This window comes from Coregonus clupeaformis, chromosome 15, assembly GCF_020615455.1.
Source record: "Coregonus clupeaformis isolate EN_2021a chromosome 15, ASM2061545v1, whole genome shotgun sequence".
Lineage (NCBI taxonomy): Eukaryota > Metazoa > Chordata > Actinopteri > Salmoniformes > Salmonidae > Coregonus > Coregonus clupeaformis.
Window position 1 is genome coordinate 50,777,707 of NC_059206.1, and position 251,263 is coordinate 51,028,969.

Sequence of the window (251,263 nt, forward strand, 5' to 3'; positions counted from 1 at the left end):
CACACACACACAAGACTTCCGTAAACAGAATGGTTAACTTGGAGCACTGACTCACTGAACTTTATCATCTCAAGTGTTTGGAAGAGATTATACTGAGAAATCAACATAACACTGGTGTGTTCTGAGACTGAGGATTAACTATAGTGAAGGCAATGGGTTTATCCAAAATGGTAAGTCAGAGTCCAGGGTGTCCCACAACAGGCCTGCAGAGAACACACCGTTTCCTGTTTGTGTCACATTCATATGCCTCCCCCTCCTCTGGGTCTAACCATGCACCTGTAGCAAGGCCCTGGCCCTGCCTGAAAAACACTTTTAGCCCAATTACTTTCTACCCGGCACACAGAGAAAAGAAAACAGCACATGTTGTGAAACAATAGCTTGGTGTAAAAACACGCCTTGCCACTGGAGTAAACATACTTCAACGAAACCCCATTGTACAACGCCTACAGACTGGCCCTGGTTTAATAAAAGAACACAATGATAGTTTGTTGGGGATGGATATAAAATACAAGGTATTTTCCACTTAAACTATGGTCTCTTAAGGAGCCGCACAACATGAACGCAAGCTTTTGTTCTGGGTGCCAAGATCACTAAACCTAGTAGAACCACATCTGCAACATATACATCGTTTTCAGTAAATTGTAGTAAATCACGGTACAGTAAATCACCTTCAAATGGCCTTTGAATTGCGTTGCTCACCATGCACAGATGTTCCTATTGGGCCATCTCCAAATAGAGACATGGTTTACGAGTTAGGCTCACACACATTTCCAATGAAACACAGCTATCTTCTTGTTTATCTATCACAATATTCTCCAACGGACATGGAACATGGAAGTGGGGGTTCATGATTTCCCCATTTCCTGAACAGAGGCCTCCACTGGCACTTTCCATTTACCAGAAGTCCTCATTGAAAACAGACAGAGGAGGAAAACAGAGGGTGGAGGAGGGGGCATAGTGTGGGGGCATATAAACAACTCCAGACCCCACCAAAAGATGGTCTAACTCCTGGCTACGATCCAGCTAGTAACTGTCCGTCATCACTCTGACACACAAAGAGCTCTGTGACTATGATCATCCATAGTGCTGTGTGTGTGCGTGAGTGCGTGTGTGTGTGTGTATAGGACTGTAATCCATAGTGTTGCGGGCAGAGTGAAAGTGTCAACTGACACCCATTAGGCCTACCCTCCGACAGTGGCTGCAGACAGAATACTTTGCAGGGTAATTAAGTCTAAGTTGTCTAACAGAGAAAGTCCCGATGTTGGACCCAGCCGGGTCAAAGGGGAGCCATCATGGCAGCTGCTGACTCATAATGGGGGACTATAGGACTTACTGGAAGGTCTGTGAGTCAGATAGTCACCCCTCCCCCATATCGCCCTGTCTCCCCCCTCTCTCCCCTCGTACCCTCCTCTCCCTCAGCCAGTCTCTCCTCTGATCTCACACAGCGGTCCGTCTGTAATCTCACTTAGACAATAACACACAAATGCCACACTACCCAGATATTTGGTGAGCTCATAATTTTTTCCTTACAATTCCCCCCAAAATAATTTTGTAAACATGTTATTAGGCCATAAGGTTAATAACACAATATCGTAAAAAATGAGCGTTATAGTTGGCGTTATATTGGCACCACGTAAAACGCGTTATATTGGCACCACGGTACCATGACGTTAGGTTTACAGAGGTAAATAGTAACACATTAGATGGTACTACTGATATGAGTGTAAAATCTAAGTCTTGTGTACTAAACAAAGTAAACAACCACTCTGGTTTATTTTAAACTCACTCAACACAGTAAACAACATCTCCCTCTCTCACCCTCTTCATTATCCCATAGCTCAACATCAAGCGTCATCAGGAATAGAATGGAGGTCCATTCTGGAGCGCTATGAGTCCTGCCTGGGTTTCAGCTGAGTGGTTAGAGAGGGGTGTGTGGGTGGAAGTTCAAGCTGAGTGTTTATGGCAGGCAGGAGTCAGTCCGCTAGCTTATGCTGTCAGTGTGTATGTGTGTGTGTGTGTGTGTGTGTGTGTGTGTGTGTGTGTGTGTGTGTGTGTGTGTGTGTGTGTGTGTGTGTGTGTGTGTGTGTGTGTGTGTGTGTGTGTGTGTGTGTGTGTGTGTGTGTGTGTGTGTGTGTATGTCGGGCATGTGTATGCCTGCATGCATGTGTGTGTGTGTGTGTGTCAGTCTGCTTACGCTGCCACTCTGTGAGGGAAGCAGTGGGCCCCCGTGCCCTAGCACCGTGGGTGGAATCCAATCGAAAAGGCTCCACCAGGGCCCTCGCCAAGCTCAAGCCTAGCTGGAAGCCATCCCCAGCGAGCAGCGCTGTCAGGTGGCTGGTGTGGGTGTAGGTGCAGTATAATGAGAGAATGTAGCCTATAGGCGTCACAGGCGTCACAGGCGTTGGATATTCCTGCATGAACAATGATGTGAGTAAGACTGTGATTGAGAGGCGTATGTACTGCTGTAAATGAATACCACCCACAACCTGGGGGCCCACTCTCTATTCTCTGTATATCATCAAATACTGTTTATGTAATATGACTGTTACATAAGAGAACACCCACTGTTCACCGAAGTGCATCACTGGTACTAAAACACCTGTAGCTATCAGGAAACATGAATGCCTGTTTGTTTCTGAAGTTCCATTCATGAACTTTCACTGGTCATGGTATATATGGTGCATTTGGCATTTTAATTGATTAATGTCCAATTACTCCACCTTTTTTTAATTACTGATACTTTGGTAACATTAATAAAGGGTCTATAAGTAGTTTATAAATGGTTAATTAATAATTTATGTATAGTTTATACATCTATTAGAAATTATTACTAATAATCAGTTACACTGGTTGAAATTGTGAGATTTTTGCTTGGTCCCAAAATGTGTATTAATTGCTTATGACTGTACTGTTTAAAAAAAAAAAATATTACTGTAAAGTATTCTGAAATGTAAAACTGCAAAGTTTGCAATGTTTTCTGCTAATTTAGACATGTTTCACACGGTATGGTGTACCACAGCCGTTGGAGAGCAAACATCCTGGCCATATGCCTTTCCACACTCCCTCTAGCTAATTAGATGTTCCTTTTTCCTTCTCACAAAATATCTTCATGGAACAGTATGATACAATGTCGTTGAAAGAGAATCGATGGATGGCAAACCGACCAATGAGATTGCTCGAACGTTTCGATTTTTCAGGTCCTTCCCTGTGATTGGCTTACTTCCAAGAAGAAGTATCCGCCTCCAAGCCTATTATAGGCTGTGTTTCGCGGCTTTCTGCAAGTCATTTGAATACGGCTGGTCGTGGTCGCAGTTTCAAATGACTTCTCATTCAAAGGATCGTGCAGACACAATGGATGGACTTTACGAATAGGAATTTCATGCTCTGAAAACACTGATCGTTATTATTTGTGTGCATTTTGCACTTATTTCCAAGGAATATCTTTGAAGGATTATTTTCTTTCATCTGCTTATTTTTCTCCAAAGACTTGGAATCGTTTTATTTGTTACAAATAGTGTACATAATTTTTATACCGTTACAATTCGGATGTGTTTCTAGTTGGGGTAAGTTGATCACAATACAGATGTAGGATCTTAATTTGATCACTATTTTGCTGCTGAGAATTCGTACTGTATTTAAGGTTTAAAAAGGCTTCTAAAGTTTGTAATTTCCACTAAAATGCCCTAACGAAAATTGTATGAATTGTAAAATGTCCATTAATTATAATCCACAAAATAATTAACATTTCCTGTTGCTGCAAGATTATTTTCATACTGTAGCAAACTGGCTCAAATTAAGATCCTACATCTATCTGTGTGTTCACTGTGAGCATGATTATTTGTAACAAGGAAACTTTCAAAACAAAAGTGTTAAGTAATGCATTTGACCTATAAATGACAGTGCTTTGAGGGTTGCACTTTGAGTGAAGGCAAAAACAACTTAATGATAGCAGATCTTGACTTTTACTTAATGATGACAGATCTTGACTTTTACAAACAAAAAATATTTCCATAAGCACCTTTATAAATCCCAGACACTCATATCTGATATAATTTCATGTGATGTGAAGCTTTAAATAGACTTTAACTGTGTTATTGTTTTGCTCAAGTCTGCAGCATGGCCTGTATAATTACTTGTCTGGCATGCATTAACCTTCATTACTCACTAGTGTTATGACTGAGTGTGGTTCAGCCCAACAGAGTTCTATGGAAGGCAAGGCGCTTCCCACATAATAAGAGCGCATGAGTCAAGAGTAATAAACAGTGCCAGTGGTGTGGGTTGGGTTGTGTTTATCCTGTCTGGGCTACAGTACAGTACAGTAGTTACATGGTTAGATTGTTACAGTAGACTGGGGAACAGACAAACAGGGTGGGATATGTGTGGGAATGAGATTTCTTAGAAACAATATCCATCTTATTTTATGACATTTACTTCTCTATCAGATGTTCAGTTCTTATTTTTCTAGGCTATGGAACAGACAAAACAGGGTGGGACATGAGGTTTCTTATTCCTTCCGTCTTATTAACAGTATCCACCCTTATTGGACATTATATCCAAGATCGATACAGTATAATGTAGCTGTTTTATTTTATAACTCTTGTATATTTGCTTCTCTATCAGACAGAAGAGGTTCTTATCTGTTTCCACGTAACCCGTATGAACCTATTCATCCCCAGCCAGGCTGTAGTGTAATGTCAGCCTGTTGGTCAGTCAGAGAATGTCACTTTCATTCAAATGTAGTAGGCTCTAGTAGGCCTTATCCTTACTTGGTGGGGGGGTACATGTTGTAGTAATGCTAGTTGGTGATTGGTTGAAAACATCTATTGTGTGGTAGATCATCAGCTCCTGTTGTAGCAGGTCGCCGTCATTAACGCTGTCTGTCTGTCTGTCTGTCCAGACTAAAGAATAAAGTACCTTTAATCTCTTAACGGTGTTAAGGAAGCCAGCAGGGAGAGAAAAGGGATGTGCCAGGATGGCAGGTGAATGAGACAGTGGCATAAACAGGCTTACCAGAATGTAGAAGACTCAGCAGGAGTAAGGACATGAGACAGTGGCATAGTCAGGCTTACAACCAGCATGGTGTAGACTTAAAATCAGGAGTAGTGGGTAAATAACATTAGGGTAACTTATCACACACTGACGGTAGTTATTACATCAATTATTACTGTTTTTTACAGCTTTTCTCCCTGTCACACACACATAAACACAAGCGCATGCACACGCACACACACACGCACACACACGTTTCTTGGGGAAATAAAATTCAGTTGAAACCAGAAAAAAATAATGTGTTTAGTTATGAGTTTAAGAGAAGAACAAAGATTTTACATTGTTTTTATATTTTCAATCTCTTCAACAGGTCATTATGCCTCCCACGACACCATACACTGGCAAGTTCAGTCCCAGCCCTTACAACAACAACAACAATCTGCACAAATACCACCAGCCCATGGAAGCGAGCTACGGGGACATGTGCTACCATGACAACAGTCTTGTTTCGGGCTCCCTGGAGGCCCTAATACAACACTTAGTTCCCACAGTAGACTACTACCCTGACGTGAGTCTTATCTCTGGTCCAACAAACAACAAAAACATAAAATATAAAAAATGTAATCATACAAACATATTTGGGGTTATGAAAGGGGAAGACTGTTAAGCTCATAAGGCTTAACTTGTATATTCTTCAAGAGCAAATGTTTGTACTGTACAGTGGACTACTACTCTGATGTGTGTTGTTATCTCTGGTCCAAAATGCTCTATCAAGGGGACTCTAATGACAACAACAAAAACATAAACAAGGGAATAATACATTTACATTACATTTTAGTCATTTAGCAGACGCTCTTAACCAGAGCGACTTACAGGAGCAATTAGGGTTGTGTACTAAGTCCTATTTGGCATACAACCTGTTGTTATGCCAAATAGGCTACAGTTATATTTTGGGTTGTGTACTAAGTCCATACGTTATATTCCTAAAGAACAAATGGATAGACTCACTCAGAATGTATATATCATTAACTGAAATGACCATTGAACAGCAGGAAATGTGCCATATTGTGCTGGGTTGGTGTTGGGTTGACGACAACGTGAGTTGATGTTAATGATATTTTTTCTTGTTCTCCATCAGAGGTCGTACGTCTTCACCTTCCTGCTGAGTTCCCGTCTCTTCCTCCACCCGTATGAGCTCATGTCTCGGGTGTGTCACCTGTGTGTGGAGCAGCATAGATCTGGAGACCTGCTGCTTGATAAGGTGTCTAACACACACACAAACAGAGATACAGTAGTTTTAAACAACCAAGAGTGGACACCACCTCTTTACAGTCTGTCTAACACTGGCATATCTTTCTCCTTGCTGTCCTCAGATCAGAATACGAGACGTCGCTCCAAAGATCGTGCAGCTGCTGACAGAGTGGACGGAGACATTTCCCTATGACTTCAGAGATGAGAGGATGATGCGCTGCCTGAAAGAGATGAGTCATCATCTGACCAGAGGAGATGAGGTCAGTACCCTGATATAACCTCTGACTAACTGACTCATTAGAGATGACAATAGACATGACATCAGACATTTGATTTGACCAGTTATGGTTGAGTTTGACATCAGACACCTTATTTAGCGCAAATTGAGCTTGATCAAGGATGAACTGAACTGCTGCCTTGTGCTGATAGTCCTATATCATTAGGTGTGTTATATGTTCACTTGTGGTACGTCATGGTGTGTGTTGTGTGTTCCATGGGTCATATGTTTTATATCAGCATAGATAGCGTAGGAGGTGAGAATACACACCCACAAGTTCACAAGTTTCAGACTTCGATAATGAACTCAGCACCCTCGTCATTATATCAGCACAGATAAAAAATATACCTTGATATGGATTTCTCTCTCTCTTGATGTTGTCTTATATCAGTACTTGAAGAGATTGTTTCCAAAACGCTATATATCCATTTTCAGAAATGTTGGTAAATTAGCTTTCATTGTTTCAAGAAATTATGAAAGAGATTGGTGTGTTTTTTCACTATCTAATCATGGCATGGGTTCAATTACAGACATGTATTAAAATCTATCTCTTGATGGTTTCATTTCAGATAGACAAATAACTGTTTTTTGCTAAATGCTATATATCCCCCTCACTCGCAGAGAAATAAATAACAAGTAACACATAACTACATAAAATGTAACAAATAACTACATTTTTTATAAAGAAATGTACAAATTATACATTTGTGACATCAATATATACAACAAAAAAATGTATAAACTAAATCAATACAGTAGTATGAGATTTATATGTAAAACATTTACAATTGCCATTTTAGTCATTTAGCAGATGCTTTTATCCAGAGCAACTTACAGTAAAAGCATTCATCTTAAGATAGCTAGGTGAGACAACCACATATCAAAGTCAAATATGTAGGACATGAACGTCCCATTCGAGCTAAACAATGGATATATAGCGTTTTGCAAAAAGAAAATATATATTCATACACATCTAAAATCCATGAATAAAAAATCTGAGAACAGTAATATTTTACACACACATGAAGGTACTCATAAGCAATTATTTCTGATGAAAAAAAAACACAAATGTGAAAAATTTGTGGATATAGCATTTTGGAAATAAACTATTCACTTGTATACAATACATACAGTATATTGATCTCTCTTTATGTTGTTTTATATCAGTACTCGTGGAGGGCCATGCAGCAGATGACTCAGCGGTTAATCCGAAGGTTGGCAGCCCTGGGTCAGTATGAGGAGGCTATCGCCACACTCAATGCCTCCGCAGCCGAGAGACCCAGTGCTCTGAAGACCAAACAGCAGAACGGACAAAGGAGTGACGTACTGAGCATCAGTGATGATGCTTTTATTCTAGCCCAGCAGCTCACACACATTGAACTGGTGAGGAGAGAACATACTGTAGATCATACTGTGTACTGTATTCATGATATGTGGTGTTCAGAGAAGTTCAAACTCAATGGCCGTTTTGATCATTAGAATTGAGTGTTGATTAGAAGAAGTCACTACAGAGTACCCATGATCTATCAATTAATGTACTGTACGGTTAGAAATACAGTATTGCTTTAGAAATATTTGCTTATTATACTTTTTTAAATTCCACTTCTAGGACAGACTGAGTTTTATCGGACCAGAAGAGTTCATTCAAGCCTTTGGTGTGAAAGATCCCCTGGACAACCATAAGGTAGGCCTTGTCCACTACCTTGTACATAACATTGTCCAATACCTTCCACATAACATTGTCCACTACCTTCCACATAACATTGTCCACTACCTTCCACATAATATTGTCCAATACCTTCCACATTGTCCAATACCTTCCACATAATGTTTTCCAGTACCTTCAAACATAACATTGTCCAATACCTTCCATATAACATTGTCCAATTTCTTCCACATAACATTGTCAACGACCTTCCACATAACATTGTCCACTACCTTCCACATAACATTGTCCACTACATGCCATATAACATTATCCACTACCTTCCACATAACATTGTCCACTACCTTCCACTGGTTACCTTCTGTCAGTCATTATGGTGAGGCTACTGAATGGGTTGTGGCTGACTTCATTGTGTAAGTCCGTTAAGAGTTATCAACAGAGTACATCACAACAAGTAGTCCTGAACAGACTGGGAGAAACAACTCTAGCCCAGATACATTTTACAAGAAAAGAAACAGAATGTATTGAAATGCTCCAACAACAACAGATCCATCATGGACGTCATACTAGTAAAAAAGTAACCTTGACCTGTCTTTCCCCTCAGAGTTTCTTTCGAAAACGCAAGACCACTAACCTGGAGGCTTATGTAGCTTGGTTCAACAGACTCAGCTACCTGGTGGCAACTGAAATCTGTATGGTGGGTGCTCTCTTTCTTTCTCACGTTCTGTCTCCCTCTCTCTGTCTCTATCTCTCTCCCTCGTCTACTATCATGCTCTCTCCGTCTACCTTATTTCCCTATCTCCCTTGTGTCTGTTATCCTTTCTTTCTCACACTGTTCCAATGGCTTCCTGTTTTTCTTCCTTCCAGCCAGTGAAGAAAAAGCACAGAGCTCGGGCCTTGGAGTTCTTCATAGACGTGGCCAGAGAATGCTTCAACATCGGCAACTTCAACTCACTTATGGCTATCATCAGTAAGTAACAATACAGGGCTCTATAATGTATTTTTTTAAATTCTACAATAGAAATTGGAATTTCAGTTTACTTCCTGAATTCACTGAATTGAAATGAAATTGATCCCTAAACCTGCTCTCCTCTCCCCACAGCTGGAATGAACATGAGTCCTGTGTCTCGACTGAAGAAGACCTGGAGCAAAGTCAACACAGACAAGTTTGACATACTGGAGCACCAAATGGACCCCTCCAGTAACTTCAGTAACTACCGTACTGCCCTGCGAGGAGCCACCCAGAGATCTATCACAGCACACAGCAACCAGGAGAAGATAGTCATTCCATTCTTCAGCCTTCTAATCAAGGATATCTACTTCCTCAATGAAGGATGTGCCAGCCGGCTACCCAACGGTCATGTCAACTTTGAAGTGAGTCTGAGTAATGTACAGTAAATGCATTATTGCTCTGTATTACTAATAATGACAAGACTATTACTGTACTGGTTTCCCTCGACTAAGGCGCATGTTCAGTGGTGAATCTCCATTGAAATAGATTTTTAGTCTAGGACTAGGCTCCATCTGGGTCCAGGAAATTGGCTTTTTGTGTTTAAGTAGCAGGTGAAAAACACATTGTTGTCAATATTTTTCATTTCAATTAATGTTAATTTCCTGTTTCTCTATAGAAACTGTGGGACTTGGCGAAGCAGGTCAGTGAGTTCCTGGTGTGGCGTCAGGTGACGTGTCCCTTCGAGAGAGACAGGAAGATTCTCCAGTACCTCGTCACAACGCCCGTCTTCACCGAGGATGGTGAGTGGTGTCCACAGATACATTACATTAAGATGTTAATTATTTAGAACAGTACAAAATGTGCAGCGCTTGTGGTCTAGTGGTACCCACACCTGACCTGGCTGTTTGCACATGTGTACTCCCCACATAGACCACAGTTCGATCCCCACGTCGTCCACAATTTCTACTGTATCTCCTCCCTTTCTAATTCTGTACTGTCTAAATAAAGGATACAACATATAAATGGAGGATGAAAGTCCACTCTCCTGTAAAAAGTACAAAACCTACTATAATCAGTACTGTATCTTATAACATTGGCTTCAGTGTTAGTAATGTATTTTCTCTTTGTCGCTTCTCCAGAGCTGCATTTGGCCTCCTACGAGAGCGAAGGTCCTGAGAACCACATGGAGAAGGACAGTCGCAGGTCTCTCAGGTGTGTAACTTGACTTGATTTTTTACTTGACTTTACACATGGATTTGTACTCATACATGGTGCACTGTTTTTATTTCAAACCATTGTATTATGTGTCCTATATTGCAGGTCATCCCTATTTCACAGAGAGCATCGGTGAGTGGTGGTCTGGGTGATATTCCATCCCAGCTAAAGAGGCTGAAGTTCGACAGGTTCTCGAAAGAATGGAGAAAGATGGGAGAAAGAAGTGTTCAAAGCACTCAGACAAAGGATGCCTCCCTCCATGGCTGAAGAACTGAAGATCTTGCCTCGCACTGTACATTGACAGATGACTCATTTGTAACGTGTCTACCCACACAGTATTACTGTTCTTTTTTTATACCAATGGGTCGAAATGGTTACTGATCATTTTCTATGCTTTTCTGAAGTAGTCATTCTGAAGTGTAATGAGCTTGTTGCTGGTTGGCTTGCTCAGTCTTCTTTTAATGTAAGCTATTTCTTTTATGTTTTTGTTCTTACTAAATAGTGTGTTTTGCATATGTTAGGAATGAATTACTTACATATTTGTGATGAATCTTAAAAGATACAAAAAACAAACCTCGAAACTCATCTCATCTTTGGTGAAAGGAATATGAATATGACTGAATAGCCAGCGGTGAATAGTTAACTCTGTTTTTTAAATTGTATTATGTGTTTGTTTACCTTACAGCTATTACTTTTTATGAATGTTTTATGTATTCTCTTCTTTTTTTACTATGTGGTTTTGTATCATGTATGTGTTTATTGTTTGGCCACCCCAATGTGTTACTTATCAGGGTACTCTACATTAAGTTCTTATGCGAAATAAGAGGTATATTTTTATTTTGAAAAACAATTAAAGAACATTTAAAGGTGAGTTTTTTCTGTCTCTGTAAATATCACTCTAGCGCCATCTAGTGTTCACAACTAAGCTTACAGTCAAGTCACATCCACACCGAAACTATTGTAATTCATGTGAAAAACAAGAATTTATTGTAAAAGAATGGGAAAATAAATGGCATACAAAAAATGTCACATTTTACAGAATTGAGAGAAAAATCTAAACTACTTCTAAGGGAAGAAATGATGCTTTATACATAAGCAGACTCATATATTTTTTATATGTTTCAAATAAAATGTCATTGCATTGTTAATGTACATTATAAAATTAACATAATAGTTAGTTAATGTGTTTAATTAGTTCCCCATTAGTATCTTCATCAATATGAATATTATATATTCTAATGATAAGAACTCACTGAACTCATGTATGAGAGGTCAAGTGTCGTGCGAGGTGATGACGTTGTCTGAAGACCTCGCTGCAGATTGAACACTTGAGCGTCTCTTCCCTCTCCCTGTGATGCTGTTGTTTCACCCCACACACAGATCCTGTGGCATCCAGCGCCCTCTTGTGGTGAGACCTCATATGCTGCACCAGGTCTGAAGTCAGTCGGAAGGAGATGTTGCATTTGGCACACCAGTTCTGAGCCGGCTGGCAGAGGGGCGAGAGCCGTGAGACGGAAGGGGACAGGAGCACCGGGGAGGGGGGGATCGGGACCTGCAGGGGTCTCCCTGGGGTCCTGGGCCAGAGAGCTGCTGGGCTATAGAGAGGGTGCCTCTGTTTCAAAACACCCTGGACCAGCACAGGTCTGTGGAGATCAGTAGTGGGAGTAGTGATGGAGGTTTTAGCCCTCTCAAGCAGGGGGGTAGTCTGGGGAAGTGGAACAGAGCGTGGGGGCTGGGAGAAGGCACTTCTACTGTTCTCTGAGACAGAGACTTGATTGAAGGCAGAGGTGACAGGAGGAGAGTCAGTGGATGTTTCCTCAGAGCGGGATGAAGATGGAGACATAGCTTCTGTGTCTTTCAGAGCATTCTTCTTTGAGTCTCTCTGCTCCACTGCTGGGCCACTACCTGGCTGAATGCTCTGGTTCTGTGGATTGGATCTGATGTCTTCAGGCCCTGAGGTCTTCAGTTGTGGTTTTAGTTGAGTGGTTCTGTCTTCAGTGAAGGTGTTCCTTATTATATTGGTGGGCAGGTGACAGGAGACGGGGATAGGTTGTTGGTTCATGTTCAAAGTACAGTAACCTCTCTCCAGTGGTTCCTGCTTTATGACTAGAGGCTGGGGGCTATTCCTATCCTCCTCCGTGTGTTTCCTTTTGAAGGTACTCCCTGCTGGCCTGGTACCAGACAAGCTTGTCTTATTACTGGTATTCTCCATATCCCTGGCTAGATTGTGGAAGTCTGTTGCAGGTTTTCCATCCTGTGGACTTGTCTCTGGATTACTCAGTTTGAAGGCATGAATAGGAAGGGAGTCAGGTTTCAAGTGGTTGGTGTTGTCTTGACCAGATTTGGTGGTGTGGCTGTTTGGTTGTCTCTGTGTGCAAAGGAATCTCCAATGTGCCAGGAGGGGGAACTCAGACTCAAAGCCCTGGATGCAGTTTGTACATGTGTACGGACCAGCACCTGGTTATAAAGATGGATATGGATTAATATCACTTTATTCTGCCAATATTGCATGACATAAAACTTTGCCAATAGTCTTTGAATTGTACAAATGTATTGACGAAATCTAGTTTTGCTGTTTAATATTTAATTGCAGTCAGTATTTAAATCATGAAAATTGCTATGAATAATATCTATCTATATATTGTAAGACATCATATTTTATTACCATGTAATAACACATTCATAGAGTATGTATACCTTTGCTTCGCATCTGCAATGGGTTCAGTAGAAGAAGCTTGGCAAGGTCTTTCCCATACCACACCAAAAGCTCCTCTTCCTTCTGGATCGTCCTGAGGGCTCTAAAGAACAGTTGTCCGTTCTTCACATAGGCCTCCAGGTTCTGTTCCTCACTGCTCCGGGCTGACTGGACGAGCCGCAGCCACATCGGACCGTCAGTGGCCATTTTGTGCGCTGAGGTGTTCACCTGTGTAGCCAAATAGAAACAGGTCTTACAAAAACAAGTAAAATACAGCATTTTGCTAGCTGAAAGGTTCGATGAATTTTAGACAAATATGCGGGCATGAGAAACTGGCCAGCCATTCGTTTGGAACACATTAAGTCCATGTTCTCACCCTTAAAATGTATGGTGTCGTTCTTCTGTCCATAGACTTGAGAGCGATGAAGGCGATGCTGTCATAAACCGAGGTGTGTTTCAGCTCACATGGTCCAAAAACGGCGTGCTCAGGAACTTCGCAGGTGGTGTGGACACGCGTAAAAATTTCCGTTATCCATCGTTGCGCAACTTGCGCAGCTCTCGCCTCTGTGTTCCAAACGAGTTTGGAACGAATATCTGCCTCCAGGGTCTCCTGAGAACCAGATAACATCAGAATTCATATCATTAGGCTGCCAATGAAGAATAAATAATTCGAAAATTAGTTTTGAATAATGCCCGCCAAAAAACGTGTGTAAAACAGCTTTAAATCCAAAACAATACTTACCATTGCATACAGCTGAGCGGTGGACAACATTTCGGCGATAAGATCTGCGCTTCTATTATTTGCACTGTCCCTGCTTGTATTATACAGTGTATCGTGTCTTGTAGATGCCCACCAATACCTGCCATGGGACTGGTCGACTGGAGGAGCTGGTTTTATAGTCTAGTCTAATCTGCACAATGAGATTTGACAATTCGCAGCCCCTCCTTTATCCTCTTGTTAGATGGGTGATATTAATGATCTCTGACAATCAGAAAGTGTCGGTGCGTGGATGGACAGTCTAAAGAGGTCATGGGTATCAGTGGACAGCCAGTGCAAGGAGAAACCCATTTCCAACAGGGACAAAATATAGTGTATTTAGGTGACGGCGGGTCATGTTCTGGTGTGCAAGCATGCCCCGGGGCCACGACGATAAACGCGAGTGTATGTACGGTAAATGGAGTGATGCACTTTTCTGTATCCTCCTCGGGCGATAGATAAACCTTGGCTCATTGATGGGTTACAATGCTGGAATTCACTCCACACAGTAGCCTAATAAGCGAATTCCACATTGTTTGTCACGTGCACAATGACAAGGACATCAGAATCTGTTGAATTTAAGTTTTCAAACAAACAATATTTGTATTTCAGTATGTGAAATTAAAAGTCAAATCCACGTTTTTCAATGGTTTTGGCTATAACTAATATGTCAAGCTCCAATAAAGTTTGGTTGTTGAACTGAAATAGGTCCATATATTTTTCATATTGAACAAAATATTGTGTCACCTGCTGTCTCCCCCTCCCCGCCCACTGTGTTGGTGGTGTGGTCTAAGGCACTGCATCGCAGTGCTATGCAGTGCTAGCTGTGCCACTAGAGATCCTGGTTCGAATCCAGGCTCTGTCGTAGCCGGCCGCGACCGGGAGACCCATGGGGCGGTGCACAATTGGTCCAGGGTAGGGGAGGGAATGGCCGGCAGGGATGTAGCTCAGTTGGTAGAGCATGGCGTTTGCAACGCCAGGGTTGTGGGTTCGATTCCCACGGGGGGCCAGTATGAAAAATAAATACAAATAATGTATGCACTCACTAACTGTAAGTCGCTCTTGATAAGAGCTTCTGCTAAATGACTAAAATGTATTTTAAAAATGTGTAGTACAGGGTTTCCCAAACTCGGTCCTCAGGCACATTTTGGGTTTTGCCCTAGCACTACACAGCTGATTCAATAATCAAAGCTTGATGAGTTGGTTATTTGAATCAGCTGTGTAGTACTAGGGCAAAAACCAAAATGTGCACGCAGGGGGTGCCGAGGACCGAGTTTGGGAAACCCTGTTAGGGTGCAATAGGGTTCAAAGGCGCTCGACTGCATCTGTTCTGCTCTCTTGCGCATGCTCGCTTCAGATGGGACAGTACTGTAACAGCGGTAAACCTCTAAGCGATACGCCACAACTCATTTTATTCTCTCAATTCAGAAAATTAAATAGTTACCAACAAGTGGCAAGGACGATAAATAGTATTTACAAAGACATACATTAACATGTCGCGTAAATGTCATGTTCGTTTCTTTTCAATTTTGTCGTTGGAAAATCAGGAATCAGTTTTGAGTGTTGTTTTATCGAGACGAAGAAAGCGCATGTGAGGTAGTCTACTCTAGTCAGTGGTACAGTACAATGTGCAAACCCATTGAGGACATATTTTATCAAGGCAATGATCATCAACGGACAATGGATTGCACTCCTGTTTACCTTTCTTATAGGCCTAAACACATTATTTTGTAATAGCGAAGAGGCATCTTGCCATGGAGCTTTTGATATTTATTTCGTTTTAGATAGGTAAGTATAGCCTACAGACTAAATGCAAGATGTAGTTGATATAGAAGTTACTTGTGTTTTTTATGGTAAAGTATCTTGAATGAACACGATTCTATAGAATATATCAGGTGTCAGATTGCACCATTTTCTTATCAAGTTTTGTGTGGAAAAACTCAGATATGTAACAAGTAGAAAAATACTCCTGTAAGTAGTATTAAAATGACTCAAGATCTATTTCAGTCTGTCTAGTCCTTGTATGGGTTTGTTTGGTTCTGGTTAAGGGAGTGTCTGACTGTGCTCTACAGGTCTGGGAGTGTGCATGATAACTGGGGAGAGATCTACGAGTTTGTGGAGCAGCTCACCAACCGCTTTGTGAGGTAAGTGAATAAAGTCATACTCTCTGGTCCAAGCTCTGTGTATGAGGTGAAATGAGCAACTTGCCTTGAACACTATACATCACTTTCTATCAGTACTATGGTTAACTTTACAATCTGAATCATGAAACAGAAGACTGGGACAGAAGAATGGGCCCATTTTAGTCAAATAATGATTTACCAAGGACATACGATATTTACACAGTGAGGAATCAATAAAGATAAACTGTAGTTAACACACTCATGTGAAAGTGGGGCATATCCTTTTCAAGCAGTAGGCAATAGGCATTTGATCAAATGTAAGTCCACCGAACACTTGGATACAGTATGTGGGATTCTTTTTAAACATAATAGTGGGGTACTAAATTTAAGTCCAGAACATTTGGCTGAAACAGCTGGCTGTGGTAACAACTGTGTATAATTGTAATTTAGGAGGAAAGGGTTAGCCCCAAAGGGTGTAGTCTTTTAAATACAAAATGACCAGTAACTTCTTGGTGTTTGATCCAATTCATCCCTTGGTTTTCCCCTGTTTGTTTTAGTCCGAGGATGAGAGTTTCCTATATAGTTTTCTCATCTAGAGCGGAGGTGATTCTACCACTAACTGGAGACAGGTACAGACACCCACACTCTCTCACTTATTACAGTACAAAGCATGTCTTGCTCTCTCCCCCTCTCTCTCTCTCTCTCTCTCCCCCGCTCTCTCTCTCTTTTTCTCTCTTTCTCTCTCTCATTCTCTCTCTCGCTCTCTTTCACACACACACACACACACACAGGCAATCATAATTTCTCAGATAGCAAATTCATATTTCCTATTTCTTTGTAGATATGAAATAGAGGAAGGCTTGAAAAAGTTAAGCGAAATCAGACCGGCTGGTGAAACATACATGCACGAAGGCATGAAGTCGGTAAGCATATTCTATTTTCTTTTCTATTCTACTTTATATTTTTTGTTGTTGGACTCTTTTGTTGTACATTAAAACATGGCTTCCCCCATGTAGGCTTCAGAGCAGATGAAGGCCCAGGTCACACGGTCATCCAGCATTATCATAGCTCTGACTGATGGGAAACTGGAAGTCTATCCTTATGATCTGACCGTAAAGGAGGTAATACCATTATACTAAACCGTGATGAGTAATAAAATAGTACTTACTGTAAGTGCTTTGAACTCTTGACTAGTACGCAGCTATTTTCCATGAATTAATCTAGCTGTCCTCTCTTTTTGTTGTAGGCAAACACTGCCAGGGAGTTTGGTGCGAGAGTGTACTGTGTTGGTGTGAAAGACTTTGATGAGAGCCAGGTGAGTGTTTTTAAGGATCTGTTTTTGCAGTGCTCTCACCTTTCTATCAATTGAAGGCTGCAGAAGCACACACAAAATGCACACATTGCAATACACTATTTTGTTTACATTGAAATCTCTGAACACTGCCAAAGTCCATGTTGAATCCATACTGGAACTACTAATGGGTACCATAATATTGGAAGAAAAATGAGCATACCAGTTTTATGATTTGATCGTCTGTCCGTCTCAAAGTGCGTTAGCGGTCTGGATAGGAAGTCAGTTGTACTGTAATCATCTAATTGGATCATGCTAGCCTGCTTCCTGTTATGGTTTCATTACATTAGATCAGCCTTTGAAACCAGACCGGAAAACATCAAGGGAGGGAGGGCTGTGTTGTAGATGTACAGAAAACAGTGGGAGGGAGGGCTGTGTTGTAGATGTACAGAAAACAGAGAGAGGGAGTAATGTACAGACAATGAGGGCAAGAGCGCTATGTTGTACGTAGATGTGGAAAGACAATCTTTCAGATGTTGTGTAATTTCATATGCTTTTTTATACTGTACCTACAGCTTGTTGGCATTGCAGACAGCAAAGACCAAGTATTCCCAGTGCTGGCTGGATTTCATGCACTCAAAACCATTGTGAATTTGGTGAGGACAGAATAATTAAATACAACAATATGTCAAAATAAATGTTAAGACACCATGTCATTTACCTTATCATTATTTATATTTTTCACAGATTTTGAAGCAATCCTGCACAGAAATATTCAGGATAGAGCCCACTAGTGTTTGTGTGAATGGTACGTTGCAAACAAATAACATTGTTATTTGTTTGTGCCCGAAAATCCTAACATTGTGCCCCTCTATAACATTCTAGAATCTTTCAACATCGTCCTGAGAGGATATGACTTCACCCGTGGGAGGAGCCAGGATGGAGTGATCTGCGTTCTCACTGTCAACCAGGAGACATACAGTTAGTATACCCCAAGCTCCATAATGCATCATATTCTGCATTCCAATATTGACACACCTACCTACTGTAAGACTGCAGATTGACAATAACCCCCCTAATAGCGTTATACTACATTCATTCCTGTTTACCAGATGCCACAGTCGTTTGTAGCTGTACACCAAACAATCCTGTTCCTCAGGATGCAATCTACTAAATGTCCCCATGGAAAGATTTTCAACACTCTGTTCATTATGTAGCCACACTAATGAGGTACTGAGGGCATGGACTGAATGTTGGGTTTCACTATTTAGCCAAACCAGAGAGAACAGAACAGTGTCTTATTTAGTAAGGTCAGGGAACATTATGCAGCTAGCTGAGTACATGGAGCTTGTATCTGTCTTATTGCTTAATGTAGAACACAACACACAAGGTCTCTTCACTGAGAGGGCATTGAGCTCACACAGCTCTTTGTCTCTCTCTCTCTCTCTCTCTCTCTCTCTCTCTCTCTCTCTCTCTCTCTCTCTCTCTCTCTCTCTCTCTCTCTCTCTCTCTCTCTCTCTCTCTCTCTCTCTCTCTCTCTCTCTCTCTCTCTCTCTCTCTCTCTCTCTCTCCCTCCCCTCTCCCCCCGCCCTCCCCCTGCCCCAAGATGAGAGACCCAGTGTGGTGCAGGATGGCTATCTGTTGTGTCCAGCACCACTGCTGCATGAAGTCGGGCAGTAAGTGCTGCACTCAATTCTCTCCTCTTAGAACTTCCTGTATCCATAAATGGCCTGTGAGCTACTGAGCGCGCTCAGTTGGCCAGATCAAAGGAATGTAATGTTGTCTGTTGGTTGCTGTGAGAGCTGAACCACACAGCAACCCAGACGCTCCACTGTCAGAGACTACACACACTTCCATTCAGGGTGGGTAGTGGGTTCGACGGGTAACAGTTGTTCATCACTTTATAAAAGCAAAAGAAAGAACTTAAAATAATTAAAGTATAAAAATAGAATAAAGGTCTGGTGGTGACTGGAGAATGGCTGCTGTTCAGCCCTGTTCCATTACGGTACCCTGCCTGGTTTCTTTAGAAAATGTGACCGAATAGGCTGAACCGATGTGTAGTGATGAGACACACCAAAATGGTTTGGCACACTATCATTAAAACAGCTTTGAGGAAGATGTTATATGTGAGACTTTGTGACCCTGTGTTAGTGTTTACCCTGCCCATCAGCATGCCTATTGGCACAGTGCCTTGGCATTTCAACGGTTGGTCTGCCAGACCGATACTTTAATTAAGTTTGACCTACTTTGTTAGTATCTCTCTCTCGCTCTCTCTCTTTCTGTCTCTCACACACACACACACAAAGCAATAATATAGAATTGTGCTGGACTTTCTTTCCCTCACAATAGATCGATAGATGTGCTGATCAGCTTGAACAACGGTCAGTCCTACATCTCAAGCCCATTCACCATCTACGCTACAACTTGTGTGAGTATCAGTATCACAGACAACACCAACACTCAAAACAAACGGCCTCACTCCACTTCCATTTAGTTCGGTCCGTCCTAGTTCACCAAAGTCTAGTCTGATGGTCCATGAAATAACATTTGATAGAAAGTCACACATCATCTGATAAAGTCTGTTTTGTGGGCTGCTTTGTTTACCATGTCTCCCGATGCAGTCTGATGGGACAGTGGTGCTGGTGGTGATCTTAGTTCTACTCCTGCTGCTGGGTCTGGCTCTGCTGTGGTGGTTCTGGCCGCTCTGCTGCACTATTGTGAGTGGTTCAACCTCCTCCAGGACCGACTGTATGATTTAATCCGTTTTCAGTTAATACAGTTGTTGGTTGAGGTGTCAGTACATAGTAATTCATTGTTGTATAACTGCTGACTGTTTTATACTGTATATGCTACAGGTGATCAAGGACCCCCCTCCTCATCGCCCCCCTCCTCCTCTCCCTCCTCCTCCAGTACCTGTGAGTGCTTAGTTTCTTTGGAAGTGTTCTTAGAAGTGCCAAGTGTTTTATATCTTTCTCGTCGCACCATTATTGAGTAACTTCAACCCCCCAAAATTCCCTCCTCATAACAGGAGCCAGAGGAGGACCCTCTGCCCAAGAGGAAGTGGCCCATGGTGGATGCATCATACTATGGGGGAAGAGGTGTCGGAGGAATGAAACGCATGGAGGTATGTCTGAATGAGTATTACCCCATTAAACCATTACTTCCTTTCTATTTGGGCTGTACTATATCTTGACAGTGAGTTGTGTCACTTTATTTTGAGTGATGTTAGTTACTCTAAAGTTTTGAATGGTTATTTTGTGCTAAACGAATATAAACGGTACAAAATGTTAAATAACCTACTGTAAACTGTGTTTTAGGTTCGTTGGGGGGAGAAAGGTTCCACAGAGGAAGGTGCACGGCTAGAGAAAGCCAAGAATGCGGTGGTCACAATGGTGGAAGAGGAGGTGGAAGAACCTATCATTAGGAAACCAATGCCTCAGAGACCACCCCCTACCTATCACATCCCAGAACAGTCCAAATGGTACACACCCATCAAGGTTAGTCACCATGCTTTCAGATCCACATTTAAAATGGCTGTCAGTAACTGATTTTGTATATTAAACCAACAAGTTGAGTCTTATTTTATCATCCTCTTAGGGGCGTTTTGATGCGCTGGTGGCGTTACTCAGGCGACAGTATGATCGAGTTGCTGTCATGAGACCAACAGCACAGGACAGGGTAAGGCACCACCTTGTATAATGTATTCAGTCAGTTTACTTCCTGAATTGTTTTCCTAAATTGACTGAATTTAAATGGAATTGACCCTAACCCTGATCGCAACAAACTCATGAAGAAAGAAAGAAAGAAAGAAAGAAAGAAAGAAAGAAAGAAAGAAAGAAAGAAAGAAAGAAATACAGTGCATTCAGAAAGTATTCAGACCCCTTCCCTTTTTCCACATTTTGTTACGTTAGACTTATTCTAAAATTGATTAAATACATTTTCCCCTCATGAATCTACACACAACACCCCATAATGACAAAGTGAAAACAGGTTTTTTTAAATGTTTGCAAATGTATTACAAATAAAAAACAGAAATACCGTATTTACATAAGTATTCAGACCCTTTGCTATGAGACTCGAAATTGAGCTCAGGTGCATCCTGTTTCCATTGATCACCCTTGAGATGTTTCTACAACTTGATTGGAGTCCACCTGTGGTAAATTATATTGATTGAACATGATTTGGAAAGGCACACACCTGTCTATAAGGTCCCACGTTTGACAGTGCATGTCAGAGCAAAAACCAAGCCTCGAGGTTGAAGGAATTGTCCGTAGAGCTCCGAGACAGGATTGTGTCAAGGCACAGATCTGGGGAAGGACACCAAAACATTTCTGCAGCATTGAAGGTCCCCAAGAACACAGTGGCCTCCATCATTCTTAAATGGAAGAAGTTTGGAACCACCAAGACTTTTCCTAGAGCTGGCCACCCAGCCAAACTGAGCAATCGGTTTGGTCAGGGAGGTGATCAAGAACCCGATGGTCACTCTGACAGAGCTCCATAGTTCATCTGTGGAGATGGGAGAACCTTCCAAAAGGACAACCATCTCTACAGCACTCCACCAATCAGGCCTTTATGGTAGAGTGGCCAGACAAAAGCCACTCCTTAGTAAAAGGCACATGACAGCCCGCTTGGAGTTTCCCAAAAGGCACCTAAAGGACTCTCAGACCATTACATTTTAGTCATTTAGCAGACGCTCTTATCCAGAGCGACTTACAGTTTAGTGAGTACATACATTTTTCATACTGGCCCCCTGTGGGAATTGAACCCACAACCCTGGTGTTGCAAGCGCCATGCTCTACCAACTGAGCTACAGGAGGCCTACTGAGAAACAAGATTATCTGGTCTAATGAAACCAAGATTGAACTCTTTGGCCTGAATGCCAAGCGTCACGTCTGGATGAAACCTGGCACCATCCCAACGATGAAGCATGGTGTTGGCAGCTTCATGCTGTGGGAATGTTTTTCAGCGGCAGGGACTGGGAGACTAGTCAGGATCGAGGGAAAGATTAACAAAGCAAGGTACAGAGAGATCCTTGATGAAAATCTGCTCCAGAGCGCTCAGGACCTCAGACTGGGGCAAAGGTTCAACTTCCAACAGGACGACGACCCTAAGCACACAGCCAAGACAACGCAGGAGTGGCTTCGGGACAATTCTCTGAATGTCCTTGAGTGGACCAGCTAGAGCCCGGACTTCAACCCGATCGAACATCTCTGGAGAGACCTGAAAATAGCTGTGCAGCGACGCTCCCCATCCAACCTGACAGAGCTTGAGAGCATCTGCAGAGAGGAATGGGAGAAACTCCCCAAATGCAGGTGTACCAAGCTTGTAGCGTCATACCCAAGAAGACTGGAGGTTGTAATCGCTGCCAAAGGTGCTTCAACAAAGAACTGAGTGAAGGGTCTGAATACCTATGTAAATGTGATATTTCAGTATTTGTTTTATTATACATTTGTAAAAATTCCTAAAACTTGTTTTTGCTTTGTCATTATGGGGTATTGTGTGTAGATTGATGAGGAGAAAACACAATTTAATCCATTTTAGAATAAGGCTGTAACGTAACGAAATGTGGAAAAAGTCAAGGGATCTGAATACTTTCCGAATGCACTGTACTTAACTATCCCTCTACTGCTTGGTCAGTGTCGCACAGTTCACACGTTAGGAACCTTGTCTAGCTCATTAGTGGTCCGAGCAGACAGGCTTGTCAGTGGAGAGGGGATGGGGGCAGTAAGGGAGAGACAAGACATGACAGGTCACCACTCTGTCCACTGAGAGGAGGTGACAGCTTTAGCCATTAACTGTTCCCCCATACCCATATGGGATGGCGTGATGGGAGATGGAGGGATCCTATAGATGAGTGATGGAGCTTTAGCCATTAACTGTCCCCCACCCCAGCCTATACCCATATGAGATGAGGGGATGGAGGGATGGAGAGGTGGAGGGAACTATAGATTAGTATCTCTTCACTGAGAGAGGAGGTGACCGGTTTACCCAATAACCCCCCCCCCCCATCCCGGTCTATACCCATATGGGATGGAGGGATGGAGAGATGGAGGAGGAATGGGGTGGGGGATGGAGGGATCCTATAGATGAGTGATGGGGAGAGGAGGAGAGTAGGGATGGATGTCTATGTTTGTGAGACTGGCCCCTCTGACCCCCTAATGCCTATTAGCACCATTATTCTCTGTGAGGCCTCTGGCCTGTCAAGATAACAAGCAGAGCAGGGCTGGATGTAAAGGAGGATGGGGGGGGTGGAGGGGGACAAACGAGGGGCAGCGTGTGACCTCTGTCCTCTTAACCTCCCTGTCTGTCACGCTGTGTTCGTGTACTTACTCTGTCACACTGTGCTGGTGTACTGTAGGACACGTTAATTAAGACGCTGGACTGGGCATACATTGTCCTGTCATTAACGGAGGTTGGGGACACTGGCCATTTATCTTTTTATTGAGAAAGGTAGGGGTGTGTACCCTCTGTAATTGATGTTAATGTGATTATACTGTACTAAATCTGTTGTAAATTGCTGTACTGAATTTGTTAAAAATATATACATATATTGGATACTCCCTAAAACGTATTTGATGATATATTAGCTGTGATCATGCAGTGATTCCTGGTGGACGGTTTTAGCGGGGCTGGTACCTGCTCTAATCTGACTAGGCTCATGATGGGGGCACCCTTCTTGACAGAATGGGAGTGGCTGTCTGGTCAGCCAGTTATGCTCTTGCACTTGATTAGGTTGATTGGCTAATAGTGATGTCGAGACAACTCGCCGGCCCATTCGCCATCTCCTCCTTACCCATTACAGTCAAAGCCGGCTGCCTCAATTGAGTTCAATTATGATCAATTATTGTAAATGTCAACTCTACGCAGTGTTGTCAAAACAATTTCCATGATATGTCACGTATGCAGTGACTCCATTAGGAGCTCATTTTATCTGAGATACATAAATCCATATATGTTGGAGGCTAATAGGTACATACAGGACCAGTATAATATTGAGGAGAGCTGGTTTGACTTGTTCTAATCTTTAGACCAGTGGAGAGCAGGTCTGAGCACTCTGCACTGTCTATGGAAGAGGCAAGCGGTGAGGCATGAACAATATAATGCCATGTACCATTCTTCATGAGAATTAGGCTGATATGGAGGTGCGGGGGAGGTGTTACTACTGTAATGAAATATAGGATATGTTAGGGAAGGTCTATACTGTATATTTTCTGATAAGTCTAGAATACAGTAGAGACATTTACAGTAGAGACATTTAAACCTAACTGGTCGATATTGTAAAAGAGTGTGTCTTCTCAGTAACTTACCTCGTAAAGTAAAAGGTTTAAATGGAATAAATAAATAATACAGAAACTGCATTTTGTTTTGTTCAGGGGCGCTGTATGAATTTCACCCGAGTTCCCAATCATTAGGTCAAACAAACCATAATCTTTGGACTATGAGGCTATGGAGAGAACAGGGCTATGGACCACGTGCCTAAACATCATCAATGTGCCTCTCTTTGGACATATTGTTTGTTTTTATTTCAGCTTTATTTATCCAGGTTTGTCTTTGGATAAAACAAACCTGTTCGGGAGCGTTCAATAATTTTAGCTTGCTTACTTGCTATACAATCCTCATGTCACGGTTTCATTTATTGTCAGAGTCATATTGTAATTTATGTGTAACCATAGATCAAAGAACATGTGGTAAGAGGATAACTATGTTATTGAGTGCCTTCTTGTTTCTTTTCTTATCAAGAATGAAGTGTCTTTTGCTTGTCTTTTTTATTCAAGCTCTGTTGTTTCAAATGTGATGTTGTAAATAAAAATAAATTTAAAAAAATCATGTGGAAAGTTTGTGAGGGTTTCACTTCCAACTAAAACTACAATGGGTTAATATTATTCCCAAACTGCAGGCTAATCTCGTTCATGTTGCTAAATACTGTAATATAATCACATTGTTAATCTAATCCCTTGACCGAATGCGTATTGTACATAAAAAACTTGTTCTGGCCCCGTGTAGCTCTGTTGGTAGAGCATGGCGCTTGCAACACCAGGGTTGTGGGTTTGATTCCCACGGGGGGGCAGTATGAAAAATGTATGCACTCACTTAACTGTAAGTCGCTCTGGATAAGAGCGTCTGCTAAATGACTAAAATGTAAAATGTTCTGTCTCAGGGGACCAACAGAACAAGAGAGAATAATGTCAGATCAGACTTTTCATTTTTAGGGGGAAACACTAAATAAGACAATTATAATTTTCCGAATGCAATGGGCTTGATACATTTTTTATTTGCATGTCATAAAATGATCCCAAGACAACTATGGACAAAATCCAATGCCAAAACCAAAATAATTGATTTAACATGATGTAGCGATTATGATAGATGCAAAAATCTCTGAAGCTGGAGACTCTTATCTCCCTCTCTAACTTTAAGCATCAGTTGTCAGAGCAGCTTACCGATCACTGCACCTGTACACAGCCCATCTGTAATTAGCCCACCCAACTACCTCATCCCCATATTGTTATTTATTTTGCTCATTTGCACCCCAGTATCTCTATTTGCACATCTTCTTCTGCACATCTATCACTCCAGTGTTAATAGCAAATTGTAATTATTTTGCACTATGGCCTATTAATTGCCTTATCTCCATAACGTACTACATTTGCACACACTGTATATAGATGTTCTATTGTGTTATTGACTGTATGTTTTGTTTTATCCCATGTGTAACTCTGTGTTGTTGTTGTTTTTAATCGCACTGCTTTGCTTTATCTTGGCCAGGTCGCAGTTGTAAATGAGAACTTGTTCTCAACTGGCTTACCTGGTTAAATAAAGGTGAAATAAAAAATAAAACATTTGCACATTTAATATTAAACAATTTAACAGTACTCCTACATTTTCTTATAGGCTAAATTGATATATTTTCATCAGCTACTTTGTATCTATATTTTCCCCATCATTACAGTCTATGCTATGATGTGATCATAAAATCTAATTAATTTGCCTATCTGGGTCATTTCCATCATTTTCATCATATGCATATGGGCCACAAAAAAAGGCTTTCATCAGATCTATGGACCCAGACTTCTTTAACTGCTGTTCATAATCTCCTATTTTATTCAGGCAATTTCTAAAGTGCAGAGAGGGGGTCCTTGGGCTAATTGTAATTTCATTTCTGTGTAATTTACTATAGCTCGGTGGTTATTTCAGAACGGTGTTTTTGATAGCGCACAGAAATCCGCCAGGGAGGTGGGAGAGCAATGGCGGAAGGAGAAGTAATGCTTGATTCTGTTGGCGCTAGTGAAGATAGAGGAAATTAGTGGAATACTGAAACATAAGATTGGAGCTATTGTAAAAGGGCTACAGTTGTAAATCAAGATCAGCCTTGGTATGATAATGCCCCATTCCTTGTTGGAGTGCGATTCATGAGCAAGGATGTTGTTTTGGGAAACCCGTTTACGGTCACAAAGATGGAGAAGTGGAGTCAGTCAGAGTGACCAGGAGTGGTATGATGTTGATTTCATGTGGCAAAAGAACAAAAGGAGAAAGCACATATTATCGAAGCATGAAGTGGAACGCTAGCGGATTATCAGAGTAGGGCACCGGTATCATATCTGGCGTCTCGATGGATATGGAGGCTTCATAGTTTAAGATGAACGTGCCAAGAAAAGTTGATTCACGTCGCTTAACCCGCACTGTGAATGGAAAGTACCTTGTTGACCTAGAAAAAAAAACGATCTACCAACATTAAATTCAGTGTTGGGGAGTAGTGAACTACATGTAGTTCAACTAGTAATTAAATTACATTTTGCAGTAGCTTGGTAGTAGTTTAACTAAATTTAAACTAAATTTGAAACACTTTTTTGGAATTTGTAGTCTTACATTTCACATTTAGATATGATAATTCTTCACTAAGTAGTGTGAATGTAGTGAACTACTTTTCAAAGTAACTTTAGTTAAGTAAACTATATTTTTATTAAGGGTAGCTTTAGTGTAGCTTACAGTGCCTTCAGAAAGTATTTATACCACTTGACGTATTCCACATTTTGTGTGTTACAGCCTGAATTCTAAATGGATTAAATACATTTTTTCTCTCTCACCCATCTACACACAATACCCCATAATGACAAAGTGAAAACATGTTGAACAGCAGCAGCTAGTGGTCAGAACCTGGTACTTTCACACTACTTTATGGAAGATAATGCAAGCAACTTCAATGACTAATTTCTCTGAACAGGGGGGAAAAAACCACCAGATTCACAGGGAATACATTACATCGTATGGAGAAGCAATACTCCAAGCCACAGCTTCAAACTACTTGTCAAACATACAGAAATTATACTGGTTGTTGGGGTGGGATTGGCATGGGGTGTGGTGGGTCCATGGGTGGCTTTTGACAATGTTTTTGAGATTCCTCTAGCCCAAGATGTACTCTTAAGTAGCCTACCTTACTCCTTAAGGTCCAAGAACCTTATATGTTATTTTCAGAAGTAGACTGGCAGCCAAAACAGCCAAATACTCCATCTACCTAAACGTGAATCGATTCTCCATTGTGATACTGTTCTAGAAACATAAAGCCCTTTACTTTCATATCACATATAAATAATTACACAAATGCAAAATGTACACTTACTGTACACTGTTTTAACCGGCTGTATCACAGTTGCAGCCGACAATATTTTTCAGTGACAACATATTTCTGCCGATCTTCTTCCGCTACACACGTGTTCGGAGCATGCTATATAGCTATCTAGCACAGGTGGTCCCTCTGTTTTCCGTAAACACGTGCTGTAACGTGGAGATATGGCAGTGTGGGAACCCTAACCCTATAAAGGTGTGTATCAATTTAACCTTTTGTTTCATGAAAATTATTTATTGCTGATATGAAAGATAAGGTCCTTATGCTTCCAAAACCATAACGCAAGTGATGCGTGTTAATGTTCAGACCGAGCATCGGGGCTCTTAACAAAACTCCCCTGTACAGAAGACACCTTTGACCAATGACTGTTATGTGTAATGGAATGGAACTGAAAGTCCTGATCAAGGGCTAGGATTCCTCATGTCGTACTCATTGGTAGGAAGAAGTTTAGTCCAAATCGGATGTTGGGTACTATATTAATTGAATGTTATCGAAATCCTATAGATTAAAATGGCCAATTTGTGTACAATCAATTACCTTAATTTCTCAGTGATCAGATTATATTTCAACAAAATAATGTTTTAGGAATGCTAATTGTATCTGTTACCAACTACAGAAACGATTTCCGAACAATCGGAGATAGTGGGTGTCAATTTTCTTTCTTGTGCTTTTTGAGGTGGAATGACCCAGTGTGAAGTTATTGGTAGCTTGGTAAACTATATTTTCAGAGTAGCTTCCCCAACACTGGTTAGATAACAGTGAAACCTTAGTGCCATGCAATAACTTTACCCTGTTGGGTGCCCCTTTCATTTTTACAGCCTTAAAACTGTGCCAGAACTGTGAAGTCTGATGTTCCGAAATGCCTCATAAACTCCTAAAGTTACACAAGAGTACCCATTACATTGAACTGGGGAGTTACCAGTACTGGCCAGTTCTGGTGCCAAGGGGAATCCGCCTGTACACATTTGAACAGATTACGTTATTCTTGAAAGAAAACCCCTACATTACAGATGGATACAGAGCACAAATCAATTTATTAAAAAAATTACATGCGTTTTTCTGGATTTTTTTGTTGTTATTCTGTCTCTCACTGTTCAAATAAACCTACCATTAAACTTATAGACTGATCATTTCTTTGTCAGTGGGCAAACGTACAAAATCAGCAGGGGATCAAATACTTTTTTCCCTCACTGTATATGTAATATGACATGACTTGTCTCTCTGTTTGATTACTATCAATGAATGAAGAATGCCTAAAGGAATATCGTTGTTGGATTTATGTCAAGAGAATATGATATAATTTGCCTTGACATGATAATTTACTTTTACTTGTAGCTACAGTTTTTAGAAAGTGCCCTCATCCTCAAAGTTGACTATAACCTATTGTCTTCTCCATCCCATTAAATGCCTTCCAGAATATAGCCTCATTTTGGCATATGAGGATGATATTTTCTCTAATCCCATTCTATAATCTGACCTGCCAGCGCAAACCGAGGGACTATAATCTACAACCATTGTTATTTTTCTACAGCCACTAATTACAAGTTTGTAAGAAGGGGTTTGAGCTGTCAGATACTCCCAACTCAGACAACAAATCTCCAGATTAGACAGTTTTGCCTGTGATAATGACAAAAAACATCTCTTTCCACGACAGTCTGTTGGCAAAACATTGCAGAACCGCATTAGGCTTTACCATATGCGAGTCTTGGACCTAACCTGAATCTGTTCTTTTAGAGAAAACCCTATGGGACAATATCACACCTAAAACAAAGGGCCAAATTAAATCCGATCGCGTTTTGACCGCTATCACGTTGTAAAGGCAATGTTCCCATATTCGCGGAGACCACATTCACAGTAAACACTGCATATGTCTGCTCAATCGGAAATTACATTTAAATGTCAATTGTGCTATAACGCGGATCATCCTCAGTCCGGATTGAATCTAGGCCAATGTAGAACAGTAGCCACCTGTGGGAGAATATCATACCTACAAGAAAGTAAATAAAAATAGTGATACATCACAATACCTCAGATCTCTTACCTCCTTTATGAAAGTTACATATGCATACTGTACAAAGTCATATTGTGATTCATGTTTAAGATCAAAATGGCATAACTGTTTTCTTGAGTGGCTTTTTGTGTATTTTCTTATCAAAGATGAAGTGTCATGTCTTTTTGAGTCAAGCTCTTCTTTTTCAAATTTGGTGTTGCAAATATATATTTTTAAAATCTGTCTGTGGAAAGCTTGTACTAATGAAGGGTTTCACGTTTATCTAAAACTACAATGGGTTATTATTCCCAAAACTGTAGACCTATAATCTCATTCAAATTGCTAAATGCTAAATGCCATAATATAATCACAAGAAAATGCTAATCCAGAAGCGGCAGTCCTAGTGGCCGGGGACTTTAATGCAGGCAAACTTTAATCCGTTTTACCTCATTTCTACCAGCATGTCATATGTGCAACCAGAGGGAGAAAAAAAAACTCTAGACCACCTTTACTCCACACACAGAGACGCATACAAAGCTCTCCCTCGCCCTCCATTTGGCAAATCTGACCATAATTATATCCTCCTGATTCCTGCTTACAAGCAAAAACTAAAGCAGGATGTACAGTGACTCGCTCAATACGGAAGTGGTCAGATGATGTGGATGCTAAGCTACAGGACTGTTTTGCTAGCACAGACTGGAATATGTTCTGGGATTCATCCAATGGCATTGAGGAGTATACCACCTCAGTCATCGGCTTCATCAATAAGTGCATCGACGACCTTGTCCCCACAGTGACCGTACATACCTTTCCCAACCAGAAGCCATGGATTACAGGCAACATCCGCATTGAGCTAAAGGCTAGAGCTGCCGCTTTCAAGGAGCGGGACACTAATCCGGACGCTTATAAGAAATCCCGCTATGCCCTCAGACGAACCATCAAACAGGTAAAGCGTCAAAACAGGATTAAGATTTAATCCTACTACACCGTCTCTGACGCTCGTCGGATGTGGCAGGGCTTGAAAACTATTATGGACTACAAAGGGAAACCCAGCCGCGAGCTGCCTAGTGATGCGAGCCTACCAGACCAGCTAAATGCCTTTTATGCTCGCTTCGAGGCAAGCAACACTGAAGCATGCATGAGAGCACCGGCTGTTACTGATGACTGTGATAACGCTCTTGGTAGCCAATGTGAGCAGGACCTTTAAACAGGTCAACATTCACAAAGCCGCGGGGCCAGATGGATTACCAGGATGTGTACTCAAAGCATGCGCAGACCAACTGGCAAGTGTCTTCACTGACATTTTCAACCTCTCCCTGACCGAGTCTGTAATACCTACATGTTTCAAGCAGACCACCATAGTCCCTGTGCCCAAGGAAGCGAAGGTAACCTGCCTAAATGATTACCGCCCGTAGCACTCACGTCGGTAGCCATGGAGTGCTTTGAAAGGCTGGTCATGGCTCACATCAACAGCATCATCCTGGATACCCTAGACCCACTCCAATTCGCATACCGCCCCAACAGATCCACAGATGACGCAATCTCAATTGCACTCCACACTGCCCTTTCCCACCTGGACAAAAGGAACACCTATGTGAGAATGCTGTTCATTGACTACAGCTCAGCTTTCAACACCATAGTGCCCACAAAGCTCATCACTAAGCTAAGGACCCTGGGACTAAACACCTCCCTCTGCAACTGGATCCTGGACTTCCTGGCGGGCCGTCCCCAGGTGGTAAGGGTCATTCATACAGTGTAGACAGAGTGTAAACCACAATGTTGTCAACAAAGTGAAGCACACCAGCACCACATTTGATGTTTATTCCATGGCCAACCATCCCTCTATCTACCGCTTAATCCACACTATGCCTTCCATGGAGTTGCATTATTTTCCAGAGTACAGTTAGAGAACGAGGTAAAGTAGGTTTTACAGTGCATTCGGAAAGTATTCAGACCCCTTGACTTTTTCCACATTTTGTTACGTTACAGCCTTATTCTAAAATGTTTTTAATAGTTTTTTCCCCCTCATCAATCTACACACAATACCCCATAATGACAAAGCAAAAACAGGTTTCTATTTTTTGGTGTGCAAATTTATAAAATAAAAAAGAACGGGAATATCACATTTACGTAAGTATTCAGACCCTTTACTCAGTACTTTGTTGAATCACCTTTGGCAGCGATTACAGCCTCAAATCTTCTTGGGTATGACGCTACAAGCTTGGCACACCTGTATTTGGGAAGTTTCTCCCGTTCTTCACTGCAGATTTTCTCAAGCTCTGTCATGTTTCACCGTAGGGATGGTGGCAGGTTTCCTCCAGACGTGACTCTTGGCATTCAGGCCAAAGAGTTCAATCTTGGTTTCATCAGACCAGAGAATCTTGTTTCTCATGGTCTGAGAGTCTTTAGGTGCCTTTTGGCAAACTCCAAGTGGCCTGTCATGTGCCTTTTACTGAGGAGTGGCTTCCGTCTGGCCACTCTACCGTAAAGGCCTGATTGGTGGAGTGCTGCAGAGATGGTTGTCCTTCTGGAAGGTTCTCCCATCTCCACAGAGGAACTCTGGAGCTCTGTCAGTGACCATTGGGTTCTTGGTCAAGGCCCTTCTCCCCTGACCAAGGCCCTTCTCCCCTGATTGCTCAGTTTGGCCGGGCGGCCAGCTCTAGGAAGGGTCTTGATGGTTCCAAACTTCTTCCATTTAAGAATGTTCTTGGGGACCGTCAATGCTGCAGACATTTTTTGGTACCCTTCCCCAGATCTGTGCCTCGACACAATCCTGTCTCGGAGCTCTACGGACAATTCCTTCAACCTCATGGCTTGGTTTTTGCTTTGACATGCACTGTCAACGGTGGGACCGTATATAGGCAGGTGTTTGTGTTGATTTGATAGAAATAATCAAATCATTTAAAAATGCCTTTAAATCTTTTGTTTGCAATAACTTTTGCTTTGATTGTCATAGAAACATAAAAACAAGTGCAAAATATTCTAAAAACATCTGGGAAAGACACTCAAAGAAGAAACGGATACTTTAATTGGAGAAACAGGAAGGATTGCTACTCTGTTAATTATTTATGCATAGTCACTTTAACTCTGCCCACATGTACATATTACTTCAACTACCTCAACTTGCCGGTGCCCCCGCACATTGACTCTGCACCGGTACCCCCCTGTATATATAGCCTCCCTACTGTTATTTTATTTTACTTCTGCTCTTTTTTTCTCAACACTTTTTTTGTTGTTGTTTTATTTTTACTTTTTTGTTTAAAATAAATGCACTGTTGGTTAAGGGCTGTAAGTAAGCATTTCACTGTAATGTCTGCACCTGTTGTATTTGGCGCATGTGGCCAATAAAATTTGATTTGATTTGATTTGACTAAATACTTTTTCCCCCCACTGTATCTATCTAAACAAAGTGTGATTTTATAGCTAGTAGTTGTGTTTTGTCACTCAACGCAGCGTCAGCAAACCTCTCCTTTTCTCTTTTAATTCATTTAGCTAATTGGACTAGACATAGCTATAGGGAAAACACTGTCTTAATATCAAATAGGCTAGGGTCATCATGTTAATTATGAATTAAAAGGCACGAGCGATATCCTATGCACTTGCTTATGCTGGTCATTGCTGGTTGGAAAAGCACGCCCCTCCCAGAATCTCGACAGGACAATAAGGAAGCTCATGTCTCCTCGGAAGGTTCAGCCTAGTAAGTTCTATATTGTGTTAATATAAATTATATCATAATTATGTTTTAGTTTAGTTTATGGAGATAATAGATAAGTAAAACAAAGGAACTGTCACGGTTTCGGCCGAGGCTGCTCCTCCTCCTTGTTCGGGCAGGCTTCGGCGGTCGTCGTCTCCGGAGTACTAGCTGCCACCGTTCTATGTTTCTATGTTTGATTGGTTTTGTCTGTTTTGTTACACCTGTTCCTTGTTAGTGTTCATTATGCGTCCTATTTAGTTCTCTTGAGTTTGGTCAGGTGTTGTGTGTAATTGTTCGATGTCACGTGTTGTGTTAGTTCGTTGTTCTGTTCTCTCTGTATCGTTTTGTTAGAGAGAGTCCCGCACTTTGTGCACATTTATTTTGTACTTACCATTGTGCGTAAAGTTCGCCTGTGGCCTGTTGCCGTGGTTGGCTTGTTTCTTGGACTTCACTAAAGACATCTGTTCGAACCTCTGTGTGTCCTGCGTGTGATTCTACGTTACCTCTACACTCAACCCTGACATAATTACACACCATTACAATGGAATCAGCAGGAGCAACCGCACCCACGGAGATCATCAAGGAGCGCCTTCGTGGACAGGAGGACAGGATTAACCAAATCGGGCACGCTCTGGACAGAGTGATGAACACCCTCCATCGATGGGAGACCAGCGGGGTACCCACACCCCCACCTACCACACCATCACCATCGGTCAGCCCGCCTGTCCAACTTCCGGAACCCAGTGGGATTCGGCTCTCGCTCCCGAGGGCGTACGACGGCACCGCTGCCGGGTGTCAGGGGTTCCTGTTGCAAGTTGAACTCTACCTCGCCACCGTACACCCGGCGCCCTTGGGACACGAGAGCGTTTCCGTCCTCATCTCCTGTCTCACCGGCAAGGCGTTGGAGTGGGCCAACGCCGAATGGAGGAGAATAGACGCCGCAACTATCACCTATGCGGAGTTCTCCCGCCGCTTCCGTGCAGTGTTTGACCATCCACCGGAGGGGAAGGCGGCGGGGGAGCGTCTATTCTACCTCCGGCAGGGGATGAGGAGCGCTCAGGAGTTTGCACTGGAGTTCCGGACTCTAGCGGCAGATGCAGGGTGGAATGAGCGGGCTCTCATAGATCACTTCCGCTGCAGCCTCCGGGAGGACGTCCGCAGAGAGTTGGCGTGCAGGGATACCACGCTTTCATTTGACCAATTGGTTGACATGGCCATTCGGCTGGACACCCTGCTCGCCACCCGCGGGCGTCCCGGGTGGGGGTCGCCCATTCCACCCTCCAGCACCTCCGAGCCGAGCCCTATGGAGCTCGGAGGTGCTGGCGCTAGAGAACGGAGGAGAAGGAGCCCGAGGGGGGCCGTCCCCTGCACCAACTGTGGCCGTGGAGGGCACACCGCGGCTAGGTGCTGGGGAGGGTCTCCTGGTGGAAGAGAAGGCAGGCCACACATTGGGGAGTCCTCCCAGGTGAGTAGGCGCCCCACTTACCCAGAGCTTTCTGTCGTACACATAACCATACCTGTTTGTTTTCCACAGGTTGCAGCTCGTTCCCAGCATAAGGCGCTAGTAAATTCAGGCGCAGCTGGGAATTTTGTAGATCGCAAATTCTGTGTAGAGTTAGGGATCCAGAGGGTGGCCAGTTATATAACCAGACTGGCATCAGCATTAAGGGAGGACTTCCCCTGCCCACATACAGATCTGCCAGAGGTTCCACGTCACTAGAATGCTTCCATCTTCACCTGAACCGATTCATCCCAGGTAAAAACACAATCAAAACAATTAACTTTTAATGTACAATTACTGTTGTCTCTGTTTTAACTGGTGGTTGTATTCGAATGTACCAACCCTGTGAATTGATATTTTAAGTACCCTAGCCAGTGATACCTTCTATCAGACGTACCTGGTTGATGGATTGGCGCGGTGGAATCAGGACATTGCTGTTGCAGCTACAAGTGACAGGAAGGAGCCACACTCCTACAGTGGCATCCTTTGCCACACTGCCAACACTCTCGGGGAGAAGGTGCTTGGAAAGAATATGGTTGCTTACACGCAAATACACTGGTAATAGCAATATGATTTTTATGTCATTAATATAATGCAGCTTTTATATTTAATACAAACAGCAACACATTTATCTTTGTGAAATGTTATTATAGAATTATTCCATACTCAGTCCGGTGTATTCTCATATATTTATGTTGTGGGTTTTTTCTTTAGGGGTGCTGATAGGTTTGGAGTACCTCTTCGATCAGACAGGTTTGGGATGATGAGGGCTTTGTGGAGCTTGTGGAATTTCAGGACCTGACACTTCCAGTGCTGGAGACAGCCCTGCCTCTTGTTGGCACCTTTCGTCCTACTCCCACCCCCTCTATCAGCATCCAGTCCACAGCTGCATCAGTCAGTCCCCTGTCCTCCACTCCTAATTAATTTGAGACATCACTCCAGTACAGTGGCCTGACTGTAACAGGTATGTTGAGGCAGTCGTCACTAAATTGTGCACGATGAATCCCCATCCCAAGTGAGTTGATGGAGTCAGGCTGAACCGGTGGACTCTCATAGGACATGGCTATAATAACATCAGAGGGTGTATCGTCAACAACGCCAGGGTGATGCAGGAGACTGACCTAATGCTGCCAGTCCTCAGCCATGCCACGTTAACACAATGGTATGCTTGAGTTGTGTTGATTTGATATATAAATGTCACTTTTGTATAGAATGGATGCCAAATATTGCACACACTGGAGTTCTTTCCAGAGCACTAATATTGTCTTTTTCTATTGAAGGTACAGCAAGCATCTTAAAGCACAGGAGAAGAGTGGGATGGAACAGGGCATCTCTGCACCAGATCCACCAATGGCAGAACCAGAAAGGCTCCCTTCGGCCAATCAAAAACGGCCTTTGGAAACTGGCTATCCCTATTATTTTACTATGCCTCCAATAACTGTTGGAGCAGCCCAGATCAAAAGGAGAAGAACAGCCCCGAGCGATGGCCTACCTGCCACAGTACCAGCAGCAGATGAGGGACGAGTCCCTGAAACACAGATGGTACTGCTCCACCACAGGCAGCAGTACCATCTGTGCCTGGAACATCAGTGCTACCTCTCCTTGCCATACGGCCAATCCGCCCAGCTCTCCCCTAAGCGCAGCCTACGTTTTCCACCGATAGTACCGCTCCCCCACTCATCCCTCTATTCCTGCTGCTCAAGTCACCTTTGTTTTAGGTCCCTTATCCACTCAGAGCATGACAACAGCTCATCCAACCACAACCTGTGCTTTACAGGAAGAGGAAGCTAAAAAGGAAGCAGGCAGGTACTTTCTGCAGGAATTACAACAAGAAGGCAGATGTGGTCTTGTGCAGCAAATGTCACAACCACTGAAAACTCCCCACCCATCAACAGTACTTTGGGAACTGGTATTGTGAGGAAAGTGCCACAACAGTCAGGCCAAAAAGCAAGCTCCAGACACTGGCCCTTTAATTCCCTTCTCCCCTCCCTTCCCTTCTCCCTTCCCTTTTTATTTATGTTATTTTGATTTAATGCACTTTGATTTTGTATTTACATTTGTTTCATTTATTTTAGTTATAGGTTTTCCCACTTTGTATAAACATTATACAAATAGTTTGAAGCACTTAAAGACATTGCCATTACATACAGCACACAGTTTTCCCCAAAGCAGCACCATCTGTATTCTCCCCCTTAATTCATTCTGAGCACAAAATGCCCTTAGCTGAATGCTTTAATTACATTTTGACCAATTAATGTCAGTCTTTAAATGCTACATTGTATAAACAATTGTATTTCACTGTGTGCATATTTTAAATTCTTATTAGGTCCACTGATTTCAAACAATTGGCGAGTATGCTCACGTTTGTCCAATTCTGTATCTTCAATTAGGCTATTTGGGGGGAGGGTTAACTTCCATCAATGTAATAATAACCTCCCCTGTTATTACCAATAACAGGGGAGGTTAACTTCCATCAATGTAATTGTCTGCATCACTTCCAATCCCCCATATGTTTTTTTCTCGCAAATATATGTACATATACATACATACATATACATACATATACATATACATATACAGTGAGGGAAAAAAGTATTTGATCCCCTGCTGATTTTGTACGTTTGCCCACTGACAAAGAAATTATCAGTCTATAATTTTAATGGTAGGTTTATTTGAACAGTGAGAGACAGAATAACAACAAAAAAACCAGAAAAACGCATGTAAAAATGTTTATACATTTATTTGCATTTTAATGAGGGAAATAAGTATTTGACCCCCTCTCAATCAGAAAGATTTCTGGCTCCCAGGTGTCTTTTATACAGGTAACGAGCTGAGATTAGGAGCACACTCTTAAAGGGAGTGCTCCTAATCTCAGCTTGTTACCTGTATAAAAGACACCTGTCCACAGAAGCAATCAATCAATCAGATTCCAAACTCTCCACCATGGCCAAGACCAAAGAGCTCTCCAAGGATGTCAGGGACAAGATTGTAGACCTACACAAGGCTGGAATGGGCTACAAGACCATCGCCAAGCAGCTTGGTGAGAAGGTGACAACAGTTGATGCGATTATTCGCAAATGGAAGAAACACAAAATAACTGTCAATCTCCCTCGGCCTGGGGCTCCATGCAAGATCTCACCTCGTGGAGTTGCAATGATCATGAGAACGGTGAGGAATCCGCCCAGAACGGGAGGATCTTGTCAATGATCTCACGGCAGCTGGGACCATAGTCACCAAGAAAACAATTGGTAACACACTACGCCGTGAAGGACTACGCCGTGAAGGACGCCCGCAAGGTCCCCCTGCTGAAGAAAGCACATATACAGGGCCGTCTGAAGTTTGCCAATGAACATCTGAATGATACAGAGGAGAAATGGGTGAAAGTGTTGTGGTCAGATGAGACCAAAATCGAGCTCTTTGGCATCAACTCAACTCGCTGTGTTTGGAGGAGGAGGAGTGCTGCCTATGACCCCAAGAACACCATCCCCACCGTCAAACATGGAGGTGGAAACATTATGCTTTGGGGGTGTTTTTCTACTAAGGGGACAGGACAACTTCACCGCATCAAAGGGACGATGGACGGGGCCATGTACCGTCAAATCTTGGGTGAGAACCTCCTTCCCTCAGCCAGGGCATTGAAAATGGGTCGTGGATGGGTATTCCAGCATGACAATAACCCAAAACACACGGCCAAGGCAACAAAGGAGTGGCTCAAGAAGAAGCATATTAAGGTCCTGGAGTGGCCTAGCCAGTCTCCAGACCTTAATCCCATAGAAAATCTGTGGAGGGAGCTGAAGGTTCGAGTTGCTAAACGTCAGCCTCGAAACCTTAATGACTTGGAGAAGATCTGCAAAGAGGAGTGGAACAAAATTCCTCCTGAGATGTGTGCAAACCTGGTGGCCAACTACAAGAAACGTCTGACCTCTGTGATTGCCAACAAGGGTTTTGCCACCAAGTACTAAGTCATGTTTTGCAGAGGGGTCAAATAATTATTTCCCTCATTAAAATGCAAATCAATTTATAACATTTTTGACATGCGTTTTTCTGGATTTTTTTGTTGTTATTCTGTCTCTCACTGTTCAAATAAACCTACCATTAAAATTATAGACTGATCATGTCTTTGTCAGTGTGCAAACGTACAAAATCAGCAGGGGATCAAATAATTTTTTCCCTCACTGTACATATATATACATATCCTTTAAAAATATATATATTTCCCTTTATTACTTTCCAACCCCACCACCCCTTCCCTAATTGGAGTAAACTAGTCAACAACAATGCTTAGGCCTCTACTTCCAGCTTATACATACTATACATATTAAATTAGGCTATTTTATTGATTTACTATCCAAACAAAAGTGAAAATGAAGGTTTTGATGTTTACAGATTATAATAGATTGGGACAAACCAAAATTGACTCCTATTGGTTAACACATGTACCCTTCTGGGTATAAGAATCAGGGTCGAATGCTGACAGGGGTGAGTGGTTTGACAAAAGAATACGATTTTTTTTGCATTTAAGCCACTGTTTGAATGTTACAATGTCATGCTGTGAAATATACTGAAGAAAAATATAAACACAACATGCAACAATTTCAACGATTTTACTGACTTACAGTTCATATAAGGAAATCTGTCAATTGAAATAAATAAATTAGGCTCTAATCTATTGATTTTACATGACTGGGCAGGGGCGCAACCATGGGTGGGCCTGGGAGGGCATAGGCCCACCCACTGGGCAGCCAGGCCCAGCCAATCAGAATGAGTTTTTCCCCACAAAATGGCTTTATTACAGACAGAAATACTCCTCAGTTACATCAGCTGTCAGGGTGGCTGGTCTCAGATGAACCCACAGGTGAAGAAGCCGGATGGGGTCCTGGGCTGGCGTGGTTACACGTGGTCTGAGGTTGTGAGGCAGGTTGGATGTACTGCCAAATTATTTAAAATGATGTTGGAGGCGGCTTATGGTAGAGACATGAACATTCAATTCTCTGGCAACAGCTCTGATGGACATTCCTGCCGTCAGCATGCCAATTGCACGCTCCCTCAAAACTTGAGACATCTGTGGCATTGTGTTGTGTGACAAAACTGCACATTTTAGAGTGGCATTTTATTGTCCCCAGCACAAGGTACACCTATGTGATGATCATGCTGTTTAATCAGCTTCTTGATATGCCACACCTGTCAGGTGGATGGATTATCTTGGCAAAGTAGAAATGCTCATTAACAGGGATTTAAACAAATTTGTGCACAAGATTTGTGAGAAATAAGCTTTTTGTGCGTATGGAACATTTCTGGGATGTTTTATTTTAGCTCATGAAACATGTTGCGTTCATATTATTGTTCAGTACTTCTCGAAAATGCTGCCTTGAGCACATGGGACCTTACAAGGTTTATGTGCAATCTATCTATCTAGAATATCCTATGGAAACTGGACAAAAAAGAAGCCTCTGTGATCAATTATTTTTGACTGAGTAGATTTATCTCACTGTATTCTACAATACTTGAACTGTGTGTGTTATTTAGGATTTTTGTTTTATGTGTTATTGCCTCTGGAACAAACTTAATGGGGTAGTAGGGTGGGGTTACTTGTAGTATTAGTGGTCAACTGACCTCCCTTTCATAATGATTAATGAACAGTTTAGAGAAATTGAACTAACTATACATACACCAAATGAAATACTGTGAGGTCCAAAAGTATTTGAACAGTGACACATGTTTTGTTGTTTTGGCTCTGTATTCCAGCACTTTGGATTTGAAATGATACAATGACTATGAGGTTAAAGTGCAGCCTGTCAGTTTTAATTTGAGGGTATATTCATCCATATCGGGTGAAATTGCAGCACCTTTTGTACGTAGTCCCCCCATTTTAGGGAACCAAAAGTATTTGGACAAATTCACTTATGTGTATTAAAGTAGTCAACAGTTTAGTATTTGGTCCCATCTTCCTAGCACACAATGACTGCATCAAGCTTGTGACTCTTCAAATTTGTTGGATGCATTTGCAGTTTGTTTTAGTTGTGTTTCAGATTATTTTGTGTCCAATAGAAATGAATGGTAAATAGCGTATTGTGTCATTTTGGAGTTACTTTTATTGTAAATAAAATTTAATATGTTTCTAAACACTTCTACATTAATGTGGAAGCTACCATGATTACAGATAATCTTGAGTGAATCATGAAAAATTATGAGTGAAAAAGTTAGAGGCACAAATATCATACCCCCAAGACATGCTAACCCAGGGGTTAGATGTAATCAACGGCCAATGTTTACTTTTTGAAGGAAGTATGGTTTGAAGTGACTAAAATGCATCACAAACATTTTTACATTTTAGTAATTTAGCAGACGCTCTTATCCAGAGCAACTTACAGTTAGGTGAGTGCATACATTTTCATACTGGCCCCCCGTGGGAAACGAACCCACAACCCTGGTGTTGCAAGCTACCAACTGAGCTACAGGGGACTAACTTATTGGGAAGTTCAGAAGATCATCAGGTGATAATTTTGTATGATCTGTCTCATCATTGATGATGTTCTTTTCCCCCCAGTCTGATTTAGTGCCTGGTCTTGCCCACTCTGTTCTAATGAGTCCTGCTCGGCTTGTGGGCATTATAGAGGGAAACTTAACTTAAACCATTCAAAAGATATAGCAACATTTGTAGAAAGAAAACAGAAACCGCTCTGTTTATTACAACCGCATCTAGCAGCTAGCGGAGGTTACTGACGTAACCCCCGGTTCTATGAAACAAGCACGATTGTTTTATTTCATTGTTTCACTCGCGACCCCATTTTCAATGATGTGCTAACCTCTCACCATTACCAATAACAGGGGAGGTTAGCATTTTTGGGGGGTGTATGATATTTAAGCAAATACTCCTAGTCCTCTGAGTGTTTGTTTGCCTTATTTTTTATTAACTTTTGTTTTAAGTATGCCTTTTATTTCAAGTATGCCTTTAATTTCATTATTTCAATGTGTTATTTTATCTGGTTGCTATAATGTATGTCTTTGGTTTGTTGTTCAACATTTGTTTATTAATTTTTTGCCTGATTGATGGACCTTTACTTTTGAATGCTGGTGTTTTTATACTAAAGGGGCATCATTTTAATGTATATGTAATATGGCATGTCTTTCTTTTGATTATTCTAAATGAATAAAGAATGCATAAAGGAATATCGTTGTTGAATTCATGTCAAGAGAAAAAATTTGACATTTGCCTCAGATTAATCACGCGTAATTTGGTCAGATGCTCAAAGTCTGTCCACAAGAGATTACTCTCAGATAATTTACTTTCACTTGAAAATGCCTTCCTCCTCACAGTTAACAAGAGACCATCTTGTCTTCTCCATGCCATCAAATGTCTTATACGAAGGTATAGTTTTGGCATATGAGGATGATATTTTCTCTAATCCGATTCTACAATCTGTTGTAATCTCTGACCTGCCAGTGCAAATTGAAGGATTATAATCTACAGCCATTGTTCATTTCTTAGAGACACTCATTAGAATTTTGAAAGAAATGGTTAGAGTTAGATAGTCCCAGCACAGACAACAAATCTCAAGATTACACAGTTTTGCCTGAGATAATGACAGAGATCATCTCTCTTCACAACAGTCTTTTGGCAAGACATTGTAGAACCGCATTAGGAGGATTTATCAGAGGATCTTTTTGAGACCTCAAGCTTAGTCTTACTTGACACATTGTCTTTATTTTCAGGTGCAGACAGAGATTAAAAATTCCAGCCATGTAAAACACCAATCACAAATTATATCAGAGAATTGGGCTAAACAGCTTTCACTGGTTAATCACCCCATTACATGTCAACTAAATTGGAGCCTGCATTGTTTTGGAGATTATAGGGCTTTGTATTACAAGAGAGAGATTCAATGATAACTTTCACATCTGATTCAGAACTGTGGGTTTTTGCTTGCAAATCCAATGCAAGTCTTTTTTGTAAAACCTCTTTACAAGAACACTGGACATAAAATTGGTTAAAGGCCCAGTGCAATCAAAAATGTGATTTTCCTGTGTTTTATATACTGCGTGTACAAAACATCTCTTTCCATGACATAGACTGACTAGGTGAAAGCTATAATCCCTTATTGATGTCACCTGTTAAACACACTTCAATCATTGTAGTGGGTAGGAGACAGGTTTAAAAATTGATTTTTAAGCCTTGAGACATGGATTGTGTATGTGTGCCATTCAGAGGGTGAATGATCAAGACAAAATATTTAAGTGCCTTTGAACGGGGTACGGTAGTAGGTGCCAGGCGCACCAGTTTGAGTGTGTCAAGAACTGCAAGGCTGCTGTGTTTTTCACCCTTAACGGTTTCCTGTATGTATCAAGAATGGTCCACCACCCAAAGGACATCCAGCCAACTTGACACAACTGTGGGAAGCATTGGAGTTAACATGGGCCAGCATCACTGTGGAACACTTTCGACACCTTGTAGAGTCCATGCCCCGACAAATTGAGGCTGTTCTGAGGGCAAAAGGGGGTGCAATTCAATATTAGGAAGGTGTTTGAAATTTTGAAAATTATGAAAATGTTCTTTTAGTGTAAAAGCTGTTTAAAAAGACTGCCTGAAATTTCAGCCTGTTTTGATGGGATGGCGTTTGGCCTGCCTGGTGACATCAACAGGTGGTAAATTAGTTAATAGACCAATAAGGAAGAGAGTTCCAAACCTCTCTGCCAATAACAGCTAGTTTACAGTTTTCCCCTCCCCACTCAGACCACTCCCAGACAGTCCTAGTAAAATTCTTGCTTGAGAAATTGCTCATTGCTAATAAGCCGTTTTTATTTCTTTTTGGCCATTTTAATTTAAAACAATCACAGTAAGGTACTTCATTGTTACCCAGAAATTATTTGATATTGAGATAAAAACGGCTGCATTGGACCTTTAACTGAATCCCCGATACTTGAACAGCCTATGCTAGTATTCTACAGATTATATGATGCTTCGTTGCCACCTACTGGATAAAAGACCACATTACAATCAACTGTTAGTCGAACGTTTTAATACTACTCTTCATTCTAAAACAGATAAAATACCTTCCGTCTTTTTTTCTTTCTTCTTTTTTTTTAGGGGGTAGATCAGCTTTAATATTGCAGATAGATTGCAACTTCCATCAATGTAATTGTCTGCATCACTTCCAATCCCCCATATGTTGTTTTTTACTCGCTAATATATATATATATATATATATATTTATTTATTTATTTATATACATATACATACATACGCATACATATACACATACATACATATAAATACATATACATACATATCCTTTAAAAATATATATATTTCCCTTTATTACTTTCCAACCACACCATCCCTTCCCTAATTGGAGTAAACTAGTGAACAACAATGCTTAGGCCTCTACTTCCAGCTTATACATACTATATACATTTTATGGAAACAGTCAATTTTACAATAGTTCTATTTTGTTTGTTTTTACTCCTGAACTTCCTCTACCCTCAACCTCTCTGATCATTTTCATGATGTCCATCCGGTTTGCTTCTATATGCCATATATTTCTAACTGTGCTCTTTCACAAAAGCTCTCAACCTATAACCTATATACTTATCATGGACACAGTATGCTTTACATTAGTTATCTTGTTGTTGTTAGTTGTAATTAGTCCCATCCTTCAACTCCATTCAACACCACCCATCTATCGCTTAACACCATCCATATTGGATTTCTATTTGCCATATATTTTTCAACTGTACTGTGATGTTTTACAGAAGTTCTGAACCCTTCTATTCTCATTGTTTCTACAGATTGTAAATTGAAAATAAACAGTTTTGCTAAAAGTATTATTTTATTATTGATCGATTGACTATGACTTTTCAGATCACCCAGTAGTGCTATCTGCAGGGTTAGCTGCAGGTAAATTTTGCAATCCTTTAGCCATTCCTGGACCTGTGTCCAAAAACAAGCTACAAATGGGCAGCAAAATCTGCAGCGCTGGGAAGATTGTATCCCCCATATAAATAACATTCTATTGGTAGCAAGAATTTCATATAATAATTTAAAGTTTTGAATCCGGCGTCGTTTTGCGTATCATAAACACTATGCCATGGAATCGGTACGTCAAAAATCTCTTCCCAACTATTTTGCAATCTATATGGGACGGCTGTCAATCCTTTGGTCCTTAAATTAATCTGGTATACTTTTTTATTTATCACAATTATCTTTAACCAGTTATGTTCTTTAATGCAGGGCCGACAGTCAAGTTCCTTACTTTTTCCCCCTTCCACTTTCCTCTTCCATTTTTGCGGTAATGCTGGAATTATTTGGTTGTAATTTTGGGTAGAGCAGACATTTCCATATGTTTTTGTTAGCTGCGTGTGCGACATAACTCCACCAGTCCTACCTATGATATCCTTTACGAAGATTATACCTTCCGTCTTTGGACCTTTAATAATTTGGGGAATACTACCAATGCAGGTTTGTCCTAATGAAATTCATTCAGGACTCTGTAATGTTGGCATTCAATGTATCAGAAAAATCTCAATAAATGATTCTGGCTAAAGAATCCTGGAGTGTCTAGGCTGGCTGAACAAACACATTACATGATCCAAATGCATCCCAATGTAACACTTTGTGAACATTGAAACAACAAACATATCCATGATTCTCAGGGTAACACGGTGAGTTATTATAGACACAATCTAACATGTGCAGTAAACTGCAGCCTTCACATTGTTATGATCCTTCGGTGAAAGGGTCTTCTCTGCTGCGTAGACAAGAGTGGACTCGTGTCAGTCGTAATTCACCACAGAGCTTCTCCATGGCTTCCCACCATATCCGACTGCAACTGAACACAGAGCGATCAAGAGGACTTTTACATGGGCAGGTTATATGATGACTGACTGAGTATATTGTATCTTCACAGATCTTATTTAAAGGACTTATTGATCCAGACCCGAGTTCCGTGCCTGGGAAATGGTCCATTAATGCAGCAAGAGAAATAGAGTCATTCTGATGGCATGGGAGTGAAGCAGCACTTCATATACTGTAACAGCATGTCTCATATTGCAGAGAGAGAGAGAGCTAGTACTTCTTAGGCACTAGCATGCATTGGCTTGTACATATGTAGCATGGGTAAGCAGCTATTTGGAGGCATAAGCAGGCTTGGGGCTTCAGCAGGTGAAGCAGGTCGGACTGGGAGGTGATGTGAGCAGCATTGCTTAGCAGAGATGTTCCTGTAGGTAGCTCCTCCCACTGGAGCTGGGGTTAGCAATTTCCTCAGGCAGGGGGTGGAGTTAATCGGCATCTCCTCCACAGATGATCTCCAGAGTGTTAACATAGTTACTGGACACTTCAGACTGACCAGGCAAGGAAGAAATAGAAATGCCAAAAAATGCCACACAAAAAGGCCCAAAATCGCAATCGCATGTAAATCAGATTGGCTGACCAAATGATAAATCACAGGATAGAAAGGTTGGGTTGGATACAAATTCATTCTAATTCATGCCAAATTTAAAGGTCAATAATATAAATCAACATAGTTATTTCATTGGTCAAAACGATGAAGATGTACAAACTAAGGTAAACATTTTCATGGGTTCAATTTCTATGCACCTATGTCACAAGAAGCCGGCTACACTTACCTCGATAGGGGAGTAGAGAGAACAACCAAACATATTTTTGAACTCTGCCCTGATGTCCAGCATGTCCATCTCTGAGCGACTGACCATTATCCTGGTCATCGACTGACCATTACCCTCAAAGTCCCCATGGGTGTCCCCCTACAGGTCATCAACTAACATCTGGAAGGTCAAAGGCCGTGAGTTATCAACAAGGCCACAGGGTTTCATAATACTAGACTATATTATATCAGATGTTATATACATGTTCATTTCCTTAGTTCAGATATGGACAAATCCAATATCTGGGGAAGCTATTTTGTTTTTCTTTATGCTGGAAAATCTATTAAGTTAGTATTTAGGGAGGTAGAGCACTACCCTGCTGGTAGTTTTCTGGTAGGCTTTACAGATGAACTGACGCTGGGCATTGCTCACAGTTAGAACTTCAACCAGGGTTTACACGCACACACTTGCATGCACACACACACACACACGCACGCACGCACACACACACACTCACACACAAACACACACACACACATACACAAACACACACAGAATGTTTACAAAAACTGAAAGGGAGTGAACATTCCAATCAAAGTGAAAATTCCTATCATGTGGCAATAAAGTAGTCCTTTCTTGGTTAGTATGTGGGAGAGTACAGTGGAGAGCTTCAAGAGAGTGTGGTGGATTGATTGACATTCCTACCGATTCCCTCAATGGCCTTAGAGCAACCACATGTTCTGCTGCTTTGAATCCTGCTTTCTCTTTAATGGTTCCTCAGTCGGTAGATTGAGAAACAGAAAAACATTTCAAGAAACTAGTTTAAAGCAAACTAGTTTATAATTACATTAAGGTAGTTAGCCCGTGGTTGAATTAAAAGTATAACTTAGTAGGCCTACCATTACTGTCAAAGAGGAAGGTGAATCCAAAAGGAGATCCAAGTTATCCTGAAAAGGAAATGTACAATCCTACCATCAGAGGATCATTATTGACAAAACAGAGCAGCAGTCAGCCAATGCATGCCAGGTCAGGTAGAGAAGTGACAGATGTGAATACAGAACTTGCAACATTTACCATCTAAAACATTTTGTAAGATTGTTATTTCCATCACAGAACATGGTGACATACGGTATCTAGTTACTTACCCAAACAGAGGCCATTGCAGCAGTTTATATTCTATAACTGGGGAGGAGCAGGGTAACAATTCATAAATTGTTATTTCTTTGTGATTATGCTTGGCATCATTTGTACAGGAATTTCAAATCCATCTTTATTGACAGTACAACGTCAGGCTACATATTCCACGTACCGGTAGGTGTGTTACTTTAGGCATTTAAACAGAATTTAATCTAAATCAATCTGAAATGACGATCTGAAATACAACCAATCTTTTTGAGATTATAATAACATTCTGTATCATATCTGGCAAGAGCTGATGTGAAACGGACTTGATAATGTCGAGAAAAGAGTCAAAGAATGCTAAATGACGTATTTCATTAAAGGAAACTTGTACAATAGCGTGTCATACACTCAATAGTCATACGTTTTCCGTTTTATAATCAGAAAAGTATATTTTTCGCCTTACCTAAACAAGAGTTGTCAATAGTTTTCATCTGTATTTACACTTTGAGGGAACAGTAGCTGGTGTGCCCAAGACTTAACTGAATATTATTCATTTTCAGAGTCTACTGTAAACAGAGCTCCATATAGCTTCATCACTGTGTGAGATCATAGTTATTAAGAAGAATGGGATGATGTGGTGATTGCGGTCTCTAACTGAGGTGCTAAGTTACAGATACATGTAAGAAAAATAATTGCTTAATCAGTGAAAAATAAATAAATGCAATGGCCACAAGACAAGGGTGTGTAAAACCATTTAAAGACCAACAAAAAACGGAGAAAGCACGATCATCATTTCAAACTACAACAACTAGAAACTGTTATGTTTTAATTTGGACAACATTGTCAATGCCCAGCTTTGTTAAAGTAAATCCACTTTCAATCAAATCTCATTTTAGCCTTTGCAGTGTCACGGATTCTGCCGAGACTGCTCCTCCTCCTTGCTCGGGCAGGCTTCGGCGTTCGTCGTCCCCGGAGTACTAGCTACTACCGCTGGATGTTCTCGATATTTGTTTGGTCTGGTCTTGTGTGTGCACCTGTTTCGTATTGAGTATTGATTATGTCACCTATAAGTTTCCCTGTTGGTTTGTTTGCAGTTGTGTGTAATTGTCCGCCTGTCCGATTGGTGTCTCGTTTGATGTTTAGTGTTTTACGCGTGTGTGCGTAATCGTTCGCCTCCCTTGTTTTGAGGCCTTTTGTTTTGTCTTTGTGCTTTCTAGTAAAGTCATTTTGGACTTAGCCTCCTTGTCCTGCGTTTGACTCCACCACTGCATCCACATCAGTTACGTGACAGAATTACACACCTTTCTATGGAGTCAGCAGGAGCAGCGGCGGCACCCGAGTCGCTGGAGGATCGGGTCAGCTGCCAGGACGCCAGGATCCAGCAACTCGGGTCCGCCATGCAAGAGGTGATGAACACCCTGCGCCGATGGGAGAGAGGAGGCGTGCCCACACCTCCTCCTACCTTACCACCACCATCGGCCAGTCCTCTTATACCAGCACCGGAGTCCAGTGGGATTCGGCTCTCGCTCCCGAGGGCGTATGATGGCACCGCAGCCGGGTGTCAGGGGTTCCTCCTGCAGGTGGAACTCTACCTGGCTACCATACACCCGGCGCCCTCGGGATACGAGAGCGTTTCTGCCCTCATCTCCTGTCTCTCCGGCAAGGCGTTGGAGTGGGCCAACGCCGAATGGAGGGGAATAGACGCCGCCACCATCACCTACGCGGAGTTCTCCCGCCGCTTCAGGGCGGTTTTCGATCATCCACCTGAGGGTAAAGCGGCGGGGGAGCGTCTGTTCCACCTCCGACAGGGGAAGAGGAGCGCACAGGAGTTCGCCCTGGATTTCCGGACTCTAGCGGCGGATGCGGGGTGGAATGAGAGGGCCCTCATCGACCACTATCGGTGTAGCCTGCATGAGGACGTTCGTCGAGAGCTGGCCTGCAGGGACACCAATCTATCCTTCAACCAGTTGGTGGACATGTCCATCTGTCTAGATACCCTGCTGGCCACCCGCGGACGTCCCGAGTTGGGGCCGTCCATTCCATCCTCCAGCACCTCCGAGCCGAGCCCTATGGAGCTCGGGGGTGCTGGCGCTAGAGAGAGGAGGAGAGAGAGCCCGAGGGAGGCCGTCCCCTGCACCAACTGTGGTCGTAGAGGACACACTGCGGCTAGGTGCTGGGGAGAGTCTCCAGGGAGTCGGGGCAACAGGTCACGCACTGGGGAGTCATTCCAGGTGAGTAGGCGCCCCACTTACCCAGAGCTCTCTGTTGTTCACTTGTGTATACCTGTAATATTTCCCCAGGTTGCATCTCATTCCCAGCATAAGGCGCTAGTCGATTCAGGCGCAGCTGGGAATTGTATTGATCGGAAATTTTGTGTTAAGTTAGGGATGCTCCCTTCCCTGTCCATGCCCTAGATAGCCGTCCGTTGGGATCTGGGTTGATTAGAGAGGTCACAGCACCACTAAAGATGAATACGCAGGGGGGTCATGAGGAGATCATTCAGTTATATCTGATCGACTCTCCTGCGTATCCCGTGGTGCTGGGGCTTCCTTGGTTAATCGCCCATGATCCCACCATTTCGTGGCAACAGCGGGCTCTCAAGGAGTGGTCTGCCCAGTGTGTTGGGCGATGTCTAGGTGTTTCCGTAGGGGCGACCACGGTGGAGAGTCCGAACCAAGTGCCCGCAATGCACATTCCCCCTGAGTATGAGGATTTGGCACTCGTGTTCAGCAAGACTAGGGTCGACGCGGTTGCCACCTCATAGACAGGGAGATCCAGACAGGGGCAGCACTCCCGCGGAGCCATGTGTATCCTCTGTCTCAAGAGGAGACGGCGTGTCACGCCCTGGCTCTAGGGACTCTATATGTTGAGCCAGGGTGTGTATATTCTATGTTTTGTATTTCTGTGTTGACCAGAGTGGTTCCCAATCAGAGGCAACGAGTGTCAGCTGTTGCTGGTTGTCTCTGATTGGGAGCCATATTTATAGAGGCTGTTTTCCCACAATAGTTGTGGGATCTTGTTTCCAGTTGGTTTGTTCCGAGTTAGGTTTGTCCTTTGGATGTCACGTATCGTTTGTTGTTTTGTTTCGCTGTTCGTGTTATCATCCGATTAATAAAGTATGTTTGCTTTCAACGCTGCGCCTTGGTCCGCTCACTCTAGCGATCGTGACAGAAGATCCCACCATACCAGGACCAAGCAGCGTGTCCAGGAGCAGGCGGCCTGGACATGGGAGGAAGCGCCGGGAAAGGAGCTGGAAAGGTTGGCGATGGCCCAGGTGGGCAAATCGTGGTCCTGGGAGGACATGCTCGGGGGCAAGGGGCCATGGGCTAAGATTAAGGCCCTGGCGAGAGAGGAGCAACGGCGTCAACAGTATCGTCGTCGGACGGACGAGAGGCAACCCCAGAAAATGTTTAGGGGGGGGCACACGGCATGGGCGACTGGGCAGCAGGAGGCTGCCACAGGGCGAAATGGGAGACGAGGAGAGAAGGCCACCGGGTTACGGGAGCCATAGGTGAGAGGAGGGAAGGAAGTTGTAGAGGCACGGCGAGAGGTACTGAGGTGTATTGCCAGTCCGGTCCGGCCTGTTCCTTATGCTGACAAGCCTACGTGGGGGTCTGCCCCTGCACAAGCCTCGGTGCGAGTCGTCAGCCCGGCCCGGCCGGTTCCTGCTCCTCGCACCAAGCCTACGGTGTGCGTCGCCAGCCCGGCCCGGCCTGTTCCTGCCCTTCGCACCAAGCCTCACGGTGTGCGTCGCCAGCCCGGCCCGGCCTGTTCCTGCTCCTCGCACCAAGCCTACGGTGCGCGTCACCAGCCCGGCCCGGCCTGTTCCTGCCACTCGCACCAAGCCTACGGTGCGCGTCGCCAGCCCGGCCCGGCCTGTTCCTGCCCCTCGCACCAAGCCTACGGTGCGGCGTCGCCAGCCCGGCCCGGCCTGTTCCTGCTCCACGCACCAAGCCTACGGTGCGTGTCGCCAGCCCGGCCCGGCCTGTTCCTGCTCCTCGCACCAAGCCTACGGTGCGCGTCGCCAGCCCGGCCCGGCCTGTTCCTGCTCCTCGCACCAAGCCTACGGTGCGCGTCGCCAGCCCAGCCCGGCCTGTTCCTGCTCCTCGCACCAAGCCTACGGTGCGCGTCGCCAGCCCGGCCCGGCCTGTTCCTGCTCCTCGCACCAAGCCTACGGTGCGCGTCGCCAGCCCGGCCCGGCCTGTTCCTGCTCCACGCACCAAGCCTACGGTGCGCGTCGCCAGCCCGGTCCGGCCTGTTCCTGCTCCTCGCACCAAGCCTACGGTGCGCGTCGCCAGCCCGGTCCGGCCTGTTCCTGCTCCACGCACCAAGCCAGGGGTGCGAGTCGTCAGCCCGGTCCGGCCCGTGCCTGCTCCACGCACCAAGCCAGGGGTGCGAGTCGTCAGCCCGGTCCGGCCCGTTCCTGCTCCACGCACCAAGCCAGGGGGTGCGATCGCCAGTCCGGTACGGCCCGTTGCTGCTCCACGCACCAAGCCAGGGGTGCGCATCGTCAGCCCGGTCCGGCCCGTTCCTGTTCCACGCACCAAGCCAGGGGGTGCGCATCGTCAGCCCGGTCCGGCCCGTTCCTGCTCCACGCACCAAGCCAGGGGTGCGCATCGTCAGCCCGGTATGGCCCGTTCCGGCTCCACGCACCAAGCCAGGGGTGCGCATCGTCAGCCCGGTCCGGCCCGTAGCTGCTCCACGCACCAAGCCAGGGGTGCGCATCGTCAGCCCGGTCCGGCCCGTCCCTGCTCCACGCACCAGGCCAGGGGTGTGCGTCGTCAGTTCGGCACAACCCGTGCCTGGGTCACCGGTGCCTGGTCAGGTACCGGTCAGCTGCTCCACACCGGAGCTGAGGCAATCCGCTTCTACGATGTCCAGTCCAGCTCCGGTCAGCGGGGCCAAACCGGACCAGGGGCGCCACGGGGGGATGGTTGAAGGGTGGTGGTCTAGCCCGGAGCCGGAACCGCCTCCGAGGAGGAATGCCCACCCAGCCCTCCCCTGGGTTGTTGATGTTTAGGCGCGGTCGCAGTCCGCGCCTTTAGGGGGGGGTACTGTCACGCCCTGGCTCTAGGGACTCTATATGTTGAGCCAGGGTGTGTATATTCTATGTTTTGTATTTCTGTGTTGGCCAGAGTGGTTCCCAATCAGAGGCAACGAGTGTCAGCTGTTGCTGGTTGTCTCTGATTGGGAGCCATATTTATAGAGGCTGTTTTCCCACAATAGTTGTGGGATCTTGTTTCCAGTTGGTTTGTTCCGAGTTAGGGTTGTCCTTTGGATGTCACGTATCGTTTGTTGTTTTGTTTCGCTGTTCGTGTTATCATCCGATTAATAAAGTATGTTTGCTTTCAACGCTGCGCCTTGGTCCGCTCACTCTAGCGATCGTGACACGGCGGCTATGGAGACATACATAGCCGAGTCCCTGAGACAAGGATACATACGGACCTCCACTTCCCCTGCGTCCTCGAGTTTCTTTTTTGTGAAGAAGAAAGATGGAGGGTTGCGCCCGTGTATTGATTACCGTAGTCTCAATCAGATTACTGTTAAATACAGTTATCCTCTTCCTCTGATTGCGAGTATGACTGAATCATTACGCGGAGCGCGTTTCTTCACAAAACTGGATCTCAGGAGCGCCTACAACTTGGTGCGCATTAGGGAGGGAGATGAATGGAAGACAGCATTTAGTACCACCTCGGGTCATTATGAGTATCTCGTCATGCCATACGGGTTAATGAATGCTCCTTCGGTCTTCCAATCCTTTGTGGATGAGATCTTCCGGGACATGCATGGGCAGGGTGTAGTAGTATACATTGACGACATCCTAGTGTACTCTGCTACACGGGCCGAGCATGTAGCACTGGTGCGCCGAGTGTTGGGTAGGCTGTTGGAGCATGACTTGTATGTCAAGGCAGAGAAATGTCTGTTTTTTCAGGAGTCCATCTCCTTCTTGGGTCATCGGTTGTCCGCGTCAGGGGTGAAGATGGAGGTTGACCGTGTGTCAGCCGTGCGTAATTGGCAAACCCCAACCACTGTTAAAGAGGTGCAGCAGTTTTTGGGTTTTGCCAATTACTACCGGAGGTTTATCCGGGGTTTTGGACAGGTGGCAGCTCCCATTACTTCCCTGCTGAAGGGGGGCCCGGTGCGTCTGCAGTGGTCAGCTGAAGCGGACAGGGCGTTTGGTAAACTGAAGGACCTGTTCACTTCGGCTCCGGTGCTGGCGCACCCGGACCCCGCTTTACTGTTTCAGGTAGAGGTGGACGCGTCAGAGGCCGGTATTGGGGCAGTGTTGTCGCAAAGGTCAGGCACGCCACCTAAACTCCGCCCCTGTGCTTTCTATTCTAAGAAGCTCAGCCCGGCGGAGCGAAATTATGACGTAGGGGACAGGGAGCTGTTAGCCGTAGTTCAAGCCCTAAAGGTGTGGAGGCATTGGCTTGAGGGGGCTCAACACCCTTTTCTCATTCTGACTGACCACCGTAACCTGGAGTACATCCGGGCAGCTAGGAGATTGAACCCTCGTCAGGCTAGGTGGAACATGTTTCTGACCCGGTTCGTGTTTAAGATAACGTGCATCCCAGGGTCCCAGAACGGTAAGGCAGACGCCCTGTCCCGGCGGTATGACACAGAGGAGAGGTCCATTGAGCCCACTCCCATACTGCCGGAGTCTTGTCTGGTGGCACCGGTGGTGTGGGAGGTCGATACGGAAATCGAGCGGGCGTGCATGTACCGACCCTACTCCCCCAGAGTGTCCAGTGGGTCGGACGTACGTGCCGCTCGAGGTCCGTGATCGTCTCATTTATTGGGCTCATACGTCACCCTCCTCTGGACATCCAGGTATTGGCCGGACAGTGCACTGCCTTAGCGCTAAGTACTGGTGGCCAACTTTAGCTAAGGATGTGAGGGTTTATGTCTCCTCCTGCTCGGTGTGCGCTCAGTGTAAGGCGCCTAGACACCTGCCCAGGGGGAAGTTACAACCCCTGCCCGTTCCACAACGGCCGTGGTCTCACCTCTCGGTGGACTTTGTCACGGACCTTCCCCCCTCTCAGGGGAATACCACCATTCTGGTCATTGTGGATCGGTTCTCTAAGGCCTGTCGTCTCATCCCAATGCCGGGTCTCCCTACTGCCCTACAGACCGCTGAGGCTTTGTTTACCCACGTCTTCCAGCACTACGGGGTGCCCGAGGATATAGTGTCTGATCGGGGTCCCCAGTTCACCTCTAGAGTCTGGAGGGCGTTCATGGAACGCTTGGGGGTCTCGGTGAGCCTTACCTCGGGTTACCACCCAGAGAGTAATGGGCAGGTGGAAAGAGTGAACCAGGATGTGGGTAGGTTTCTGAGATCCTATTGCCAGGGCCGGCAGGAGGGGTGGTCGGGGTATATCCCCTGGGCAGAGATGGCCCAGAACTCTCTTCGCCACTCCTCTACTAACCTAACCCCTTTCCAGTGTGTGTTAGGGTATCAGCCGGTTCTGGCACCATGGCATCAGAGCCAGATCGAGGCTCCTGCGGTGGATGAGTGGTTTCGGCGTTCGGAGGAGACGTGGAACGCTGCACACGTCCATCTGCAGCGGGCCATCCGTAGACAGAATGCGAGCGCCGATCTCCACCGCAGTGAGGGTCCGGTGTACGCACCTGGAGATCGAGTCTGGCTCTCGACTCGAAACCTGCCCCTTCGCCTGCCCTGCCGGAAGCTGGGTCGGCGGTTTGTGGGGCCATTTAAAGTCCTGAGGAGATTGAACGAGGTTTGTTACAAGTTACAACTGCCTCTTGATTACCACATTAACCCCTCGTTCCATTTGTCTCTCCTCAGGCCGGTGGTAGCTGGTCCACTCCAGGACAGTGAGATAAGAGAGACTCCTCCGCCCCACTGGACATCGAGGGGGCTCCGGCGTACTCAGTCCGGTCCATCGTGGATTCGATACGTCGGATGGGGGGTCTACAATATCTCGTGGAGTGGGAGGGGTACGGCCCGGAGGAACGGTGCTGGGTGCCTAGGAGGGACATTTTAGATCCATCCCTCCTGACTGAGTTCCACCGTAGTCATCCCACGCGCCCTGCTCCGCGTCCTCCTGGTCGTCCCCGAGGCCGGGGTCGGCGCACGGCTGGAGCCGCGCGTCAAGGGGTGGGTACTGTCACGGATTCTGCCGAGGCTGCTCCTCCTCCTTGCTCGGGCAGGCTTCGGCGTTCGTCGTCCCCGGAGTACTAGCTACTACCGCTGGATGTTCTCGATATTTGTTTGGTCTGGTCTTGTGTGTGCACCTGTTTCGTATTGAGTATTGATTATGTCACCTATACGTTTCCCTGTTGGTTTGTTTGCAGTTGTGTGTAATTGTCCGCCTGTCCGATTGGTGTCTCGTTTGATGTTTAGTGTTTTACGCATGTGTGCGTAATCGTTCGCCTCCCTTGTTTTGAGGCCTTTTGTTTTGTCTTTGTGCTTTCTAGTAAAGTCATTTTGGACTTAGCCTCCTTGTCCTGCGTTTGACTCCACCACTGCATCCACATCAGTTACGTGACATGCAGATTTAAAAGTTGGGAGGATTATGCAAAAGAAACCACCACAACACACATACAGTGGGGAGAACAAGTATTTGATACACTGCCGATTTTGCAGGTTTTCCTACTTACAAAGCATGTAGAGGTCTGTAATTTGTATCATAGGTACACTTCAACTGTGAGAGACGGAATCTAAAACAAAAATCACATTGTATGATTTTTAAGTAATTAATTTGCATTTTATTGCATGACATAAGTATTTGATCACCTACCAACCAGTAAGAATTCCGGCTCTCACAGACCTGTACGTTTTTCTTTAAGAAGCCCTCCTGTTCTCCACTCATTACCTGTATTAACTGCACCTGTTTGAACTCGTTACCTGTATAAAAGACACCTGTCCACACACTCAATCAAACAGACTCCAACCTCTCCACAATGGCCAAGACCAGAGAGCCGTGTAAGGACATCAGGGATACAATTGTAGACCTGCACAAGGCTGGGATGGGCTACAGGACAATAGGCAAGCAGCTTGGTGAGAAGGCAACAACTGTTGGCGCAATTATTAGAAAATGGAAGAAGTTCAGGATGACGGTCAATCACCCTCGGTCTGGGGCTCCATGCAAGATCTCACCTCGTGGGGCATCAATGATCATGAGGAAGGTGTGGGATCAGCCCAGAACTACACGGCAGGACCTGGTCAATGACCTGAAGAGAGCTGGGACCACAGTCTCAAAGAAAACCATTAGTAACACACTACGCCGTCATGGATTAGTATCCTGCAGCGCACGCAAGGTCCCCCTGCTCAAGCCAGCGCATGTCCAGGCCCGTCTGAAGTTTGCCAATGACCATCTGGATGATCCAGAAGAGGAATGGGAGAAGGTCATGTGGTCTGATGAGACAAAAATAGAGCTTTTTGGTCTAAACTCCACTCGCCGTGTTTGGAGGAAGAAGAAGGATGAGTACAACCCCAAGAACACCATCCCAACCGTGAAGCATGGAGGTGGAAACATCATTCTTTGGGGATGCTTTTCTGCAAAGGGGACAGGACGACTGCACCGTATTGAGGGGAGAATGGATGGGGCCATGTATCGCGAGATCTTGGCCAACAACCTCCTTCCCTCAGTAAGAGCATTGAAGATGGGTCGTGGCTGGGTCTTCCAGCATGACAACGACCCGAAACACACAGCCAGGGCAACTGGCCTAGCCAGTCTCCAGACCTGAACCCAATAGAAAATTTTTGGAGGGAGCTGAAGGTCCGTATTGCCCAGTGACAGCCCCGAAACCTGAAGGATCTGGAGAAGGTCTGTATGGAGGAGTGGGCCAAAATCCCTGCTGCAGTGTGTGCAAACCTGGTCAAGACCTACAGGAAACTTATGATCTCTGTAATTGCAAACAAAGGTTTCTGTACCAAATATTAAGTTCTGCTTTTCTGATGTATCAAATACTTATGTCATGCAATAAAATGCAAATTAATTACTTAAAAATCATACAATGTGATTTTCTGGATTTTTGTTTTAGATTCCGTCTCTCACAGTTGAAGTGTACCTATGATAAAAAAGTACAGACCTCTACATGCTTTGTAAGTAGGAAAACCTGCAAAATCGGCAGTGTATCAAATACTTGTTCTCCCCACACATAACAGTTGAGTTGAGCCATAAAACAGTTATATTTATGGTGTGAGGAGGACAGCGGGAAATTAATCAATCTCATCCACAGCTTCTATTACTAAATACGTTTCAGTATGAAATATTGTGGTTTGTGAAAGTCTTCTCACTGAACGCTCTGTAGTTCTCACAACAATAATAAAGGCCCTGTGGGAAAAAGGATGTACTACAAGGGGTGCTGGACAATGGAGAGCCTGGCCGTGACATCAATCCCTGCGGGTGTCTCAGGGGGAGTTGGGATATGTAAGAAAAACATTTGTATTACACATTTGCAAGTGTGTAACAGGACAAATATTTATTATCATGTATTATTATTATTATTATTATTATTATAAGTTGAACTCTCACTGTAAGTATACATGATCAGGCCCCAGAGTCTGTCTGCACTTTGGCATCTCTAGCTGCAATAAATTATAATAAGAGGTACTAACTAAGGTATTCACTTGTTATTGTAAGAAATGTAAGAAAACAAATCCACTAAGTTTTTTACTTACCAGTGATAAGGTTGCTTGAGGCAAAAGCAAACACAGCCAGAAAACTGGAGGTTCGCTGGTTCAAATCCCAGGTCTGACAGGCAAATCTGATGGGAAGTGAGTATCCTAAATGCCATCTCCTGCCATTGTGCCCTTGGGCAAGGCACTTAACCTCTGGAAAATGGCTCAATAAAGGACTATTTTTATCCATCATATTCTCACAGGATGTCCACAATCTCTTTTGGCGTGACCTCTGAACTCTCCATGTCAGTTTTCTCCTCCTGGTTCTTACAGCACAGGGAGTGCAGCAGCACCACACAGACACACAGGTAGACAGCCACCACCATCTGCACCACCACCCCAAACAGCACGAAGGACAACAGGTTACCGTCCATGGTCCATCACACTCACCAACCCACAGGTGTGGAGAGGAAGGGAGAGCGATAAAGGGAGGGAGAGAGGAAGAAAGAGGGAGATGGTGAGATAGAGGCCCTATTGACCTAACAAATGGGCAGACAGTGTGCAGGCCCTAGTGACCAAAAGGAGGATGATAGAATAAGTACTGCAATAGTACTGACTAGTACTGCATCACACCAATTGGTTCATATTCATGTGTACATAATGATCCCCTGCTTATCTGTTCAACCCAGACTAAATAAAGAAACACACTATGTACAACCTGTCACCCACGTCATTATTATGGAAAAATAAAGTGCAGCAAAGGTAGGTTACAGATGCGTATTCACTTTATGTGAGACTGTCAGTCTCTGTCTCCCTCTGTTGGCTTAATAAAGAATAACAATTGTTTCTAGTTCTCCCCATCCGTGTTGAGGCTGAAGATTGTGTGTGTGATCTTATCACAGACTCAATATCTTAACTTCCGATTGTTCATTTGCGAACCCAGCGGATGATAATACAATATGGAGGGCAAGAAAGCCTATTATATTATAATCTCTGGGGTAAGGAGGACTGTTGGTACAACCATAGAAAATTATACAGAGTTGTCCTCTCAAAACCCAGTCCAGTTTTCACCACTTCTACACTCAAAATGCTATTTTCCTCTCAGGAATAGCTTTTATCACCCTCTTTTTTAAAGTCACCATTTGTCTATATTCTAATCCTGACTGCAGCGAGAACACTTGTAGAGAGAGATTGGATCTTGGCTCTTGAGAGTGTGAGGTTGAAGGAGGGGTTTTCTGTGACTAAGAGTCAGAAGAGAACAGAACAAAGCGTTTCATCACTGATTATTCCAGAACACTGTGGTTTAATGTTCCATTAAAGAGAGAGAGAGAGAGAGAGAGACCTCTCAACACAGCTGAAGGAGCACTGAGCTGAGCTCCCCAAGTCTATTTATTCTATCCCATTCTATATATCCTATTATTTGAGCCTATTTTATTTATTGCTGCATTAGTATCTCATGTCCACTGTTATTTTACTATTTTAATTTCTCTATTTTTTTTCCCCTTGTCTATATTAAGTGTACATTTGTGTAGAAAACACATTGCATTTTTATCCCCTTCCCTTTTCATTATTTTATTTGTTAAGCACTTTGAAATGCACTCTCTGTAAGAAATGTACTATATAAATAAAGTTTGATTGATTGATTGTGAGAAGTTCATGTAGGATAAAGACTTCACAGTCCATTACAGGCCTACAGTCCATCCATACAGGCCTAATCAGTCACAGACAAGCAGATACGACTAATTCCTTAACTTAAATAGCAATAGCATAACCACAGCATGAGTTACATCTCTCTTCCTGGACAGCAATAAAAATAAAAATAAATGGTTTTTGTAACAAGAGACATGGGAAAAATGTATTCTATCCCCCCTCTCTGTGTGGAAATCAGATTGTTAGTTCATGTTCTGCCACAAGGTGGTGCCCATCCTTTCCGCATAAACACATTCACATGGATGTTGTGAGGATGTGGACTCAGAGTTACTATGGAAACCAACCATGCCTTAATAAACTAAGTGGGTGAATGAAAAAGAAAAAGAAAGAGAGTGATAGAAAAAAAGGTGTTCACTATGGGCATCAAATCAATTCATGCTCTGATTCAAGGATTTAGTTTGAAGCCTATATCCAGCTTGCATATTTCATGGCAAGCAGGCAAGCTTCTCCTTCTAATAACTGTGCAAATTCTACCTGTACAGGTGAGAGGGAGAGAGAGAGAGAGAGAGAGAGAGAGAGAGAGAGAGAGAGAGAGAGAGAGAGAGAGAGAGAGGGAGAGAGGGAGAGAGAGAGAGGGAGAGGGAGAGAGAGACAATGAGAAACAGTAACATAGAGGAACCCCTGTCTCAGACTCTTCATCTGCAAAGAAAACATTTTCTCTGTTAGACATCAATAGTAACAGAACATATGTTCTGCAGCTTTCAGCTTTCTGCTGTTTCCTGTTTGCGTTTGACTTTTCGCATGTGAACTGAGGAAAAATTACATGCTCCAAACCATTAATTCACAAACCTGTGCCACAAATACTTTTAGAGCAGCCTGAGCCAAGATCTTCCGATGGTCTGCGTCCCAAATTCCCTTTAGAGTGCACTACTTTTGACCAGGGCACATATCAAAAGTAGTGCACTATATATAGGGTGCCATTTGGGACCGGCCCCAAGGCTTCCAAGATCCTCCTGTCCTAAGAAGAAAAATGCTACTTCCTCGGGAACTGGAACTCCACACCAAATGTCTAAATGACAGTTAAACCCATCAAATAGGACTTGCTCCTATACGTTAGGCCCCACTTCCTCCTGCAATATCAACCCAGAGACCAAAAAGACTATGGCTATGTCCCAAATGGTACCTTTTTCCCTATATATGGGGAATATATGGGCCTTGGTCAAAAGTAGTGCACTATAAAGGGAATTGGGTGTCATTTGGGACGCAAACTGTCTGGTCATTAATATTCCAAAGGAAAGGGGGAAAGCATCAGGAACCAATTATTCAATAACACTTTCCCCTCCTCTTGCCTCCTTGGATGAGTCCCAAATGGTACCCTATTCCCTACATAGTGCACTACTTTTGACCAGAGCCCACATTTGCACCTTATTGGGAATAGGGTGCCATTTGGGATACATGGGTTGTATTCTAAATGAGAGGGACAGCGCGTAGGCAGACCTGTGTCGGTCGAGGTACGCCTCGGTTTGGGCTCTTACCCGTTGCCATGGCGCTGTGTTGTGGGCTTGCAGGTTCAGAGTCAGATTAGGGGTCCGGTATCACTACACCACCAGTCAAACCTGGGTTCAAATACTAATCTAAATCATTTCAAATACTTTATGTGTGCTTGGTTGAGCTTGTCTGTTGCAATAGAACCAAAAGAAAAGTCCCAACAGTTCCCAAACCCTGTCCACCTGATTGTCACTCCAGGCAGGTTAAAGCAAACAGACAATGTTTTTTGAACGATTTCAAACACAATTTGAACCCAGGTCTGATCACTACACCACCACTATAGCACCAGCACCACCAACCGACTGAGGTAATTGAGATCAGATGGGCCATTGAGGCGAGGCGGCCGGGTGATGAGGCGACCTGGGCTAGGCAGAGTAACCTGGAAGCATTTATTTATGGAAAAGATGTTTAGTTAAGTGCAGTGCTGAGGCTAATGAGTCTGGGCCTGGTCGGGCCTGGCGGCTGTGATGAATATGATCGGTGAAAGCTCTGAACGCTGGTTCTTGAGTCCTTCCTTCCTCCCGGATCGAGTTTCAGATTAACAGACTTCCTGTCCAATCCATGGCATTTGGAAAGCAAATGATCACCTCGTTTTTATGAGGGGAATTATCATGTATTAGTCTAGTTCAGGATATCTCAGAGGATATCTCAGGACCGGTTAGAGTTTAAGGGGCCTAAGGATTGGAGTCACGTTTCGGACTGTGTGTGTGTGTGTGTGTGTGTGTGTCAAGGCATTTTTCAAAGGGCTTTTGGGATGGTTTAGGAGCTAGAATTGTGTCACTTTGTCTTTAATGGAGAAAACTGTCTTGTAGTCAAGATGCTTGGGTGTCTGTTCAAGCTTGTGACCTCCAGAGTCACATACATAAATAAGAAACAAAGACACTGACATGAGCATCGTTCCCAGTAAACTGTTCTAGTTTAAAAGTACCTATCAGTACAAGTTACTGTTGCAATTAACAGGTATCACCTGTTTGCAAGTTGGTGTTGAAAATATCAACACAGTCCGGAAAAACGGCAAGTACAATCTCAATCACAACATAGGCTCTTGCATCATCCATCATGTTGACACGTTGAGAGCACCAACAGCCATGACAGGCCTTGCAAGTCTGATAAGTTCATACAGTAAGGGACACAAGTCTTTCTCAAAATCATTTACAAGGTCGAAGAAGATGAGGATTATAGAGATGCTCAATGCAACAATAGGTCTTGCAGCAGTCCAACTTCATTATGCTTGGGCCCTGTGAACAGTGAGGATGCAGGCAATCACTTTGTTTTGCTTTCTCAAACTGGTGAAGCCTTCATATGTAGGCTATATTCCATGCGTTTCTGAGAGTGGGGGACTTACATGAGCACCTCCATATACTTTTAAATATAGGCATAGCCATCTACTTATGAATGTATTACAGTCTATACTGTAGCAGGGGGTTATGAGTCATATGCAGATTAGAATAGGAACACAGAACACTGTGTCATTTCTGATACCCCGGCCTCATCACACCCTCCCTCCCACCCTCCTCCCCCACCACCATCTCATTTCCTCTCTCTCCTCTCTGCCGCTCTGCTCCGCTTCGAGCCCCTTGATTACAGTGTTCCCAGGGGACTAGTTCAACTCCTCAGAGATAGGAACCGTCGAGGGTACCAGTCACTTAAGATCAAGACAGGGGGAGGAAATCGTGGCGAACACAAAGCTAAATATATAATTCCTCCCGTGCCGGTAATCACGACGTCCAGGCGATTTGGAATGACATTTTAACCACTTCAGACTAAAGCAACGCTCTACTCGAGAGACAGGCACACGGGCAGCCGGGCCCGTGGCGAGGCATGCACTGACCCACCCAGGGGTATGGCACCCCAAACGAGCACACGTTCTGCCCGTGACGCTGAAATGGCTCACAGGCCAGGTCAATTCAGTCAGATGTTAGACAAGAGGAAAGGAAGGAAGTAATTTCTCTCCCCAGTATTAGTTACCTGATGATTAAGATCCCCCACCTCCACCTCCTGCTAATGGTGTTTCAAATATGCAACCAAAATGTCCACACTATAATAGAAGAATTCTTGAGTTGGTAGAATGGCTTATAGGTCCTACATTAGACCCATGCTTACAGTGCAGCATCCTATAGCCTCTGCATTCATGTATATCATTCATCCTACATACTATTTGACCATATGATCCCAAAGTCACACATTCCTCACATTATATTCCATTAGTCCTGAACCATATGCATAGCAGGCCATCAAGATTGTAGCCTACCAAAGTAGGTCCACAAGGCCAATCGTTCTTATCTGAGAACTGACTTAATTGTATTTCGAACAATGCCACCAAATATGAATAATGGATCAGCAACTGTGCTGAGCCTATTCTTTCCATCTCTGCCTAGCTCATGAGACAAGGGTCTCTCTCTGCCCACCCTCCAATTTTGCCCGCTCCCTCCTAACAGCTTTCTGAACATCAAGTCTGAGTTAATTTCCAGTCTGATTTACATATGCAGTGAATATGCCCCTATGGCACAAATTACCTGGCTGAAAGTCTTTCCCATCACACCAGAAGTGCGTTTTCTACATCCTCGCTGATTGGATTCTTGATGAGATCGTCAGGTGGCTCGCACACTTCACATGGCGAAGACGCGATGGGCGTATGTGTTGCCAATTCTGAGGCCACTGAAGTGCTTCACGGCTCTCTACATCTCTCTCGTGCTCTCTCTCTCTCGAACACTCATAACCACCGTTCTGAACATGGGCTGGATGTTGGGTGTGTAATCAGTGCAGTACTGGCAGGGAGGTATGATAGCCTGCTTCATGCCTGCACAACCCCTCAGCCAGGCTCCAGTGAAGTACGCTCTTACTCTCACCAAACCTAACCGGCATATCAATGTTACCCCATAGTCACAAGCCTCTCACAAGACTCCAGAAATGGATAATTCAATCATGCATAATCTGCATGTAAAGTAAAGTAGGAAGACGAAATAAAAAAATAAAGACTTCCATACTCTTGCTCAGATAACCAAGGAGCAACTGTAACATAGAGTATCTCTGTCTACAAGGACTGACTGCTGTTCTGTCTGCTCTTCTTACTTTACCCTCTCAACCAGCCGCTGGTTTGTCCAAGGGAGTACACTAGTCTAACACTATCAATTCTAATAGTGAGAGTTAATTTAGACATATATTTTTTACAAGAGGCACAAGAAAAAACATTTCCTCTCTCCTCACCGTTCCCCGCCACCCCTCTCCATTCCATGGCAGCAGCAGTGCTGCGAGCAGAGGACCAGTAATTCAGTCGATAAATTTCAAATGAAATGAAGCTATCAGCTGAAAGCAATTTCAAGGGCTGCGTTCGGTGCCAGGGATTTGAGATTTTCACTCCTCCATCGATCATGAGCCTCTGTTTTGGGCCAAGGTACACAATGCCCCCAAATTGCTGACATGTGGACCCAGAATCAATGCCATTTCCCTCCTGGCTGGGCTCTCCTCCTCTAAACCGTTGTTTATCCAATGACCCTCGTCTGTTTTGCCCATTAAAGAGCAAACTAATGTCTCAGGGTGTGTGTGTGTGTGTGTGTGTGTGTGTGTGTGCAGCGTCTCATAGTGTGTTTTTGTGTGTGTGTGTGTGTGTGTGTGTGTGTGTGTGTGTGTGTGTGCAGCGTCTCATGGTGTGTTTTTGTGTGTGTGTGTGTGTGTGTGTGTGTGTGTGTGTGTGTGTGTGTGTGTGTGTGTGTGTGTGTGTGTGTGGCGCCTCAGGGTAGGGCCAAGCAAACCACCGTATTATAGACAACACCTAATGGATGAAAGACCATAGTGGTGTGATACATTAAGGTTTAGTACACAGGAAGAAAGTAGAAGATTATCACTCTTACTAACGAAGGAGATCTAACTTCTAACTCACATGAAAGGCAAGAGAAGAAGAATAACACATAACAGAGTTTATGTACAAAGCAGTGTTTTGGTTAAAAGGGCGTCCATAAATAGTTGGGTGCCCACTTAATTGTGTTTATATTGGTAGCTGTAGGATTAATCCTCGACAAACTGACAGAACGAATCAGTGAGTTTGCCGTTAAAGGGATAGTTCAGCGATTTGACATATTTCGATATGTTTCCTTACCTTGATATTTGTTTCCTTACCTTGAAATATCAGCAATCGTTTGCAGCGGCTAGTTTAACAAAACCAAACTGTGGATTTCCTTGTCCATAGCCTGCTTTTCAAGGTAAAGAAAGAAATATCTAAATATGTAAAATCACTGAACTATCCCATTAAAGCTGAATCTGAAACAAATGTTGGCTGTTGGCACAACGTTAATATCTCTATTCTTCCTGTCCTCTGGGAGACTGTCTCAGTGTCTCAGGCCAGGAAAGCCACACAGTTTACAGTGAGTGTGGTGCTTTCTACATAAACACAGCTCTCTGTGGCCTCAGTTTGATTAGGAGGCTCCCAGATGCCATTAAAAGTCAATTTCTCCCCTCTGTGTTTGTTTTAAGACGAGAGCGACGGAGGAACCCAGCAGCCACTGTCGTGCAATGCCAACTTCTGTTTACGCATGAGTGGAACACACAAACAACCGCCGAGCTAGCGCCAACCGAACCTACAGTAGAGTACATTATTTGCTCTCCCTCAATTCTCCATCATCAACATAATGGTTTGACTTTTGTTGATGATCCGGTATCGTGTTCAGTATTGTGTTCAGTATCGTGTTCAGTCATATTTGCAGGAGGAACCGTTGCAAACATGATTGTCTCAAAAATAGAGGAGTGGTAATTTTTGTAACGCCACCACAACAGCTCCTTGGTTTTGGTGGCCAGCTGCTTGTCTATATCTGCTGCAAAAGCCATCCGCCATTTGCCCGACCTGAGAGAGTGGAGAAGAGGAGAGAGAACACTTATTAGACAACTATTACTATTGGTATTATAATACAAATGTGTATACAAATACTGTGAAATTATGGAAAGGATTAATCTGAACATTTGTAGCCACTGATTGTATTTCTGTCCTCTGACAGGACATGTATCCCTGTCTCAGTACTTGTTTCTCCACCAATCGGATGGTGTCCTCTGACACGGTCTCCTTGACCTTCTTCACCTGGGTGACAGCATTAGACCTCACCCTCCTCAGAGACTCCTTGGCCTTGTTACTGAACTGTTTAACCAGGTTTCTCCCTGTGCTCACCCTGCAGGGACAGATGGACAAACCTATGTATGTACACACATACACACACAAGGGTGCTCAAGCACGCACGCAGGGGCAACACACACACACACTCCATTAATGCCCAAATAATTTCATTCAAAAAAACAAATACCTGGCTTTCTGCGCCACTTGAAAAATACTTTTCAAGGTCACGGTGCAGTCAACAACTTTGTTTTTGGTTTGCTTTGCTGCTGTTGATAACAGTTTATTTTCCTTAATTGGCATTTTTGCCTGGGAGTATTTGCAAACAATCCAAAAAGTGGTGTCTATTTACTGCAAACAATAATGCGTAATTACTGAGTCTGGGCCAATCAAGCCGCTTGCTCTCTTTGGAAATGCAAATGTGGTTGCGTGCCAAGACTGATTGAAGAGGAAAAAGGCGTCCGTCCGTCCCCCTATCCAGTGCTGCCAGACAAGCACCTGCTGCTGCCGGGGCTCGGCGTACTTCATAATCACACATATTTTGTGGTTTAGCGAGTGACGGCAGCACGTCAAGGGCTGTGTCCCAAAGGGCACCCTATTCGCTATATAGTGCACTATATAGTGCACTATGTAGGAAATAGGGTGCCATTTGCGACGCAGTAAAGTTATTTGATTTGGCAGGGAGCTGAGTTGGACAGGGGACTTTTGACCAAGGTTGGTGTTTTCTAACTGCTACAGTTGGGTGAATTAGTTAAATGAATATGTCAGAAACACCTAGAAACACACAGACATGTTCATGCATTTCTTTAACGTGGCATTTTAAAAGGAGACGGTAGGTCAGGAAAGGGACTGACGGGAGAATGAATAAAATGAAATAAAAGTGTGAGAGGAGGAAATGCAGATGGGGAGAAATGGTAGAATGAGGAAAGTGAGGAAAGAGAGTGAATATTGAGAGTGAGACAGAAGGGAGAGAGTTAAAGAGAGAGTGGGAGAGAGAGAGAGAGAGAGAGAGAGAGAGAGAGAGAGAGAGAGAGAGAGAGAGAGAGCAGAGAGAGAGAGAGAGAGAGTTAGAGAGAGAGAGTTTGTGTTCACAAACACAAACAGACCCCACACAGCCCCAGGACAACAACAACAACAACAACAACAACAACAACACAATTAGACCCAACCAAATCATGAGAAAACAAAAAGAGAATTACTTGACACATTGGAAAGAACAAACAAAAAAACTGAGCAAACTAGAATGCTATTTGGCCCTAAACAGAGAGTACACAGTGGCAGAATACCTGACCACTGTGACTGACCCAAACTTAAGGAAAGCTTTGACTATATACAGACTCAGTGAGCATAGCCTTGCTATTGAGAAAGGCCGCCGTAGGCAGACCTGGCTCTCAAGAGAAGACAGACTATGTGCACACTGCCCACAAAATGAGGTGGAAAATGAGCTGCACTTCCTAACCTCCTGCCAAATGTATGACCATATTAGAGACACATATTTCCCTCAGATTACAGCGATCCACAAAGAATTCTAAAACAAACCCAATTTTGATAAACTCCCTTATCTACTGGGTGAAAAACCACAGTGTGCCATCACAGCTGCAATATTTGTGACCTGTTGCCACAAGAAAAGGGCAACCAGTGAAGAACAAACACCATTGTAAATACAACCCATATTTATGTTTATTTATTTTCCCATTTGTACTTTAACTATTTGCACATTGTTACAACACTGTATATATACATAATATGACATTTGAAATGTCTTTATTCTTTTGGAACTTCTGAGTGTAATGTTTACTGTTAATATTTATTGTTTATTTCACTTTTGTTTACTATCTACTTCACTTGCTTTGGCAATGTTAACACATGTTTCCCATGCCAATAAAGCCCTTAAATTGAAATTGAATTGAGAGAGAGGAGAAAGAAAGAGAGTGAGAGGAGAAAGTGACAGAGCAAGAGAGCGAACGAGAGAGCGAGAGAGAGAGAGAGAGAGAGAGAGAGAGAGAGAGATAGAGAGAGAGAGAGAGAGAGAGAGAGAGAGAGAGAGAGAGGGAGCTCTCAGGACTGACTGACTTACTTGGGAATAGGCACCCTGTTGATGGTTCCGTCCACCTCAGGGTTGAGTTTCATGCTGCTCTCACACAGGACGCGGGTGGCAGCAGCCATGGCCTGAGGACACATCAAACAAACATTAGACCTAGACCTAATGACTGCCAGCTGGGGCTTGGACTGGGGCTGGAGCTGCACTACCTGCAGACAGACACCCAACCACCCAGCCAGGTCCCAGCCCCTATCCATTCACCGTCTGGGTGATGGGTTGTTGGTTTGGTTTTTGTGTAAATGTACGAGTCAATGAAAAAGTATTTATTTCTCGGGGGACAATAAATCTAATCTAATTCAATTTAATGCACCCACCCTCAAGACACCCACCCTGCCCCTATCAATCCACCCCAGGCCCCCACCCCCAGACTGCCCTGGCCTTTCTCCTGGCCATAGGAGCACCAGGAAGCAGACCCTGGCTGTCCCTGGTCAGGTTGACTTTGATACATGGCGAGCTGGGTGAACTGTGCAGCATCTCCCCACAGAGCAGGTTCTGGTAGAGGGGGGTTAGGGGTTATGGTTTGTGTGTGTGTGTGTGTGGGGGGGTGGGGGGGGTTCAGCCCTGGCCGTGGCGGGAGAAGCACATGCGGTGTGGAAGTGCCGCGGGGCGCTGTCAGGCAACAGTCCTCTGGGAACGGGTTGAGGGGTTGCAGTGCAGGGCGATGACCTCTGGTGACCTCTACGGGATGGGAGGAGTGGGACGGGGCGGGGCGGAGGTGTGTGTATGTATATATGTGTGTGTGTGTGTGTGTGTGTAACTGGGGGAGTCCTGGCCTGGCTGTGTACCCACAATGCATTAGACTAGAGGAGATGTCTGTGTAACATATTAGAACTCTAATGGTGGTTGGACTCGGCAATTAAAGAATAGGCTGTAATCTGGATATGTGATTTGTCTGTGTCTGGTAGTTGTGGGAGGGGTGCCTGAGAGAGAGAGAGAGGCAGAGACGGGACAGACTGAGGCCTGTGGAAACTCCAGTATGTGTTCTATTTAATTCTATGATATGGAGCCTGTTCAGACACACATACAATACAGGCCGTGTGGGGAGAACATGCCAAGACTGAGCACACTATTGTTCAACCCTCAGGTACCCATCACAACATTACCAGATAGATCCCAGCACCAGATAGAAACCCCCTTCCACCCCCTCGCCCCCGCCCGCCGGCAGCTTCCTAACCTCCCATTACCTAACAGTCTAACAGCCCTGCTAAGCCAACACAGAGGTGACTGCACAGCACCCAGAGCAAATAGGATTCTAATTATTCACATCCATTACCCACGTTCCTAACGAGAGGCCATTGTTTTCTAGTCATTCATTAAAAGGTCCAGTACTGCAGTACAGTGTTACTGCAAACCCCCAGTGGCTGTTGTGCAGTGGCAATGGCAGCATGAATTAAATCGCTTGGATGTTTAGAGAAGAAGGGAAGTGGAGGTAAAACGCTGTGTGTGTATGTCTTAGTGTGTGTGTATGTCTTAGTGTGTGTGTATGTCTAAGTGTGTGTGTATGTCTTAGTGTGTGTGTATGTCTTAGTGTGTGTGTATGTCTTAGTGTGTGTGTATGTCTTAGTGTGTGTGTATGTCTTAGTGTGTGTGTATGTCTTAGTGTGTGTGTATGTCTTAGTGTGTGTGTTTGTCTTAGTGTGTGTGTTTGTCTTAGTGTGTGTGTATGTCTTAGTGTGTGTGTGTATGTCGTAGTGTGTGTGTGTATGTCTTAGTGTGTGTGTGTATATGTCTTAGTGTGTGTGTATGTCTTAGTGTGTGTGTATGTCTTAGTGTGTGTGTATGTCTTAGTGTGTGTGTATGTCTTAGTGTGTGTGTGTATGTCTTAGTGTGTGTGTGTATGTCTTAGTGTGTGTGTGTGTATGTCTTAGTGTGTGTGTGTATGTCTTAGTGTATGTGTGTATGTCTTAGTGTGTGTGTGTATGTCTTAGTGTGTGTGTGTATGTCTTAGTGTGTGTGTATGTCTTAGTGTGTGTGTATGTCTTAGTGTGTGTGTATGTCTTAGTGTGTGTGTTTGTCTTAGTGTGTGTGTATGTCTTAGTGTGTGTGTATGTCTAAGTGTGTGTGTTTGTCTAAGTGTGTGTGTTTGTCTTAGTGTGTGTGTGTGTATGTCTTAGTGTGTGTGTTTGTCTTAGTGTGTGTGTATGTCTTAGTGTGTGTGTATGTCTTAGTGTGTGTGTTTGTCTTAGTGTGTGTGTATGTCTTAGTGTGTGTGTATGTCTTAGTGTGTGTGTATGTCTTAGTGTGTTTGTTTGTCTTAGTGTGTGTGTGTGTCTTAGTGTGTGTGTGTGTCTTAGTGTGTGTGTGGTATCCTCCACATCATTAACAAGGTGTTTTCTTTAGCTCTGTTCGTTCCTTTCGGCTGGGCTGTGGCTTTGAACTGGCTGTGTTTAATCAGAAACCTCAGTGTAATCCCACTATTTTTAACATATTAACCAGAACATGCCTGGTGTTTACGGAGCTACCCAGAACAGAGCACAGCATTCCACCAGATTTCCGTAACTGCTGGAGCTGTGGGGAAATAATGATGAATTCAATGCTGAGAACAATCAAACATAGGTATGGGTTGGATCTATCATTCTGGAGTTAAAGACAGGAACCAGAGATTAGGAGAGGCTGTTTTTTAAAATTAATTTAACATGCAAGGCAATAGGCCTTGCGAAATAATACACACAAATAAATCCTTTAATCTTGTTGCCAATTCTTTTCCCAGTGGTTTACACCAGAAACTGGAGAAAAAATTAAATAAGAAATTGATACCCCTGCTCTCACATCACACATTTACACCCTTTAAACATTTGGTCTGAAGGAATTGTCATGTTGCAGCGGTAAAGACCAGTGGGATTTGGTCCATTTGAATATATATCGTTTGGAGTTTCTGTCGCTCAGTGTTCAACATAATGTCTCTGAGCCTCTCCTCTCACAGGTGAATTACCTCTATTGAACTGATTCAATGATAATGGTAAGTTACACACACACACTTAGTGTGTGTGTGTTAGTGTGTGTGTGTGTGTGTGTGTGTGTTAGTGTGTGTGTGTATGTGTGTGTGTGTGTATGTGTGTTAGTGTGTGTGTGTGTGTGTGTGTGTGTGTGTGTGTGTGTGTGTGTGTGTGTGTTTGTTAGTGTGTGTGTATGTGTGTATGTTAGTGTGTGTGTGTGTGTGTGTGTTAGTGTGTGTGTGTGTGTGTGTTAGTGTGTGTGTGTGTGTGTGTGTGTGTGTGTGTGTGTGTGTGTGTGTGAGTGTGTGTGTGTCCGTGCCCGCATAGGTTGTGTGTGTGTTTGTTAGTGTGTGTGTGTGTATGCCTTGTATGCATATATGTTAGGTGTGTGTGTGTGTTTGTGTGTGTGTGTGTCCGTGCCCGCATGCGTTGTATGTGTATATGAAATGTGTGTGTGTACGTGAGAGAGCATCTCTTGGAGCAGTTAGTCCTCCTCCTTCCCAGAGGGCACAGCACGGTCACTTCCTGCTGATGACAGCTGACCACAAAGTCTTGGCCTTTGTTTCAATCGCTCCAGAACAAAGGGCTTCCCTGAACCATCGATCACTACGGCTGAACACAAGGCTGAAGAGAGAGCACGACTCAGGTTTCAGATGGAGAAGGAGCGAGAGAGAGACGGAGAGAGAGAGAGAGAGAGAGAGAGAGCGAGAGAAGAGCGAGAGAGAGAGAGAGAGAGAGCGAGAGAGAGAGCGAGAGAGAGAGGGAGAGAGAGAGCGAGAGAGAGAGAGAGACGGAAAGAGAGAGAGAGAGAGAGAGAGAGAGAGAGAGAGAGAGAGAGAGAGAGAGAGAGAGAGAGAGAGAGAGAGAGAGAACGAGAGAGAGAGAGAGAGAGAGAGAGAGAGAGAGAGAGAGAGAGAGAGCGAGAGAGAGATAGAGATAGAGAGAGAGACGTGCTAATTTCACAGTGTGTTGCCGTCAGCCCAGAGAGTGGTTCATACAGAGCAGAACCCTAACCCAGCCAGCAGTGTGTGTGTGTGTGTGTGTGTGTGTGTGTGTGTGTGTGTGTGTGTGTGTATGTGAGCTCACCTCTCGGTCATGTTGACCACGATGAGCTGAGGGGATTTCATGGAGATCTGACCCAACTGGTTCAGGGGGAATTTGCCATCTGTCGTGAACACCACGATATGATCCAGAGCTCCTGAAAAGGACCAGAATAAAACATGAATTGAATAAACTTCAATGATAAACTTAATTGATTTCCCAGAGGGGAAATTGGATGTCACCAGCATATAACACAAGACATGTCCAAGCATATGACCAAAACAACTTAACTATTATCTAGACCCGCCTAAACCCTCATCACCTAAAATGGCATTGAGTACTCGATCCAAACCAACCTCCCCACAATTCAATTGGCAGAGTGTAAGCTGAGGCTTATGGTTGGGGTGCAGAACTGAGAAATAGCTTCTATCTCCAGGCCATCAGACTGTTAAACAGTCACCACTAGCCGGTCTCCGCCCAATACCCGGCCCTGAACCTTAGTCACTGTTACTAGCCGGCTACCAGCCGGTACTCTACCCTGCACCCTAGAGACTGCTGCCCTATGTACAGAGAGTCATTGAACACTGGTCACTTTAATACTTTTTACATACTGTTTCACCCACTTTATATGTACACTGAGTGTACAAAACATTAGGAAGACCTGCTCTTCCATGACATGGACTGACCAGGTGAAAGCTATGATCTCTTATTGATGTCACTTGTTAAATCCACTTCAATCATTGTAAATGATGGGGAGGAGACAGGTTAAAGAAGGATTTTTAAGCCTTGAGACAATTGAGACATGGATTGTGTTTGTGTGCCATTTAGAGGGTGAATGGGCAAGACAAAATATTTAAGTGCCTTTGAACAGGGTATGGTAATAGGTGCCAGGCGCACCGGTTTGAGTGTGTCAAGAACTGCAACGCTCCTGGGTTCTTCACGCTCAACAGTTTCCCGTGTCTATCAAGAATGGTCCACCACCCAAAGTACATTCAGCCAACTTGACACAACTGTGGGAAGCATTGGAGTCAACATGGACCAGCATCCCTGTGAAACGCTTTCGACACCTTGAAGAGTCCATGCTCCGACAAATTGAGGCTGTTCTGAGGGCAAAAGGGGGTGACAACTCAATATAAGGAAACTGTTCCTAATGTTTTGTACACTCAGTGTAGATACTCTATTCTAGATATATGGCTCATCCTATATAACTACTGCAGTACAGATATTTTCTATTCATATACTGTCCATACTGTCTATACACACCATTATATGTACAGTGAGGGAAAAAAGTATTTGATCCCCTGCTGATTTTGTATGTTTGCCCACTGACAAAGACATGATCAGTCTATAATTTTTATGGTAGGTTTATTTGAACAGTTAGAGACAGAATAACAACAACAAAAATCCAGAAAAACGCATGTCAAAAATGTTATAAATTGATTTGCATTTTAATGAGGGAAATAAGTATTTGACCCCTCTGCAAAACATGACTTAGTACTTGGTGGGAAATCCCTTGTTGGCAATCACAGAGGTTAGATGTTTCTTGTAGTTGGCCACCAGGTTTGCACACATCTCAGGAGGGATTTTGTCCCACTCCTCTTTGCAGATCTTCTCCAAATCATTAAGATTTCGAGGCTGAAGTTTGGCAACTCGAACCTTCAGCTCCCTCCACAGATTTTCTATGGGATTAAGGTCTGGAGACTGGCTAGGCCACTCCAGGACCTTAATGTGCTTCTTCTTGAGCCACTCCTTTGTTGCCTTGGCCGTGTGTTTTGGGTCATTGTCATGCTGGAATACCCATCCACAACCCGTTTTCAATGCCCTGGCTGAGGGAAGGAGGTTCTCACCCAAGATTTGACGGTACATGGCCCCGTCCATCGTCCCTTTGATGCGGTGCAGTTGTCCTGTCCCCTTAGCAGAAAAACACCCCCAAAGCATAATGTTTCCACCTCCATGTTTAACGCTGGGGATGGTGTTCTTGGGGTCATAGGCAGCATTCCTCCTCCTCCAAACACGGAGAGTTGAGTTGATGTCAAAGAGCTCAATTTTGGTCTCATCTGACCACAACACTTTCACCCAGTTCTCCTCTGAATCATTCAGATGTTCATTGGCAAACTTCAGATGGGCCTGTATATGTGCTTTCTTGAGCAGGGGGACCTTGCGGGCGCTGCAGGATTTCAGTCCTTTACGGCGTAGTGTGTTACCAATTGTTTTCTTGGTGACTATGGTCCCAGCTGCCTTGAGATCATTGACAAGATCCTCCCGTGTAGTTCTGGGCTGATTCCTCACCGTTCTCATGATCATTGCAACTCCACGAGGTGAGATCTTGCATGGAGCCCCAGGCCGAGGGAGATTGACAGGTCTTTTGTGTTTCTTCCATTTGCGAATAATCGCACCAACTGTTGTCACCTTCTCACCAAGCTGCTTGGCGATGGTCTTGTAGCCCATTCCAGCCTTGTGTAGGTCTATAATCTTGTCCCTGACATCCTTGGAGAGCTCTTTGGTGTTGGCCATGGTGGAGAGTTTGGAATCTGATTGATTGCTTCTCTGGACAGGTGTCTTTTATACAGGTAACAAACTGAGATTAGGAGCACTCCCTTTAAGAGTGTGCTCCTAATCTCAGCTCGTTACCTGTATAAAAGACACCTGGGAGCCAGAAATCTTTCTGATTGAGAGCGGGTCAAATACTTATTTCCCTCATTAAAATGCAAATCAATTTATACAATTTTTGACATGCGTTTTTCTGGATTTTTTTGTTGTTATTCTATCTCTCACTGTTCAAATAAACCTACCATTAAAATTATAGACTGATCATTTCTTTGTCAGTGGGCAAACGTACAAAATCAGCAGGGGATCAAATACTTTTTTCCCTCACTGTCTATATATTTATATACATTATATGTATATATATTTATATTCCAGTCTCTGACATTGCTTGTTCTGATATTTCTTAATTTTGTATATATTTATTTTTCTGGATTATGTGTGTATTCTTTTTACTAGGTATAACTGTACTGTTGGAGCTAGAAACTCAAGCATTTCGCTGCACCTGCAATAACATCGGCAAAACTGTGTATGTGACCAATATACGTTGATTTGGTTTGGTTTTGATGGGGTGCAGGTTTCTGAGTCCTGCTCTGTGAGGCCCCTGCCCACTATCCTAACCCTCATCTCCTCTCTCTCACCCCCTAACAGTGCAGACTGCAGAACCAGAGCTACTCTACAACATGAGTCTCCTTTCCTCATCTGGCTTACCTCAGAAGCCACCGTTTCCTCCCTCTCTGTCCTCTGCCTTACATCACCAACTCTATGGTGAGGAGGTGGAGTGGGCTCTAGATTATTCTACCACTTGTTTTGTATAGGAGTGGGACAACCACCATTCTGGGTACTTATACTTGTGCTTTAGAAAGGCTAAATGTATTGCTTGCTTCATTCTAATTTCCAGCTGTAAAGACTCACAGGTCCTTAACAGATTTGGACGCCTCATTTAGACACATTCAACACCAACGACCAAACCTTAATTGTAACTGAGTGCAACCGGTGTGAAGCTAGTTAGCTAGTTAGAGGTGCGTACTAGTTGCGGTTCAATCAGTGACGTCACTCGCTCTGAGACGTTGCACTAGTTGTTTCCCTTGCTCTGCAAGGGCTGTGGCTTTTGTGGAGCGATAGGTAAAGATGCTTCGCGGGAGGCAGTTGTTGATGTGTTCAGAGGGTCCCTGGTTTGAACCCAGGTTGGGGAAAGGAGAGGGACAGAAGAAATACTGTTAAATGAGTGTAAAAAGAACAGAGGCACTGAGTTAACCCAGCTATTGGGAACAGTGAGTGCATGCCACGACAGTTAGAGCTAGTCTGGTCTGAGATGTTGGCTGGTAAGAAAGACTTCCTGTCAACCATGTCTGTGACTCTGGGCCCTTACTTCAACCCAAGGCAGGCCCTCAGTGCCTCTCTGTATTACCTGAAAGTGGTAGGAATGTGTGATAATATGCAGTACTTTTAATAAACTTGATTTGATTCTCAGTGTCAGCCCAACTGTCTGTGCTACCTGGGCCCTTGCCTCGTTCCCAGGCTAATTACTAGAGCCGGCTGGTGGACGAGAGAGACTACCTGGGCCTCTATGCCTGGCTGCCTGCTCTGAACATCTGCTTACACTTCCAGAGGGCACACATGCATTTCCTAAACGGCACGAGGAGGGATGTGGATCGACTGGGAAGCCATTAGCCAAATGGGCTCTTCCTGGTCAGGGCACAGGCAGCTGACCCACAATGGTGAAAGGTAGACTAGTAGTCAACAATATAGGCTTTCTCAAAAAATTAAACATACATATCCTGGGTTGTGTTCAGTAGGGCACACCGTAGAAAACCATTTTGCAACAGAATACAAAAATGTATTCTATAGGACACATTCAGGTAATAGCTAACCCCCAGTTTGAACTATGGAAGCCTATGCTAACCAATCTCTGGGTGACTGGGGTCCTGATCTGTTATATAAATGGCTTTCCTTTCACAGTGTTTTAATCTGAGCTGTCCAGGGAGGACTGGATAGCCTGACATTAGCCCAGCGTTCCCATGGAAAAGAGAGATTAGTCTTCTTCTAGCAGAGGAACTGACAGAGTGACAGGCTGTAATATCTCCTGTGTGTGTGTGTGTGTGTGTGTGTGTGTGTGTGTGTGTGTGTGTGGTAAATTTTTTTGGGAATGATCAGCTGACTGAAGACAGGACGGCCGGGCATTCGTGCGGTTGAATCCATTTCTGCGATAACATTGCTATTAACAACGTGATTAAACTTTGTTGCCCCTTGCTGAAACAAGCAAGGTGTTATAGCAAACGACGGATAGAATGGGCTTGGAACTTGTCTGAGTACCAGTCTCTTTAGCTAACATTCCACTCCTTGTCATTGTCAAAGAGACTAGCCTTTCGTAAAATCTCAACGTTCAATATGCAGCTGGATTTATGGCGGATTTGCTCATTGGTTGTTGGAAATAACATTCCTATTTTCCATGACAATATGTGGAGCCTCGAAAATAGAATTACAATTTAAGTCAAAAACAAACATTTAGCTGTTAGCTAGGCAAAATTACCATAAAACTTAAATTAATAGCCCGGGCGTTTATTTTGCTTCAATCAAATCTAATTTTATTGGTCACATACACGTGTTTAGCAGATGTTATTGCGGGCGTAGCGAAATGCTTGTGTTTCTAGCTCCAACAGTGCAGTAATATCTAACAAGTAATATTTAACAAATTCACAACAATACACACAATACAAACAAATCTAAAGTACAGTGCCTTGCAAAAGTATTCATCCCCCTTGGCGTGTTCCTATTTTGTTGCATTACAACTTGTAATTTAAATGGATTTTTATTTGAATTTCATGTAATGGACATACACAATTTAGTCCAAATTGGTGAAGTGAAATGAAAAAAAAAATTGTTTCAAAAAATTCAAACAAATAAATAACGGAAAAGTGGTGCGTGCATATGTATTCACCCCCTTTGCTATGAAGCCCTTAAATAAGATCTGGTGCAACCAATTACCTTCAGAAGTCACATAATTAGTTAAATAAAGTCCACCTGTGTCCAATCTAAGTGTCACATGATCTGTCACATGATCTCAGTATATATACACCTGTTCTGAAAGGCCCCAGAGTCTGCAACACCACTAAGCAAGGGGTAGCACCAAGCAAGCGGCACCATGAAGACCAAGGAGCTCTCCAAACAGGTCAGGGACAAAGTTGTGGAGAAGCCACTGCTCCAAAACCGCCATAAAAAAGCCAGACTACGGTTTGCAACTGCACATGGGGACAAAGATCGTACTTTTTGGAGAAATGTCTTCTGGTCTGATGAAACAAAAATAGAACTGTTTGGCCATAATGACCATCGTTATGTTTGGAGGAAAAAGGGGAATGCTTGCAAGCCGAAGAACACCATCCCAACTGTGAAGCACGGGGGTGGCAGCATCATGCTGTGGGGGTGCTTTGCTGCAGGATGGACTGGTGCACTTCACAAAATAGATGGTATCAGGAGGAAGAAAAATTATGTGGATATATTGAAGCAACATCTCAAGACATCAGTCAGGAAGTTAAAGCTTGGTCGCAAATGGGTCTTCCAAATGGACAATGACCCCAAGCATACTTCCAAAGTTTTGGCAAAATGGCTTAAGGACAACAAAGTCAAGGTATTGGAGTGGCCATCACAAAGCCCTGACCTCAATCCTATAGAAAGTTTGTGGGCAGAACTGAAAAAGCGTGTGCGAGCAAGAGGCCTACAAACCTGACTCAGTTACACCAGCTCTGTCAGGAGGAATGGGCCAAAATCCCCCCAACTTATTGTGGGAAGCTTGTGGAAGGCTACCCGAAACGTTTGACCCAAGTTAAACAATTTAAAGGCAATGCTACCAAATACTAATTGAGTGTATGTAAACTTCTGACCCACTGGGAATGTGATGAAAGAAAAGCTGAAATAAATCATTCTCTCTACTATTATTCTGATATTTCACATTCTTAAAATAAAGTGGATTTTTACTAGGATGTCAGGAATTGTGAAAAACTGAGTTTAAATGTATTTGGCTAAGGTGTTTGTAAACTTCCGACTTCAACTGTATGAGATGAGTAATGCAAAATATGTAAACATTATTGAAGTGACTAGTGTTCCATTATTAAAGTGGCCAGTGATTTCAGTCTATGTATATAGGGCAGCAGCCTCTAATGTGCTAGTGATGGCTATTTAACAGTCTGAGGGCCTTAAGATAGAAGCTGTTTTTCATTCTCTCGGTCCCAGCTTTGATACACCTGTACTGACCTCGCCTTCTGGATGATAGAGGGGTGAACAGGCAGTGCCTCGGGTGGTTGTTGTCCTTGATTATCTTTTTGGCCTTCCTGTGACATCGGGTGCTCTAGGTGTCCTGGAGGGCAGGTAGTTTGCCCCCGGTCACTGAACACAACCGCCGTTTTTTAGAGACAGGCTTCTATTTGAGCCAGGCGTCTATTTCCTTAATGTACACAGCTTTTGGTCAATAAAATGTTGTAAAGACTACCACACTGTTTATTGTGTCCAGTATAAAAATAATAATAACAAATCCATCTTCTTTTGCGCAATCTCGATGGTACTCAATGAAGTTAATAATAATAATAATAATATGCCATTTAGCAGACGCTTTTATCCAAAGCTACTTACAGTCATGCGTGCATAAAAAAAATTTGTGTACTGGTGGTCCCGGGGATCGAACCCACTACCTTGACGTTACAAGCGCCGTGCTCTACCAGCTGAGCTACAGAGGACCACAAGTTCTCTCATAAACAATTAATTTAGATCCGTTGTTTATTTGAAATAGCCGTTTATTTGCTGAAAATGTGTGCCGATGCCTGGCTATTAAAAGAGATAGGCGGCTATTTGAGAATGCGTTTAATTTAAGTTTACGGTAGTTTGAGAATTTAGAAGTGAGCTAGCAACTTTTCACAGACTGTTTCACCTGGACAAATAAAAAGAAAAGTAGAAAAGTAATCTTTACACATTTTGTACTTTTCTTAAATGTAGTTTTGTAATTGCACACAACAAGAAAATTGACTTTGAAAATTGTCAAGTTTTTGCTGTGAGCTAATGGGGTAGCCAAGGTAACCATGGGTTGTTTTCCCCACAGGCGCAAAGTTATATTTAATACCGACTGGGCCTATGGGTACACTCGTAATGGCCGCCAGTCCACCCATTATACCATCATTGACTTGAATGGGGACACCCATTCTATTCATTATATTTCTATCACAGCACATGCTGTCAGGACCGGATGAAAGGAGAAAATGTGCATAAAAAAAATATATATATTCACTACCAGTCAAAAGTTTGGACACACCTACTCATTCAAGTGTTTTTCTATATCAATTAACAGGTGTGCCTTCTTAAAAGTTAATTTGTGGAATTTCATTCCTTCTTAATGCGTTTGAGCCAATCAGTTGTGTTGGGACAATGTAGGGGGGGTATACAGAAGATAGCCCTATTTGGTAAAAGACCAAGTCCATATTATGGCAAGAAAAGCTCAAATAAGCAAAGAGAAACGACAGTCCGTCATTACTTTAAGACATGAAGGTCAATCAATCCGGAAAATGTCAAGAACTTTTAACGTTTCTTCAAGTGCAGTTGCAAAAACCATCAAGCGCTATGATGAAACTGGCTCTCATGAGGACCGCCACAGGAATGGAAGACCCATTCTGCTGCAGAGGATAAATTCATTAGAGTTACCAGCCTCAGAAATTGCTGCCCAAATAAATGCTTCACAGAGTTCAAGAAACAGACACATCTCAACACCAACTGTTCAGAGGAGACTGTGTGAATCAGGCCTTCATGGTCGAATTGCTGCAAAGAAACCACTACTAAAGGACACCAATAAGAAGAAGAGACTTGCTTGGGCCAAGAAATACAAGCAATGGACATTAGACCGGTGTAAGTTTGAGTCCAAATTTGAGATTTTTGGTTCCAACCGCCGTGTCTTTGTGAGACGCGGTGTGGGTGAACGGATGATATCCTCATGTGTAGTTCCCACTGTAAAGCATGGAGGAGTAGGTGTTATGGTGTGGGGGTGCTTTGCTGGTGAAGCTGTCTGTGATTTATTTAGAATTCAAGGCACACTTAACCAGCATGGCCACAGCATTCTGCAGCGATACGCCATCCCATCTGGTTTGTGCTTAGTGGGACTATCATTTGTTTTTCAACAGGACAATGACCCAACACACCTCCAGGCTGTGTAAGGGCTATTTGACCAAGAAGGAGAGTGATGGAGTGCTGCATCAGATAACCTGGCCTCCACAATCCCCCGACGTCAACCCAATTGAGATGGTTTGGGATGGCAGAGTGAAGGAAAAGCAGCCAACAAGTGCTCAGCATATGTGGGAACTCCTTCAAGACTGTTGGAAAAGCATTCCAGGTGAAGCTGGTTGAGAGAATGCCAAGATTGTGCAAAGCTGTCATCAAGGCAAAGGGTGGCTATTTAAAGAATCTCAAATATAAAATAGATTTTGATTTGTTTAACACTTTTTTTGGTTACTACAGGATTCCGTATGTGTTATTTCATAGTTTTGATGTCTTCACTATTATTCTACAATGTAGAAAATAGTAAAAAATAAAGAAAAACCCTTGAATGAGTAGGTATGTCCAAACTTTTGACTGGTACTGTAGGTTTATATATTTTTTTTAATGCTATGGCTAGCCAATTACGGTCATCCAAAATTCCATGAACGTTACAGTCCTACCCAGACAACGGTTCACCAAATTAATCCGCCCTCTACAACAGCCCTTCCTTCAGCTAAGGTGACTTTCCACTCCCCTTTACAACAAAAACATCACATAATGAGACACAGATGAGACTATTATCAAACACACACAAGAACAAAATGATGTCATGATTCCCCCATTCCAGCATCTCTCCAGTCAAGAATTCCCTGTCAGTTTTAAGCCCTGCTACTTCCACGGATTACTGTGCATCTGGACAGAGGGGCACAGGGTGAGGGAGGGAGAGGGTGAGAGGAGGGGGAGAGGGTATGGAGGAGGAATGGAGGGGTAAGGATGATAGGGAGGGATGGAGGGGTAAGGATGATAGGGAGGGATGGGGGTAAGGATGATAGGGAGGGATGGGGGTAAGGATGATAGGGAGGGATGGGGGGGTAAGGATGATAGGGAGGGATGGGAGGGTAAGGATGATAGGGAGGGATGGGGGGGTAAGGATGATAGGGAGGGATGGGGGGGTAAGGATGATAGGGAGGGATGGGGGGGTAAGGATGATAGGGAGGGATGGGGGGGTGGGGGTGAGGGAGGGGTATTTCATCTGAGTATAGATCCTGGTGTTGCAGCTTCCGCTTAGGGCCCTCCCATTTAGCCCCCAAAGGGGAGAGGGGGGACAGGGGAGGAGAAAGGCTGTGACCTGGATGTCAAGGTCAACAGGGGTCAAGGTAAAAGGGCAGGGTTCACTCTGACCCCTCAGGGAGAAAGTAAACACATGGAGATGCACTTTTCCTCATCTTTTGACCAATAATTAAATGAAAACCAACAGTGGACTTTAGTCTTTTTATGCTTACAAAGATGGACACAGCTCAAACTTCAGGGCTGCAGTGCTATGCATCCCTTGTTGAACAATCGGTGGCTGATATATACATAAATTAAAATATAACTTAAAAGTATCCTCTCCGTAATCTCAGCTCCCAGAACTGAGTGCACTGGTCAGCTACTCAACAGTCGTCATCAGAGACGAAACAAGATTCAGAGAGTGAGTGCCCCTACCTTAGTCTATGGCCCCTATGTACCTGGAGAGGTTTTGATGCTCAGGTTCCGGCTGAATTCCTCCTTCAGGGCGGTGAGGATGGCGGCCATCTCCTCATTCACTTCCTCCAGACTGATGATATCCTCCACCAGCGAGGAGTTGATGTTCACTTCGGCCGCCTGGCCCTTCGCTGCCTTCGCTGAGGGGAAAAAGAAAACCAGCAGCCTTCACTACAAGAGAGACTTCAAAGGGGAAGAACAGAAGGAGGATGGAGGAGAGGAAGGAGACCTGCATGCTGGTAGTCTAGTCTAGTCAATCACAGTTATTACAAATAATAGTAAGATGAGAATACACAGTGAAGTGGGGTTTTCTTCAACCTCCTCAAAAAGACTAAAAAAACTATTGAATGTTCCCGACCACCACTTCAGTACACAAGCAGAATAGAGAGACATAAAACCCTTTCAACGACACGACACATGGATTGGTGGATGAAGTCTTGATTCCTACCCCTATATTTCCTCAGCCTTTGAGGGGTTTTTGATGGCAACACTAGACAAAATCAGATAGGTACAAAGCCGTTGAGTGGCAACCAGCCCTCCACTCACCTTTACTCTTCTTGGCGTCATGCAGGCAAACGCAGGCGGCGGCGGTGGGGCGATGTTTTGATGACATGTATTTGGGAGCAGCAGTGGGACTCTGGAGCTGACCGCCAGCTGAGAGGGAGACCTCACCAAAGGGACCAGGCATCGGCACAATGCCGGCTACAGTAGGCCCAGCTGACTCAATGCCATCGCTGTCACACACAGATACACAAATGACAGACATACAGAGAAGCATAACAAAAACATTCTTGAGAATTATGCAGATATTATTACAGTCTGATGTTATGACAAAACACAAGCATAGTCACGTAAATAAAAATACTAAAGCACGGAAATAAAATACCAACATATCTATCTATCTATCTATCTATCTATCTATCTATCTATCTATCTATCTATCTATCTATCTATCTATCTATCTATCTATCTATCTATCTATCTATCTATCTATCTATCTATCTCCTTTCATATTAGTGCAATGATATAACAGGACCATGGATGGCAACCTGTAATAATAGCCAGCAGGGGGCGATACTTATGTCTATCTACATACTGTATGTTGCTGCTTCAAGTGTTTAGCACACAGCTGCTGCTAAACCGTGGACACCACTGCAAAAATTATATATCTTTTTTTTTTTTTATAAAATGTGGGTGATAAAAGTTTTCAGTGTAAACTTAAACAACTAAACCCAGATATAAAGTATGTAGAAAAGATAATGGAGCAATATATTTTCTAATAAGATAATCTTTGAGAACTAACAATAATCAACGGGTGAACAACCAGCCATGTATCATACCCAGGATTACATAATCTATTGTGTGTGATGAATTCACACTCCCTACAAACCATTAAGAGAAATGGGGCACTACGCTATACTATCACACCAGGCGAATAGACACTGTCAACGTCACCCTCGTAAATCGCCTCAACAGTATGTTTGTGTCCCAATTAAATGGTGCCCAAGCTCTATGAGCCCTGGTGAAAAGTAGTGCACTATATAGGGAATAAGGTGCCATTTGGGAAGCACCCTACATCTAAGTGTGAAGCTTCAGGCTTGGCTCCAAGTCATAATACCATCTTGCTTTGTGTGTATAGAGAGATGGGATACTGATATACACTCAGTGGCCAGTTTATTAGGTACACAAAAATGGTTCGCTCGTGGCTTGTTATATAAAGCAGGCAGACAGGCATCGAAGCATTCAATTACTGTTCAATTGAACGTTAGAATGGGCAAAACCAGTGACCTAAGCGACTTTGAGCGTGGTATGATCGTTGGTGCCAGGTGTGGTATGATCGTTGGTGCCAGGCGAGCCGGTTCCAGAACCTCAGAAACGGTTGGCCTCCTGGGCTTTTTACGCATGAGTGTCTAGGGTTTACCGAGAATGGTGCGACAAACAAAAAACATCCAGTCAGCGGCAGTCCTGTGGGCGAAAACTGCTAGTTGATGAGAGAGGTCGCAGAACGGCATCTTGGAATGCACAACTCGTCGGTCCTTGTCAAGGATGGGCTATTGCAGCAGACAACCACACCGCGGGTTCAACTCCTATCAGCTAAAAAACAACAAATTGGCTATTGTAGCAGACGACCACACCGGGTTCAACTCCTATCAGCTAAAAACAAGAAGAAGTGGTTCCAGTGGGCACGAGATCACCAACACTGAACAATTGAGGAGTGGAAAAACATTGCCTGGTCTGACGAATGCTGGTTCCTGTTGCGTCATGCTGGTGGCAGAGTCAGGATTTGGCATAAGCAGCATGAGTCCATGGCCCCATCCTGCCTGGTGTCAACGGTACAGGCTGGTGGCTGTGGTGTAATGGTGTGGATAATGTTTTCCTGGCACACGTTAGGTCCCTTGATAGAACGTTTGAATGCCACATCATATCTGAACATTGTTGCTGACCAGGTGCATCCTTTCATGGCTACAGGGGGCCTGACCCGGTACTAGATGGGTGTACCTAATAGACTGGCCACTGAGTGTACATCACGAGCAGGCAGGGGGATCCAGCACAGCCTACAGCCTCCCCTGAAACATCAGTGTTGTTACAGTCAGCAGCTCTCTACTGTATCAATAATATCTGGGACAGAAGGCAGAGACCATACAAGTGCTTTATTCTCTAAACAAACCCAGGTTGGCTGATTTTATCACTCCCTTGTAAAGCCAGCAGCAGGCAGGCTCACTAAAAGACACGACTGGTGCCTGGTGGTAAGGCTATAGGAAGATCAAAAATAAAAAGCATGACTCTTTTGTGTTACCTCTAGGGTAGCTGTAACAATTGGTAGTGTGTCTGAGTCCACTGGAAGGGATAGAGGGGGGATGATGGCTGTCTTTTCAAGTGAAGTGAAGCAGAAAAACTGTAGCACAGGTGTTCAGTGGGATACTGTATCTCTGTTTGATATTTCTTCATAAACCGCGAGAGGCCAGCTGGCATGCCCACAGTGTACGACATCACTGAATATTGCTGGCCTATGTTTTTTTAAAAGCTAAAATTCTTAATTGAAACAATAACAAAGCGTATTCCCCGCCCCCGTTTTGCTAAAAATGGGACTGGAGAATTGTGACCACTCTCAAATGTATAGACAGAGCTATGGATGGACCGCCCATGATATCAAATATATAGTTTTAAGCATGTTCAGAGGCTATACAGTGTTTGTTTAGTTACCTTGTTTACAAACATTGGAGTAAAACGTAGGCCTATATTTTGGGTTCTGATGGGGTACGACAGTTGAATGAGGCATTTATAAGTTGTATTCTTCAAGAATCAATGGGTATGTTACAGTATATCATGCATTTATTAGTCCAAAAATTGATGTAGCAACTAAGGATTCTAGCTTTAACAGTAGCTATGTTACACTGGGCAATATTTAAACACTTCTACAGCCGTTATAAGCATTCATACGTCCAGGGTTATTAGATTGTTTACTGCATATCGATCATATCAATATCAATCATGCATGTAACACACTGTAACATGAAAGCTAGCTAGCTTAGCATGATAGCTATTACTAGCTAGCTACACAGTTTGTGGAATTTATCTGTCATGTATGGAAGGAAGGTCGTTGGACATGCATTCGAGTAAGCTTAAAGACATATTGGATCGATACAAGAGTATATTTGGAATTGGATCTTTACATTGTAACTACTGTATTCATGCACAACTTCGTTACATTTTAATGTTACTACTAGCTATATCTTGGAAAATGTGTCTATTTGCGCAAGGCTGTGAGTGATGAGCGTTGGAATAAATGCCGCGTTCTCAACAACTGGGAACTCGGAAATCCCCGACTTTGGTTCGTGACAACTGGGAGCTCGGGGTAAAAAAACAAGCTCCGACTGCGAAAAATCGTTTTGAACCGTCATCCGACTCGGAATTCCAGGTCGGAAACTGGTGCATCTTTTTCCGCGTTCAGATGCTAGTCGGAAATAGGAAACTCAGAAATGTCCGACTTGCTGATTCGTTGAATGCGGCACGTGTATAACTACAACAAGTTAGCAAGTCGGACATTTCAGAGTTTCCTAGTTCCGACTAGCACGAGAACGCGGCATTTCTAGAGCTCCGACTTTCCGACCTGAAGATCATTGACGTCATGATTTGACCTCCTTTTTTTTAGCGAGTTCTCGTTTTGTCTTAAAGCACCAATAGTTGGAGCCAAAGCTTGCGTTATTCCTCATAGTAATTAAAATAATGTGTGTGGACTGTCTTCAATGTGTGTGCTCTTTTTGGGAGAGATTGTGTAAGACGTCATTAAACGGCGCCTTTGTTTTTGCTAATTATCTCGCGGCTAGCAGCTAGCTCACCGGAGCTTTGTGTACCAAGGTACTTTAACGAAATTATAGATTTCTGTTGACGTTTTGTTAATATAGTAATCTCCAGACGTTGAGTAGTTGAACCGTTCACCGTCAGACAAAGTTTCTACCGAACAAGGTAAATTAAAGGTTTGATACAGACACTTAGATCTAGCATAATAGCTAGCTTAGTTAGTTAGCAAAGCTTGACACTCGTCCTTGTCGAGGGCTCGAGGGTCTTGGCATTGACAAATCCATGTTGCAAAGTGAGAAACAGAAACATAATACAAACAATTCATATATATATATATATTATTTCATCATGGTTTATCTTTAGTAATCTAGCTAGATCCCTTGCCAATGATAGTTAACTAGATTGCTGCTAACGTAAACTAGCTAGCTAAACCAAATTGTATTGGTCGCGTACACATATTTTGCAGATGTTATCGCGGGTGTAGCGAAATGCTGATGTTCCTAGCTCCAACAGTGCAGTAATACCTAACAATCCAATACACGCATTTCCCCAAAAAGGAAGGTATTCAGAAATATTAGCACGAGCAATGAATGTCAGTCTGGGATATAGATATATATGCATATGATGGTGTGTATAGATATTATGGACAGTATATACATTTTACATTTTAGTCATTTAGCAGACGCTCTTATCCAGAGCGACTTATATGAATGGAAAAGGTGTACAACAGTAGTTATATAGGATGAGCCATTACTAGCATACAGTATATACATATGAAGTGGGTAAAACAGTATGTAAACATTATTCAAGTGACCAGTGTTCAATGACTATGTACATAGGGCAGCAGTCTCTAAGGTGCAGGGTTGACTACCAGGTGGTAGCAGGCTAGTAACAGTGACTAAAGTTCAGGGCAGGGTACTGGGCCGAGGCTGGCTAGTGGTGACTATTTAACAGTCTGATGGCTAGTTAATGTTTCTGTCTGAACAGTGAATGCAGTGAAAAGTATGATCACAAAGAATGAGGACTTGTTGTGATTAGCTAGCTAGGCTACTTGATAGATGTTTTAATTTTCATACGGGTTTATCAGTATTTAATCAAGTTGTGGGACACATTATTTTGCCAAAGTCTTTGGGAGTGTGCCCCATCTCTCTCTTTCTCTCTCAGGAGACCCATGGAGTCGGCAGTGGCGACAGCGGAGAGTTCCCCCATTGTTACAGAACACAAGAAACCTATTCAGTCTGCAGTAGAGACAGTGGCGCGACCTTCTACCGTTTCAGAAAGCAAGGAACCCACACCATCAGACGTGGAGGACAATGATGTCACCATAGTTTCAAAAAGCAAGAAAACTACACCTTTTGCAGTGGAGACGGCAGACAATGATGATGTCACTATCATTTCAGAAAGCAAGAAAACTACACCTGCAGTGGAGACGGCAGACAATGATGTCACTATCATTTCAGAAAGCAAGAAAACTACACCTTCTGCAGTGGAGACGGCAGACAATGATGATGTCACTATCATTTCAGAAAGCAAGAAACCCACGACAGCACAGCTGGCAGTGGAGACCGTGGAGAATGCTTCTATCATTTCAGAAAGCTCGTCACACGAAGGCCATCGCCTGTGGATCGGGAACATCGATCCTAAAATCACAGAGTGAGTGAATCCCCTTGGTCCATGAAGCTCGAGGTAGAATTTGCCCCTAACCACAGATCTAGGATCAGATCACCCTACTCTCAAATCCTTTCCTTAACCATCAGGTAGATTAACATGTATTTAACCCTGAACCAGTGGTAAGGTAGCCTCGTACAACCAGCCTGATCTCGCCAGCTTGCTACACAGATACGAATCATTGATGTAAGCTTGCAAGATCATGCTGGTTGTACGAGGCTAGTTGTCAGGGGCAACTTTTACCCTCTCTGACTCTGGGAGGTGGGGCGCTCGCTCCTCCCTGCCTGGGAGGCAATGCAGCAGCAGCCCAGTGGAGCGACCGCCGTGACTGGCCTGTATGATTGATTAGCCGTGTGTCTGTGAGGGCTAGAGAATGAGCAGACGACGTTGGGCGTGTGAAAGAGAGGCACTCGGGCATGGCGACCTGTTCTACTGAAGGGCTGCCATCATTTCTCACTCACCTGGTGTGTTTACTCTGTCAACCTGTAGCTTGCTGGCTGCTCTTTTTGCTTCAGAAGAAGGAGTGGGGTGGGGGGCAGCACAGGTTGGGATTGGCTGGTGGGCTCCTGGAAAATGTACAGCTTGCTGGGGCTGGTGTCTAGACAGCCGTTTCCTTCTCCTCTACCCTCTGTTTTCCTTTAAATAACCTGGAGTGCATCCCAAATTGCACCCTATTCCCATAGGGCTCTGGTCAAAAGTAGTGCACTATATAGGGTATAAGGAAAACAACAAAATATGCCCACAGGCTGGTGATTGGTAAGATTAATTAGTTCACATGCTCCAAGTGTTTGTTGTAGCAAGACCTACTTCAGGGCCCTCCTCTCGGTAAAGTGACAGGCAGGCAGGCAGCACTGTAGAGTTCTGTTTTTGTTTTCTGAGTGAGGGTCAGTATTCAGCTACAGGCACTTTGTTCTTTTTTTACAGCGAGCCAGGAGACCAAATAAGTGGGTAATTGAGTGCAGTAATGGAGATATGAGGTAAAAAGCTGTGCTGTAATTTCGTAGTTTTTCCGCTAATGTGTATTCTCTGTCAGAGAGATTGATTGTGGTGGTGAAGAGGAGATGGGTCCTGATTTAAAAAAAAAAAAAAAAAAAAAAGAAAAAAAAAGTATTGCACTATATAGGGAATAGGGGGCCATTTGGGACAAAGTCTTAGACTCACTGCTTGCTCCAGCATCAGGAGCCATTGATCACTAATTTCTCTAAGGAGAAGTCCAAACTGGAAGATTCCCCCAGGGCATCTGGCACTACAGTTGCACTCAGAAACCTGGCGCGAAACGTTGTACACTCTTAACACCACCACTTGGTTTCTGCAACTGCTACTTTCTCTCCTCTCTTTCCCTCTCTCTAACTCTCTCTCTCTGTGTTTTCTCTCTCTCTCTCAGCCAAGAATCCTTTATTTTCTCTTGTTATTTTCTATGCTAATTAATCCACAGGTCTTCAATGATGTCAGACCCTCAGCACTGTCATCAGTCATGCGCTCAAGCCCTCCAGATCTCTGAAAGGATCCAGTCTCGGGACAATGCTGAGCGATTGCTCAATTTCCCCTTTTTTCCTTCTCTTGGAGAAGCTAAGAGTGGTGGAGAACGTAATCTGAAGTCTAACTTCACTGCTTTGCTTTATCTTGGCCAGGTCGCAGTTGTAAATGAGAACTTGTTCTCAACTGGCTTACCTGGTTTAAATAAAGGTGAAATAAAATAAAATAAACTTGTTGGAAAATTCATCATTCCGAGGTCACAGTCTGTATTTTGTCTGACCTTTGAATGAGAGAGGCTGCATTTCATCTGGGTGTGCTTTTGCTACCTTCCCCCTGTCTCAGGAAGCTGCATCACGATAGCGTATTTGTTTTTGGAGAGGCATCTGAGCTCTTATAGCAGCAGATCTGATATCTTACGAAACATGTTGTGCACCAGTCTCAGTCCCAGGCACAGGCTGTTTTAGACAAACACCAGCCTGACTGTGTTTCAGGTGTGTCTTTAGCGAAGGTGTCAGTCAGCAGGTGAGAGTGACAACACCCCAACCCGCCTGCTCGACCCGCATGCCCAGGCATGTCTCCCACAGACACACACCACACACGGCTAGGTCTGGCACAATTACCGTATAACTTTGTACCCGACATAACCATGGAAAAAATAAAAAGTGGAAAAAAACAGCTGACTGAATTGGCCGGGCATTTGTGTGATTGAGTCAGTTTCTGCTGCAACATGGACTCTACAGTAACATGGACTGAACAATGTGGTAAAACTTTGTTGCTCCTTGCTGAAACAAGCAAGGTGTTGTAGCAAACACGTTTTTGGTTGCCTAGGCAACGCCCCCCCTCCCTGCAGCAGCACATGCAGTCAGGAGCGGAGTAGAGGAGAAAATGTGCATCTTAAAAAGATATGTATTATTCTTTTTGTTGCAATTCTAACGGTTATTACGTCATCCAAAATTCCATCACAGCCCTATAACACGGCTCCACCCACCCCATTCACACACACATAGAGAGGGGCTGCTGCTCCACTCCTGATAAGGCGCTGACATGTTGACCTGTCTGTCCCTGCTCCACAGGGGCCCATTCTAGGCCAGTGATGGATCCAGCATGTGCAATCTGAGCTGCAGGTTGTTTCTGTGCTGCGCCCTGGGATGGTGGTACAGACGGGACATGGGGCCATGCCCACTTGGTGGAGGGAGAAGAGGAAAGATGGAACAGGATAGAAGAAAATAACTCACTGCCCTCTAGGAGAACTCACTGCCCTCTTTAGAAGAACTCACTGCCCTCTTTAACTTACCCTTTCCCAGGAAAGACCTGCTTGGGAAGACTGCCTCCTTTACCTCATGTTCATGTGAGATCATAGACCATAAAACCTCTGGGTCATGTCAGATGTTGGACCAGTCAAACGGTTGTCTCTTTCTCTTGGTCTCTTTCTTTCTCTGGTGCCCAATTTGAGAGTGGTCGCCATATTCAGGGCACATTCAGTTCCTCCCTGACTCAGTCCTCAAATAGATGATCTTAGATCGGAGGAACTGTAGGTGCTGGGCCACTTCACTGCATGGTTATTTAACAGATGTCCAGCTTGGCTCGGGTTCATGCTTTCACAGAATAACCCCCTCAAGCAAGGAGATCACTCCTCCCCTCACCAGACCTTAGCTCCCCTCCACCCCTCCTCCACCTCCCGCTGGCCGGCACGTTTTACAGCCCCCAGGAGAAGTTCATTGTGGTCTGTTAAAGGCCAGAAGTGGTCCCGTCCCCTCCTGTGGTCCTTCCTGGTGTATCAGCCCACTATCAATTCCTCAATCTGTACCAGCAGCAGGTCGCAGGAAGACATTCCATTCCAGCCTGCAGAGGGTGGAGTCTGGGAAAGTGAGAAATTCTGCTTGTAGAGAAATCTCCTGGGAGGCCAAGGAAAGACATTAATACATCCAGTCCATGAATGTATCCCAAATGGCACCCTATTCCCTATGTAGTCCACTTATTTTGACAAGGCCCCATAGGGCTATGGTCAAAAGTAGTGCATTATATAGGGAATAGGGTGACATTTGAAAGTAGTGCACTATATAGGGAATAGGGTGACATTTGGGATGCAACCCTGGATCCCTAGTACTCCCCAAGCTCCTGCTCCTAGGCTACATACCTTTCCACGATTTAAAAATAACTTTGCTGGACAAAAGTATAAAAGCAACAAGCATCTCTGTTAGGCTACTTGTACACAACACAATTCCCAGGCAGTCACTCCGGGGGGGAAAAAATAAAGGCTTACCTATGTTTTTTTAAATTACGTAACATAGGCTATCAAGGGACATTCACATTGTAATTGTTGTACATTATGAAATAATGTAGATATTTCTTTAAACTAAGTGATTAGTCTTCAATAGGAAACATGTGTTGTATCCGACCTAAGCTTGAGATCAATAAAAACAGTTTAGACTTGGACCTAGGCTATTGCCAGAATTGAGGCTCTATTGCATTGTGTGGAATTCAACATCAGCCAATGTAGCTGTATGTCATGCTTTCAACATACCTGTGATGACTATGACACAACCACTACCCGTTTTATAATTCCATAAGAGATGATGAATATAGCCAAAAATTATGACTAGGTAGCCTTTCTATTCATCTGGTCATGCCCAGTCTACGCTGTTGATGTTTTTCTGATGACGCCCTGAATTGGTAGCGTGCAGCATAGACTTATGGCGTGCATGGACAGTCACATTTGGCTCGGACAACCGAGAGAATGCACTCTACTACGCACAGACTGCATGCTAGGCTGCCCATCAATACAGACCGTCGACATTGACATATGAAATTGGCTGCTTCTTGTTCAGACAGCTCCCCCCATTACAGCTTGGACTAAATATATCTCCTTGACGGTTTTCCCAACTTCTGTCTCTGTTATACGTGTGCGAGAACTCTCGTAATCACTTCTACTTGAACTTCACAGTGTGTAGACTGGGTGTAGGCCTAAATCATCCCAAAATGTTGAGTCTCTTGTGTCTGGAGGTATAACCTCTGAAGTTCCCTCTGAATCACTGGTACAGCTGTTAGCCATGTTTATGACTAATTCATCTATTGAGTCGTACAAGGCCGGGCCAGTACAGTATTTACTGCTGTAGGGGACTCTTCATAGTTGAACACTTGTTTACAGGGCAATGAGGCTATAGCCGAGACCACCTCAGAGTCAGACGGTCAAGCAATGAATATTATTTATGGATCCTGGATGTTAGTGACAACGAATCCCACTGCTAAGAACCTCTGAATGGAAGGTGGCCATGTTGAATTTGGCACGCCTGTTATAGGCTAACAGGCCAAGGCAGTTAGAGCTTCACGGCAGCTAGCCGCACGCAGCCCTGTACAGTAGTGAATGTTTTTCTTGAATTCAGGCTTCCTCTTTTTTATTCTCTCATTGTCCTGCCGCTGTATCCTCTCTATTGTGTGGATAAAAGATTTACTGTGGCTAAAAAGGTGTAAGTGACCGGTCATTCTAATCAGGGGCAGGTGACAGGGAAGGCAAATATAGTCATGATGTTTTATGAATATGTTGCACTGTCTGTGACAATGGAATGTTAGCCAATTATGTTATGAATAATGTTCTTAGTTGATAGTAGAAGTCTGATGTTGAAAGGCCTGCCTGTATTGAGAAAGACATTTAGTAATTATTTGTTTCAACCTATTCTACTGGAATTCTATCTTTATATTAGTCAAATGTGTTTGGAGATTACTCATGACCACAATGTTATTTTAAAGTAATATGTTACTTACTTTATCCAAGCACATCAAATACATTGATTTACTTTGTCACAGCAAATCAAAAGCGCTAGAGTGAATCTCAGTATAATGTCTGTGTGTGTATTTCCTCTGCAGGTATCACCTGGTAAAGCTTCTGGAGAAGTTTGGGAAGGTGAAACAGTTTGATTTCCTGTTTCACAAGTCTGGACCATTGGAGGGCCAGCCCCGAGGATACTGCTTTATTAACTTCCACACCAAAGAGGTACAACACCACACCAACCATTTCACACCTTTCAATTCCAAGAAAAGATAGTCTCTACTTCATATAAATGTACATTGCATTTTAGTCATTTAGCAGACTTATTCAGAGCGACTTAATAGTGTGTTCATCTGAAGACAGCTAGGTGAGACAACCACATATCACAGTCATAGTAAGTACATTTTTCCTAAATTAAGTAGTTATCAGCAAAGTCAGTGCTAGTAGAAAAAGGTAAGTGCATTATATAAATGAAAAGTGAAAAGTTAGGGCTAGTCAAAAGCTATACACAGCATAGACAAAAGGTATAGTATAGCCAACTGTTTCCCATCTCTCCCCATGAAGATATTGTCTCAAACTTCATAGGGCTCTTCAGGGCTCCACCAAAGCTAAGATAAAGATCTCTTATTCACTGTGAGTGTCTCAAGTGTGATGGGAGGCAGTCCCCTGGGTGTTATTCACAGGAAGTGTGTGTTTATTAGCCTCATACACACACGAACACACACACACACACGCACCACTAGAGCCCCATGGACTGGGTGAGCCATCCATCATCAGTCATAACTGTCTCTGTTATCACTTTATGATAAAGAATAATGATATAATGATTTGTATAAGAGGTCTTGGATAAGTGTCTGCTAAATGACTACAATGTAATGATACTGGCCTAGTTTTTGTTGGTGAAATTATGTTTTTTATGAGGATCAAACCCATTTCTCCAATCTCCAGGAGGCTGAGAGGGCGATCCATTGTCTGAATGGGAAGCTGGCCCTGTCCAAGAAGCTGGTGGTGCGCTGGGCACACGCACAGGTAAAGGTAAATGTCACCCGGTTCAACCTCTCGCCTTTACTTTACACAGACACACACACAGCATGGCCTGTGATTCATTGTGTGTCCCTCTCTTAGGGCAAAAAGTCTAGCCTAATACATGTTATGAAGTTAACCTAACTGTCATGCATGCAGCAGTGTGTTTGCCTGTGGTGTGTGAGTGTTATTGGGTACAACATAATGGCAGCATGGTGTACAGACCACAAATGGTAATGGTACGAGTGTAGAACAGTAGCAGAAGTGTAGGACCGGAGAGGGCCGTGCTCCAGTCACTCCCTCTAGGCAGGGGGAGATCTCTTGGACTCCAGCAACCCTGGTCTGTCCCTAACAATAGGTAGCTGCTGTATGGACTAAGGAAATCCTGTATGGGGCCGAATCACGCCCCTCCTGTGCACCCCCTGTCCCCCACTCTCCCCTGAGGGGAAAGAGACACCAGGATCAGGTCAAGGTTAACAGTGTAGCCCTCCTTTGACAACAACAAGCAGCGGACAACTGGTTATGCAGTCTTATGGCTTGGGGGTTGAAGCTGTTTAGGGTCCTGTTTGTTCCAGACTTGGTGCATCAGTACAGCTTGCCGTGCGGTAGCAGAGAGAACAGTTTATGTTTTGGGTGGCTGGAGTCTTTGATGATTTTTAGGGTCTTCCACCGCCTGGTATAGAGGTCCTGGATGGCAGGGAGCTCGGCCCCAGTGACGTACTGGGCCATACACACGTGTGTGCATCTAGTCTATTTCCACATCCCATGTCTGTCTCACTGAGCCATTCTGTATCGAGTGACATTAATGCCAATAGAATTCAATCATTTTGATTACATTTTTAATGATGCTCAAGTAATGGTCAAGTCATTCAAGGATTCGTGCTATTGCTTTGCATGCAATTGCTTTTTCCTTGTAAATGCCATGTTGTTCTATATAATGTAAAGTCCCCTTGGCTTGACCAAGGGGATGGACGGGCCAACTCTGGAGATCTTCAGCTTTGTTTTCGGACATGCATCAACCACTGGATGGATGTTTTTTTCCAGAAGAGTTGGTCGCTTCTGAGCCTGACCTTTGAACCTGTGTACTTAAAGATAATGGAGGGAAGAGGCACTGATCTAAGAAGAGAAATATGATACAGATCATGCATGCAGAAAATAGACCCGTGGTGCTTGCCTATCCGGAACGTATAGGATACATTCTTATAGAAAGCCTTGCAAAATGGAGGGAAGGGAGTATTTGAGGGTCATTGTTTGACGCCTAATCTTGGCCATAAATGTATGACCTCAGCATCTATTATGACTAGTGGGTTAAGTACTCTGGCGTGAGAAACAAGGGCCTGTTTGTTTACTTTCAATGTAATACTTATTTCCATGTTATGTTGAGGAATAGTCATTTTCATGACTGATGTGTGGTTGTCTCACCTAGCTATCTTAAAGGGATACTTTGGGATTTTGGCAATGAAGCCCTTTATCTACTTCCAGTCAGATGAACTCATGGATACCGTTTTTATCTCTGCATCCAGTATAAAGGAAGTTGGAGTTGGGAGTTTTGTGAGCCAATGCTAACCAGCGTTAGCACAATGACTGGCAGTCTATGGTATCTACTAGCATGCTGGCAGTTACCATAGACTTCCAGTCATTGCTCTAACGCTAATTAGCAATAGCGCTAACGCTAGTTAGCAACTTCCTTCAAACTGCACGCAGAGACATAAAAATGCCACGTGTTCATCTGACTCTGGGGAAGTAGATAAAGGGCTTAATTGCCAAAATCCTGAAGTATCCCTTTAAGATGGATGCACCAACTGTAAGTCGCTCAGGATAAGAGTGTCTGCTAAATGACTAATGTAAAAAATGTCATTCATCCATTCATTCATATTGGTTCAGAAAGCAACTCTATGCTTTTTGAAACCATGGTGATCATGACAGTTATTTAAAATGCATCCTATTGATCCTAACTGATTACTAGACCTGGTAAGTCTGATATGAGTCATTTCTGTTATATTAATGTTTTTTCGTTCTTCTTCTCTCTACAGGTTCACATTGCATCACTCACGTTGGGGAAGTTGTGAGGGGCGGTTTTGAGAGGAATGAATGCACAGTAATATTGCTGTGCCGTTCACCTTCCCCACAATGCCTCAGAAAAGGGCATCACAATGCCAGTGAGGGGATTTGACCAAAAGCAGCAGCAGCAGACAAACGGAGTGACATGGTCCCTCCTTGGTTCATGGTGCAACCGTAAGCTAAACGGGCTCCGCTCTGGTTACCTGGTCCAACCATGGTGCGACCGTAGGCAACCAACCGTAAGCTAAACGGGCTCCGCTCTGGTTACCTGGTCCAACCATGGTGCGACCGTAGGCAACCAACCGTAAGCTAAACGGGCTCCGCTCTGGTTACCTGGTCCAACCATGGTGCGACCGTAGGCAACCAACCGTAAGCTAAACGGGCTCCACTCTGGTTACCTGGTCCAACCATGGTGCGACCGTAGGCAACCAACCGTAAGCTAGCTGGCCCCAAAGCTCTGCTCCGTCTGTGGTTACCAGCTCTGCTCAGCAGCCAGCCATGTGGGAGGAAGTTGCAGTTCATTCTCTAGAAACTCTCCTCATACCTCATGTCCTATGGTACTTTACTTACATGTCTCACAGATGTTCTTCTCCTTGCTTTTGTTTTTGTATCTGTTTGTCTCTCTCTCTCTCTCTCTCTCTCTCTCTCTCTGTCTCTATTTGTCTCTCTCTGTCTCTATTTGTCTCTCTCTCTCTCTCTCTCCCCGTCTCTATTTCTCTCTCTCTCTCTCTCTCTCTGTCTCTCTCTCTCTGTCTCTCTCTCTCTCTCTCTGTCTCTCTCTCTCTCTCTCTGTCTCTCTCTCTCTCTATTTGTGTCTCTCTCTCTGTCTCTCTCTCTCTGTCTCTATTTGTCTCTCTCTCTCTCTATCTCTTTCAGAGGTTTGAGGGTTTCCGAGGGGATAAGAATGGTCCTGCCAGCCTGGAGCCGTCCTGCAGCGCAGAACTAGACTTACCAACCAATCTCAGGTCGGTCCAATCTGTCTCTCTGACTCCCCCTTCATACATCACTCTCCCTCCCTCCTTACCTACACTATACATGTTTTAGAAGCCTATGAATTACAGTATGACATACCAGATTAGGGTGCATATTAGACTCATGAACTCATGATCAACATCTAAAAGTCTAATTTAAATGTACTTAAAGCTGGAATCCTTAATGGTGAAACTGCCACGTCCATTTGCGATATTACAACAACAAAGAAGTTACTGCAAACTACGGACACTGTTTTTTCCATCGGACATCATTGCACGGGCGATAGAACAGCAGAATATTTACTGCGATGTATTTTACAATGTTACGCAACGCTCCTCGTCGAACAAAACAAAAACCCCTACTGCGGATTCCATCTTTGTCAAATTTTGTATAAGTATTATTTTCATTTCTTGTACCTTTGAAAGTTTCAGAGTTTATTCACCAAGTGCTCAGGGTGTAAAACAGTACAGTGAAATTCTTACCGAGAGCTCTTTCCCAAGAATGCAGTGATAGTAATCATAATATACTCTTTCTTATCTTTACTTATCTAATTGTTGGGCCTTTCAATGGAAAACGTATTCCTTTATCATAATGTTCCCGGCAAATATTTTACCCATGAGTAAGCTCTGGCCACCTTGGAAAGATTTGATAGTAAAAACTGATAAAATACTATAATGGTGGATTACTCAGATTCTCTAGTATAGTAGATTTATTTTATTCAGATACTTTGCTGAGGCAGCCTTATTACCCTATAACTGATCATCTGCCGGTCCTCTCAGCCAAGCTGCAGTCATTTTAGTTTTGTTTTCAGCAGGTGTGGCTGAAATAGCCAAATTCACTAATTTGAAGTGGTGTCCACATACTTTTGTATATATAGTGTAGATAATAATAGAAAATAGAATACAAAAAATCAAAGTAAGAATAAAAACCACACAAACTACGATGAGCGTTAAAGAAACACGAGAATGCAAGTATATTCAGGTCAGTGTCAGTACCGTATTCAATGTGCAGGGGTACTGGAGTGTTTATAAATAAGTGGAAAGGAGAAGTTATAAAAACAAATGGCCTCTTGAGCTCAAATTCAACACTTTTAGTTTTATTGCTGAAACAACCATGTCTAAGATGGACTTTAAAAGAGAAGTTTTCTATTGAACAACAAAATCTCAATTGTTGATGTAAATGGCACGTTATAGAAGGTTCCAGACACTTGTTTTTTGTGATTTCACTTATTTTTTAGAAATGTACCCCAACCAGCGATTCTCTTCCTCATCCTTGTTGTGCAGTACGGGGGCTCTGAAAAACATGAACAAATGCTCCAAAAACACCCAAATACATCATTTTAGAAACGCTCTCAGTATAGTGATGCAGGTCTTTAGATGTTGTACACATGAAATTGTAATTCCAAACTTTATCCGCAACATTAAATTCCATTTTGTGCGACTCCAGCCGTTTCCCCTATCCACCTGTTCAATTCTCCGTGTAGCCTGCTGCTAGAATGGACGGAGCGGTATCTCTCGAGTCTCAACAAAATGGAATATAACTTTGCGGATAAAGTTCGGAATGACACAATTTCATGTGTTCTACATCTAAAGACCATCACTATACTGAGACAGGGTTCGCACAAGGTGCTTGAGGTGCTTAAAGTACTTGAATTTGGCACTCTGAAATTCAAGTACTAGAATACCATAAATCAGAATTTTCTCAAGTTGGTACTTGAAAAGTACTTGAAGTAAAATGAGAGGAGAACTGAAAATGATCAAATATGTTAATATGAAAAATGTATTGGTCTTGCAAATTAATTTCCAGGCAGACTACCGAGTTTTATTTCCTCACTTGTTTCGCGCTCCCGTTGACAGGCAAGCTCGCTCATTCCACACACACTGCCACTCAGCCAGGCAGGTACAGAACTGACTGATTAGGCGCCGCCAAATGTCACATAGATAGCTAAAATGCCAGTCAAGTGTAGATTAAATCCTGCCTGGCAGGTTATTGATGTTTATGAATGGGTTTTGCCAGAGCCAACCAGGGATGTAGTGGAGGGTAAACGCCATTTACGCACGTTTTTATTTTGTTAATTATTGTTTACGCACTTGTTATTGCGTTCCCGGCATTGATCAACGCTCAGAAGGCTTCTTGATCTGAGTTCTAATCACAAATTATTCATGTAGGCTCGTTATGTTTGCCTACTCCCCCAGATTTGCCTTGTTAGCAGCATATTCATTCACCACTCTGTCCGATGGGAAACTCGTCCGTGTCAACAGACATCCCCCAAACAAAAACTCCCTGACTCTTGGAGAACGAGTGTACAACTGGTAAATAGTCGCTGATATTTCAGTCAGATGTCTAGCTAGCTATGTAGCTCAAGGGCTCTGGCTGTTAATCTGGTCGCTAGCAATGGCTAGAAGGATGAAGTTAGAAGCTAACGTTGGATGGAGGCTGCAATGAAGGACGCAAAGGAGATACACAGAGAGAGGAAGCATTGAAGCAAGCAGGGAGAGAGTTTAGTATTACAGTGGTCGGGGACCCATGTGGTGTTCCCTAAAATGTAAATAGGGTCCCCTGAGAGAATATTTAATCTTATCAAACACATTAATAACTTGTTTCTCTTCAAATGGGTATAGCATACAACGTTTTAGAGTAAACTAGGGGCCTTTTACACTGTCAGAATTCACTTTTATATCAATGTGTTTTGGACAGCCTGTGGGACCTAACATTTTGTGAAATATAAAGACAATTTTAAATAGAAAGACAATTTATATTAACGCAACAGTTTCAAAGAGTTTACTGAGTTACAGTTCATATAAGGAAATCAGTCAACATCATCAGTACTGACTTACCACTCATGTATGTAATGAGTAAGTAGTGAAACATGTAATATTGAGTAGAACTTGTAAGGAAGGTAGTGATGAATAGTAAGTTGTTTTTTCTTCATCAGGTTGTGGTGATATACTTCCATCTGGTGGCGACTAGAAACAATTGCATAATAGGAACTATTACAAATTGATGGTCCTTGAAAGTAAATATTAGTGCTTCAAAAAGTACTTGAAAGTCCTTGAGTTTAACTTGCCACTGTCTGTACGAACCCTGCTGAGAGCATTTCAGTTTCTAAAAGGATGTATTTGGTAGGGGTAAGTTTCTCAAAAACAAGTGAAATGTGCAAGAAAAAAGTGTCTGGACCCTTCTATAACATGCAATTTACATAAAAAATGTAGATTTGTTTGTAAAAAAAAAAGCACAATTCTCCTTTAAAGGAGAGTCCTTAGGAAAGTGCATTAATTTAATTTACCATAAACTTCAATAACACCATCCATAGACCAGTCAGTGTGGAGGAAGAGATGAAAGATGAATACAGTTTCCTTTTTTCCTGCTGCACCCCCACCCCCATTCTCTCTCTAGCTCTCTCTGCCACTCTCTCGCTCTCCCTCGTTTGCTTCCCCACTCACTCTCTCTAGCTCTCTTACAGTCACTCTCTTTCTCTCTCCTACCCACTCACTCTCTCTTCCTCTCCCTTACCATACAAAGTACGAGTGCGAAGATTCGTGCGATCGAGGCCAAGCTTCAGATGATGGAGGAGAACCCAGATGAGGAGTACCAGGGCCCCTCAGCCTACATGTATAACAAGCCTCCAGAGAAGAAACGCCCACAGCCTTACAGCAGACCCTTCCGCAGGTTCAGGAGATGACACACAGGGAACAGAACATCCAACACCTAGGCTTGCAAAATTTCCCCGGTAACTTTCCCAAAATTCCCAGGTTTTCCATAATTCCTCGTTCGAAGATTCCCCGTAGCGGAAAGGGATAAGCAGGAAATCTGGAATCCTCCAACCAGGATTTCTGGAAAACTTGGGTATTTTGGTGAAGTTACTGGAATTTTGCAACTCTACCAATACCTGACTGGCTCAGTGACTTCCTCTACAGCGGTCTCCTGTAATAAATGAATAGATTCCAAGACAATTGAAGTGCTAATTAACATTACCATGATACAAACGTATATGTGGAATATGCTCAGATTGTTAAGTTATTATTACACTGTAGTGTTGTGGGAGTTGCCTGACGCCAATCTGTTTGTGCTATTATGCCAACTCCTTGTCACTCATTGACAATGACTGCAATGGAGTTGGCAAGAGCACAACAAGATCTGGGACCAGGCTGTAGTGGGAGTCAGGCCACCAAACTGTATGGCTTCAGGTTTGGACAGACGGCGCAACAAGCCATTATTTTTTTTTTTACCTAGTGTGTGTATTCTTACTTGGAAGAGGATTTTTTTGGGGGTTTTTTCAAGGAGGGTTTTGTTTTTTTGTAATCTACTTTTCTACAACTCCAGCCAAAACTATTTTCAATGGCTATATATATTGTATGATGTGTAGAATATCACACCTTCCATTGCTCTTACTATTGTTTTCTGTCAGGATTTTTTCAAATACATTGTTATTGTAATGTTTCATTTCTGTCTTTGCCATTCAGTGTTGGTAGTTGGACATTATTACCCTTCATAATTCCAATTTGACCTGATGTAGTGGACTAATACAGTATAATATGTTTCCCACATGCTCGTGAGTCACTTATTTAGCATTAGCATATTGTTGTTGGTCTGTAGTCACAAAAAAGAAGGCAAGGCATAAAATCATGTCTTTAAAACTGAGTGGTTGTCACCATTGTGTTTCTTGTGATCAAAGAAGGTTATGCTAAATGTATTTTATTCATAACACATATTTGGCTATGTTTGACTGTGATTTGAGGGTCATTATAAGTGGAGAATGTTGAGCAACTTTGGACAATATAACTATTTGTATTTATGCTATGACACAAAGTAAACCCAGAAAGCTACATTGCAACTCAACTCATAGATTACATTGTTCAATCATAAAATGGTATTTGAAAAACAACAACAAATAGTATTTGTTCTCTTTTTTATTTTAATATAATGCCCATACTGTCCTGTATTGTAGTCTACATGTTTTTGAAGGTTTTACATGGCTATTTTATGTATCCCATAATTTGTAGATCTGCCAAATATTTAGAAGAATCTGGTTCAACTAGAGCAGGAGATTCCTATATCTATTTACCACTCCTCATCGAAATTGTGCACAGTATATCTATCTTCAATGAGGTTTATATAATACAAGTCCTCATAGTCTGACTAATAAAAAAGGCTAATAGAATTTTCTTCAATCAAGAAATGAACTTGATATCACATTGTTGAGCTTCTTCACCCCGCTCCCATTAAATGTGTTGCAAGCAGCTGAAATGTGGGTGTCAGATTGATGCCCACATGAATGGTGCATAGATACTCTGCCTGCAACCTGAAGGGTAAGAAAAAGACAGTAGGCCTACCACAGAATATTTTACCTTAACAGTATTTTTTTAATGATTTATTTAGCAATCATGTTGCATGTTTACAATTTCACGAGCTGTGAGATCCATTAATTAAATAAGATACATGTAGCGCGTAATTGCGCGTTAATGAATCAGCAGAATGGTTCAGTTATGTTATTAATTAATCTTCCTGTGAATTGAAAATGTTTTTACAGTGACATAGCTAAAGCCTGATATGATCGAAACAGCTTCGGGGAAGTCGCAAACTCTTTGGCACTCAACATGGTTCTCATGTTGAAGGGGAGATGCGCGCGGCTTCAGTGATGTCTGCGACTGTGACTGATTTACTGCCAAAGTTCCAGTTACTTGCGCGGGTCTCAATATGGTCTGTAAATTGGAAATCAAATGAAGACCTGATTATCCATCATTTCAATCATTAATAAATTAACTACCGCTAGTTGGTATTTTTGATGCTGTGATAGAAAGGCCTATGTGTTTCTAGGATTATCACGAGTCAATGAGACAAGCATATTGTCTTCAAGGTCCTTTTTCACAGCTAAACAAAGTAGCTACATACGCCCTCATTCCAATAGACTATTGGATGTTTAGAAAGCCCATATTTGGGGTGAGAATGAGATGTCGTATTTATATTGTGTCAAATTTTCAATAGATCCTCTTGCAGAATCAAATTTTTTCGTTAAGTTGAATCCTTCAGTAATCAGATATAAGAAACAATCCCTAATATTAATATTTATTATAATAATCAACCGATCAAATAATAATAATACATTGACAGAGGCCAAACAATACATTTCACTGTAAATAAACTACCTTTATTTTGTTTGTCTCGTTTAAAATCGTATAGCCTATAATATCATAAAGTGAAAGAACCCAAAAGAATACATTATAACATGAATAATTCAACCTTAATAAACCTTTATGGTGCATAATTATGTTGTAATTATGCAAATTGAAAAAACATGATTCGATTAAGTGCTATGTTTCTAATGACTGTCTCATTTAGAATGGCTTTACAAGAAAGATAGACTGTTTTTTATGATGGTTTGTTTGTGGAACGCAAAAATAATAGGCTAATGTGTGTTTATGTAATAATAAACACACATAAAAATGAACTATTCAACACCTAAATAGTTGTTTTCAATTAAACCTAAATCATAAAGCAATGACTTGAACCAACATTATCCAACATCAGACTTACTTTAATTTTGAAATAGGTTATTTATTATGACCCCTTAACAGAAATTGCCAAGTGAGGGAAAAAACTCCATTATAGCGGTGTTCTGTCAGAAGAGTGGTGTCCATGAACCGTACCCTACATTCGCACCCATAATACAACAAGTTTACCCTCCCCCTCCAAACCAGGGGCGCAACTAAACTTTCACTTCAGACGAGTTGCACTTGGAGAGACGGTACCCGACCCTGCGCTCACTAGTTGTGTCTCGCGTTCTTGCAGATCTGGAGCAAACCTGCCAACCCACCTACTTCCTGTAGTCAGCAATTCCATCCCTAACTGAGGGAAAAAAAGGGAAGGAAGAATTTTCTAAGTGTTCTAAATAAGGCTTTCTGAAAAGCAAAACTCCACTCGCATGTGTGCTGGGAGGCCGTTGCGTCGATCGTGGGTAGAAGTAAAACACGCTGTGGGTTCAAAACAAGAAGTGTATTAACCCTGCAAATCCATGGCACGGAGAATACAATTGATGCGCATATTTTTTGCATGAAAGTGAAATCAGTTCAAACTCCGAGCTTGGGAAGGGAACTCATCCTACGTTCTATCAGAATCCCAAGTGCGTTCATGTATTGGAAAAATGAGGTTTTGGCCCCTCTACCAGAGGGAAATAAGTTTTTATCCGAAGGAATTCCCTCAAAACAGGTAATGTGAAGAAAACAATAGCCTACAAAGATAACCTATGCGTAAAATACAAGCGTAAAAAGCATTTGGATATGCAAGCTTGCTTTCTGGTTTAGCATGCATGTCTAAGATACCCACATATTGTTGGTTGATACCATTGTATAGACTACACTAGGATCTTACTGGTAATCTATCTGCTGTCATCATGTTGCTTTCTTAACTGCAACTGTTTTTATGTGTGTCTTAAATTGATATCATAAGAATCACTGGTTGTGTACAAAGATCAGCTGCGCCTCGCGCCACGAAGAGACAAGCGCGTCTATTGTGAATAGTGTGATTTGCAGTCCACCCTCTTCAACATGCCAATTCGCCAGAGAAGAATTAGATTTTAATTACTGCCATTAAAAATCAAATTTGCAATTCTTTGGGTGGCCCGTTGCCTTTTCTGATTGACAGTTGAAATTGACACTCCGGGTCTCCTCTTATCGTGAGCATTTCAAGCTATTTGTAATTGCAGGTAGTTTTTTTCGGTTCCCTGGATTGCGAGGAAAACACGATGACTTTAAGAGGCATGGGTTAAGTGCAGAGAAAAATCAATCCAAATTGAAATAGCTTCATGAAAACGGCGTCTTTGTTGCAGTGCCCTAAATAGCCCACAACAGTTAAAATCGGGAGTTATTGTTTGGATGCTTTATATAGCTGCAGGGCTGCAATGTCTCTCAAGGATTTCATGGCTGGAGATGGATAGTACTTTAGCCGCGAGTTGACTTCGACTTGCTGTTGAATCTTGTCTTGTAGGTGATTTCTCCAGAAACGCCGCAGAGTACACCGGGTGCCTCGCGCTGTGTGGAAGCCAAATACACACACGTCATGGTGAGAAGTTATGTAAACGTTATAATGCATTATTTGCAATGTGTGCATTGTATTATTATAGCATCTGAAGCTTAAATTATTGCCATGCGTAAAATGTAATGTTATTGCTATTAGTTGTCTATTGCCTGTCAAGTATTTATGCAACATATAAACCATACATGTGGCATATGTCAGTGCTTTTGGTGACCCTGATAGCGAGCCTCAAGATGCTTTTCTATGCTAAACATGACTTGGGTCATGAAGTAGCCTGTTGGCTGTAATATTTCAAATATTGTGGTCCAGATGTATCCATATCCTTCTTCTTGTCTTGTTTCTCGTGCAGTCTCACTCAGACGGAGAATCCCACCGATCGAACATGGAGAGGGAGGACACGCGCTCCTCCCCAAGTCCCCCCTCTACCCCGTATATCTGCTCACCTATCTCCACCGCCTCCTCCGTTCCGTCCACGGGGAAGAACGTGTGTGCGAGCTGTGGTTTGGAGATCCTGGACAGATACCTTCTCAAGGTGCGAGTGCGCGCGTTATCGGTCATGAAAAGGCTAAACCGCATATGATTTCTTTTTTTGCGAACGTAAAAATGGAAAATCCTTTTTAACTTACAACTTTCCTAACATGTTTGATGTATTTAGCCCAAGCTACATCCACGTTGACTTTATTTTCTTCCTTATGTTTAAATATGAATATGAATATAAATCAAATCAAACTCCGAATTATGGAGTTTTAGTAGGCTAAAGTGTTTATCTTCTGAAGCTCCACTGTTTTGAACATAATAATATATTCTAAACAAAGGAAATGACAGTAGCATAGATGGGCCAGGGTCATACATCATGTTATGGTTTTTCTGTCTTTGAACTTCACATCAAGAACAACGCCCAGCCTCGCCTCGCGTGCTCCCAAGTAAAAACAACTGGCTGGGTGTGCTTTGCAGAGTTGCAGGAAGTGTGTGTTACTAAACTACGGTGATCATTATTCCGCTATCTGCCTCCATTTGTTTTAAGTCTTTATATGAAAACGAGGCTTGTGGAAACAATTTTATCAGGAAACGATGCATGTTAATTAAAATCATAACTATATTCATCTTTAAATTGATTATTTATAGGCTATTTATTATTAAATGATATGAACATTTTGCTTCTATAAAACATTTATTCAGAAAACCTATAGCATTATGATATTTGATGTATGGGATTTCTGCCGTAATATTAGCTGATCATAAAGATGAAATTTGAAATTCACTCATAAAACAGACCCAATGGTCCACTTCACCAATTCCCGCTGTAATATTATTTTCTGTTTAATAACCTAAACGCCTAAACGGACATACCTCTTTATTTTGCACATGATCCATTTTCTTATAAGGATAACGAAGTAATTATAGAATAATTGTTGTATATCTTAATGCGGATATTTCATTAGCCTCCTAATGTAGGCTACACTACACGGACAAACATCGAAAAGAACAAAACAATTATAAGATATCATATTATTTATTTACATCTGAATTATCCTTCAACGAAATGTAAGGTTTAGGAATATTTTTAACTTTAAAGGCAATAATAAAATAAACAATATTAAAACCTTTTGCATGGTCTGCATATGTACGCACAATTTATCAATGAGTACACAATCTAGCTGAATTCAAATTGCCCAATGGCCATTACATGCGTAATCAAATTGAAAGTTACCGGACAGAGGGAAACATATTTATCATAAAAGTCATACTATCTTTGTAGCTCCACCAAAATACCAACTAAGTCATGGATGTTTTTTTGTATGGGAACAAAATCAATTGCAAAGTGCATAATAGCCTACATGAATTATGCTCTTTTTACAGTTGATTATTTTTGTTATTATTGGCTACAATTGGACGTTTCATTTATTTAAATAGTTTAGCCTAGGCTACTAGTTGAGAAATCATGTAATTTACCCGATTCAGTTTGATTTCACATAGGCTATGTACAGACATATTGTTATAATTATTATTACTATGATGATTATAATTATTATCATAATAATAATAATAATTATTATTATTGAAGTAGTTTTTTTTTTACCACTGTTTTGTTTTGCAGGTGAATAACTTGATCTGGCACGTGAGGTGTCTAGAGTGTTCTGTCTGCCGGACGTCGTTGCGTCAACACAACAGCTGTTACATCAAAAACAAAGAGGTCTTCTGTAAAATGGATTATTTCAGGTAGGGTAAGTTTTTGACTTTGTTTTCAAAATATGATTAATGTTTGCTGCCGCCTGTGAGATGCAGGTTGTCTCATTTTATATGTCGGTGTTTAAAATGGTATTTAAAAGCTTATAAGCAAAATAGGGGTAGGAGTTAACTATAGCCACTTTTTATGAATCCCATTGTTGAGGCTACACCGTCGGGCTAAATATTGAGGTGTTGTAAAATAAATGTAATTCTGCTAGTATAGACTTTTGTTGTGGGGCGTGCAGTGAGACGTGTTTTGCAGGAATTATAAATTGCTGGGATATTATACGCGCATTTAAAGATGAAGATGACGATCAATGCGCATAACACTGGGCAATGCCCATGCTTCTTTGCCTTACAGTTTTGAATAATAAATGTATTAAATCATATAAAAAAACAACAACAACAATAAGCGATTGCATAGGGCCTAGGCCACTAGGTCTTATAACAACAACACCAATACCACATCAATAATAATGATGTTACGACATATACCACGATTTAATTTGTACAGGATTACACTTTTTAAATCATAGTCCACAGATCGTCAGCTCAGCCAGTCTCTTGATTTAAAAAGCAAAGTGAGATCAACGAATTATAATCTGATTATATAATCAAATCACATTTTATTGGTCGCATACACATTTAGCAGATGTTATTGGGGGTGTAGCGAAATGCTTGAATGATACTGTAGGATACTATCTGTTATTCTATTGTTATCTAATCTGTTGTTATATTGTTATATAATCTCATACATACCAAAACATGTATGAGTTATTACCAAATAAAATCAAGACTAATCTCTGGAATGATTTCCTGTGATTGTCTAACAGAAGACATGAGAAGGTATTCACAGTTACATTTACTGATAACGATTCTAATCAGCGCTACCCCAAGACTACAATTTGTTGGGCTATTATCATAGCATGTTGTTACACACCATTTCTACAGTTCCTATACACAATAACACCATTCATCATTGCTTTCAATGCTATTATATTTGTTTATAGTTTCATATTTTTCCACATGATTTAACACACAAAATATACATACAACATAATTGCTTTCAATGCTGTCAATGCTGTTATATTTTCTATAATATTGTATATTTATATATATTTATATTTTACCAGCTTCATTCATATAACACATTTGACACAATATTTACAAATACCTGTAGTTACATACACACGCACACGCACACGCACACACACACACACACACACACACACACACACACACACACACACACACACACACACACACACACACACACACACACACACACACACACACACACACACACACACACACACAGTACATACACTGCAGAGTAAGAATAACACACCTCGGCTAAAGCTAAACTGTGAAGTCTCATGCAGCATGTGTGTCTCCAGTGTACCATGATTGCAGAGCACTCAACACAGTGCCTGAAAGCAAGCTCTCAATTGGCCAGGCCTCTTCTCCTCTGCATCAATTTTCAGTCAATGTGAAGTGACTGGCCCTTTAAAGTCGATACTGTGTTTTAGGAGCTGCTGCCTCAGAAGGTTTAGTTTCTGTGTTAGGCTAATAATCTGAAGTGATGCTTCACAAGATGTTTCATCTAAAGCCCTTCACAGAGAGACCCGGTCCCTGTGTAGCACAGTGGAACTATTGAGATAGGAACATCAACACTTGTGTTGTGCTACGGCATGCAGGCGTCGAGTGTAGTTATCAGATCAACATCAAGGCTTAGACCACAGAACTAAAAGGAGTCAATGTCAACCAATAATGTATTACTGGACTTTAGTAATAGATTAACATCATCAGAGATACATGCAGGGAGTGTAAACATGATATATTTTTTTATGTGATGCATGTGTAATATGTTTACATTTACATTTTTAGTCATTTAGCAGACGCTCTTATCCAGAGCGACTTACAGTTAGTGAATACATATTTTTTTTTTATACTGGCCCCCCGTGGGAATTGAACCCACAACCCTGGCATTGCAAACGCCATGCTCTATCAACTGAGCTACATCCCTGCCGGCCATTCCCTCCCCTACCCTGGACGACGCTGGGCCAATTGTGCGCCGCCCATGAGTCTCCCAGTCGCGGCCGGCTGCGACAGAGCCTGGATTCGAACCAGGATCTCTAGTGGCACAGTTAGCACTGCGATGCAGTGCCTTAGACCACTGTGCCACTCAGGAGACACAGGAGACATAACTCCACTCAGGAGTTTACAAGAGAAAATGATCAATATTGAGCTACTATGATTGCAAAGCTCAAATGAGCCATGAAATGTTCTCTCATAATGCAGGATAAATGTGAAACACTATCTGACTATAGATTCTTATTTAATAGATAGAGATAATGTTAATTGGAGTTAATATACTAAAAGCTCTATGCATCCTGAGAGTATCACATGGAGTTTGTCATTAATAACTAATTATATTGATCTCTTCTGGCTCAGAATTGCTACATACTATATTGTTCCATTCATAATAAACTGCAGAGGGAATTGCTTTACAGCTGAGCAAGGCCATATATTTTAAACTGAGATAATTGCAGAATAATATTGCCTGTAATTTAATTATTACTGACCGATATGTTGAAATATTTACAATTACATATTGGTTTATATTTATGGAAAGTTTTCCAGATTATTGAAAAAATGTGTACATTAAGCTGGTAAAGTTGAATATTGTAAGAAATACAGTACGACCATCTGTTGTAGGAAAAAGGAGTCCACCATACACCACACAATACAACCCACAGAACCTCCAGTATTTCTCCTTCATTATTAGTGTCCACTCACGTGAGATGCGGGTTGTGTAGTTTTATGGTGTTCAAAAATATATTCAAAAACGTTAACAAAAAAGCGTTTGAACTTAACTGTTGGCAAGTTTTTTAAATCCCATTATTGTAAGAAATACGACCATCTGCTGTTGGAAAGAGGAGTCACCCAAACATTCTAAACGGGTAGTTTCTTGTTTTATTTATTTTACTCTGGAATAATTCCACATCATAGAGATTCATTTTTCCTGGAGACGGACACAAAATTGTGTGCCAAATGGCACCCTATTCCCTATATAGTGCAAATATAGTGCACTATATAGTACAAAAGTAGTGCACTATAGAGAATAGGGTGCCATTTGAGACACAGCCACAGAGTATGGTGGCATGTTGGGAACATAACTAGAGGCAGAATGTGATTGACTGTCTAATGTATTATTGTGGACATAGTGAAAGGGCTTTAATGGTTCCAAGCTTGAGAGGGAGCCTGGGAATGGTTTATCCCGACAGTCAGTTTAGCCACAGTCAGTGGGCACGGTGGCATCTCTTTGTGTGTGTGTGCGTGCACGTGTGTGTGCATCGGTGTGTGTGCGCGCGCGTGTGAACAGTTTAGTCATAGCAAAGTCATAGTCAGTGGGCACAGTAGCATCTCCCTGCACTGACTCCAATCCCTCAGAGGATGGCAACAGGTCCTGCAGAAAGAGAGGTGTGTGTGAATGTGCATGTGCTTGCGTCAGAGAGGTGAAGGGAGTGACCCTGCTTGGGGGTGTGGGATGTGTGGGGGGTGAGATGGGGTTCATACTGGCACTGTTGCTGTGAGAATTCAGCAACACCAGCACAGCACAGAGCTGTGAGGAGGAGTGAGCAGTGAGTTGGGTCTGCCTGCCTGGTGTTTTTCTGATGGTAACCTGATACAGAGCCACTGGTCTGAGGTTTATAATCACCAGCAATTAAAGCCCCCAGCCCAGCACCCATCGCCCAGCGTTGTCCGTGTTAACGTGTTTCTGAACGTGATTCCTGTCACACTCCACACACATAGACGCACACAGGAAAACACACTCATGCACGCACGCATTCACGTGCACACACACGCACCCATGCACACACACACACACACACACATACACATGCACAGACTCCACACACACCGACACAGACCTATACATCACACACACATGCGCGTGCGCACGCACACACACACAGGGATCACTATATGTCTCTGGCCCTCCCGTTCCAACAGGCGCTTAGGGAAAATGCCTGATCTTTCTGTCCACATCAGGTGCGTTGTGTGTGTGTGTGTGCGCCTGCCATTGGAACCTGCTTATGTAAAAGTGACCGTGCCTACTTCCACACAAAGGCCTTTGTGTGTTTACTCTTGTCCAGCTGTCAATTATTAAGGTGAAGTTTGTTACAACATGGAAATTGTGTGTGCATTCTGGTATACAATAATAATGTGATATGTGACCCATATCAGCATAAAGCTCCCTTGGCCCCGTCCCCATTTACCCTGAAACCCCAAATACTTCTATTCCCTCCAGTGGGGCCAGCAATTAAAATCAAAGATGGGGGATTTTGTATTGTGAAATGGACATGGTTGAAAGCCATAGTGATGAAGGATATTAGTGAGGTATGATGTGGTATTGTTGTGGTTGGGACCAGAAGCATCCCCATATGCGGAGTTCGTTTGTTTACAACAATCTTAACCAGTGACTGGTCAGGTGTGTATAAAACTGTCAAACTGAATTTATTGCTCTTCTGCAGAGAGGGTTAGATTGAATTATCTCTCCCTTTTCCACTGTGCAGCTTGACATTCAACCTCACCGGTGTTAACCAGGTTACCTGCTAGGCCTGTATAAAGGGTTAGACTGTAGTGAGTTCTGAGGACCAGACAGGGCTGGGCGTCACTCATTCCTCATTCTGGCTCTGGAGAGAAAAACAAGGAGATATTTATCATTTGTGTCAGTCTCTCATCTGGCTCTGGACTGACAGCTGCTGTAATCGGGCGTAATAGCAGGAAATCAGAGTGGGTTTACTCTGCCTGAGGGGGGTTGTGGAGGAGCAGGGGCAGAGGGGTATGGGACAGAGCAGACGCTGTAGTACCTGGCCCCAAAACAGAAAAACAGCCAGCCTGCGAGCCGTGTGCTGCCGTGAGCCGCAGGCCACACAGGAAGTTGCAATGCACCGCCAATCAGGGGCACCCTGGGATGCTGACACGGTAACCTGAGTGGCCGTCCGCACCGCTGCGTTGGGGTTGGGGCGGTCAGCGGTGCTAGGTGGCGGGAGGTGTGTGCGTGTGTGTGTATGAGGTTGGGGGGGGGGTGAGGAGCTGCCGTATGTAGCCTATCCAGTCATCCTCTTCAACCCACACCGCTGCCAGCCTGCTTCCTGCCAGGCACTGATGAGGTCTCCGTAGCAACCGAGAGGAGCATGCCGTGAGTGAAACCAGACCTGGTAGAGGAAAAAGAGATTAGAGATGTCAGATTGTCTGACAGGAGAAGTCAGGAAGGTAAACAAACACACCGAGGCTCAGGATATCAGGATGTGTCTGTCCTTTACTGATTTAGGATGAAATTAGGTGTTTTTACCTGGTAGGAAATAGGGCAACTATCCTGTTTGGATAAGGAAATATGCCTATATCACATACAATGGTAATTTTGGTCTTAATCTCAGACTGGTGACAAAAAAAACAGTGCATGTTGAAATGCTTTCATAATAGTATCTGCAGAAAAATGTACATGGAAATGTCAATAAGAAATGTGTCCATGTTCAGTAATATGTTCAAGCTCAAACATCTTAGGGATGAATATACTCTCTAACCCTGCTCAACAGTATAGGCCTCTTAACTACCAAGCTACCTCTCTCCATGAAAACCACAATCAAAGAGAGCTCTCTCAGGGCCGATCTACCCCAGATTACAGAAATCCCAGAGCATACAAAACGAATCCCCAAAACGTGTACCTCTTCAAGTGCTTCTCTTCAGCTGTAGGTAGATGAGTGTGGAGCTGAGCGGAGCAGAGAGGAGGGCGTGAACGCCGGGAAAAAGAACACAGACATAGACACACACACACACTTCGGTGTTGTGTCCTAGAGTCTGAGGCAGACAAGCTGTCATGGTAGATTACAGTTCTGTTCCACAACATTTATTTCTTAACTGTCCTCCACAATGCATCATCAATCAACACACTGTATTCTCAGTAAAGATAGATAGTCAGTTTAAAGTACACAATAAACCCTGGAATGGTTTCACAAAGGCTTTTGTATGTGTTGTGAGCAGTGTGTATTCTTGCATAATACCATTATTATATTGTACCTCCAGTCCTTATGTCTGTCCCTCATCATTCAGTAGTCCTATCTATGAATTGAAGATGCATGTAGCTGGAACTGAGAATTTTAGGTGATCGGGCCAGGGAAGGGGAGGTGTGTGTGTGTGTGACTGTGCGTGTACCATAGTACCCTTTCCCAGGGAAGAGGCTGAGACATCCAGCCAGCCAGCCAGGCAGATCTGTACAGTCAGTCTCAGACCTGTCTTAGTACCTTGTCATGTCATTTTGTTGTGCACGTATCCCAGAGTGCTTCTCTCTCAGCACTGGAGTCAGTGGAGCATGGAAGCCAAGCACATAATAACTCTAACTGAACCCCATAGCGTTATCCTGGAACTGGGATAGGCTGCATACCAAATGGCAACCTATTCCCTATATAGTGCACTACTTTTGACCAGGGCCCATAGGGCCACTATGTAGGGAATAGGGTGCAATTTGGGACGCAGGCATTGAGCCGGGGAGATGCTGCCTGCTTCCAAATCAGTCTGCTGCTCCATGCCTGGTCTGCTATGATTGGTGATTGGTTTCCCCCAGCCCCTTATACTTGGCCCTTCACCCCTCATCTCTAGCCCTTTGGGATTGTTACCATGCTTATGACACTGTGTTTATATGAGAGATCTCTGAGCTCTGGAGACAGGGTCATTTCCTCTTAGTAGACTGACTTGACTCTCCTTGTCATACACGCAAACACGGACACACACACACACACACACACATACACACACACACACACACCCCGATGTGGACGGACAGAGAAAGGCTGTACTAATGGTCAGGCCAGGGGCCATCTGCAGACCATTAGTACAGCCTTTCTCTGTCCGTCCACATCGGCCCCACCATGCCCCTGAAACACTGACTGGGTCAACCCAAATGTCTGGGTCTAAACAGGCTGGACAAGTCCAGTTCAAACAAACTAACACCTGATCTCTCAATAGCCTCTTTTATGGTGGATATGACACATCTCGACCAGGCCAGTCAGGCAGTCAAAAACGATCAACTAAATGTAGTACTTAATTGATAGTACTTTAGTTTGTCATATGTGCCCCTCGTTGCATAGACTTAAGTGGCTAACAGCTGTGATATTGGTGTAAAACATAATATTGGCAAAATATTCTTCATGTCAAAATCATGATGGTAGGAACATTTACTTTGGCAAAATGGAGCCTGGATAGCCAGGCCAAGAAATTCAGTTAACCTATTAGTTTGAAATTAAATAATTCACCTCCATTCAACTCATAATGTAAACTGATGATCTGAACAAGCAAAAACCAAATTCTGCAATATTGACAGACTGATTTTTTATTTTAAGGATACTACAGTAGGCTATCTATATATAAAAAAAAATGCATGATTCTCTCTGTCTTTCTCTCTCTTCTCCCTCTCTTAAAATCAGACCAGAACATGTCATCAGCCAAGCTCTGCTTCATCTCTGTAATGTTAGTGCCCTCAGGAGAGCTGATTGGTTCAGTGTGGAACAAGTGTAGAAAGTATTTTTTTTAAAGGGGTGATATATGGAAGACTTCATTTATTTATTTGCAAGTCATTGGAAGGTGGGGATACCTGATTTACTAAAGGTCCAGTCCGAATGTCAGAATGTTGCTTTTCACATTGTGCATCCATTTAAATTCATGGATTTGACTAGTTCAGTTCAGCTATAAACACGGTCATATTTTATAAATAAAGTTGACATAATAACAAGTCTGCACATAGATTGTTTTTTTTATTCCGTTTTTTTGTCCTCCTCTATAGCAGAGTATTGATGCCACAGCTCTCTTTTTCTCTTTCTCTTTCTCTTTCTCTTTCTCTTTCTCTTTCTCTCTCTTTCTCTTTCTCTCTCTCTCTCTCTCTCTCTCTCTCTCTCTCTCTCTCTTTCTCTTTCTCGTTCTCTCTCTCTCTCTCTCTCTCTCTCTCTCTCTCTCTCTCTCTCTCTCTCTCTCTCTCTCACTTTCTCACTCTCTCTCTCTCTCTCTCTCTCTCTCTCTCTCTCTCTCTCTCTCTCTCTCTCTCTCTCTCTCTCTCTCTCTCTCTCTCTCTCTCTCTCTCTCTCTCTCTCTCTCTCTCTCTCTCTCTCTCTCTCTCTCACAGTAAGTTCGGTACAAAGTGTGCCCGGTGCGGCCGCCAGATCTACTCCAGCGACTGGGTGCGTCGAGCCAGGGGCAACGCCTATCACCTGGCGTGCTTCGCCTGCTTCTCCTGCAAGAGGCAGCTGTCCACGGGAGAGGAGTTTGGCCTGGTAGAGGAGAAGGTGCTCTGCAGGATCCACTACGACACCATGGTGGAAAACCTCGAACGAGCTGCCGAGAGCGGTGAGTCACTGGGCTCTCTAGAACCTGCTCTCAGTGGGTTCACTAGTCTAAAACGTTCTATCTCAGTGTCTAAAGTTACTGTCAAAACGATAAACCTACTGTATGCATACACTTTTATTTAGTATACAGTTACACAACACTGTAGGCTTCTATACACTACACTCTTAGAAAAAAAGGTGTTATCTAGAACCTAAAAGGGTTCTTCAGCTGTCCCTATAGGATAACCCTTTGAAGAACACTTTTTGGTTTCAGGTAGAACCCTTTTGGTTCCAGGTAGAACCCTTTTGAGTTCCATGTAGAACCCTTTACACAGAGGGTTCTACATGGAACCCAAAATAATAATAATAATATGCCATTTAGCAGATGCTTTTATCCAAAGCGACTTACAGTCATGCGTGCATACATTTAAAAAAATGTTTGTGTATGGGTGGTCCCGGGGATCGAACCCATTACCTTTGCGTGCTCTGTGCTCTACCAGCTGAGCTACAGAGGACTACAGCTAAAGAGTTCTACCTGGAAACAAAAAGGGTTCTACATGGAACAAAAAGCGTTCTCCAATGGGGACAGCCCGTAAAACCCTTTCTAAGAGCGTATAACATTGTGATGTATCTTTGATAACACTGCTCACTGGGAAAACTCTAAACCAATGTCGTCATCTCATGCCATTTTTTCCCCTCTCTTTCTTTTTGTCTTTCTCTCCTCTTCCCTATCCTCCTTTTCTTTCTCCCTGTCTCTGTACCCTGGTGTCTCAGGAAGTGGCATCACTCTGGAGGGGGCAGTGCCATCAGAGCAGGACAGCCAACCCAAGCCTGCCAAGAGAGCACGCACCTCCTTCACTGCTGAGCAGCTGCAGGTAAGTCACAGAGAGGTGAACCACATGTCCCTGTCTCCTCATTTCTCTTTCTAATAATAAGTCAATACATCATCATTATTTTACAGATAGGCTGGGGAAGTGATTACTCTATCTTAGCAACTTTCTAATGGTCATTGTTGGCAACATTGTCAGATGTGGTTTGATGTCTCATTCATTTCAATGGGCTCGTTGTAGTTTATCTCTGCAGTAATATGACGTTTTAATTTCTGGAGCTGATACTATACAATTTGGTAATATTGACAGTGAGGTCATATATTTCTAATAACTTATGTAATATTTCCCAGGTGATGCAGGCTCAGTTTGCACAGGACAACAACCCTGATGCACAGACCCTGCAGAAACTGGCGGACATGACGGGTCTAAGCAGGAGAGTCATACAGGTGAGTGTCTGTTCACGCAGTCTCAAAGTATTAATGTAAAGAAATTGTAAGTTGCTTTGGATAAACGTGGATAATGCATGACTAATTGTCCTAAAACAACGAGAATATAGCTACCTATATATGACGGTTGGTAACATTGCATTTTCATAGGTTTGGTTTCAAAACTGCAGAGCAAGACACAAAAAGCATACCCCCCAGCACAGCGGACCCCCGCAAGGCCACCCCCAGTCCCGGATGCCCCCTTCACTGCCCGACGACCTGCATTACTCCCCCTTTGGCAGTCCTGAGAGGGCACGCATGGTGGCCCTGCACGGATACATCGATAGTGAGTGTTACATTGGTTAGTCTCTTCACTACATCCTCACAAAGCCCTCTACTCTGCTTCACCGACTCTCTTTTCAGCGCTTTCATCCTCGTTCCCTCTCCTAGAAAGGAAGGACAAAGGCATAAAGAGAGATACAGTGATTTGTCCTTGTCTACTCTGTAGTGACTGTGTTTTGCTGTGTCAATAGTTCAAGTTTTCTAACAATAAAACAAATTATACTGTGCTTAAGTATGTTCCTTTACTGCTCCTCCATCTTGATACTGTGCTTAACTGTGTTATAATATTTGAAGTGTGTCCCTCTGTTCCAGGCCACCCGTTCTCCGTTCTAACGCCACAGAGCCTGAACCCCCATCAAGCCATGTCGCTACCCCAGCTACCCCTCAGCCGCTAACTAACGGACGCTGCCGCCGCTGCCACCACCCCGACCTCTGACCCTTGTACCCTGACCTCCCATCAGCAATCTCCGTCCACCGACTCGAACCCAGAGGTCAAACATGATGAATCGAGAAGCTCTCTACTCTTGAGCTCTCACCCTTAACCACTCTGGACGGAGAGAGAGACTTCCTCATCGACTCTTTTCCTATGAACAGGATTATGATTATACAGCCAGTCTGACTGTTGTCATGGAGGATGTGAGCCCTTCCTTTTGCTCACTGGGACTTATTCACAGTCAAGACACATCCAACTAGACTATGAGCTCCTTGTGCAGAGCAGGACTGAAAGGACTCCTCTCTCCATCCTCTGATGTGGGTGACAGGACCAGGCTAACAGGAGTACAGCCTCATGTGCGCTGTCAGATTTCTGAAGATTTACTTATGAGGGAAAAAAACGACAAGGGATTGGACTTGTGGGCTTGACAGAGGACACTGAGGTAAGAAACCTCCCTCCTTTCTCTCTTTGATGATACCATAAAGGAATGTGAAATAACTGACAGTTTTGGTGTGCAATCTACTTCGAACTCAAAACGAGTATTTTTTTTATTTTTATTGGTATTGTTTGAAATCATGTGGTAATCAGCTCTCCGTTAATACACTGTCACCCGCAGCCTTCTGTATAGGATATAAGCCTCAGATGAGGATAGATTGTGTGCCTTATCTTATCAATGATAAGCAAACAGAACGACCATAATATGGTTGTTTTGAATTATGAATAATTTCTAGGCAGCTGAAGTAAAACACAAAAATTCACAGAAAAACTAAAAACTCTAATTTATTAGGATGATTTTTTAAATAGTGGCAAGGTGTAACTTTACATTTTTACTGGTGAAAATATTGAAAGATTTTTTTGGGGCGATTTGAATTTTCACCATATCCTCTTGTGCAAAAATGATGATACATATCAATGTATTGTTATAATATGGATATTTCAATCATTTGAAGCTCCAAATTGTAAAATTATGATTTACTGTAACACCCTTGTAAGGCTTTTGACATTGACATACCTCTGTTAAATGTTTAACAATCGCATTGAGTATGAGAGAAAGAGAGGGAGGTCTGAAATGTGTCTTCCTCCAGTTGTAAAAAAGGACTAAAATATAATACATGTCACATTGCATGTAATAGCTACCTTTTTTAACCAGATGTATTGTCACTAATTTATAATTTATGTCTGTGCAGGATCCATGTCAGGTCAGTGTTTTGTTTTTGTCTTCTACAATTGTCCAGCATGTGTGCTTCACTTCTATGCGGTGAAATGGAGATGTGGTACAATGACAGTTAGCGGACTAGGGATATGATGTGTATATAGACGTCTGTGGCTGGTCAGCCTGACTGGCAGACAGACAGGGGAGATGGAGGTTGTGTGAAACTGTAACTTTGTGTCTTGGCTGTGGAGTGGAGTCAGTGAGGAATAGGACCATGTGTTTACGAAGGGACTAAGGGAGACAAGACCTCGATGTTCTCGTATTTATTGAGACAATAGCCTGTAAGCACTTTTTTTCCCGAAAATTGTCAAAATGGTCGTTTTATTAAAAAATTTAATGAAACAGAAGTTTATTTGATTGACTGTGCATTACATAAATGTTTTGTGTACTAAATGCAATAAAACGGACTTAAAAATGTGACATTTGTATTTAATTTTATTTCAGCTAGACCACAACAATTTCATGCAAGAAGCACTATTAAGCCCCTAATCCCAAACAACCCACAGGCAAGGATGCTCAATACACACACACACACACTGGAGCCAATTTAAAAACAGATCTGGGAAAATCAGTGGTTGGTATCAAGTGTTCCTGAGGGGCTGGATAACTGATCTCTGTATGGTCGCTATGTATTATGCTACTCATTATAAATGTGGATATAGAACTCTTGTGAGTGATTCTGGTGTGTGTGCACTTTCCAGTCTCAAATAGCTGCCGGTCTCATTTAATAGCCAAGCATCGGCACACATTTTCAGCAAATAAATGCTGGGTCTAAAGTAATTGTTTACGAGTGAACTTCATTGAGTACCATTGAGATTGCTCAAAAGTAGATCAAGAAGAGCAATGGATTTGTTATTATAATGTTTATGCTGGTCATACTGGTCACAATAAACAGTGTGGTAGTCTTTACAACATTTTATTGAACAAAAGCTGTGTGCATTAAAGACATAGACGCCTGGTGGTTGTGTTCAATGATTGAAGCAAATAAACGCCCGGGCTATTAATTGAAGTTTTATGGTATGTGCGGTACGTACCTGGTTGTGTGTGTGTGCACGTGTGTATACTTGCATGTCTCTGTGTGTCAGTTTGTGTGTCTGTGTGTAAGAGTGTGTGTGTGTGCCCGGTACGGGGCAGGAAGCAATCACAGGCCGATGGCTGAGCTGGCGGGTGCTTCATGGGTCAGTGTGTGCAGTAATGACTCATCTCCTCCTCTCTTCTACTCTTCTTCTCCACCACTCTGCAGCTGATTCGTTCAGCAAGCCCAGCTGAGCGCCATCACAGACAGGAAGTCACTGTCAGGCTGCATCATGAGATTGATCCTCTACCCTGGGTCCTGTTTCAAAGGGCAGCATTAGCCAAGACAGACTGAATGTCTCACTCACAAATATACGCTTGTCTGTCTGTGCAAAAACACACCCAAATTCAAAAACCACAAAATGTAACATGCATAAAAATATAAAAATATGCAAAAACACACTACAGCACAACATTATAGTAGAAAATAAAATTAATGGATCCAAAGCCTTATATTGAGAAATATAGCATCTAAATAAAAGACTAACTGGAACAAAGCCTCTAGGCAATGGTATATTATGCTGGTGGATATCTTGCATAGCCTATATAACAGGAAGTAACCTTTCATGTTGATTTGCATCCATTAAGCTGCTGAGTCTTTGAGGACACTTGAGAGAACAATCTGACACTGATTACATTGGCCTGCACTGGTAGCACAGCCATTTCAGCACCACACAACGTGAGCAGAGCAGGGACATTTAAGGACAAACCTTACAAGTAAACAAATGGCTTTACAAGTTACACATCAAGGATTGGTGTTTTTTTTCTCATTCTGCATGAAAATGTTTGACTGAATTAGTATATTCTTCTATCTTGACTTCCTCCACATATTTCATTTCAGTACCTTACATGTGCGTCACTATGTTTTTGTGCATCTGAAATAGGCTTAGCTATTTTGTTTTTATGCATCTGGTCAAATGAAACCTATTTCAAATAAAAACGAACATGTGGGATATTTCATATTTCACAAAATATTATTCACAGGCAGGCGTATATGCACCACAGTTGAACATGCCATAAATTGAACATTCCATAAATGAGCCTTTTATTTTTTTGCGCTCAGGCCCGCAACTCAATGTCCAGTTCTGAAATGTGGCCTAGTTTTCCGGTGACTGTCCAACGATCTCGTCCCAGCTCTTCCGACAAATGCACACAATCCACTGATGTTCATAGTCATCTGCAGGAAAAAAATATATATTTTCAGAATAATCAAATAAGACCATAAATGTCAGAATAAAGCAATAACCTTTTAAAACTATTTTTAAACAATCAATTCGTCTAACAACTAAAAGGGTAGTATAAACACATAACCTATTCTAATAGCCTAGTTCATAAAATAACATTTAAACATTTAATCAAGGGAAACGGAAAAAAAGCCTCTGGACTAGAAGCAGCATATCATTCTCATTCTATCCAAGCTTTTGAAATGGACACAATCAACTTAAGTGCCAGTTACATCAGTCAAATCAAGGTAACAATTAGGAGAAAATAACTTCTTAAATCACATACCAAAAAATTGACGATCATTTTAACAAGGATGACTCGACTACCAAAACAACGGATACTATATTGTTTTCATATAGTTAAAGCTGAAATGAGTTGATCATTGCAGATCAAGAGGTAGCCTAAGAGGCTATAGCTTCTCTGTTGGGACTGAATCCGCGTGTCGCAGCTGCACACACTTGAGCGCTCACCCCGGGGAATAGTGTGCGCTGGGCCCATTGTTGGGAACAGGTCTGAAGCTCTCGCCTGATTGTGTGTAATTGCCTGCGATAGTCCTAACAGCCACTCCAAGTCGCCTCTCTCGCCACTCTACCTGGCTCACGCGTTCGGCAATTGAAATCACAGTTGCACCAGGCACCACAGCAGCTGCATACGAAACCTTGGCTATCCATCATTTTTGTCGCGTTTTGTTGCCTCCCCCTTCGCAACAAATGGAGGTCACCGTCAAGAAGGACATTTCATCACTATTTTAAACCAATTAATACCTCTGCACCGGTTTCTGCTGGTGGTGAGGTCTTAGCACTGCAATTACCGTTTTCCTGAGCGCTTATGGTAATGAGATAGAATTTACACATTTTCATTTTTGCTGTAATTTCCCCTCTTAGGATTGTGATCGCTTCACAGAGCGTTTAAGTCAATGCTAAATTGATACACTAGTACAATTCTATTTGAGGGCACAGGTGGCCACCATAGTTCGATGCAATCTGAAATAAATGGAAATTCAGAATCCAAACACTTAACATAGGCTACACTTCATGTGTTTTTAAATTCTTTGCCTACTGTGGATTTCTTATTTCAACCTGCAATAAAGCCTTCTATAATAATACTCTACATAGTTTAGGGACTTTAATTTGGATATATTATTTATTGGGAAAATTAATAATAAAAAATATTATCCACCAGGTCCAAAATAATTTTTGCCTGCATGGTTGTATTGTTTGGTTAATTTGTCAAATGTGTAACATTTTACACTAGGGTGATGTCAGCATTAGTGGTACATTTGTGTTTTAGGGTACTGTACTATGGTAATTTTGCAAACCACAAAAAATGATATTGGGTTGTTGATACTGAATGTGTTCTGTGCATGAAAAAATGGTTTTGGTTAGTGTGACATCATTGTAGTGTGTGTGGTCAGGTTTCCTAGATGGGGTGACCAGTTGAAACTCATGGACAACCGCCATACATATGAAACCTATGAATGATAATGCTGTCATTCTGTCAATTATAATTCAACAATCTAACTGTGTGTGTTAAAATGAATAGTTAGTGCTTTAAAATATAATATCCATTCATGTAAACAGTTATTACATTTTATAAAAATCTGATTTATAGTACTTTTCAGCTATAAAAAATTCACAAAATGAACCTTTAATCAATTTAAATACATTTCCTGCATAGATATTCTAAAATACATTGAAATATGTTGTTTTAGTTGTTCATAACAGGTCTGAATCAAATTTAGATGCTATATAGCAAATACACAGCATAGGATGAAGGTGGAAGGAATTAGTGGGAAAAAACAAGGCTAGGAAAGGAACATCTATTTTCCAAGGATGGAGAGGGTTTAGTAAAAGTTTATTGTCATCAAATTGTAAAAACAGAGAGTGTGTTATCTACAAGCTTCTACAAAGGCTTATTGATGAGTTCATAACAAGTGTGAGGTGAAATGGGACACAAATGTATGTCTAATGAAAAAATAGTGTCCCAGTTAATTTACTAAAGTGTCCCACTAACACTGAAAGCCACGCTTTAGCAAAAGTATGGGTCTGATGTTGTTTTAGGGGTTGTAGCATCCACTGAATAATAAATGATCAAGTTGTTTCATCCTAAAAATTGAGATAAGACCTTAATTGAAATAAACATCACTTGAGTAGGGGTAAACATAAAAACACCAAAAAGTGTCCCACCCATACACACTTCACCCTTCCTGTAGGCTATATTGCATATTATAAACTGGGTGGTTTGAGCCCTGAATGCTGATTGGTTGAAAACCGTGGTATATCAGACCATATACCACAGGTATGAAAAAATACATTTTACTGTTGTAATTACATTGGTAAGCAGTTTATAATAGCAATAAGGCACATCAGGGGTTTGTGGTATATGGCCAATATACCATGGCTAATTGCTGTATGCAGGCACTCTGCGTTGCTTTGTGCATAAGAACAGCCCTTAGCCATGGTATATTGACAATATACCACACTTCCTCTGGCCTTATTGCTTAATTAAACGTCAGTTAGCACATCATAAACATGATATTATTGCTACAAATATTTTCTTGTTGGTTGGTAAACCACTCTTCCCATACTAATTCTGCCTTTCCCTCTTGGCCCTTATTGGGACTGTTTGCTGGTGCCTATTAACTGGATATTTAACTCGTTACCCAAACTCTCTCACAGAAAGGCTCACCTACGAGCAGCAATGTAAAAGAGTGTGGGGGAAACGATAATGGCTCCTTGTTAATTCATAAGTCGAAATTCTTAACATACCAACTGCCTCTGTAGCCAAAATGTCTACATTTATAGGCCTATTTATTTTCTGCAACAACAACACACTCACTAAGCCTAGAGACAATGGGAGATTATTGGCATCAGGAAAAGAGTGGCTATCAGCTGATCATAGTGAATGATGTACACTACCGGTCAAAAGTTTTAGAACACCTACTCATTCAAGGGTTTTTCTTTATTTTTACTACTGTCTACATTGTAGAATAATGGTGAAGATATCACAACTATGAAATAACACATATGGAATCATGTAGTAACCAAAAAAGTGTTAAACAAATCAAAATATATTTGAGATTTTTCAAATAGGCACCCTTTGCCTTGATGACAGCTTTGCACACTCTTGGCATTCTCTCAACCAGCTTCATGAGGTAGTCACCTGGAATGCATTTCAATTAACAGGTGTGTATTCTTAAAAGTTAATTTGTGGAATTTCTTTCCTTCTTAATGCGTTTGAGCCAATCAGTTGTGTTGTGACTAGGTGGGGGGGGGGGGTATACAGAAGATACCCCTTTTTGGTAAAAGACCAAGTCCATATTATGGCAAGAACAGCTCAAATAAGCAAAGATAAACGACAGTCCATCATTACTTTAAGACATGAAGGTCCCTCAATACAACTGAATGCATTCAACTGAAATGTGTCTTCCGGATTTAACCCAACCCCTCTGAATCAGAGAGATGCGGGGGGCTGCCTTAATCGACATCATCGGTGCCCGGAGAACAGTGGGTTAACTGCCTTGCTCAGGGGCAGAACGACAGATTTGTACCTTGTCAGCTCAGGGATTCGATCCAGCAACCTTTCAGTTACTGGCCCAACGCTCCTACCACCAGGCTAATGTGAACATTTACGATTTTCAAAGGAACAGTTATTCCAGAAACAGGAAACTGCAACAAACAATATGGCAATAGGGCTTCTGGCCACCTGTAGGTCTGCTGCTCATTGCCAGGGTGAAAAATATCAACAATGAAAACCCAACAGAAAAAAAAGATAGATAGGGGTTTGGTGCTGATAGGACTGCGCAGAGATGTAGTGTGTATCAGCTCAATCTGCTCCTGTTTTCCACTATCGACTATGTTCAGTTTGTAGCGTATATTGTGTTATACTATGGATTATGTACTTAATGTACAGTGGGGAGAACAAGTATTTGATACACTGCAGATTTTGCAGGTTTTCCTACTTACAAAGCATGTAGAGGTGTCACGAGTTGCTAAGCCAGAACCCAGAAGCAGACCAGGACAAGGTAAGTTGAAACGAAGGTGAGTGTTTATTACAAATTCAAGAGTGATGCTGAATAATCCAGGGAACAGAGCGGGCGGCGTTGATTAGTTGTTGGGGGTGCAGTGGTTGATCCCATCCTGGGTGGCAGCCGCCCGACCACCAGGCAGAGGTTGGATGAAGGTTCCGGACGGGTGACTGCAGATGGAACAAAACGGGGGTAAGTAAGCAACAAACCAACAAGGTGCAAAAACAACAAAACTAACGCTAGGCTCTAAGACCGATACTCTGGTAAACCTACTGTTCATGGCTAACGATCCGGCAGGGAATGGATGTTAGGCCAGAGCCTAAGAAGGGTGATGATCAGGACCAGGTGTGCAGATTGCTGATGGGATGCAGGTGCGGAAATCAAGAGAGCTCCCCGGAGCGTTCCCGAACCCTCGGGAAACTGGAGATCACGAACAGAAAAACTAGTCACCAGACAGGACCCGACTCAGACTGCCGGGATCGTTACAGTACCCCCCTCCGGCCGAACGCCACCGGGCGGACTCCCGGAGCGCCAGGATGGAGGCGGTAGAAGTCACTGATGAGGTCAGCATCTAGGACCTGTCGCCGCGGAATCCAACTCCTCTCTTCAGGACCATACCCCTCCCAGTCCACGAGATACTGGAAACCCCGGCCCCGCCGTCTGGAATCCATGATGCGACGCACCGTGTAGGCAGGACCACCTCCGATCATCCGAGGAGGAGGAGGAGGAGGCGGAGGAGGCAACAGAGGACTGAGGAAAACAGGCTTGAGGCAGGAGACATGAAAGGTGGGATGGACTCTGAGCGTCCTCGGGAGTTTGAGTCGAACTGCCACCGGATTGATCACCTTCTCCACCACAAACGGACCAATGAACTTCGGTAACAACTTCCTAGACTCAGTCCGTAACGGAAGATCCCGTGTGGCCAACCAGACCCTATCTCCGATGGAATAGGTGGGAGCGGGGATCCGGCGACGATTCGCCTGGAGCTGATACGGTCCGAAACTCTAAGGAGTGCCTTTCTGGCCCGATGCCAGGTCCGGTGGCAACGTCGAATATGGGCCTGAACAGAAGGCACTGAGAGCTCCTTCTCCTGAGAAGGGAACAGGGGAGGTTGGTAGCCATACAGGCACTGGAAGGGGAGACATCCCAGTGGCAGATGTAGGGGAGAGTATTGTGGGCATACTCAACCCAAGGCAACTGAGAGACCCAGGAGGTGGGGTTGGAAGAGACCAGGCAGCGTAGCGTGGATTCCATCTTCTGGTTGGCTCTCTCCGCCTGACCATTGGATTGGGGGTGAAAACCAGATGTGAGACTGACTGTAGCTCCAATGGCCAAACAGAAGGACTTCCAGACAGCAGAGGTAAACTGAGGGCCACGGTCGGAAACGATATCACTGGGCAAACCGTGGACCCTGAAAACCTCCCTAACCAGGATCTCGGACGTCTCGAGGCAGAGGGAAGCTTGGCAATTGGCACAAAGTGGGCGAACTTGCTGAATCTGTCCACGATAGTCAGAACGACCGTGTTCCCCTCAGAAGCGGGCAACCCAGTGACGAAGTCCAGGGCCAGATGCGACCATGGTCGCCGGGGAATAGGAAGGGGGTGAAGTAGTCCAGAGCTGGGCCGATTGGTACTCTTATTCTGCGCACACACTGGACAGGCAGCAACAAAACCCCGAGTATCCTCGGCCATGGCAGGCCACCAAAAACGTCTGCGAAGAAACGCCATTGTCCGAGCCACGCCAGGGTGACAAGCCATCTTGCTGGCGTGGGACCATTTGAGGACAGCAGGACGAACCGACTCAGGCACAAACAACCGAGCCGGGTGGACCGTTACCGGGACCGGGCTGAGTCCGAAGGGCCGCCAGCACCTCCTCCTCAATCTTCCACATAACTGCTCCCACGACGCAGTTCCGGGGGAGAATTGTCTCGGTCTTGGACCCACTCTCCTCCGTCTTGGAGAACATCCGGGACAAGGCGTCCGCCTTGCCGTTCTTAGATCCAGGTCGGAACGTCAGGGAAAACTTGAATCGTCCGAAAAACAACGCCCACCTGGCCTGGACGGGAGTTGAGACGTTTAGCCGATTGCACGTAAGCAAGATTCTTGTGGTCAGTCCAGACAATAAACGGTTGCTCCGCCCCCTCCAACCAGTGGCGCCACTCCTCCAAGGCAAGTTTCACCGCGAGAAGCTCCCGGTTACCCACATCGTAATTCCTCTCCGCAGGCGAAAGGCGACGAGAGTAGTAGGCGCAGGGATGGAGTTTACTGTCCGTGGAGCATCGCTGCGACAGGATGGCGCCAACTCCCACATCAGACGCGTCCACTTCAACGACGAACTGACGGGCCGTGTCCGGTTGAGAGAGAATCGGTGCGTTGGTGAATCGCCTCTTCAAATCCAGAAACGCTCGATCCGCCTCCGGATTCCACTTGAAGGTCCTGATACTGGAAGTCAAGGCAGTTAACGGAGCGGCCACACGGCTGTAATCCCGGATGAATCTGCGGTAGAAATTCGCAAACCCCAAAAATCTCTGGAGCTGCAATCTCGTACCGGGCTGGGCCCATTCCAGAACCGCTCTAACCTTCTCCTGGTCCATCCTAATCTCTCCCCTGGAGATGATGTACCCGAGAAAGGATGTCGTGTGGGCGTGAAACTCGCACTTCTCGGCCTTCACGAACAGGCGATTCTCCAACAATCGCTGCAGAACCTGCCGGACATGCTGGACGTGGTCGGAAGGTTCCTTCGAGAAGATCAGAATGTCATCCAGGTAAACAAACACAAAGAGACCGATCATATCTCTCAGGACGTCGTTCACCATACTCTGGAATACCGCTGGAGCATTGGTCAGTCCAAACGGCATCACCTGATACTCGAAGTGACCCATCGGTGTATTGAAACCCGTCAACCACTCGTCCCCCTCTCTGATCCGGACCATGTGATACGCATTGCGTAGGTCTAGCTTGGTGAACACCGTAGCACCCTGTAAGGAGTCGAAGGCAGAACTCATCAAGGGCAGGGGATACTTGTTCTTGACCGTGATGTCATTCAACCCCCGATAATCAATACACGGTCGAAGAGAGCCATCCTTCTTACCCACAAAGAAGAATCCTGCCCCCAGGGGTGATGACGAGGGACGAACGAGACCAGCAGCTAGGGACTCCTTGATGTAGGTCTCCAAAGCCTCACGTTCAGGTCGGGAGATACTGTATAACCTTCCCTTGGGGTAGACAGCTCCAGGGAACAGGTTGATGGCACAATCATATGGTCGGTGGGGAGGGAGTGACAGAGCCTTCTGCTTACTGAACACTTCCCCCAAATCGTGATATGTCTCGGGAACCAGGGACAAATCTGGGGGTTTAGCCTCAATCACCTGACTGGGAACCGAATGGGGGCAGGCAGTCTTGAGACAGTTAGCATGACAATCAAGGCTCCAACTCGTTACCTTGCCCGTCACCCAATCGAACGTGGGATTGTGTTCCTTCAGCCAGGGGTATCCAAGGACCAGAGGAACATGGGAAGACGGCAGAATGAAGAATGAAATCATCTCAGAATGATTCCCCGACAACCGCATCTTAACCGGTTCAGTCCTCATCGTGATACGTGCCAGACTACTGCCGTTCAGAGTGGTAGCTTCAATGGCTTCCGGCAATTGCTCCTTGGAAAGCCCCAGCTGTTCCACCAACTCGGCATCTAGAAAGCTTCCATCGGCACCTGAATCGATAAAAGCGTTAATCGCTAAGCTCTGATTCCTGTTCATAAGGGTAGCCGGGAAACGGGGTCTGACAGAGGTATTGAGAGAGTCGAAACTGGCTCGCTAAAAGTCCTCCCAACTTTAGCGAGCCGCGCAGTTTGACGACCCGACTGGAACCTGAGAAGCTGATCGGTTGGACGGAACCCATTGCTTCTCCCTCCTTCGCTCTCGGACTCGATTATCCACCCGAATAGACAAGGCTACCAAGCTGTCCAGGTCACTAGGCTCCGGATAGGAGATCAACTCATCCTTGAGCTGCTCCGACAGACCCTGGTAAAAGGCCGCTTGCAGAGCCTCCTCATTCCACCCACTCTCCACAGCCAACGTCTTGAACTCGATCACGAAGTCGGCCACGCTGCGAGTTCCTTGGCGAAGCGAAAACAGGCGCCTAGCTGCGTCCCTCCCTCGGACGGAATGGTCGAAGAGCTTCCTCATCTCGGCCGTGAACCCCTGGTATGAAGCCATGCAGGGATCCTGTCGTTCCCAAACGGCTGAAGCCCACTCCAGCGCTCGACCACGCAGCAACTCAATCACAAAGGCTATCCTAGCCTTGTCTGTGGCATAAGAGTAGGGCTGTAGATCGAACACTAATCCACACTGCATAAGGAAGGAACGGCATCTTCCCAGCTCCCCCTCATATTTATCCGGCGTCGGAACCTTGGGCTCACGGAAGGACACAGCTTCAGAAGCGGCAGGCGAGATGGGTGAAACCGGTAGTGGATCCTCCACCGGACACTTGCGTTGGTTCTGGACCTCCGTCAGACCGGTAGAAAGGTTCCGAACTGACAACGCGATCTCCTGTAGTACCGTGCTATGATGGCCCAACATCTTCTCCTGCTGGGTAATGGCATGGCGAACAGAGTCCAGGTCCGCTGGGTTCATTACTGGCCGGATCGTTCTGTCACGAGTTGCTAAGCCAGAACCCAGAAGCAGACCAGGACAAGGTAAGTTGAAACGAAGGTGAGTGTTTATTACAAATTCAAGAGTGATGCTGAATAATCCAGGGAACAGAGCGGGCGGCGTTGATTAGTTGTTGGGGGTGCAGTGGTTGATCCCATCCTGGGTCGGCAGCCGCGACCACCAGGCAGAGGTTGGATGAAGGTTCCGGACGGGTGACTGCAGATGGAACAAAACGGGGTAAGTAAGCAACAAACCAACAAGGTGCAAAAACAACAAAACTAACGCTAGGCTCTAAGACTGATACTCTAGTAAACCTACTGTTCATGGCTAACGATCCGGCAGGGAATGGATGTTAGGCCAGAGCCTAAGAAGGGTGATGATCAGGACCAGGTGTGCAGATTGCTGATGGGATGCAGGTGCGGAAATCAAGAGAGCTCCCCGGAGCGTTCCCGAACCCTCGGGAAACTGGAGATCACGAACAGAAAAACTAGTCACCAGACAGGACCCGACTCAGACTGCCGGGATCGTTACAAGAGGTCTGTAATTTTTATCATAGGTACACTTCAACTGTGAGAGACAGAATCTAAAACAAAAATCCAGAAAATCACATTGTATGATTTTTAAGTAATTAATTTGCATTTTATTGCATGACATAAGTATTTGATCACCTACCAACCAGTAAGAATTCCGGCTCTCACAGACCTGTTTCTTCTTCTTTAAGAAGCCCTCCTGTTCTCCACTCATTACCTGTATTAACTGCACCTGTTTGAACTCGTTATCTGTATAAAAGACACCTGTCCACACACTCAATTAAACAGACTCCAACCTCTCCACAATGGCCAAGACCAGAGAGCTGTACATAAGGGATAAAATTGTAGACCTGCACAAGGCTGGGATGGGCTACAGGACCATAGGCAAGCAGCTTGGTGAGAAGGCAATAACTGTTGGCGCAATTATTAGAAAATGGAAGAAGTTCAAGATGACGGTCAATCACCCTTGGTCTGGGGCTCCATGCAAGATCTCACCTCGTGGGGCATCAATGATCATGAGGAAGGTGAGGGATCAGCCCAGAACTACACGGCAGGACCTGGTCAATGACCTGAAGAGAGCTGGGACCATAGTCTCAAAGAAAACCATTAGTAACACACTACGCTGTCATGGATTAAAATCCTGCAGCGCACGCAAGGTCCCCCTGCTCAAGCCAGCGCATGTCCAGGCCCGTCTGAAGTTTGCCAATGGCCATCTGGATGATCCAGAGGAGGAATGGGAGAAGGTCATGTGGTCTGATGAGACAAAAATAGAGCTTTTTGGTCTAAACTCCACTCGCCGTGTTTGGAGGAAGAAGAAGGATTAAACATCATTCTTTGGGGGTGCTTTTCTGCAAAGGGGACAGGACGACTGCACCGTATTGAGGGGAGGATGGATGGGGCCATGTATTGCGAGATCTTGGCCAACAACCTCCTTCCCTCAGTAAGAGCATTGAAGATGGGTCGTGGCTGGGTCTTCCAGCATGGCAACGACCCGAAACACACAGCCAGGGCAACTAAGGAGTGGCTCCGTAAGAAGCATCTCAAGGTCCTGGAGTGGCCTAGCCAGTCTCCAGACCTGAACCCAATAGAAAATCTTTGGAGGGAGCTGAAAGTCCGTATTGCCCAGTGACAGCCCCGAAACCTGAAGGATCTGGAGAAGGTCTGTATGGAGGAGTGGGCCAAAATCCCTGCTTCAGTGTGTGCAAACCTGGTCAAGACCTATAGGAAACGTATGATCTCTGTAATTGCAAACAAAGGTTTCTGTACCAAATATTAAGTTCTATTTTTCTGATGTATCAAATACTTATGTCATGCAATAAAATGCAAATTAATTACTTAAAAATCATACAATGTGATTTTCTGGATTTTTGTTTTAGATTCTGTCTCTCACAGTTTAAGTGTCCCTATGATAAAAATTACAGACCTCTACATGCTTTGTAAGTAGGAAAACCTGCAAAATCGGCAGTGTATCAAATACTTGTTCTCCCCACTGTATCTCTGGCATCAAAAAGCTGTTTTAATAGGTTATTCATAGGAGGTCTGGTAGAGCTGGAGAAATGAGAGCAACCCAGCTCACAATTCTAGGGAATGAGAAAGGGAGGAGGGTTTCTTCTGGCCAGGGCCTAACTATACTGACCCAATAAGCACTTGTCCTAGAGATATCCCTTATTGGGACAGTGGTTAGGGCATTCGTCATTGGTAATGGTGGCCTGGGTTCAAGACCCGCTAGGGTATTCACCCTACTCTCATATTCTTAGCAAAATATTCTTAGACAACTATACATTAGATAACGATACAGAAAGCTCTTATATTGATGAAATAAGTAAATCAAATCAATGATGAGAATAGTCAGATAACCAATAACTGACATGGAGGTGTAGAGGGAAGATCGGAATACTGTAGGTGAGTTCAAATCCCAGGTGAGGACATAATAACAGTATAAATGAACATGCACAATGTAATCATCTATGTCAAAGTGTGTCAAATATGTAAGTTGAAAACACTATGTTAAAAACACTATGTGTGTGTGAGTATCCCTAACCTTGCCAACAGACAAAGAGCTATGAATGGATGTGGTTCACCAATTAGGGCCTTCATTGGCTCTGCAAAAGTAAAAAGGTGTGATGTGTAATTAAACTTTTCTTTTGGGAGAACATTTCCCATGAAACATGTCTAGAACATTGATATCTTATATTCTGAGAACATGGCAGCCATGTTCTGTGTATGTTTGGTGGGATGTTGATGGCATATTCTCCTAACCCTCCGAAAACTAAATACATGAATTTTCTTGCAACGTTCCCATTTCTTATGTTCTGAGAACATGGTAACCACATTCTGGGTAAGTTCTATTTGACAGCACATTGCATCCCTATGGGCTAAACTGTTTAGGATAGATGGCCAGTCCCATATGGTCTTCCACACAATTCCCTTTTGCTTGTTTTTCTCTTCTTCCTATGTTTAAGGTCATTTAGAGTATATTGCTAATAATAATGAGGATATTTCACTGTTTACACTTGCATGTAGCCTACCTTTTTTCATCATTACCGACCCTAATTTATGATGTCTGCAAACGTACATTTAAAGGTCTGAAGGGGTAAATGGTTACTTATTTTATGTTTTACTTTATTTCTTTTTTCTCAATACCTTAAGACCATAAACAAATATGCTGCTTAAGAAATGTCATAGATACGGCTCCCATTCACCATTATGCTTCAACCCTGTTATGATAGTGCAGGGCGGGGGGAACCGGGGTGGGAGGGGGGTTCTGGGTGGGGAACGACCAATGGGTGGGTTTCTCTGTGGGTCCTGCTTTTTGTTTCACATCCATGGGCTTAACATTAAAGATAATAATTGCATAATTAAAGTGGAATTGACAGCATTTTAGCAACATGAAATCTTATTAAAATCTGTTCACATACATCCCCAGGAAGAATATGACAAATATGGTCATTTTCACGTTTTCATAAATTCTTAGAATGTTTGGGAATTACGTATACTAAGGCATTTGTGAAAATTCTATAGCAATATAGAGTGGGAAAGCGGCCTTGCATCTGGACAATTAATAGACACTGCAGTAAATAAAACATCTGTCTCGTCCAGGACCGGAGTCTACACAGATCGGTGTACCATAGCCAATCAGAGCTACAGTAGGCCTTTATGCAAATAAGCCATTTGCCACAAGGGCCTGCCATCATTCACTTTGAACTGGACTGTGTGTTTACAGGCAGTTACAACAGCGTGACTTAGATGATTAGAATGCATTCGCCAAAAGCCACATAAAACACCTGAATGGATTTCTGCAAATATGTCAGTACCACTTACATTTGGGAACTTTACAGTCCTATTGCTCAAAAAACCATGAAAAGGTAGGCTCTCGCTCCCTCAGTTATGGACATCAACAACAAGATCACAACTAATGCTAGCCAGAGCAAGATGAGCTAAAATATAACGAAGGAACATTAGATAAACCCTCTCAAACTTTTTCAGCTAGTTGGCCGTCAAAATTGCACTGATAAACGATGGGGAATTCTAGCCTACACGTCCTTCTGCAGCTTACCTGCCTGGCTAAAGTTGGCTAGCTTGCTAGCTAGCTACTTCCAGAAAAAAATTAGAGAACACCTCACTCTGACCATTTTACTCGCCCTAGCAGAGCTGGTTAGCTAGGCTATTATTTTGCCTACATTTACTGACACCGGCCAAATTCAGCGGGTGTTGCGTAAATTAATCAGTTATTCTGCTCTCTGGCACACTCACACAAGAGTGCTCTGAAATTGGAGTAGATAGCCAGAGTGAATTTGCAAACGCAAGAGATATGCTAACTGGATAACAGTCATTCAAGTTCTCGTTCAAGCTAACCAAATGACACCTGCATCTCTAGCTGTGTATAGCCACCGAAAAACGATATGAGGGGAAAAGGTCAGTCACTCACCAACTCCTCCAATGACATGACATGACATCCTCCTAGCAGCTAGTTAGCTATCTAGCTAACGTTAGGCTCCATGTTTTTAGCTTGCTACATAAATAGATACGCTAGCCTATTAGCCACGTTATGACTGACTTGTGATAATTGCCCTTGCTAGTTTGACTGTATTGACATTCCCAGCCTTAGACATTCATCCGTTTTTGTCCAAAATATTGAGTAATTGAAACTGAAACAGTGCATGCCGCATTGAGGCAGCAAACAATGTCTCAGGCCAGCTGTGATTTACAACCTGATAGCAATATTTTTTGGACTACCAAGAAATGTATTGGTGAATTATATTAATCATGCATTGAACTGCATCCATCTAGTCTGTCAACAATGCCTTAGTGTACGTCATGGAATGTTGAGTCAAATAGAACCTATTTTAAAACCTCTTATAAAGTTAGTTTTGTAGCATAAACTGGGAATTTGAATTTTTGACTGATTTTATGATTGTCTGTTTGTTTCATATCTACAAAGTAGTTAAAACGCTGTCAGTTCTACTTTAACACTACATATATTTGTTTAAAGGCCTAAGCTCACCTATTAAACGTTCCAGCTGTCTTGATATCCTGGCAATAAACTATATTGATATAGCAATGTTCCAAGAAACACACCTGTTCCAAAAGGAAGCACATAGAATAGAGAATCATTTGTACAAACTGGCTGCTTTTTCATCAGCCACATTCCAAAGTCAAGACATAACTTAGTAATGAGCAATTATCTGATATAGCAACTATTGACTCTGAAACCCAAATTAATCAATCAATCAAAAATCCTCCCACTTCTATAAAGAACTGTACATTTCTGATTGTAAATCTACACAATGCCAGACTAAGTTATTTCTAAAATTAAAGAAGTCCTCTTCTCTCAACAGAGGAAGCCACCTCGCTTGAGCCCAAATCTCTCTCAATGAACTCAAAAGGGCATTGGATAGCATGAATAAAGGCAAATCACCTGGATGGGATGATATTCCTCCTGAGGTCTATTTAAAATGTTGGAATCAGATAGGTCCACTATTGCTCGAAATTATTAATACAGCATTTCACAAATGTTCATTTGGGAGAGATGTGAACACAGCATGTCACGATCGTCTAACATAGAGGACCAATGCGCAGCGTTGAAGGTGAACATATTTTATTACTATAAATGATCACACGATCAAAAACACAAACGAAAACGTGACGTCTACGGTTTCACACAAACCGAAATGAACAAGAAACCACAAACACAACGTGAAAGACAGATAGTTAAATATGGCTCCCAATCAGAGACAACGAGCCAACAGCTGACACTCGTTACCTCTGATTGGGAGTCACTCAAACAAAGAAATACAATAACCTAGAACCCACAACAAAACATAGAAACTAACACCCTGGCTCAACATACGAGAGTCCCCCGAGCCAGGGCGTGACAGTACCCCCCCCTAAAGGCGCGGACTCCGACCGCGCCAACGAAACACAACAGGGGAGGGACCGGGTGGGCACTCCGCCTAGGCGGCGGATCCGGCTCCAGTGGAACAGGCACGTGCCGTGCCGAACCGACGACGCACACCACTGGCTTGGTGTGGGGAACAGGCACGGGCCGGACAGGGCTGACGAAACGCCCCACAGACTTGGTGCTGGGAGCAGGAGTGGGCCGGGCTGGCGACGCGCACCACAGACCTGGTGCGGAGAGCAGGAACGGGCAGAGCCGGGCTGACGAGACGCACCACAGACTTGATGCGGGGAGCAGGAATGGACCGGACTGGGCTGGCGACGCGCACCACAGACCTGGTGCGGAGAGCAGGAACGGGCAGAGCCGGGCTGAACGAGACGCACCACAGACTTGATGCGGGGAGCAGGAATGGGCCGGACTGGGCTGGCGACGCGCACCACAGACCTGGTGCGGAGAGCAGGAACGGGCAGAGCCGGGCTGACGAGACGCACCACAGGCTTGATGCGGGGAGCAGGAATGGGCCGGACCGGGCTGGCGACGCGCACCACAGACCTGGTGCGGGGAGCAGGAACGGGCAGAGCCGGGCTGACGAGACGCACCACAGACTTGATGCGGGGAGCAGGAATGGGCCGGACTGGGCTGGCGACGCGCACCGCAGGTTCGGTGCGGGGAGCAGGAATAGACCGGACCGTACTGGGGGACACACACCACTGGCTCCACACCGGGATCTGGAACGGGCCGGACCGGGACTGGCAACACACGCCAGTACCTCTCGCCGTGCCTCCACACCTTCCATCCCCTCTTCTACCAGTGGCCCCCGTAACCCGGCGGCCTTCTCCGGCAACCCACTGGACCGCTCTATCGCGGCCTCCTGCTGGTCCGCCGTCGTGAGCCCCCCTAAAAAATTTTCGGGGCGTCTCTCCTACCCGTGGACCACGTCTCCATATCCCTCGCCAGCTTTCGCCCTTCTGCCATAATGTCAAGCCCTTGTCTTCCTCCCTCGGCTTGACCCAGTCCAGGAGGCGAAGGAGATCTGTGAGGGATCTCCCTGGCGACGGCTCCTGGACACGCTGCTTGGTCCCATCTTGGTGGTTTCTTCTGTCACGATCGTCTAACATAGAGGACCAATGCGCAGCGTTGAAGGTGAACATATTTTATTACTATAAATGATCACACGATCAAAAACACAAACGAAAACGTGACGTCTACGGTTTCACACAAACCGAAATGAACAAGAAACCACAAACACAACGTGAAAGACAGATAGTTAAATATGGCTCCCAATCAGAGACAACGAGCCAACAGCTGACACTCGTTACCTCTGATTGGGAGTCACTCAAACAAAGAAATACAATAACCTAGAACCCACAACAAAACATAGAAACTAACACCCTGGCTCAACATACGAGAGTCCCCCGAGCCAGGGCGTGACACAGCACTAATTTCGCTAAAATTTAAAAAAAGGTAAGGATGCCACCCAGTGCGCTCACTATCGTCCCCTCTCTTTGATAAACACAGATATTAAACTGTTTTCCAAAATGTTGTCCTCCCGTCTTGAGACTTACTTATCTACACGGACAAAAGCGGGTTTGTTAAAAAGGCAATTCGTCAATGGAGGGAAATAACAAAAATGTCTCTAAAATCTACTGATCCTTTCATCTCATTATACACTGACAATATTTTATTATATTTGTATTTGTATTTATTATGGATCCCAATTAGCTGCTGCCAAGATATGACAAATAGGAGTGGGAATATCGTCCGCTATTATCCTCAGTAATTTTCCATCCAAGTTGTCAGACCCCGGTGGCTTGTCATTGTTGATAAACAACAATAGTTTTTTCACCTCTTCCACACTCACTTTACGGATTTCTGTCACACCCGTGAGAGGCCTGTTGTCTTTAGTTGGTTTGGTCAGGGCGTGAGTTTCTATGTTATATATTCTATGTTTACGTTCTAGTTAGTCTATTTCTATGTTGCAGTTCTAGGTTGTGTGTCTATGTTTGGCCGGGTGTGATTCCCAATCAGAGACAGCTGTCGCTCGTTGTCTCTGATTGGGGATCATACTTTAGTAGCCTGTTTGCCTACCTTAGTTGTGGGATCTTGTTCCTGTATAGGCTTGTATGTGTATAGCCGGAGGACTTCACGTTACGTTGTTTCTTGTTTTGTTTGTATGTTTATTTGGGTGAATAAACATGTCCGCATACCACGCTGCACCTTGGTCTGACCCGTCTCTCAACGATCGTGACAGAAGATCCCACCACAAAAGGACCAAGCAGCGTGCCCAGATGGAGCAAACGCCTGGTACTCAACAGGAGGCTACGTTGGTAGATGTCCTCCTCGGTTGGGGGGAAATCACAGAGGAGGAGGCCGTCCGTTACGGTAAGGCAATGAAGGAGGAAGCCCGGGTAGGAGAGGATCCACAAAGCCGGCCGAAGAGAAAGCCCAAGAAGCAGCCCCAAGAAAATGTTGAGAGGGGGCTCACGGGGTGGATGACGAGGCAGCAGGAGGCCGGGAAAGGGCTGACTAGTGAGGAGGAGGCCGCTATTTTAGAGGTCCTCCAAGACCTGCGGATCGAGAGAGAGGAGCCCCGACCACTGCACCCGGTGGGGTTCCAGTTGGAGTCCCTACGACATGGGAACAGGAATGGGAACAGTTTTACACTGAGGAGTCGGAAGATGAGGACGACGATGAGTTTCTGTTCCCTAACTCGTGGGGGCCTCCGGCGGAGTCCTCACTGGAGGAGGATTGGGCGCGAAGAGAGAGGGACTGGAACAGTCGTACATATCCAATGCCAGTTCCCAGCCCGGTATGTCCTGTGCCTGCTTCTCGCACCAAACCAGTAGTGCGTGTTCCCAGTCCGGCACGTTCCGTTCCAGGACAGGAACACGCACCTAAAATGGAGTCAGCAGGTACAGCCGGTCCGTCCGGATCTTGGGAGGAACGTATCCAACGGCAGGCGAGCAGGATCCAGGCGCTCAGCAGCGCAATGGTGCGCGTGGTGAGTACATTGGAGCGATGGGAGAGAGGTGGCATTTCTACACCTCCTCCAACCACACAACTCACCCGACCTCCAGCGACGGTCCCCTGCAGGGAGCACTTTAGCGTGTCGGTGCCCAGTCTGGGGCCGGCAACCATCCCAACGACCGGGTTGGAAACCACCTCTGTGTCGGTGCCCAGGGCGGGCACGACGTACAGCCCCGTTTTGGAGCAGGAGCCCAGTCTGGGGCCGGCAACCAGTCCTATTACAGTGCTGGAATTTTCCTCTGCGTCGGTGCCCAGGCTGGGCACGGTGTACAGTCCTGCTCCAGAAATGGGGATGGAGACGGGTCCGGAAGTTTGCTCCACTCCAGAGCCAGAGCAGTCCGCTCCACCGGTGCCCATTCCAGCTCCGGTCAGCGGATCCATTCCGGAGTCAGAGCAGTCCGCTCCACCGGGGTCCAGCTCCGGTCAGCGGCTCCAATCCGGAGACAGAGCAGTCCGCTTCACCGGAGCCTAGTCCAGCTCCGGTCAGCGGCTCCACTCCGGAGCCAGAGCAGTCCGCTCCACCGGTGCCTAGTCCAGCTCCGGTCAGCGGTTCCACTCCGGAGCCAGAGCAATCCGCTCCATCGGCGCCTGATCCAACTCCGGTCAGCGGCTCCATTCCGGAGACAGATCAGTCCGCTCCACTGGTGCGTGTATCCAGTCCAGTACGGTCCGTACCTGCTCCCCGCACCAAACCAGTGGTGCGTGTCGCCAGCCCGGTACGCCCCGTACCTACTCCCCGCACCAAACCAGTGGTGCGTGTATCCAGTCCGGTACACCCCGTACCTGCACCACGCCCTGTCTGGACCCTGGTGTGGGGGGATTGCCGATCCAGGCCCAGACGTCAGCCCCTCTCCAGGTTCGGGGTCTCCCACACCAGGGTCCAGACAGGGCTTGGTGCATCGTGGGGGGATTGCTGATCCAGGCCCAGACGTCAGCTCCTCTCCAGGTTCGGGGTCTCCCACACCAGGGTCCAGACAGGGCTTGGTGCATCGTGGGAGGAAGGAGAGGGGAAGCATCGCGCCGAGGTCCAGACCAGACCAGGGGCGCAACGGGGAGGCAGAGAGGAAGAGGTCATCACGCCACCCGGACCCTCTCCTAATGAATCAGGTTGGTGCGGCCGGAGTACGCACCTTTGGGGGGGGGGGGGTACTGTCACGGCCTGTTGTCTTTAGTTGGTTTGGTCAGGGCGTGAGTTTCTATGTTATATATTCTATGTTTACGTTCTAGTTAGTCTATTTCTATGTTGCAGTTCTAGGTTGTGTGTCTATGTTTGGCCGGGTGTGATTCCCAATCAGAGACAGCTGTCGCTCGTTGTCTCTGATTGGGGATCAAACTTTAGTAGCCTGTTTGCCTACCTTAGTTGTGGGATCTTGTTCCTGTATAGGCTTGTATGTGTATAGCCGGAGGACTTCACGTTACGTTGTTTCTTGTTTTGTTTGTATGTTTATTTGGGTGAATAAACATGTACGCATACCACGCTGCACCTTGGTCTGACCCGTCTCTCAACGATCGTGACAATTTCAAAATTACAATTCTTGTCTTTCATAATTTGGTCAGATATACTTGGATGTGTAGAGTCAGCGTTTGTTGCTGGCATGTCATGCCTAAATTCGCTAATCTTGCCAATGAAAAAATCATTAAAGTAGTTGGCAATATCAGTTGGTTTTGTGATGAATGAGCCATCTGATTCAATGAATGATGGAGCTGAGTTTGCCTTTTTTCCCAAAATGTAATTGAAAGTGCTCCAAAGCTTTTTACTATCATTCTTTATGTCATTTAACTTTGTTTCATAGTGTAGTTTCTTCTTCTTTTTATTCAGTTTAGTCACATGATTTCTCAATTTGCAGTACGTTTGCCAATCGGTTGTGCAGCCAGACTTATTTGCCATTCCTTTTGCCTCATCCCTCTCAACCATACAATTTTTCAATTCCTCATTAATCCACAGGGATTTAACTGTTTTTACAGTCATTTTCTTAATGGGTGCATGCTTATTAGTTAAGGCTCCCGAGTGGCACAGCGGTCTAAGGCACTGCATCTCAGTGCTAGATGCATCACTACAGACCCTGATTCGATTACAGGCTGTTTCACAATCCGGCCGTGATTGTGAGTCCCATAGGGCGGCGCACAATTGGCCCAGGGTTTTTCGGGTTTGGCCGGGGTAGGCCGTCATTGTAAATAAGAATTTGTTCTTAACTGACTTGCCTAGTTAAATAAAGTTTTTAAAAAATATATATAGTAACTGGGATAAGCAATTCCATAAATGTGTCAAGTGCAATGTCTGTTTGCTCTTCATTACACACCACGGACCAACAAATATTCTTTATATGAATCACTACAAAACGTATTGTATGACCTCTTATACACTATATTAGGCCCAGCCTTTGGAACGTAGGTTTTTCTAGATATGGCTACTATATTGTGATAACTACATCCAATGGATCTGGATACTGCTTTCAAGCACATTTCTGCAGCATTAGTAAAGATGTGATCAATACATGTTGATTATTTCATTCCTATGCTGTTTGTATCTACCCTGGTAGGTTGACTGATAACCTGAACCAGGTTGCTGGCACTGGTTACAGTTTGAAGCTTTTTCTTGAGTGGGCAGCTTGATGAAAGCCAGTCAATATTTAAATCACCCAGAAAATATGCCTCTCTGTTGATATCACATACATTATCAAGCATTTCACACATTATCCAGATACTGACTGTTAGCACTTGGTGGTCTATAGCAGCTTCCCACAAGAATGGGCTTTAGGTGAGGCAGATTAACCTGTAGCCATATTACTTCAACAGTATTTATGAGATCCTCTCTAATCTTTACAGGAATATGGTTCTGAATATAAACAGCAACACCTCCACCACTGGCATTTCTGTCTTTTCTGTAAATGTTATAACCTTGTATTGCTACCACTGTATTATCAAATGTATTGTCTAAGTGAGTTTCAGAGATAGTCTGAATATGAATGTAATCTGTTACTAGCAAGTTATTAATTTAATGAACCTTGTTTCTTAAGCTACATATGTTAACGTGGGCTATTTTGAGCACTTTTCTGGGATGCTTGCTTGTTTTCATTGCTTTACTGGGAAGCTTAGCAGAAGTAGATATTATCATGGTATTTATGTTAGTGCAGGGTGACCTGCACACAGTGGACTTCCTCCTAGTGCACACCGCCTCCGTGCTAACAGCATAAATCTGGTTCATAGGCACATGATTGCTGCATACAATAGCTGTAGGATCAGCAGAGGCATTTAGGGCAGATAGAGGGACATAAATTAGGTTACTTACATTGTGTCTACCAATGCAACCTTGTATAATGTACATTTGCTGAAGCATTATGATGACTCTGCGAACCAATGGTAGGGATTAACTGAGCTGGGCTTGGGTCATTGATAAGTACAGTTGAAGTCAGAAGTTTACATACACTTAGGTTGGAGTCATTAAAACTCGTTTTTCAACCACTGCACAAATTTCTTGTTAACAAACTATAGTTTTGGCAAGTCGGTTAGGACATCTACTTTGTGCATGACACAAGTCATTTTTCCAACATTGTTTACAGACAGATTATTTCACTTATAATTCACTGTATCACAATTCCTGTGGGTCAGACGTTTACATACAAATTCCAGAAAATGATGTCATGGCTTTAGAAGCTTCTGATAGGCTAATTGACATCATTTGAGTCAATTGGAGGTGTACCTGTGGATGTATTTCAAGGCCTACCTTCAAACTCAGTGCCTCTTTGCTTGACATCATGGGAAAATCTAAAGAAATCTGCCAAGACCTCAGAAAAGAATGTGTAGACCTCCACAAGTCTGATTCATCCTTGGGAGCAATTTCCAAACGCCTGAAGGTACCACGTTCATCTGTACAAACAATAGTACACAAGTATAAACACCATGGGACCATGCAGCTGTCATACCGCTCAGGAAGGAGACGCGTTCTGTCTCCTAGAGATGAACGTAATTTGGTGAGAAAAGTTCAAATCAATCCCAGAACAACAGCAAAGGACCTTGTGAAGATGCTGGAGGAAACAGGTACAAAAGTATCTATATCCACAGTAAAACGAGTCCTATATCAACATAATCTGAAAGGCCGCTCAGCAAGGAAGAAGCCACTGCTCCAAAACTGCCATAAAAAAAGCCAGACTACGGTTTGCAACTGCACATGGAGACAAAGATCGTACTTTTTGGAGAAATGTCCTCTGGTCTGATAAAACAAAAATAGAACAGTTTGGCCATAATGACCATCGTTATGTTTGGAGGAAAAAGGGGGGTCTTGCAAGCCGAAGAACACCATCCCAACCGTGAAGCACGCGGGTGGCAGCATCATGCTGTGGGGGTGCTTTGCTGCAGGAGGGACTGGTGCACTTCACAAAATAGATGGCATCATGAGGAAGGAAAATGATGTGGATATATTGAAGCAACATCTCAAGACATCAGTCAGGAAGTTAAAGCTTGGTCGCAAATGGGTCTTCCAAATGGACAATGACCCCAAGCATACTTCCAAAGTTGTGGCAAAATGGCTTAAGGACAACAAAGTCAAGGTATTGGAGTGGCCATCACAAAGCCCTGACCTCAATCCTATAGAACATTTGTGGGCAGAACTTAAAAAGCGTGTGCGAGCAAGGAGGCCTACAAACCTGACTCAGTTACACCAGCTCCATCAAGAAAAATGGGCCAAAATTCACCCAACTTATTGTAGGAAGCTTGTGGAAGGCTACCCGAAACATTTGACCCAAGTTAAACAATTTAAAGGCAATGCTGCCAAATACTAATTGAGTGTATGTAAACTTCTGACCCACTGGGAATGTGATGAAATAAATAAAAGCTGAAATAAATCACTCTCTACTATTAGTCTGACATTTCACATTCTTAAAATAAAGTGGTGATCCTAACTGACCTAAAACAGGGAATTTTTACTAGGATTAAATGTCAGGAATTGTGAAAAACTGAGTTAAATTTATTTGGTTAAGGTGTATGTAAACTTCCGACTTCAACTGTAATTGTCTCAACGCAGCCTTATAATGCTGTGAAAGGATCCAGGAACCCAAATGATAAAATTAATTGTGCGGTTTAAAAATGTTTATGGCAAGGTAAACGATCCCGGATAAAATTATTACATTTACAAAATTGGGAAAGACATAGGAGGCCTATCCGTACCAAACTTTAAAGCTGCACTATGCAGAAATCGCTCCGCCATTTCCTGGTTGCAAAAGTTCTAATAGTTTCGCCTAATTTCAGTTTATGTGACAAAACAAGCAAGTATAGTGTAGAGAATCATTGCACCATCTAAACCACTGTGAAATATATTTTCAATAACCACAAATATTGTATTTTCAGCTGATTGAAGCTGGTGTACAAAACAGAAAGTAGAAGAAGCAAAAACTTAACTTAAGAACGGGAAGCATAAAAATAGAACAGATCTACCGCTTCTTAGACTTGCTTTCAATGAGAATGACAGATCTATAACTGTCACGACTTCCTCCGAAGCTGCCTCCTCTCCTTGTTCGGGCAGGCTTCGGCGTTCGTCGTCACCGGCCTTCTAGCCACTGCCGCTCCACCAATCTCATCATTCCATTTGTTTTGTCTTGTCTATTACCCACACCTGGTTCATATCCCCTCATTAGTACATTTATAAGTGTTCCCTCTGCCCCCCTTGTCCTTGTGGGTGAATGTTGAATGTGAGGAGAGAGTAGCTCGGTTGAGCTACATGTACTTTGTATTGCCGGGGTATATTTTCCCTGTGTGCCTGTTTTGTTCCAGTGCGCTATCCAGCGTAACGTTATACTACAGAATAAACTCTGGAACGTAGGTGTATTCTGTGATTTACCCTCCTGGGCCTGACTCCTTCAAATCACCTCTCACAGAATCACCCACCCGCTATTGAGTCAGCGGGAGAGGAGCGCATGCCTGGAGTCGTGGCACGGGTCCAGGAGCATTCGACGATGCTAGCCAGCTTGGGAGAAGTGATGAATCGGGTTCTCCAGGTCGTCCAATGCCTGGAGAGGAGAGAACCCGATCTGTTGAGACCAGCTGGGCGACCGGATCCAGCCACCCACACCCCAGCACCCAAAGGGATCCATATATCCCGACCACGGGAGTTCGACGGGACAGCTGCTCTCTGCCAGGGATTCCTCCTCCAACTAGAGCTCCATTATTCCAGCATCAGCCCGGCCCCATCGGAGCGGGAGAAGGTGTCCGCCCTCGTCTCCTGCCTCTCGGGGAAAGCCCTGGAGTGGGCCAACGCGGTCTGGAACGAAAGAGGAGCTGCGTTGGACAACTACGGGGAGTTCGCTCGCTTCTTTCGGGCTGTCTTCGATCACCCGCCCGAGGGTCGAGAGGTGGGTGAGCGGCTGGTCCAACTGAAGCAGGGGACGAGGACTGCGCAGGACTTCGCCTTGGAGTTCCAGACTCTAGCAGCTGGGTCCGGGTGGAATGAGTGGGCCCTCATCGACCACTTCTGGTGCCATCTGCGGGAGGACGTCCGAAGGGAGCTAGGCTGCCGGGACACCATGTTGTCCTTCACGCAACCAGAGGACATGGCCATCCGCTTGGATAACCTGCTGTCGGCCAGAGGACGTCCTGGAGGGGGTCTGCCCGTTCCAACCCCGCCCAACTCGTATCACGAGCTGATGGAGCTGGGTGGAGCGGCGATCCGAGAGAGCGGAGGACGACAGCGCCAGTGTCACTCTGGTGGCACGAAGGGACATTACACAGCACGATGTCGCAAGTGTTATTTTGGGTCTGGAGGCGGCAGGCAGGGCACCCACACTCGTTCAGAGACCTCTGCTGTGCACTGTACCCTACCCATCCACTTTCCTGATCAAATTGTAGTTCCCCAGTGTAAGGCACTAGTCGATTCAGGCGCAGCTGGGAACTTTATGGACAGGGAATTCTCACACAGTCTAGGCATTTCATTGGTTCCCCTATCCATTCCACTCCCCATCAGAGCACTTGACAGTCGATCATTAGGGTCCAGGTTTGTTAGGGAAGTTACAGCACCAGTCACCATGGTTACCCACGAGACTCACTGCGAGCAAGTCACCTTTTTTTATTATTGAGTCTCCTGCTTTCCCTGTGGTATTAGGTATTCCTTGGTTAGCGCACTCATTTTCCAAAACGCAGGCGACCAAGTTACCACCTCATCGAGCGGGGGATTGCGCGATAAACCTCCGGGTAGACGCTGTGCCTCCCAGGAGTCATGTGTATCCCCTGTCACAGGCTGAAACGGAGGCTATGGAAACATACGTCACCGAGTCCCTGCGCCAGGGGTTTATACGTCCCTCCACTTCGCCCACCTCCTCGAGTTTCTTTTTTGTGAAGAAGAAAGACGGCGGTCTGCTCCCTTGCATTGATTATCGATCACTGAACAAGGAGACAATACGATTTAGTTATCCTCTCCCCCTCATTCCTTCAGTGATCGAGTCAATGCATGGGGCACACTTCTTCACCAAATTAGATCTCCGGAGTACGTACAACCTGGTGCGTGTCCGAGAGGGGGATGAGTGGAAGACAGCATTCAGCACAACCACGGGGCATTACGAATACCTAGTGATGCCCTACGGTTTGATGAATGCTCCATCCATCTTCCAGTCCTTTGTAAACGAGGTGTTTTGGGACATGCTTGGTCGCGGTGTAGTGGTCTACATCGATGACATTCTGCTGTATTCCACTACGCGCGCCGAGCATGTGTCCCAGGTTTGCAAAGTGCTGGCCCGACTGTTGGAAAATGACATTTATGCCAAGACAGAAAAGTGTCTGTTTTTCCAGCAGTCCGTTTCCTTCCTCGGATACCGCATTACCACCTCAGGCGTGGAGATGGAGGGAGATCGTATTTCAGCCGTGCGTAATTGGCCGACTCCAACCACGGTTAAGGAGGTGCATCGCTTTATTGGCTTTGCCAACTACTATCGGAGGTTTATCCGGGGCTTTGGCAAGGTCGCAGCTCCCATTACATCTCTGTTGAAGGGTGGGCCGTCCCGGCTCCGCTGGTCTGCTGAGGCTGACAGGGCCTTCAGTAACCTGAGGGGTCTGTTCACCTCAGGTCGGTACTGGCCCAACCCGATCCATCACAGGTGGATGCGTCCGAGGTAGGCACACCACCCAAGCTCGATGACATTCTGGTGTATTCCACTACGCGCGCCGAGCATGTGTCCCTGGTTCGCCAAGTGCTGGCCCGACTGTTGGAAAATGACCTTTGTGCCAAGGCAGAAAAGTGTCTTCTCCAAGAAGCTCAGCCCGGCGGAGCAGAACTACGACGTTGGTGATCGGGAGCTGTTGGCTATTGTCCGAGCCCTGACCGTGTGGAGGCACTGGCTCGAAGGTGCGAAACACCCTTTCCTTGTATGGACTGACCCCCGTAACATGGAGTACACCCGGGCAGCGAGGAGGCTGAATCCTCGCCAGGCCAGGTGGGCCCTATTCTTCACCCGGTTTGATTTTACTCTATTATACATCCCGGGTACGAAGAACGTGAAGGCAGACGCATTGTCACGGCTGTATGACACGGAGGAGAGGCCCAGAGACACCCCCATACTCCCGACCTCCTGCATTGTGGCGCCAGTAGTATTGGCGATGGACGCGGATATAGAGCAGGCGTTACGCACAGAGCCATCTCCACCTCAGTGTCCAGCTGGACTGCAGTACGTGCCTGCTCTTATATGTGACCGTCTGATCTACTGGGCACACACGTCACCCTCCTCTGGTCACCCAGGTATCGGTCATACAGTGCACTGCCTGACCGGAAAGTACTGGTGGCCTACCTTGGCTAAGGACGTGAGGGTGACGTGTATGTATGTATCCTCCTGCTCGGTGTGCGCCCAGAGTAAGGCACCTAGGCACCTCCCAGCGGGTACGTTACAGCCTTTACCAGTTCCACAACGACCATGGTCTCACCTGAGTATTGATTTCCTTACCGATCTTCCCCTCTCTCAAGGTAACATCACCATCCTGGTCGTTGTGGACCGCTTTTCCAAGGGCTGCCGCCTCCTTCCTCTGCCCGGTCTCCCCACGGCCCTGCAGACTGCGGAGGCCCTGTTTACACACGTCTTCCGGCACTACGGGGTACCAGAGGATATAGTGTCTGACCGGGGTCCCCAGTACACATCCAAGGTCTAGAAGGCATTCATGGAACGTCTGGGGGTCTCGGTCAGCCTGATCTCTGGTTTCCACCCCAAGTCTAATGGGCAGGTGGAACAGGTAAATCAGGATGTGGGTAGGTTCCTGCGGTCCTACTGCCAGGACCGGCCGGGGGAGTGGTCGGTGTTCTTGCCATGGGCCGAATATGCCCAGAACTCTCTCCGTCACTCCTCCACTAACCTAATGCCATTCCAATGTGTTTTAGGTTACCAACCGGTTCTGGCACCGTGGCACCAGAGCCAGACCGAGGCTCCTGCGGTGGATGACTGGTTTCGGAACGCGGAGGAGACGTGGGACGCTGCTCACGTCCACCTCCAATGCGCCGTGCGTCGTCAGAAGGCCAACGCTGACCGCCACCGCAGTGAGGCCCTGGTCTTCGTATCGGGTGATCGGGTCTGGCTCTCGACCCAGAATCTGCCCCTCCGCCTGCCCTGCCGGAAGCTGAGCCCGCGGTTTGTGGGGCCGTTCAAAGTCCTGAGGAGGATCAACGAGGTTACCTATAGGTTATTACTCCCCCATGATTATCGTATTAATCCCTCGTTTCATGTGTCTCTCCTCAGGCCGGTGCTGGCTGGTCCGCTCCAGGAGTCTGAGGTGCGGGAGGTCCCTCCGCCTCCTCTGGACATTGAGGGGGTCCTGGCGTACTCCGTCCGTTCCATCCTGGATTCGAGGCGTCGGGTGGGCGGCCTTCAGTACCACGTGTGGGAGGGGTATGGTCCGGAGGAACGGTGCTGGGTCCCGGTGAGGGATATCCTCGATCCCTCCCTGTTGCGGGTTTTCCACTGTCGCCATCCGGCTCGCCCTGCTCCGCGTCCTCTTGGCCGTCCCCGAGGCCGGTGTCGACGCACTGCTGGAGCTGCGCGTCAAGGGGGGGTACTGTCACGACTTCCTCCGAAGCTGCCTCCTCTCCTTGTTCGGGCAGGTTTCAGCGTTTGTCGTCACTGGCCTTCTAGCCATTGCCGCTCCATATTTGTTTTGTCTTGTCTATTACACACACCTGGTTCATATCCCCTCATTAGTACATGTATAAGTGTTCCCTCTGCCCCCCTTGTCCTTGTGGGTGAATGTTGAATGTGAGAAGAGAGTAGCTCGGTTGAGCTACGTGTACTTTGTATTGCCGGGGTATATTTTCCCTGTGTGCCTGTTTTGTTCCAGTGCGCCTGTTTTGCGCACTGGACTTTTTGACGCTAACTTTGTACTACGGAATAAACTTTGCATTCTGTGATTTACCCTCCTGCGCCTGACTCCTTCAAATGCTTCTGGGGGCAAAGTTACAAAATTAATTTTGAAGTGCATGGCGGGGTGGGAAGCATGGTTTCTGGATGGGGAGGGATGGGGGAGGGATGATGCGGGCGGGTGGATGGGGACTGAGAGGGTGAATTGGTCAGGGTTATCTTTATATGCATTTATTAGATTTTCTTTGTCACTGTAACCCCCCTCTGAAAAATTAAAATGACAAAACTAAATAAAAAGCTGGTCACCATTTACAGTTGAAGTCGGAAGTTTACATGCACCTTAACCAAATACATTTAAACTCAGTTTTTCACAAATCCTGACATTTAATCCTAGTAAAAATTCCCTGTTTTAGGTCAGTTAGGATCACGACTTTATTTTAAGAATGTGAAATGTCAGAATAATAGTAGAGAGAATTATTTATTTCAGCTTTTATTTATTTCATCACATTCCCAGTGGGTCAGAAGTTTACATACACTCAATTAGTATTTGGCAGCATTGCCTTTAAATTGTTTAACTTGGGTCAAAAGTTTTGGGTAGCCTTCCACAAGCTTCCCACAATAAGTTGGGTGAATTTTGGCCAATTCTGGTGTAACTGAGTCAGGTTTGTAGGCCTCCTTGCTCGCACATTATCCATAGGATTGAGGTCAGGGCTTTGTGATGGCCACTCCAATACCTTGACTTTGTTGTCCTTAAGCCATTTTGCCACAACTTTGGAAGTATGCTTGGGGTCATTGTCCATTTGGAAGACCCATTTGCGACCAAGCTTTAACTTCCTGACTGATGTCTTGAGATGTTGCTTCAATATATCCACATCATTTTCCTTCCTCATGATGCCATCTATTTTGTGAAGTGCACCAGTCCCTCCTGCAGCAAAGCACCCCCACAGCATGATGCTACCACCCCTGTGCTTCACGGTTGGGATGGTGTTCTTTGGCCTGCAAGTATTCCCCTTTTTCCTCCAAACATAACGATGGTCATTATGGCCAAACTGTTCTATTTTTGTTTAATCAGACCAGAGGACATTTCTCCAAAAAGTACGATCTTTGTCCCCATGTGCAGTTACAAACCGTAGTCTGGATTTTTTATGGCGGTTTTGGAGCAGTGATTCTTCCTTGCTGAGCGGCATTTCAGGTTATGTCGATATACAGTGGGGAGAACAAGTATTTGATATACTGCCAATTTTGCAGGTTTTCCTACTTACAAAGCATGTAGAGGTCTGTAATTTTTATCATAGGTACCACTTCAACTGTGAGAGACGGAATCTAAAACAAAAATCCAGAAAATCACTGTCTGATTTTTAAGTAATTAATTTGCATTTTATTGCATGACATAAGTATTTGATCACCTACCAACCAGTAAGAATTCCGGCTCTCACAGACCTGTTACTTTTTCTTTAAGAAGCCCTCCTGTTCTCCACTCATTACCTGTATTAACTGCACCTGTTTGAACTCGTTACCTGTATAAAAGATACCTGTCCACACACTCAATCAAACAGACTCCAACCTCTCCACAATGGCCAAGACCAGAGAGCTGTGTAAGGACATCAGGGATCAAATTGTAGACCTGCACAAGGCTGGGATGGGCTACAGGACAATAGGCAAGCAGCTTGGTGAGAAGGCAACAACTGTTGGCGCAATTATTAGAAAATGGAAGAAGTTCAAGATGACGTTCAATCACCCTCGGTCTGGGGCTCCATGCAAGATCTCACCTCGTGGGGCATCAATGATCATGAGGAAGGTGAGGGATCAGCCCAGAACTACACGGCAGGACCTGGTCAATGACCTGAAGAGAGCTGGGACCACAGTCTCAAAGAAAATATTAGTAACACACTACGCCGTCATGGATTAAAATCCTGCAGCGCACGCAAGGTCCCCCTGCTCAAGCCAGCGCATGTCCAGGCCCGTCTGAAGTTTGCCAATGACCATCTGGATGATCCAGAGGAGGAATGGGAGAAGGTAATGTGGTCTGATGAGACAAAAATAGAGCTTTTTGGTCTAAACTCCACTCGCCGTGTTTGGAGGAAGAAGGATGAGTACAACCCCAAGAACACCATCCCAACCGTGAAGCATGGAGGTGGAAACATCATTCTTTGGGGATGCTTTTCTGCAAAGGGGACAGGACGACTGCACCGTATTGAGGGGAGGATGGATGGGGCCATGTATCGCGAGATCTTGGCCAACAACCTCCTTCCCTCAGTAAGAGCATTGAAGATGGGTCGTGGCTGGGTCCTCCAGCATGACAACGACCCGAAACACACATCCAGGGCAACTAAGGAGTGGCTCCGTAAGAAGCATCTCAAGGTCCTGGAGTGGCCTAGCCAGTCTCCAGACCTGAACCCAATAGAAAATCTTTGGAGGGAGCTGGAAGTCCGTATTGCCCAGCGACAGCCCCGAAACCTGAAGGATCTGGAGAAGGTCTGTATGGAGGAGTGGGCCAAAATCCCTGCTGCAGTGTGTGCAAACCTGGTCAAGACCTACAGGAAACGTATGATCTCTGTAATTGCAAACAAAGGTTTCTGTAACAAATATTAAGTTCTGCTTTTCTGATGTATCAAATACTTATATCATGCAATAATGCAATCATACAATGTGATTTTTTGGATTTTTGTTTTAGATTTCGTCTCTCACAGTGCTTTGTATGTAGGAAAACCTGCAAAATCGGCAGTGTATCAAATACTTGTTCTCCCCACTATAGGACTTGTTTTACTGTGGATATAGATACTTTTGTACCCGTTTCCTCCAGCATCTTCACAAGGTCCTTTGCTGTTGTTCTGGGATTTATTTGCACTTTTCGCACCAAAGTACGTTCATCTCTAGGAGACAGAACGTGTCTCCTTCCTGAGCGGTATGACGGCTGCGTGGTCCCATTGGGTTTATACTTGCGTACTATTGTTTGTACAGATGAACGTGGTACCTTCAGGCGTTTGGAAATTGCTCCCAAGGATGAACCAGACTTGTGGAGGTCTACAATTATTTTTCTGAGGTCTTAGCTGATTTCTTTTGATTTTCAAATGATGTCAAGCAAAGAGGAACTTAATTTTTCAAGCTGTTTAAAGGCACAGTCAACTTAGTGTATATACATTTCTGACCCACTGGAATTGTGATACAGTGAATTATAAGTGAAATAATCTGTCTGTAAACAATTGTTGGAAAGATTACTTGTGTCATGCACAAAGTAGATGTCCTAACCAACTTGCCAAAACTATAGTTTGTTAACAAGAAATGTGTGGAGTGGCTGAAAAACAAGTTTTAATGACTCCAACCTAAGTGTATGTAAACTTCCGACTTCAACTGTATATAGCGCTTTTCTACCAAACTGAGGTCCTTAAAGCACGTTACATAGTAAGGGGGAAACTCACCTCATCCACCATCATTGAATGGCACCCACCTGGGTGATTCACAACAACCATGTTTGTGCCAGAACACTCACCACACATCAGCTGGAGAGGTGCATATGCCAATTCAAATCAAATTGTATTGGCCACATGCGCCGAATACAACAGGTGCAGACATTACAGTGAAATGCTTACTTACAGCCCTTAACCAACAGTGCATTTAAAAATAAAAGTAAAAGTAAAATAAAACAACAACAAAAAAGTGTTGAGACAAAAAGAGCAGAAGTAAAATAAAATAACAGTAGGGAGGCTATATATACAGGGGGGTACCGGTGCAGAGTCAATGTGCGGGGGCACCGGCTAGTTGAAGTAATATGTACAATTAGGAGGATGATTAGGTGGCCATGATGGAATGGGGCCAGGTTGGGAATTTAGGCACTACTCTTATGATAAGTGCCATGGGATTTCTAATGACCACAGAGAGTCAGGAAACCCATTTAACTTCCCATCTGAAAGACAGCACCCTACGCAGGGCAATGTCCCACTCACTGCCCTGGATAATTGGGATCTCCTTAGACCAGAGGGAAGAGTGTCCCCTACTCGCCTTCCAACACCACTTCCATCAGCATCTTGTCTCCCATCTAGGGACTGACCAGGACCAACCCTGCTTAGCTTCAGAGGTAAGCCAGCAGTGCTATGCAGGGTGGTATGCTGCTGGCATTAAGGGAATGGTCTCTTGGAAACATTCCTTACATCAGAGGAAATTTTTTATTAAACAAGGTTAGTTAATGACCTAATGTAGGGTTCCCCAACTGGCGGCCCGCGGGCCAAATCTGGCCTGCCAGCAATATTATCTGTACCCCCAAATGAATTATGAATATTTGTTTCATAAAAATACAAAATCAAAATTTTTAAGATATCGGACCCGAGATGCAAAACTCCCAAATGCAATGTCCCAAGAAGGAAGTTACCCTACCTAAGTAATGCAAAAGTTACATTTTTACCTTCATTCATAAGGAGAAAGAATGCAGGAAGACAGTCAACTAATAAAGCAGACAGCGGACCATTTTGTGGTGCTGAAACGTAAAGCTGCAACAATCAATCAATAGGAGGTGAACAGCGCCTGGAGCTGAAAATATAGCTAACTTGTTAGACAAGTGTTGCACAGCAACAGCTGGAGAAAACCTACACCAGTCGTGTAATTCATTTCAACAATAATCTTCATTTTAATTTGACTTTACAAACAACAAGAGGGAGTGGGCGTAGACAAGATGGCGTATTGAATAGAAATCGGTACGAAACACCTCAAGATAAAAACATAATATTCAAAATCAATAAGTTAGACTAAATATTAGCATTTCATATATTCGCAGTTAATATAATTCAATCTGGATAATAACATAAAACAGATCATAAGGCTAGAGAAATATATCGACAAATATTACATCAACACGCAACACCCAAACATGGCGGAAGATAAGCGAGAGAGCCGATCCCCAAAAGAAAACGCGACTCTTCAACTGATACGGATGACATATGCTTTTCACCACTAGGTATGGTAAGTGTGGAAAGCGACCTGTTGAAGTCGATAAATGACAAATTGGGCATACTAGAACTGGTCAGTAAAGACGTAAAAGAGTTGAAAGCGAGTCTTCAAATGAGTGACGAAAAAGCTTTGGTAATGGAGAAAGAAACCAAAGAATTAAAAGTGACAGTCTCTAAAATAGAAACGAACGTTAGGGAACTAAAAAAGGAGAACAATCTTCTGAAAGCAGCCTTACTAGACATCCAAACTAGATCGATGAGGGAAAATCTAGTACTTACCGGTATTCAGGAAAAGGAGGGAGAAATAACAGAGAATGTTATGAAGGACTTCCTGCATACAGCGCTACAAATCCCACTCGAGGCTGTCGATAAAATCCAACTCGAACGTGTACATCGTTTAGGAAAAAGAGGACAGAAATATGAGCGCCCAATCGTTGCCAAATTTGCGTTTTTTAAGGAGAAAGCTATGGTGAAGAGCCTGGGAAAAAGACTTGCTGGCACAAAAATAGGCATGAATGATCAGTTCCCGAGGGAGATTGTAGAAAGGCGCAAAGTTCTGTATCCAATCTTCAAGGAAAACAGATTAAAAGGGAAACGTGTTGCATTAGTGGTGGATAAATTATATATTGACAACCAAATGTTCAGAGACACAAAGACTACTCCATGGCTATTCTAAGTGGTAATAGAGGAGTCAAATATTGGAGCACCTGATAGGGATTGTAATATTAAATGACATTTATAGTAAGTATAGTATTGTATAAAACGATATAACAAGCAGAATAATACATATTTAAATACAAATAATTAGAACATGGCTTTTTTTGGCGGGAGGTTGTTGTTTTGGCGGATGGTTGTTGTGGTTGGTCCTGTGTTCTCTCTGGCGTCCTTTCCCCCTTGCGGCAGATGTGGATGCGGGTGCGTTTGCACGCTCGGCCCATTTCTTCCCCAGTCAACCATGTGGTATGCATTTTTGTGTTTGAAAAGGTGCGGCGTTAAATGAGTGAGAGGGGAAATGGTTGCATATCCCGGAGCCGACCGGGGTCTGGGAGCAGGGGTACAGAGAGAGAGCTGTCAATTTTGTGTGGATGAGGGATATACATTTTTAAATATAGTATACATCTAATCTAATTTTCCATTGTCCTATCATGATGGAAAGATCCCTAACCCTATAACCTTGACACCCACCTGAGCGACCTATACACCAAAGAGAAGTTCCCATCTCTTTTTGGACCTGCTGTGAATATGCAGCCTAAACAGAGAAATAAATACGGTCAGAGACCTACTTGAGCAGCACCGCCCCCTCAAGATTCTGAGCCTGCCTGGCAGGGTTGGTCATACAAAGCCAGAGCCCCCTGATGGGAGAGCATAATAAACAAGGAAATTCTCAAAGCTGCTAATGAGAACCTTGACGACCTTTTACCTAGCCGGTGGGGATTCCGGTGGGGTACGCCCACCCAGGTAGTGGCAGTGCTGGCAACACTGGCTGCAGTAACCCATGGGGAGGGGGTCACACTCGGACAATCAGAGAGGGGGTTTATCATTGTAGCCCAGGTGGCACAAAATAATCAAAGGTCTGATCGCATGGAGATGCTTGGGGAAATGGTTAAAACAGGGGATCAGAGTGTTTGTGTCTCAGGTGAAGAGGGTGATCTGATCTCCATCACCTAGGACTGGACATAGATTAAGTAGATTAATCAAATCTCACATTGTTATCAATTTCTACTCAATCTGCATGCTTTCTCAGTCAGCTTTAACTGTATCTGCACTCGTAGATCAAGTTATTTCTCGAGTTGGGCTCTGGGATATAACAGCTGTTGAGTATCTGTTTTTATGGTGGACTGTGGAGGGAGGGGTTGAGTGTGTTGGAGTATGTGAGTATGTGCGTGTGTGCTTGTCTGACGTCTGTTGTGGGGGTGGGGATGTTGGGGGGAGGGTATGGGATGGACCGCGGGAATTATTTGCTGGGATAATAATTACTTGTCAATGAATTAAATGTAATACAATGGCAATCCGGGTTATATGTTAGAATCCTACGCGTGAACTGCCGACATTATTACGCATATTAATTGATAATGATGAAAAATAGGATATGCATAATTAAAAAATAAATAAATAGATATATATATATATAGAGGTGAAAGCATTGGAAATGCTTTTGGCGGTTGACCTGCTTTTGTTTTGTGGGTGGCACTATGTGCTGTTTTCGATGGATGGGTCCTGGCCTCTCGGGGCCTTAGGGATACGGAGGGACGTGGGTGGGATGCTGATCACGGCGATGACGGCTCAACTTGGGATGGGAAGGGGCTTTAGCGGGGAATTAGTGGAGAACAATTGAAGGGCTACTCCGTAGCAATGCAAATATCACGGTACAGCTATATGGACACTCAATCATTACGCTATTTTTTATTGGTAAATTTACAAACATATATAATGATAAATAGACTTGAAACTTGTATCTCATTATGGTGTATGGTGAAATAAGTATAGCCAGTTATAATTGTAATGGCTTAGCTGATAATAACAAAAGAAGAACAATATTTACATGGCTCAAAGAGAAGGAATATAATATCTATTGTATACAGGAAACTCATTCAACAATTCGAGATGAAGTAGCGTGGAAAAAAGAATGGGGGGGGGGAATATACTTCTCCCATGGGCAAAGAAATTCAAAAGGGGTGATGATATTAATTAATAGTAATTTCGATCCAAATGTGCAAATTGTACAAATAGATACACAAGGTAGATGGATTATTTTAAATATGTTATTGGACCATAAACAGATATGGCTCATTAACCTTTACGGACCAAATAATGATGATCCACAATTCTTTGACAATATATATAATAAATTATCAAGCCTGCAAGCAACTCAAGACAATATTATTATGGTGGGGGATTATAATACTGTTTTAAATAGCTCAATGGACCGTAAAGGAAATCACACCACAAACAATCACCCACATGCTCTTAAGGAAATTGTGAATGTCATGGATACATTAGAACTAGTAGATATATGGAGGCTTAAATATACTGATCTAGTGAGATATACATGGCGGAGACTGAATCAAGCTAGTCGTCTTGACTTCTTTCTTATCTCATTCTCGTTGGCACCAAAAGTAAAAAAAAAGTGTTGATAGGGGACAGAATGCGGTCAGACCATCATGTAATAGGCATATATATTACTCTTACTGAATTTCCACGTGGGCGAGGATATTGGAAATTTAATCAAAGCCTATTGGATGATAATTTATTTATAATTAGAACAAAGGAATTTATAACTGATTTTTTCCAACATAACATAGGTACAGCGAATCCCCTTATTGTATGGGACACCTTTAAATGTGCCTTTAGAGGCCATGCAATTCAGTACTCATCTCGAAAACAAAAGCAATTTAGGTCAAAAGAGTTTATACTAAGAAAGGAAATAGAAAGTCTAACAGAACAGATAGATGGCAATAAAAACTGTAACATAGAGGCTCAGAATAAATTAGAGGAAAAACAAAAAGAAATGGAGAAACTTATTCAAGAAAGATCAAGTGTAACATATTATAAAAATAAAGCAAACTGGATGGAATATGGGGAAAAATGCACAAAATTCTTTTTTAATCTTCAACATAGGAATGCTACCAAAAGAACTTAATGAAACTGGTTACAATTGACGGAGTCACCCATGATTCACCAAATGACATTTTGAAGGAAGAAACAAAGTACTTTAAGCATATGTTTTCTTTTCAGTCGCCTCCATCTCCTCTAACTGAAGCTAATTGTAGAGATGTTTTTTCTATTGATAATGTCAAATTAACAGCCACACAGAAAGACTCATGTGAAGGTGAAATTACAGAGGAGGAACTTCTGGATGCAATTAAAGACTTTAAGTCTGGGAAAACTCCAGGGTTGGATGGCATACCAGTCGAGGTATACCAAACCTTTTTTGATATACTAAGAGGACCGTTATTAGCATGTTTTAACCACTCCTATGTAAATGGTAGATTATCTGACACTCAAGAAGAAGGACTGATCTCATTATTACTGAAACAGGATACAAGTGGAAAATATAAAGATCCAGTCCATTTACAAAATTGGAGGCCCCTTACACTTCAGTGTTGTGATGCAAAAATCCTAGCAAAATGTATAGCGCATAGAATTAAAAAGGTATTGCCGGATATTATTCATTCTAATCAGACAGGTTTTTTACATGGAAGATACATTGGAGATAATATAAGGCAAGTATTGGAAACATTAGAACACTATGGAAAATATGGGAAACCAGGCCTGCTATTCATAGCAGACTTTGAAAAGGCATTTGATAAAGTTCGACTGGGGTTTATATATAAATGCCTGGAGCATTTCAATTTTGGAGAATCTCTTATAAAATGGGTCAAAATCATGTATAGTAACCCTAGGTGTAAAATAGTAAATAATGGCTATTTCTCTGAAAGTTTTAAACTGTCAAGAGGAGTGAAACAAGGTTGTCCACTATCGGCATATCTATTTATTGTGGCCATCGAGATGTTAGCGATTAAAATCAGATCTAATAATAATATCAGAGGATTAGAAATAAAGACCTTAAAAACAAAAGGTGTCATTGTACGCTGATGATTCATGTTTTTTTTTAAATCCACAACTAGAATCCCTCCACAGCCTCATAGAGGATCTAGATACATTTTCTAACCTCTCTGGATTACAACCAAATTATGACAAATGTACTATATTACGTATTGGATCACTAAAAAATACAATTTTTACATTACCATGTAGTTTACCAATAAAATGGTCTGATGGTGATGTGGATATACTCGGAATACATATCCCAAAGGAAATAAATGATCTCACTTCAATACATTTTAATAGAAAATTAGCAAAAATAGATAAGATCTTACTACCATGGAAAGGAAAATACCTGTCAATTTGTGGAAAAATCACCCTGATTAACTCATTAGTATTATCACAGTTTACCTATTTGCTTATGGTCTTGCCTACGCCTAGCGAACAGTTTTTTAAATTATATGAGAAAAAAATATTCAATTTTATTTGGAACGGCAAGCCAGACAAAATTAAAAGAGCATATTTATATAATGAATATGAATTCGGAGGACAGAAATTATTAAATATTAAAGCATTAGACCTATCACTAAAAGCTTCAGTCTTACAAAAGTTATACTTAAATCCGAACTGGTTCTCAAGCAAATTAGTAAGATTGTCTCACCCAATGTTCAAGAAAGGCCTTTTTCCCTTTATTCAGATTACAACCTCACACTTTCAGTTATTTGAAAAGGAAATAATCTCCCAAATGTCACTATTTCTAAAACAAGCCATAGAAAGTTGGTTGCAATTTCAATTTAATCCTCCAGAAACGACAGAACAAATAATGCAACAAATATTGTGGTTAAATTCAAATATACTAATTGACAAAAAACCTTTATTTTTTGACAGAATGTTTAAAAAGGTATAATCTTTGTAAATGATATCATCGGTAGGACTGGTGGAGTTATGACGCACATGCAGCTAACAAAAACATATGGAAATGTCTGCTCTACCCAAAATTACAACCAAATAATGGCAGCTTTACCGCAAAAATGGAAGAGGAAAGTGGAAGGGGGAGAAAGTAAGGAACTTGTCTGTCGGCCTTGCATTAAAGAACATAATTGGTTAAGGAAAACTGTGATAAATAAAAAAATATATCAGTTTCACTTAAGGACCAAAGGATTGACAGCCGTCCCATATAGATTGCAAAATAGTTGGGAAGAGATCTTTGATGTACCGATCCCATGGCATAGTGTTTATGAACTGACACGCAAAACGACACCGGATTAAAAAATTAGAATCTTTCAATTTAAATTATTATATAAAATCCTTGCTACCAATAGAATGTTATTTATATGGGGGATACAATCTTCCCAGCTCTGCAGATTTTGCTGTGAAGAGACGGAATCATTGGACCATTTGTTTTGGTTCTGTCCATTTGTAGCTTGTTTTTGGACACTGGTCCAGGAATGACTAAAGGATTGCAATATTTACCTGGAACTAACCTTGCAGATAGCATTACTGGGTGATCTGAAAAGCCATAGTCAATCAATCAATAATATAATAATACTTTTAGCAAAGCTGTTTATTTTTAACTCTCAATCTGTAGAAGCAATGAGAATAGAAAGGTTCAGAACTTTTGTAAAACATCACAGTACGGTTGAAATATATATGGCAAATAGAAATCCGATATGGATGGTGTTAAGAGATAGATGGGAGGTATTGAATAGAGTTGAAGGATGGGACTAATAACAAATAACAACAAATAATAACAAAGATAGCTAATAATGTAAAGCATACTGTGTCCATAATAAGTATATAGGCTGTATGTTGGGAGCTTTTGGGAAAGAGCACAGTTAGAAAGATATGGCATATAGAAGCAAACCGGATGGACATCATGAAAACGATCGGAGAGGTTGAGAGTAGAAGTAGTTCAGGAGCAAAAAATAAATAAATAAATAATAATAATAATAATGATATGTATGTATGTATGTATGTATGTATATGTATATATATATGTATATATATAATAGAATTATTGTAAAATTAACTGTGTCCATAAGGTGTAGATAGTAAGTATAGACCGGAAGTAGAGGCCTGGGAATTGTTGTTCACTAATTTACTCCAAGTAGGGAAAGGATGGTGGGGTTGAAAAGTAATAAAGGGGGAGTATATATATAAAAATATATATATATATAAAAAAATAAAAAAAAAAAAAACATGGGGGATTGGAAGTGATGCAGACAATTACATTGATAGAAGATACAATCTATCTGCAATATTAAGCTGATCCATTCCCCAAAAAAAAAACAAAAACAACAAGAGGGCTTAACTGGAGTCTTTCTTCCGAGCTTATATAAAATAATTTAACTGGCTAAGGTAGGCTATGAGGCTTAACAGCATCTTTAACAGCATCTTTCACAATAAAAAAAATATACGGCCTAATAGAAGTGGGATATTTTTTTATTAGGCCTTACTATTGCAACTGGCTAAAAATGTATCATCTTACATAAAACTATAATTTAAAGACAAAAAGGCGATGTCTGTATCGGGATAGCCTGCTTATTTAACGACAGAACAAACAGAAAATACAGTCAGCTTGAGACCTAAATATCCCTGGATAAGCACTCACAATAATGTTAGTATTTACTAAATACACTAAGTAACTAACTCAATGGGAAAAGTTGCATTTCCCCTCGGACACGATCTTGTGGATGTCGCGTGAGATGGGTGTGATTTTGATGCGCAGGAGTCCTTGATTGACTTATGTGAAAGCCAGTTCCTGTCGTGAGTCTGTATTGCGTTCATAGATGAAAATTAGGACTTGCAGGTGTAAGTCGATCCAAACATTGTTAGCACATAAAATGCAAGTTTCTTTATTGTGCTGTATTCCTCTGAGCATGCACCCAAAAACGCACACAAGGATTCGGCACTTCTGAGCGCATCCCTGATTTGGCTAGATGTCTGGAATTCAATCAGCTCAGTTTGAATTGCGGCCTCATCCAGCGAGGGTATTGTTTTCTTAGCAAGGGAAAATAATTATCCACCTGGGCGGACTGCGAGAGGTTCACGTACAAACGCAATAATATTCTTGGGCATGCTGTTGTCTTCAAATCTGGTGGAGAAGTTGTCCCTCAGCTGCTTGATGAAATCTTCCATCACCTCTGTGACAATGCTGCGGCCTGGTCCCTCTGCCTGTCGTTTCTTCAGTGTGCTGAAGTGCAGTAGCCTTCCAGATGACAAGTCCAAATCGAACAACTCAAGCTTCCTAGTAAAGGCCTCAGGTTTTTCCACCATGTCCACAACTGTTTTCCCTCTTCCTTGTAACTGGATATTTAACCAGTTTAAGTGACAGAATATGTCTGCAAAAAAAGCTGTGTGTGTAACTTGCAGTTAACTCTTCAATGTTTCTGCGTCGGGCCTCTGTCTGGGGCGGGAAGGCCACTGAAAGTTCCATGCTTAGATTCATAATGACGTCTGAGATTGAATTATTTGTAAACAGCTACATTTTCATTGCAAATAAGACACACTGGCTTGTCATTGGGAAAAGATGGTAAGATGAACACATATCTATCCGTACATTCTTCCCTGAAACTTCGATTTTCATTATCCACCTTTCTTTTGATACTTTTTGAGAGCAACATTTTCTCTTGCTATCAAGCTAATTGTTCTGAACGAATGTTGACGTAAAAACAAGTACAGTAGGCTACGTAGACCTGTTTTTCCCACCAATCAACAGAGAAATTGACAAAAGAATATTTGAATAGAGACATGGTGATTTTATGAGCGTAATCAGATCAAAATGATTATGTCATTGTCACTGAATTTATTATGTACCAATCGGATGTGTTAAACATATTGTTCAATTTGTAGTGTAGGCCAATTAATTGTGATAATATTATATACTAATTACGTTCTGGCCCGCCGACTATTAGCTCAGGAAAAATGTGGCCCGAGGCCAAACCTAGTTGACGAACCCTGACCAAATGAGACTTGTTTTCTAAAGTTGCGGGAACGTTTGTTGTTAGCTGGGATGTCAGTCGATCACTCACTGCCTGCCTGCCTGCTTGCTTGCTTGCCTGCCACCTCTGCTCTGTACGGTTTGCTCCATGCAAGACGCTCTGTGAAGTTCCTAAACCACTTCATACACAAGGTTCTCCTAGCCAGTGTTATTACACATGATCAGGATAATGATGGGGGCTTGGCTTTGGCAACAGCAGTCTTCAGATTACAAAGCCTCCAGTGTCCTACACTTCCCCTTGAAATACCCCTATGGCCTCATAGAATTAGAAGCACTCATTCTAATTCTAACTATGAATGGTGTTCCGATGGTTTCAGGATAAGGGGATTAAAAAGTACCTTTCATTTACAAAAGTTTCAAGCTTTCTTTTGATTTCTATATATCTGTGATTCCTAGGTTGTGTTTATTTTTGGAGACAGAGCAGTGCTGGGGTGTGTTTGTGTGTGTTGCCAGGACAGGGGAGAGTAGGGAAGGGTAAACAGGAGGAGACAAGACACAGTCGTTCGTCCCTGAGAGGCAGGCAGCAGTGGGCTCCATGTGGTGTGGTTGACAGTCAGGCGGATGGGGGACACTCCTTTCTTCCACCCTCGCCACAACGCCACCACTCCACTCCCCCGACTGGACCGACCTGAGAGTGGCTGGGTCACATCCAGATGATCTGTCTCGCTCCGCCTCTCCTCCGCTGCTGCTGTGAAGACTCAGAGATTCCTCCTCAGGGCTTCCTCCCATCTGCTTTTGTGTTTCTTCTCAGGTCTTGGCCCAAAGCCTGGGCATTTCCCTAACCCTTCCTGCCTGGCCCAGCAGCAGCTCTCTGGGCTGAGGGCCCTGCTCCGCTCCCCTGTCCCCCTGCCCTTTCACCCCTGCCTCTTATCTTCCCCTTCTGTTCTTGACTGCGTCCCAAATGTCACCCAATTCCCTATATAGTGCACAAAGTAGTGCACTATATAGGGAATAGGGTGCCATTTGGCACACAACCCTTCTTCTGTCCTGTCCCACAGCTGTGACTGCACTCTTTCCTCTCCTCCTCAAAACACGTCGTCCCCGCAGGGAGAGCAGTTCCTCTGGACGTCCAGTAAGTGCCGGGACCCTCTGCTTTCCTCCTTCCTGGACGGAAGCCATTGGCAATAAATTCTGTCTTCACACCCATTTTGACAAATGCACCTTCAACTTCTCAGAGATGAAAATAAATCCAGGGGACACAGAGTGTTCCTCGTCATGTCATATGGGCCCGAAGCCCATATGATCCCACTCGTACACAGTTCCTCTTACACAAACACTGGCAAACACTGGATGTGTCCATTAAAAAACCCATATGCAGATACCATTTTTTATTCTGCACTATAGTGTCTGGATAAGGGGCCATCAATATGAGAGATTTATACTGGTGAGTTTGAAATCACAAATCAGTGCAAAATGAATTAAATATTGCCTGTGTAAAATCGCAGACAGACCAAATTAATCTGATTCAGATTATTAGAACAACTGTATTGTTTTTAAAGCTCGTCCTATTGTTCTCCTCAACACTACCTTCCTTTCCCTCCGTTTCATTGATCAATACCAGAACTGTTATGAAGGACCCAAAGCGAGGAAAATCAGAACATAATTCTTATTACATACAGTATGTTCAAGACATCTGTTCAGGATGTGCATCTCTTCGTCTGTTTTTGTCTGTCTGTTGTCTATACACATAAATGAGATTTCCATGCTGCGGATCACGCATTGATTAATATGTGGATACTAATATGTATTATGTTTGACTGGGACCACTAGTAAATCATAGGCCGCTGCCTGCCTGTCAGTGATCATCCAAATATACACACTCCTTTGTTTGTGGTGTGCTAATCAATGACAATCATAAATATAAATGTTCATATCATAATTTGTTTTTCAGTTCTTGTATGTATGCTAAGCTATACTCACCCAAAGAATGCTGCCTTGGTTGCAACCTATGCCAAAAGATAGCATACAGTATGTCTATTATTTCACAGGACATGACATCACAGCTGGGCCGTCTCCCAAAAAGCACCATCCATCCCATTCACAGAGATACAATTAGACCCATTACCATTCCTAAACCATGACATTGTCTGGTGATGCAAAACTATGAAAAACTGGCACGGGTATTGGAATTGCTATCGGAAAACCTGACATACCTCATTGCCTTCAAATCAAAGATCCCACATCGGGCACTCAATGGGTGGAGAGGCAACCTTGGCTGAGAGGACCGGCAGATGATGAGTTATGGAGTAATAAGGCTGCCTAAGCAAAGAATCTGAGTAAAATAATCTACTATATTCGAGAATCTGAGTAATCCACCATTATAGTATTTTTTCAGTTTTTAGCATCAAATGTTTCCCCGGTGGCCAGAGCTTACTCATGGGTTAATATTTGCCCTGAACATTATGATAAAGGAAGACGTTTTCCATTGAAAGGCCCAACAATTAGATAAGTAAAGACAAGAAAGACATATGTCAAAGTCAAATTGTAATGGAGAAATGGTGGTTACTGCACACTCTTTGAGCTCTAATGAGCTGGAGGTCAGAAACATATGTGATACAAGATGCCAGGATCTGTTCTCACAAAAACCTTGAAGTGAGCTCCAACAGTCTCCACTCACCTGCATTTCTAAGAAAGTGATGCTCATAGTTAGTGATGACCCTGGTGTTGGGGTCGTAGAATCCATCCCCACAGTCATAGCAGCCATCTGGGATGACACGCAATGAGCCTAGGTCGGTCAGCTGAGACTCCCCTGCCAGGACAGATATACAGAGAGTCAGTGACTGGTCAAGTATTGAGACAAACAACAAAAAGCAGAAGTGACTGAATTTGAGAAAAAAAATAGAGATTGTGGTAAAAACCATTGAGATAATATATTATATTCCATTGCTATGGTATAGAGACTGAATAGATGATTACCCTAATTATTTTCTTAAGTTGCACTATGCAGAAATCGCTCTGCCATTTCCTGATTGCTAAAACACCAATAGCTCGCCTAATTTCAGTTTATGTGACAAAATAAGCAAGCATAGTGTAGAGAATCATTGTACCATCTAAACCGCTCTGAAATATATTTTCAATAACCAAAAATATTGTTGTTTCAGCTGTTTCAAGCTGGTGTACAAAACCGAAAGTAAAAGACGCAAAAACAAATCTAAGAAACAGGACGTATAGACTTGCTTTCAAGTAGAATGATATATTTATAACTCATATTTCTATGAGAATTTGGTCAGGTCGCCCAAAAAGTTACATATTGCCACTTTAAGGATTTGAGGATTTAGTCTGCTTGTATTAAAGAGGAACTGACACTGTTTTAGCACCATTAAATCTTATTAAAATATGTTCATATACACCCTCTGGAAGATTTTCACAGAAAAATAAGCTATAGTTTACCTGCAGGTTTGAGTCCATTGCACCTCTCAGTGTAGAACTGTCTGTCATAACCATCACAGAACCATCACCATGTCATAACCATCACAAAAAAACAAAAAAAACAAAAACAAAAAAAAAACTCCCAGTCCTTCTCTTGGTACTCCAGTCCATCAGAGAAGGTATACTTTCCCTGTGGATGAAACACTTTGTAGTTTCAGTGATTAAAACACTGTAGTACCCTGCATCAAACTGTTTTAGTTTTTCATCAACTTGAAACTTGCATCTAATGGCAAAATAGGGCTATTAGGCAAAAAAGAGACAAACTTGTGTTTGGATTGGGGAATTACATTTTACCACAACATAGGCCTATGTAAATATAGTGAATTGTCTTTTAATCGTGCATCATTTGTTAAGAGGTCTAGGCTATGTTCCATATCCTGTGGAGTTTTTACCACGAACAAAGGTTCTGAGCTGGCTGGGAGTCAGGTGTGTTTGGTCATGAGCTTGCTTGCAAGATCATGTCTAATGGACCGTAGTAATCATGATAATAATCGAACTGGCTACTATTATGGCTGAGATACGCATGAATGAACGGTTGACCAAAAAGGAATGCATTTCCTGTGTGGAGCATGCAGAGAGCACATGTAGGAGTAGAGGTATAGCAACGTAATAATTGCGACAATGAATGTATATCATTGCTAAAGGGGACCAGATGTAATGTCCACTATAACCAATGTGAAACACACACATAGACCTACACATGTATGAAGGTCCACACACACACACACACACACACACACACACACACACACACACACACACACACACACACACACACACACACACACACACACACACACACACACACTCACACAGAAAGTATGCTACACACATGTTTGGATATCCCTTTCTCCCAAGTTCCTTCATATTGGCTTCCATTTGTAAAATGGAGTACACCTTTTCCATGGATCATGCCATTCTTCATCTCCCCAACATATCTTGTCTCTGTGGGGAACTTATACTCTCCTTCTCCCTCCATCCTGAGGAACAGAGCAAATTACATAGCTAATTCACCAGTGGTGAGATGAGAACAACAATGAACTTTGAACTTCAACTTGTGCAAGAACTGGTGCAAGCTAGCTAGCTACCCAACATTTCAATTTTGACACAGACCATTTTGCTAAATTGCTATGATAAAAATAGTGATTCATTTACCTGACATTCTTGAAGGCTCCAGTGTAACTGCTACCTGTGAACTCCATATTTGTTATTTTATTAAAAGTTACATAGAGAAACTGGTTTTTTTTGCGGTCGTCACTTGTTACCACAGCCACAAATTCATAAACCCCGCATATTTCTACAATTTCTCTTCTTAGTGTGATTTTAAACCTAACGCAAACCTTAAATTTAGACCAAAAAGCACATTTTGGTTTTCATGGACTTTTAAGATTTGGCAAATTTTGACTTTGTGGCTGTGCTGTCTGGTGGAAACCGGTTTCTGCAACTAGGGCTGCAGTGCAGTGCAGGGTGTTTGTTAGACAACATCGCCATGGAAACGGTGAAGATAGGGTTGTGTGTCTTTTTGCTTATTTCACCCTTTGCATTGAGTGTATTATGCTAAAATAAGCCGAGCATGTTATCTCGTCTGAGAAAAAAAACAAAGCTTGTTAACACAATAATTGAGACAATGCAAATTGCTCTAAAAATCGAGTAAAGAGACGAAATGGCTCACCTTTCCTCAGTTTCGTGTCGCATAGAAATTGCGTCACTGAAATGCGTTTGAAACCTGCGGACATGCGCAATGCACTGACCTTCCTTGTGCGGTCTCGTCCTGTAGCTAGACGAGGACCTTGAGTGTGTTGAGGAGTTTATCACTTTATTCTCTCATTTTGATTAATCTAACAGAAACCGAACCATGCCGGGTTCGGTGGAGGTTCCCACTTTGAACGACTTGAATGTTGAGGAGGTAAGAACGAATCATAGTATTGAGGAACAATCTGGTTAGCAATGCTAGCTTGCTAGTTAGCTAAATCAGCTGCAATTGCAGCTAGCATAGCAAGCTAGCATAGCAGGCTAGATAACGCTAGTTAGAACGTTTTCTAAATAGGCTACTACTGTACTGGCTTTCCAACAAGTTTGCTAGCTAGGTTTCGTTTGCTAGCTTTTGTGGTGATTGGAAAGTCTTGTATATGCATAGCTAGATTGCGACAAGATCTCTGGGTAGAAAGTTGGCTAGCGTTTGGGACATACAAACACAGCTGTCTCGAATATACACAGTGTTGTTAGCTATACCCTACAGTGCAAGATAAGCGCTAGCTAGCGTGTTATTGTGGAATTATTTTGCAATAGCTAACTAGATTAGGCTGTTAATGTTTGATATTGAAGTAGGCTAGACATGTCTAAATACGGTAAGTGTATCTGTGTTCGTGTTAAATAGGGTCTCATTCTTCCTTTGCGCCTGTGTAGATCAGTGTGTCGTCTGCGGTGCTGAAGGGTGCTGCCCACCACTATGGCTCTCAGTGTGACAAGGCCAACAAGGAGTTCATGCTTTGTCGCTGGGAGGAGAAGGACCCAAGGAAGTGTCTGAATGAAGGGAGGAAAGTCAACGAGTGTGCTCTTAACTTCTTCAGGTAGGTAATCATAGTGTTGAGCTACTAGACACCCACATGATAAAGGTAGGTCTGTTTAACTTGAGCAACTTCAAGGCTGTTTTAGTGTCAGGATCAGTGATAGTTGTGACGCGATTTTAAGCCTTTATGTGTTTACATTTTTGTTGTTGTTGAAAATATGTGAACCCCTGTGTCAGGCTGTATGTTTATGAATGGAACTGCTGATCCACATTCAGCTCTTATCTCTACAATAACTTGCTAATCTTTGCGGTCTGCCGTTTTGATTGATTGTTTTTTCAACAGCTTTGTTTTCATCCAATGAAACTCAACCAGGGTGTTTTGACATTGCCTTTACAACAGTGAATGTTATGTTTAGGTTAAACTTAGCACATGTTTACCTTTCCGCTTCTGTTCTGCAACTGACCAACAAGAGTCAAGAGTGTGAGGCTATAGGATAACTATAGCCTGCTGTTTCTCTGTCAGACATGGGATATAGGTGGAAGTGGTCTGCCTGTGTTGTCTCTCTGTGGGGCATGGCATCTGTGTTTACAGAAGGCTGCTGTGCACTAATAACACGATACCGGATGAGTGCACACAGGCACACACCTCTGCAGTGACTGGTAGCTGTCACTGAATGGGGCAGTGCTTGACATGCAGGCTCTCTCTGTGTAAGGTCCACAAATAACACAACCACTTCCAAAGCAGGAACCAATAAACAGTTCTGGTCCCAGATGTAAACATAGGGTTACTGAGAATGGTAATGCATGTCATTATTGTAATGGTGCAAGATTTGGCAACTTATAATTACACCTGGTTGTTTAGGCTTTGGAGGTCCTACACCCACATCAAAGTTGTAGCTTACTCGCATTACAAATGTAAATACACCTAGGGGTAGCTAGATAGTAGTACATGCATCTGTAAAGTTTTTTTTTTTTTTTAAGTCTGGTTCCAGGATTGTAATATTATGAACCCATGTATTAATTTCTCAATAAGAAAGTAAACGCATGTGCAGCGTGTTTGGAAAGGAATACATTTAGAACTGACTTTAGTTGCCTGGGAAAGATGGAGTTGCCGGAGTGTGATGGAGGATATTCTTCAATGGCCTATTCTCCTGATAGGAGCCAACGGCTTAAAGAGCAAATGAATGTGCCGATTGGCACGTGTTTTCTGTTGCTCTTTAGAAAAACGAGATTTCAGTCTTGGAGCAGGGTTTCCGTTAGCCGGTTATAGCCCGCTTTTGGCCGCATTTTTTATTTATTTAGAAAAGCCGGTAAATAAAATTAGCGCTGGCCAATTGTCTGGGAGAAGAAGAAAAATCTAATTGTGAAGTAATGCTTTTTAGGCTGTTCATTGATGGAAATACCAGTCAATGGAAATACACTGGACTGGTCATGCTTATCAGTCTATAGGTTAATTTGCATAATTTTGTGGAATTAAATTGGCATGTGTGTACAGTATATTCGTTATGTATCTTATTTATCACACGCGTACAGCAAACAGATACAGAGCCTAGTTTCAGCAGGAAATCTGTCAAGACAGCACAAGAGCTGCTGCTACAGCATCTAAAACAGCAAATACATAGGCAACGGAAGGCAGGTTTCACCAGCGCGTCACACACCACTTTGCAATGAGCTGGAGGCAGTATGCATTTAGAAAATATATACTTAATTGTTTGAAACCTGAACGTTTTACTACATATTATGAGGCATGTCTTGCCTTGCTTCATAGTAGCTTAACCAAAATCAGACCATATACGTGGAGGCAATTATTTTATATAAACTTTCTTTCATTGTCCAGTAGCCAAAGGCACAATCCAAGTCATATTATCAACCTATGCTAGTTGTTGCACATAAGATCTCCCCTCTTTAAAAAAAAGTGATATTTTCATTCTGTCACATTAAACCTATTGAATGTGCAGTGTGCTTTTGACAACTTTCTCGCTAATTGCATTATGGAACGAACATTCGCACATAGCCTACTTCCTTGTGCGCATTGCTGCGCTTATAATGTGAAGAAATTGTTTATCAACATTTTAAGCTAAATGTTCTGATCTGTTGCGTCAGACTCTTTAAAAATATATATATGTGTAGCCTACTGGTTGTATGAATTTGGGATCTATCGTTCCACAATTGTCCAATAGTCAGTTTGGAATAGGCTATTTCTTTCTCGACAAGCTGACCAATAGAATAGGTAAACTTTTCTACTATGGGGGATAGTAGATTGACATAGGCTAGTGATTTTGCTGTTCGTTACTCGTCGTCTTAGCTGAGGAAAGGTAAATGTGGGCAGATTCAGAATTCGGTAAGAAGGATCGCACATCGTTTGCATCCTCGACATGCATGTTCTGTTAAAATTAATTACCATATTCTAAATGTGATTTGTCATTCTGAGCCCCGTGGGTGGACGCCATAATCAGGTTACGCACCCAATGCATATGGGTCCGGTACATTTCTCAAATGTCCGGTAAATTAAAATCCTGCCGGTCAAATGTCTGGCGCCACATTTTCCTAACGAAAACCCTGTCTAACCCTGCAGCGTGTTGTCTTAAACAAAGTCGGAGCTGATGGGCAGGTCTGTCTCACTGTCTATGCTATTGGATAAAGAGCAGTCACCGCAGCTGTTCGCCACATGTTAGTGGGCAAATGGAATCCTCAAATCAAAACCTAACCTTAATTTACTTGTTGTGATACACTGGGGTTCCAAACTCCGTTTTAGAAGAGACTGACTTTATGACCAAAAATTATCCTATTTACACTGTAGCCAAATGACACTAGAACAACTGTTTCTGACTCATATTGATGCGCCACAGGCCATTTACAAAGGGATCCTTTGTCCTTTAAAGGCAGTCGCTCTTTAAGTAATTAAGTAAACAGCTGCATGGGGATGTGATTGTCTGAATTGTCACCAAAAAAACAAACACCTGGTGCTTAAAAAATGCTTACTGAATTTTTCCTCCAGGCAGATAAAGGGAAGCTGTGCTGAGTCCTTCACAGAGTATTGGACCTGCCTGGACTACTCCAACCTGGCAGAGCTCCGTCAGTGCCGCAAGCAGCAGCTGGCCTTTGACAGCTGTGTGCTGGACAAGCTTGGCTGGGAGAGACCCAACCTGGGAGAACTGTCCAAGGTGAGGCCCCCGGAGCTATACTGCCTGGAGATTTACTGCCTTGCAGTATAGTTCTGGGCATTTAAAAGTTACTTGACAGTAACATCAGGTACATCGTTAACGTGACAAACTGTCATAGGGTGATGTCAAGCTCCAAGTTCATTAGCAATTATTTAACAATAACCCGACAAGATCTGGGAGTAAAAAGTTGGCTAGTGTTTGCTAGCTAGTTAGCAAACGTTAGCTTTTTATTTCTGTGCAACAGTCTCTGTTTGGGACATACAAACAGCTGTCTCTAACACCCATGGTTGTTAGCTATACTCTACAGTGCAAGATAAGCTAGCTAGCGTGTTGTTGTGGAATGTGAAAAACTCATAGGGTGACGCCAAGCTCCAAGTTCATTAGCGATCATTTAACAATAACCCTTGTAGTGAAATACATTTCTGAAATATGCCCCGGACGTGCAACAGTTACATCCACTTTGAAGTATTTTTTGCTTTTGAATGCCCCCAACTGTATACTGCCTGCTTGTCTGCGGTTTGTCTTTCTGTCCTCCAGCAGAAGTGTTAAAGGGATACTACGAGAGTTTGACATTTAGATTGTTTTTCTACTTACCCAGAGTCAGCCAGATTTAAAAAGCTACACATAGTAATCCATATTTTATAAATTCGTTAATTTTACTGATAGTCATAAGAAACGAGATTATGTCCACTTCCTCATTCTGTCCCGTTGTCGCATAGAGATGTATAGAGATCGAGATCGCAATGTTGTATCTGTCTCAATTGCGCTTCCCGTGCGCTCACAGATGCCATAATGGGAAAGATACAATGTTGCGATCTCTATACATCTCTATGAGACAACGAGACAGAATGAGGAAGTGGGTAGAATGTAGTTTCTGATGATTATCAGTCAAATTTACAAATTTATAAAATATTGATTACTATGTATGGCTTTGTAAGACTATAAATGACCAACCACCCAGCTTTGGAGAATATTTTATTTTATTGAGAACTCCATTAGCCAATGGCAACAGCTAGGCTTGAGCGGTATACCGTATATACCTTATACCAGGGTATTTGGAAATAGCCACGGGAAGTTCTTTCAATACTGTCAACGTTTTTTTTATTTCAATATTTTTAGCTACTTACATTTACATTTTAATCATTTAGCAGATGCACTTATCCAGAGCAACTTACAATGTAGAAAATAGTAAAAAATAAAGAAACTTTTGACTGGTACTGTGTGTGTGTGTGTGTGTGTGTGTGTATATATATATATATATATATAGCTGTGGAAATAATTAAGAGACCACTGCAAATTGTTCTTAAATCAGCATCTCTACATGTATGACTTCCATGCCAGTGTCTGTTGAATTCCAACACAGGCACAACTCATTCTACTGAATTAGGTACTGATTAGGTGATCATCTGAACCAAATCTTATTTAACGAGAAAAAGTATAAAAACCACTGCTGTGGTCATCACTATCTTCTTGCAATAGGACAAGCTGGATGGCAAAAACAGTGCTAATAGTACCTCAAAAGTCATATTAATCAAAAAATAACTATTTACCATGCCAAAAGAGTTGAAAAGGAAAGTTTTGAGTGAGGAAAATAAGTGTTCAATTCTGGCTTTACTGGCAGAGGGATACAGTGAGCGTCAGGTTGCTTCCATCCTTAAAATGTCAAAGACGGCGTTTCATAAGAACAAGGTCAAGCAGCAGACATTGGGGACAACAAAGCTACAGACCGGCAGAGGGCGAAAACGACTCTCTACTGACCGGGATGACCGCCAACTCATTCGAATGTCACTCAACAACCGTAGGATGACATCAAGTGACCTACAAAAAGAATGGCAAACGGCAGCTGGGGTGAAGTGCACGGCGAGGACGGTTCGAAACAGGCTCCTAGGGGCAGGGCTGAAGTCGTGCAAAGCTAGAAAAAAGCAGGCTGAGGTTTTCAAAAGACCATAAGGATTGGACTGTAGAGGACTGGAGTAAGGTCATCTTCTCTGATGAGTCCAATTTTCAGCTTTGCCCAAACCTGGTCGTCTAATGGTTAGACGGAGACCTAGAGAGGCCTACAAGCCACAGTGTCTCGCACCAACTGTGAAATTTGGTGGAGGATCGGTGATGATCTGGGGGTGCTTCAGCAAGGCTGGAATCGGGCAGATGTCTTTGTGAAGGACGCATGAATCAAGCCACGTACAAGGTTGTCCTGGAAGAAAACTTGCTTCCTTTTGCGCTGACATTGTTCCCCAACTCTGAGGATTGGTTTTTCCAGCAGGACAATGCGCCATGCCACACAGCCAGGCCAATCAAGGTGTGGATGGAGGACCACCAGATCAAGACCCTGTCATGGCCAGCCCAATCTCCAGACATGAACCCCATTGAAAACTTCTGGAATGTTATTTATGAGTGTGCTCCTAATCTCAGCTCGTTACCTGTATAAAAGACACCTGGGAGCCAGAAATCTTTCTGATTGAGAGGGGGTCAAATACATTATTTCCCTCATTAAAATGCAAATCAATTTATAACATTTCTGACATGCGTTTTTCTGGATTTTGTTGTTGTTATTCTGTCTCTCACTGTTCAAATAAACCTACCATTAAAATTATAGACTGATAATTTCTTTGTCAGTGGGCAAACATACAAAATCAGCAGGGGATCAAATACTTTTTCCCTCACTGTAGGTGTATGTAAACTTCTGACTTCAACTGTATATATCAGCAACACCTCCCCCATAGGCATTCCTGTCTCTTCTAGATGGTAACTTATCAGAAATAGACCTAATATGGAAAATAACTAAAGCAAGAGGGGAAAAAAGTAGTTATGTTTATTTCCCTGCTTTTGAAAGGAGCTGGCTACTGTACCTGGAGACTTCCAACAATTGCGCTAAGCTAACGATATGCAAACTTCAATCATCTCAAAACAGCAAGTAGAAAAACGACCTAAATCTCAAACCCTTCTGTGTTTCTTCTCAGGTGACAAAGGTGGACACCTCTCGGCCCCTTCCTGAGAATGCTTACCACTCGAGACCCCGGCCGGAGCCCAACCCTGTCATCGAGGGCCAACTGCAGCCAGCCAAGCACGGCAGTCGACTCTTCTTCTGGAGCTGGTAAAGGAGGTAGTCAGTACTCCCGGGTGGAGTTCCCCTAGGTTCAGATCTAGGATCAGCTTCCCCTCCCCTAATCCTAACCTTAACCATTAGTGGGGAGAATGCTAAACTGACCCAAGATCAGCGTCTAGGAGCAACTTCACCCCACACCAGGAGACACCCACTATCATCAGACTTCTTTGGACAGGAAGGGACTCCTATGTTGTATAAATGTTAATGATTGAACACAAAGCAACCAATGTGTTTATTGTTGTGAAATAAAAAAAAATATTTAATTTAAACTTGTTTAGAAATCTCCTGTCTTGTCTAGTAGTTAGTACATCATATCACACATTAGAGCTGGTCCATTGTGCAACTAGGCCAGGATCTAATCACACATCAGTTCATGGAAATGTTGTGCTGAAATGTTTAGTCTTATTTGAGTTTGTTAGAAATAACACAATTAAATTGGTGCGAACTGTAGGTAGGAGACACTTTAATAAGTTGATTATGCAGACAGGAACAGTGTCTGTCTCCCACTTCAAATATTGGAGTGTAGTCATCTTCAATTTTATTGCGTAAGTGTCTTGTTGGGCTCAGGATGGTCCTGGGAAGACGGCCAGTTCAAATGGCACTGGTCAAAAGTAGTGCACTATATAGGGAATATGGTGCCATTTGGGACGAAGCCCCAGAGTCATTTGGAGAGAACACCGCTTTGCCAATATCCACACTAACACTGACAAAGGAAAACTGTTTAACTAGTATTGGAACGAAACTGTCTGAAGGGGTCTTTCACTGGCCAAAAGAGTACCCAACTTTGTCCCCACAGGGAATTTACCATATTACTCTGACCTGTTTTGTACTTTTCACTAAAATATTAACAATCATAAGGCCTGTATTTTAGATATAAAAAAAGGTGATGGTATAAATACGTAAAGCTAAAACCATTCCAAACAATATCAAACATGGGAAAAACCCAAGACACCATACTGTATTTTTTTGTCAATGTGCAAGACATAACACCTGATAAGGGCACTACATAGTAATACTAGTCAATAGTGGTTTCATGTCATTCCCATTCCCTAGCTTGCTTTCTAAAGCTGTATGGGCTGATGTCAGAGCAGTGTGGAGTCTGAGAGGTCTTTGGTGGATTTAGCCTGACGTTTCCTTGGCAGGGGGAGAGGCAGGGCTGCCTTGGCCGACCAGGGAGGTCTTTGCCAGGAATACAGAGGGTGCGTCCCAAATAGCACCCTATTCCCTTTATAGTGTACTACTTTGACCAGAGCTCCTGTAGGGCTCTGGTCAAAAGTAGTGCACTACATAGGGGATAGGGTGCCATTTGGGACGCAGTCAGCATCACAGCACCAGCCGGGCCCCAGAGCCCCAGGGCTGCTCAGGGTATCACATCAAGGGAAACATTACACTACTCCTTGAGTCTGAGGTTCAGTCCCAAATGGCACCCTATTCCCTGTATGGTTTGGTACTTTTGACCAGGGTCATATAGGTATCTGGTCAAAAGTAGTGCACTACTGGGGCGCAGACAGTCGGTGCGTAGCCTCCGACTCAGTCCTGTCAGACCACCATTGTAAATTTGATTTTTTTCCCTACCTATTAGCATGTAGGAGGTGGGGAACAAGGGGGAAAGGGTTAAGGGTGGGCCTTGTGGTTTGACTTCTTGTTCCCTTAAAGCTTCAGGCACAACTCTGAGAATTAACCTATGCCATGTGGTTAATTTCTATAGGGACCAATAGGCCTGTACATTTGACAGTTCTCTGACTTAAACGCAACTATGTGGCCCTGGGGTGTTTTTAAATTATGTAAAGTGGCCTCTCCAATAACCCACTGACCAAGTGAACCTACTGATACAGGGTCAATGCAAAATGTTAAAATCTACAGATTCGAATGTCACTGCTTATGTGAAAATATTCATCAATCTTGAGCGTAGCGAGGATATAGTCTGTATATTCTGGAAATGTTTCTCACAGGTTTCCACTCCATCCTCTAAAAAACAGATTCACAGATGAGACCTATAACCTACTTCTTCTTCAGACAGAGCAGCCTAGTATCGAGATGATACCCTCCAAATACAGGCCGACAACCACAGGTTTATTGAATTCAGAAGACTTCTTTAACAAGGAAGACATGACTGCGATAGCTACAGTCTTATCCTCTACTGCCCTGTTTGGAACTGCCACTCTCCCTCCCCCCCGAAATAGGGAAACTCAATTGTTGTCAGAGCCAATTCTGTCTTCTGTAGAAATCCCCTGATGATCCCCTGAGGTGTGGTCTCTGGTCTGTAACGGTGGCTCGTGCAGGAAGCCTCCGACATCGGTGGTTCTGACCTGGGAGATGTTTAGCAGGATGGAGGGGAAGGGACTAAGCAGGGGTGGAGGATGGGATGGAGGGGGAGAGGTCGAGAGGGAATGGAGTGGCACAAGGCAGGGCCTGTCTGCAGGTGGGGGGGGGAGTTGAAGGGGAGTTCAGTGGCTCGAGTGGGGGGGTGGAAGGGGTGCTGAATGGGGTGGGGGCTCAAGGCAGCATGGCCACGGGGCTTGTGGCAGGCCGGGCTCAAAGCCCCATACAGGAAAAGGGAGGGGGGGTCACCATCAGTTGACAGGAAGCCCACTCTGGTAGAGGAAAGAAATACAATACAGGACTTTCTCAAAGCAACAGCCTGCTCGGGACAGTAGACTGCGGTGCTAAAACACTTAAATAAACCAGCTAATTCACGTTCTCAACTGTCAATATTCCCATTGTTCAGCCCACCACTTTGACAGAATCAAATAAATATTTGAAGTGGTGCCCGACTCTTTCTTTCACAGTCATCAGGTCATCTGTGTTGGAGCCCTGGGATGGAATTCTATGAGGTGTGAAGGGAAGTCTTTACATAGGCACTGTTTCTTTGGTCTTTTTAGTGTTTGGTATATTAACTGAATATCATTCATTGTTAGTTGTAGTAATGCGCCCCCAAAATCACTTTTTGGTGACGATAATCATCTAGATTTTAGGCATTTCTTGATTGCTTTTAGCTATTAGGGTATTGAATCAATCAAAAATGCAGATTAGTTTGTTTTAGAAATCTGTCTTGTCTTGCAAAAATGTAAAGTATCAATACCATTATGAACCTTGTCAAGCTGACATGTTTGATTTGTTTATCCTCTTGTCTTCTCTTGAGCTCTCTGATCTGTACATGCTGTTGAGCGGAGTATGGCTTTCATGTTTCTTAACATGTAGCCTACATGGCCGCTTTGAACTCCCATGCAGGTTGTACTTAATACACAGTCTGACTCTGCCACTCATGGGAATTGTCATTCTGGAAGACTGGATCCCCACCAGTCTAGTCTGAATAAGCCGTGGTCCTATCTCTTGTTAAGCCACAACCTGGGTTCAAACACCATTTGAAATCATTTCAAATACTTTAGATGTGCTTGATTGAGCTTGTCTATTGCAATGGAATCAATAGAAAAGTCCCGAAAAGGCTAATCCTGCCCATCTGGTACTCCAGGAGGGCTAAAGCAAATGTACATTGAATTTGAAAGATTTAAAATAGTATTTAAACCGAGGTCTGGTTTTTAAGCCCACAGTTGCCCTAGCTCCCAATGTATTTCAGATGAAGTTGGAAAAATCCTGGCATATTTCTTGAGAAATGCAAAACATGAACCATAACATGAACATGATTAGCAGAGGGAGAATTCTTGCATTTTAATGGGATTACTGTCATGTGTTTGACAGGAGGGACCTATTTTACAAACCCCACACAACCACCCAAACCACTGATCCCCTGGCCAATTATAGAAATCAGTGCACCAAGCCAGTTGAAGCCAACACAGAAAGAACCTTACTGGGTCTTGAAGCTGTTTCTTCAAGACCCTAGTCTCCCCGGAGGCCTGTTGTTCTAATGAATGAATAAGTCAAATTAACACTTTTCAGCCAGAGCTTACCCTTTCAACGTTTTGTTGTTTCAGGGTCCTTTTAAAGGTGGCTGGGTATACAGATTCATTTTAGAAATGTGTACAACTACCATATAAAAGAAACAATTACTCAGAAAATAATCTGTGTTATATGATCACACACCTCATGTGCCCTGTAAAGATGGAATCACAGCTGGTGACAGAGCTATTTTAAAGTGACAGAATCTTTGTTTGCATTCTAGTGGCTTTCCGCTTTACATACGGCCTTTTACCTCCAGTGTTTTTATAAAACTCCCATGAATGTTTTGGTTCAGCTAACATTTAGCAACTGCTGTGTGTGTTTCAGCGAGCTAGGTGTTAGCATGGCAATGACAAGACAGCACAGGTGAGCTCTCATGCCACAGCACTCTGACTCATGTGCCTCTATAGATCTAGTGTATCTTATGTACAGTATGTGCAAAGGGGAATCCTAAAAAAATATGTAACTTTCAACTATAACAAAAAGAAAACGTTATGTATTCCCCGGTCTGATATCTTTCGTGGAACATTTGTTCATGATCGGAACAAACATGCATTTTATAAACTGTTTCTATTTACTGTAAACACATGTAGCTTAGTTTGTATTATTTCAGTTTGTATCCTTGAATAGCACTGCGCTGGTAAATATATTTTTAAAAGTTTAACACCTTTCTTCTTCAGGATCAGTAGAATGTGTTTTTAAATCTGTGCAACTGACTAATGTGAAGTGTGTGATGACATGATCTGTCTAAAGATCTCCTATTTCTCCCCAGGGTGTTGTCTCACTGCTTAGCACTCCATGAGTTGTGCTGCTGCATCCCAAATCAAATCAAGCTTTATTTATATAGCACATTTCAGACATGAATGTAATGAGCTTCACAATGAAAAAACTATGAAAATTTAAAACAGAAATATTTACATGAGGATAAAAACAAAAAGAAAAAACAATTAAAGCTGAAAGACTAAAAAAGCACACTATGGAAAAACAAAGCTAAATATGTGTGTTTTTAAGATCTTTTAAATATGTCCACAGTTTTGGCCACCCTCAGGTTATCTGGCAGGCTATTCCAGAGGCTGGGGGCATAGCAAATAAAGGCTGCCTCTCCATACCCCTTGGTCCTAGGCTTTGTGATAGTTAAAAGGCAAGTGCCAGAGGACCTGAGGGACCCTTTTCCCTATGTAGTGCAATACTTTCGACCAGGGCCCGTAGGGCTCTGGTCAAAAGTAGTGCACTGTATAGGGTGCCATTTGGGATGATATTCTTTTGTCACACTCCAGATGGGTGTAGTGAAATGTGTTGTTTTACAGGGTCAGCCATAGCCCTTGTTCATGACTCTCAGTTCCATTACATTACACATAAGAGGCATTAGACAAAGGCGTCTTCTGTACGGGGGAGTTTTGTTAAGAGCCCCGACTCTCGGTCTGAACATTAACACGCATCGCTTGTGGTACGGTTTTGGAAGCATAAGGACCTTCATATCAGCGAGAAATACTTTAATTGTCAAAAAACAAAACATTCAATTGATACACACCTTTATAGGGTTAGGGTTAGTGTTCCCACACGGCCATATCTCCATGGTTACAGCGCTTGTTTACAGAAGACAGATGGACCACCTGTGCTAATTTGCTCCGAACACCTGTGTGTAACGGAAGAAGGCCGCCAGAAACGTGTTACTTTGAAATACTGTTGTCTACAACTGTGATAAAAGCTGGTTAAAACAGTGTACAGTAAGTGTGTATTTTGCATCTGAAATTAATTTCATGTGAAAGTAGAGGGCTTTATGTTTCAAGAACCGTATCGCTTAGATGGAGTATTTGGTTGTTTTGGCTGCCAGAGCCAGTCTACCTCTGAAAATAACATAAGGTTCTTGGACCTTGAGGAGTAACGGTAATGTTAGGCTCCTTAAGAGTACATCTTGGGCTAGGTCAGCCATAGTACGGCGCCCCTGGAGCAAATTAGGGTTAAGTGCCTTGCTCAAGGGCACAGACAGATTTTTCACCTTGTCGGCTCGGGTATTCGAACCAGCAACCTTTTGGTTACTGGCCCAACACTCTACAGTGGCAATTTTAACATTAACATATTGGTGGGGCAAACTCAAACAAAGCTCATATGCATCGAAACCAGTACACTACACTGGCTATACATTGTATGCACTAATAACCAATCGAGTTTTGAGCCACACACACATACGTTATAATGTTTGGGTTATATGGTTAATTCCCATATCTTTAGCTCTTATTGCACAGGAGACAACAGTAGTCGAGCATACTTTTATAGAGTAAACTAGCTAGTAATCGGTCTGCAATATTGCGACACTGCGTGCGTCGGCCTGCGTCTGCCTCCCTTTTACACAAAGGGGCCCGGTTAACAATATGCAACGTTTATAACTCTATTCCCTCGCTTCATCTATTGCACAGTTACAGTTCCATCAAATATATTTATAACTAACCCTTCTACATGTGGCTCCATGGGTATTACAGTCTGCCATCAAACATCAACAATAAGACATGTAGCCTATAGGATATTACAGCTAGCCTACCTCAAAACAGATGTTAGCCACTGCTCCATGATCCACCACCAACCACTCAACTTGAATCTTCTTTTCCAGCTTACTTTATTTCAATGGATGGCCATATTTTCAAGTTAAGGTGGCTTATGAGCTAAGTTTGAAAATGATTTGCTAGGAGATATCTGAGCTAGTCGACATGTTTCCGCTAGCTAAGCTACCTAGCTTGAAGACGTGGTAGCAGTGCGTGGTAAATAACAAGCTAGCTATGAAGTTGACACATCAGTCCAATCAAAGTTACCGGGCATAAGATGTTGAATTATCTGTGGCCAATGACAATGAGCCTTCTAGGGTGGGCAGTGTGCTTCTACTGTAAAACAATGGAGCTCCAAAGATGGGCTTTTGCTGGCTAGGTCTCCCAGCAGGTGCTGTGGTGACCTGAACCCTGAGCCAATCACGCGCAACCAGAGAAGATCAACGATGCCTATGCTCTGTCATTTCTCTGTCTGCCCCTCCACCACCGAAAGCACAGAGTGAGGCTATAACAGCTGCATTTTGGAGCTTCCTTACTCAACTAAATTTACCAAAACAACAATACAGTGGGAAAGCGACCACGTATGCTTTATTAGATCAAGCAATTTTTTTATTATTAAATAAAGTTGTTAGCTTACTGATATGATATTGTTGGGACATGAAATAACAGAATTGCTTGCAAATCTCCTAGATATTGGTGGGAACCCACCTGCCCCACAAGACGCATCGCCACTGACACTCGAACCACTAGGCTACCTGCTGCCCCATGCATGCGTGGTCCTGGTAACCTCTTTCTAAACCCCAGGGTATTGTTCATAAAGTTCCAGGAGGATTTGTATTTGTCCATGTGAGAAATTGAGTAATATTAGGTCATTCATATTTTAATGGGGTGGGCTGGTCGAATAAAAAAAAATATATATATATTATATATCAACAAATTACTGGACATGGCCAGTGGCTCACGGTCCTGCTTTTTTAATGACTTTTGCCCCTTACCAAGATGGGCCGGGGGGGCCAGGACCGAGTTTTGGAAACCCTGTACTATATAATAATATAATATGCCATTTAGCAGACGCTTTTATCCAAAGCGACTTACAGTCATGCGTGCATACATTTTTGTGTATGGGTGGTCCCGGGGATCGAACCCACTACCTTGGCGTTACAAGCGCCATGCTCTACCAGCTGAGCTACAGAGGACCACATTTACTAGACATTTATACAGTGCTTTTTACTTAACACAAGTCATCATATATTAGAATAAAGGTCAATTCGGGGACTGTATGTATTTTAATTGTTTTATCAATGTTTATTTTCTTCTGAATCTGTCACTTCAGCCCAGCGAGTGGGTTTATGAGCTGTAGTAACAAGTGACTCTTGTGTCGGATTACATTACATAGCCACCGCCACTGAAGGCTGGAAAGTCCCGCCTATCTCCCGCTGAATTCATTCGCTGAAAGGCCCGTCACTTCTTGGCAGAAAGATACAGATACTGTCAAACTAAGCACAACACTGGAAATATATCTGCATCCACATAAACTAGTCCCGGTTTCGTTCTTTGACAAACACAGAAGGTTGTGTATTGAATTCAATAGAAGAAAACAGAGAGAGAGAGAGAGAGAGAGAGAGAGACTGCCAGTTCCTTAATGTAGCCAAAACATTAAGGAACTGGCAGTCTCTCTCTCTTTTTTCTTTTATTGAATTACACTGAACACAACTACCTCCATACATCAATTCATTTGTATGGGTTACCTTTAGACAAGTCCCGCAAAACGGAGAACACTATCGTGTTCGTGAGAGTCTCCACTTTCTACAGTGGGGTCATATTATACTGAACAAAAATCTAAATGCAACATGCAACAATTTCAAAGATTTTACTGAGTTACAGTTCATATAAGGAAATCAGTCAATTGAAATAAATAAATTAGGCCCTATGGATTTCACATGACTGGGAATACAGATATGCATCTATTGGTCACAGATACCTTAAAAAAAGGTAGGGGCATGGATCAGAAAACCAATCAGTATCTGGTGTGACCACCATTTGCCTCATGCAGCGCGACACATCTCCTTCGGAAATAGTTGTTCTGGCTGTTGATTGTTGCCTGTGGAATTTTGTCCCACTCTTCAATGGCTGTGTGAAGTTGCAGGATATTGGTGGGAGCTGGAACACGCTGTCGTACACGTTGATCCAGAGCATCCCAAACATGCTCAATGGGTGACATGTCTGGTGAGTATGCAGTCCATGGAAGAGCTGGGACATTTTCAGCTTCCAGGAATTGTGTACAGATCCTTGTGACTTGGGGCTGTGCATTATCATGCTGAAACATGAGGCTGCGGAAGAATGGCACGACAATGGGCCTCAGGATCTCGTCATGGTATCTCTGTGCATTCAAATTGCTATCGATAAAATGCAACTGTGTTCGTTGTCCATAGCTTATGCCTGCCCATACCATAAACCCCACTGCCACCATGGGGCACTCTGTTCACAACGTTGGCATCAGCAAACCGCTCACCCAGACGATGCAATACACGCGGTCTGCCATCTGTCAAGTACAGTTGAAACCGGGATTCATCTGTGAAGAGCAGACTTCTCCAGCATGCCAGTGGCCATCGAAGGTGAGCATTTGCCCACTGAAGTTGGTTACGACGCCAAACTGCAGTCAGGTCAAGACCCTGGTGAAGACGACAAGCACGCAGATGAGCTTCCCTGAGACGGTTTCTGACAGTTTGTGCAGAAATATTTACTATATACTCCGCATTGTCTCCGTGCTGCTGTGCTGTTTGTTGCTACTTGGCTACCTGCCAAACTATTCACGTTTTACTTTTAATAAACGTTTAATCAATCTCTGTGTTCAACAAATTTACCAACTTTTTAGTTTTGTCCTCACTCATCTTTTTTCGTTAAACTTTTTCACCCCGGACGTTTTATCCCGAGACAGAAGAGTCATTTTCCTGTGCGTTTTAGCTGCCAATTTTACTTTATTTTCCTTTTTTCCATCGCAACTTTTTTCCCTTATTCAACTTTTTCACTCCGGACGCTTTATCTGGACATGGTTCGTCAACATCTTCAACAGCCGAAGCTAAGTAGTAACATTAACATGATGTCTTCTAATTGCAGTCGCTGTACTCATAATATACAGGGAGAACGATCGCCTTTACGGCGAGAATAGCTGTGCTACAAGCCCAGCTTCAGACGCAATCGTTAGGCAAGGGTAATTTCAGTGTAGGAAAGGAAGAAACAGCGTCTGTGCCACCAGTAAGTACAGACAGTAACGTTAGTATAAATCCCCCGCACAGTCCCCCGCAGCCGGACAACTTTCTCATGGCTTCTGGAGGGAAATACTGTTGGAATGCTCAACCGGTGTCGCTCATTCAGCCGACAGAAACCTTCAACCGGTTTTCCCCATTATGTAGCGAGTCGGAGTCTGAGTCTGAGTCTTCTCTTGTCTCTACTCCTCCCGTTACGGGGTCTGAGACGCCGAAGGCTCCCACCATTAGCTCTGACAAATTGAAAACCCTAGTCATTGGCGACTCCATTACCCGCAGTATTAGACTTAAAACGAATCACCCAGCGATCATACACTGTTTACCAGGGGGCAGGGCTACCGACGTTAAGGCTAATCTAAAGATGGTGCTGGCTAAAGCTAAAACTGGCGAGTGTAGAGAGTATAGAGATATTGTTATCCACGTCGGCTCCAACGATGTTAGGATGAAACAGTCAGAGGTCACCAAGTGCAACATAGCTTCAGCTTGTAAATCAGCTAGAAAGATGTGTCGGCATCGAGTAATTGTCTCTGGCCCCCTCCCAGTTAGGGGAAGTGACGAGCTCTACAGCAGAGTCTCAGCACTCAATCGCTGGTTGAAAACTGTTTTCTGCCCCTCCCAAAAAATAACATTTGTGGATAATTGGCCCTCTTTCTGGGACTCACCCACAAACAGGACCAAGCCTGACCTGCTGAGGAGTGACGGACTCCATCCTAGCTGGAGGGGTGCTCTCCTCTTATCTACCAACATAGATAGGGCTCTAACTCCTCTAGCCCCACAGTGAAATAGGGTGCAGGCCAGGCAGCAGGCTGTTAGCCAACCTGCCAGCTTAGTGGAGTCTGCCAATAGCATAGTCAGTGTAGTCAGCTCAGCCATACCCATTGAGACTGTGTCTGTGCCTCGACCTAGGTTGGGCAAAACTAAACATGGCGGTGTTCACCCCTAGCAATCTTATTAGGATAAAGACCTCCTCCATTCCTGCCATTATTGAAAGAGATCGTGATACCTCACATCTCAAAATAGGGTTACTTAATGTTAGATCCCTCACTTCAAAGGCAGTCATAGTCAATGAACTAATCACTGATCATAATCTTGATGTGATTGGCCTGACTGAAACATGGCTTAAGCCTGATGAATTTGCTGTGTTAAATGAGGCCTCACCTCCTGGTTACACTAGTGACCATATTCCCCGTGCATCCCGCAAAGGCGGAGGTGTTGCTAACATTTACGATAGCAAATTTCAATTTACAAAAAAAAAAATGGCGTTTTCATCTTTTGAGCTTCTAGTCATGAAATCTATGCAGCCTACTCAATCACTTTTTATAGCTACTGTTTACAGGCCTCCTGGGCCATATACAGCGTTCCTCTCTGAGTTTCCTGAATTCCTATCAGACCTTGTAGTCATAGCAGATCATATTCTAATTTTTGGTGATTTTAATATTCACATGGAGAAGTCCACAGACCCACTCCAAAAGTCTTTGGAGCCATCATCGACTCAGTGGGTTTTGTCCAACATGTCTCTGGACCTACTCACTGCCACAGTCATACTCTGGACCTAGTTTTGTCCCATGGAATAAATGTTGTAGATCTTAATGTTTTTCCACAAAATCCTGGACTATCGGACCACCATTTTATTACGTTTGCAATCGCAACAAATAATCTGCTCAGACCCCCAACCAAGGAGCATCAAAAGTCGTGCTATAAATTCTCAGACAACACAAAAATTCCTTGATGCCCTTCCAGACTCCTTCTGCCTACCCAAGGACGTCAGAGGACAAAAATCAGTTAACCACTTAACTGAGGAACTCAATTTAACCTTGCGCAATACCCTAGATGCAGTTGCACCCCTAAAAACGAAAAACATTTGTCATAAGAAACTAGCTCCCTGGTATACAGAAAATACCCGAGCTTTGAAGCAAGCTTCCAGGAAATTGGAACGGAAATGGCGCCACACCAAACTGGAAGTCTTCCGACTAGCTTGGAAAGACAGTACCGTGCAGTACCGAAGAGCCCTCACTGCTGCTCGATCATCCTACTTTTCCAACTTAATCGAGGAAAATAAGAATAATCCAAAATTTCTTTTTGATACTGTTGCAAAGCTAACTAAAAAAGCAGCATTCCCCAAGAGAGGATGGCTTTCACTTCAGCAGTAATAAATTCATGAACTTCTTTGAGGAAAAGATCATGACCATTAGAAAGCAAATTACGGACTCCTCTTTGAATCTGCGTATTCCTCCAGGGCTTAGCTGTCCTGGATCTGCACAGACTCTGCGAGGGCCTGGGATCGGGAGAGACACTTAAGTGTTTTAGTACTATATCTCTTGACACAATGATGAAAATAATCATGGCCTCTAAACCTTCAAGCTGCATACTGGATCCTATTCCTACTAAACTGCTGAAGGAGCTGCTTCCTGTGCTTGGCCCTCCTATGTTGAACATAATAAACAGCTCTCTATCCACCGGATGTGTACCAAACTCACTAAAAGTGGCAGTGATAAAGCCTCTCTTGAAAAAGCCAAACCTTGACCCGGAAAATATAAAAAACTATCGGCCTATATCGAATCTTCCATTCCTCTCAAAAATTTTAGAAAAAGCTGTTGCGCAGCAACTCACTGCCTTTCTGAAGACAAACAATGTGTACGAAATGCTTCAGTCTGGTTTTAGACCCCATCATAGCACTGAGACTGCACTTGTGAAGGTGGTAAATGACCTTTTAATGGCGTCAGACCGAGGCTCTGCATCTGTCCTCGTGCTACTAGACCTTAGTGCTGCCTTTGACACCATCGATCACCACATTCTTTTGGAGAGACTGGAAACCCAAATTGGTCTACACGGACAAGTTCTGGCCTGGTTTAGATCTTACCTGTCGGAAAGATATCAGTTTGTCTCTGTGAATGGTCTGTCCTCCGACAAATCAACTGTACATTTCGGTGTTCCTCAAGGTTCCGTTTTAGGACCACTATTGTTTTCACTATATATTTTACCTCTTGGGGATGTTATTCGAAAACATAATGTTAACTTTCACTGCTATGCGGATGACACACAGCTGTACATTTCAATGAAACATGGTGAAGCCCCAAAATTGCCCTCGCTAGAAGCCTGTGTTTCAGACATAAGGAAGTGGATGGCTGAAAACTTTTTACTTTTAAACTCGGACAAAACAGAGATGCTTGTTCTAGGTCCCAAGAAACAAAGAGATCTTCTGTTAAATCTGACAATTCATCTTGATGGTTGTAAAGTCGTCTCAAATAAAAATGTGAAGGACCTCAAGCGTTACTCTTGACCCTGATCTCTCTTTTGACGAACATATCAAGACTGTTTCAAGGACAGCTTTTTTCCATCTACGTAACATTGCAAAAATCAGAAATTTTCTGTCCAAAAATGATGCAGAAAAATTAATCCATGCATTTGTTACTTCTAGGTTAGACTACTGCAATGCTCTATTTTCCGGCTACCGGATAAAGCACTAAATAAACTTCAGTTAGTGCTAAATACGGCTGCTAGAATCCTGACTAGAACCAAGAAATTTGATCATATTACTCCAGTGCTAGCTTCCCTACACTGGCTTCCTGTTAAGGCAAGGGCTGATTTCAAGGTTTTACTGTTAACCTATAAAGCGTTACATGGGCTTGCTCCTACCTATCTTTCCGAGTTGGTCCTGCCGTACATACCAATACGTACGCTACGGTCACAAGACGCAGGCCTCCTAATTGTCCCTAGAATTTCTAAGCAAACAGCGGGAGGCAGGGCTTTCTCCTATAGATCTCCATTTTTATGGAACAGTCTGCCTACCCATGTGAGAGACGCAGACTCGGTCTCAACCTTTAAGTCTTTACTGAAGACTTATCTCTTCAGTAGGTCATATGATTGAGTGTAGTCTGGCCCAGGAGTGTGAAGGTGAACGGAAAGGCTCTGGAGCAACGAACAGCCCTTGCTGTCTCTGCCGGGCCGGTTCCCCTCTCCACTGGGGTTCTCTGCCTCTAACCCTGTTGCAGGGGCTGAGTCACTGGCTTGCTGGTGCTCTTTCATGCCGTCCCTGGGAGGGGTGCGTCACTTGAGTGGGTTGAGTTACTGACGTGATCTTCCTGTCTGGGTTGGCGCCCCCCTTGGTTTGTGCTGTGGTGGAGACCTCTGTGGGCTATACTCGGCCTTGTCTCAGGATTGTAAGTTGGTGGTTGAGGATATCCCTCTAGTGGTGCGGGGGCTGTGCTTTGGCGGAGTGGGTGGGGTTATATCCTTCCTGTTTGGCCCTGTCCGGGGTTTCTTCGGATGGGGCCACAGTGTCTCCGGACCGCTCCTGTCTCAGCCTCCAGTATTTATGCTGCAGTAGTTTATGTGTCGGGGGGCTGGGGTTAGTTGGTTATACCTGGAGTACTTCTCCTGTCTTATCCAGTGTCCTGTGTGAATTTAAGTATGCTCTCTCTAATTCTCTCGTTCTCTCTTTCTCTCTGAGAACCTGAGCCCTAGGACCATACGTCAGGACTACCGGGCATGATGACACCTTGCTGTCCCCAGTCCGCCTGGCCTTGCTGCTATTCCAGTTTCAACTGTTCTGCCTGCGGTTACGAAACCCCTACCTGTCCCAGACCTGCTGTTTTCAACTCTTAATGATCGGCTATGAAAAGCCAACTGAGAGACCTGAGCACCTAGGACCATACGTCGGGACTACCGGCCGTTTCTTCCTAGGTTTCCTAGGTTTCTTCCTAGGTTTTCGCCTTTCTAGGGAGTTTTTCCTAGCCACCGTGCTTCTACACCTGCATTACTAGCTGTTTGGGGTTTTAGGCTGGGTTTCTGTACAGCACTTCGAGATATTAGCTGATGTAAGAAGGGCTATATAAAATAAAATTGATTTAGGTTGTGCAAAGCTGTCCTGGTGGCTGGTCTCAGACGATCCTGCAGGTGAAGAAACCGGATGTGGAGGTCCTGGGCTGGCGTTGTATACGTGGTCTGGGGTTGTGAGGCCGGTTGGACGTACTGCCAAATTCTCTAAAATGACATTGGAGGCGGCTTATGGTAGAGAAATGAACATTCAATACTCTGGCATCTCTGAAACAGCTCTGGTGAACATTCCTGCAGTCAGCATGCCAATTGCTTGCTCCCTCAAAACTTGAGACATCTATGGAATTGTGTTGTGTGACAAAAGTGCAGATTTTAGAGTAGCCTTTTGTCCCCAGCACAAGGTGCACCTGTGTAATATTCATGCTGTTTAATCAGCTTCTTGATATTCCACACCTGTCAGGTGGTTGGATTATCTTGGCAAAGGAGGAATGCTCACTAACAGGGAATGTAAACACATCAGATTTTTGTGCATACAGAACATTTCTGATATATTTTATTTCAGCTCATGAAACATGGGACCAACACTTTTCATGTTGAATTTATATTTTTGTTCAGTGTATTTGTAGCCTAATATTTAAACACTTACATGTAGCTAAGTGGGTAGGGAGAAGGGAACACTTGACATGCACTAATTCGAAATAATTAGTTAGGCTGTTATAAGGTTATATATAGTGCATTCGGAAAGTATTCAGACCCCTTGACCTTTTCCACATTTTGTTAAGTTACAGCCTTATTCTAAAATTAATTAAATTGTTTAGTTTTTTCCTCATCAATCTACACACAATACCCCATAATGACAAAGCAAAAACAGGTTATCACATTTCCAAGTATTCAGACCCTTTACTCAGTACTTTGTTGAAGCACCTTTGGCATCGATTACAGCCTCGCGTCTTCTTGGGTATGACGCTACAAGCTTGGCACACCTGTATTTGGGGTGTTTCTACCATTCTTCTCTGCAGATCCCATCAGGCTCTGTCAGGTTGGATGGGGAGCGTTGCTGCACAGCTATTTTCAGGTCTCTCCAGAGATGTTAGATCGGGTTCAAGTCCGGACTCTGGCTGGGCCACTCAAGGACATTCAGAGACTTGTCCCGAAACCACTCCTGCATTTTCTTGGCTGTGTGCTTAGGGTTGTAGTCTTGTTGGAAGGTGAACCTTCGCCCCAGTCTGAGGTCCTGAGCACTCTGTAGCAGGTTTTCATCAAGGACCTCTCTGCACTTTGCTCCGTTCATCTTTCCCTCGATCCTGACTAGTCTCCCAGTCCCTGCCGCTAAAAAACATCCCCACAGCATGATGCTGCCACCACCATGCATCACCGTAGGTATGTTGTCAGGTTTCCTCCAGACGTGAAGCTTGGCATTCAGGCCAAAGAGTTCAATCTTGGTTTCATCAGACCAGAGAATCTTGTTTCTCATGGTCTGAGAGTCCTTTAGGTGCCTTTTGGCAAACTCCAAGCGGGCTGTCATGTGCCTTTTACTAACGAGTGGGTTCCGTCTCGCCACTCTGCCATAAAGGCCTGATTGGTGGAGTGCTGCAGAGGTGGTTGTCCTTCTGGAAGGTTCTCCCATCTCCACAGAGGAACTCTGGAGCTCTGTCAGAGTGTGACTATCGGGTTCTTGGTCACCTCCCTGACCACAAGGCCCTTCTCCCCCGATTGCTCAGTTTGGCCGGGCGGCCAGATCTAGGAATACTCTTGGTGGTTCCAAACTTCTCCCATTTAAGAATGATGGGGGCCACTCTGTTGCTGGGGACCTTCAATGCTGCAGACATTTTTTAGAACCCTTCCCCAGATCTGTGCCTCCACACAATCCTGTCTCTTAGCTCTATGGACAATTCCTTCGACCTCATGGCTTGTTTTTTGCTCTGACATGCACTGTCAACTGTGAGACCTTATATAGACAGGTGTGTGCCTTTCCAAATCATGTCCAATCATTAGAATTTACCACAGGTGGAATCTCAAGGATGATCAATGAAAAAAGGATGCACCTGAGCTCAATTTCGAGTCTCATAGCAAAGGGTCTGAACACTTACGTAAATAAGGTATCTGTTTTTTTATTTGTAATACATTTGCAAAAATGTCTAAAAAACAGTTTTTGCTTTGTCATTATGGGGTATCGTGTGTAGATTGATGATCATTTGTATTTATTTTATCCATTTTAGAATAAGGCTGTAACATAACAAAATGTGGAAAAAGTCAAGGGGTCTGAATACTTTCCGAATGCACTGTATCAGCCAATGGTCATCTATAAGGCATGTATTCAGTGATTTTCTTCTTTGTCTAATAATAAACCATTTAGAAGGCATTTATAAATGGTGTTTCCATTTATTAATCATTACTTCCACATTATTAAACCATTTACTTATTATTAGTAACGTTTTTTTTTTGCAGTCCCTAATCTAAATTGAGTGCTATTTCTACTTTATAATGACTTTAGAAATGTTTTGAGTGACCAATTTAATTTCTCACAAAAAGATGGGCATGCCATTGGTAGACATTCCTGCAGTACCTAGTAAAAGAACAAGCATACTACACAGGATGTTTAAGGAAATATATATATATACATGTGTGAATAACTAGCTTACTAACATTTACAAATGTGGGAGTAATGATTAATAAATGTTGAGTAATCTGTAAATGCCATATAAATGGTTTATTATGGACCCTTAACATAAAGTGTTACCCTAGGATGTTGCTGGGCCCAGCACAGGCAGTGTGAAATGCCAGGGCCAAATTTTTATCCCAGTCTGCCCCTGTATTAGGTCTAGAATTACAGTACTGACAGAGTAATTGTATGTTGGGTCCAAAACACAGAGGATACAAAATGGTTGTCTGTTGTTTGACACCTATTTTATTCAGTGTCAGTGAGGGTAAACCCAGCTGTTGAAAGATGAATCGTGGATGGATGGATACAGTGTATGTGCGTGCATGCGTTACTCACATGACCACATGCATGTATGTGTGTGCACGGTGTGTGTGTTTGAAGCGGGGGTTGGTTTGTGAGCCCAGCGAAGAGGTGCTGCAGATCCTCCAGGGCTGGCCCTGGCCTGTGTTTGTGTTGGCCCCATCCCAGGCCTTAATTACTCCTCCTGAGATACCGCCCATACAGCCCTGGGTTTTGCGTCCCAAATGGCATCCTTTTCCCTACCTGGTCAAAAGTAGTGCACTATGTAGGGAATAGGGTGCCATTGGGGATGCAGCGCTTGGCCTCAGGCCTATTTATAGCTTCACCGCACTGTTCCACCGTGGCGTGCGAGCTCCAAATCCTTTTCTTTCTCTCCTCTCCACGCTGGAGAGATGGAGAGATGGAAAGAGCTCCACTGTCATATACGGCATTGTTTGTTGAAACTCCAGCCCATGATTCATCGAGAGCTACAATCCAAAAAAGTTGTTTCTCTCCCCACTATTCTCAGCCAAGTCCAGGGCCAAGAGAGTGCCTCTACATATCCATATTCCACTTACCCTCTCCCTCCTCCTTCCCTCTCCACGACTTCTATCTATTCTTTTACCTCATCGATATTGATGTAAGCAACAATTTCCGAAATCTTTGACAGACCTTTTGATCCTCTACTTTATTTTCATATCTACTAGTAAAAGCAAACCCTCTTAAGTAGTTTTTAAAGCCACTTTTGCTGTAATCGATCCTTATTAAAGGTCCAATGCAGCCATTTTTATCTCAATATCAAATCATTTCTGGGTAACAATGAAGTACCTTACTGTGATTGTTTTCAATTAAAATGGTCAAAATGAAACAAAAATAGCTTCTTAGCAAAGAGCCATTTCTCAAGCAAGAATTTAGCTAGAACTTTCTGGGAGTGGTCTGAGAGGGGATGGGAAAACTGAACATTAGCTGTTATTGGCAGAGAGGTTTGGAACTCTGTTTCATATTGATCTAATAACTAATTTCACCAGTCAGGCCAAAACTACATACCACCAAAACAGGCTGAAATTTCAGGCATTCTTTTCAAACAGCTCTTATACTAAAAGGGCAGTATCATTTGAACAATTTCACAGTATTACGCCAAACTCATAGTTTGGAAATATATATAAAACACAGGAAAATCACGTTTTTGACTGCATTGGGCCTTTAACGTGTTCCCACACACACATTTAGAATCAAAGCTCAGTAACACAACTTTAGTTGGCAGTGCTAAATGTTTGCTATGCTCCTGGTTGCCTCATTCCCAATTTCCATTAATTTTTGGCCGATGTCATTTTAATGCAGTTCTGTGTGCGGTTTCCAAGAGGTATATGGAGGCATTCCTCTGCAGTGCGCTCATCTAAACAGATTTACTTAAAAGGGACGCATTACAACGCAGCACAGCTTCGCTCCTCCGGTGGTTCCTATCTGACTGCTTGCTCAGCCTGCTAGGGTTTCCTACGCATGTCAAGGTGGGTTAGTCTTTCCCCGCGTCTCTGCTCGCTGGGGCCTTGGTGGGCTATCAGTCACACTGTCGGACCCAGGTCACCTCCCTCCCAGCCTCCCTAACCCTGGCCGCCCTCTCTGGGTGTCCACATCACTTTTCCCCCTTTTCTTCCATCTCCTCTCTCTCTTTTTATCCTTCCCTCCCATCTTTGGTGACTCTCTGGAGGGTCTTTCTCTCAACTGCCACCTTTCATTCTCTTCCCTTTGACCTGCAGCTAAACAAATAGACCATGGATTTCCTCTTAACACTGTTCATTTTGCCCCCCCTTGCCAGAGCAGACCTGATGTGTCCGATACATGTATCCAGAATCTGTCTGTTTTAGGATTCCTTGCCCTCAGCTCCCCCTCAGCTATCTCAACAAGTTGAGATGGAGATATTTATTCAGGTAACCACAGAAGGATAGTGTGGGATGCTAGAAATCCTGTTTACTGAATGGGCCCATGGGGCAGCAGCTGCTGTCGCCTGTTGGTGGAATTAACACACATCATCAGGCTGATATAGAAAGAACTCCTGCACTGCTGAATCACGCACACACACACACACCCACACTGCATCCATATTTGGCTGTGATGCAAGAGGATTTTGCACCTCAGAAACATTGTCTGGAGTGGAAATGCCTTCACACACTATCAGGTGCAATCTGCGACATTCTCTCCACTATGACATCACTTGTTATCCAGGAAGTTTGTAGAATAGAATGCAGACTGGTTCCAGATCATTTTGATAGCTGAAGTGTGTAGATGATTTTACAGCATGGACTTGTATTAGCCTCTGGGGAATTGCACAGGTGTCATTTCAGATTCCAATATGGCATCCAAGGAACATAATGTAATATCTCCATGTTATATCAGTCCACCTACTACTCCACAGAAACACCTCGCTGCTCTTTTATCAGTGCAGAAATCAACAATGAAATCCCAACCAAAAAGTAGCACCACACAATTAAGCAGGTTACATGTTAAAGGGATAATGTAATTATGTAATTTGGGTGATTTATCCCTTTAAGATTAGTAAAATGTACTATCAAGCGTCGGTCTTTCTATGTATAAAGATACATTTAATTTTCAGTTCTGCCTTCTTTTGTGAATATTGAGTAGCATACATAGCTATACTCTTTCATATACTTTTCACCATGTCTGTGAACTCCACTGTGTAGTCTAGCTCTGTGAAATATTACAGAGAGAGATATTGTTGAAAACACAGTCACACCTTGTCACAGTGTTTCCTCTGTCAGGCTAGTATGTGCTGTGTTGTTGTTGTTGTTCAGGTACTCAGTGAGAGAGAGACAGCCCAGGCCAGGGCACTCATCCACAGCCATCTACAATTCCAGCCTGCCCAACACACAGGCTGCGTCCCAAATGGCATCATATACCCTATATAGTACCATATATATAGGGAATAGGGTGCCATTTGGGATGTATCCACAGACAAATAATCACAGCACTTCCACATTTGCCTTGCCTGTTAGTGTCCTGCCGTAGAGCCTGTACACAACCCAATTACCACGCCATTGCTTAATTATGAACTGCTAGGCAGTTTGTGAGTCAAAACTAAAATAACTTTTTGCAAAGAAAAATAAACGGGATGTGGATTTTTCCTGGAAGGAAACCTTTAGTTTACTATATGACATGTTTCTTAATAGTGCTAAAGTGTTCTGTGTTCTTTAAATAAACAATTGGAAGTTTTGCATACTGGGGCATGAAAGAATGCAGGGTTTCGCTGCCCCTCACACACATGTCAGCAATTTGGCTGCCTTGTGTATTTTGGATGTAAAAAATAAACGCAGCATTTCAAAGTAAACGAAAGAAGGAAAGTCTTATCCGCCTTGCAGCTGTGCTCGGCACCAAATTGCTTTCAGCTGATGCACTGCAGCTCAAACTTGCTTGGGTAATGTCAAGTGATGCATTGCAATACTGAGAAAACAACACAGACAAAAAATAAATACGGTGGAAAGAAACTGTAGAAAGTTCCTATGCTTATCCAGGCAAACCTCCCTAAACCCCCCACCTTCACTCTAGTCTTCCTCAGGTCTCTAAAGAGGAGGATCATGGTACATAAAGATACTAATCCATCGGCAGCTCGTCATTGTAAATAACAATTTGTTCTCACCTGGTTAAATAGGTTAAATAAACGTTCCCCCCCAAAAAACCATTGTGAGCAATGATAAGACTTGGAACTCACCTTTTGCAAAAATCTACTTCTAATCAATCTTCTCATCACAGATTTTGCAGAGGTTAAAATATTAAGAACTAATCTTAACACCTTAACTTTCTCTGTTATTCTTTATAATTACCATGCAAGACCCCTGAATGTGAATGTATTACGTGACTTTTATACATGGCTGCATAAGTGATGTGTGTATGACTTCATGTTTCTTTGTCAACCTTGTAGGCATATGTATTTGATTTCTTGACTGATATAATCATGCCTTTCTCTCCTTTAACCGCAGTTAGTTCTCGTGCTACAAATCCCTCTCTAAGTGCACCTCAATGGGCTAAGATCCTAACTTTCAATTATATGAGTAGTTCTTTAACTGCCTAAGTGCACCTTTCAGTGGCAGTGTGGAGTGTTATTGATTTTTAATCACTCTAACAGCTTAAAGTTGGATAGTGTGTGCCATTTTTATAATGATTTGTATAAACTTGTATTAACTGAAGCCTTACTGTATAGCCTAATGAATAGTGTGTAAATAGTATTTTTGTTGTGTCTTGGTGTTTGTCCTATATACAGTATAACTCTTATTTTATTTTGAATGTATTATAATATCTTATGTTGTTCTTGTCTATAACTGTTCTGTACTTTGTCATGTATTTGTACGTTTTATGTGGACCCCAGCAAGAGTAGCTGCTGCATGTGCAATAGCTAATGGGGATCCTAATATTTTTTTACGGTACTGTTTCCACTGGTAACTACCTGGCTGGTAAATTGTGCATACTTGTGTTTGTTTTAACAAATCTCAAAGAAACACAAGTGTTTCATAGAGTATTACTGTGTTCTTACAATCTCAATATGTAATTTCTAAGTAAATATTTGATCATTTCTGTACCGTAGCATCAAGTGCTACGCTGATATAAATTTTTTGATTATGCCATTTTGAGTGAACAGTAGTCTGTGGGAAGGCTTTCCATTTGAAAGTTTTGGAAGTGTCTGCAGTGTCTGCCAAACTTACGGTCATAGTTCTGTCCAGCAAAACCCCCCTGAGCCCTGTCTGCTCTCCCCCAGTCACCCACACCCTGGCTAGGATGAACGAGCCACAGCAGACCCTAATGACATAAGCCACCCAGGGCCTTCCATTAAACACTAACATGAGTTCAGTCTCCAGACCTGATGCAATGAAGTGGTTACTTTTCCACAGCTCTGCTGTGGTGGAGCCTCAACATACATACAAACAACCTTGAGCTGTATCCTCTGTCTGAAGCAAAGCCAAACAACTTAATAGAACTAACACTACCCTACATATTTATTTAGACAGTGAAGCTAAAACTTTTAATTTGGCTCTATACTCCATCCAGCATTTTGGATTTGATATCAAAAGTTTTTAATGAGGCGACAGTACAGAATGTAACCTTTTATTTGAGGGTGTTTTCATACATACCTGTATTACCGTTTAGAAATGAATGCACTTTATGTATCCAGCCTCCCCGCCTACAACTTGATTGGAGATGTTTCTACAATTGATTGGACATGATTTGGAAAGCACACACCTGTCTTTATAAAGTCCCACAGTTGACAGTGCATGTCAGAGCAAAAACCAAGCCATGAGGTCAAATAAATTGTCCATAGAGTTCCGAGACAGGATTGTGTTGAGGCACAGATCTGGGGAAGGGTACCAAAAAATGTCTGCACCATTGAATGTCCCCAAGAACACAGTGGCCTCCATCATTGTTAAATGGAAGAAGTTTGGAACCACCAAAATTCTTCCTAGAGCTGGCCGTCCGGCCAAACTGAGCAATCGGGGATGAAGGGCCTTGGTCAGGGAGGTGACCAAGAACCCGATAGTCACTCTGACAGAGCTCCAGAGTCCCTCTGTGGAGATGGAAGAACCTTCCAGAAGGACAACCATCTCTGCAGCACTCCCCCAATCAAGCCTTTATGGTAGAGTGGCCAGACGGAAGCCACTCCTCAGAAAAAAAACATGACAGCCCGCTTGGAGTTTGCCAAAAGGCACCTAAAGGACTCAGACCATGATAAACAAGATTCTCTGGTCTGATGAAACCAAGATTGAACTCTTTGGCATTAATGCCAAGCGTCACATCTGGAGGAAACCTGGCACCATCCCTATGGTGATGCATGATGGTTGCAGCATCATGCTGTGGGGCTGTTTTTCAGCGGCAGGGACTGGGAGACTAGTCAGGATCGAGGGGAAGATGAACAGAGCAAAGTACAGAGAGATCCTTGATGAAAACCTGCTCCAGAGTGCTCAGGACCTCAGACTGGGGTGAAGGTTCACCTTCCAACAGAACAACGACCCTAAGCACACAGCCAAGACAACGCAGGAGTGGCTTCGGGACAAGTCTCTGAATGTCCTCGAGTGGCCCAGCCAGAGCCCGGACTTGAACCCGATCGAACATCTCTGGAGAGACGTGAAAATAGCTGTGCAGTGACGCTCCCCATCCAACCTGACAGAGCTTGAAAGGATCTGCAGAGAAGAATGGGAGAAACTCCCCAAATACAGGTGTCCCAAGCTTGTAGCGTCATACCCAAGAAGACTGTAATCGAGACTGTATTCGATGCCAAAGGTGCTTCAACAACGTACTAAGTAAAGGGTCTGAATACTTATGCAAATATTTCAGTTGTTTAAAAAATAAGAATTTGCTAACATTTATAAAAAACTGTTTTTGCTTTAATATAATAATATATAATATGCCATTTAGCAGACGCTTTTATCCAAAGCGACTTACAGTCATGCGTGCATACATTTTTGTGTATGGGTGGTCCCGGGGATCGAACCCACTACCTTGGCGTTACAAGCGCCGTGCTCTACCAGCTGAGCTACAGAGGACCACAATTGTTGGATAGTGTGTGTAGTTTGATGAGGGGAAAAAACTATTTACTACATTTTATAATAAGGCTGTAATGTAACAAAATCATTTTAAAAAGTCAAGGGGTCTGAATACTTTCCGATGCACTGTAAATATCATACCCCCAAGAAAATCCTAATTTATTGTAGTCCAGCGGATAAGAACTAAATACCTGAGATCGTTCCACTTCATGATACAAGTATCAAACTTGGTACACTAATACTATATACCTTAACAAACATTTTAAAGATTGGAGACAGTCTGGGAAGCATGTCAGTCAACCAGGGTGGCCATTTTAATAAAATGTCTGCCATTCAGATTTCCTGTTAGAAGAAAATAGGGTAAAATCATTCCAAACAATATCAAAATCACTTCGTAATGGTATCTACCCACTAAATAAACCCCACAGATAATAGACAATAATGTTGATCATAAAGTACTTTTAAGACTGTCACGCCCTGGCTCTGGGGACTCTAGTATGTTGAGCCAGGGTGTGAGTTTTCATTTGTTTTTTGTTCTAGTTTAGTATTTCTATGTTGGCCAGTGTGGTTCTCAATCAGAGGCAACGTGTATCAGCTGTTGCTTGTTGTCTCTGATTGGGTACCATACTTAAGCAGCCAGTTTTCCCACAGTGTTTGTGGGATCTTGTTCCTGTGTAGGTTTGTGTTTTGCACCTTTGGACGTCACATATCGATTTGTTGTTTTGTTCGTGTATCATTTAATAAATAAGTATGTTCACCTTCCACGCTGCGCCTTGGTCCTCTGTATCCGACGATCGTGACAGAAGATCCCACCATACCTGGACCAAGCAGCGTGAAGAGGAGAGAGGATGGACTTTGGAGCAGTGGAGTAAGAGTCTCGACTGGGCCAAGCCAAGTGAAGAGCAGAGAGGTTGGACTTTGAAGCAGTGGAGTGAGTGTCTGGCTAGAGACATGGAGGCCTGGTCCAAGAGGAGAGCCGCCCAGAACATTTTTAGGGGGGGGCTCACGCCGTGGACGACGGGGCAGCAGGAGGCCGCGATAGAGCGGTCCAGCGGGTCGGCAGAGGAGGCCGCCAGGTTAAGGGGGCCACTGGTCACAAAGGGGAAGGAAAGTGTAGAGGCACGGCGAGAAGTACTGGGGTGTGTTACCAGTCCGGTCCGGCCCGTTCCTGATCCCCGCGTAGGGCCAGTGGTGTGTGTCCCCAGTACGGTCCGGCCTGTTCCTGTCCCTCGCATCGAGCCTGTGGTGCGCGTCGCCAGCCAGGTCCGGCCTGTTCCTGCTCCCCGCATCGAGCCTGTGGTGCGCTTCGCCAGCCCGGTCCGGCCCGTTCCTGCTCCCCGCACCAAGTCAGTGGTGCGCCCGTCAAGCCGGTCCGGCCCGTTCCTGCTCCCCGCACCAAGTCAGTGGTGCGCTCGTCAGCCCGGTCCGGCCCGCTCCTGCTCCCCGCACCAAGTCAGTGGTGCGCCCGTCAGCCCGGTCCGGCCCGCTCCTGCTCCCCGCACCAAGTCAGGGGTGCGCCCGTCAGCCCGGTCCGGCCCGCTCCTGCTCCCCGCACCAAGTCAGGGGGTGCGTTGCGCCAGCCCGGCTCGGCCCGTTCCTGCTCCCCACACCAAGCCAGTGGTGTGCGTCGTCAGTCCGGCACAGCCCGTGCCTGTTCCACCGGTGCCTGGTTCGGCACGGGTCAGCTGCTTCACGCCGGAGCTAGAGCAATCCGCTCCACCAGTGTGCAGTCCAGCTCCGGTCAGCAGGACCAGACCCGGACCAGGGGTACTTTGGGGGGTTAGAGAGGGAGTGGGGATCATGCCCGGAGCCGGATCCACCGCCAAGGCGGAGTGCCCACCCGGTCCCTCCCCTGTGGTGTTTGGTTGGCGCGGTCGGAGTCCGCGCCTTTGGGGGGGGGGGGGTACTGTCACGCCCTGGCTCTGGGGACTCTAGTATGTTGAGCCAGGGTGTGAGTTTTCATTTGTTTTTCGTTCTAGTTTAGTATTTCTATGTTGGCCAGTGTGGTTCTCAATCAGAGGCAACGTGTATCAGCTGTTGCTTGTTGTCTCTGATTGGGAACCATACTTAAGCAGCCAGTTTTCCCACAGTGTTTGTGGGATCTTGTTCCTGTGTAGGTTTGTGTTTTGCACCTTTGGACGTCACGTATCGATTTGTTGTTTTGTTTGTGTATCATTTAATAAATAAGTATGTTCACCTTCCACGCTGCGCTTTGGTCCTCTGTATCCGACGATCGTGACAAAGACGTTCATGGGGGTCAGATTGAGGTCATTTCGACCATAGTCCAGTTGCCTAGTTTGGGTGGTTATAATTATATAGGCCTACCTCAGTGGTGGTACTGGCTATATGCAGGGCCGGCTCTAGCCTTTTGGAGGCCCTAAGCGAGATTTGGTTGGAGGCCCTAAGTGAGATTTGGTTGGAAATACATTTGAACCTTTTCACACGTGAGTCCAAATATCTCTAACGGTCGTCCCAGCATAAGTTGTTTTATGCACGTGATGTCAGAATTCACTAACAACAGTTTAAATTGAGGTGTGTTCCGCCTCATTAATTCATATAGAAGTAGCCCATTTCAGTGTTGCGGATCATTTATGTTTGAGGCTTTACTGAGCCGGACAAACTTCCCTCTTCTAGGAGAGCCCTTCCCCATTTTTTCCGCACATCAAGTACATTTGCGCAGTCTTGCATGAACTGGCACTTTTTCTGGCTGGTGCTCGCATTGCCTCCATTGTTGTTTTCCTTACAAATAATAACTTTGGACATGTGTGTGTTCCTATCAAAGTAAGTGCCTTATTTTCTGTATATTATGTTGTCGTTTCTACTGTAGCATACAGTATGTATGTATGTACGCATGCATGTATGGAGCATAATGTATTTAGTTTTATTCATGTTTCCAAGTACTGGTGACAAATAATGCATTCCGATTATTGCATAGATTGTAATCGACACCTATGATGTGTGTAAAATACTTTTTTGAAGGTTGTACTGATTATGATGAGCTAATGCTAAGCTATTTGCCAGCTATGTGTAGCGCCATGTTTGTTGACATTATACAATGCATTCTGGGTGTCACGTAAACATCTGTCAGACCAAAGATGTTATAATGAGGTGAAGGAATGGTTCACTAATTTTTTGAGTAAACTTCCGGAAGTGAATGAAGGGAAGTGAATGATCGTAGACGTGCATACTGCAAACAGACCAAACTCATCCTGTCTCCTCTTATTATCTTTGGTTGACGCGAAAAAACAAACATGACGGCGCGCACAAACTACCCATCGTCGGATTACTTTCGATTTCTAGAAAGTGTTTAACTCAATTATTTTGATCAATGTTGAGCTCACCCATGATGTGATGAATTAGAAATAGTAATTGCTATTAGCTAATTCATATTGTGGTTTCTGTCAGCCGAAAGTTATCTAAATATGACCGCTTGTGTTACGTCAATCTTTCCTCAGTTAGCGCTAGGACTAATGTAGCCTACATTTTCCGGTTTGGATGATTGTGTATGATGTCGCTACTTCTGTGTATGTCTGAACATTGCATCCAGAAATAAACTGGTCACATTCAGGACATAACTTTGAAAGGACTGTGTTTGTGCAAAATGTTTCTGTGAAAAAACAGTGTGGCTAGCTCAAATGCTGACTGTTGCGTCAATCGAAACTGGACGTTCTAAATAAGCATTCTAATCACACCGGTTTGAGCGTACACTGCAGGGACCACTGTAGAATGATCACATTCGTTTGTTGGTACGTGTGAAAAGGTTAAAGCAAATTTCCTGCAATTCTACACATTTTGCCATGACTTATGCAATGTTAATGATATGAGTGAGAGTGACTAACAAAATCAATGGGAGCCCCGTCGAGGTCAGGGCCCCTGGGCACCTGCCCTACATGCCTGGTCACTATTCGGCCATGATTACAACAAGTTTAGATAGCTGGCTAGACTAACTAAGCAATCTAAAAATTGTTAGCTTATATGGCTAATTGAGTGACTGTCAGTGACTGACATAACAAGAGAAAAAATGCTGACAAATAACCACATGTTGTTCTTGCACCTTGTGTGTTCTACTATTCTAACTCTCAACAGTAAGTTGAGACCCCGATTGACAGGGCTCTTTTTTTGGTCTGGGGCCCTAAGCAACTGTCTATGTCGCTTACGCTTGGAGCCGGCCCTGGCTATATGTCTAAAGATAGAGCAATGTTACAGCTATCTTCAATACATATGGGATGAAGATGTAACATATTCTGGCGAATTAATTACAATTTGTGAGGAAGAAAAAGGCTACAGACAGATCACGCTTTCCATTTATCCTGCAACCTCCACTGCATACAGGTAGGCCGTATGATCCTGCTTGCTCTGGGCTCAAGAGAAGTGACAATGTGATATATCCCTAGTTGGTATTGACTTCTAACATGAATGACTTTAAGCTCAAAATACAGGTGTAAAACACAGTTTATTTAAGTATCTTTCATTTTGAAAATGCATCACCGTTGATGGCTGTAATGACAGGCTACATTTGCGCAGCGATTGTGCGTGCGTGTTTGGCCCATGTTCGGCCTCAACACCCCTATTCACATCGACGGGGCTGAAGTGGAGCGGGTCGAGAGCGTCGGTGTCCACGTCACTAAGGATCTATCATGGTCCAAACACACCAACACAAGTCATGAAGAGGGCACGACAACATCTCTTCCCCCTCAGGAGGCTGCAAGTTCTACAGCTGTACCTTTGAGAGCATCTTGACTGGCTGCATCACCGCTTGGTATGGCAACTGCTTGGTATCTGACCGCAAGGCACTACAGAGGGTAGTGCGTACAGCCCAGTACATCACTGGGGCCGAGCTCCCTGCCTCTATACCAGAGAGTGTCAGAGGAAGGCCCAAAACATTTTTTCAAAGACTCCAGCGACACGCGGTACCAATGCACCAAGTCTGGAACCAGCACGACCCTGAATTGCTTCTACCCCCAAGCCATAAAACTGCTAAATAGCTAGTCCGGGTAGCTATTTGGTTAACTATTTAACTACCTACATTGACCCTTTTTGTACTAACCTTTTTGACTCATCACATACACTGCTGCCACTGGTTACTATCTGTCACTTTATTCCTAGATACAGTGCATTCGGAAAGTATTCAGACCCCTTGACTTTTTCCACATTTTGTTGTGTTACAGCCTTGTTATAAAATGGAATAAATAGTTTGTTCCCCTCAATCTACACACAATACCTCATAATGACAAAGCAAAAAACTTTTTTTAATACATTTTTGCACATTTATAAAAAACTGAAATATCACATTTACATAAGTATTCAGACCCTTTACTCAGTACTTTGTTGAAGCACCTTTGGCAGCGATTACATTCTCGATTACAGTCTTCTTGGGAATGATGCTACAAGCTTGGCACACCTGTATTTGGGGAGTTTCTCCCATTCTTCTCTGCAGATCCTCCAGCTATTTTAAGGTCTCTCCAGAGATGTTCGATCGGGTTCAAGTCTGGGCTCTGGCTGGGCCACTCATTCAGAGACTTGTCCCGAAGCTACTCCTGCGTTGTCTTGGCTGTGTGCTTAGGGTCGTTGTCCTGTTGGAAGGTGAACCTTCGCCCCAGTCTGAGGTCCTAAGCGCTCCGGATCAAGTTTTCATCAAGGATCTCGCTGTACTTTGCTCCGCTCATCTTTCCCTCGATCCTGACTACTCTCCCAGTCCATGCCGCTGAAAAACATCCCCACAGCATGATGCTGCCACCACCATGCATCACCGTAGGGATATTGCCAGGTTTCCTCCAGACGTGACGCTTGATATTCAGGCCAAAGAGTTCAATCTTGTTTTCATTAGACCAGATAATCTTGTTTCTCATGGTCTGAGAGTCCTTTAGGTGCCTTTTGGCAAACTCCAAGCGGGCTGTCATGTGCCTTTTACTGAGGAGTGGCTTCCGTCTGGCCACTTTACCATAAAGGCCTGATTGGTGGAGTGCTGTAGAGATGGTTGTCCTTCTGGAATGTTCTCCCATATCAACAGAGGAACTCTGGAACTCTGTCAGAGTGACCATCGGGTTCTTGGTCACCTCCCTGACCAAGGCCCTTCTCCCCCGATTGCTCAGTTTGGCCGGGCGGCCAGCTCTAGGAAGAGTCTCGGAGCTCTACGGACAATTCCTTCAACCTCAAGGCTTGGTTTCTGCTCTGACATGCATTATTAACTGTGGTACCTTATATAGACAGGTGTGCCTTTTCCAAATCATGTCCAATCAATTGACTTTACCACAGGTCGACTCCAATCAAGTTGTAGAAACATCTCAAGGATGATCAATGGAAACAGGATGCACCTGAGCTCAATTTTGAGTCTCATAGCAAAGGGTCTGAATACTTATATAAATAAGGTATTTCTGTTTTTTATTTTTAATACATTTGCAAACTTTTCTAAAAACCTGTTTTTGCTTTGTCATTATGAGGATTTTTTATTTATTTAATCGCTTTTAGAATAAGGCTGTAACGTATCAAAATGTGTAAAAAGTCAAGGGGTCTGAATTCTTTCCGAATGCACTGTATATGTAAATATCTACCTCAATTACCTCGTACCCCTGCACATCGACTCGGTACTCTGCATTGTTGGAAAGGGCCCTTAAGTAAGCATTTCACTGTTATTCCACACCTGTTGTTTATGAAGCATCTCCTGAATAATATTTGATTTGATCAACGTTTGCACAGTAGCCTGTTGAATAATATCATTTTATATGCACAAAACGCATCATCCAAATGCAACGTCTGCCGTTGCTTACACACATTGACTTGAACAAATGTTTGTATATTTTAAACCCTCAAACACCAAATTAAGCCTACCTAATTTCAAAATATGCCATCATCACTGTCAATCGTGAATGATAATTCTTCTCGTTTTACGGGTGAAACGTCCAAGCCGCATCTGAATGCCAACCATAACGATTTGATCTCACTCAGTTTCATGAGAATATACATTTAGATCTTCTTGAGGGATGTGAGTAAATACTCTGAGTGGATTTCAGAGCAGAATATATTAACAAACTACAGATTAGCCTTCCTGTACTGTTTCCATTAGAGCAAATTTATCTTATGGTGTGCTGTTTAGTTTTGGCAGCATCATGAGAAAGGAAACTTGACCATTCAGCACAATCATCCTTAAATCTCATGAGAAAATACATGGTGTTTTTGGTCTTACAGTAATGTTATAGTATGATACTATATTCAGGCTGTTATGCAGAATACTAATTAATAATTCATTAAGTGATCTTGCGAGACATTGATTCGTCGCTCTGGTGCGCTCCAGCAGCACTACACCCCAGATTATACTCAGTTTTCCAAAATGACCACCAACCAGCTCCATAAATAATAATTGGTATATACAGCCCGATGATAGGCTAAAATGTTTGAGGGGGTCTGGAGCACACAATAAAATGGCCCAAGTATGCCATATACACGGAGTATATCAAACATTAGGAATACCTTCTTAATATTGCATTGCCCCCCCCCCCCATCCCCCTATTTTATTTAGTCTTTCCCATTCACCCTCTGAATGGTACACATACACAATCCATGCCTCAATTGTCTGAAGCCTTAAAAATCCTTCTTTAACATGTTTCCTCCCCTTCATCTTCATCACTGATTGAAGTGGTCCTCTGTAGCTCAGCTGGTAGAGCACGGCGCTTGTAACGCTAAGGTAGTGGGTTCGATCCCCGGGACCACCCATACACAAAAAAAAATGTATGCACGCATGACTGTAAGTCGCTTTGGATAAAAGCGTCTGCTAAATGGCATATTATTATTATTATTATTATTATTATTATTAAGTTGATTTAACAAGTGACATCAACAAGGGATCATAGCTTTCACCTGGATTCACCTGGTCAGTCTGTCCTAATGTTTTGTATACTGTGTATATGTATCCTTTAAATCTTTTTTTTGTAAAGTGATGAACATTTTCAATATTTTACATTTAAACACTGTCAAATGGTTGTTCCTTAAAGTCTACCAATTACAGTGATATAAAATATGATATTCTGTATTTTGTCAATTTCAAGAAATGTGACAAAAAAAACTTCCCTGTACTTAGAATGTTGAAAATGAAATCATGGACATGATTCCATTCAAATCAAATGTATTGGTCACATACACATGGTTAGCAGATGTTATTGCGAGTGTAGCAAAATGCTTGTGCTTCTAGTTCCGACAGTGCAGCAATATCTAGCAAGTAATATCTAACAGTTCTACAACAAAAACCTAATGCACACTAATCTAAGTAAAGAAATGGAATAAGAACATATAAATATATGTCATTTTCATTATCAGAGTGTGATAGTCTAAGATGCAATAGATAGTATAGAATACAGTACAGTGGGGGAAAAAAGTATTTAGTCAGCCACCAATTGTGCAAGTTCTCCCACTTAAATAGATGAGAGAGGCCTGTAATTTTCATCATAGGTACACGTCAACTATGACAGACAAAATGAGAAAAAGAAATCCAGAAAATCACATTGTAGGATTTTTTATGAATTTATTTGCAAATTATGGTGGAAAATAAGTATTTGGTCAATAACAAAAGTTTCTCAATACTTTGTTATATACCCTTTGTTGGCAATGACACAGGTCAAACGTTTTCTGTAAGTCTTCACAAGGTTTTCACACACTGTTGCTGGTATTTTGGCCCATTCCTCCATGCAGATCTCCTCTAGAGCAGGTAGCTTAGTGGTTAAGAGCGTTGTGCCAGTAACCGAAAGGTCGCTTGTTCTAATCCCCAAGCCTACTAGGTGAAAAATCTGTCGATGTGCCCTTGAGCAAGGCACTTAACCCTAATTGCTCCTGTAAGTCGCTCTGGATAAGAACGTTTGCTAAATGACGTAAATGTTTTGGGGCTGTCGCTTGGCAACACGGACTTTCAACTCCCCCCAAAGATTTTCTATGGGGTTGAGATCTGGAGACTGGTTAGGCCACTCCAGGACCTTGAAATGCTTCTTACGAAGCTACTCCTTCGTTGCCCGGGCGGTGTGTTTGGGATCATTGTCATGCTGAAAGACCCAGCCACGTTTCATCTTCAATGCCCTTGCTGATGGAAGGAGGTTTTCACTCAAAATCTCACGATACATGGCCCCATTCATTCTTTCCTTTACACGGATCAGTCGTCCTGGTCCCTTTGCAGAAAAACAGCCCCAAAGCATGATGTTTCCACCCTCATGCTTCACAGTAGGTATGGTGTTCTTTGGATGCAACTCAGCATTCCTTGTCCTCCAAACACGACGAGTTGAGCTTTTACCAAAAAGTTATATTTTGGTTTCATCTGACCATATGACATTCTCCCAATCCTCTTCTTGATCATCCAAATGCACTCTAGCAAACTTCAGACGGGCCTGGACATGTACTGGCTTAAGCAGGGGGACACGTCTGGCACTGCAGGATTTGAGTCCCTGGCGGCGTAGTGTGTTACTGATGGTAGGCTTTGTTACTTTGGTCCCAGCTCTCTGCAGGTCATTCACTAGGTCCCCCGTGTGGTTCTGGGATTTTTGCTCACTGTTCTTGTGATCATTTTGACCCCACGGGGTGAGATCTTGCGTGGAGCCCCAGATCGAGGGAGATTATCAGTGGTCTTGTATGTCTTCCATTTCCTAATAATTGCTCCCACAGTTGATTTCTTCAAACCAAGCTGCTTACCTATTGCAGATTCAGTCTTCCCAGCCTGGTGCAGGTCTACAATTTTGTTTCTGGTGTCCTTTGACAGCTCTTTGGTCTTGGCCATAGTGGAGTTTGGAGTGTGACTGTTTGAGGTTGTGGACAGGTGTCTTTTATACTGATAACAAGTTCAAACAGGTGTCATTAATACAGGTAACGAGTGGAGGACAGAGGAGCCTCTTAAAGAAGAAGTTACAGGTCTGTGAGAGCCAGAAATCTTGCTTGTTTGTAGGTGACCAAATACCTATTTTCCACCATAATATGCAAATAAATTCATTAAAAATCCTACAATGTGATTTTCAGGATTTTTTTTCCCTCAATTTGTCTGTCATAGTTGGCGTGTACCTATGATGAAAATTACAGGCCTCTCTCATCTTTTTAAGTGGGAGAACTTGCACAATTGGTGGCTGACTAAATACTTTTTTCCCCCACTGGACATATGAGATGGGTAATGCAAGATATGTAAACATTAAAGTGGCATTATTAAAGTGACAAGTGTTCCATTTATTAAAGTGGCCAGTGATTTTCAAGTCTGTATGTAGGCAGCAGCCTCTCTGTGCTAGTGATGGCTGTTTAACAGTCTGATGGCCTTGAGATAGAAGCTGTTTTTCAGTCTCTCGGTCCCAGCTTTGATGCACCTGTACTGACCTCCCCTTCTGGATGATAGCGGGGTGAACAGACAGTGGCTCGGGTGGTAGTTGTCCTTGATTATCTGTGACATTGGATGCTGTAGGTGTCCTGGAGGGCAGGTAGTTTGCCCCCGGTGATGTGTTGTGCAGACGGCACCACCCTCTGGAGAGCCCTGTGGTTGTAGGCTGTGCAGTTGCCGTACCAGGCGGTGATACAGCCCGACAGGATGCTCTCAATTGTGCATCTGTAAAAGTTTGTGAGGATTTTAGGTGACAGGCCAAATTTCTTCAGCCTCCTGAGGTTGAAGAGACGCTGTTGCGCCTTCTTCACCACACTGTGTGTGTGGGTGGACCATTTCAGTTTGTCAGTGATGTGTATGCCAAGAAACATGAAGCTTTCCACCTTCTCCACTGCTGTCCCGTCGATGTGGATAGGGGGATACTCCCTCTGCTGTTTCCTGAAGTCCACGATCATCTCCTTTGTTTTTTTTACGTTGAGTGAGAGGTTATTTTCCTGACACCACACTCCGAGAGCCCTCACCTCCTCCCTGTAGGCTGTCTCATCGTTGTTGGTCATCAAGCCTACTACTGTTGTGTTGTCTGCAAACTTGATGATTGAGTTGGAGGCGTGCATGGCTACGCAGTCATGGGTGAACAGGGAGTACAGGAGGGGGCTGAGCATACACCCATGTGGGGCCCCAGTGTTGAGGATCAGCGAAGTGGAGATGTTGTTTCCTACCTTCACCACCTGGGGGCAGCCCGTCAGGAAGTCCAGGACCCAATTGCACAGGGCGGGGTTGAGACCCAGGGCCTCAAGCTTGATGATGTGCTTGGAGGGTACTATGGTGTTGAATGCTGAGCTATAGTCAATGAACAGCATTCTTGCATAGGTATTCCTCTTGTCCAGATGGGATAGGGCAGTGTGCAGTGTGATGGCGATTGCATCGTCTGTGGACCTATTGGGGCGGTATGGAAATTGAAGTGAGTCTAGGGTAACAGGTAAGGTGGAGGTGATATGATCCTTGACTAGTCTCTCAAAGCACTTCATGATGACAGAGGTGAGTGCTACGGGGCGATAGTCATTTAGTTCAGTTACCTTTGCTTTCTTGGGTACAGGAACAATGGTGGCCATCTTGAAGCAAGTGGGGACGGCAGACTGGGATAGGGAGAGATTGTATATGTCCGTAAACACACCAGCCAGCTGGTCTGCGCATGCTCTGAGGACGCGGCTAGGAATGCCGTCACACCCCTTTGCTATGACATTCCAATAAAACTCTGCTTTTTTAAATGGGGTGTATGGGACATGATACTAAGGCTACCATTTACTTATTATGCAATCAATGTTTTGGTACATGTTATACTGTATATCATTCTAATCTACAGATATCACACATTTTCTGCATAAAGTTTAAAGGACATACTTGGGTCATTTTATTGTGTTCTCCACAGTACCTCAAACATTTTAAGCCACCATTGGGCTGTACCAATTATTTATGGAGATATATCCATGTGAATCAAGATAGAACCAACGTAGCTGGTTGGTGGTCATTTTGGAAAACTGGTCTTTTAGAGTATAATAGGTTATTAAATCTGCAATGGCACTATAGATAGACATCTTTATGTAGTAGTTTACTCACTTTGTGTAAAGACTGAAATGTCTCATCATAATTGGTTACCTGTCTTTCTGCTGGACATAATACATTCCTATGGGATTTTACCTAAAGTTTTCTGTCACATTTCTTAAAATTTAGAAAAAACAGAATATTATATATCATTGCAATCAGTAGACTTCAGGGAACATCCAGATACTTTTTTAGTGTTTAAATGTAATCTATTAGCACTAGGCATGAAAACATTTACAAAAACAGTAAGTTGGCACACGTTTCCACCACTTTTCTACTACAATGTTAAAGGATACATATAGAGTGCCTTCAGAAAGTATTCATACTGCTTAACATAGCCCAAATATTGTTGTGTGAATTCAAAATGGATTAAATTGATGTTTTTCTCTCACCCATCTACACACAATACCCCATAATGACAAAGCGAAAACATGTTTTTAAATTTTTTGGCTGATTATCAGTGGTCTTGTATGTCTTCCATTTCCTAATAATTGCTCCCACAGTTGATTTCTTCAAACCAAGCTGCTTACCTATTGCAGATTCAGTCTTCCCAGCCTGGTGCAGGTCTACAATTTTGTTTCTGGTGTCCTTTGTCAGCTCTTTGGTCTTGGCCATAGTGGAGTTTGGAGTGTGACTGTTTGAGGTTGTGGACAGGTGTCTTTTATACTGATAACAAGTTCAAACAGATGCCATTAATACAGGTAACGAGTGGAGGACAGAGGAGCCTCTTAAAGAAGAAGTTACAGGTCTGTGAGAGCCAGAAATCTTGCTTGTTTGTAGGTGACCAAATACTTATTTTCCACCATAATTTGCAAATAAATTCATTAAAAATCCTACAATGTGATTTTCTGGAAAAAAAATTCTCATTTTGTCTGTCATAGTTGACTTGTACCTATGATGAAAATTACAGGCCTCTCTCATCTTTTTAAGTGGGAGAACTTGCACAATTGGTGGCTGACTAAATACTTTTTTCCCCACTGTATCTGTGTTATTATTTGTTGTTATTTGTTATTAGTCCCATCCTTCAACTCTATTCAATACCTCCCATCTATCTCTTAACACCTTCCATATAGGATTTCTATTTGCCATATATATTTCAACCATACTGTGATGTTTTACAAAAGTTCTGAACCCTTCTATTCTCATTGCTTCTACAGATTGTGAATTAAAAATAAACATTTTTGCTAAAAGTATTATTATATTATTGATTGATTGACTATGACTTTTCAGATCACCCAGTAATGCTATCTGCAAGGTTAGCTCCAGGTAAATATTGCAATCCTTTAGCCATTCCTGGACCTGTGTCCAAAAACAAGTTACAAATGGACAGAACCAAAACAAATGATCTAATGATTCTGTCTCTTCACAGCAAAATCTGCAGAGCTGGGAAGATTGTATCCCCCATATAAATAACATTATATTGGTAGCAAGAATGTTATATAATAATTTAAATTGAAAGATTCTAATTTTGAATCCGGTGTCGTTTGCGTGTCAGTTCATAAACACTATGCCATGGGATCGGTACGTCAAAGATCTCTTCCCAACTATTTTGCAATCTATATGGGACGGCTGTCAATCCTTTGGTCCTTAAGTGAAACTGATATACTTTTTTATTTATCACGGTTTTCCTTAACCAATTATGTTCTTTAATGCAAGGCCGACAGACAAGTTCCTTACTTTCTCCCCCTTCCACTTTCCTCTTCCACTTTTGCGGTAAGGCTGCAATTATTTGGTTGTAATTTTGGGTAGAGCTGTCACGATCGTCAAAAGGCGCAGCGTGATAGGCGTACATCTTTAATGGAGTACTTAATACAATGCAACAAAACAACAAAACGATACGTGAAGTCTACGGTCAATAACACAAACCTACACAGAACAAGATCCCACAAAACACAACTGCCCAAACAGCTGCCTAAGTATGGTTCCCAATCAGAGACAACAAGCAACAGCTGATTCACGTTGCCTCTGATTGAGAACCACACCGGCCAACATAGAAACACATGAACTAGACACTGAAACATAGAACACAAAACAATGACTCTACACTCTTTGAGCCATGTAAATATTGTTCTTCTTTTGTTATTATTAGCTAAGCCATTACAATTATAACTGGCTATACTTATTTCACCATACTGAGATACAAGTTTCAAGTCTATTTATCATTATATATGTTTGTAAATCTACCAATAAAAAATAGCGTAATGATTGAGTGTCCATATAGCTGTACCGTGATATTTGCATTGCTACGGAGTAACCCTTCAATTGTTCTCCACTAATTCCCCCGCTAAAGCCCCCTCCCCATCCCAAGTTGAGCCGTCATCCCAGTGATCAGCATCCCACCCACGTCCCTCCGGATCCCTAAGGCCCCGAGAGGCCAGGACCCATCCATCGAAAACAGCACACAGTGCCACCCACAAAACAGAAGCAGATTAACCGCCAAAAGCATTTCCAATGCTTTCACCTCTATATATATATATATATATATATATATATATATATATATATATATATATATATATATATATAACTATTTTTTTAAATTATTCATATCCTATTTTCCATCATTATCAATTAATATGCGTAATAATGTCGGCAGTTCACGCGTAGGATTCTAACATATAACCCGGATTGCCATTGTTTTACATTTAATTCATTGACAAGCAATTATTATCCTAGCAAATAATTCCCATGGTCCATCCCATACCCCCCTCCCCCCAACATCCCCACCCCCCACAACAGATGCCAGACAAGCACACACGCACATACTCACATACTCCAACACACTCAACCCCCTCCTCCACAATCCACCATAAAATCAGATACTCAACGGCTGTTATATCCCAGAGCCCAACTCGAGAAATAACTTGATTTACGAGTGCACATACAGTTAAAGCTGATTGAGAAAGCATGCAGATTGAGCAGAAATTGATAACAATGTGAGATTTGATTAATCTACTTAATCTATGTCAAGTCCTAGGTGATGGAGATTAGATCCACCCTCTTCACCTGAGACACAAACACTCTGATCCCCTGTTGTAACCATTTTCCCAAGCATCTCCATGCGGTCAGACCTTTGATTATTTTGTGCCACCTGGGCCACAATGATAAAACCCCCTCTCTGATTGTCAGAGTGTGACCCCCCTCCCCATGGGTTACTGCAGCCAGTGTTGCCAGCACTGCCACTACCTGGGTGGGCGTACCCCACCGGAATCCCCACCGGCTAGGTAAAAGGTCGTCAAGGTTCTCATTAGCAGCTTTGAGAATTTCCTTGTATATTATGCTCTCCCATCAGGGGGCTCTGGCTTTGTAGGACCAACCCTGCCAGGCAGGCTCAGAATCTTGAGGGGACGGTGCTGCTCAAGTAGGTCTCTGACCGCATTTATTTCTCTGTTTAGGCTGCATATTCACAGCAGGTCCATAAAAGAGATGGGAACTTCTCTTTGGTGTATGGGTCGCTCAGGTGGGTGTCCAGGTTATAGGGTTAGGGATCTTTCCATCATGATAGGACAATGAAAAATTAGATTAGATGTATACTATATAAAAAAATGTATATCCCTCATCTACACAAAATTGAAAGCTCTCTCTCACTACCCCTGCTCATAGACCCCCGGTCGGCTCTGGGATATGCAACCATTTCCCCTCTCACTCACTTAACGCCGCACCTTTTCAAACACAAAAATGCATACCACATGGTTGACTGCGGAAGAAATGGGCAGAGCGTGCAAACGCACCCGCATCCACATCTGCCGCAAGGGGGAAAGGACGCCAGAGAGAACACAGGCCCAACCCCAACAACCATCCGCCAAAACAACAACCTCCCGCCAAAAAAGCCATGTTCTAATTATTTGTATTTAAAGATGTATTATTCTGCTTGTTAAATCGTTTTATCCTTTTATAAAATACTATACTTACTATAAATGTTATTTAATATTACAATCCCTATCATTGCTAGTATCAGGTGCTCCAATATTTGACTCCTCTATTACAACTTTTAGAATAGCCATGGAGTAGTCTTTGTGTATCTGAACATTTGGTTGTCAATATATAATTTATCCACCACGAGTGCAACACGTTTCCCTTTTAATCTGTTTTCCTTGAAGATTGGATACAGAACTTTGCGCCTTTCTACAATCTCCCTCGGGAACTGATCATTCATGCCTATTTTCGTGCCAGCAAGACTTTTTCCTAGGTTTTTCACATTCATATTTCTGTCCTCTTTTTCCGAAACGATGTACATGTTCGAGTTGGATTTTATCGACAGCCTCGAGTGGGATTTGTAGCGCTGTATGCAGGAAGTCCTTCATAATATTCTCTGTTATTTCTCCCTCCTTTTCCTGAATAACCGTAAGTACTAGATTTTCCCTCATCGATCTAGTTTGGATGTCTAGTAAGGCTTCTCTCAGAAGGTTGTTCTCCTTTTTTAGTTCCCTAACGTCCGTTTCCATTTTAGAGACTGTCACTTTTAATTCTTTGGTTTCTTTCTCCATTACCAAAGCTTTTTCGTCACTCATTTGAAGACTCGCTTTCAACTCTTTTACGTCTTTACTGACCAATTCTAGTATGCCCAATTTGTCATTTATCGACTTCAACAGGTCGCTTTCACACTTACCATACCCAGTGGTGAAAAGCATATATCATCTGTATCAGTCGATGAGTCGCGTTTCCTTTTGGGGATCGGCTCTCCACGCTTGTCTTCAGTCATGTTTGGGTGTTGCGTGTTGTTGTAATATTTGTCGATATATTTCTCTAGCCTTATGATCTGTTTTGTGTTATTATCCAGATTGAATTATATTAACTGCGAATATATGAAATGCTAATATTTAGTCTAACTTACTGATTTTGAATATTATGTTTTTATCTTGAGGTGTTTTGTACCGATTTCTATTCAATACGCCATCTTGTCTACGCGTGCCCCGCCACGATGGGAGAACTTTCCAGAAGGACAACCATCTCTCAGTGATTCTTGGTAGTTTTAAACAAATCTACTTTGAAACAAAAGTATACACTTCACACACATGGTTATGGGCTTAAAGAAAAAGACACCTGTACCATGTCAGATATAGAGTTGGAATGTATTCCATTTTTAGTTTGCATTCCAATATTACACTTTCTATACATCACAGAAGACTGAAATACAACAAAACTGTCGTAAAAAATATATTTATTAATTATGAAAAATATTAATAACATTCCACCCATGAGGCCAAAGAGGGTGCTTTTGTTCATTGACTGCAGGAAAGGGTTGTTTCAAATTATTATCATCTGGTGAGTGGAACTGTGTTTTTTGTAATAATAATAATAATAATAATAATAATGTATTATTTTTTGTTTTTGCTCAATCTGATTGGCTGGGCCTGGTAGGGCCTGGCTCCCAGTGGGTGGGCCTGTGTCCACCCAGGCCCACTCATGCCTACGCAACTGATGCAAACAGCACATAATGACTGAATTGCACATTACAAATAGCCTACTAACCAAGACTTCGGACCAAACTTTTTCAATACCTGGTTTGAATTCCCATTGTTGCCTTAGTTAGCATTTCTTGGTAGATATCATACGTTGAAATGTCTTTCCTACCTACCGGCTACCGATTACATTCTTCTGTGAGCTGCTCCATGCCAAAACCAGTTGAGAGCTGCGCGCTCTTGCTGCTGCAGATGATATTCCGCTGAAACTAGGTTATGTGTGCGGCGCGCATGTGAATATATTTCACATGCTTTGCGATTGAGTAGGCTACTTTGTGCATGATTTCAGGATTGTACTACATAATTGGTAAATCGTATACCTCCACTACACTACTTTGATACGCATCAGTGGGGATTAAGAAATGAGTATATGCAATGCCCACTGGAAGAAAAGTGGGTATATGGAGTATACCTGCATATAGCCTCCACTACACCACCTCCACTACACCACTGGCCCTAAATGAGTGCGCTGGTATTACCGTTGCTGTCCTTTCAGCATCACGAACCTGTCACACACTAAAGGTCCGCCACTGCACAAACATGTCTATAATAGATACAAAGACTGTTAAGTTATTCATGTTTCAAGAAAGGAGTGTATATATTTGGCCTGGCGAAGCGGTTGTATGCACTTATTGAATGGAAGCTGATAATTATGAGTTTTTTACTCCGCTGGTCTCGGCTGGTCTTGGGAAGAAATTATGAGTCTTCAATATTCGAGACCAAGTCAAGACCGAGTACAAATGTATCCGACACTGAGACAAGACCGAGACACTCAAAATATGGTCTCGAGACCGAGACCGAGACCGGTCTCGAGTACTACAACACTGATTAGTGTACCAAGTTTGATACTTGTATCATAAAATGGAACAATTATTTCACCTATCCGCTGGACTATTGATAATGGTGAGAGGTTAGCATGTTTTGGGGGTATGATCTTTTGTGCATCTGTAACTTTCTCACTCATCATTATTCACGATTAATTCATGATTATCCGTAATCTTGGTAGCATCCACATGAATGTAGAAGTGTTCAGAAACATATTCTATACTTTATAATAAAAGTGATTCCAAAATGACACAATACATTATTTACCATACATTTCTATTGGGCACAACATAATCCGAAACAAAACCAAAACAAACTGCAAATGCATCCAACAAGTTTGTATGGTCACAAGCTTGATGTAGTCATTACGTGCTAGAAATATGGGACCAAATACTAAACTTTTGACTAAATGTAATACACAATAACTGAATTTGTCCAAATACATATGACACCTTCAAATGGTGGGACTAGATACATAAAGTGCTTTCATTTCTAAACGGTAAAACATGTGTATGAAAATACCCTCAAATAAAAGGTAACATTCTGTACTGTCGCCTCATAAAACATTTGATCTCAAATCCAAAATGCTGCAGTATAGAGCCATATTAAAGGTGCTACAACCAGAATTTCTCTGACTTTGTTCTGTGTGGAAGCTAGGTGAATTGCAACAGCACTATGCTGCATTCAATAACACATTTTGTTCCACCAGCTTCAAACGGCTGTAAAAATTATATTTTTTGTTATTGGAAATATATTTCACAGCGATTTAGATGGTACAATGATTCCCTACACTATTCAGTGCCCTATTTTCTCACATAAACTGAAATTGAGCGAACAATGTAGAATTTGAGCAACCAGGAAAATACAAAAGTATTTCTATATTGGCCACTTGAGCTGATTTCCACTAGATAACACAGCCACAAAGTCAAAACAGCTTTCCCATTTTGACAACAGATGCCGCTCTGGCGGGAGAAAACAATAGGTGAATATCACAGACAATCACAACACTGTGAAACACTGTAAAACACTATCATTTCACTATTACTGCAGATAGATTATGGACATTTTCTGAAATTACAATGTACTTTTAAGTTTTAGCTTCACTGTCCAAATAAATACGTATGGGGAGTGTACATACAAAAAATACAAACATATTGCACATATTATTCTCCTTTTGTTGATAAGAATTACTCTAAAATGCTGACTATAGCCGAAATACGCCAGGGCCTCTGTTATATGATGGTAGCCTGGTTCCAGATCTGTTTGTGCTGTCTCGCCAAATCCTATGGTCATTGTCACATGACAATGACCTTAGGAGTTGGCAAGACAGCACAAACAGGTCTGGAACTGGGCTAATGTGATGGTGCTCTGTGTGTGTGTGTAACCAGGTGACCTGCGGTTCTATCCAGTGGCGTGGAACCCCTCCAGTTGCGGGACAGGGGAACACAACAGGTTCCCTACCCTCTGTAACTCTGTTATTTTCTCTCCCAGCGTTGCTAGTGTGTTTAGATTTTCCTTCGAAGAGAATCTGGAAGCGTTTCGCCAGCTCAGTTCGCTGGGAACTATCAGAACGATTCCTTTTTAAACTATTTTGATATTAACTCTGTGGAGAATTGGCCTGCGCCTGAGAACACTGCTCCTTTGGGCCTGGGGGCTGGCCGAGCTGCTAGAAGAAAAAACACAGAGAAACAGGACGAGAGGACAGGATATTGGGACAGGCCCACTGCTCCAGTCCACAGGCCTGCAGCTAGAGGCCAGGACTATGTCATATGACCCTGAGATCAGGGCATCGCAAGGCACATTTACCCTTTTCACACTACTGAGCCGAGTTGGGCCAAGCGGAGCTGTAGCCTACTGCACTTACCAGAGAATCATTGAATGACCCCCTTTACACCAGTGTTCCGACCCGAACCATACTGTGCTGCCTGGGTTATTTTTCCTTTCACGTGGTTGTACTTTCCAGCGCGGTTTCAGCAACTACCAACACCTTCCAACAGGACAATGACCCTAAGCACACAGCCAAGACAATGCATTAGTGGCTTCGGGACAAGTCTCTGAATGTCCTTGAGTGGCCAAGCCAGAGCCCAGACTTCAACCCGATCGAACATCTCTGGAGAGACCTGAAAATAGCTGTGCAGTGACGCTCCCCATCCAACCTGACAGAGCTTGAGAGGATATGCAGAGAAGAATGGGAGAAACTCCCCAAATTCAGGTGTGCCAAGCTTGTAGCGTCATACCCAAGAGACTCGAGGCTGTAATCGCTGTCAAAGGTGCTTCAACAAAGTACTGAGTAAAGGGTCTGAATATTTATGTATGTGATATTTCAGTTTTAAATTGTTTATAAATCTTGGAAATCTGTTCCCACAATAGAGAGATAGGGTCCTAGGGGGTAACTAGCCCCCCCTAAGAACAATGTCTAATTGCTGACACAAAAAAGCAAGGTATGGAAAGAAATTGGTATGTGGATGAAGGTCATGCTTAGGCAAATAAATTATAAAGGGAAATAAATGGCTACAGTTTACACTTTTTTTAGGTATTTCATGGAATGTTGTTTTTAGAAAAGGGGCGTTGCCCCCAATACACTCATCCAACATATTACTCATTTACTCAAAAATTATCCTTTTTTTTCTCTCTAAACAAGTGGAGTATTTATCTTAAGGCTTTCCTACTTGTATATAATATATATAGATCTAACCTCATTGGAATATATCTACAACTTTTTCAAATTTAAAAAACAATTGATCAACTTACCATAAAATCGTTTTGTTGAAATATCTCCAAAAGTTGTGACGACACCGAGGACATTTTTGGTTGCGCAAGAGCAGTGGCAGCCAGGGTAAGTGTTGTGTAAATAATTTGGTGACATCTTGTGGTCTTAATGTGAATTACAGGGAGGAGGGGGGGCAGTTACCCCAGGGGGCTAGTTACCCCCTAGTACCCTATGTGATTGTATACAAATGTAAGCAAGGTTTGAAATTATTATGTTTTAGTCAAATACACTGCTCGAAAAAATAAAGGGAACACTTAAACAACACAATGTAACTCCAAGTTAATCACACTTCTGTGAAATCAAACTGTCCACTTAGGAAGCAACACTGATTGACAATAAATGTCACATGCTGTTGTGCAAATGGAATAGACAACAGGTGGAAATTATAGGCAATTAGCAAGACACCCCCAATAAAGGAGTGGTTCTGCAGGTGGTGACCACAGACCACTTCTCAGTTCCTATGCTTCCTGGCTGATGTTTTGGTAACTTTTGTCCAGAGCATGGAGGCGCTACCAGGAGACAGGCCAGTACATCAGGAGACGTGGAGGAGGCCGTAGGAGGGCAACAACCCAGCAGCAGGACCGCTACCTCCGCCTTTGTGCAAGGAGGAAAGGAGGAGCACTGCCAGAGCCCTGCAAAATGACCTCCAGCAGGCCACAAATGTGCATGTGTCTGCTCAAACGGTCAGAAACAGACTCCATGAGGGTGGTATGAGGGCCCGACGTCCACAGGTGAGGGTTGTGCTTACAGCCCAACACCGTGCAGGACGTTTGTCATTTGCCAGAGAACACCAAGATTGGCAAATTCACAGATGAAAGCAGGTTCACACTGAGCACATGTGACAGACGTGACAGAGTCTGGAGACGCCGTGGAGAACGTTCTGCTGCCTGCAACATCCTCCAGCATGACCGGTTTGGCGGTGGGTCAGTCATGGTGTGGGGTGGCATTTCTTTGGGGGGCCGCACAGCCCTCCATGTGCTCGCCAGAGGTAGCCTGACTGCCATTAGGTACCGAGATGAGATCCTCAGACCCCTTGTGAGACCATATGCTGGTGCGGTTGGCCCTGGGTTCCTCCTAATGCAAGACAATGCTAGACCTCATGTGGCTGGAGTGTGTCAGCAGTTCCTGCAAGAGGAAGGCATTGATGCTATGGACTGGCCCGCCTGTTCCCCAGACCTGAATCCAATTGAGCACATCTGGGACATCATGTCTCGCTCCATCCACCAACGCCACGTTGCACCACAGACTGTCCAGGAGTTGGACAGGAACATGCCCAGGCGTTGTAGGGAGGTCATACAGGCACGTGGAGGCCACACACACTACTGAGCCTCATTTTGACTTATTTTAAGGACATTGCATCAATGTTGGATCAGCCTGTAGTGTGGTTTTCCACTTACATTTTTAGTGTGACTCCAAATCCAGACCTCCATAGGTTGATACATTTGATTTCCATTGATAATTTTTGTGTGATTTTGTTGTCAGCACATTCAACTATGTAAAGAAAAAAGTATTTAATAAGACTATTTCATTCATTCAGATCTAGGATGTGTTATTTTAGTGTTCCCTTAATTTTTTCTTGCAGTGTATATCTGTTTGGGCTTCTTGCGGTTAATTTACAGTCTACAAATTATTTGTAATTCTGTTCCAGCCCCCTGAACATCCACTCAAGAAAATAAATAAATCGGCCTGCAGTTGAATCTAGTTCATGATACCTGCCCTAGAGAAACAAGCGAGTGCAGTTTCGTTAGCGTCATGGTTGCACTATTACTACAGCGAAAACAGCTTCCTTCCAGCCCAACCAGGTCAAAAGATCTGAGCCATATTCCGGCGCAACATTTGTATGTTCCTATAGTGGATCGGCGAGACAGCATTTTACAATCATAAACTATGCCGTGGGCCGTTCTGAAACTACTCGCACTTCGTTAACCATTTTTACACTTTATTCAGTCATATTACCTAATTGGATAGCTAGCTAACACCTTGTAACTTTACCAGTATATCCAAACATTTGGGGGCACAGAAGGAAAAGAAACGGGATAGCTTCAGGAGATCAATGATCATAGCAATGAGTGAATGACTGATCACTTGCATGTCATTACAAATCTGATGTTTTTAAGGAGATAGTGTACAATTTTCAATGTAATTTCAATAGGAAAATAGTGCTTTTACACAATGTAGAAACCTAATATTCCATAAATGACTTTGTAATTTCAATGACAAGTATTCGTATCAACATTTTACCTTTTATAATAAAGTTATGTATTTACATTGTTACACATTAGTTTCTAGGGCACACCATGTGCTTCAAAAGTAGCTAGAATTCTTAGGCCGCGTTTAGACAGGCAGCCCAATTCTGATCTTTTTTCCACTATTTGTTCTTGACCAACCACATCAGATTGTTTCACATCTTTTCAGCGCTGATCTGATTGGTGAAGAAAAAAAAGTGGAAGAAAAGGTCAGAATTGGGCTGCCTGTCTAAACGCAGCCATATAGGCTGTATCTCAATCAATAAAAAAATATATAATTCTGGTGCTCCTAACTTTTTAAAGAAATGATTATTGAGAGTTCTTCACCTAAAAACGAAGAAGGTTTAACAGAGCAAATTACCACCCATATCATCAATTATGTTATTTAGGCCTATATCGCATTTGCAATGTCATCAACATTTATTGTTTAAATTCAACCCAGGATTCAACTAGAAATAGACAATACAGAAGCCTAGGGTTTCAAGCTCTGGGTGATTTCAAATGTAATGATATTGAATTGTTTGGTTGCCAATGGAACAAATATCAACATTTGAAAGAGATTTATCTTCTGTTTGGATAGTTCCATCTGTGCTACTGACTTAGTCTGGCTTTAATTCCAGTTTGTCTACAAATTAATAATTGATATGTTGGATTCACTTCTCCATCTCAAACAAAAATCAAAGTTAAAGAATAGGACTAAATCAAATCAAACTTTATTTAAAGTGCATTTAAAATTTGATTTAGACCTATTCTTTAACTTAGATTTTTGGTTGAGATGGAGATGTGAATCCAACATATAAATTATTAATTTGTAGACTAACTGGAATTAAAGCCAGACTAAAGGCTGGATTCAATCCGTATTGCGGATAAGGTAAAGGTAATTTCCGATTGAGCCGACATATGCAGCGTTTACCTTGAATATAGTCTCAGCGAACGTGGAAACATTGCCTTTAAATTTAAATTGAGCTACAGTACTTGCGATACAGATTGAATCCAGCCCTAAGTCAGTGGCACAGATGGATCTATCCAAGCAGAAGATCTCCTTCAAATGTTGATATTTGGTTGACAACCAAAACACAATTATAATACAGTTTTGTATTGCATTAAATTGTGTATGTTACAAACTAATGTAATATTTGTTACAGGCTTCGGTTCTTCCATTTATGTTTTGAGGTTGGAGCTCGTTAGCACATAGGGCGTACTGATTGGTGTCACCTTGTCAGTCAGTATCTGTTACACTTGTGCTAGTTGCCATCTCATTAGTGGGAAGGTGTTTCACCTGTGTTGGCCCAGGTGCTATTTAGGAGTGGCTGGCCCAGTGCTCCAGTGGAGCTTGAGAGATGTTGAGGACAGTTACACTTCATTGCAGCTGTGGTGCGATTTCAAGCTCAACCTATATAAGTTTGAAAGAAGCCTGAGTTTTGGTGTTTTCCCTGTCTGTTTTGCTCCATATAATTTTTTACTCTCTATCACAAGTTGTTGTGGATTTTTCTTTTAGTTTGTCTTTTCGAAGGTAAACCTAGTGGGCATCCATGGTGGGTGTCTCTTAGAACCCCTTACTAGTGGCTTTGCCAACTTTCAGTGGGCACCCATGCCTTTCAGAACCCCTTTTGAACCCCTTTCTGTTTTGTTTGGTTGTTCGTGATTTTCTTTGTTAGTTCCCTTTGTTGTGAGCGACATGTTGAGTTTGTCTTGTGGGAATGTAACAAAATGGGGGCTCGTCCGGGGTCTAGTTTCCCATGAGTATGGTAGTCACTCTCGTAACCTACTCTGAAGCTATTATGTGCCCAGATATCTGAACATTCAAAATACACTTTTGAGTAGAGTTTCTGTCACTGACATCAACATTGAGGGGTTGGAAGATTGGTGGAGTCATTTTGGAAGTTGCATAAACACACAGGCTAATAAAATAAAGCCATGGACTTGAAGTTGGAAATATTTGTGGAAAACCCTACATGGGAGGTGCTAGATAAATGTACAAAGGCGAATCTGCTCGTCATTGCAAAGCGTTATGACATCAAGGTGGCATCTGGCGATCCAAAAGCGGTAGTCAAAGAGTTGATCGGTGCTGCTTTGGTGGAGGAGGAAATCCTTCCGGAGAGGGAGTTTGATGAAAAGGGTCCTACGTAAAGTGGGGTGAGTCCCATAGATGTGCAACTGAGGGAGATAGAACAAAAGGCAAAATTGGAGCAACCAAAATTAGTTAGAGCACAGGGAAAGACAAGATGAGTGTGCAGCCAAAGAACGAGAACGTGCAGCCAGACTAGAACAAGAACAACGTGAGTATGACATTTGATTAAAAGAGATGGAGCTGGAAGCACGACAAAGGGAGACAGATCTGGAAGCACTCCAAATACAGTCCATCCTGCACCCTCAACAGAGTTTAATCTTGGTTGGAACAGCCGACTTACCACCTTTCAACGAAAAGGAGGTGGATGTATATTTTATTCTGTTTGAGTGGATTGCCACATCCATAAAATGGCCGCACGATATTTGGTCACTGCTCCTCCAAAGTGTTCTTGTGGGAAAGGCTCAGAAAGTGTACATCGCTTTATCTCTTAACCAGAGTTCAGTTTATGACTGTTAAAGGTGCTATCTCTCTGGCTTACGAGTTGGTCCCAGAGGCATACAGACAACAGTTCCGTCAATTACGAAAGACAGAATCACAAAGCCAGGTTGAGTTCGCAAGGGGAAAAGTATTTATTTTTGATCAGTGGTGTGGTTCTCATGAGGTCAAGGACCTTGAGGATTTAAAAACACATACTTCTTGAGCAATTCAAGAATTGCCTTTACGAAAGGGTTGTGACCTACATTTATGAGCACAAGGATCTCACTCTTGAGAAAGTTGCAGTTCTTGCAGATGAGTTTGTGTTGACACAAACTACATTCACAAACAAAGCACGCAGTAGTTATCCCTACGCAATGAGCAATCCAGAGAAGTCACCTCCTACTGCGAGGTTTCAGTCCATTTCTACAGTGCCTAAAGACAGGCTGAAAACTGGTTTTTCGTATCCGGCAGTTTGTCATTACTATCATGAGAAAGGACACATCGTCTCTCAGTGTCCTAAGTTGAAACAGAAAAACTAGAGAGATAAAAAGCAGTTTCTTCTTGTGGGAGAACTCCAGCCCATTAATTCTCTGGTTGGGACTGGGGTATCTCCTAAACAAGATTTTGGATAAGATATGTATGAACCCTTTGTTTCAGACGGGTCCTTGTCTCTGCAGAGTGGCGATGCTTTTAAGCAGCCGTTGAAGATGCTGCAAGACACTGGGGCAGCCTAATCCTTCAGTTTGGAGGGTATTTTGCCTTTGTCTGACACTTCAGCAACTGGTGACAGTGTGTTAGTACAAGGCGTGGATATGGGTTGCATATTATTTTTACTCTCTATCCTTTTTTCTTTAAGTTTGTCTTTTCGGAGGTAAACCTAGTGGGCATCCATGGTGGGTGTCTCTTAGAACCCCTTACTAGTGGCTTTGCCAACTTTCAGTGGGCACCCATTCCTTTCAGAACCCCTTTTGAACCGCTTTCTGTTTTGTTTGGTTGTCAGTGATTTTCTTTGTTAGTTCCCTTTGTTGTGAGCGACATTTTGAGTTTGTCTTGTGGGAACGTAACAAATTCAACCGTAAACCTTTTTTTAACATCCATGGCCACATTGAGGTTACTGTAACTATAAATATGTCTTCCTATGTAATCATATAAAGCGTGCATGTTCAAGATAGCATGCATAGGTCGCTGCAGTTCTGCATAGGTCGTCGCAGAATCTCGAATGGCATTAATCTGTTGTATCATGTATTTTAATTTAATCTCAACTGCGATCCAGGTTATTTGATTCTGCTATTAGATTAAGCACAGTGATAACACATTAATCTGTTGTATAAATAAACAAAATATCTGACATTGTATTCTCATTTTAACTTTGCTGTGCTTTTAAATGGTTGAAATTGCGGTGACATTTCTCTCCAATTTTGTGCAGAAATGTGTTTACATCCCTGATAGTGAGCATTTCTCCTTTGCCAAGAAAATCCATCCACCTGACAGGTGTGGCATATCAAGAATCTGATTAAACAGCATGATCATTACACAGGTGCACCTTGTGCTGGGGACAATAAAATGCCACTCTAAAATGTGTTGTTTTGTCACACAACACAATGCCACAGATGTCTCAAGTTTTGAGGGAGTGTGCAATTGGCATGCTGACTGCAGGAATGTTAATTTCTCTACCATAAGCCGCATCCAACGCCGTTTTAGAGAATTTGGCAGTACGTCCAACCGGCCTCACAACCGCAGACCACGTGTAACCATGCCAGCTTAATTCACCTGCAGGATCGTCTGAGACCAGCCACCCGGACAGCTGATGAAACTGACAAGTATTTCTGTCTGTAATAAAGCCCTGGCTCCCCAGTGGGGGGGCCTATACACTCCCAGGCCCACCCATGGTTGCGCACCTTCCCAGTCATGTGAAATCCATAGATTAGGGCACAATTAATTTATTTCAATTGACTGATTTACTTATATGAACTGTAACTCAGTAAAATCGTTGAAATTGTTGCATGTTGCGTTTATATAATGTCTCAACCAAATATTACCCAATTATCCAATTACCCAATTATCCAAGTTGAAATTATGTGGTGTGCCCAGTGGGTCCCTTAGTTAAAGTCTGTTCTTTCAGGAAAGAGGCAGTTAGCCAGGTAATCTAGTACTGTGTTATCTCAATGGAGTTTCTTTTTTGTGGCTTTGTGTTTGCAATAGCACTGCTATAGCCGTGGGGTTATGGTTTGTAGCAGGCACTTCGTCAAGGGTTAAAGGTCATGGAATTAGGGGGGAGAAACTTTGACCTCTGTTAATTAGAGGTGATTTGAGTCTCATTCTGCCACACGCTTGGGGGGTGTAGGCTAGCAACTCTAAAGTGACACTTCCCTCCCCTTAACCTTCCTATAACCACTGCACCTCTTCACCCCTATAACCTAGGTCTGCGTCTCAAATGGCACCCTATTCCCTATATAGTGCACTACTTTTGACCAGACTATTGCACTGTATAGGGCAGGGTTTCTTAGAATAGGGTGCCATTTGAGACACAGCCCAGGTCCTGGTGACCTATTAGCCAAATATGTTTATTCTGTGAGGTTGTTATTACCACAGTATGATACCCAGCTCTCGGAGCTAATGGCTCCACAAATGTCCTTCTTCTATACGTTTTTGTGAAATAATTGATCTCATATGAGTGTACTGGCATGTGTTTCCTCCTCCTGAGTTTTAGAAGGTGATATCATGCTGTGGTCGGAGTGTTCTTGTGATACCGTGATTGCTTCCGGAATCGGAAGACAGAGATAGATTCTGCAAGGCAATACAGCATTAAATTATGTGCGAACACACTACACATCAAAGCATGGTGTTATCGCTAGCCTATCACAAACTACCCCTGGACGTGAGCCACCTAAACAATAGCATTTTACAATCCTGTGGTTTTTAGTCATTTATATTACACAACCAGGAAATTGGACTATATTACACATGGTAAGATCACATCTTTTCTAGATAAAAACTCAATGAGAGTGTGGTTTGTTGGCAATTCCAAGCATTTCCAGGGGTGAGCAAGGTTTTCATGTAGTACTAGTACTAAACAGAAAAAGCCCTTCTGTCTATTTGGCTGGTCCTAAAGTAAAGTAAAAGACTATCCTTACAGTACAGTTTAGTGCGTCTGGATTTTTCGCTCTTAGTGCTACTTGGGAGAAATGTAGCTACATGTCAAGTTAAACTACACAACACAGGACTGCTGTGACCTTGCTCTGCTCATATACCCTGCCTCTGAGAGGGAGCCTCAGCCTCTACTGACTACATTAACCTAACTAACTGTTCCCCTTTTTTCTTTCTCATTTTGACAAATGTGTGTTTCCAGGAAGCGACTGAGGTCAGCCCTACATCGCCATCTGTTGCTACTTACGTCTCTGAGTCAAAACGCTGGAAAGGCAGGGACTAGCTGCTTAGCTTTGTGTGGGCTGCCAGGCAACTGAGCCCCACAATCAGATCTGAATGGCAGTGTCTTCAAAGATCCCCATGACTGTTTGTTGTAGGCCTCAGAACTTTGGAACCTCAGAACGTTCAGGGAAATTTTTTAGGAGTTACCTGAGTAATGCTGCCGAGACGTTGTCGGTTACCGGCTGACGAGCCCTTTAAGGCTTCAACTACCAATCACTCACATCCCTGTGTTTTAAACTGTCACTGTCCATTACATTTCAGACTATTTTTGCAAAGCCAGCCTGCATTCATGACCAAACATGGAGTTGCCTGCCCTCATCAATGTCTCAAGTACCTCAGCAAACTTCATCAATGAAAAAGGAAACAGAAATTTGTCTCATAACTATGGGAATTTGAAAAGACATTGAGTACCCAAGATGAAAGAAGCCAGACATGGTCAGGAACTTCCTGGGAATGTTTTCTCCAGCCCAAACCAACAGGAACCAGTCTTCACAGCCAAGTCTCAAAGCCAGACAGACTCTCAGGTTAACGTCTCTTGGCCGAAGAGACCTTACAGAGAATCTGAGTCTGTACAGCGGTGTTGTGGAATGTAGAGCTAGAGAGCCTTGTGGTTCAGACAGGTCATTGGGAGCAGAGGAATTGGATGGAACATGGAAGCCATGGAACCATTGGATTACCTCAAATGGCACATCATAATTTCTTTCCTTGAAGCTCAAGCCTTGGAGATCACCTTTAATTGGAAATGGGTAGAAAATACTGTATCATAAGCCTTCAAAACCACAGATCCATAGTACAATAACCTCCTAGGTTTACTGTGCTGGCTGGGAATAGTGCAATATTGTGGCATTGCAGTGGTCCCAAATGTAACTTTATAATACTCAGTAATGCTGTCCATGTTGGCCACATAGCGCCCAAGTCAACCTCAGTTTATACAATCCAATATCTGTCAAAGTAACTGATTCAACACACACACACACACACAGAAAAACCCAGTTGTTCTATCGTTGAATCAGAGTTACAATCAGGAACATTCTCCAAGGGACGACAAAGCAGACATATTCTAGAATACTACAGAGACATACAGTATTAGGCACTCCAGTATGTGCAACCATTCCTGGAATCATACAGTATTTATTGACCTCTTACAGTGCCTTGTAAAAGTATTCACCCCCCTTGGCGTTTTTCCTATTTTGTTGCATTACAACCTGTAATTTAAATTGATTTTTATTTGGATTTCATGTAATGGACATACACAAAATAGTCCAAATGTATGAAGTGAAATGAAAAAAATAACAACAAAAAAAATAACGGAAAAGTGGTGCGTGCATATGTATTCACCTCCTTTGCTATGAAGCCCCTAAATAATAAGAGCTGGTGCAACCAATTACCTTCAGAAGTCACATAATTAGTTAAATAAAGTCCACCTGTGTGCAATCTAAGTGTCACATGATCTGTCACATGATCTCAGTATATATACACCTGTTCTGAAAGGCCCCAGAGTCTGCAACACCACTAAGCAAGCGGCACCATGAAGACCAAGGAGCTCTCCAAACAGGTCAGGGACAAAGTTGTGGAGAAGTACAGATCAGGGTTGGGTTATAAAAAAATATCAGAAACTTTGAACATCCCACAGAGCACCATTAAATCCATTATTAAAAAATTGAAAGAATATGGCACCAAAACAAACCTGACAAAAGAGGGCCGCCCACCAAAACTCATGGACCAGGCAAGGAGGGCATTAATCAGAGAGGCAACAAAGAGACCAAAGATAACCCTGAAGGAGCTGCAAAGCTCCACAGCGGAGATTGGAGTATCTGTCCATAGGACCACTTTAAGCTGTACACTCCACAGAGCTGGGCTTTACAGAAGAGTGGCCAGAAAAAAAGTAATTGCTTAAAGAATAAAATAAGCAAACACGTTTGGTGTTCGCCAAAAGGCATGTGGGAGACTCCCCAAACATATGGACATAAGGTACTCTGGTCAGATGAGACTAAAATTGAGCTTTTTGGCCATCAAGGAAAACACTATGTCTGGAGCAAACACAGCACCTCTCATCACCCAGAGAACACCATCCCAGGTAATTCCAGGTTGTAAGGCAACAAAACAGGAAAAATGCCAAGGGGGGAGAATACTTTCGCAAGCCACTGTATCTATGCAGAGAATGTGATTTTAGCCTACAATACATTGGATTGAACTCCATGGTTCAGAGGGATTCAGCCTACAATGAACGGAATGGTTTCCGTCAGGACGCTAATATCCGACCTTGCAGTTTGATGGACTTCCAGAGGCCTGTTGTGTTAACAGGGCAGGCGTATTGTACAGGAGGACCACCCCACAAAATATTTCCCTCCCAAAACTTAACCAGATGTGTAATGAGCCTCTCAGTGCTCGGTGCTAGTGTAATTATTTTTCACCTGTCCTGATATAGTCTCCAGTGTCTGAGGCTAAATGCTAATGTGAGCGGCAACCCTGTCGGTCGGCCCGGTCGACCACTGACCTCACCTTGTCTACAGAGCACACACACACACACACACACACACACGCACGTTATATTTCTGTGTGGTTCTTGGCCCTGAACTACGGTACATCTCACTGGCAGCAAGGCAGGGTCCAACGTGGGGTCTCTCTCTCTCTCTCACACATTACATTCATTTTATTTTCTTTGTCTGCCCTGTCCATTTTTTTTATACGAGTGTTAGGTTCTATTCCCTTAGGCCTACATGTGCCTCCCCACACCACACCTCACCTCACCTCTCTAACCCCCCCTCATAACCCCCTCTCCCCTCCCTCACCCACTCATTCCTACCTTATAGCTGTTGTTTTGAATTAGTGAAATAGCTGCTGTCAAATGAAATAATCATTTTCCACTGCCACCCACTGTGCTGGGCGAGAATGACAGGTAGGTAGTCATGGTGCATCAGTGGGAGGGGCCTAGGGCTAGCTGGTTGCTACGGGAACAGTGGTGGACTCGACAGGCGCTCTCTTTCACGTCCAGGTACCGCGACACAGCTGGCATACTGTTCACACACCTTTCAGTACTGTTTGTTTCTCACGGACAAGGAATGTCATAAATTCCCACATTTTCTGGAATTCACCTTTCCTCTCGTGTGTAGGGAGTCTTTTCAAATGACTTATTTTCCCTCCTCTTATTGTGGAGTTCTGACAGCTGCAAGTCTGGTCAAACACAACTGAAGTGGATGGGAGGGATGGTCAAAGTGTTTATCAATGATTTGTAAAGAGAGTTGTTATATGTGTGCAGTGGCAAGGGGACCACACACGAATTAGGGGTGGGGTGGGGGTCACTCAAAATCACCTCATAAGTATACACTGAGTGTACAAAACATTAGGAACACCTTCCTAATATTGAGTTGCACCCCCCTTTGCCCTCAGAACAGCCTCAATTTGTCGGGCATGGACTCTACAAGGTGTCGAAAGCATTCCATATGGATGCTGGCCCATGTTGACTCCAATGCTTCCCACGGTTGTGTCAAGTTGAATGGATGTCCTTTGGGTGGTGGACCATTCTTGATACACACGGGAAACTGTTGAGTGTGAAAATCCCAAAAGCGTTGCAGTTCTTGACACAATCAAACTGGTGCGCCTGGCACCTACTACCATACCCTCTTGAAAGGCACTTAAATATTTTGTCTTGCCCATTCACCCTCACATACACAATCCATGTCTCAATTGTATCAAGGCTATAAAATCCTTCTTTAACCTGTCTCCTCCCCTTCATCTATACGGATTGAAGTGGATTTAACAGGTGACATCAATAAGGGATCATAGCTTTCACCTGGATTCACCTGGTCAGACTATGTCATGGAATGTTTTGTACGCTCAGTGTATTCAATAATTTAAAGGGTAACTCTCAAGCCCAATTTCAGCCTTTGCCCAACACCTTCACATTTTCAAAAAATGCTTTCAGGTGAGGAGTTGTTGGTGCAGGGAATTGCTCATAAATATTCATTTTGGGCATGGGTGAACGTAGTTGTACCTGATCCCAAAATGTTCTCACTAAAGCATACTTACCAGAAGTCCACTGGCATGCTCTGATAGTAAAATTATGTACATCACAAACAAATACGACTCTGAACAGTTAGCTCACAGTGGTAAGGCACTGAGTTTCTGACATCTATTGCCACTTGCAGTGTAAATTCGAATCCCCCATGGAGCGCCACCAATCAGTCACAGCAGTTGGAAAAATATATAACCATTTGACATGACCACCATTGTCTATTTCTTATTACAATGGATGTAGCTATGAATATAAACATATAATCCTAATAGCCTACATGTTTTTTTCTTCGTAAAAGCACATACTGTAGATGTGTATGAAAGGGTAAGCAAAAACGTAGAATTTGGTCATATGCGGAAATGTGCCTTACTGCCTTTTGAGTTTTGGGTAACGTCAGTAGTCTAGTCAAGGAAGCATCATGCAAAATACATTGGCACACTCCACTTACCAAGACCATTACCAAATAAGGCGCGCTGTCACTCGCTTTTATAGTAAGCCTTGAGGTGGTACCAACCAGCACATCTAGAAGGGAGTGTATTTCATTCCGAACCCCTTACTTGAGATGAATTAGAGGAACCTTCTCAAGGTGCCTCTACATCATGATTTCAATGGCAGAGTTGAACCGCTAGGGGCAAGAATAGCTAGATTTACTGCAAAATACCAAAATATCACTTTTGCAACGAACTATCAAAATGAAATGCTGAACTGCCAGAATTGATGTGTTTCACTATAACTAAGCCTAAAACATCTGATTTTCGATTTTAAACTTTTTTTTTTCATGAAAGTTACTCTTAATAGCCTTATAATTCAAAAGACAGATTCAACAAATAGACTACTGTATTGTAAGCTGTAGGGCCCACACGTGTGCCATTCAAACAGTAAATATCACGCATGCTGCTCTTCAATTCCTTCTACAATAAACATTTGCGTTCACACAAATCAAAATAATCTAACTTAAGTGGCTTCTTTAATCAGCTACAACCGATAATGAGAGACAAGTCCTTCCTGTCCACAGAAAGACACAACATTTATAACCATTTATAAACCCTCCATCACAAAATCTGACTTTAGTGGGCAATGTCCTCAATACTTAAACTCTGACCATACACCTAATTAGTGTCTTAATAGTTTTTCATGCTGCCTGCCTGCTTTCCTGCTGCCCTCCAACCGCTACATGAACATTCTCCCTCTCTGTTGATGTCTGTATTGTTTACTTTCTCGGAGGCCACCAGTTGAGGCCCCGGTGGCTACAGTACGGCGACGTGGAACAAGGGCATGATTTAGAGGATGATTGAGGGTCCCGGCTCCCGTTGATGGTTTCCAGAGGGGAGCCATGATTAAACTGTAGCCAGGCTGGTTGAGACTGATAGGTACAGCAGGAGGACTGTGTTAGGACTACCATGGATCAGATCCCCCCCCTGCCCATGTATTCTTATTCATTGTGTTCTAAAAACAAAACAGATCCTAAATCAGCACTCCTGCTCTTAGACTGTAGTACCCTGGCTTGTTGAGAGGTACAGGAGGAGGGCAGGGTGGAAGACTATAGTAGACTATAGAGTAGACTATAGTGGGAGTACCAGGGAGACTATAGACGGGTGTGTTGTTTAGCAACAAAGCAGATGCGTGTGCATCTTTAGGGAAAAACAGACAGGGATGGCTTATATATAAGAATCATAGGATTATTGACAACATGTAAACTATATTTAGTCTACAAATATTTATTGAAAACATAAATACATTTGCACAATAAGCGCTTGTTGTCTCGCAAATACATCAGTACAGTTGTTAGTTAGCAACCAATTTTTTTGCCAAATAATAAACGTGGTGTAAGTCAAAACACCTCAAAACAATGTCTGAATGTTGTAGTGTGACCCTGGCTATACGGAAATAAATAGAAAACTGAAAATGGTGCCGTCTGGTTTGCTTAAAGCTGCAATATGTAACGTTTTGGGCGACCCAACCAAATTCACATAGAAAACTGTGTTATAGATCTATCATTCTTATTGAAAGCAAGTCTAAGAAGCGGTAGATATGTTCTATGTGCGCTATTTCTATGCTTCCTGGTCTTAAGTTTCATTTTTGCGACTTTTACTTTCGGTTTTGTACACCAGCTTTAAACAGTTGAAAATGCAATATTTTTGGTTATGGGAAATACAGTATACTTCAGTTCGGTTTAGATGGTACAATGATTCTCTACACCAGGGTTCCCCAAATGGCGGCCCGCAGGACGAATCTGGCCCACAGGTGGTTTTACTTGGCCCCCCAAGTTTTCAGAGCAAATAAATATATATAGTAATATTTATTTGGTGTGGAATTTTTATTGTTGGACATAAAAGACTGTAAAAACACCAGGAAATCTGCTCCAAGTGATTTTAATTAATACATCTGTTCCCAAAAATCGGCCCGCGGCTGAATCTAGTTGATGCTCTATACTATACTTATTTTGTCACATAAACTGAAATTAGGCAAAGTATTAGAATTTTAGCAACCAGGAAATGGCGGAGCAATTTCGGCATAGTCCACCTTTAATATAAGGAATTTGAAATGATTTATACTTTTATTTTTACTTTTGATACTTAAGTATATTTAAAACCAAATACTTTGAGTTTTACTCAAGGAGTATTTTACTAGGTGACTTTTACTTGAGTCATTTTCTATTAAGGTATCTTTACTTTTACTCAAGTATGACAATTGGGTGCTTTTTCAACCACTGCACGAGCATACAGTATATTGGGGTTGACATCCATACAAGCATATACTCCAACAACTTCATCTCAGCAGTGATAGCAGTCGGTGACTCTTTTAAATGAGTAAGTCACCATTTATCTACAGTATCTTATCTCATTCAGAGAAGCCTTCTCCACCTATATGTTTTATAAGACACTTCTCCTGTCCTGTCCTGTGCTATGTTTTCTCTCCGGCCGCCCCCCTACTTCCCTGCCCTTTGACAGGGCTGAAGACGAGTCCATCCAGGGCAGGCCTCCTCACACACTACAGGTTTCCTCTTCAGAGACAATGTGGGGGCAGTGGGGAGCAGAGGGGGGACACCTCCAGGGGCGCTCGCTGGGGCAGATTTATGAGGGAGGAAACGTGGGGCTGGGTGTCAGAGGAGAGGGAACAATAGAGGATTCACAGCGCGCCCCGCGTCCTCTGGTCTGTAGCTGACTCTCCTGCAGACTCCTCTCTTCCTCTCCTACCACCGGCCGCCGGGAGGGAACTCCCTTCCTGACCTGCTGCAGTGTTGGCAGAAAAATACAGGTCTACAGGTCCCCCCCTCTCCGTTCAGCAGGCAGAGGGAGCAGAAGGTGTTTCACCTCTGACGTAAGGCTGGGGCCCAGACTACCCAGCACACGCCTGCATGTCATCAGACTCTGATATATAGCTTTAGCAGCCTCCCTCCAGCATGTGGGGGCTCCAGAGGCTGTCCCAAAGGGCACCCTCTTCCCTACATAGTGCACTACTTTTGACCAGAGCTCTGATCCAAATACCTCTCCTCTCCTTCATCAGACTGCATGTCAGCTACAGACTTCCCCTTTCTCTCAAATGTCTTATGGTCAGAGAGAGGTATTTAGACCAGACCTGACTGGATGTATAGGAAGGCATGGGGAGTGAGTCAACAAGCACATATGCTACATTAATATGTAGGTGGCTATGAGAGCCCTGCGCAGCCACCAGCAACTCAGGAAGACATAGGCTTTGTAAAGCACAGCCAAATGTTTCTTTTTTTTTTTTTTTTTTTGGGACCACAGGTGTTCAAGATATAAATTAATAGAAATCAAAATCCTATTATGGAGATTATGTTGGTACAGTGGACTACTTCACTCGATCTAATTGTAAGGAGAGATGCTGGCTTATACCCTCCTTGCCCTCTGGCACCCCCCAACAACAGAGGGTAGAATTTCCCTCTCTCACTCCTGAGACAATAGCCTTGAGCACCAGCTTTCACTCAATCCTTTCTTTGGTTTCATATTTCCTTTGTACCATGAGGCAATTGTTGTGTTGGTTTAAGAGAAATAGTAGGCCATGCACGTCATAGGCCTATAAACATTCTCTGTTGCAGCCCCACGCGCAGCATGAAGATAAAGGTGTCTATATAAATGTATGAGATGATGTTGTTTCATTAAGTTTGTCTCCCCTTCTCCTTTCACAATGTGGTAAGAACCATTCAGCAACATAAAGCGGCCTAAATATAGTGTTTAGAGTTATTACACCACGCGCAGCCTGGCTGGTAATTGAAACTTTTCATTTTGCTTTTGTAATGTCATGTGTCTGCGGGGTGATTGGCAGGCTCGAGTGGCCACAGATGAAATGGCTCCCGCGTTAATGAATAGAACGCTGATTGCAGGATCCCCGAGCCGCCAAATTACCGTGCTGCCACCCTGACGTGCAATTACCGGACCCCTCGGGCTCGTGCATATTCATCGTTGCTGTTTTGCATATTGATCAGCAACTTTAAAGTGCTGAAATTGATGATGATAAAAAAAAAAGAAGAATCATTTTACCTTTTCAGTCGGAAGTTGAAGATGTGGGCTGAGCAGGAGATGTGCGCTTGCCCCTCACAGCCTATCCACTGTGGTGCAGGATATTGTCAAACTAACTATTTTTAAAGCAATACTTCTTCCTAAATAAACTCACTATTTGACATTTTTTATTTGGAATTGTTGAAATTTCATGATTGAAATCTTATTGTCAATATTTTTCCAATAAGCTGGCCAACAAATATTTCAATTCTGTCATCCATTGACCAAGTAGCCCTACTAGCCCTTTATATTTACATAATAATTATTATAAGAAGAAGAAGAATACTGCTAATAATAACAACTTCTGTTTTCATTAACTTTTTTCTCCTGTTGCTCACTGCCAGTTCTGTTAAAATAGTATCATACTTCATTATTCTATTTCATGCACAATAAAAATAAATAATGTATGCCGTTTTCATTTGACATACAGTAGGGGAAAAAAGTATTTAGTCAGCCACCAATTGTGCAAGTTCTCCCACTTAAAAAGATGAGAGAGGCCTGTAATTTTCATCATAGGTACACGTCAACTATGACAGACAAATTGAGAGAAAAAAAATCCAGAAAATCACATTGTAGGATTTTTAATTAATTAATTTGCAAATTATGGTGGAAAATAAGTATTTGGTCACCTACAAACAAGCAAGATTTCTGGCTCTCACAGACCTGTAACTTCTTCTTTAAGAGGCTCCTCTGTCCTCCACTCGTTACCTGTATTAATGGCACCTGTTTGAACTTGTTATCAGTATAAAAGACACCTGTCCACAACCTCAAACAGTCACACTCCAAACTCCACTATGGCCAAGACCAAAGAGCTGTCAAAGGACACCAGAAACAAAATTGTAGACCTGCACCAGGCTGGGAAGACTGAATCTGCAATAGGTAAGCAGCTTGGTTTGAAGAAATCAACTGTGGGAGCAAGTATTAGGAATTGGAAGACATACAAGACCACTGATAATCTCCCTCGATCTGGGGCTCCACGCAAGATCTCACCCCGTGGGGTCAAAATGATCACAAGAACGGTGAGCAAAAATCCCAGAACCACACGGGGGGACCTAGTGAATGACCTGCAGAGAGCTGGGACCAAAGTAACAAAGCCTACCATCAGTAACACACTACGCCGCCAGGGACTCAAGTCCTGCAGTGCCAGACGTGCCCCCCTGCTTAAGCCAGTACATGTCCAGGCCTGTCTGAAGTTTGCTAGAGTGCATTTGGATGATCCAGAAGAGGATTGGGAGAATGTCATGTGGTCAGATGAAACCAAAATATAACTTTTTGGTAAAAACTCAACTCGTCGTGTTTGGAGGACAAAGAATGCTGAGTTGCATCCAAAGAACACCATACCTACTGTGAAGCATGGGGGTGGGAACATCATGCTTTGGGGCTGTTTTTCTGCAAAGGGACCAGGACGACTGATCCGTGTAAAGGAAAGAATGAATGGGGCCATGTATCAAAGGGTATATAACAAAGTATTGAGAAACTTTTGTTATTGACCAAATACTTATTTTCCACCATAATTTGCAAATAAATTCATAAAAAATCCTACAATGTGATTTTCTGGAATTTCTTTTCTCATTTTGTCTGTCATAGTTGACGTGTACCTATGATGAAGATTACAGGCCTCTCTCATCTTTTTAAGTGGGAGAACTTGCAAAATTGGTGGCTGACTAAATACTTTTTTCCCCACTGTACAACACACACACAGATACAGACACACACACACACACACATGCATTCTCTGTCATTGTTTGTTGTTTTACTGAGCTGTTCTGGGATCACTCAAATAAACTCAGTATATTAGTCCATCTCTCTATTCAAAATCTTAGGCGTACTACTGTGAATTCATCCCTAAAGCAATGTCCTTTAAGTACCTTCAGTACAGGAAAAAGAGATGTAATATTAATATGAAAATGCTACATTCAACAACAATGGAAAAATGCATATGCTGCCAAAGCTTAATGTTGCCAAATCAAGTAAAGCTGAGCAACATTGAATTCAAGCCTTTCAAAACAAACAGACTACAATCACATTATCGCTGGAGCATATGAGTGTATGATTATTATTATTTACTGAGAGTATTTCTAAAGAAAAATTGAAAGGAATTCAATGTTGCTGAATCCCAGAAGTTTTGACTATGGACATTAAGGGGTCTGGGGAACATACATGTTGTTCTTTGTCCTATTGTCAAATTTGTACTACTTTGTATTTTTTATTTGTAGGCTACTATACTTTTATCATACCTGTTGTGAGAAAGCTTTAGAAGGCTTTGAGAAGGCTTTACAGCTTGCTGTTATAATTAGCTAATGATTGCTCATTGTCCTTGCAGAACTCATGTATGCTGTGTTTTGTCTTAGCAATCAACTGTACAGTATGTTGATAATCAGGGCCACTTCAGAACATGGTCACTTTTTATATCTTGTTAAATATATTAAATGTACAGTATATATTAGCTAACACCTATACCAATCTTTATTGCCAGTAATAGATTATGCATACAAGTAAACGGATATGCGTCTTATTCCAGTTTTGTTTAAAAGTTTGTAATAAGAGATTTGAGTGATCCACATGATGAGGGATATTATAGCTGTTGACTAGAGTTCTTTATTTATTTGTTATTGTTTATTTGTTTTGGACATGCCAATAGATTTTGTACACAAGACATATGTATTAGTTTATGTATTAACAGCCAAAAGGTCATTTCAAATACATGTCAAATCTTCTTTAATCCTCACTGCTATTGTTGGTCTGTACCTGCTGGAAGTGTTACTGCCATTTTGACACTGCCTGTATCTCTCACTGTAAGTTAAGAGTGTCTTTCCAAAATGCTATATATCCATTTTTTAGAAATGTTTGTAAATGAGCTTTTATTGTTTAAACACCTTAAGACAGAGATTGGTGTGTTGTTTCACTATCTAATAAATAAATAGGTCATTTAGCAGACGCTCTTATCCAGAGCGACTTACAGGAGCAATTAGGGTTAAGTGCCTTGCTCAAGGGCACATCGACAGATTTTTCACCTAGTCGGCTTGGGGATTAGAACCAGCGACCTTTCGGTTACTGGTACAACGCTCTTAACCACTAAGCTACCTGCCGCCCCTAATGATGGCATGGGGTTGTTAAATGACAGACATGTATTTGTTTGAAATCTATCACTTGATGGTTTCATTTCAGAAGGACAAATAAACATGTTTTGTTAGCAAAAGGCTATATGCCTCACTCTCAGATAAATAAGTAGTACTCCTAGGTTTTACATAGTCAAATGTAACAAATAACTACACAAATGATATCTGTACAAATGATGCATTTGTAACATCAATATTTACATTACTTTTTTTAATGAATCAATACAGTAATATGAGATCTGTATGTAGCAATCATTGGTGAAAACACAAATGTGAAAATTGGTGGATATAGCGTTTTGAAAAGAAACTCTTCAAATGTTAAAGCATAGAGGTGCCTTATTTAAAATAAGACACAACACTTGTTAAGTTCCATGTCATTCTTAGTAACAATTTTGTTCGAAAAAGGCATTTCAGTAAAGAAAAGAAATATGGGGCATCTTTAGGCAATTTTTATGTTTAGGATCTTGTAGACTGAAGACATGATATTGCACTCATATCCTCCTGCAACACAGCATATTCTTTCGGTTTGATAGCAAAAATTGTCCAAAAGTGTTAGGTAGTGTCCCTGTGATTTGTGTTTTTCTGTACATTTCTGAGGTTCTGAGGTTCTGTACTTTGGGAAAGTTCATTGGGGTTACAACACAGGTTAATGTATATGGTATAGAATACTGTAGCAGCATGACACACAGACACATACACACACACACACACACACACACACACACACACACACACACACAGACACACACACACACACAGACACCCTCACTCACTTTTCCTCATATGGTCACAAACCACACTCTAAATGTTACCAACTCCACTGATAAAAATCGCCACACACATTTTAAGCTGTCTGACATGTTCCACAAACACAAAAGCAACTTGTACTCAGGGAAAAAATACAATAAAAACCCAAACTGAATGAGAGAAAGAGTGAGGCAAAGGAGTGCAGGTGCTGACCTCCTGAGTTGTTCACATCTGTCTGTATCTGCTTGCAATTTCTCCACCAGAGATCTTTATCATTGATTCGTCAGTGTACTGAAATCAACCACCAGCCCGTTTTGAACCTCCGCCTCAACCCTCAACAGCCCAACTAGAAGCCAATCAAAGGCCAGAAAAGAGCAGACCTGTGTGTGTGTGTGTGTGTGTGTGTGTGCACAGTGCACATGGCCCTGAAGCAGACCTGGCCATGCCATGCATCTTGGAGCACTTGTGTTGTAGATCTTCTCTGGATATCACCAGAGTAATTGTGTTGAGTGGTCACTGTGCATTTTGGAACACAAACAGAAAACACCCCAAGGGCAAGTCTGTCGTCGGTCGGTCAGTCTGTCTGCCCGTCTGCGCCAACAACAGGGCATAGAACCCAGTACAGCTGGTCTGGTCAAACAGGAAACAATCACTTAACAACAAAAAAACAGCCTCTTGAAGTGCCATGGAGTTTGGGGGATTTGTTGTCCCTTTTTGTTGTACTGTGATGTGTGAGTGACACCTTACTTTTACACAATGTAAATGGCCCTTTCATATTCAAGAAGTGTAATTCCTATTTTAATATAAATTAAATAAAGTAAACTAAGATACATTTCGAAATTGTGTACCAAAGCCACGTGTTTGTAAGCCAAACCTCTGTGTACACTCCCTCCGTATTTATTTTGACTGGGAAGCTAAAATGTGTACACTTGTCTCCATACTCCAGCATTCTGGATTTGAGATCAAATGTTTCATATGAGGCGGCAATACAAAATGTCCCCTTTTATTTGAGGGTATTTTCATATATACAGTTGAAGTCGGAAGTTTACATACACTTAGGTTGGAGTCATTAAAACATGTTTTTCAACCACTCCACAAATTTCTTGTTAACAAACTATAGTTTTGGCAAGTCGGTTAGGACATCTACTTTGTGCATGACCCGAGTAATTTTTCCAACAATTGTTTACAGACAGATTATTTCACTTATAATTCACTGTATCACAATTCCAGTGGGTCAGAAGTTTACATACTGTACACTAAGTTGACTGTGCCTTTAAACAGCTTGGAAAATTCCAGAAAATGATGTCATGGCTTTAGAAGCTTCTGATAGGCTAATTGACATCATTTGAGTCAATTGGAGGTGTACCTGTGGATGTATTTAAATGGGAAAATCAAAAGGAATCAGCCAAGACCTCAGAAAAAAATGGTAGACCTCCACAAGTCTGGTTCATCCTTGGGAGCAATTTCCAAACACCTGAAGGTACCATGTTCATCTGTACAAACAATAGTACGCATGTATAAACACCATGGGACCACGCAGCCATCATACCGCTCAGGAAGGAGACACGTTCTGTCTCCTAGAGATGAACATACCTTGGTGTGAAAAGTGCAAATCAATCCCAGAACAACAGCAAAGGACCTTGTGAAGATGCTGGAGGAAACAGGTACAAAAGTATCTATATCCACAGTAAAACAAGTCCTATATCGACATAACCTGAAAGGCCACTCAGCAAGGAAGAAGCCACTGCTCCAAAACCGCCATAAAAAAGCCAGACTACGGTTTGCAACTGCACATAGGGACAAAGATCGTACTTTTTGGAGAACTGTCCTCTGGTCTGATGAAACAAAAATAGAACTGTTTGGCCACAATGACCATTGTTATGTTTGGAGGAAAAAGGGGGTCCTTGCAAGCCGAAGAACACCATCCCAACCGTGAAGCACGGGGGTGGCCGCATCATGCTGTGGGGGTGCTTTGCTGCAGGAGGGACTGGTGTACTTCACAAAATAGATTGCATCATGAGGAAGGAAAATGATGTGGATATATTGAAGGAACATCTCAAGACATCAGTCAGGAAGTTAAAGCTTGGTCGCAAATGGGTCTTCCAAATGGACAATGACCCCAAGCATACTTCCAAGGTTGTGGCAAAATGGCTTAAGGACAACAAAGTGAAGGTATTGGAGTGGCCATCACAAAGCCCTGACCTCAATCCTATAGAACATTTGTGGGCAGAACTGAAAAAGCGTGTGCGAGCAAGGAGGCCTACAGACCTGACTCAGTTACACCAGCTCTGTCAGGAGGAATGGGAAAAAAATTCACCCAACTTATTGTGGGAAGCTTGTGGAAGGCTACCCGAAATGTTTGACCCAAGTTAAACAATTTAAAGGCAATGCTACCAAATACTAATTGAGTGTATGTAAACTTCTGACCCACTGGGAATGTGATGAAAGAACTAAAAGCTGATATAAATCATTCTCTCTAATATTATTCTGATATTTCACATTCTTAAAATAAAGTGGTGATCCTAACTGACCTAAGACAGGGATTTTTTACTAGGATTAAATGTCAGAAATTGTGAAAAACTGAGTTTAAATGTATTTGGCTAAGGTGTATGTAAACTTCCGACTTCAACTGTATCTGTTTTACTGTTTAGAAATGAAAGCACTTTATGTACTGTATCTAGTCCCTCAATTGAAAGATTTGTTTTCATAAGTATTTGGACAAATTCACATATAGTGTATTAAAGTAGTCAAAAGTTTAATGTTTGGTCCCATATTCCTAGCACGCAATGACTACATCACGCTTGTGACTCTACACAATGGATGCATTTGCAGTTTGTTTTGGTTGTGTGTGTTTCAGATTATGTTTTGCCAAGTAGTAACTGAATGGTGAACAATGTATTGTATAATTTTGGAGTTACTTTTATTGTAAATAAGAATAGAAGATGTTTCTCTACACTTCTATATTAATGTGGAAGCTACCGTGATTATGTATAATCGTGAATGAATCATGAATAATGATAAGTGAGAAAGTTACAGAGGAACAAGATCATATTGCCCCAAAAATGCTAACCTCCCCTGTTATTGGTATTGGTGAGAGGTTGGCATTCTTTTTTTCTTGGGGGGGGGATCTTTGTTTCTTCTGACTTATCATTATTCACAATTCATAATCATGGTATCATCCACAATATAGTCCAAGTACTGGAGAAATAAAAAATAAAATGGGGGAGACTAGAAACATAAAATGCTTTTATTTCTAAACGGTAAAACAGATATGTATGAAAATACCCTCAAATAAAAGGTGACATTCTGTACTGTCGCCTTGCCTCATATGAAGATCTCAAATCCAAAATGCTGGAGAGCCAAAGGTACAAATGTTTGCTTCACTGTCCAAATAAATACAGAGGGGTGTATATTTTGCTGTAGGGGTCTATTTAGGGATGTGTCTCTCTGCTGGTATAATCACTATGACAGGGGTGAGGAAGGGTCAAGTGGTGTCAGGAGCTGCATCCTGACATTGCATTAACCCTAATCATTTACTTATTGATTTAACAGCAACTTGCATCCATGTTGACTGACTCCTCTCATTTAACATGGGTGAGTACGGACATGCACAAACTGGTTTGTTTGTTTGTGTGTGTGTGTTGGGGGGAAGGGGGAGTAACTGGTTACAAAATCAGCTTTCCTTATTTTGTAACCAGTTATCAGCTTTAAGAAAAGTTGATATTTTGTGATGGAAAGACATCATACTAGTGGTAAGATAGAGTTCTGAGATTCTGCAGCTGGACATTAGTAGTAACAATCCTATGACAGCACATTGGTACGAAGTTTGCTACTGCCCTCTTTTGGAGATGTGGTGATTGCCAGTGGTGTAGTCTTGAAGATCTGGCTCCTCCATTAGACCATTCCAGTCTTTTTCACTAGCCTGCAACTACCACCTTTCTCATATAGAGCAAGTGTATTCTATGTTACAAAGACTTCAATATTACTTGTATATTTTGTGTTCTTCCTCTCTCTTTATCAGACTTACAGTATAAACACAGTGATGTACAGACCTTGTACTAACCATCATATGCCACAGGGTGGCAATAATTCCTTACATATACTAAAGAAGTCTCAGAACTTCTGTCATTGGAATTTGCTGGGATGGTTGCGAAGCAAAAGCCATATACATTCACTGATATTCAAATTATAAACGATGAGCCAGATACAATGGATGGTGTATTCCTTCTCTCACCAATGCAAATTATGTCAACATCAAAATTATGTCAACAAGATTTTTTGCCATATTTGTACATTTGATGTAATTGGCTTCTAACATTTCAAAGCTTGTACAACATTGGCTGTGTCTTGTTTGTCCTTAATTCTGTTCCCAAAGACTTTAGCATATATTATTCTAAGAAAGATTGACACATGCATCTTACCACTGATCCTCAATACAGATTCAGGCTAGATACAAAATGTGCATGGTTCTCCTCCTTTGCACAGTGTAGAATGATGATTACAGTAGGATGCAAAACACTCACCAATGACCTCACGGGAGTGTCCGGTATAAAAGCCAAAGACAAGTTAATGACTGGAGATAATTGTATCTACTATCAGGGCCGGACAACCACATCTGGGGCCCCGGGGCATCTACCTCCAGGGGGCCTGCAATTCTACACATTTTAACATGGGGCAGACAATAGGCAGAATCTCAAATCAAATCAAATCAAATTTTATTGGCCACATGCGCCGAATACAACAGGTGCAGACATTACAGTGAAATGCTTACTTACAGCCCTTAACCAACAGTGCATTTATTTTTTTATAAAAAAGTAGAATAAAACAAAAAAGTGTTGAGAAAAAAAGAGCAGAAGTAAAATAAAATAACAGTAGGGAGGCTATATATACAGGGGGGTACCGGTGCAGAGTCAATGTGCGGGGGCACCGGCTAGTTGAGGTAGTTGAAGTAATATGTACATGTGGGTAGAGTTAAAGTGACTATGCATAAATAATTAACAGAGTAGCAGCAGCATAAAACGATGGGGTGGGGGGGGCAGTGCAAATAGTCCGGGTAGCCATGATTAGCTGTTTAGGAGTCTTATGGCTTGGGGGTAGAAGCTGTTGAGAAGTCTTTTGCACACCCAAAGCATATTTGGTGCTGGAGGTAAAAGGCAAAACTGGAAAAGGTCTCTGCACACTTCCAGTCAGATGCAAATGTATTTTAATTATAGCTGAGCAAACAATAGTGGGACAGATAAGGTCACACAGCGAGCCAGAGGTAATTGCAGACACCTGTGGTAATCTCAAGTACCCAGAACGGCCACTAGATGTCATAATATTAGATATAAATATAGGCTAGAACAGACCATGTTTTAGATGTATTTCTACTAGAACAAAACACATATACACAGGGAATGTGGTGTTAGTATAAGGACCCCATACTCTCAAAGAGAGCGCAATAAAGTCAAAAAATGGCTAAATATTTTTTTTTATATATACAACACTATATACTGTAGAACCAGGAGAAATCTAGAAAACAACTAGATAAAGGTAAAGGTTAAGGTAACCTGTCGGGGAAGTGTCAGGCCACTAGGGCCGTCATGAATACAGGACACCCTAAAACCAGGGTGTGTTTGTGAAGCTAAGATGATGGCAATAGGAATTACAACATGACCCTCATGTCAAAATGCTAATTAAGTCCTAACAGCTGTAGGGTGCCTAAAGTATGAATCCAGACAAGTTCTCTCTGGCAGAGTTTACGGTCGTTGCCGCCTCCTCTTGGTGACACTTCCACCTTCTCAATGCCCTGGAATTGTAGAGAAGACACACTGTGAGAGCACTGGACAAAGTGACAAGCAACAGACACACTGTGAGAGCACTGGACAAAGTGATATAGCGACAGACACACTGTGAGAGCACTGGACAAAGTGACAAGCAACAGACACACTGTGAGAGCACTGGACAAAGTGATAAAGCAACAGACACTGTGAGAGCACTGGACAAAGTGACAAGCAACAGACACACTGTGAGAGCACTGGACAAAGTGACAAGCAACAGACACACTGTGAGAGCACTGGACAAAGTGACAAGCAACATACACACTGTGAGAGCACTAGACAAAGTGACAAGCAACAGACACACTGTGAGAGCACTGGACAATGTGATAAAGCAACAGACACTCAGTGAGAGCACTGGACAAAGTGACAAGCAACAGACACACTGTGAGAGCACTGGACAAAGTGACAAGCAACATACACACTGTGAGAGCACTGGACAAAGTGACAAGCAACAGACACACTGTGAGAGCACTGAACAAAGTGACAAGCAGCAGACACACTGTGAGAGCACTGGACAAAGTGATAAAGCAACAGACACACTGTGAGAGCACTGGACAAAGTGACAAGCAACAGACACACTGTGAGAGCACTAGACAAAGTGACAAGCAACAGACACACTGTGAGAGCACTGGACAAAGTGACAAGCAACAGACACACTGAGAGCAATTGACAAAGTGACAAGCAACAGACACACTGTGAGAGCACTAGACAAAGTGACAAGCAACAGACACACTGTGAGAGCACTAGACAAAGTGACAAGCAACAGACACACTGTGAGAGCACTAGTCAAAGTGACAAGCAACAGATACACTGAGAGCAATTGACAAAGTGACAAGCAACAGACACACTGTGAGAGCACTGAACAAAGTGACAAGCAACAGACACACTGTGAGAGCACTTGACAAAGTGACAAGCAACAGAAACATTTTCATCCTTAGAACTCTTATAGAACTCTTATGTTCGCTTATTCTCTGTTTCAAGCTTCTGGATGTCTTGCCCACGTACATGTTGTCACAAACACAATGTAGGATGTAAATCACATTTTTTGTGTTGCATGTGATCACACCTTTAACACTGTATCTTTTTTCAGACCTAGGGTGTCAGAACTCAGAGGTTTTTTTGGTGTTGTTGCACTGAGCACAATTGCCACATGGGTAGTTTCCATCTCTCAGGGGCATAAGGAGGGTTTGTTTAGCACCCATGTTGAGGCTGGCTTGGACTAGTCTACTGCGAAGATTGGGGCCCCGTTAATAGACGAATAAGGGGGGTCCTTGAATTCTTGGCTGAGCGTTGGGTCTGAAGTGAGCATATGCCAGTGTTTCATCACTATGTTTTTAATCATAAAGGCTTTGAGGGTGAATGTAGTAATGAAAAAAAAAAGTGTTTCTGTCAGTCTCTTTATGATATAGAGTGGTCATAAGTTCCCCATTAGCAACCTCTATTCACATGTCCTTGAAATGGACCCTCTTATGGTAATATTCAATAGAGAACTTCAGGTCAGTGTTCAAACTGTTAAAAAAGGAAGTGCATACATGGAGTTCTTGTTCACTGTCAATCCACACACAGAGAATATCATCAATTTACCTGAACTATTTGAGGATCTTGGAAAAGTAAGGGTTCCTGGTCTCATCACAGATAAACTTGTGCTCAAAATAGCCCACATATAAATGTGCATAATTAGGGGCAAAGGTGGAGTCCATAGCAACTCCACTAATTTGAAGGAAAATGTGTTTTTCAAAGGCAAAGTAGTTGATCTTGAGAACTAGAGAAGCCAGTTCAAAGATGAATTCACTAGGTGGTGACATTTCTCTGTCACATTCCTGTAGGTAATATATCCCAGTGCATCTAGCCTTTTTCATGAGAGGTATTCGTGCAGACTGTAGAGGCTCTCTAGATCAAATGTAGCCAATATGATGTTGTCAGGGAGATTAGACATTTTATGATATTTTGTTAATCACATCTGTAGAACCGTTGACAAATGCTGGGAGTTTTTGCACAATAGGCTTAATGAAAGAATCAACAAAGTTGGAGAGTGGCTCTAGAAGAGAGTCAGTACTGGCAACGATGGGTCTGCCCTTAGGTTTGTATAAGCTATTATGGATCTTAGGTAGTATATAGAAAACAGGTATGACAGGGAATTTGCAATGAATCAGATGTAGGGTAAGTTCTGAGTTTCCTATAGAAATGTTCATCATCAAGCTGGCGATAGGTCTCTGCCTTATACAGTAGTCTGATAAGACAGACTATAGCTCCTCCCTTATCGGCAGGTTTAATGACAATCCTAGTATCTTTAGCAAGTTCCTGAATGGCTAGTCTTTCATCTCGGCTCACATTCTTTGGAGAATAAGTCAGTTTGGACTGAGAGAAGTTTAAAACATCCTGTTCCATAATTCTAAAGAAGGTACAAATGGAAGGATTCGATACTTGAGGCATAAATATAATCTTGGGTTTGAACACAGGCATATTGGGTCTTTGTGTATCATTGGAGTCATTAGACCTGCCAAACGTGAATAAGTTAGATTTTTCAACAACAAAAAAGGCCTAAAGATCAGTCTTTATCTCAAAATAGTTACTTTCATATGTGGGGACAAAAGAGAGGCCTTTACTTAAGGCAGGCACCTATCAAATAGATTGATTACAGCATCCTCGCCTGTCGGCGGGTGAGAGGCCTGTTCCTAGGACTGTGGTTTCTTCTTGCCCCTGCTCGTCTTCCTGTGCCCCATCTGCCGTTTTTTGATCGCTGGTGTCCACGGTCTTGGTGATAATAGCCGCTCTGATTAGAGTCTGAGTCACTTGGGAAGTCACTGTCGTCTGCAAAGTGCAATTGGTGGTGGGGATGGCCTCCCTCTGGTGGGTTATGTTGTTTCGTGGGGTCCTCATATGTCCACTTGTAGACTTGGTTAAGCTGGTAATCAGTTGTGTCCCGCTTATATTTCCTGAACTTTTGAGTCATTAGTCCTTCTTCAAATGTTTGAAGTGTCTGTTTAATGGAATCGTGGATTACAGTGAAATCATTTCCAAACTTCTGTTGCATCAGTCTTCTGGTTTGAAATGTCTTTGATGACGTCCTCTTTCTGGCATGAGACCTCCTCATAAATTTAGAGCATCAGATCTAGGGAACATTTGTTGAGTATGTTGCAACACTTTTTGTTTAAATCTATGTTGTCTTTCCCAGGGGTTGGAGCTTTTTGGATGCCGAGTCCCTATGGAATGTGTTTATTACACCAATAGAAAAATGTGCAGGCTCACAGTGTGAAGCCAGTACTAGCTACTGTGGAGCCTCAGGCAGCTGCTGAGACCTGCCGGAGATGTTGTGGTGGCAGGAAGTCAGGAAGTCAGGAAGTCATCAAGTCGGGATGGACCTTACTGGAGAGCAGGTGGGTTAGCTGTAATCAACCTGTTGTGTTGGGTGTTATCAACCTGATTAACATCAAAGAGAGACTGGGAGAGACAGGGGTAGGACATGGTTTTACAGCAGGAAGACAGACCAACAGGAAGACCAGGAAACCCACTCTCTCACTCACTCTCTCTCTCTTTCTCTCTCTCTCTCTCGCTCTCATTGTTGTGTTAAATTTTTTTGCACTGGTAGACAATAAAAATACAAAAAATAAAACAGATCAGTATCTTTAGATCCTCATGGGAGTGTGACTTTGGGTGAGTACATTTATAAGAAGTGAGGGAATGCCTAACCAATAATGATGACTAACCAATCAGTCAACTCTCTGTAGCCTCAAAGTGAAATACAATCACACGCCTCCTAACCTC

At 43.2% G+C, this 251,263-nt stretch overlaps 6 protein-coding genes, 1 long non-coding RNA gene and 2 pseudogenes across 10 annotated transcripts; 6 read left to right on the forward strand and 3 right to left on the reverse strand.

Annotated features, from left to right (window-relative positions):
* The first annotated feature begins 3,299 nt into the window (after nt 1–3,299).
* Nucleotides 3,300–11,221, forward strand: rasgef1bb (RasGEF domain family, member 1Bb). Its single transcript, XM_041898985.2, has 12 exons — nt 3,300–3,563; nt 5,360–5,557; nt 6,128–6,250; nt 6,363–6,500; nt 7,685–7,900; nt 8,127–8,201; nt 8,788–8,880; nt 9,051–9,153; nt 9,286–9,557; nt 9,812–9,935; nt 10,275–10,347; nt 10,456–11,221. The coding sequence occupies exons 2-12, from the start codon at nt 5,366–5,368 to the stop codon at nt 10,484–10,486; spliced, it is 1,440 nt and encodes a 479-aa protein (XP_041754919.2). The 5' UTR covers nt 3,300–3,563; nt 5,360–5,365; the 3' UTR covers nt 10,487–11,221.
* Nucleotides 11,222–11,314: 93 nt separating this feature from the next.
* On the reverse strand, nt 11,315–13,975 carry LOC121582848 (PR domain zinc finger protein 8-like). Its single transcript, XM_041898984.2, has 4 exons — nt 13,788–13,975; nt 13,422–13,655; nt 13,048–13,273; nt 11,315–12,807 (listed from the first exon to the last, which is right to left on the reverse strand). The coding sequence occupies exons 1-4, from the start codon at nt 13,815–13,817 to the stop codon at nt 11,609–11,611; spliced, it is 1,689 nt and encodes a 562-aa protein (XP_041754918.2). The 5' UTR covers nt 13,818–13,975; the 3' UTR covers nt 11,315–11,608.
* A 1,159-nt stretch (nt 13,976–15,134) lies between these two features.
* antxr2b (ANTXR cell adhesion molecule 2b) lies at nt 15,135–25,043 on the forward strand. Its single transcript, XM_041898987.2, has 17 exons — nt 15,135–15,590; nt 15,875–15,946; nt 16,483–16,554; nt 16,767–16,848; nt 16,942–17,046; nt 17,172–17,240; nt 17,792–17,872; nt 17,964–18,024; nt 18,102–18,197; nt 18,823–18,892; nt 19,566–19,644; nt 19,838–19,933; nt 20,072–20,131; nt 20,245–20,340; nt 20,534–20,713; nt 20,814–20,894; nt 24,590–25,043. The coding sequence occupies exons 1-17, from the start codon at nt 15,466–15,468 to the stop codon at nt 24,626–24,628; spliced, it is 1,464 nt and encodes a 487-aa protein (XP_041754921.2). The 5' UTR covers nt 15,135–15,465; the 3' UTR covers nt 24,629–25,043.
* A 10,134-nt stretch (nt 25,044–35,177) lies between these two features.
* Nucleotides 35,178–36,993, forward strand: LOC121583409. Its single transcript, XR_006003519.2, has 4 exons — nt 35,178–35,280; nt 35,389–35,583; nt 35,740–36,187; nt 36,306–36,993. It is a non-coding gene; the product is annotated as an uncharacterized LOC121583409 (long non-coding RNA).
* A 28,469-nt stretch (nt 36,994–65,462) lies between these two features.
* Nucleotides 65,463–83,741, reverse strand: LOC121583411 (annotated as a pseudogene).
* A 3,355-nt stretch (nt 83,742–87,096) lies between these two features.
* rbm18 (RNA binding motif protein 18) lies at nt 87,097–103,438 on the forward strand. Of its 3 annotated transcripts, none has more exons than XM_041898989.2 (6): nt 87,097–87,368; nt 88,476–88,964; nt 94,320–94,446; nt 95,170–95,256; nt 98,182–98,270; nt 101,800–103,438. In XM_041898989.2, the coding sequence occupies exons 2-6, from the start codon at nt 88,483–88,485 to the stop codon at nt 101,957–101,959; spliced, it is 945 nt and encodes a 314-aa protein (XP_041754923.1). In that variant the 5' UTR covers nt 87,097–87,368; nt 88,476–88,482; the 3' UTR covers nt 101,960–103,438. The 3 variants fall into 3 exon arrangements, with proteins under 3 accessions (XP_041754923.1, XP_041754922.1, XP_041754924.1); XM_041898988.2 differs by having other exon boundaries at nt 87,098–87,476; XM_041898990.2 differs by having other exon boundaries at nt 87,100–87,476; nt 95,170–95,250.
* A 1,588-nt stretch (nt 103,439–105,026) lies between these two features.
* Nucleotides 105,027–120,581, forward strand: LOC121582852 (LIM/homeobox protein Lhx6-like). Of its 2 annotated transcripts, none has more exons than XM_041898991.1 (9): nt 105,027–105,483; nt 106,261–106,335; nt 106,658–106,840; nt 108,407–108,528; nt 116,720–116,940; nt 117,693–117,793; nt 118,099–118,194; nt 118,345–118,534; nt 118,828–120,581. In XM_041898991.1, exons 1-9 carry the CDS (start codon nt 105,328–105,330, stop codon nt 118,908–118,910), a joined length of 1,227 nt encoding a protein of 408 aa, XP_041754925.1. In that variant the 5' UTR covers nt 105,027–105,327; the 3' UTR covers nt 118,911–120,581. The 2 variants fall into 2 exon arrangements, with proteins under 2 accessions (XP_041754925.1, XP_041754926.1); XM_041898992.1 differs by having other exon boundaries at nt 118,345–118,519.
* Nucleotides 120,579–169,055, reverse strand: LOC121582853 (annotated as a pseudogene).
* Nucleotides 169,056–169,069: 14 nt separating this feature from the next.
* On the forward strand, nt 169,070–176,371 carry ndufa8 (NADH:ubiquinone oxidoreductase subunit A8). The gene is made up of 4 exons (XM_041898993.2): nt 169,070–169,225; nt 169,726–169,889; nt 172,827–172,992; nt 175,953–176,371. Exons 1-4 carry the CDS (start codon nt 169,175–169,177, stop codon nt 176,088–176,090), a joined length of 519 nt encoding a protein of 172 aa, XP_041754927.1. The 5' UTR covers nt 169,070–169,174; the 3' UTR covers nt 176,091–176,371.
* The last annotated feature ends 74,892 nt before the right edge of the window (nt 176,372–251,263 follow it).

Bases quoted from the DNA above. Each gene is read 5' to 3' on its own strand.
- rasgef1bb (XM_041898985.2), top strand. From the start codon at position 5,366: ATGCCTCCCACGACACCATACACTGGCAAGTTCAGTCCCAGCCCTTAC. The intron at 7,901-8,126 runs GTGAGGAGAGAA...TTCCACTTCTAG, and splicing joins AGCTCACACACATTGAACTG to GACAGACTGAGTTTTATCGG. The intron at 9,154-9,285 runs GTAAGTAACAAT...CTCTCCCCACAG, and splicing joins CTCACTTATGGCTATCATCA to CTGGAATGAACATGAGTCCT.
- LOC121582848 (XM_041898984.2), bottom strand. From the start codon at position 13,817: ATGTTGTCCACCGCTCAGCTGTATGCAATG. The intron at 13,274-13,421 runs GTGAGAACATGG...TTGGCTACACAG, and splicing joins CGACACCATACATTTTAAGG to GTGAACACCTCAGCGCACAA. The intron at 12,808-13,047 runs GTATACATACTC...CTTTATAACCAG, and splicing joins ATTGCAGATGCGAAGCAAAG to GTGCTGGTCCGTACACATGT.
- antxr2b (XM_041898987.2), top strand. From the start codon at position 15,466: ATGATCATCAACGGACAATGGATTGCACTCCTGTTTACCTTTCTTATA. The intron at 19,934-20,071 runs GTGAGTGGTTCA...TATATGCTACAG, and splicing joins GGCCGCTCTGCTGCACTATT to GTGATCAAGGACCCCCCTCC. The intron at 20,341-20,533 runs GTATGTCTGAAT...ACTGTGTTTTAG, and splicing joins GAGGAATGAAACGCATGGAG to GTTCGTTGGGGGGAGAAAGG.
- rbm18 (XM_041898989.2), top strand. From the start codon at position 88,483: ATGGAGTCGGCAGTGGCGACAGCGGAGAGTTCCCCCATTGTTACAGAA. The intron at 95,257-98,181 runs GTAAATGTCACC...TATCTCTTTCAG, and splicing joins GGGCACACGCACAGGTAAAG to AGGTTTGAGGGTTTCCGAGG. The intron at 98,271-101,799 runs GTCGGTCCAATC...TACCATACAAAG, and splicing joins GACTTACCAACCAATCTCAG to TACGAGTGCGAAGATTCGTG.
- LOC121582852 (XM_041898991.1), top strand. From the start codon at position 105,328: ATGAAAGTGAAATCAGTTCAAACTCCGAGCTTGGGAAGGGAACTCATC. The intron at 106,336-106,657 runs GTGAGAAGTTAT...TTTCTCGTGCAG, and splicing joins CCAAATACACACACGTCATG to TCTCACTCAGACGGAGAATC. The intron at 108,529-116,719 runs GTAGGGTAAGTT...TCTCTCTCACAG, and splicing joins TGTAAAATGGATTATTTCAG to TAAGTTCGGTACAAAGTGTG.
- ndufa8 (XM_041898993.2), top strand. From the start codon at position 169,175: ATGCCGGGTTCGGTGGAGGTTCCCACTTTGAACGACTTGAATGTTGAG. The intron at 169,890-172,826 runs GTAGGTAATCAT...TTTTTCCTCCAG, and splicing joins TGTGCTCTTAACTTCTTCAG to GCAGATAAAGGGAAGCTGTG. The intron at 172,993-175,952 runs GTGAGGCCCCCG...GTTTCTTCTCAG, and splicing joins ACCTGGGAGAACTGTCCAAG to GTGACAAAGGTGGACACCTC.